Here is a 283,255-nt window from a genome sequence, read left to right on the forward strand (position 1 = left end):
GACCAGAGAAAAAAGTGGAGCACATATAAATAAAAATATCCTTGTAGCCATACAAGGATGATGATGAGGGTTATCAAAACTATATATGACCTTTATTCCCTCTGCTTCTGGCAGTTTCTGAAAACCAGAAGACTTTGCTGTGGTAACAGCTGAAACCCCAAAGGCATATATATGACTGTTATAGTGTTCCCATACTGAAATGTTCCAAAGCTAGAGGAGTTTTTATTGAGGTGAAATTTTAGAATTAAATCTAAGAAAAAATAAGCCCCACACACTGAAGACCTCAAAGAAACATAACAGGTATTGACAATTAGTACACTGTAATTTGGGCAGATGTCATCCTTATCTGCATACAGCGTGACATAATTAACCAATGATTATGATTGTGAGATGGCTCAAAATAAATAATGACTATGGTTTTACATGTGATTGGGTCAGAGTGCATGCAATGAACATTTCAAAAGCCTGTTGAGCCAGGAGAATATTTTCTGAGCTTTTTAGCCTTCTTAAATGTTTCACAATTCCTCCAGTAATTATCTCGAATTTTTTACTAATTTTACTTTCATTTTCAATTAGGCTATTCTAATCAAAATTTAAATTAAAACACTGAGTCTAAGCAGCTTCTAACATATTTGAAACATTTCTTTAGTGAAAAAATTAAAGCCAGAATACATGCAATGGTCTTCATTACACTTTGTTTTCCACATTACAAAACTGAATATGCTATCTTAGATGACTTGGAAATTATTTCTACCAAAACTTCTTATTTTAAAAGAAGTTACGTATTCCTTGTTATGATTTATTGATCTATTCATTGTAGATGTCGTTCTTTAATGTTGAACTGCAACTGTATTCTGAGGCATAATTTTATTAAATGTTCATTTTACTTGCTTTGCTGGGGTGCTCTCTGTTATTTTCTAAACAGTGATTTTATGTTTGAATTTTCTAGGCACAGCAGAAAAGCTCTGAGCAGATAAGGAAGTGCTCTGCTCCCTCTGCTGCTCTCCATTCCACAGGGATGCTATGACTAGCAAGGGAGAAGGAAAGAAAAAGCTACCATTTCAGCTGGAAGAGTCCCTTTCCTTCCTGCTCTCCCCTCTAAGAGTTAAAATTTAAGTACATCAACAAGGTTTTGTGCCATGCATTGTTTTGTTGTTCAGTAACTCTCTTCTGAGAGGAAAAAATGGAAAATTAGACAGAATTTATTTTGCTATGTTTAGATGGAATTACATGAGCTAGAAAGAAAGTATAAGCAATCTGTACTTTATCTGTGTAAGGACTGCTGGATCTATGATACTCCATTACTTTTTGGGTGATCTACATGTTGAATATAAAGTTTGTTGCCTAGTTTGCAGAAAACAGTAAGAAAGGGTTTGGAAGAAAATCAAAATCAAACACACTATGTTGCAAAATAGAAAGTAACACAGGAAGAAATTAAAGAAAACCAAGAACGAAGATAAACCTAAATTGTATGAGCTACAGCAGAAAAAGCATGGCAGGCATGAACTGCAGGAAGACACCTTTCTTAGTACATAAACAAAAGTCATCAGTCTCATAGACAAGTCAAAAAAGCAACACAAAGTTAATAACTCACCATTGAAGACCTAAATTGAGCAAAGTCCCAACAGGCCTATTCTGAATCCAAGTGATCACTGCCTTACAGAAAAAGTACAGAACTCTTGACCTTCCAGGAAATAGTTGCATACAAATGTATTATCCTTGCAACAAATGATAATTTCCACCATTGGTTTCCTGCATTTTCTCCCCATGTTGTTTGACCACTGCTAATTACAGATTTCTCCAATTGCACCGATCATTGTCCTGAACATATTCTCTCTTTGCATTTAGTAGGATTTTGTGAAAAAATGTGATTTATTCTTCTGCAAATGAAATAGATTTCATTTTCTTGGTAAATGTGGAATGAAAAATCAAACCTAAATCCTCTGTTATATTGTAAAAATTTAGCTAAATATCTACATCTAACTTAAAGGAAAATTAAAAGAGAGAGCTATAATGACATATTATCTTTTATCTGCAGGTATTAATGTGACACCATTTTCACAGCATCTGAGCTCCACCTGTTTTTCACATCAGTCATATATTGTTCTCTGCTCAAAAATGGTTCTCCCATTAAACTACAAAAGAGTGCAGAAAATTATAATTGAGAAAAAATTAAATATATTAAAAGTAGTTTCACTCTATAAAAAAAAAAGAGCATAACGTGCTGTCCACATCCTACCACATGGCTCTTTAAATTGTCCAAAATAACTTCTGAGCCTCTCTTACTGAGCTGGAGGGAATGTGGAAGCACAGGACACTTTATGCATATTTGTAAGCAACATCCTTTAGAAAAACCATGCTGGCAACAGACCAGGTAAATTGGCTGTAAGATGTGGGGGGAAAAGTAAATAAAAAGGGAGCCTTTTCCTTCAGAGAGTGTTCAGCTTTCACAGTCTGCAGCAATCTGTCTCTTTGTGCACACTGGAGATCTGATGAGTCATCCTACATCTCTGCTGGCAGTGAGAAACAATCTTGCTCTGCATTGAAGATCAAAACCACACACATGTCTGGGCCATACTGAAGACAAAAAACAACCAGCCTTGAAAGGAAACAGGAGTAATTATGCTATTGAAAATAATAATGCATATTAATTATACTGCTGTAAATGGCCTGTGTCTTTAAATTTTGGTGAATGCCTTTTGCAATCTCAGGGGAACCTATCTCCAATATCTCAGTGGAATTCTTTCCCCAATGTAAGTATAGCAGCATAGAGATTTGTGTTTGGCTTTGCACTACGTAGAACTCACCCTTTTTATTTGTCCAGTTTAAAGACAACAGATTTTTCTTTTCTTAGTTGGATAGAGAAGTATAATCAGTACTTCCCTGCACAGTTTCTAATTCAGTTGAATGAAAGGAAGGTTCATTGCCAATAGGGAAGAGTTAGAGAGTACACTCAAATTGTCACAGCCTTCACTACCTTTTTCTACAGTTTTTCCTACCAAAGACCCTTTCCTCAGGATGCTAAACCAGGCAGATATCTGATTGAAGAACCCAAATCCTTCTATCACACATATCATCAGTATCAGCTTACCCTGAACCCAGCACAGGGCTTTATGGTTACACAGCCAATGAAGAGGTTATTTGTTTTCTACTCCATGAGAGTCAATTTTATAAAGAACAAATATAGTATTTAAAAATCTTTTTATTCATTTACACATTACGGTAAAAAAACCCCAACAAATAAAACCCACCTCTGCAGCTACTTTAGGACAGGGCATTGAATCCCCCCTCCCCCGTTGATATTAGAACTGGTAAAGAAGCAAACTTGTTTCAAACAGAACAGAATATATAATAATTTTTACTTCTGTATTGAATAGGTCCTCATAGACGAGGTTATGAGTGTTCCAACACAAGCAGCTCCTTATTCTGCTTTTCACAGATATTTATAAACATGATAAAGAGGGAAGCATTCTAGATAAGAATCTACACTGATCCTTATTAGGGTCTTTGACACACAGTCAGAATCAAACACTAGAGAGGAAAACCCCACTTGTGAAAATACTCACTGAATTATCTTAGTCCAGTTCGGATTCCTCTTTTTCCAGGTTAATATTTGTTTGTGCCAACAGTTTCTCCCTTTCCTCTGCTCTGCAATTGCAGTTCTGCAGGCAGTTCTACAATATGACAGAAGTTCATCATGGGGCATGCATAATTGGGGATGTCACTGAAACTGGGATCTTCCTCTTGTCTGTGGATGGAGACAAGTCCACAAAGGCAGTTCAACTATGAAGAGGAGGAAGAGGATTCCTCAGGAGCCACTTCCTCCCCATTGACTAGAGAGAACACCCACGGTGACTACACACCTAAGTGTAGTACTTCAGCTGTGCAGGGCTGATGCAAAAAGTTTATTTACTTACTTAAAATTCCTCTGCATTGAACATATCTAGATATATACTTGGCTTAAAGTTTTTTAAGGTATGACTGTTTTTCAAGTTGGAATGATTGCTTGAGGTACATATTTTGGGGTGCTAAATTTGGGTAGGAAAATAAACAGGGCTATAGAAAATCAGGGTGCAAAGTAGAAAATGCCAGCAGAGGAGGTCTCATTAACTTTTGTTTTATCCAAATCTGCAGCGAAAAGTTTTGTTTTTGTACAAAATATCAATAGTCTTATCAACATCTCAACAGCTGAGCAACTAAGATTAAAATCAGCTAAGCTTCAGTTCTATTTGCCCTCATGGAACTGCTACTCTGCTCAATTTAATAAAAACAGAATTGACACTGCCTTTTTATGAGGGCACAATTGCGACTCTGTACCTTCAACTACCCCCTTACCTGTAACACAGATTCACAAAACATCAAAACTAAGCAAAATGCAATTTCCTCTGAACAGCAGCCTATGAAAGAAGAAGAGAATTTGATTACAAGAGACAAAGAGATGAGGTGTCAGTTCCCATTTTGAAATGAGCTATCAAGAGGCACCACTTAAGGAGAGAGATTGAATAAGCATATTTCAGCTCTAACAGCTTTACTCCCTGCCATGTCACTAAACAGTAATTATAATGCATTGTAAGTGACCCAGGGAGTGCCTGCATAAAGAGAAAAACCCACAGTTTAAAAGGGGCAGGAGCTAACGCCTCCTTCAGTTACTGTAATTTGGGTTAGTAGAGAGCTTCCTAACTTGTGTGTTACATAGCTCAGACACCTGGAAATTAAACACTGCAAAACCAGGATTAGATCATGCCATGTTTAATTTGCAAATGCCCTGTCTTTGCTTTGCATTATAGTTACCATTAAAAAAAAATCATATTATATGTTGGTTTTCTTTTGCTCCTTCACAGTACAGCGTTTATAGTGACAGATGTGCCATTCTGGCAATCTGCACATGTGGCTCAGCACTTTCATCACTAAGACCCATTCCAAGAGATTTATAACACAGCTTGGAAAGAAAAGATTTTCTCTATAAAGGACTCCATCTCAAACTGAAAGGAAAAAAACCCAAACACAAAAGAAGACTTTTTTTTTTCCCCTATCTTTCAGAACTACGTGAGATAGAACAGAGTGGATGGAGGCTTTCTCTGAAATATTTCAACACATGTCTTTGTTACCACTACTGTCGTGAAATAAAAGCCATCTGATCAGGAAAAAGCAACCCACCAGTGATTTTTTTTCTTGAGCTCATGCACTGGACTCCTGTTTTTCTTATAGGCTAAACATTCATTTGCATAAAAATGTGGCCCTTGTTAGTAGCAAGTAACTCAAGAACTGGGTTATAAGCTAGGTTTCTTCCTCCTTTCTCCTTCTTGCTGAGAACAGTATCTCTTTCATCCATAATTTATGTGGGATCACAATAACTAATTTAACTCATGGTTGGAATTATCTTTTATTAAACATGCACAACTTTTTTTAGTGAAAAACAGATGAGAATTTCTTAGGTGTAATACTATAAGACAGGATATTTTTTTGCCTATTCATGCATCTACTTTTGATTTATATGTTTCATTTTGTGCTTTTGAACAGTCACATGCACTTCAAATTGCAATCACTTTGCCATGATACCTTTCAGTTTTCCTGTTATGCACAGAAAAAACAATCCAAGTGATAGGATTACTCACACTTAGAAATACCTTACAATACCTAAGCAATAAGGGAACAGAGCAATGTAAGCTAACAGTCCATCAGAAAACAGTCTTCTAGCTAAAACTCTTTTGAACAATTGGAGTATTACAGGTAATGATACGGAATATTCAAATTTTAAAGCCAAAAATTAGATTAAGAGTGCCTGGAAAATAAATAAAATAAAATTACTGAAATCTATTGAAATAAATTTTTCAATAAGGGAAGAGAGAATAAGACCCTGAGCAATTTGATCTGATTTCACAACTGCCCCTGCTTTGAACAAGTCACATTACAATTTTTCTATAGTTCTGCAGAGAAAGGTGCCATCACATAAAATACTAACCAAAATTTCACTTAGATAATCCGCAAGGTATAGAATCAAAAATTAAAAACTGAGTATAAAAGAGAGAGAAGTTGATATTCCAGCAGACCCACATTTAATCTTCATAGAACTAAAAATCACACCATAAAAAAATCACAGGGTAAGTTGTAACTTGTTCCAGTTAAAATCACCAGGGCAGAAACCTCTGTGGCCGCACATTTGCTCTGTACGGAAATCTTGGCACAACTTATGTCAGAAAGAGTTGCAAGAACAATAATAGTGAAGCTGATGGACAAATTTAAGAAGACACAGTGCACTGGATAATTTCCAATGCAATATAGCCTTTAGCAAGAGGAAAGGAGATACCAGAGGAAGATAGATATATTTGAAAACTAATGTTCATTTTTGTAGAAATGGTTTTGGCAACTATGTTCATTTTCAGACAGTTCAGACAAGTTCTCATTTAAAAGCAAACACAAGACTTTCTTAGAGAAATGACAAGGTACTTTTTTGACATTTTAAAAATATTTTGTATTCTTTTACATAAACTGGCAACAATAATGGAACAATGTACGTTGTTAGAACAATCTTTTTTCACCCAACTGGAGAGATGTGTCCCTCCTCCCAAACATGCACTCAAGACAAATTTCTAAGGAGACAGCACTACTGTCCACTTTTCTGCACTGAGCTCCAGACAGTACTTTTCAGAGGACCACAAGTAAGCTGCTGTAAATTTAATCATTCACAGCTTGATCTCAGTTGATTTTTATTAAAATTTATTTCCATTTTCTTTTTTAAGTTCTGAGATGTTTGAAGTTTCTTATGCTGACCTGGTGGTTTGTTTTCAGTAGATTTTTATCACATTACCTCATAGTGAATTTTTCCACAAAAATATGGCATAAAAATATTGTTTCAGCATTACAAAAATAACAAGGATTTTATTTGAATACATTTGAATATTTGAAACATGACCATTGCTGTTTTCAAAGCATTTTCTAAAAATTACTTGTAACTGAACAATGATAAAAGATCGAAGAGCATCATAGCATCTGAGTCCTGATTTCTTTCTTTAGCCTGTAGTCTAGAAGAAAATCTCAGTAACATTACAGTCTTTTATATAACACTTACAAATGATGCTCAGCATGAATATTTCCACTTTTCCCTTATGCTTCTTTTTGCTTTGAGACTCTCATCAAATGCACTGATTGGCTTTATTTTGAGAACTAGAACAGAAGTGATATAACTATAAAAATTTCATGTGCATATTTCCACTTTATAGGATGGAACTTTCCATCTTAAGATATTTCAGCTTAGCATTAGTGAGATCATTTTTCACTCCCTTTTTTATTCAGTTGTTTGTTTGGAACCATTCCCCTTGATATGGAAAACAAACTGTTTAAATAGGGAGAACAGTGTCAGTCTGGTAATCAGACAGTGATTTTCTTGCTCTGTTTAAAACACAGGACAGTGGTGTCCTTAAGCATTGTCTTATTCCACTCTTTCATCAGTTACAGGAAAGTTATTGCCAAACCATCAGATGTGGAGTGATAACTGAGAACAGGGGCACAGGGATGCTTCTGAATAGGCACCTCCTTGCTCTTGAGGAGAGGAAAAAGTGGGGATCTGCTGCTGGTTGCTACCAGTGAATTTGAGGTCTTTGCTTTCTGTCCTTGTCTCTGTGATGATGCTCAAATACAGCCTGAGCTGTACAGCCAGATCTGCTGATGCTGCAGGACACTGCTGAACAACGATGCTGTATTTCTACCAGAAAAGCAGTATTAAATCCACACTTTTACTTGTGCTTAAACTTTTCTTTATGTGAACCAGTAGGCAAATAAAAGAAAAATCAGATGAATTTCCTGGCAATGATAAGAAATGTGCATGTTTTCTCACCTATAATTCTGGGGCAATTAACCAAAACCATAAGTATGTCATTATTTAATGGAATAAAAATTATCTATTTTGATACATCTGAAACAATTTTGAAGCAATTTGTGAGTATTTGGGGGAAAAAAAAGGAAGAAATGTGTTATAAGTATCACAGTAATAAAGAACTCATGTCAAGCCAAACTATTTGCTTCTTTGGCAGACAGTGGAGAAACCATAAATCTCACCTAAAGGTTTTGAAACTGCCTCACAAGGTGGCTTTCTGAAAAAAAAATAGTTTGGTTGATGAGATTTCTAGATTATGGAACTCAAACTTCCCAAAGCAGCTGAAGTGTAAGACAGGCCCGGCAAATGGGCTGAGGCAGAAGGACAGAGGGAGAGGCATGGAGGGAGCCTTCTGCTTCCTTCAGCATTGGAATGGCTTCAAGCATGGAGGCTTTGTTTCAGGCCAGACACAAAGCTTTATGCTTGCACAACCAAAACAGAACTGAAAAATAAATCAGAAGAAGGGAAAGTATTGCCACCAGTATTTTTGAAAGTCATTCCAGTCCTGAAGCATTCAAACTACAGGAAAAAAAAAGGGAGAAAACTAAAATTACCATACCTTTCACAAATATAATAATCCATCGTAAAGAAAATGCACAACACTTTTCCATAAAATCGTGCAGAAAAAGGGAAAATAAGATTAAACTAATAGGAGAAATTCAATATGAATAAAAATAAGTGCTTTATACAACAGGCAGTGACCTTCTGGAACTTTATGCCACAGGAGACTGAGGAGGCTCCTGTCAGCTGCACTTTGAAAGGAGGATGAGACAAATATGTGGATCCACAACCAGATAACAAAAGGTCCAAACTCTTTAAGGGTTTGGAGAATTAGGCATGTAAAATCTAAGAGGCCTTGGTGCTAGTGAAGTGCAAGGGCACAGAAAGCATTGATGCTGATGTGCTCTCCCTAAGCAGCATTTCTCTCACAAAGAAGTCATTTTTTCTCATGAAGTGAGGCATTTCTTACCTTTTCAGGGTATGTGGGACAAGAAAAACTTATTAAGCAGCCACTCCTTCCAATTACATGTTCTTAAAGTAAGATCTGTAAAACATTAGGACACACAATTTTGATAATTAGGTAAGAAAATTATATTAATGAAATAGAAGAGATACAGTTAACTCTGCTTCAAAACTATATGTGTTTCAAACCTTTGGTGCAGAACTAGAAATATCTTAGGTTGTATTTCACCAAACAGGTGCCCAGGGTGACAATTTATGCTGCTTACCAGTCAGTTTAGCAAATATTTTACCAGTTCAGGATCTGGCTGTACTTTATAAAGCTAGGATCCTTGGATCTCCCATTGTCTTGCTGTCCAGATTTCTGCTGCTGCAAAATTAGCATTGGCTTGAACCACAAGCTTGCAGGCCTTAGGAACAGAAGTATAGTTTTATTCTAAACTATATTTGACATTGAAGATAAAAGGAAATTCCAGAGAAATCCACAGATATATAGCCTGAATTTGAACACCATCTTCACTTCACTGTCAAAAGTTCAGTCAGTCAGGACAGTAGAAACATTTCTGCAGAGTATCTTGATATACTGAAGAGAACTGGGGCACCAGAGAAATACGATGCTAGTTTAGAGACTCTGGTGTGTTTCCAGCCAACCCCTAACAGTTCCCAGCAGCTATAACCCCTGTAAAGGCAGAATTTGTTAGCACTATTACCCCCTTTATATAGCAAAGTGAGGGAGGATACATTCAGGATACTTAGTTCTAAGAAAATGTGTAAAATATTTTTATACATTGCAAGAGTAGCATCTTTTTGATGTGAATATAAAATATTAATTAAAATCCAAAAGCTTAGTAAGGAGAATCTAAAGCAGTCTGATTCTTGAATGGCCTTGCAAGTAAAGGGAGGAAGCAGTTGATGAATTCATGCCATCCTTTTTCAGTGCAGAAATTCCAATAAGTTTAGAGAAATTGGCCTAATGACTCAATGAATAGCACATTTCCTACTTCATCTGGCAGTGAATATGTAACTCACTGATGTATCAGATTCCCTAAAGTATTTTATATATATTTTATTAAAAGCCCCTTAAGAAAAAGTAAAATGCCAAAATCAGTAGCTACTCTACTACCGATCATGAGTATCCACTAACTCTATGCTCCCTAGAAGATATTTTCACCATAGATTGAGTTAGGGTAGAGTACCACTTTTTTACATTCTGGATCCTGTATGTGCTTGGATGAGCTCTCAGTCCCTTTGAAGCTAAGATTAGCCAGAGATTTAATTTTGCAATTTTAGATACCTTAAGAGTAAAATAGGGAATTGATTACCAGCTTAGCATAGGCTATTTAAACAATTAACATGAGCCTGTATATTTATCAGTAACTAACCTCTCCTAAAAGTTATACTACTTACTGCAGTTAGAGTCATATATGCAGTTCCTAAGTACTCCACTTCCGTTTCACAGGAAGTTATGTATGGGGTAATTTAAAAGAATTAGCTTCTTTTAAACAGTAAAAAAAAAAGTTTTACTGCAAAAAAAATTTAAAACTTCAAAATTGTAATTACCACATCAACACTGCAAATCACTGTCTAAATAAAAACCAGAAGGACTATGTAATCTATATTAAGTATCTGGGCTACTGTATGGCAAATGCAATTTTACTGCAGGTAAATGTGTACATATTTCAGAATAGATTCAGTGTTGCAATAAATCTTCTGCAAAGGTTCACAAGAGAAAATATAAATTACAGTAAATGGAAGAATGATACAGCATAAAGATTTAAAAAAGGCCTCCAGCATCTCAATCAACTATGTAATCTGTTTCATTTCTCCTGCCTACAATTCCCCATGCAGTTTCAAATGTCTGATATTTATCTTCCCTTCTTCGCTTAAGCTCTTTCAACCAATATTTGGGAAACAGGTAATTCACACATTTCTAAGGACCGAACACCTCAGGAATAAACAGATTCCACCTGTAAATATTTAACTATTCATCAAGTACAGTTTTCTCCAGTTTAGGAATGCATTCAAAATGTTAACACAGATGAGGAAAATTACAAGCATAAGGGATACATTTCCCTTACTAATGCATTCTGAGCAAGACCTGAGAAATCAGTAGAATTTGGAGTCAGCAAAGCTTTGTAGGGCAGAGCACAGCAGAGACACAGATGCCTAGGAATTTCCCTCTATACATTGAAAGGCTATGCTGCTTATCATAGAGCAAAAATTCATCTCAGCCCAGTGCAATGTCAAGCAGATTTGTCAGAAAATTTCTTGAGCTAAAACGCTAAGTAGTGGCTTCTGACACTGCCCTTACCTTAAACCTCAGTGAAGGAATTATTGTTAGCCCACTTTACCTCATGAATGTGATGGTAACTCATAAAAATACAAGGCCTTCCTCCTGTTCAGTCCAAAGAGTAAAGAGGGCAGGGTAAAACCATCAGTTTATCATATTTTGACAGACATCGCATGTGGCAGTTGCACCTACACTCAAATCTCTCTGAGACTTTTTTCTTATTTAATGAGAGATGCAAAATACAAATACTTGCTGAATAGCATTCCCATAATTTATCATTGGTGCTTCCTTCAGCAATGTGATAGGACCTCCAATGCCCAGAGACAAGATGAAGAGTTGGGTTTTTTTGAGATAAAGGGTGTGCTGGAAAACAGAATTACAGTGAAATATAACTTTAATCAACATTTATTAGGCATTTGAGAATAGATGGCATTGCTAGAACGACAAAATGTTAAAGGTTTAATATCAAAAACATTGCAAACCAGTCATAACAGAGTGCTTTTTCTACCCATGCAGTCACAGAAATGCAGAAAAAACAAAAAAGAGGCTATTTTGCAGGTGTGCAAAATAGCATCCTGTATCTGGGTCTCTTGCCCATTGTCATTACTCACTGCTACAAGGGAAAAGACAAATGCTTTGAAGTAGGATTGTAAATCGATTGTTAGTCTGAGAGACATGATAACCATGGACACATAATAATTACAAGGGAAAATCTGGGGAGAGCAGACCTGTATCCTGTTTAGGAAGGCTGAAAATGTTTATGTCTTCAACTCATTTGCATTCCAAGTTATCATCAGTGGTAATAATGACAAAGACCTTAGTGACTGAAAGGAAGTAATAACATAAAATACAAGGCCCAGTCTAATTTTCTCTTTCCACATACATTCCCCCCCACCCCAGTTTTCTGCTAATAGGTTTGGTTATTGCTCCAAGAAATGGTTATGTATAAAACTAATCCAGCTTTGGCTTGCTTCTGCTATTTGTTCCTTAAAAAACATTGTATTACCAGGGAGGAGGACCCTCGGCTTGGCAGAACTAAAAAAGTAATTTTTCTTCTGTAAATTCTTGTTCAGTTACCTTAACATTTTGCTTTCTTTCCCAGTAGAATAGGCTTCTTTTACTTCCTCACCTTCATTTTTTACCAGACAAAAATGGAAGTTTCAACTGTGGCACTGGCAGCTCATTTTTAGAAACAATGATTTTGTGATTCAATATCATCTCCATTATACCTATTGTCAATACTTACTGCTCTTTTCTACAAACTTTTCTCTGTATATTTCAATAAACTCTTACCACATCTCTACTAAAAAAAACCACATCCATATCATATGATAGTGCCTTTCATATAAAGAACTATTGGCAATGCCAGTAGTTCAAAAATAGTATTGGCAAAGCCAATAGTTCAAAAATAGTTCAGTTCAAAAGTAGATTATCAGGTGAGGAAACAGGAGGTTCTCTCTGTCTCAAGACACGAGTCTGTGCCAGATTTCTCAAGTGACCATGGGGACATCACCAATGATGGATAGGGATCTTGTCTCTAGGGCCATTCCACAGCTCTGCCAGACCATATCAGCCTTCTGTGATTTTTGTGAAAAGGATTTTTTTATGCTGACTTCATTTTCTACTGTTAAACACAGGTATGGCTTACCTGACTTTGAAAACTACAGATGAGAAGTGCAGTGTAAATGCCCAAGCAAATTATTTAAATTCTCGATTTCTTGCAATATTTTCTTTGCTGGCATTTTGCTTTAACTACATGGTTGTCCATCATCCAGGGGTAGCTGACATGCATTTTTCTCAGCAATGAGCAAAAATCTTCTTAGATATCTGCTTCTTTCAGAGGTAAGATGTACATTTGGTAGAAATATAGCCCAGGGAAAATTCACTTGTACTGATAGAAAGACTGTTCTTTATGGGAGAAGTTGGTGTGAGTATTGTTTATGATATAGACTCAGTTGAAGCAGTATAAGGGAAGCATGCCTTTCTGAGAGGAGTGGCTATTTAAAACACATTTTAAGGTTTTTGAATTTTAGAACTGTTCTATAAAAACAGACAAACAGTGCAGCATCTGAGATGCATGTTTGTTCTGAGATTCTCATGAGGGGCTGTCCTTAAGTCACACTTGTGACCACTGTATGGCAGCAGGACACAGACATTAATTTTAGTCTGATCGATGCTACTGTAGCAGTCCATCTGTGACACAACACTTTAAACAGGTCTGTGATCTGGTAAATCCATTAACCTGTTAATTGTTTAAGCCAGTCTACATTAATGGGGTTTCCTGTTAATGGGACCTAAGCTGCCTTGCACTGTGTAGACTTCACAGGACTAGTGAGCAGTACCTTGAGCATTTCCAAGCCACAGAGGAAAGGTCTTTTAGCAGTTTTCTTTTGATGGAAATCTTTTTGCCAGGGGCAGCAACAAAGATCCTGTCTAATAGCTCTCTTAGTGAATTAAAAGTCTTGCGCATTTCAGTTTCTGATGTACATTTTTTTCTCTCCTGCCTTCCAGTCCCTTCAAATCTCTTCAGAAGAAGTCTGGTTCTTTCATCTGGAAAAGGAGAAACATCTGTGTTACATAAAGAAAAAGTCTCAAGCAGTTGTAAAGACAACAGGACCTTGATTATTGACTTTATTTCCAGAAATCAAATAATATGACACCTTGCTGTAAACTCACACATTGCTAACTCCCACTCAGAAAATACTCTACTTAGTGACCAATGGCTGAGTCTAACTCAAGAGATATGCTTTAAATTAGATGATTTGCCATGGAATGTGAATATTTTTATTAAAGCTTAGCTCCCATTTTCAAGTTCCTATGGTCAAAATTCAAGATTTGTTTCATCTAAAAATAGGTTTTCTCACCAAAACTGCAGAACGAGTAATAGCAACCTCATCTCTGTTGTTCTTTTAAAAATAGCAATCTTCTATGATTCTTATAATGTCATCATTTATGCAAACACTATCAGTATTTTAGATCTCATGGGCCTGAATCAACAAACACAATTATTTTATATACAGCTCATTAAGCAGAATACTTTAACAGGAAATATAGTTATTATTTTTATGATTTCAACAAGTAGTGGAATTCTGTTAAAGTGTTATCTACCTTTAATAACACCTTAATTTTCCTTGTACAGTTATATAAATTTTCAAATACTACAGCTGAGAAACAATGGCAAGTGGATTTGATAATAAAGATGGTATTTTAGCTGAGCTCTATGATCTTCTGTCATGTACTTACTGTATAGCAATGCCAAGAAGAAATCTGAAGGGAAATGAGTGAATAGTTTGGGGGCAGGGAAAAATGTGTCTCTTTCTAAGGACAGAGAGAAAAAATATTTCATCAAAGCTACAATGATTTTCAATTTTTATTCCAAAGAGCCATTGTAAAGAGTATTACAATTATGCTCTTATTATCTCTCATGTAAAAAGCAACATAGTATATACAAACTACACAGATTTTTGAGGATTCATTCTACCAGTTGTCTGACTCTATCACAAAATGGGAAATGAAGCTTGATTCAAGAAAACTTAATATCAAAGCATAATAAATTACAATCAGAAACAAAATATGTCACATTTTGCACTCAGACAAATTATCTACTATTTTGTAGTACTGAAGAGTAGGGCTGTGCTGCAGATTTTCCAAATGTCAGATTTCACAATTCTGAAAAAAAAAAAAAGATCAATTTCCTTGCAAGTCTTGTCAGTAGCAAATCCAAACTAGATAGAAATTATGTGCATTTCTAGTATATATCAGTTTAGATCCCACATTTTTTCAGAATTTGTGTTTAGTATATTGTACTTCACATTTGGAGTCACTTTTTTATAAGTTTCTCTAACAGTATCATCATGTGATGTAAAGAATGTTTAGATATGATGTTAATTTTCATTTATATGCTTACATGATTTTATATTATTTAAAAAAAAACAAAGAAAAGCAGAGAGCATATTGTTTACCTGGGAATAATCCTGTAGATTTTTCCTGAATAACCTCTAGAACATAATGAGGGAAAGATAAGAGAATATATTTCCTAGAGAAATTAGAATGCAGTAAGATAACAAGATATTAATAAATCTCATCTAATAGAAGTAAATATTATTTGTTTTAATTGTAATTCTAGAATAAAATTAAAGATTATCTATTTTAATTACAACTCTCCTTTGAAAATCAAAACTAAATCCTGTTTATTGGTTTCCTTCTTTACTACCTCCCACCAATTGATTTCCCTACTGAGAAATGCTCATTCTACATACAAAATCATATTTCCTAACTTCAAACACTCTTCATATCCAGTCATTTTTTTGGTCCAAGTATTGCTGTTATTAGTGCAGATACAGATCAAAGGGTGAACACTTGAGAAAATCTCATAAAGCTCATCAGAAAAAACTTCTGTGAATGTAGTGTTATTGGCTTTACACATCTTCCATCAACATTCATTTAATTTCATTCTGTACGCAAGAGCAGTAGCTTTGAGTGGGAAAATCGGACAATGTTCAATTCCTAATCTAAGTCATGAGTAGATTTTTTTTCTCTCTGTCAACTATAGCCTAAAAAAAAATCCTTGTACTAATTTGATTAGACAATGAAAATAATCTAATTAACAATACTGTTAAGGGAAAAGACATGTTGAAACCTGGTTCAGTTTCAACTTTGTTGGTTTTTGGGCTTTTTATTTGTCTTTTTTAAAGCAAAATACTAAACATTGATTTCTGAGAATACAGCTTTGCAAATCCATTAAACAAGGATAAAACTGTTGCTTTCAAATATATGAGCAAGACATTTGGTGGACACTTTCAGTAAACTCTAGCACATTGCCAAATTGGGTGACCTCTCATGAGCATTGATACAAAAGAAGGTTATTCAGTATATTTTTTAAAATTCTGTTTAAATATTGCCAGACTCAATACAATTAAAATACTTCTCCATATACTTAGAATCTACATTTCTTCAAAAGGCAGAACTTTAATATATTATTTAGATGACTAATGAGAACAACACTATTATATATAAATACAGTAGTGAATCTTTTAGAGCTTAATGTTCTTGACTGTTTTTTGAGATAATTGAGTTTGCAGTTAGCTTCAGTCTTGATCTCACTTGAAAAATTGCTGCAACTGTTTAGAATTAGTTAGATAAAGGTATGTTAATTTTCTCATTCAAATTTGCATTATTATCTAGACTATCTAAAAAATAGTAACAACATTTACAAAAGTAGTATCAAATTTCTTTTTTTCTGCTATATTTTAAAACCATTTTTCGTGCTTTTGGTTTAAACATATTAAGAGATTAATACTAGAGATTGATTCCCCACTTATGATTCAGAAGGAATGCTTCTGGAGTAAAAGAAGGCCAAAGAGGAAGGATGTATTAATTTGAACTTTAAGTAAACTGGACTGATGGCCTTTAAAGACAAAAATCTTGCAAGTGAACTTTTAAACTGAAGTCTGGGTAAAAGCTGAGGTGTATAAAAGAGCTTGTCTTTCAGACAGAACACCATACAAATTGTATGACTTGCAAAGGATAAGAAATATTAAGAAAGGACAGAATGCCATTTAAATGGGATGCTCAGGGGACCAACATATGATTTTACAGCATTGCTAAAAATCTAGGAAATGAGACAGCAGAAAAAGAAAGCTGAGAATGAATTAGTATGCTGGAAACTTGATGGAATAAAAACACTGTCACTCAGAAATAATCAAAGTACAAGAAAATTGAGAGAGTGTTCTGTGCTAGTGGTGGAACCCTGTATCTTTAAAAGCCTGTTCCTATTGTGGCATGAGGATGGAGTGCATCTTTGTGCTGCTTTATAAGCTCAGGCACTCATGTCTGAGGTTAAAATGAGAGAAGGGCTACAAGATACAGAGTGGCTGCTGGATGAGAGAGAAATAAATTGGGACTCTTTAAATTGGACAATTAACAAAAGAGTTTTGCACAATCAGAAGAGGTATGAAGCATGCTATAAGATGGGCCAACTATTTGTGCCCTCTTCAAGGACAAGAACTGAGAGCAAGCTAGCAGCCAGGTTCAAATCTAACAGAAAGATTAAATACTTCATGCAAAAAGATGTCAGAGAATATGTAGGCTCATGTTCATAGAAAGAAATTATTAATAGCTACTGCATAGATACAGGTTAAAACAAGGTAATCAATCCAGATGATTATTAAATGAAACATGCCTGCCTAACCCTACTTTTCCTCTCTGAGATGCTCATGACCTCAGAATACACTGTTAGAGTATTCTAACAGTGGCACAGAGGGACATGATCATTTGGGGCAGTCTAGTAGAGCTATTTTTCCAATTGTGATTTGAGGAATATTTTATTCACAATTAAGTACTTGCTATGTGTTCTTCATCATTCACCTCACAGAGGGTATTGCCACTGCTTAGCAGATATGGTTCAAACCTGAAGGGGTAAAAAGTTATATCCTATGAAGTCTGCTTTTAAGCTCCAATTCAAGTATGACTCCAAATATACATGCATACATTACTATTAGCAAAAAATTGGTCCCAGAGTGAACAGATGAGCCCACACTGAGAAAAGAAATAAGTCTGTGCGCCTCTGGCATGCGTAATTTTTTTTAAGAAAGTCTTTTTTCTGTTGACATTTTGATCTGTTTCTATTCCTCTGAAACCTACTCTATGATGGCAAAGAGGGTGAAAAATAAACCGGTCAGAAATAAATGTCACTTTTATTTGTACTAAAATTAATTTATTATCACTAGATACAAGAAAACTGCAATATAGAACCAAGTGACTGTAGTTGTCTTTACTCTTCCTGAGCCTATTTAACCTACACCTGATTTTGCAAAATCAGTGCTTATTACACTATTGAGCATTCCATACAATAGCTCAGATCTTTGAAGGATATAAAGGAAATTTGATCCTCTGAAGGCTGCATGAATCAGAAGAAAGTCGGCAAAATCCACGCTTTAAAAAAAAAAATTGTAATATATTAGGTTTGTGCAAAAATATCTGTCTCTTCTTTTAGGATTAAATACAGACAGCAATGATGCAACAATTTTCCTGTCAGAGATTGATTGTTTAATTTTACTGACTAAATAAGCAACTCCCGTTAAGGAGTCACTAAAAGAGACATCAAGCATGCTTTTTATAGTCTCTAGGTCCCATATATTTAGGTAAATAATATTATCTATAAGGGTTGCAGAAGCACTAAATGTTGACACCAAATATTATTATGGTCACAAGCTTATTATTATGGTCACAAATATTATTATGGTCACAACAACACTGTTGTTGTTTAACCCCAGCCAGCAACCAAAGCCCACTCAGCTGCTCACTCACTCCCCTACCAGTGGGACTGGGGAGAGAATCAGAACGGGAAAAGTTTGAGAAATTGTGGGTTGAGACAATGGCAGTGAACTGACAGATAAGAGCAGATAACTAACAGTTTAACAAGGAAAGCAAAATCCACACACAAGCAAAGCAAACCAAGAAATTCACTGCTACCCATGAGCAGGCACGTGTTGAGTCATGTCTAGGAGAACAGCACATGTGCTTACTTAGGAAGACAAGATCACTCCAAATATCCTCCTTTTTCCTCCTTCTTCCCCCCACTTTATATACTGAGCATGATGTCATGTGATCTGGAATATCCCTTTGGTCAGTTTGGGTCACCAGTCCTGGCTGTGTCACCTCCCAACCTCCCATGCATCCACATAGCCCCCTCAACAGTGCAGCAGTACAAAAAGCAGAAAAGGCTCTGTCTAAGCCTTGCTCAGCAACACAAAAACATCTCTGTATTATCAACCCTGTGTTCAGCAAAAATCCCAAACATAGCACCATCCCAACCAGCGCAAAGAGAATTACCGCTATGCCAGCCAAAACCAGCACAAACACAAGAATCTTAAGGACGAAAATGATCCAACTGGAAGACCAGCAGCTGAAGTTAGATAGATCCCATCTGTTTCATTTCCTTTATATTACAAAATAGTCTTTGATGTAAAAGGTGTGTAGTCACAAGCCACAAGGTGTCAGCTTCAATATGCACACCAAAATAAAAACATTGGGTGGTCAAAGGGTGAAAGAAAGTGATTTATCAACTTTTTGGTCCTGAGGCTTCACTTGGAAAGTCCATATCTGCCACAATGCTGAAAGGTGGAGGAAGACTATAGAGTTTTGAAAGGGTCATTTGGAAATACCAAGCAACATGAGCAATATCCTCACTGCATGTATATCTGATACTGTTCTGCTTCTTTGAGTTTGCAATACCAGCAAAGAATATTCATTAGTCTCCCTGAGACACCTAGAAGTGTACTAGTGTTTCCTGAATAACTGTCTTCAATATTCCAGTTACTGAAGCATTAAAAAAAAAAAAGAAAATAATTAAACAAAAATTTCTAAAACACAACCTCATACAGCCAGGCCACTGAGCTAGCAGATAATACATCCTTCCACACAATGACTGCAGATACTTTGTGTCAAGTGCCTCATTTACCTGAAACACCAAACTATAACCTCCATCTTCTTTTTAGTTTGACTCCCCCGATATTTCCTGACTTGCTCATTAGTTTTCCTAGATGAATTCAAACTACTACAATCATAGGGAAGAAGGGATGCAATTATCCCACTTATTATTTTCTAAGACTTTTCTTGAGTCCTTCCTTAAATTTTCCTTTCATCTGCCATTCATAGTTACTGAGACTTTGATACAATCATGATGCCCTTCTGAATTTCAAAGAACAAAAATAACTCTAGCACAGTAAGTGCCAAGCTTTCCCTCACAGGTCCAGTTACCCCTATACCCCTGGTATGTTTTGATCATCATAGATCATCATACACCACAGTTAGTGTTGGTTAACATCTATTCCCCTAGAAAACTATTTCTGAAGACACTCCTGAAAGCCAAGAGAAACTGGTAGAACACTCTGAATAGGAGGATTAAGAAGGTGCACTGAAATATAAACTGTACTAATAATGCTACAAATCAAAATAATGCAATGCTGGCTTTGACACTGAGGTATTAAAAGGAGTAAATTCCCTCTAAGTCGCCATAATGGGGTGAATGCATCAACATAATCTTGCTCCTACTGTACAATCACCCACAGAAATAACTGCAAACAATTTACTTCTCCAACTAACTCCTCAGTATAAATGCCCTGTGTTTTCACCCTTTTCAGACTCGGTTCTTGACTGCTGTTCTACAGATGACTTATTCTCTCTCTTTCTGTAACACAATCATTTATTTATATGCAAGAGACTCTATTACAACAACTTGGAACAAAGCCTGATTTTGTCAAGTAGTTGATTTAAAGGATTTGCATTTCTAAACATTCTGTATGCATTTTAATGCACTTAAATAAGAAAACCATCTGTGCATTTCTTCCTTTATTTGAAACTATGCTTGGCAAACAATCATTACAATTATAAGTAGCATACCATTAAGCATATGGTTAAATGACAATGTATTTGCTTATTTCAAGATCGACTCTCTTGAAAGCACTGCTTTGCTTAATATTGAAATTCATAAATCAGAGTTTTATAATAATAAAAGACATACACCTATAAAATAATGCTGCTTTGCCTCGGGAGTAAATACATGACCACAGTGACTAGAGGTTTAGAGCTGTACATAAAGTTAGGTTGTTGGCACAGTTCAACATCCCACTTGGCCTCCTGCTCAAGGAAACATTTGTTAAATTCTGACAATCTCAGACACAGGGCCTGGAAAATATTTACCACTTTTATATGAACTTAAGGAGACCTCATCTGAGCTGCAATATGCATTACTGCAGTTTTTTCCAGCCCATAATGAAATGTCACAGTCCCCAAAAGAATACTGTATGAATATTTGCAATATCCCACTGCCTCACAGTCATCTTGGACTCACCGGATACAAGACAAATAAAGAGCAGGAGATCAGGCCTTATTTAAAAAAAGGAACTCATATACAAAATTAAGCAATTTAGAGGCATAGAAACCCTTTAACATTTATTCCTTCTCACCTTTACTATGGAAGATGGTTAAGTCTGCCTGTGAATGCCCACATAAAAAACCATAATTGTGCATTATCTCTCAAGGCGTGAAAAAAACCTGCTTTAATTTGAATTAAAAATGTGATTCCATAAAGCTGTTTGACCTGCAAATTCAATCTGGGATGTGACATTTAAGCTACTTTTTTCTTGCTCCAGTATCATTCCCAGGCTAATATGTTAAAAAATTGAATGAAAACCGGAAAGTTTCCAATACTTGTCTCAACAATACATTTACTCAACTGAAGGAACATTGAAAAATATGGAAGCAAGACAGAAAAATGGATATCTGACTGTCTGGTCTCAATTACATGTATAGAATAGTGTTGTATTTTCTTAATTGCACTCTTTATATGTAAAAATTAAATTAACAAAATTATAAGCAGACATATTACCTTTGACAGTGCTGAAGAAATTCCGGTGTAAAACAGCTCCTTCTGTTTTACCAGTGAAGGTGAGTAGTCACAAACCACAAGGGGTCAGCTTCAACATGGCAAGAAAATATTTACCTGAAAATAAAAACATTAGGTGATCAAAGAGTAAGAGAAAGTGATATATCTGGGATTTTTAGTCCTTAAAAATTCCAGTCAGAACATGCATACCTGCCACAATTCTGAAAGGTGAAGGAAGAATATGGAGGGTCATCTGGAAACATCAAGTAACATGAGGAACATGAGTATTTGTTTATTAGTTACTAGAAATAAAAGAAGATTGGGTCCTGTTCTCCTTTTTTATAATTTGCCACAGGATAAGGAGCAGCTGATGTAAAGCAGAGGTAATGCTCTGAACATTTAAGATTGAAAATCTAGTGTGACGAAGGACAGTTGCAGTTTTCCATCAACTCAATGAACAGGAGCAACATAGGGCACAAAGAGATCTTCTCTCATGAGGTGTTTTGTACACAGAAAGCAAAGGAAAACATTTTTCAAGATCAATGCATGAGAGGTTAGGTGAGTCAGCTCTGCTCCCTCAAGTAAATCATGCAGCTTTTTTCCTTTTACTTTCTCTCTCTGTGCTTTTCATCAGAAGATCAGGTCTTTCGATCCTCTTCATTCCCGCTCTGACCAATCTTTTAAACTTACTCTATAAGGAAAACGGATTTTTTATTTGTCACAGGATGAAGCCAGGGTATTGACTAAATCTATTTCTCCTCCTTTCTTGTCCTCTGAAAATGCATTTATTTTTATCAGTGGAATACTCTCAGTAGGAGAGCTCAAAAAGCCACCCTCAAACTTTGCTATAACTGCCAGATTAAAGCCCAACTCTCACATGTAAACCACGGGTTCAGACTCCTTATCAAATCCACTAGACATCCTAACTGAAACAGAAGTCCAGGATGATGTTAGTTTAGAGCTCTATCTCATTAACACCTGCAAAAGGACAATAAATTAATTCTACAATATTTGGCCTGTTTTCCCTGTAATTTTTTTCTCTTAACCCACTGTAGCCTAACAATTGTTCTATGCTGCTTTTCACTGCCCTGTCTACTTTTTTAACATGGCCTCCTTTATAACACCTTAGAATAAATACTATCTTAGTTTTGGAGCCTTGATAGTTTTCATTTGTACTAAATTACTAAATGCTTCCGCCTCACTGGTCACAAAATCATTCACGGGACTGCAAACACAAGTAGGGTCACATGGCATATTTTTCCTGATCTCTCAAGTAAATACACTGGGAGAAGCATCCACGTAATGGTATGCTTTATCATTCCTTCCATCTTCTTTTCTAATTCATTCCTGTGATGTTTTAATTTCTTTCTTCAGTGAATTCTGAGGGCTTTTTCACCTAAAAAGTAGTCTTGTCTATGTTTTTATATGTCTAATTTTAGTTCTCTTCTAAAGCATTCTTCTTTTTATAGCATTCAGTGTTTTATTCTTTTCATGATTTATGTCTTCTTCTGTTGTTGCTTACACTTTTCACATAGCTGTTGACTTTTATTCTTGTCTAAATTGGTCTAGTGATTTTATACTATATTTACTCAGGATTTTTCTTATGCTGAATAGATATTTATATAAACTAGGATATTTATTACTGAGTCCTTCATACTTCACTCAAGTTCATTTCAGTCCAATAAGAACTTTCAGGTGCTTGTTATGTAAAGGAAGTAAAGGAAGAATACTAATGCCTTGAATCCAGCAAATTATCTAGAGGTCCCATCTCTCCCACCCCAATTCTGTTTTCTTAGTATTCATCATTTCACTTTCTACTGTAAACTAATTTAAAATTTATTCAACATTTATTGTTTCATCATCTCCAAGAGTGACAAATAGCAGTATTGTGCCCTTTGGATGAGCCAGGCAGGACAAGTAGCCTTCAGAACTGTCTCTGACACAAGCTCAACTCTCTAATGTAGGATGCAGGGAGCAGGAGATTTGTAACAATTCAAATGTTTGTTCTGCCTTCTGTGCCACGGGCATGATTATGGGGACCTTGGAGCCAACAAAGATGCTCCATGTCCAGAATTATTCTCTGCACAGTCAGAAAAAAGAGGTTTTTAAATGAACAATGGATCAGGCCATGAGGGAAGATTTTATGTAAACTGTAAATTATAACAGTTTAGACTCAGGCTAATCTTTGATGTTGACCATTAGTCCTTTTCTGCTGTCATGCGAGCCATAATAGTTTCATTCACTTTGCTTTTTTAATTATACACATCTAATGAATATTATGAGGCTTTGTTTCCCTGTTGTATTCTGTCTTTTTGAAATATCACTTGACCCAAACTTAGGACCTAAATTATGGAACTTTAATGATCTGCAGGTAATGACCCTCATAACTTCCTCTTGCCAAATAAGCTTTCATTTCAGGCAATTTTATGACTCCTTTGCAATATAAGCACAAGTGCACCTTTTTTGTTTATGTAAGCTTTCATCCTTGGTGTTTTATCCATCCCTTGTCCATTTAATTTCTACAGCCATCACAGATTTTACAGTTTAAATACCCAGGTAGGGCATCCTTTAGGATACCTAACAAAGAACAATTGAACTGGCCACTCACTGCTGTCTCATGCAGGGCATTAAGAAGCAAAGGGTATGTGGATGATGATTTAAAGTGCTTAAAATCATCTTGCATTGAAATGAACATGTCAGTATCTGGTCTTAGCCAGTTAAGGGTTTCTCTGCTCCGAAGAAGAGCAAGGAGGACCTTCATTTACCTCTGCACATTGTGCACTTCTAAAGGTCTTTCCTTTGCATGTCTCAGGCTGGAAAATGCTAGTACCCCACTAGGGTCTCCTTTTTGCAGTTAGTTTGTTCCCTTTCCCATCCAAAGCATACACTGGTAACACAGGCCTTGGGAAGCTGGCTTCACCCTATCACCGTCCATTAACTGGGAAAAATTTGTGATTAGAACAGGCAGAGTAAAAAAAACAAACAGAAGTCTCCTGCTGAGCCTAAGGCTGAGCCACACAGAGAGGAGGAAACATCAAGCATTGATTGACCATTTCAGTTAAGGCTGATAGGTGTGCTGAATATTCAGCGCTCCAGCCACACTGTGAGTCATAGGGATGGGTATCATTCTATATTTGCAACAGGACTCACTAAGGCTTTTAATGATGCCAGATATTGGATCCATGCATCAGAGTAGAACATGTGGGCTCCCAGAATCATGGAATATAATCATAGAATAGTCAAGGCTGGAAGAGACCTTTAAGATCATCAAGTCCAACCACTAACCCAGCACGAGCACCATAACCCCTAAATCACTAAACCACATCATCCAGCACCTCAGATGCCTCTTAAAACAGGAACAGCAACTCCACCACCCACCTGGTAAACCCATTCCAAGGCCTGACCACCCTAGCAGTGAATATTTTTTTGAGAGGATGATTTTCTGTGTCATTTCAGCATAAACTAATGACACATATGCAAGTTCTGGTCCAAGCTGCAATATTCCATCTCACCTGCTCCAGGATGTTAGCTTTTGTGGTTAACTTGTCCCATAGTCAGCTATACTACTGACAAAATGTAATATCCACACTAACAAAACTCAGTGTTTTTCTTTGCAGCTATTCTGTGCTATCATGCAAAAGAATTACAGGGTATACACATAGCTTCTTAAAAGGGCAGAGAAGGTAATAACCAGATACCTCTCTAAGTTCTATAAACAGATCTTTGAAAACAATAAAAGTCTCCCACAGCTCAATTACAGAAACAATCTTCACTGAATATATCTGTCCACAGAAACCTAAGAAAAGACTCAAGAATATTTGCAACAGCCCCTGCTCTCTTTTCAATGGAAGATTGCAGTACTGACTTTCCTGAGCATCAATATATGGATAATACAGGGAAAAAAAAAGGAGGAACAAATGTAGAAATACTGCTGACTTGCTATTGCCAGATGTCAGATTTGTTCTACTAGATAGGGAACAAAGAAAACAAGCAGAAAAATGTCTTTGATATATCTTGATTGCTTAACAGTTTGTTCCTGTCAGCAACCTCTTAGAAACTTCATTGCAGTGAAGAAGCTGTACCCCAGGGATAGATGGTAATATGTTTATTTGGTTGGGATTCACAAAGATTTTTGTGCTGTAGCTATGTGCTGTCATCCATTAGGGGAACTGCAGGACTGTCACAACCCACTGTTTGCTCTGATTACACCTGCAGCCCTGATTCCAAAATGCTCTGCAATGTCTCCAACACAGCCTTCTTTGATCTATGATGCTGTGGGAAGGTATAGAAGTATGGTAAAAATTTACAGCAAAAATGTACCAATACCCAGGGTATTGATACAATCTGATACCAATACACATGAATAGAACTGCTGCCTCCTTTTGGATGATGAATATCTGTTAGGTTAAAACTGTACCTGATTTTTACATGGTACATGAGAACTTTTTTACAAAAGAAAACACTGACTGAAAATTGTAACAAATCATAATAAAGTGAAATCAAAGTGAAGATAGGAAGACTATGCATGGCTTTGAGGCACAATTGTTGGTCTAGTAGCAAAATCAGCCATAAATTTTGATCATAAATAAAACTGGGGTTTTTCATACCATCATCATTGATGAATCCATCCAGTTTTTCATATTTATCAGATAGTATTAATCATGCATATGCATGCAAGGTCTTTTATTAAAGTATTCTTTTTATTATAAATAATAAGCTTGCACATTTAGATACAAATCTACAGCTGCATAGAGAAACACTAACTTTATCTGCGGAGGAAGAAGATCTACTTATTGTCTTTTTTCTTATTTTACAAAAAATGAAGAAATACAGAAATACAGAAATACTATTAGACCCACACAGCAAGATAGGAGGATGCATTGTTGCCTGTTACCTTCCTTTACAAGTTCACTAAAGCTTAAACTACTACCTTTCCTGAACACCCCTCTTTACTACCTACTGCTTAATAAATTTCAGTAAACAAGAAACTCATTCTTAGACATGAGTTAGGTGAACAAGTTCCTGGAGGTATCATCAATCCAGTCAGGCAACTACAGAACACTTTGTTGCATACTCTTAACTGATTGGATGAGAAAATGCTTTCCCTTATCTCAAGCATCAGCGTTATCACTCCATTCCACCTTACTTTAGGAACACATACTGGAGACTGAAGCCATAGATACATTTAATCATTTGAATTTAGAGTCACCTCTTCTAGCAGACTCCAGCAATTCATATGGGTAGGAATCAGACTCAGCCAGCTCAACCTCAACCCTCTCAAAAGCTTTGTAAATAAACCTGAGATATTTACTCTGGGACTGATCCTCTACGCAAGGCAAACATACAACTGAATATCACCATTGAAAACTGAATATCCTGAAAACACTACGGCTATAGATTTCACATGATTTTTTACATAGCATATCAATCCCTGGAAGTGCTCAAGGACAAATTGGATGGGGCTTTGAGCAGCCTGGCCTAGTGGAAGTTGTACCTGCCAAGAGCAGGGAAGGTGGAACTAGATGAGCTTCTAGGTCTCCCCCTTTCAGATATTTATAGGCAGATTTAAGAAAGAGTAGTCACCATCTCCATCATTCTGCATTTTGTACCTGATGTTAAATATGTAGGTGTCCAGACTTCTTTCATTCAGAACTCTCAAATCTGATTTCAAAGTATTTTATTTCTGAGCTGTGTGCCCTCTCCTACTACTTACAACAGGATTAGTTCAGAAATATATGTCATCTTTTACTATTCATCCCTCTGCAATCCCTTTTCTTTACTGAAAAGTATTACTGGCACTTTCTCATTCAAGGAGATTATTCTCAAACATCACTGTCAGAACTCAGTTAAACAAAATAACCTTTGCAATTTTTGCTACCACAAAAAAAAGTATATTCTGACATATTTTTAGTGAGATAAAAGTGCAATATCATTTCAATAGATGACACAAGAAAAAGAGCTTTCATTTAAAACTAAAAAAAAAAAAATCTGTAACACATAACCTGAAACACTGAACAGCAGTGTCTTCAAGAACATGAATCTGGAATTAACAATACTTTTATTTGATCTTTCCAGTTCACTTTTATGAAAAATTTTTGAACCTGCAACTAAGTGCAACAACTACTCTGATTACTTGCAGACATCATCTACTGGGAGATGTAGTGATTTTCATGAATGTTGTCTCAAGTGGAAAAGAGCATTCTTTTGACTGAACAGCCTCCTGTGAAAATCTTACTAATTTTTTTTTAAAGATAACCCACTAAAATGATTAATTATCTTGTATGGATAAAAAGCACTTATATTGAATGAAATGAAAAACATTTTTCAACTCTTAGCTGAATTGTTTCTTGCTCATGAAAATAAAGCTCTGGCCTGGATAACTTCACAGAATCAGAGAATGTTAATAGGTTGGAGGGGATCTTAAAGAGCATTTAGTCCCAAATTCCCTGCCATGGACAGGGACACTCTCACTACACCAGTTTGCCCAGGGCCTTATCCAATCTGGTTTTGAACTCTGCCAGGGCTGGGACATTCACAACCAGGGTAACTTGTTCCAGTGTCTCATCACCCTCACAGTAAAAAATTTCTTCCTTATCTAACTAAATTTCTCCTCTTTTAATTTGTACACTTTACTCCTTGTCCTATCACTTCTGTCCCTGATGAAGTCTCTCTCCAACTTCCCTGTAGGCTCTCTTTGAATAGTGAAAGATTGCTGTGAGGTCTCCACACAACCTTCTCTTCTCCAGGCTGATCAGACCCCTCTTTTTCAACCTGTTTTCATAGTGGAGGTGCTCCAGTGCCCTGGTCAACTTCGCAGCCCTTCTCTGAACTTCCTCCCACAGTTCCATGTCCTTCTTATGTTGGGAGCATTTTTTTCAACTTTTTTGACTTTACATAGAGAATTTTGCATTACCTTACATACCTTTTGAAGCACTATTTCCATAACCTCTGTTATACAAACCGCAAGGCACAAGTGATCAATTTAATATTTCTACTTTAATCACATATGGGAGAACCATTCACACATAACTGCTGTTAAAAATTCAGTGTGCAGTACGAGTTTCCAAACCACATTACACCTGCAATAAGGCACTTGAAGACAACCTGGACACTGAAGGGATTAGGAGCCAAGCAGGATATTAGCTTAAGAAGCATTTCTGCTGCTTTCAATTGCAGTAAGCATTGAAAATCCAGTACTTCCCCATAACTTTTATCTGTGCTGTATGACAGCCCTCAGAGGTTGTCTGCCTTAAATTAATCAGCAACTCATAAAGTTGCTGAAAAGAAACAGGCAGCCATTACAGCTCACTCCCTCCCATGAGAAAACAAAGATTCACAAAAGAAGCTTCTCAAATTATCTTTTCAAGCTGTAGACAGCTACAATCAGACCTGCGCTCGGAGGAGAAAGAATGCAACAAAACCCTGAACAAATTCCATGTAAATTCAGAAATCCTCAGATTCTATTCCACCAGAGGATACAAAAGAAAACCCTAGTGATATGAATCTGTTCGGTTCTGCATGGAGAGGCATTTTCTCACTGAAAATAAAACAATGGTGGGAAAAAATAATAGCTACTGAAAATATTCAAAGCACTGAAGTCAGATCTAGCTTCATGGAGATGTCAAACCATCCAATTGAAAGAGAAAGGGGCAAGCTGAAAACATGAGCCATATTTAGCTGTCAGTTTTTAAGCGATAAAAGTGGAATTTTCTTTATATGCCCTAGGGAAGCTGCTGATAGTTATTGAAACACATTTTCTTTCCTGTATAACTCACATATGCAGAACACAGTATGTGAAAATGCTCTGATAAAAGTCTACTGCTTCACCAACATTCTTTTAGATTTAAAAGTTTTGTTAATTCATCAAACTGAGGATGTCCAAAGCTCAAACTTCCCTTCAAAATTCTGAAAAACCAACAGTGACATTTGCTCCTGCTCAGAATAAGCTAGCTCTCTGGAGCAACAATTCATCTCACACCCCATAAAGTCTATGTTAATAATGATCATAATTGCCAACAAGAAAGCACAGGGGCTGTGCATTACTGACTTTCAGGCTTGCAACTCTTCTTTTATGAAAGACTAAAGTGCTGTTCAAACAGTTTCTTTGTGTATAAATTATTCCACCCTCCCTTTTGATGTAGAGGTTTGATTCTCCTTTGCTTTCACAATTTCAAAACTCAAAATTGAGTTTAGAGACACTCCAGAAAACAATGGTGTGAATATTCAAGGCCATGAGCTCCACAGGCGAAATAAACCAAGCAAAATAAAAACTAGAGAAACCTGCAGTGAGCTGATGCATGTATAATGGTTGCAGTTTGCTGATGCCCTTTAACTGCTTCATTGAAAGAAAGAAAAGTTCCTGTAAAAATGCAAATTGCATCTTTCTTTTTGCTTCTTAATGCACTGGAACATCTGTATCTAAGGTATCAGTCTACAAGCAAAGACTCAATTGAATAACAAAGTGTCAGATCAGGAACATAAACCTGAGATTATTTAGAAGGTTGTTTTGAACAGTCAGACCCGTTCTATGTCCGAGTTCAAAGCTGGTTTAGCTTCAGTGTTTATTACTGTGAAATTGAAGCAGGTGGTATCTTCAGACAGGGATAAAAAATATACAAAAATTGTTGATATCTACAAATTGGAAAAGATACTTGGCATATAACATCCCCTGTTACACGATCCCAAGAGACACGCAAGCCCAAAACTATTTCAGAGGTAGTAATGGCATAAAACATCATCCTGAGAGATGATTAATCAGAACACCTGATTCATGTTCTAGGTATCGCTCATTATTCCTGATTTCATCACCAATGGAGACATTCATGTTTCCTCTCTAACTGCATGGTCCTGGGATTTTCAATCTTTATTAACACAGTAGGTTTTCTCTGGGTTTGGGGTGGTTTTTTTTTTTAATAGCTGGTTTTCAAATTCCTGTATTCCTAATGTTTTTGTTTATTATGCTCTCCCTCCTTTTTAAGATGGACTGTTACAGAAGGCAGTAGCTGCAGGAGGGCAATCCTGCCTATGATTTGCATAATGGCAGCCTACCAGTCTGATTTGACTTGTGGTTTTATGTTATGTTTCGGCACCAAACTCATTCAGGTTGAGTCCAATCGCCCTGTCCACAAGAGTGCATCTGTCCTCTAGGCTGCCCAAGGTGGGACTGCAGCCTGGGTGTGTACAACACGTCTGAACCTGTAGGTATGCAGTTTTGGGTAAGGGAAGGACAGTGGTGCAGCAGCAGCTGTGAAGCCCTCCTGAGAAGCCATGCACCTGTATATTTAGGCAATCAGGCTGGGCCTCACTGCTTCTAAGTGCACTTTGCTGGCTCATGTCCATCCTCTCATCCACCGGCAGCCCCAAGTCCTTCTCAGCAGGGCTGCTGTTGTTCCCCTAGGCAACTTACTGATGCTTCAGATCCTACCCACCAGGCACATCAGGAGGATCCCGGACTGCCTACAGCTCACCATGACACTTTTCCAGTGGATATCAGGCTGGTTGGAGTCCCCCAGCAGGACAGGAGCCTGCGAGTGGGATGCCTCCTGTAGCTGGAGCAGGATGGCTTCGTCAATAGGTCCCCTCTATCAGGCAGCCTGCAGCAGACACCAGTCTCTTTGTCATATCAGCCCCTGATTCTTACCCACAAGTTTTCAACCCATTCACAGCTAGTCTTCAGACACAAGTAGACACACACACTAGTCTCCTCCCAACTGCCTGTCCCCAAAACTCAGAAGAAATTCATCAGTGTTTGTACTGGAATTTTGTTAGTTGTCCCCTTTGTGTTTCAAAAGATAACACTAACGACAAACTGATTGATACTGCACATTTTTGCTTGCTTTGAATTAAGCTGAGACGGATAGAAAATGTCTGATTTTGTTTTGGTTTTGTACCTTTTGTATTCAAAGAGTAAGAGCCATCATTTTCAAGAATAAGAAGCACAATTTCTATTTTTAAAATGACAAAAAAATTCCCTTCTTTTATATCAATGTTTTGAACTGCTAGTTTATGAAGTCGGCCTTGATGATGCAATAATAAACAAAGCCTTCAAGCTTAAAAGATGTCTTCATCTTGCATTGAACAAAGCACTAACTGAATTTTAAAACAAAAGAGATGGCGACATACAGTTGCATTGGCAACAAATCTAATTTCCAAACTGCCCTTTGGCACCAACACCAAAAGAATATTTGAAAGGACTGTGCAGGGGATTATTCTCTGATCCCTGTTTCAAGCTCAGAATTTTCACTGGGCTCCATTCTCTAATGATGAACATCTCAGCAAAGCCAGGCATTTTGCCTCATAACTCCAAATGCCTTCCTGGAGATTAGGTGAGCTTGCAGGGAGCAGGATGCAGCTCAGAGGATGCCAAGCCATGGAAGTGAAACAAAGAACACTTTTGTGCTATGTTTTTTTTGGTTTTTTGTTTTGGTTTTGTTCTGTTTCAGATTTTTTTTTTGTTTGTTTTTAACATTATTTCATCCAGAGGTGCCATGGGGTTAAATGTCAGTTTATCTAACTTTCCTGCATTTAAAAATAGGGCAAATTTAAATTCAGGGAAGGAGTGACTGAGATACAAGGTTTATACCTAGCTCCATGTCTTTGGGAGCTATTTGTTTTAGTAAATTTTCTACTATTCATAATATATCTCTATTGCTTCCATTATACCTTTCACCTCTCTTTTGTATTCACCAGGAAATGAAATATTTCCTCTTCAAAACTGGTGCAAAGGGAAGGGGAAGAAGTGGGGAGCTGGTCATCTTTGCAACATATAACACTGTTTGGTTTGGGTTTTTTTTGTAAAGGATTCCCTTAGTACTTCAATTTCAAATACTAGGGGAGAGAGTGAAAAACTTTACAATTTTCAGATCAATCCCATGACAATAATTTTCAGAGGAGCACCATCAGTTACAGAAAAAATAGAACACTAATGAGAAGCTAGGCCTGTATAATTTTCATACACTATACATAAGCAATTTTCCAGAAAACACACAAATTATTTTCCTTTTTCCTGCTTATTTTTAACAGTGGTTCATCATGTTTGGGGTTTTAGATATTTTAATTCGACACATAATTTTGCTTTACATGTGTTTGAGATCTAGATCAAAACAATGCTACTTTTTTGCCTTAGAAATCAATCTTAACGAGAGTAATCAATCAATTAATTACTTTTGGTTGATGATTAAAATTGTTTCTATAGTTTACTCCAGTACTTGCCTGTACTGCAATTTGAACTCAGACACCTATGGATATTAAATCTAGATTTCAGGACTTAACATTTAAGAATTATGAGAAAAAGAATCCAGCGAATAATTTTCACCTTTCATGATATGTTTAAAATGAAAGTACATGAATTGGCCAGAGATGACCAAAATTGTCCCTTGTTCAGAAAAATAAGTTTGATTATTTAGGTTATATTTCAGCACTGTGACATGCTGAGTCAAAAACCTAAAGGTTGTCTGTTCTCTCTAGCAGTATACAAACATTTTTGATTTATGCACACAAGCATGCACATACATGCATGCATCTATTGTGAGCCCTATTTCTAACTGGAAGATAGAAGGGGAAGTAAAGACTTTAAAGATTGTTTTCAACTTTCACTTTAAACAGAAAAATCCTCTCAGCAGCTGTTGCTACTCATTGAAAAACACTATTCACAGCAGTGAAAAGAAGTGCTGTTCTTTACTGGACCTTCAAGAGAAATTCTTTGTAGGAAACAGAATTGTCTTGGGACAAAAGGAGAAAGCTTACAGTGACCAGAAATGGTGAAGGCACAAGCAGGCTCTCCAGTAGCTTTCAGAGGCTCTAATGATTAAAATCATTTAAAATGAAGCATACTTTCTTCTCCCCAAGTGAGCTAGGTCCAATAATTCTATGCTTACTGAGAAGATGGGCTTCATATTTTGTCCAAGAACAAAATAGGATTCCTATAATAATCCAACTTCATGACATAGAGAGAAAAAAAAATAGTCTGGACAGAAAAAAATTCCTATATAAAAGGACTTTTAAAGCTAACATAAGCCTGTCTACAACAGATACAAACTTCACTGACAACTCGAGGTGACAGTCACTGTAATTGAAGAGGCACAGGTTAGAATCAATGATTGAACTTTAAAGTGCTAATCAGAGCTATATTGTTCATCGATTTTGAACAATTTTAACCCTACTTATCAAATTATCTGGGCTGACAATTAAGTAAAATGTTAAAATAATGAGTTCTGGAAGAAATACATGGTATCGATTGGAAACTGGAAGGGGAAACAGAGAAGAAAAGACAGAACACATGAATTTCAGAAATGTTTATTTCTTAGGTGATGGAAATACAAGCTCACTGCTGCCTAAATGTGGACAATAAAGAAAAGCTTAATTAGAAGAAAAGCTATATTAAGTTTAGATGAGCACTGTAACAGAAGAGTGGCAATGGGTATTATTCATCCTGAATAATGTATTCAGAATTAATAAATGTTTATGTCTGAACGTAAATTACCCAAGAAGAGTGCATAGATACAGACATTAGCTAGATATTTTTAGACTAAGAAGCCTTTAGAGCTCTGCAGTGATATTTTCATGAGTTTTTTGATATCTTTGACCACCTGTAGTTGACTGCTTCTATTGGGCAAACACCATGCTTCCAACATATTTTCCTGTGCAAAGGAAATTCTGGGGACCAAGATTTGTCCCAAAAAAATGTACTGCCATTTTGCATTATTGAAGCAGCTCTAAGCAGTGGCAACCATAAAGAGGAGGAATTGCCTTGACTTCCATACCCAAGGAAAAAGTGTAAGTATGTTAAGCAAACATCTATCAGAGACAATACAAACATGTAATGACATCTGAATGCACATGGAGAAAAGCTTAAACTAGAACCACTGAAACTGTTCAAGTGGTGAATGTGCAGATTAGGACACTTTCTGTCAATCTGATGTATGTCCACTTAACACAATGCCCTGACTGATGTTGTCCTTTCAAACAATAGGTTGTGAATACAAATAATCCCTAAATAGCAGCAGGTCTGGATTCTGGCATAGGTTCTAAGTGCTTGCAAACTGGAGAATGAGGTTTAAAAATATAGCCTTAAGCCCAAATTAACACCCATGAGTCATCCCTGTCTGTTCTAAAAACAGAAACCACCAGCAGCTTTGAGGAAAAGATTTTCAAAATCTGCAGCAGCACTACCACACCATATGATTTGCATCATCCTAATAAAATTCATTTTACAGATGACCAGACCAGCTACTTGTGGACAAACACCAACTGTGCTTTTTGTCATCATGTATATGGGAAACTGACTGACTGACAAGAGGTGAACAAATGGTCCAACAAGCTATACTCTGAATGTTTCCTCTTGTTGCAGGTTCAGACTCTTGACTGCAGCACAGATTGCCCTTGTTTATCCCTCTGAAATACAAGCACGCTCCGAACCACTCAATGCTTCTTCCACTTTCAGCTCTATTTTTTGCTGGCTTTGTAGGATAAAGCTCTTCATGGAAATGACAGAGCCTTTAGTACACGCATCAGTTATTCTCTGGCTGCATCAGTAGAATCATCCCTGACCTACTTTCCTTTACTTTTTTGCATCTGCACTTTTGATTATGTTCCTATTTACAGGACTGCCACTCGATGCCTTCCATTCCCTGTTTGAAAATGTCTCACATGTGGGAACAATTCTCCACTACTGACCTTTCCAGATTTGATTACTTTGAGACTTCCCTACCTGTTGTGACAAATAATCATGCTGCTTAGGCTCGTGATTAATAGCAAACCCAGAAGAGGACAGCCCTGTAACAGACTACCAAACAGAAAGAGAATATATACAGCTGACAGGTCTGGAGATTTAGATATCAAGGCACAACAGAAATCATTCCCTTTAATATCCTATGTGAAAGGAGGGGACAATAGCTTAATCAAATGGAATACCTTGGGCAAGTTGTTCAGTACACTTCTGATAGTGCAAAATGTTCTGAAGCACCTAAAAAGAGACATTAGCCTAAAGAACGGGAACTAGTGGTGAATGCTGAATGGTACTTTTCATAAACTGATGGTAAATATGCTTTCAGAATGAATGATTGTTTTTCTTTTTTCTTTCCCATATCCTTGAAATTTGGAACCACAGAGCTCCTTTTTCAGAGTTCAGAAATCTCACTATGTGCTCAAAAAACCCACCATTTTACAAAGTCAATAAAGGTAGGTAGTCACTACAGACAGAGTTTGGTTAAGTCAGTTTTCCCTTTCCAGTCTAATTAATCATTTAGGCTTCCTTTAGAGATGACAGAAACATTCTGCACCTTTCTAGAGGTTGATTAATCCTCCCTGCTTTATGATGGGAAGCGGGCATCTAGAGATACAATTTACTACAGAGAAAAATAGCGTGACTAAAAGAATTTGCATATTCAGAAAATAAGGCAAATAAAAGAGAGAAATCCATAGATTATACTGGCTGAAACAACAAACACACAAAAAAAGCCTCAATGCAACAACACCCATGGGAAAAATAAATAACTTTAAGAGTATTCTTGGAATATGGCATAGCCAATAACAACATCCCAATTTTTTTTACATATTCATTTAACACATTATGCAAAATCATCAGCTGTTATAAACTATCATTTTCCCATTAAAGTCAATAAGACTTCATTAATTTACACTAGTAGGATGTTTGCTTAATAAAATTTACAATCAAAGGAAAAATTAGAGCAGATGGGAGACAGAAACTAAGGGATTTTAACTAAACTAGAGAACGTCAAGATACAATTTATTTATTATTTGGAAAATAAACAAATGGACCACATTCAGAAAATGCTGAAGGAGCAGGGACAAATGTTTCAACATCATTAGAAAATTGTCCTGTGAAAGAACTCAGGGTATAGACTGAAACCTAAAGAAGGGTATAGACTGAAACTGAAAATCAGAAAAGCATACTTAACTTCAGGGAACCATGCAGAATACAAGTAAATACCTGAACAAATCCTTGCAGACTCTTCTTCAGCTGTTTCCCATAACCCATAACCTCCCTATCCTTTTTGAACCCTGACATGACTGTTACTGCACTTTCCTGGGACACTCTGGAATTTTATGTTGCTGTTTCAATACCAGGAATATTTACTGAAGAACAATTGTACACTTCAGTATGACACACCTTAAAACTGGAGTAAGCAAAGTGCCACACTGCCAAATAATCTTTACCAGCAAATTATTATGCAAACTTTTTGACTCTCGACCTGTGTTTATAAAAATTTGTACAGTAGGAACTATTTTACTTGAAGAACATGAGAAAGTATGAATCTGTGTATCAGGAAATATAAATAGTTCCAGGATCAGCTGTTGGCATTCTTGAAATACTTATAACTGCATTTACAAGAATAAAGCATCGTCACCTATATTTACAACTAGCTATGATTTTGTGTACACTAACAAAGCTCTGTGTGAAAATTTGCTTTGAAAGGCATATAAGAAAGTTAAAATATTAAGAGTGCTTTGCTCCCCTGGGGACATAGTCTGTTCTCTCCCATCTTAGCTGTAAATTATAGCAGTCAGCTTGTCAAATATTCTTCAGATATACCAGCAAAGTTTTTATACAGCTATGCATATCTGACAAACAAGAAGTGTCCTTGTCATCAGCCCATTATACCAGACTTTTCAAGGGATCACTGAAATACTAAGGAGTTTTAGTGGTATGTACTCATGCATGTCTGGGGCACAGATGTGGGCATAGTTACACAAGTACTTTTCTGGTCTAACTCTGAAAAACTCAATAGAGTTGATATTTGAAATTAATTTTAGGTTTGCTGTTTGCTATTACTCAGAAACATTGCTGAGGATGCTAAAATTAAATTGACTTAGGCTATGCTGTATTTCTCAACCTTTGAATTTAAGCCATTGTGGACCCTCTTATTAAATCCCACAATACAGAAGGTAAAGCTTTTTGCCTATCTCTATGCTTTTTAATATATTACAGAATCACAGAATAAACTGATTTGAAATCACAAGGATCATCATGTCCAACTCCAGGCCCTGCACCATCCTCAAAAATCACACCATGTACCCAAGAGCATTGTCCAAACGTTTCTTGAACTCTGTCAGGCTGGTGCTGTGACCGCTTCTCTGGAGAGCCTGGAGAGTCCAGTGCCCAACCACCCTCTGAGGGAAGAACCTTTTTCTAATATCCAATCTAAACTTCCCTTGACACGTTTTCAGGACCTATTATATCTTCCCTGTTTCTTGCACTCCTTACATATGTAATATGTAAATATGTATATATATATATATATATATATATATATATATGTATATGTATATGAAACTTATACAAGGCTTGGTACATACACTTCTCTCCTACAAAGAAAAGCCCACAACCTACACTACTGTTCATACTAAGCTCCCCATGCTGCATGGCAAGGCTTCCACCTAGAGAAACAGAGGAGTGGTGACCTCTGCAGATCATGAAATGCATCAGGAATGAGGAGCAAAAAGAAACAGCATTCTCAGACCCTTCCCTATTTTGGTTACTGAAAAGTCTTTGTATTCTGTCTTTAGTTTTCTTTAGACTTTCCCAAAGTAAAGATAGAAACACAGCAATAATCACTCAAAACTGGGTCCCAAACTGCTGTGCCTTCACAGGTTTTCTTTGGGTCTCGCCTCCTACTATCAGTTCACATCTTCACATCTTCTGTTTGTTCGGCAAACAAGACAAGACAATAGGATGTTTGTCCCTGTGTACTGGATCAAAGCTTTCTACTTCCCCTTCTGCCCAATGGTGATGTTCCTGCTCAAAACACACTTTCAAGATGAAAAACCCATAGAAAGCCAGCAGGCACTACAGAATTTCTGTTCTGTTGCTGACTACAAAATATGTCATAGCAAGCAGCGAGCTGCATGCAGAAACTCTGCAGTTACAGAGACAGTTTCCTTTGCCATATCATCTATCACAATAGCATTTTATGGATCTGATTAAATTCAGCCAATTACTGTGTACTCTGAATGTGCCAACAGCTCTGTAATGTATTCTTTAAATCTACAGAATTATTGCCACTGGTTTTGCATATGCAAATAATTAAACTTATAAAAACCTGTTATTAACTACCTTAAGTAGTATTCTACATTGACAAACAAAATCTGAAGTAGAAAATGTCCCTATGCCTAAGAACTACACATAGCTGATGCTGAAAAAATCCCCAATGCAGTAAAACCTGCCAGTTATAGGATAGGATTGTATGTCATATGACAAAGTATTGAAGAAATGGTTTAAAAGAAGAAAAAGGCTCTCATTATTTGTAGATGGACTTTTCACTGGACTGAAAGAAAGATGTATAAGAGAAAAAAAGAACGGTTCTTCTGTTACCTATAAGGTTTCTTGAGAACATATAAAAGCACCTAAACTGACAAGAAAGCTGGCTGAATGTTTATAAATTTATGCTTTTATCAGAACAGCTAGCAGGAGAAATAGGATATTCATCTATATTCTACCTTATAACTTTGTGGTCCAACTTGATGTGACATGGTTGCTTCCCTCTTTCATGATGAACTCTCAAGTGCCCTTTTCAGAACCAGATGCTTAGGCAAAAAGGAATCAGCAATTTCCATTCTAAGTGCATCCCTCCACTCAGAGGTAGCAAAGATGCAGAAATATTTCTGTTCACAGAAAAAGTGTGGAAGGCAAGCACAGAATGAATTTAAAGTCTTTGCAACATTGCTTTTCTTGTCTTAGCATTCTCATAGTTTCTTAATACACTATTGGCAATACTGGGACAAGGCATTAAAAGCATTATATTTAAAAATAATAACTTATTTAACATCAGACTATAGAAAAAAAAGTTTCTTTCTCACATTGAATCATGTCAAAGGGAAGAAATTATACCATTTAATAGAGCAACTGAGAACTGAGGAACACACAGGCAACCTTCAATGCCAGAGGCATAGTTGCTGCCAGCAGAGTTCTAATGAAAATATTTCCTGAGATTTTTCACTCCTTAACATTAGAGTTTCTTGAACTTCATTTAAAGGAATAAATGAGGAAAATACAACTATGTCTTAGTGTCTTCCTAAGTACAGCTGTAAAGAGAAAATGAAGCGCAATGTTCAAAAATTAGCCCAGAGGGAGGATGATTAGCTGAGTGAAAAAAATTACCACCACTAAAGCTAAACTGAACTCATTCAGTTTAAACCAAGAGACTTTCTTTGTCATCTTGTGGGTCTGTAACCGGGCACCGCCAGTGTACTTTATGAGAAATATTATGCTTTCAAGTAGTGCTATGGAATTTGTTAGAATTCAGATTTTTTTGGGCTTATTTTCGGGTTCAGGTATAAAAAACTAATAATGCCCAGTGGTAGCTACTTGTATGTTACCATCACAAATATTTTTGTGAAAAGCTATCCTATGTTCACAAGGGGACAGCTGTTTGCAGCATATCTTGTGTTCTTCCAGTATGGGATAACACAGAAATTCTGTTAAGAAGATAGGACCGCTGAAAGGACTACTAATCAAGTATACTTGCACTCTTGCAAACCCTGAAAATTGTTGGGGCTTATGCAAGGAGGATTAAGGGTTTCTGTAGGGACTTGATTTTTTTGGTCCAAGTAATTCAAAGATGTGCAGCAGCAAATAGAGAAACAGCATGTATATTAGATTCACTTGTGTTCTATGAAAGTATAGGGCAGTGTCAGGTCTTGTTCTGTAAGAACCATTATTTTGTCTTTACATGACTACAAAAGTTACTCTATACACAAACATCTCAACTTACATTATAGCTGAGACTTAACCTAGCAAGGAGAGAGAGAGGAGAAAGAGAACTATTTGCTGCATTTCATTTAATAGTCCCACAAAAGCATACTGTATATGACATTTAACATGCTCTTGTTTTCTTTTTGAATTCCTTTTGAATTCAGAAGTGCAGCTTATCACAGCATTAGGAGGGCTGGACAGGAAAAAGCAATGGAACCAAATTAAAGAAAAAACAGCTTGCATTACGTTGGGAAAAAATTCAATATTAGTAGTTGAGTAAAGAGATGCAGTATCTGAGAATGAAGGCACAGAGCTGACCTTATGAATTCTCTTCATGCTTTTCTGCAGATTCTGGGTGGCATTTATCATAAACAGCTTAATACTGCTAGACTTTAATAAATGTACCATCAATATCCTGAAAGTAGCAGCACTTCTCTACCTCACAAAGATATGAGAGCTGAATGCTGGGTGATAGTGTGCTGAATCCTGGATATTCTTTTACATCTCCCGTTTCCTTTATTCCTACGTTTGAACAGACCTGTTCTGTCTGTAATTACTTGTGAAACAAGTAACACCCAGAGACTGCAGTTTATATCAGCCTTGCCCTTCTATGATAGACCAAGCATGAAAAGATGAGCAAACATGCCGTAGATAACTGCCAGTTTAGGAGACGTTTGCCCTCCACCTGAAACTTTCTCAGGGAAAACTTTTCTGCATGCAAGTGCTGTCGTTTTCCCTTGCCTGGGGCAGGTTGTAAGACAACTTTCTTCTTGCGCAGGCCCCCTATTGAAGCATTTCCTTCCAGTTGTAAACAATAGTCTTTTGTAATAAATATCTTACCCATTCCTGGGTGTCATTGGTTCCTGCATTAACATGGCCATGGATATACCTGTAAAAAGGGCTTACGTCTGAATAAGTCTGGCTGTCTGCAGAACCAAACTCTACCTGAAGGTCCAGCTTCAGTTATCTTTGTTTCCACTCTGAAGACCAAAGCAAAGCAATGGGAAGCCAAGGAGATCTGCTGAATTTGGTGTGCTGCAGTGGTACCTTTGGGGCTCCTGATATCATCTTTTGGCCAATCATAGCTGTGCAATAGCTCTTGGTTTTGCACATTTTTGAAATTTTTGAGTGACTTCCATCCAGAAATTCATTAAAATAACAGAAAATTTAAAGTTGCTCAATGAACCTTTTGCCTATCAAACTATAACTCCCCCCATCACACTTCTTTCAAGAATGTACTAAAAGGAGTGGAAAAAAATCCTAAATCTTTCAAGGGTCTGCAAGTGGGTGAAATAATTTTCAACACTCTGTTTGCAACAATGTTTGCCAAAGACTGGATGAAAACACGGACAGACAGGTTTGCTTTAGTGAGACAGCAGTGTGGGAGCCTAACTGTCCCAAACTCTGTATATTAGCAACAGACAGACAAACAGAGATGGGCTGAATCACTCCTGGGATGTGCTTATCTCTTCATCCTAATTGCAAGGCACTCTGAGGTGACCACGCCTCTAATTCAAGCTTTGCAGTTGAGTGTGTCAAACTAGATTAGGGGAATCTGTGGCAGAGTAAGGAAAGATGTCAGGTTTTCTAATATCACCAGATTAGTACACAATCAAAAGGCAGGTAGGAATCCATATCAAATGTTTCTGATGCGTGCAGTCATGTGGAGCATAGGCTCTGCTCCTGGTAATGAGCATCCTTTTGGTCACGTGATTTAAAGCTGGACCAGTTGTGCAATACATAAGCATGTGTAGGGTGCATTTACCCTTTTCTTTGCACTAAAGATTATACAAAACTCTTTGGTTATGTAGTGAAGAGAGCATGTCTTTTTAGGAATGTGTTAGCACACAGTTTAAATCTAATTTGAAATAGCATATGAGAATCAAATTTAAACAACAGGGGGAAAAGAGAATACACAACAAAAAGGAAGGATTACTTTATCAGTCAACAAAACAAAGCATGTATTTACCTTGCTGATGTGTCACACTGCTTTTTGCCCTCGCATTAGGCTATGCAGTCTCAAATTCATTATTCAAGAACTGAAAATTTCAGTAAAACAAAAAAGAAAAGGTAAATGTATACAATTCTTTCAGGACTCCTGCTGAAGTCATCTTGAAGGTTAGGTCAGGTTTGACCCCCAAGCTGTCTCTTACCTACTGAGTTAAAATCCCCTAGTCTGAGTTTCAAGATACAGCTATTCTCCTTGCTATTATTCACTAAAGGCAGAGTTCTTTGTAGTTAGTTCATAATGCATTCCACATCATACAAACTTTAATTCAAGTGTGTCTGGGTGATAGGAGCTCCCAGGGAAAGACACCTTTCTTTATTATTGTTTGGCCTATGGGTTTTGTCTAAAAAAACAGTGAAACAAAAAACCCTGTCCTCAGTTCTTAAACCACGATTAACTCAGAGAGACCTTTCATTAACAAACAAGCCCATTTCTAGTCTATGGGTAGGAGCTGTTTCCACTGAAATAGCTGCTAAAACTCCCACTGACTTGAAAAATCCGGTATCTTGTCCTTCCCAGGAAGGAAAATGCCATCCAGTTTCACTGACTTGGTGGAAGGCCAACCCAAGGTTCAAAAGGACCAGGTTCACTTTCATCATTACAGGTATACATTCTCATGCCTGGGAATGAGAAGGTGACTCAAAACAAGCAGCATGGATTTACTAAGTGCAAATGGCACCTGACCAGCATGGTTGTCTTCTATGCTAGAGTCACTGCAGCCACCATTTAATCTGACTGCTACCAACACCCTGACACCAACAGGGTGTCATGTTGTATTCTGACTCTGTTAGTGTTTTTGTAATACTGCATTTTATTTTAATTTTCCTATTAAGTTATAGTTCTAACTTAATATCTCCCACTGGTTTACTTTCAAACCAGCTGAGTAAACTAGTGGATCAATAAAAAATGTCTAAGTGATCAGACTTTGACTAACACGGTTAATGGATTATATGGAGCCTGAAGGCCAGAAAAAAGTTGTCATGGTTTAGGAATGGTATTTCCCAACTTGGTACTGCCACTAGAACTGCTCCAGCAGTCACTCTTCATTTGCCCTGCAGTTGGAAGCAACAAAGTTAAACATCACAGGTGGACATACAAATTTATTGGGAATATCAATGAGATGAGAGAACAAACAGTAACAGCAACAATACTAATAGCTAAAGAGTACAAAGAGAGGGTGATTTACATGCAAAATGCTCACCAATCCCAGAACAATACAAAATAATGGTAGACAGACTCTCTGCCCTCCATGCTTTCTCTTGAATGGGAAAGGGTCACCCTTTCTTTCTGAAAAATAAAGACTCCTTTTCCCTGGCCCTGGCAATGATGTAAGATGGTACTGAATAACATCTGGGTATTGGTCACACTCACACAGCTCCAAGCTGTGGCTATGGGATGTGGTGCTGAAAGGAAAGCAGTGAAAATGTGAGTTGGCTGTAGTGCTGAACCAACAGCTCTTGTGCAGACACTGCCATGGGGAAAGGAACAGCTGGGGACGGCACCATCCTGGCCAGAATTGTGGATCCCAGTGGAAGGAAGCTCAGCTGAACCCAGCTGAACTGACCAAAAGGAGTGCAGCAGACTGGGAAGCAGCAACAGCAGGACTGACCTCCAGCACAGCAGAGTAATAGAAGCAATAGAAGCTGAGGATGCTGTGCAGACCGAATCCAAGGGGAGTGGTAATGGGATCCAATCGGATGAACAGCTTTTGCAGGGTTTGTTTGTCACTGGTTTTGCATTGTTTTTGGCAAGCAGAATGGGAAACACTATCCATGGAAGCCCCCTTGCCATCTTGCCCTTGTTCTCTACTGTCACATGGGTAGCACATGGGAACAGCCACCCTATTTTCTTTGGGGAAACCACTGGACATGACCTACAGGGACCATATGCCATCTCGTTTTCATTCCCAGTGGTGAATACTTTTCTGGGGATAAAACACCTCTCTTTGCAAACTTTTGGTATTATTTTTGTTGTTATTGTACCTTTCTTATTCCATTGGTTTTTGTTTTCAGTAAATTTTTACCTCAACTCATAGTCTCTGCTTTTGTCCCTCCCATATCAGAAGGAAGGAAATAAGAAGCAGCTTACTTGGAGTTTGATTTCCAGTTAGAGTTAAACCCCACCTGGCTTCAAGGAGGAGGATATCCCAGTATCTACAGGGAGGTCATCCAGGAAAGGAACCCAGGCTCTAGATGACACTGTGTACTGCAAGAAAAAGACACATCAGGTGCAAATTTAAATAAGAAAGGCTCAAACTGCCTATAAGGAAAAGCTTTTTCACAGAGAACACTCAGTTGTTAAAGCAAAGTGTACAGAGAGGCTTTTCAAACTTCATCCCTGGAGGTTTTCAAGTCCTGACCAAAACAGTCTTAAGTAACCTGGCCTGACCTACCTGGTTCTGTTTTGATCAGGAGATTGGGCTGGAGATGTCCTGAGGTCTTTTTCAACACAAATTAGGTCCTGAAATATGGATGCAGAAAAACAAGAATAGACAAAGCGAGATAGGAGGAATTGCATGTCAAAATAAAGTTAGAGCAGTGAAAATATAGCCAAGAAGGCATTTATTAGACATTCTTTAGAAGTCAGGCATACAAGTCTCATCTTCATAAGCCATGTTTCAAAATTTTCCCTCCTGCACACATGAAAGACTTCTCCCTCCCAAACCTTCATTCTTCCACTATAGGGATGCCCCCTTGACAATCAAAGGATTACAGAGAGCCTAACAGCTGTCATTCTTACTGACAAATTGAATCTTCCTACTGATATGCACAAATCAGTAATTTTATCAAAGGTTGCTCATTATAGTAGGAGTTGTCTTTCCAAATATTTAATGACACAATCCCTTGATAACTATTCTGCAAGATCCCTGCATAAGACAGGCAGCAAATCAATTACACATAAAGCTACTATAAGAAAAACAGCTTTAAGGCATTAGACCTGAACAGTGCTTCCAAGCCTTACTTTTTTGAGGTTTGATCTCTGTTAACTTGATTCACACATGCAAGTGTGAAATTGCTCTCACAAAGGAACTATTCTTTAATTCCTCAGTGCTTTGCTTTGCAATCGTAAAACTGTTTCAAATATGAAAGATACACAAAGTCACAGAATGAGTCAGGTTGGAAAGGACCACAGTGGTCTAACCTCCTTGCTCAGGCAGGATCATCCCAGCACACATGGCACAGAATTGCATCCAGAGAGGTTGTGGAATATCTCCAGTGAGGGAGACTCCACAACCTCTCTGGAGAGTCTGCTCCAGTGCCTGGTCATCTGCACAGTAAAAAACTTCTTCCTTATCTTCAGGTAAAACTTCTTGTGCAGAATTTTCTACCTGTTGCCTCCTGTCCTATTGCTTGGCACCACTAAGCAGAGCCTGGATCCACCCTCTTGACTTATCTACCCTTCAGATACTGACAGACACTGATGAGGTCCCTTCACAGTCATCTCTTCTTGACACTGAACAGCCCAAGCTCCCTCAGGCTCTCCTCAGAAAAGAGACGCTCCAATCCCCTATTCATCTTTGCAGTCCTCTGCTGGACAGATTCCACAAACTCCATGTCTCTCTTGTACTGAGGAGCCCAGAACTGGACACAGCACTCCAGATGTGTCCTCGAGGGGGCTGGGAAGAGGGGCAGGATCATCGCTCTTTAGCTGTGGGCAATGCTCTTCTTATTGCACCCCATTGCAGGCAGAGCTGGACTCCGCTGGAGCCAGTGAAGCTCCCAAGTGAAGGGATGGTCCTTGGGATCATCCCTGCTCAGGTCTGTCTCACACACTGGAGGACAGGAAGACAATGCTATCAGACTTAACCCTGCAAGGACTCATGCAGCATCAGTCAGGCTTCATAGAATTTTCGTGAGTGCCATCTCTCTTAAAATACTTTGCTTATAGAGAGCATCAATAACCCTCTTGCAATGGACACGAGAGAGTGCATCCACGTCTGTTAGAACTGCTACTTTTCAGAGAGGACAGAAAATTACTCTTCTCTTAGTCATCTTCTCCCATTATGAAGCCAAGATACTTGAAAAACACTTTGACAGGGAAAGCAATTTCATATCTTGCAACTATCTTCATGTTATTGGATCTTTTTTAGTATTATCCTGCATTTTCTCTTTCATATACCGGGATGGTTTAATTTCTAGTCTTTCAAAAGTTTATTTCTTTATTTATTTTCAAATCCCTTCTGCATACAAACTCCTATAAAAAACTTCACAATATTCTGTTTACTATAGAAACAGATAACTTTTTAAATTGAAATTGTAATGGTTTATCCCCAAAAAAGCTCTTTTAAGCTCCCACTCCACCTTTCTTCAAATAATCTTTGAGTTTTTTCAATTATTCTGTCTTGAAATTATGATCAATAAAATTTCTCTTATAAAGAGTTTGAACTGCACTTCTAAGGTTTCTTTTTTTTACAATAACAAGAAAAATACTCTTAAAAGTAGAATAGTTCATTTAATCATCTCCAGAGATCTGGGTGTTTTCTGTTTTGTGTTGCAATACAGTTCACTTAGTTGATTCTTCACTATGTCTGTATCATATCCTTGACAAAGATTTTAGACATGCAGCAAAAATATCTTCATCATCTACACCGCATAAGTGCTAAACAGATGGCAAAGTTTCACAAATTCCAGGTAGCTGCTGCAAAATAAAAAATCATGGGGGATTTCAACACCATACATTGTTGAGTAACTTTGGTCCGTTTCAGATTCTAAGATCTAAAATGTGAGATTTGAAGAGAAAAGGTAGGTGCTTGGATGGAGTATGTAGGTAGTCAGAATTCAGGTGTTTTAGTTGGAGGCAACTAACCCATCTGAATATTTCCACAATGTTGTAGAAGTTTTTCAAAACACTGCTAATCTCAGGAAGGCATTTTTGTTTCAAGACATATCGAGGTATGAGGATGACTATTCTCTGAAATAAAGGTAATAAAAGAGAAGAAACAGCTCAAGTCCTTTTTCCAACTAATTCAGATATGGAAACGCAAAAAAGAATCATGCCCATAACAATTGCAGATTATTTAACAGAGGGATCAATCTATCATCTTTTAAAGGTATGAAGTAATTTTTTTATCTCTAAAATTCTAAACACAGGCAAGCAAAAATAAGTAAGTGGTAGTCCATATTCCTCTCTCCTATGTAGACCTGAGTTCTTCATATCTCTTCATGTCTGTTGATGCCTAAATGCACCAAAACCCTTAATCCTATAAATCCCTAAAAAGTAAAGTAGTGAGCCAGCGAAAGCTTACTGGAGGAGAGCCAGGAATCTGGTCTTCTAATCTGGGCCCTCTGTGGCACTTTTTTAAGGTTGACTGAAATCCGTGGTTGTGTTTGATATCTTCAGAATGCGATCCTTGATGTCATCATCATTAGCGAGTGATTATCAAATTCATCACTCCAGCCCATCTGAAAAGCCTTTTCTGGGCACAGTCTGTAGGCAGCAAGTTGATACATGAACATGTACGTGATCATCAAAATTCAAGATGCACAGTTGAGCTTTAATTAAGTCCCACATTTCATTGTAGCAGATGCAGATGCATTGCTACTGGTCAGTGAGGGCCACCAAGAGTTTCAGATTTGCTCTGATATGCTGGGTGAAAAATCTGGAAGTATTTACTCTTCTAGTTACTCACATGCCTTCAGTGTAACTACTCCCATCTTTGCTAGAATAACTGGAAAGAGGAAAAAAGAGGCTGTTGGGAACTCTGATCTGATTTGCTACACCCCTGGAAAAAAAAAAAAGAAAATATAGTTTCACTTCCTGTTGGAGGGCTGGCCACTACAAATTATGGTAAAAATAAGCACAAAATCACATTCCAAGAACACTGATGTCACTTTAAGCTATCTACAAGCAGCAATACTATCAATTCTTTTCTGCAGATTTATAAAAGACATCCTTTTTCAATCACAGCTAGGCTGCTAATCAATTATATGCAAAGCAAACTTTTACCTTCAACTATAAACTTAAGATTCCAGGCACCTTCTCTTTTGAGAAGCCTGTTTTTTTTAAATCATGCATGAAAATATTTTTAAAAACCCTCACACTCTGGGTTCTCATTTTCATTGCAATCAATAAAATAAACTCAAATTTTGAAGTTTCTCACTGATGGTAAAATGCTGTGTTATGCTAACTTGATGAGGCTTTGGAACTTTGTGATGAACATTAACAGATCAAAGGTATTAGCAACTATCTTTAGCAAAAGTGGGGAAAAAAACCCACTAACGATCCTGGTAGAATTGAAACTTTTATTTTAGTAAAAACCCTTCAGACTGTGCCTTATTTGATGTCAAAATCAGAGTTCAGGAAAAAATTGCTAGTTGCCTTTTTTGTCAAGGTAATTGGTACATTTTGTTTACAAAATATTTATCAATGCTTCCATTGTTCAGTGTACCATCATGAGAGAGAGAAAATACAAAGTATAATATACATTACCAGCAATTTCGAGGAGTTGTGTTGGCACTAGATAAATAATAGGCTATTGCACAACAGCAAAATAAAGTATAATATATCAAAATCCCTGCCTACACCTACTAATCTTCATAGCTACTTGAAAAACACAGCACCCAGACCTGACTCCCTCAGAGGTCCAGCTGGGGAGGTAAAGCTGTTCTTTGTGCAGCTGAAACACTTCACTCCCACTTTGCAGAAGCTTTTCACCAGCGTATGTCCATTTGCACTTGGGCCTTGAACATCTCATTCCACTTGGGCATGCTGACAGAACTTAGAGGCTAAAAAAATATATAAAACACCTGAAGTGTGATCCAAATAACCCCAAAGCTCGTCTGTTTCCTATGATAAATAGCACAAATCTGCAGTAATGGCTGACACAGCGTCTGAAAGCCAAGGTAGTTCCATGCTTTATAACGTGGTATTGCACAGAAAAAATGTTCTTTTGACACTTTGTGAACAGCTTAAACAGTACAGCCCACATTATCCTGTGACTGGTTCAGATGAGCCATGTATTTAATTTCCATGAGCTCAGCTGACCAGAGAGGTCTCTCCATCACAAATGAGAAGCAAAGCTCTCTCTCCAGGGTGCTGTGTGCTGAACATCTCAGCCTCTCACTCACTTCCACTCACTCCCTTCATATATCAAAAAGAGGGACAGCAAGTAAAGTAAAATGTTTAAAAGACATGCTCAGCTATTGCCCCAGACAACAAGAGACAACCTAGAATACTTATCTTGAGGATCTTCTAAAGTAAAAAGGTATCCATTTTCCAGCCTGTCAAAAGCAACTGCCAGAAGAAGGCACTATTTCTGACAGCAAATATTCAAGCAGAACTAAGCTAATCCTATCTACAGCTACCTATATGCATACAAAAGAAATCAAGAGCTATTCCTTTCTCTTTCAATAAGTCAAAAGAAAGGGCACTGGGCTGGATCTTTGAAGTTTGTTGCAAAACTTTATTCAATATCACATAGTGGTAAAAAGGCTGAGCATGTATTTTTTTGACCACAGATGAATTGCCTGATTTTAATAAGTGCTAAACACCTGCAGCTTTTATACAAGTGGAGATTGTCTCTGACAATAGACGCATAATTATCAAAACAGCAGCATATCTGAAATACGAATTTGATGAGCTAAAATACTGCCCAATTTTATGAAGCCACATTCACTTAATCATTGCTCTATAAGTACATAAAAGGATTACAAAAATTGAGATGTTATTTACCCAGTGGATCCATTTCACTTTTTGCTTCTGTGGCTCCTTAGCCCAAGCAGGGTAGCAATAAATTGAAGGCACATGAGCAATTTCCATGGCTTTCAATAAAAAAATTATTCTTCTCATAACTTTTATTTTCAGACTTTTCCAGTCTTCAACTTTATATAAATGCAGAATTACTCCAGAGTTAGCAGCTATGAGTTCGTATCAGGATAACTGAAAACTTTTCTGTTTTTCTTTTATAATCAGAACATATGAAAGTAAATGTAGTTCTTTTTTTCCTATAGAAGAAATATATAATTTTAAAAGCCCTGCACTTATGAAAAAATATGCAATTAAAATTATAATGAAAACACATAAAGAAAATGTATTCTCTGGCTTTGAAAAAAGTATGAGAGTCTGTAAGCATATTCAAGTAGAGTGCCATTCATTATTACCCTGGATAATACACAAATATTGAGACCTATTTCAGCTAAGGCTTCTCATCCAATGATTTCAATCATTTCATTTGGAAAACTCCTGGGAAGCTAAGATATATCTTATAGCAAAAACATATGCATTATACAAGTATTTAAAGAGGCTGCCTCCTAGAATGGTTGGAATTCCAGAAACCTTCACAAACTGGAAAAGCAACCAAAAATATTGCAAATGAAAATTCTTACCATTTTAGCTGCATCAAGATTGCTGCCTTCTATTCCAGAAAGAATGGAAGGCAGCAAAAAAAAACCCCCAAAACCAACAGAAAAGTTAGATGCATTCAGAGTCTATGTTGAGTGGTCATTTGAACACAGAAGGTAATTCAAGATTGAGAGAGTTCAACAGCTTGGCTGATCCTTTACTCCTAATCACAGGACAGTCAGAACGCTTCTTTAGCCTGTGGCTTTCTCTGACTCAAAAAATTTCAATGGGCTTGGGGTGCAAGTTGAGCTCTGACCTAGAGAAGCGAGATGATATGATCAGAAGAGTCTAAAAACCAGCCCACAGCCTATGAACCTGGGACAGCTTTGGTCTCTTACTCTGAGGACAGTTTGTCTTTAGAAGGAGAAAAGGAAGGGAGTTAATCTCTCTAGAACCTTGCATCCAGCTAGATAACCATCCAAAGATGGATTAAAGCCTTTCTCATTCACTGAAACATTTTAAATACATGTTAAATTCCAGGCATGCATGAAATTCTCATTGATCTCAGTGAGATTTAAGAATATTATTGAATATTACTTTCAGTGATGTCTTCAGGAGGGACATCTTCCTAACCTGCTATATGAAGTGACCAAGTGTCCTGGTTCTGGCCAGGAGAGGATTCCTTTTTTGCAGTAACCAGGATGGGGGCATGGCAAGGACACAGGAGTTGTTCCATCCTCCCTCACTCATTTTCCAGGAAGGAGGGAAAGGTTCAGGACATCGTGGCAAAGTGAGTGATCAGGTACTGCCTGAGGTTTCTGCAGAGTGAGAAATAATATTTCTTTTCTTTTACACTCAGTCATGAGTTTTGTTGCTGTTGCTGTTCATTTTCTTATCTCATTGCTGTTTTCAGTAAATTGTTCTTACCTTTTTGTGCCCCCAGTTCTCCTCTCTAGCTTGCCACAAGGGAGTGGAGTGCAGGCATGAGGTGAGAGGGATGGGGCAGAGTGAGCGAACAGTGCATGGTTTAAAGCGGCTTCAGTGGGAGCACTAGATTGGAGAATACAGCTCCTAAACCACAACACTGAGTTAATCTTTAGGGGCAGTGTTGTATTGCTAGACACACTGAAGAGGAATATGCTTCTGTACAGAACTTTGGTTAAGTATTAACAGTAATGCACTTTGGATAAGCCGTTTCTCAGAAAAACAACCCCGATTCCAGAAGAGTTTAAGCCTCAAATTAAGCTTCAAAAGCCTTCTTGATAGCTAACCTGCCACAGATACCACAGATTTGATTTTGGAATAAAGTTTTGTTTTCATAAAGAAGGATAATAAGAAATAAATATTGAAGTGTTAGTAGAGGAAAGTTATTAAGGTTGTCCACCAAAAATCTGGGCATTGGAAAAAGTCCTGTAGACCAAATTTCCAGTTCAAGGGAAGAACTCTGTTTATGGGGATGATCCTGTCAGTATAGCAGCTCTCACTCTGCAGCAGGAGTCACTGAGCACATGTGTGCACCCTATTCAGTATACCACTGCTTCACCCAGTCATGGGGTGAGCTACAGTAAATACAGAGCACTGGTATAAATGGACCTGTTTTTGTTTGTTGTAACAACGACAGCAAAGAACACTGGGGTGTAACAAAGATATCAGCAAATATAATCCAGAAATAAACTGAATTTTTTCAAAGGGTTGGCACTTCTTTAATTGTCAAGGGAGAATATAATTGCATGGCAGAAGATATTATAACAAAACTACAAAAGGTGCACAAATATTGAAGTAAAATGTGCTATCTACATGCAAGAGGGAACTATTAAAGAAAGCTCCACATCCCACTGCACACTGGTTTTTCATGCCAACATTGTACCTGTGGTTGGGAGGGGCCACTGCTGCCTGACACCTTGTTGGTATATTTAGAAGAAATATTGCAAGTCAAAACAGTCAACATGGAAGTCTTGAAGTGGCCATGCCTGTGAACATAAACCAGGTGAAAGAAAGCAGGCACTGAGTTTCTTCCCACTTCACCTTCAGAAGAGGCAACTGCATATTGGAACTTTCCTGCCTCTTGCTGACGGTGTTACAAAGGGCAAACAAAGCATCTCTTGGCAAGCTGGGAGAGACAGAAGTCCAGCCCTCCGTACTGGGAACCTCCTGCTACACACACTCTGCCTCTAAGAGCATTCCTCTAGCCAGGGCTGTGGCTGCCTGCCTGTCCACAGCTCCCCCTGAGCCTTAGGGGCTGGTGTCACCTCCCACAGTCCTCAGACTGTGCATAAGTTGGCAGATGTCCTAGGCCAAGCATCTCCAAACTTAGTCTGCTCTTCATTTATCCAAAAGTTTCCAAGAAAGACAAAGGAGAGCAGGAAAGAGAGCATTTAAATTATTTACCACCATGATGCTTGTGGTGCCTCATGAAAAACAGTCTTTTTCAGCACTGTAGAATTGTATTTAAAATTCATTGTACTGGCGTTGTTGTTCACAAATCCCAGGAGGAGTCAGCCAGTAATATCCAACATGCTAAGATGAGAATATTCCCCCAAATGTCTTTGATTTTCCAAAGCTGCTGGCAGATTATAATTGAGACGAACATGCAAGTGGGCTAGTCCACTTGGGTAAAATATCTGTTTGTTGGCTCGGGGTCAGTTTTGTGAAAACCCAAAATGAAATGCTGTGCTCACCAGAATGTAATATTTTATTCTAGAGATACTTAATATGAGTGGGCAGGGGGGTCACTAGGGAAAATATTCTCTCATCTGCAATAGTATTTATTGCATATCATTTCTTTTTTCAGTTTTCTTTTTTGTTTTTCCTTAGGACAGAAAGATTTAGGTCAGGAAATATTTTTCGTGGAAAACAACTAGTTCATTTGCAAATCCTCCTTGGAATGCACATGCTCTTGGCAGGTTAACATTTGCCTAAAGGGGTCTCTGATGAGGAGAAACAAGGACTTCTGGTTCCATCAGAGCCAGCCCTTAGCAGTAGCCTAGATCAACACACACTCGGCATTCAGAGATATGAAAACAAAAGCATCCCGTCAAAACAACAAACAAAAAGGGAAGGGGGGTAGGGAGGAGAAGGAGAAGAATGATGTTAGCTTGTGTATGTGGGAGTAAAAAACAATAATAGGACAAAACACTACAAACAAACAAAACTCCTAAAACCTATGTAAGATATCACTTCAGTTTTGATTATGGTTTGTGTTTTGTTGGGGGATTTACCTGCATGGTAGGGTAGACTCCTACCCTAAGGATTCAACCTCCAAGCAAGCAGTTGCATTTTCAAGAACTTTTACCTTCTTGCTCCCTCTAGTGCTCCAAAAAACCCTGCATAATTTTACATAGTTCTAACAAGAATCTTTTCCTCATTATTTCCTTTCCCATTGCAAGCAACGAATAGGAAAGGACCAAGACTGAATTTATTTTGGCAATAATTTTAAATATAAGCCTTCACTTGGCATGCTGCTATGTAATCCAAATTGTTGTGAGGTCCTTTCCATTGCTCAAATAATTATGGTTTATCGTTTGCAGACAAACCAATATTCAGGTTTAAGGCAAGAAGTACAAATATGTACTTCCCTACAATTGCTTTTGAACACTTTTTGACATTCATGGCATAGACCCAAGTTGTGATCATCAATTAAACTTTCCTATTACCAAAGGGAAAAAATTGTCTGCATGTTGTACTTAGGAACTCATCTGCATCGTGGTGCAGAGCCATAAAGCTAGCCACTCTCCACTTCAACCAAACAAGTTAAATAAGTTTCTACACATAAAGGAAAAGCCAGCCTCTAGTAGCTGTCACCAGTTGCCACCCTACAGACTGCTCGGGCTGGCAACAAGCTTGAATTACTTGGTTATACAAGAGAAGCAGCACTGCTACATTTGCACAGGACAGCAGATAGCAAATTCAGCCTATTCCCCAAACACCACTGCTTCTACATTTTAAGAAGTTCACCTTTTTTTTTTTTTTTTTTTTTTAAGAGAAGTTATAAAGTTTGGGTCTGAAACATGGACACAGCACAACACACTTACTGCCCATAACTGCAATTGGCCGAAGACAATGCTGCTTCCAGGCACCTCAGTGGAGCAAGTTAAAGTCTGAAATGTCAAGTTAGCAAGACAAGACAGAGATAATTATCTTCCTAAGGAGTAGAAGTACTTACAGTATAGGCATCTACACAACCTGCTGTGGAAAACATTATTCTGTGATCTAGACATGGGCAGAGCCTAAAACTAGTTCTTCTAGTTTTTCCAGTCTGACTTCTGCCAGTGGCACACTAGAAATGTCCTCATGGCAATAAAACATAATGAGACCAAATTTTCTGCTGCACCAGCAAAATACTCCTGCCACTGTGTAAATTAGAGATGGGGAACAGCAAAGCCCCCGATTCTCTTAGGTTTCAAAGACATTTTTTAAAGCTATTTTTGCTACACACAGGAATATGATGGATCAGAACAACATTAAAATAAAACATTTTCTCCTTTTTTTTTTAATATCTACAGATTACTGTGCGAAGCTTGCCATAGACAACAGTGGTCTTAATATATAAATATTGTTTCAAGTTTCCATGACAAATAAACTGTCATATTCTTTAATGATTCATCAAGAGGCCAACATATTTTGCTTGCATGACTTCAATTGATGTTCTGTCTCCTTCACTATGCAAAATGTGACCAAGTCTTTGAAGGAAGACTTAAGCCAACTGCTATGTAGAAGGAAAAGCTATAACATAGCAATGAATACTGGAGGAAGTTTTATTACATGTCTAATGCTGATACAATGGCAGATGCTTTTGAGCATCTGCCACAAATGTACTTTTTGAGAAATCAACTCAAAACATTTTAAATGGTACATACAATTCAAAGTCATACTCCTTTCTTTACAAAATCAATTCAATGTGAACCAAGAAAATTAGTCATCCTTGTTTCCTTTAAGTCTTTAATGTTTCTGGCTGCTCAGAGTTTGGTTTCAGATCAAAGCAAGATAAAAGTGAATTAAAGATTATTCTAATCTGTTATTCATGTCTGATTAAAATATATTTCCTTTTACCTATTGCATAATATGTCATATATTTTGTTGTACTGTGTTTTGGCAAGAAAATGGAATACAATGTTTGAGGCAAATGAAGTTTTATTTAAATTTAGTAAGTCCTTTATCTGCACTTATATCAAAACATATAAAATCTCTACAGAGGTAAGTAAATAAGTTAGAACAATCATTAATATGTCTGCCACCAAAATAAATGTTTATACTAAGTTGATCAAGATTTGTATGGTAAAAAATAATAAAATATTCAGAAGAATCAAAGTGATTAAATGTTATATAGGAGTCTGAAAAATAAAAGTATACGCTTAAGATAATTTTAAAAGACCTGCTATTTAATTTGAACAATTTCAAAGCCATGAGTATTTTATTCTTCCGCTTCTGCTCCTGGCCATTAACTTTCCCACATAAAAAAAAGAAGATTAAAAAATTCTACACAAATTCCTACACAAAACATTTTTCCACCACCCAATTAAAAAAAAAACAAAACCAAACAAAACATAAAAACCCACAAATCAACACAAAACAAAATAAGCAAACAAGAAAATACTCAACCCCAAAAACAGGAAGGGGAATAATAATCAAAACCAAGAAGAATTGCTTGTATTTCCCTGGTCTCTCATCAAAGACTATTTGCTATTCTTAGTAAAAGTTAACTGTTGATGCTTTTGAGTAGAAAAAAATCCACAATTGCAGACAATATGTCCCTATAAAAAGAACTTACTTTAATAGATGGAAAGTCCACGTAAGGATTTTTTGTTTCCCCAAACCAACCAATAGGGAAAAAGCTCTCTTGTATCCTCAGTTACAGTACTATCTTTGCAATGCTGCCAGTTGACATAAATGCTTCTGCTGGAAGAAACTGGATGAAAGGACAGGTCCTTGGTTTCTCATGCTCTGGTACACTGCCATTGTTCTGGTCATTCCTCTGTCTATGCTACACCTACCAGAGTGGCTTTTCTGGGCAGGTATTGTCTTTGAGATGGCTCTTGCCATCGACTTTCCCTTCATAACATAATTGACTTGGACTGCTGCACCCATTCTGGGCTTCATTAATGCCAAAGGGCAACATGTAAACATACTATCTGCTTTTATGTCACTTTATATTATTGTGATCTAAATTAGTGTCATAACTGTTTTATATGCTTCTTGGCAACAGAGGCAGGAACTTGCAACTGGGGTCACCTTGCAGAATTTTGTACGTGCCTCCATGTCCCATTCAGTTCAGAAGGAAAGAGTGAACCTGAGGACACGAGTCAGAAGTCAGACTGGCAAATGCACCCTCACTATACTAGTATCAGAAGATTCAAATATTGAACAGAAAAAAATAGTTGTATAGATTTCCCAAGTCTGTTTGCACCCACTGAAAAAGCCCTAAAACCTGACCATTGCTTTTGAGACGCTTTTACTATTTGGACTCTTGATTGTGTCAACGAGAATGGCTCCGTGAGACATCTACATTTGTCACCACTTTCAAAAGCCTTCTTCAGTGGATGTGATAGTCAAGCTGATATTTTTCTCTAGGGCATGAAACAACTAAAATTCTCATTTGTAGAGTCATGAAAATCAGTTGCCAAAAAATCCTCCATAACTTCCTGCAATTATTGAAGAAGCATGTTCAAACCTCAGTACTGATTAGGCACATAGAGAAAATCTCACTCCTCCCCTTGGATATTGAATGTTGGCCCAAATAGAATCAAAAGTTGCTTTCTTGACTATTATCTAATGTTTTAAGTAGTTGTTCATGAGAACATGGCAGCTAGGAAACATTCTTTAATACATAGACCCCCCCACCCCATACATATTTTTGTGTTACAGAGTGTCTGTTTTTCTTAAGGTCTTCCTGAACCTGGTGTTTTTCACCTGACACCTACTGATGTACTCTCTGATGGAAGATATGGAACTGTTGGACCAAGTCCAGAGGAGATCCACAAAGTTGTTTAGGGAACTAGAGAATCTCCCCTACAAAGACAAGCTGTTCAGCCTGGAGGAGAGAAAGTTGTGTGGAGACCTCAGAGCACCCCTCCAGTATCTGAAGGGGCCAACAAGGAGCCCCTTCATCAGGAACTGTAATGATGGACCAAGAGGGAATTGTTTCAGCCTGAAAGAATAAGTTTAGTTTAGGTATTCAGAAGAAATTCTTTATGGTGAGGGTGGTGAGGCACTGGAATAGATTGCCCAAAGCCACAGATCCCTGCCGGTGTTCAAGGCCAGGATGGACAGGGCTCTGATCCATCTGGTCTAGTGAAAGGTGTCCCTGTCCATGGCAGGGGGCTGGAACTAGATGATATTTAAGGTCTCTTCCAAACCATTCTATGATTCTAAGATAAGTGTGAGTTCTGGTTCTGAGCAGAATAGAGGCAAGACACCATTCGTGTCTTTGATCTCTCTGAGAGTAATATATTTATTTAGAGAAACTGCTCTGATGATTTAGCAGAAATGAAACAGAAAGAGTCCCAGCTTTTCAGTACTCCCTAAAGTGACAATTTTGGGAAGCTTTTCACGTCCGAGATCTGGCAACCAATATAATGAGCAAAAGGCAAAACATCTACCAAGGGGAACATTTTCCTCAGGTGCTGAAACTTTTTCTGCTGGGGTCTATTTAAAGACCTGTTTAACACCTCAGTATCAAAAAACCCACAAAGTCACTTTGGGGTAAAAGCCAAAGCCTGAGAACACTGATTGATAACTAAAAACACTAAAATCTATTAAAAGAAGAAAAATCTTGAGCAAAGTCATAGCAAATGGAGCCTTGGTACAGACAAAAAACTCATCCTTCCTGAAAACTTGTGGCAGTTTCTCTGCTACATAAAGATGGGATGTATGAATGTGCAGTCACAGGTATTTATAAGGGAGCAAGGCTTGCAACAAGAAGTTTTTCAGTTCTTCCTGCAGTCAATACCTTCAAGGGGTTAAAAAGAGGGCTCTTCACTCTTTGTAGAAACATGCACCCTCCAGGTACAGAGTTACAGAGTCTGTTGTCAGTCTCCATCCCTGAGTTCAGACACATAGTAGATCTTCAGTGCTCCCGTTCTTCTCAGCTCAAGGTTGTGGGTTAAAGCTAAATCTATCCATTTCACAATTAAAAGCATATAATTATGGGCACCTTTATTTGCACATAGATTTAAAATAGAAATCTATATAGTATATGCAAAGAAAAACTCAACATTCTCAAACATTTCTGCAAAGACTCTTCTCAAAATTTACTTAACATTTTATATATAGAAATACTTAAATACTTCTATTTTACCCAGTTGCTGTACATCCAGAAAATCTATTTTTAATTGCTCAGCTTACAAAGACCTCAGAATATAATTTTATGCATTAAATTTAATTGCCAGTTTGTCTATAACATGCAGGTGGTTAAAAAAAAAAAGAGAGACTATTAATTGATCAGCATGTAAACAGCCTCAGCTCTGGGTCACAAATAAGCCTTTTTAGAGTGTAGCTGGCCACTGACAAGTGCCACTTCTAATCACTTAGCTAACTTTGAAAGGGAAAATAAACCCCAACAATACAACACTTCAACATGCTGTGTATGACCTTGATTCTTACTTTTCACATACTGAGAGTACTCTTTTAGCTAGATTCAATCTGTTTTGTATTCACACATTGCTAACAGAATTATTTATGATAGCAGACTTCTAAGAAGACAATTTCAGGTTCTTCTTATTAGACAATTATCATTAGCTACAAAGTATCAGGTGACTACAACTCCTCAGCAAGAGCATTACATGCATATTCCATTTGGTTCAGCATAAATGTCACGTGCTCCTTCACTCACACATAATTATAAAAGTCTTAAGGACTAGTTCTCAATAAAATCTAAGGTAAAACAAACTCCACAAGATTTCACATTTTGTGGAAGTTGAATCACATTTCAAAATATTTTAGTCTGAAGGAAGCACTGAAGTTTTTTGGGTGTCTGGTTATTGCATACAGTAACGTAAGTACAACAGGAAATAAGAATGATGTAAAAATGATACATGGAATAAAGTTTTCATTTTCATGTTTCAGCACACGCTAAGGACAAAAGTGTTTCTGATACTTTTTTCAAATTACATGCATTACACTTTACTATCAACCAGCATTTATTGCCTCAATAAAAGGGTTTCTTGTTTGAACTTACCTTATACCACTGTACTTTAGAGAATCCTACATTTTTCTGCTGGGCACCTCATTGCCCGTTAATCCCTAGGCACTTCTTTAAATTGCCCATGGCAGGCACAGGCAGCAAATTATGTATGTGGAATTATTGCTGGAATTAGTCAATTGCACATGGAAATCTCACCTATTGTCTTTTGCTTATATAGCTTATAGTTCCTCTTTCTCCACTTGTATATCATAGAAAGCAGATATGAACCATGGTGCTTTGATCAGCCTAAGCTAAAGATGTGCATACACCTCTGCAATGTCAACTCTGGTCATGGCTTTTACAGGGCCATTGTGAAAGGAGTCAGAATTTATCCCAGCACATAGCTCCATGTAGCAACAAGCATGAGAGCACTACTGGAACAATATTATTATGTGATAGAAAAATTGAATAAAGGACAAAGGTGCTTTGATTTGTTTCAGTGACCCATATCATTATTCAGCACGGAGAACTCATCTGCTAAAACATTGAGCAGTACCTGGCCCATTGATAGCAGCAGATTGCTGCTTTCTGTGCAAGAATGAGACATCTGTGATTTCTGCTCTGTACCTGCTGCCCACCCCCATTGCACCCGCAACAGCATCAGTTCTACTTGTAATGTAAGGATCTAATATACAACTCAGGAAACATTTTCTCTTTAGCTGTTGTAGGTCTGAGCTAGTCAGCTCTCAATCGCTTTAAGATCTTTTTGCTGCTAGCTTTGATCTCCCTATTCTTAAGAAAGACAAATTGAAAGTGCTGACATAAAAAGATTAGATCATATTAAACTGAATCAAAGAAAGTGTCAGCTTTACTACTTACTAGGAAAAGACCAGAAAAGCAATATCCTTACCTAAATTGGTTTTAGACAGATCTAGAATTTGACCAGTTCCAGTAAGAGGTCGATTCTGCTTCCAAATTTATGTGATTTCAGACCCCAGTGATTCAAATTTCACAAGGACAAGCAAGCTCAAAAGGTACCCAATTCCTTTCCTGAAAATCATGTTATACGTCCTTCACTACCCTGGGCAAAATTTATCTTCCGTGGTCATGACTGAGCCAAACCAGAGAAATAAGTTCTTTCTTTCCAGAAGAAAAAAAGTCTGTACAGAAATTTAATATGCAGCCATATTCAAAGAGGTAATTTGTGAGTTTTGACATCCTGTCCACTAATACTATCACCCTTCCACCCACACTGAATTTGTGATACTTTGAGTTAAAGTTCAGACCTACTGCTTGGTTTTGGTCACATTGTTTTATTACTGTATGAAAATAAAAAGAGAGCCTGAAACAATCTGCTCAAAGGTTGGCCAAAGCCCTTCTTTTGACTTGGGCTGTGGAATAGTCCCTTAAAAGTATGACTATCATCTTCCCAGTTTTAGTGTTGAGTGTTTCAGATATTCAGTTGATTTTATAACTTTGAGCTTAATTCTAGTTTATTGCTCACGGCGAAGGCCTTGCTTTAACAGTCAGAGAAATTTCCAGCTGGAATAAAATGAAACTTTTCTAACAAGAATCACACAATAGAAGTATTGTTAAAATCCTCAGCTGCGTTTGATTCCAAATTCAGAGGTGTTAAGAGATATTTCTTCATGAATTATGAATTCAAGGATTCTTTCATCATTAATATATAATTGACCTTTTCTGTCCAGACTCCTAGTTTAGTGATTTATTTTGATAAATAAATAAATGAATGAAACAAAAATCTTCAAAAGACTTTTGTTGAAACTTGCATACATTAGGAATGCCACAAGTTAAAGAAAAGGAAAATATCCTCTGAGACAGTACCTGGTACACTGGCACTCAATTAGATTTTAACCTTCTTTACCCATAAAGGATTGGTAGACAGACATTGTTTGCTACTTGCCTGAATTAAATTGGGTCTCCTGAGATGCATATGAAGTAATTTAGAAAAAGAAAACCACTGTTAACTGAATTTACCCAACCATCAGTCTGAAGCAAACCTTATTTACTGTATTCATCTATTAAACTAATATAATCTTTCATATTTTAATCAGAAAAAAGTGACATTTAATTAGTGTTACACAGCTAAGGCTTGAAGAAGCTCCCCTATCTGAGCATTCGGCTAGGCTATCATTTTTCAGTCTCACCACAGCGAGTCTTGTGCTTTTATGCTTCCCTTGGTCAAAGCAAACTGCAGGGCTGTTTTATTAATTCAACTGCCTGACACCCTTCCTCAGCAGGAATAAACGCTCTTTTCACAATTTCACACAAATCTCATATTTTGGCTCAACTGCCTTGTACTGCAAGGATTGGAACCATCTACTTCCCCAAATCCTTACATCTCCTTGAGTACACTTCATCACTTTTTTAAGGACTTGTGGTGGTTGAGAGAAAGATGTTAGTTTATAAAAACAACAATAACAACAAAATAAAATCAATCACTCATAATATCAGCGATCTACAGGTCTAGACACACCAACAAAAATAAAAGAAAAAAGCCAAAAGCCCTGCGCACATGACTGCCATGCTTTCCCTTCTACTTTTTTCAATTAAGAGGTACACAAATGTTCTGTTGAGTGATTTCAGACTATGACTCAGAGATCCTTGGCTGTTCCTTGAATGCTCAGTTTCTTCCATCCTGAGGTGCCAAAATTAAGCAGGCTACTTCAATGATGGTTTATTTCTACTTCTGCCCAAATTTCCTGCATCTGCCTTCCTTTTCCTTTCACGTCCACCACTTCTCTCACACTCTGCTTTGTAAGATCGACTGTTTTTGTTCTTACTGGGGACCTTAGACCTAACTTAGAAACCTTCCACTCCCAGCCTCATGAAGAAATCAAAGACAACTGTTTTCACATCAAGTATGGACATCCCATTGTGCTATGGCACTTCTCCCAGGGTGGTAGCTGTTGGGGTTCAATGGTTCCTAGGTGCTTTGGGTCCTGAGTAGCTTGGCAGAGTTCTGATATTATACCAATCCATTCTAATGATAAAGCACTTTCATAAGCTCACTCACTCTGACCCATATGCACATGCAGAAAACGCCTGTAAATCTTTAGGGTTTTATTTCTTTTTCAAGGACGTAATTTCATCTTTTTAAATAGACAACCTGAATTCCTGATTTTAAAAAAGCATAATGGGTCAAAGCAACATGAACAAATCAAGCTCAATAAAGAGTCTTCTGAGTCAGCTTGCAAAGCATAAAACACAGATATATATATTTTTTAAATATTTTATCATTGTATAGCAGCAGCTCTACAATATTGGCCATTTAAAATCAAATTCTCCCATCTCAAAGTAAACTTCCCTCACCCCTGCCCACCCAAAATCATATTGCAGCAAATAATTTCTAAGTCACTGCTTCTACAATTTCAGCTATTTGACAGTGTAGTCCAATAAAATGGCATGAGCTAATTTCATAGAAGCTTCAAAGACTTGTTTTGGATGAGGCAGCCAATTACTATAAAAAAAGTTCACACGTTTTTTCTCCAAGCACAATATACAAGGAGTTTCCATTAAATGGTCACTTATTTTCCACAAGTACAAGCTGAAGACTGCAGCCTTGTCTGAAGTATCTAGCATCATAATATATTTATTGAGAAGTTTATTGATCACGGTCTGAATTTTTATCTTCTTTTCCTTTAGCATTCCCATTAAACAGCATTTTGACATTCTTTTTGAGGAAAAAGGAAACAAAAAGATGAGAAAAACAAACTAGGTCATTAAAAAGGTACTTGAGAATACTTCCAGCAGCAACCTGCAGGCTTAGGCTCATTGTCAAGTATGATTTATGAAAACTTGTTAAATTTACTTAAGATAACTCGGAGGCAGACTAGGCTAGTACACTAATAACCTCTTTAACATAAAGCCTTATGGAATACAGTGCATCCATTATACATTAAAAAGGTTAATTTAGCTTGTCACAACACAGAACTGAATTAACAGGAAAATTGAAAGGTTCTCAATTTGTGTGATTAAATAAAAATACTGGGTGATAGCCAAGCTATTGCTACCATTCAATTGTTTTTTCTTGCCTTATCACGTAAAAATTAGATATTAAGTGTACATGCAAGAAAGTACTATAGTCAAATGAATGCAGAGCCACCACAAAAAAAAAAATCTACTACACACTGACACTTCAGATCAGCCTTTTTTTCTGCATTAATTAGTCCATTTGTATTTTAAAATTCCAGTTAAATTAAGAAAACCTTACTTTTTGGCAGATTTTTTGGTCCACATAATCAGTATCTTGCTTAACCAAGAACTGGTACCATTCCTTCTGGCCTACAGATGAAAGCTCACCTCTGCTTCTACTATCTGTTTCTCATACACAAATTGTTCACAGATGAAAAGTGATTGCATGTAGCTTGTGTGCACATGTATGCAAACACACAAATACACACATATGTTATGTTGAATCTGTATCCTGTTCTGAGCCTAGACTGGGAGATGATCATGATGAATAGCAGGAGATCCTTGTGAAGAATGTGGGACTCCTTGTTGCTGTGTCGCAAAATTAATGAACACCTGTAAGACATGATAAAAAGTAGGATTTTCAAAATAAAAGTACTTGAATTCAGACTTTGGGGATATAGGTGATGGCATTTCTTAGCTGCTCTCCTTAGTTTTTTGATAAACTAATCAATAACTCATGTTGAGGGAACACCTCTAAAAACATGTTTTATAAAGTCTAGAAATAATCCCTCTTCCCCTCTTCAGCTAAGACAGGGCTTGATAAATGATAAAAATTATGGTAAAATAAGTTATCAGAATACGAAAAATGCATTTTGCGCACATGTAAATATGAAACAATTGTTTTAATTATCTTTGAATGACATACCTAAAGAATCTGTTTCTGCCAATAAATATTACAGAGGAGGGTGCAAATATTTCAAGGTGAAATCACACTTTGATCCAAAAGCTAATGTGCCTCCTTGAATTGGTTTGGGTTTTTTCAACACAGATCTTACTACATAAAGGCTTGTTTCATTTTTAACCACACAACTATTTCACAGCAGGGCATGTAGAGGGGAAAATGGCTCTTCTTTATTCAAATGATCTTCTTCATATGCAAAAAACTTGGGGTGCATTTAAATTATGTTTGTTATTGTGAAGAACTATTTTCCTGTTTAAAACTGACGCTCAGTCGGGGAGAGGATGCAGTGGTAGGTGACTGAGGTGATACATCACCATGAAAAATGGAGGGGAAGTAAACCTGAGTGAACAATGCCTGAAGAAACAGGCTGAAATTACCTTATATGCAGTCACTCAGTGAATAGATCATTTACAAGTAGTTAGTAGACCAGCACAGAGGAGAATACTTCAATAATGATTTGCACATGGGAAAAGGAACAAATCCACACCATCAATCACAGAAAATTAATATTTTGACTAGATGTGCCTCTCAGTTTGCAGAATGAATAACAAGCAGTTGCAGATGAAGATGATGTGACACATCACAATCACCCAGAAATCCCATGCTTGCCATCAATGTGTTTTTTTTCTCAGAATAAGATTTCATGGTCTTTAGCAGCTGGGTCTCTTCTGTCTGTTTGTGCATTTAAAATTCTCATATGAAAATGTTCTGAAGGTCTAAGGTTTACATTTACAGAGACCGGTTCAGCCTTTTCAAAGATATTGGTAAGACCCCAACTTTTGGACTGTGGAGGCTGTAGTTCACAGTCCTACCTTGTTGTCCCACACAGCTCCAGATTCATCTAAGTACAGATTATGTTTGCACACACTACATGCTTATGGTTTGCTGTGATGCTTTTAGTATGCTCACCTCCAGCATAAAAGCAGTGTGGGACATGGAATCACTGTGACCTGAGGTGGCCTGAAGCTGCTGAAGTATTGCGTGCATTTTGGTAACCCAAAAAGTGATAGAATGTTCTACTACATCAATAACTACAATACACAGCACATTTAGGAAAAAAAAAAAAAAAAAAAAGGAAAGGAAAGAAAAAGCATGTGGGCAGGAAAAGAAAAGAAAGAAAAAATTATAAAATACCTGCTCCAATGTGGTTTGGCTAATGGAGTAGTGTTTGATTTGGAGAAATGCTTTGTGATTCTCTAGGACTCTGAAGAGCTCTGCTAAGCATCCTTGACTTCTTGGTACATGGTACTCAAGCAGGTTAAGATGTTGTCCCTGAAAACAAGCAAAAATTATAAAAAGAGATAAAAGTGAATGTTCTTTGTGATAAAGCTACTCTTGCTTACAATCAGTCTACCTTCAATAGGCTCTTATTGCAGATTAATCTGAAAAATATGAGCTTTTAAAAAATAACATATTTTGTCTACATTCATAGCGCAAGGAGCGGTTCATATCGAGAGTACAGATTTTGTGAGGTGATGGCTTGTTAATCTCATAAAAAATATAAAACTAGAGCAATTTGAATCTAACAGACTAGTGCTGTTACAATGCAGTCTGGGAAAAGGCTGAACATATACAGATGCAGAGCAGTCTGAGCTCAATACAGACTTATACCCACAAAGAGGTTCATATCTAAGATAGACATGGTTTCCCATGATTCTTTTCCTAAACACGGTTAAAGTAAAAGCCTTTGAGAGTGTTTATTGAAATGTAATTGCTATAAGTCTTTTATAAGGCTTATAAGGCTTTGTATTAAATCAAAGAATCGCAGTAAAGGCTGAGACTTATCAACTCTGGGCTTTGAAAGCAATCAAAGCAAATACTCTTAGTGACTACACTGTAGTCCTACTTTAGGTGAACACAGATTTGAGTTCAACTTTATTAATAAAAGCTAAAGGAAATTTTCAGTCAGAGAAAAGGCCTTTTTATTACATTGCCTAGATGCCTGTTTGGAATTGATTCAACCAACATCACAAGTCAAATTTTTATGAATTTCTTAATAGAAAAATAAATATGTACTTTTCCCAAGAACATGAATATATCCAAACATGCAAATATCCAAACATGTACATACTATTCTTACGATTAATCCTGCCATACACTACAACATGGAGTTTTATCTGTACCTTAAATTGTGTTCCAGGAAAATGCATTTGTAGACAGTCCAAAATCATTCTTCCATAACTTATTTCTTTGCTAAGCCAAACCTTAACAGAATAACCCTCTCCAAACCTGGGAATGAGACACAGAAACATAAATCCATTAGGACACCATGAAGACAAGGAGAACATCTGGTTCAATTGATTTTCCTACCATTATATCAAATATTATGCATGCATACAGCATTATCTCTTTGGTTTTACTATAATGCTATTGAACAACAGAACTTCAATGAAAAAGTTTTAAAATTAGTAATAACAGAGACAATAAACATGGTATGCCTAATTTTAGTTACTAGTGTGTTTCACTACTTAATATACCAGAACTTTCATTAAGTAAACTATGCTTTAATTGCTATATTGCTCTGAGTGGTCAGTATAAAACCATGAAGATTACCAATTACATATACAGAAAAAGAAAAAAAAAGATCCTTCAACTTTTCTAATGAGAAAACTGGGCATGTAGCACTTTTTTTTCAAATCTGTAAACAAAGCTGCACCTTCAAAAGAAGATTTCTGCAGGGTACAATGGTGTCTTAAAGATATGCAAAGGCAAGTGTAGGGATATTTAGGGAGATGGCAAAGTTAACAAATTTTCTTTGACTTCTATGACCATGCAATCTCTCTCAGAATAATTTAGGAAATGAACTTCTCTTTCTCAACACAAGTGTGATAAAATTTAAGTGTAGGCAATCTTACCAACACTATCTTTTTTATTAGCTTTACTCACTGTTGATGGTTATTTGGGAAAGTTGCAATAAACCAGTGAATATTGAAATGACAACTGTGTTCTGAAGCACATTTCTTAGGCAATGGAGGTTGTGTTGCACCAGTCCCCAGACTGGAGTGCACAGACAGAGCACAGCAAAAGACATAGGACAAAAAGGCACTGTGCTGCACCCTTTCCCTCCTTTGCAGCTACACATCCTCCTTCCTTTGGGTTCTCCTTCTTTGTTAATTCTGGGGAAAACACCAGCAGGAGCCACATCAGAAGAGTTTTCCACTGCCACTGCTCTTCCCTGTTGCCAATGAGCAAGGGAAAGGCAGACCTGAAATGGGGACAGGGAGCTTGGGCAGCACTGCCCTTGTCTCCCCAGAAATCTGTCACTTCCTCTATCTTTCCACTCACCACCAGTCCCACATCCTTCATTACAGCATAACTACCTTTTCTTCCTTCTCCAGTGCGGCAATTGCTCATTGCCAAATCCTTTATTCCAGTGGTTTGGCTCCCAGTGATTACCTCCATAACCTGCCCTTGTGCCAAAACTCTCCTCTCGCCTCTTTCCTGTGTGCAGCTCATGATTCAGGGCAGCAGCTGGCTTAATTGGGTCTGACTGGTGAGAGGCACATTTTCATGCCATCAAAGCAGAGGATATATCACAGCACACTCTACAATGCTGCCCTATTTCAATACGTTTAAAAATGTCTACAGATTATCAATCAAAAGGTAAAAAAAGATAGTAAGAACTATTTTGAGATATGTGTCCTGTTTAACCAGTGCATGAATGATTCCCAGCAAAATACTCCACATGAAACATCACATGTTCCTCACCTATAATAAATATTTAGCAATGTAAGGGCTTTAACTTTTATTTTGCATTGAGTCAGAAACTGTTGTTAAAAAGGAATGATCAGCACTGATTTAAGAGCAATGCAAGTTTCCATAACAAAAAAAAAAAAAAAAATAGACCGCAGATCCGATTCTATTAAGATTTTCACATTAATTCAAAATATAATTTCCGAGGATCTCAAACTAAAATCCTAACTTTTTATGTAGCACAAAACAGTGGCAGCTTCTGCATAAAAATGAAAAGCCCCATCAGAGATAAATGAGCGTAGGGTTTTTTAGCCTTTGGTTGTTTGTGGGGTTTTTTGTGGGTTGTTTTTTTTTTTTTTTGTTTTGTTGTTGGGTTTTTTCTTTGGTTGGGTTCATTTCTTTGGTTTGTTTATTTTTTATTGTAGTCAAATGCAACCACTGAACTACTTGAAATGGAGTAAGAAACATCCTGATGCAGTGTCCTGTCTGTTGGTTCCTGAAGGATGTTTCATGAACTAAATTGTATTGAGTCCAGACAGCAGGGTACAAAATATTTACTGGAGAGTGCAGCCTGACAGACAAACAGTGCTGATTCATCAGAGATCCAGAATTAGGTGGAGTCCAAAGCAGTGTCTGGCAGATTTGCTTTGCAATGATTTACTATGCTTTAAATAAATCTCTAATTAAATGTTTTAAATGCATAGCATCATCCCTGAAAAAAATACATGTAACAATAAAAAAAAGTTGTTACAAAGATGGATATCGTTAACAATGGTATTCAATTCAGTTGACAGCTAACCTGAGGCAACATTTTACAAGAGATCATTGATTCTGATCAGCTTTTTGGCATTTCTATACAACGACCATTGAATTACAGTTTGAAAAATGCTGGTTTATGGAGACATTCAACAGTCTCATAAAATGAAATTGCTATATGCAATGAAGTTTCCAAAGAAAATTAATCAAAATTCTGATTAGCAGAGACAGAGGAGTCTGTGCAACTTTTGTTTAGTTCTAAGTTGCGAATGGCATAAATGCCAGCATGGCACCAATAAAAAACTTTAAAAGATTTTCTTCTTTTGGCTAGTCAAGTTATGATGCTTCTATACCTTGATTTTATACTTCATTTTAGTACAAGAGCTCCCCATATAGAGTAAGCTGATCAGCAATAAACATTTCCCCCTGCTATAATTAGCAAGCTGCTTTTGGCAGTGCACTGAGGAAATGGAAACTGAGTTGACCATTTTATTCATTCTGTTTTCCTCTCTGATTCAGACAATTCAATTAATTCAGGAACACAAAGCGGAATTACAGAGAAAACGACAATCTGGTCTGATTAGCTCTGTTAGCATCAAACCTTTAGCACCTGAGAGCTCAAGACCTGAAAAGGAAGACATTATCATTAGAATGGCCAAAGTTGAGCCAGCAGACTCATTCAGCAACCATCTGCTGCAAAAGATTCTTCATTTCTTCAAAGCTATTGGACAGAGAACACATTGTGCACTGCCACGTTACTTCAACTTCATCTGCACTTCTTTTTTTTATAAACAAACACACAAAACCACATATTCTGAAAAAATGAAATATTTTTCTTCTCTCTATCCTTCCTCTTCTTCTTCAGTCAAACTCCTAGTTCAGGCTCAACTTTCACCTCATTAGTGGTTCTGGGAGTACAACTTACTGAGTATTTTTTCTGTTAAAATGCCAACATGAGACTGAAGCTAAAATATAAACTCTCAAATTGACTGTAAACTAACTTGGCTATTAAAGACAGCATCAGCTACAGAGGCAGGAGCTTAGCAAAAACTACAAGTCCACACTTCGAATTTACATGGTCCTCAAGGTATCTGAGCACTCAGATAACAAGGGAGCAAAAGGAACGTAAAAAGGTAGCAATAAATGGAAATATTTCCATGCCAGGAATTACTAAATAGGCTAAAACTTTTCATCATGAAAGAAAGATGATGAGGCAGTCAAAAGGTATTTTTAGGGAGACCAGAATCATGACTAAGCAATGAAAATAAGAAATAATTCTTCACTCTTTCTCATGCAAGTACAGGGGTCACAGAGTTAAATTATAAGAAAAGAAACATCAAGTCAGCAAGATGAAGTAATCTTCACTATGTAGAGAAACTGTACAACTCATTGACATAGGATGTGCTTGATGTCAGAACTTGACATGAGTTGAATTAGAGATCCGAAAAACTCGTGGGGATCCACTAAAATCACTTCTGACTTAAGAAGCCTCTAAAAAAGAAACTGCTGAAGGTAGTTGAGTAATGTGGTAAAGTAACTTCCTGAGCTAATCTTGTTCCTCTACTTTTCCCTTTTGATCACTTTCAGAGAGAGAATACTGTGCTAGCAGCTGTATAACCTGATCTCAGGCTTCTTTTGGTATAAATATCCCCAAGAGAAGGTCAGCCTGGGTAAATCACCCAAATGGTTCCTCAGTTCTTAGAAGTTTTGCAGCCCCATGGCCACACTACCAGCAGTACAAAAATAGTTTATGTAAATCGACTTCAGATATGTGTCTGTACAGGCTCCAGTCGCACAGTGAAATAAAGTGTAACCAAATCTATACTGAGAAAGCCCCCTGGATGCTTTCCTGATCCTCTTGGAAGTGGATTTAGGGGCCCAAAGGCTGAAAATTCTCATGAATATCAAGGAAAGGAGCGGCCACTTGGGGCAGGGTAGCTTCACTTGGGGCAGGGTAGCTTCCCTGCTGCCCATTCCTTGGAGGTCTTGGTTCAGAGGTTTGAATGGGGACAAGAGTCCCGGCTGAAACACAGCTGAGCCTTCATCTGGTCACAAGGAGTCCCTAGAGGAATTACCCAATGGTTAATTTTCTTAAACTTGACCCATGAAAACCTGTTTTATGTGAAGGGTGAAAAGGAAAGTACATTATCATCAAACTTCTATTTGCTTAAAAAATAAAAAAATCTGTATTTTCATTTAAAAGGCTTAAAAGTTTGCTCAAATTAAAAAAAAAAAAAAAATCCAGACTTTGAAACCACTGTTTTAAGTTACAGCAGGTCCAGCATAAACAGCTCATCAAATCACACTCTTCCCAAAGCCTATTTACCAACTCTTCTCTCCCCCAGTAAAATTTGCTGAATGTAAACTCAGGAAATGAAGAACATGGCCCCGTTTCCTAAACTTTGAGAAATAAGAAGAGCATCTAATCACCCATATGCTTTACTTCCCCCCTAATCAAAGAGTATATTTCCTGGACAATGTTGTGCTATATTTATACATATATTCACATCAAAAAATTGCAGCTCACAGAAAGTTGCTGATTGAAATATAATGTGCATACTTTGTGTATGTACTAGTTCAATCAAAGGACTGCCTCAAAATAACATTATTGGATAAAAAAGTAAAAATAGTAAATAGAACATTGGCACTTAACGTCTGCAAGGAACTGCATCTTTTAGAATATGTGCCATAAATCAAAGAGAGAGAATAATATTCTACTGTACTGTTTATCCCTCTGCTTTGGTTTACATTCATTTGCAGGCAGATATGGTTCTACTTTCCCTAAGTGAATAGAATCACGAAATCATTTAAGCTAAAATAGGCCTCATCTAGGCAAGATAACTTAGCTACACCAGTATAATTGCTGAAGCATGGGATACACATCCAGGTCATTCCTCTCACAGCTTTAGACACAAATACAATTTACAAACAGAACAAATCTTGAACAACATTGAAAATTAAACACTTTGAAAAACATTGGGAGAAAAAGAAAATAAAATTTAAATAAAATCATTAAAACAAATTAATCACACTTTAAGATAATTTTAAATCACACGATGTATTTAATTGTTTCATCTGTAAAAAACAAGCAAAGTCAATACCAAGAAAAAAGGTAATTAATTTTTAAATACATGCATTTTTAATGCCAAAAATTGTATTTACAATACAATGCTAATACTTGTATTTTTAAATGCTAAAATCAAATGCAAATGCCCTGTCACTTTTAAAATGGGATTTCCTTCTGCATTTATTAAAAACCTCAGCCTTGCTGAACAGATAAACTTGATTAGATGCAAACAAACAGACATAAATAAATTATAAAGTCTCTCTTCCACGTACTATTCATAGAGTTTGTTTCATCATTTTTAAGTAATCATGACTTTTCCAGGGTAACAATAGAAACACAAAACCAGTTATTAAAATGATGACTAACACTTGTTCAGGTGTATTGTACATGCACTGTTTGTTCACACAAATTCAGGCTTTCAAACCAAACCATCTAAAGTTAATTTCTGTATTCAATATTATAATTGTCATAACAGTGACAGTCCTAGATTATGAACAGTGCAGGGTACAACTTTGCCTTGCTCTCTGGGTGCTTGTAAATTCTTAGGTGTGATTTCTAAATATGGGGTGAAACCCTAAAAAAAATCTTGATAATTGTTTATATAGGTGCACGCACAAATGTCTCCATATTTGTGCTTGTTTATCTGCACATACTGCCAAGTATCAGGGATTTTTTTATTCTTGCATTATTTATCTATTTCACTCCCAGAGAAATAGGAGCAGCAGTGCTGTAATCCGGTGTAAAGCTGATGGTACAGCCTATAAAGAACCCAAACTCTCTCCTCAAGTCACCTTCTGGGGCTCAACAGTGAAAAAGTCAGGAGTAAGTAACATTATCATTGTGTTGCTCTGACTGGGTTTGCGTGTTCTGATTTTTAATAACATAATAATCATGATATTACACACTAAAATATCTACTAAAAGACCTTATCAACACTTCAAGGTCAAATCTCAAGCTAAAAAGTGTTTACTGGAGACAAGACGTAGAATTAAAATTTAAACCACTGTTATATTTGCTTTATGTAATGAACATCAATTACATCACCACACAGCACCTTGTAATGAAACCCCTATTGTGACTGCCTTACAAGATACACTGGATGTACCTACCCAGACAAGAGGCTTTGTTTACTGCAATGCCTAGAAAATGTTGCAAATGAGAGAGCAGACTGATGAGGGAAGGGATGAGAAAGGGAAGAGAGTGCTTCATGGTTCCAGAACACCCCAGGGAACCAAATCTTACCCTTCATCCTCATACACCTGTAGGGGCTGTGGTGACTCACTTAGACCACATCTTTCTTCAGTGCTTTCCTGTCTTCTTAAGGGCCTACCTGGAAATGAAGGGCTCCAGTTGGCAGGAGGAATCCACAGTGCCTTCTGGAACACCCACAGCTACAGCTGAAATTAACTGGAGTTTTGCTTTGAATGCAGTATTGAATAAATGTAAAATATTTAGTCATAAACTGCTCAGATTGACTACACAAACCCTTTTAACTTTAGCACTAATCTTTGGTTACTCCTCTATAAAATGGGAGCAACTATTTCAAATCAAGTTTCCCAGAAGTGCTGTGGAAAACAAAGATGCTGTGAAGTCCTGACCCAATAAATGCTGACAATACTGTATTTAAGAAGAGTTTTGAAAAACTCCTAGTAAAACACATACTAGGGAAAGAGAAGAATATGGTGCCCTAATTAGCTGCAGATGATTTAATGATTTATTTAGAGATACAATGCAGCATCCTGTGAAAAAGAGTATAAAATGACCAAAAAAAAAAGCATTCTGATGCACATGCATAGCAGGACGGAATAAATATTGTACAAAATTTTAGGAGAGTGAAAAGATATTGTTCATTCCTGAACTCTTAATCTGAGTGGTTTTTAAGTTTTAAGAACTCTTTTCTTCAAACTTTCCTCTTGAAAGACAAACTAATAGCTATGTTACATGATTACACATCCACTGCCTTAATACATTTTCCATGTACAACAGGAAGACTTTTTTTGATCAAGAAGAATGATATTTATATTAATTTTTATCTTTTATAGCATATAAGATGCTTATTGCTAGTATGTCAATTAATAACAGTGTCCACCAAAGGCTGAAAAATATTTTCATCTACTTTAAAAAAAAAAGTAAAATATGAATAGTCTGCCAACATATTTTCCATTCTAACTGTTTCAGTGCACAGATAAGACTCTCAGACCCCTTTAATCCTCCCTTGGGTGAGAGAAAGGACTGAGTGAGAGCACATAGAGGAACAACATGAAGACACCAAGGTCAGCGAAGAGAGTCAAGTCCCATGTAGGAAGGATGAGGAGGTGCCTTGATTTTGGGGCTGAAATCCTCATGTAAAGCTATGGAGAAGAATGTAACTGACACATTCGACTCTTTTCCCCTGTAACTCATTGAAAGTATGGGGAGATGAAGTGTTCAAATTCTAGATATGAGCAAAGGCCTCCATGCTAAAGTAAGCAGACGTTGAAGTAGCTGTGATCCCATGAGAAGTTTGAACAGAGAGATCAAGTAGAGTGATGAAGACCCTTTGCCCTCAGGGAGAGAAGATCTCTGTCATCAGAGATGAAGATGATCTCAGAAATAGCTAAAGAGAACCTTTGCTCTTGAACAGCTCAGCTTTAAAATAGAACCCCATAAGCTGACATGGCCCATAAATGCAGCTGTGGGAAAGCTGGGAGGAACTTCACAATTGCAGATTCCTGGGCGTCTGCTATTCATGGAAATTAAAAGCCATGAGAGCTGTTTTTTGTGGAGAAGTCTCCATAAATTGACACGAGGGACTCTTCTCCCTCTTCTCTTGTGATTCCCAAGTGAACTGAGGAAAAACTATTCTTGAGGTGATAAACTCACTGAATTGTTTCTGTATATCATTAGAGGGAAAGGAAGAAGTTGGGGGGTGGGGGGGGGAAAGAAAGTGTTTAAAATATTTTTTTCTACTTCTTATTATTCTTTTGGTTTCTGTTAATAAAGTTTTATTTGTATCCATTTAAAGTTTTGAGCCTGCTTTGCCTTCCTCCTAATCTTACCACACAGCAGGAAATGAGTAAGTGTATTCTAGTGAGTGCACTGTTGTTTGGCCAGCATTGAACCCACCACATTAATTGGTGCATTGGCCAGGAAACCTCAAATTGGCAACTCAAAACCACTACACAGCTATAGCAAATGAATTAATTGTTGGGTAATTTAATCAGATGGCTAGCTGATAAAATTTGAGAAAAGACTTGATGTCCAGCACCTGACAAATTGGTATGGGTTTTTCTGATATGAGAAGTCTGTCCAGATGGCCCTAGAATGAAGGATAATATTCAAAATGCTGTTCTCAGAGAACTGGCCAGCTGTATCTCACATGAAAATGCTTTTGTGAATTTTTAAAAAAAGCATTAAGTATAATGGAGAATACTGAAGAGAGCATTTAAATGTAATCCATTCACAATTTAGAGTAATTGACTCTGTTGGCAGGAGTTGTCTGAAATTAGGCTTTAATGGGCACAACTGTTAACACATCAATCTCAGACAAACTACATCTAGAACTAAAATGCTAACTTTTTGAAAATTGTCCTTCAGTTTGTTTTTCTACCTAATGCATTTCTTGATAGTGTTTATAAATTTGCCACCTACAATAAAAAAGCCTCTATATAGAAGTTTTACCCTTATTATTCTGCTGATAAATATCTGCAGATACTTTAAATCTGCTTAAACAAATATGAATATAGACAAGGTTCAGCAGCTGGGAGCAGAAACGCAAACACTGACATTTGTAGTGAGAAGACATTTTTGGAAGACCATTTTCTGACAGGCTTGCAGAAGGTCTGGAAAAATGGAACAAGTCTCGCACGTTAGAAGCAGCATCACTTTTTATAATCCTATGAAGCATTTATGTCTCACATTAGCATCTTTCTGGAGTTCACCCATACCCTTCATATTAGAATTTTCTCCTGCCATCTGACAAAGTTGTACTCAGTCCACAATTAATGATCTTTCACATCTGCCAAGGGCTGAAAGCGTAGCCAGAAAGAAAGAGCTGAATCCTTGAACTCCCCAGCACAGCAAAGAAGCAAATTTAACAGGGCCCCAAGGAAGACCCATTAAACCTTCATCACATACCCATCAACAAGGTGATCATAATCTGGACTCTATAGGCTGGAGTGGTGTTAAAGAATAAACAAATGAAACAATTTTGAGGACTTCCATCAAGAGAGAATTCAACAAGAAGGGAAGAAAGAACATCATTTTAGTGTATGTGTGTACATTTAGAAGAGGAAGAAAATTCTTGAGACATACTAATAGAATCAGGTGTAATATCAAAATATGCTTCTATTTCTTACAGTACAGGATTTAGTATTTTATAAATAAAAGCTATGAAACATTTTCTTTGGTTTAAGTATTCCTAGAGTAGTTAGATTTATCTCCTTCCAATCTTCAAAGCCAGATCAGGACACTTGTTGATTTCAAAATATTTCTTCAATTTGATTTGTAGAAACAAATTGAAAATAGACTTAAGGATGTCAAGAACTGCTTGTAAATAAGAACAATTTTAAAAAACAAGCCGTAAAATCTAACAAAGAAACCATGATAATCTACAACTATCACCCCATTAATTTATTTTAGTGCCATTCTTCCCTGTTAATATGAATGTGTATATTACTAGCCTGATTCTTTGACACACATAGCACAAAAAAACACCGTCCAAAATTAGAAACTTTTAGGGTACTGGTAATTAAATGAAATCAGATGCAACAAAATCAGTTTTGTTTATGCTTTCCTTATATTACTTCATGGAACATTTTTTTTAAACAAAATGTAAGAGGTGATGGGTTTTTTGCTGTGAGATGGTGCATGGGACAAAAATAATAGACAGTGCTAATTGCAGGGAAACACTGAAACACTAGGAAAAGATTGGTGATCATATCAGTAGAGGCGGCTGTTAAGTAAAACTTCCTTCCTTCCAGGTAGATATTTCCTAATAGCAGCTTAGATTTACTAATCCTTGTGATCTACCACTTTAGAAGAAACAGTATTTTGCTCTGTATGGCAATGAGAATGATAGGGCTATTAAATCATAGGAAAAGTGGAAGGAAGGAATCACTCAATTCTCTTCCAAGTCCTGGAATCTTTTCAGGATGCTCACAGGTGGAGCAGAAAATGAGAAAATTAAGATTTTAAAATTATTTAAAGCTTAATTGTTTCAATGGATTTCTTTGGAATTCTGCTTCTCTGCCCCCTCCCCACCTGGTGTAGATGCAGGAATCCTCCATATGGTACAAGGTAGCATACCAGGAAATTGTCTTCAAGTAAGTTTGGAACTTTAATTGCACAGAAGATACAATGTTTTTTAATCTCCTAACAACTACTTTAAGTGGTAAGTGCATGATAGCCAAGGTTTTATGATAAAAGATCATATTGGCATGTGTTGGAGGGATGTTTGGAAGCTAGACTAAGCAACAAAATAACGGAGTACAGGAACAGTCTTTGACATCTTCCTAGCACTTGTCAAAAGATTTCCAAAGAAAACATGGAAATTACTTTTCTGAAAGCTTTAGCAGCTGTGTGTGTGGTGTTTTAAGACTCTGCTCTCTACAGTAGTTTTGTTTTTCCAGCCAAGGAAATGTATCAGGCAGTCAGGGAAAATTCAGAAAATTTTATGATTTTAATTAAATACTTTGATAAAGCTCACAGATATTTTTTTCTTAGTAAATGGTTCTAAAGTTTTAAAAACATTCAATAGGTTCCTGAACAGTTAGCATGGAAAATTTGGAGACCAAGTCAATCAATAAGCTAGGAGTTAAAGGGATTTTAGTCCTGCCTTAAATGAAAAATCTTCGTGCAGCTTGAGCTACACAGTTTGTGTAGAAAGTCTCAGCAATATTGATCTCAAGTGCACATATTTTCCTATGTGAAGGTCACTAAGGACGTATATTAAAGAACTGCCATGGAACACAAATCTACTGACAGTATGAAATATTCTTAATATAGAGAAGGTGTGCTTTTGACAAAGTTACAATGATTTAAAAAAACAAAAATAATTGCTATGAACATGACTGCCAAATATTCTTATTATGACCTTGCTTTAGAGAATTTGAAAGAGGCACTCATAAAGCCTTGATTCCAGAATGGCTGATCTGTGACTATCTCTGTAGTAATAACAGTACTAGTATCATCTCAATAAGAAGTAATATGATGACACTTCCAGCAGGATACTTCTGCATTGATTTACTAACTGTGATCTGAAACAAGTTTATCTACAGAGGAGTGCAGCAAATTGAGAAATAGCTGCCTTATTTATATGAATACGGTGCATACTTATGAGTATGCTTTTGATGTCTTTTTTCCATAAGAGGTAACATAAAAAGATGCTGCTAAAGGAAACATCAGAAATGTCAAAAAAAATTACAAAGTCACTGATAAGATAAAGGGGAAGGTAGCCTTTGTGGACTGTCTGATTTTGCCCTCTCAAGGTCAGTCTGACAAGACAGGGACAAGTACTCAATCCAGAGGATCTGAAACAATAAAAAATGAAGACTCACATTTATCCCAGCTAACTTTATACACTCAACTGAAGTGCCTAAGTAATATTATTTTTCCTGAGTGGGGGGACACACGTCTTCAAAAAGCATTTTCACCTGTCTAAGGTCTGCACTGTCCTCTACATACTGAGGCACACTGTCCTCTATATGATCTGTTTCTCATGCAAAAGAAATAAAGGATACCTTCACACTCATTAATTTACTCCAGCCAGTGGGATAACAGGCCATTCTATGCTACAAAATTTGGGAAGAGACAAGATGGTAAAGGCGAAATAGATAGAAAGAGGAAGAAATAGATATGAAAGAGGAAGAAACTGCTGCCAATCAATCGACTTCTCTTGCCTCCAGAATTTGAAGCAAATAGGAACTGAGAGGTGTGCAAACATGTAAAGAAGGCTACAATCACATAGAACCATCAGAATTAGTGATGCAGACATCAATGTTTTTTCCAGTATCTGGTTTGTAATATCTCGAACTGAAAGTTTGTCTTCACGAAAGAAACTGGTAAGGAGGGAGCTAGTGTGAGTCAGGCCCATCTTGCTAATGCAGCTGTGAAGCAAGGATCTATGGTTCTACCCAAAGGGAAGGCCAGAAAGCAAAAAGGATTATCATGGCACACAAGTTGTCCAAAGCACATAACTTCTGCCATATAAGCATGGCAGACAGCAATTCCAAAGCATTTCTGTAGAGCTTGTTCCCAATATCAAGTGCATCTGCACTTAAGAGAACTAAGTGCTGAGCTAGTACAAAGCAGTGTAACTTCACTGCTTGTAAATGAGCTGTATCATCTTACACAGCTGACTGTGTGTCCTAACAATTACATTTACAACTGAACACAAATGTTCTAGCTATAAGTTGCAGCAACTTTCCCCTCAGCTTCCAATCCTGTTTCCTTTATGGTGGTTTGAGCACATCCTCTGAATTAAACATTCTCATTAATAGATATTAAATTAACTCATGAGCCGAGTTCAAACAGAGAAGAGGCTTATGCACACCAGGAAAAGGATGCAGAAAACAGCATAAATATCTGCAATTGTCAGTGAATTTGGTAGGGAGCAGAGAGAGTTCAAAGTAGATGTTTGTACTGGCTGCTGAGCTGTTAAAAAGGCTTCTTTCTGCTATGAAAAACCCTCAGAAGGAACCAAATGGTATTTCATTGCCATGTCAGATTCTCACAATGCATTCCTTAGGTTATCTGCAGAAGTGCTTCATTTTAGATGCAGATCTGTCTCTTTCAATTACCAATGCAGACTACAAAGCATTTTAGCAATGTCATATGTCAATTTAGCTTGCTAAGTTATCCTAATTGGCTCTTTTTTAAATTCAGTGGCAGCAGGAAAAAGAAGATGTTCTTAGCAGTCATAAGTGCTTATGCCTTAGCACTACTAAAGCATCTAGCCAGCTCTTAGATTGAATAAAGATGCAGAAGATTTGATGTTGATGCATAATACCTGTTTTTAATGTGCTGGGGAGAGCCAAGACACTTGAAAGCTCCATTGACCATAATAGCAAGCCTTGTGCAGAGAGCTTCACATTCTTCCATACTACAAAATAAATTGAGGGGAAAAAACCAAACAATTAGTAGTGAAAACAGAGAACATTTTTTATACCTAACTTTAGTTAAAGTGAAAGAATCTGGACAGATGCAAAAACAGGTACACAAAACCTTTGGCTTCAAAGGGAGATAGTCAAAGTTATACCCTAATCAGTATATACCAACAGCTGTTACCACATGACAGCTAAAAGAGAGCTATAACCATTATTTATATTTTTTTAATCCATAACTTATTGGACAATTCTGGTCAGAATATAAAGGTATCATTACCACAGGCAAATGCCTCATAAGCAATCTCAGGAATGGCCCTGAGGAAGTAATGAACTCTGTTATCCCCTTTAATACGTGTTTATGATTATTCTGAGCTAAAGGATAAAGGGAGAAGAATGAAAAGCTTTCTCATCCTCTCTTTTGCATAGCACATGGCCTTGAAAAAAAATTACCCTTAGCCTGATTGCAGGCTAGAAGCCAATCCAAAATGCTACAATCCAAACAGAATTTAGGAAATGAAAATGCATCTGAATAGAAAAGCAGGGTCCTCTGTGACTGCTTCAGATGATAAATAATAGCTTTGACTTGTAAAACTTATGGCAGGTGGACTGCTACCCTCGATATTATGCAGAATTGTGTGAGCAGCTCTTTCAGAGGAGCATTTTAGACATAAGGAACCAGTCAGGACACACCCACCACCTCAAAGAGGACTCAAAGATGTTTGGTGTTCCTACAATTCGCTGTGTGCCCTCCCCAGCCCTACTGAGACTGCTAAACAAGAGATGTCTTGTGTGCCTCAGCCATGGGCCAGTGCAAATTAAAGTGCTTTGACTGAACAAACATTGGCAATTAAGTACTGCCCTAGGAACAATTTCTCTATAATATGACAGGGCTGTGGTGAGAGCTGCCAAGCTGCTATGTCTGAGAGAGACAGGGAGACAGCTGACACATCTTCCCACAAATCAGGAAATTCACTGAATAACTCCTAATGCTCCCCAGCTGTGGCAAAATTACACAAATTTAGGGCTCTAGGCACCGTTGATAAAGCCTCACTCCTCCCCAGTTAAAACAGAAGTTTTGTCTCAGATTGTCTCAATTGTTAACAGCCCTCAAAACCTGATTTTTACACAGCAAACCCTCTCTATACCTTTCATCATGTCAACAAATGCATGTGTAACTTCACTTTATATGTAAAAGTCCTGTACTTATACAATTAAATAATCTCAAAACTCCAAGGCCATTGGAGCTTTGAGATTATTTAATTGTATAAGTACAGGACTTATATATAAAACAGTATAAATAGTATAAAATAATTTCTCCTTCCTTCACCCTGGCACAACAATGTGAGCAGTAACACTGCACTTATTGTCTGCTTCAAGCCATTAATTTGTAGAGCTAAATGTGTAGTTAGTACAATTTGATGGATTTTGTTTGTTTACATTATATAAGTAATGAGATCACAGGCCTCTTCTATTTAGCTGGTGTTTGACAACAAAAGGTTCTTATACTGGGCTGAAAAGTCAAAGCATATTTTTTCCTGAAAATCACTGAGCTGAATTCACAGTGCATAACCCACTTTCCCTAAATGAGTGTGCTTGGTAAGCACTTGGCCATCAAACACAGGTTCATGAATTTTAAAATTCAGCTCCTGTAAATAAAACAATTTTCTAAAAAAATTATCTAAAAAATTTTTGGATAATCTTTCCATCAATAATGGACTGGGACAACAAATACATCTTAAGAATATCTAAAAAAATCTGAAAATAGAGAACACTGGAAGAAGTTTGGCCACATTCCTTTGTTAATTCATCTGTACTTCAAATCTCATTTGGTCAAATGTTTCATTACTGTTCCAATTATTGAATTTTGTTTTCTCTGGACATGTTTTCATGATCTTTCCCTCATTTAAAGAAATTTTATATATAATTATACATACCATATATATATATATATATATATATATATATATATATATATATATATATAACCTAAGGGAACATTTAATTTATTTCATTTCACTATAGATGTTACAAAACAGCATTGATGTTTCCTCCATTAAACCAATGTACCAGTGACCATATCAGAGAACTGACAAGATATTTAATATAGATGGACTCTTCTAAGAGGATGGGTCTGTCCTACCATTTCCAGTAACGCATAAGAGAATAGCTGACACCATGGCTTACTCTTTTCATGCACTGATGCCAATCAGATAATTAATAAAATCAGAGGGTTTTTCACTCACATGTCCCTTTGTAAGGATTTTTAAGGTAGCCAAACACAAAAAAAGTAACCTGATGTTCCAAGCAAGCAGACACACTAAAACACTGAGTAAAAAGAGCATGGAAAAAGAATTACTTACATTATCTTTGCTGTCCCTGCAGCCCATTGAGCAACACTCTATTTTTAAAAAATTAAATATGAAAAATATTTGGGATTTAAATAGGTTCCTTTTTCATGAATAGGAAGGAGCTACCATAAAATTTCAAGACTTAATCTGTGTTTCACAATAGAGTGAGCATGTCTTCAGAATATACTCCTCTGCAGCACAGGAATATGCTGGCTGCTGGGATAAGTGCCTTACCTGTGGGATGTCAGCACAGCTGCACAGCCATCCTGAACTTCCTTCAGGATAGCTTTCCAAAGGTAGCGTTTAGAGCAGGGGTCCATTCCAGAGCTGGGCTCATCCTACAGGAAAAATGAAAATTACACAGCAGAATGGAAAAAGCATACCACAGGTTCTGCCCAGCATGAAGAATTAACACAATTCACAATAAAATCATATATTTTTCTCTTTAAATGTCACATTTTCAGAGGGCCACTTAAGTGACACCTTGATCAATGCTTTGCTTTAACACATACAGTTTAATGTGTAAATTTATGGAAGGCACATTTTAGTAAGGTATATATATAAGCATTATTTAACTATAATCTATGGGTATTTAAAAATGCTAATCATGTATATGAATTTTTATAGATCATATAGCTATAAGTATTTATTGTATCTGTTTAATTATATACATATACTCTTTTTGATAAGAGAGGCTTGCAAGTGTTTTTTCTCACTTTCTGGAAGGGTTTGATGACTGTTTCTGATCTGCATACACATCTGCCATGAGCACAAACAACTGGAGAAGTCCTATAACTCCCAGATGTCTACATTGCCCATCCCATGTCCAGGTGTTTGATGTTTGGATTCGACATCTCATACCAGTTACTCCCACAGCCCTTTTAAGAGGAATTTTCACCCACAGAGGAGAGAATTCACAGGATTAAATAACATTAACTCAGTGCAAAGCAACTGGAAAACCCATTTCCCACTTGGATAGCTTTCATGGAGAAAGACGTGCTGCTACAAAATCTACATTGCCCCTTCTTATCTAGTCCTTTCCTCCCTAAATCAAATTTTTAACATCATCCACTCATGGAAACAAAAGTAATTATATTTGATTGATAAATCCAGTCTCTACAAAACTAGGGAGAAGGAAACTCTTCCAGTTGCTTTTTATCCAGTGGAATTCCATGGGGAGTGTCAGCACCAGTTAGATGAGTATGGCTTTGGCCAGAGTATTTTCAGCAAGGAATCCCAGCTGAAACCTGGAAGCAAAGTTTTCAAGAAACAAAGCAAACAAAACATCCAGTTTGAAGTTAATTTTAGTGCTTCACTACCAATGTCAGAGGTTAAAAAATTCAGTTCAGTCTCCCATTAACTGTGGATTGCTAACAAAGAAAACACAAAAAGCAATAAACATAAACCAATCCACAATGTTGTTCAAATTAATAGCTATGATCCTGGATGCAATTTAAAAGCAGATTCAGTAGTTTATATTGCTTCCTTTGCTTTCAGAAAAAATAATAATACAAAAACCCTCCTTTTAAAATACTGAAAAATTCCTTTAGCTTTCTAAAGCCAGCAAATGTTTTAAGAAATTTGACATGTTTAGATATCTTTCTTTCCTCTTTTCATTCTATATGCAACAGTCTATGCCCTGCAGCAAGAAGTAGGCTGAAATGGATACTTGCAGTAGTACATTGTCTTAAAGACATTCAAAACCAGTTGGAACATTTCCTAAGATCAGGAAAAAAACACTGATTTAAGATAATTTCCTCCTTTTACTAGCTGAACCAGGGTCAGTTAAAGCATAAAATGCAAATAAAATATATTGTCTTAGAAGTGAGGCAACAGTAGGCAGTTAGAAGCAGCAAAATGTCTAATCTTTGAAACACAAACCCTAGAGAACATCTATTTTGTCTGGATCTGGTTTACCTGCGATGTTTTCCTGGAAGCCCAGGAATCCCCCTGAACTCTGAGGAGCAGCTTTCCTACCCCTGACTGTTTTGAAGGGTTTATTGCACTAGTTTAGCTCTTCCCAGCCAAGCTGTAAGAAAGTGAGGTTCAATATTCTCAAGTGAAACAATTGGCAATGGTACGAAAGAGGACGTAGTGTTGTAACGATGCAGTTCTCAAAGCTTTGTAGCTCCCTGATCTTCAACTCAGAAGTCATTGCTTACACTGGAGCGGCCAGTGCCAGGCCTAAATGGGCAGTAGCACGCAAGAACCAAAATGAGTAATTCAAATAATATAATTCAGAAGTGTTCCTTGATTGGGTGACTTGTGAATGCAACAAAATATAAGAACTAGCCAGATTTATGAAATAAATACTACCTAGTAAGAATTAGGAGCATACTGAAGGTACATGGGTCAATTAAACACTTATTTGGACCATAGAATACTACAGTTGCATTTGTGCTGAGGGTTTTTTTTTTCTGCTCACCCAATTGCTCCAAGGAAGAAAAAAAAACGAGGAAAAGAAAAACAGTTACACTTTCTATTTTTGTGAGCACTGGAGAATAAAATTAAAGCCATTAATACAGCAGAACAAAGAAGACAGTTGTACATCAATTACTCACCGACTGACAGGAAAATACCTGATTTTCTTTAGAGCAACACACATGACAACAAAATTCAATGTAGCCCATTTTTCATAAGCACAAAATTACTTTTACTCACCAGTAAAAGTATTTGGGGTTTACCAACTAAAGCCACAGCAGTAGAGAGCTTCCTCTTTGTGCCAGCACTGTATGTTCTCACCAGTTTGTCAGCATGGGCGTTGAGGTGTAACCTGTTAACAAGGTCCTCTGCAACCTGTGGTTTGCAAATTTGAGGGCCAACAAAGATGAGCCAGGTTAGATAGCATTTGTGCATAGATTGTAAGAACATTCTGGTCATGCATGTTGAGAAAATGTACATCCTATTTCCTTATTTACCCACACTTGCTGCACATTATTACTTTCAAATCCTAAACACAGGGGGCCCCTTCGTTCTTCAGAAATGATATAGATTTTCTCATATAGAAGTCTGGCTTTGTCACTGCTCAGCACAGTCACTCATATTTGGTTTGTGTCCATGGGTCAATGATCTAAAATGTCTCTCATTTAAACTTCTTCTCTAGTATTTATTTGATCAAATACCTGAGTTACTGAAAATTCAAGGAAAAAAGTTCTCCATCAGCTACAAAAAAAGATGAAACTGTCAGAAAACCAAGTCGCCGTTGTGGATTTAGAGCTTCTTTAAGACAAAATGTAACAGGATTAAATTAAAATAACTTTTTAATAACTGAGCGGGGTAAATTGATCCTGGCTGGATTGGTTGGAATTTCTTTAATAAGAATTTATGATCCAAGCAAGCTGGGAAGGCATGTGAGCACAGCTGGAGACAGCACTCCTATGGCCTTTTTCTTTACCCTGTCAGAGACAATCCTGACATACAAGGCTCCCTAAAATACTGGTGCTAGAGAATATTAAATGTAGCAATAATCTTAATCCATCTATATCAACTGCTACTGCTAGACCATCCTCAGGGATATAGCTCAAAACCATGAGGGACACAACAGAAACTTTTCTGCTTGCTGCTGCCAAATGCACCCTGCAAAGCAGCAGGTGTTTGGCATAGATTCCTGGGGGGCTGTGTCATCAAGGAGTGATCAACCTTGTAACAGGGCAAGTGCATCTTCTACCTATATTTAGGACAGCTGGAAGATTCTTGTAAAACAAGGAGTTGCATGGTGCTGTTTTTGCCCAACATTAATTGCCAGAGCAGACCCAGCAGTATGGTTCATTGTCTTTGCTTCCTCTACGTTACCTCCAGCAGAAGGCAAGGAGGGACTTGAAAGCTTAATTATGTCACATGGACAGTCTCCACTTAATTCAAAATTCCAATTGAAAAAAATTAAATAAACAATATTGTGAATTAATATTCAATATCCATCATAAACAAACTGCCACAAGCATAATAATGCTTTCTATAGAAGATTTTTGTGCAAGCACCTTTGTAAATGATCAAGATATTCATGGCCCTTTTAGCAAGAATTTTCATATAAATGTTATGTATAAAAGTAAGAGACATCTCTTAGAGCAAGTTGTCTGTAAGAAGGAACAATGCTGCAGTGGTGAGAACCTGCAATATTGTTGTGATGACCCTTGGACTGGTATCCATAGTCACTGTGTTTGGGGTACCTGACAGCAGTGTGTGTTCCATACAAAAGTCACATTTCAGAAATATTGCTCTGTCTACTTTAGATGCCGAGATGTTTAAAAAAAAAAATCACAACAACTGTTAAATTAGCCACAGCTAATATACTGAAAAGTTCAAGGCTTCTGCTGTATCAAAGTTTATTCACAGTAACTTACTTCCAATTAGAAGTTATAGCTGTGGTTTTAAAAATGGTTAATCATCTAAGTTATATTCTAAGATAAGATAGGTGAGCTTTGTTTTGTTATGTGGGGTTTTTTCACATTATACACCAAAGCAACACACAAAGAGAAGTCTTCTAAAGCATGTGGTAGAGACCTTATCCTGTCTACAAAACTGACCTGACTGCCACCATTGGGAATGCATGAATGTTAGTGACTAAAGGATTATCCTCCTACATAGTCACCAACAGTCACACAAATTACAGAGAAGATCTCATAAGAATTTAAGACCAGAAAGTTTAAGACCAGAAATTTAAGAAAAATATGCAACCCCATGTTGACACCAAATATACGTTTTAAACTGCAATAAGCTTCAAGAGTAATTAAAAAATAATCAAGAGAGGACCATGCATAACAGCTGAAACGTAGTCAAAACTATTCTTTAGCTATGACTAGAACCATTCTTTCTGACTGCTTTGAAGTGTCGTCTAAAGTCAGCAAAATGCCTTTTTTTTTTTTTAAGAGACAATGCATGCTGCATGAGGAAGAATTTAGAAGGGCAAGGAATAGTACCAGAGAAAGAAGAAACTGTTCAAGTTGGATGGGCCTTCTTGTAGTCTGTAGCCCCCAAGGAGACTCAATCATGTCAGGTATGAACATAAAGCTCTTTGTAGGGAGCAACACTAAAAAGAACTAACTTTGCAAAATTTGTAATTTCTCACATTGAATTCTCCTCTCTGTGTGCTCAATTCTCCATGCTGTGTGCTCAAGCATTCAGCATGACTCCACAATCTCCTGTTTCATACAAGGAGATAAAGCCTGGCAAGCAGCCTGCTATAGAAATTTTCAAGACAAGGTTTAAAAGCTAAATAGGTAAAAGCAGAGGGGTGGGAATCATTTCATAGTACCCACTTTGCTGCTGCTTTAAATGTGGAGAGCTTCCAAGATAAACCTTGAAGGTCATCACAGTGCACAACACAATCTGGCCTCATATCTAGATGCACTTCTTTGGTGCAAAACATCAAAGTAGAACTCTTTTGGAACTGAATCACATCAGCAACATAAAGGCAGAAGGAAGGGCCAACGTTCTTATTCCTAAGTATTTCCCAGTTTCACCTAAAAAGGTCTTCTATTCCTGCTACTGCCCTCAACTCTTATATTTCAGAAGAGCACTGCAGACTATGGTCCAGCAAATATGAGAATATAGAGCTCAATCTTCTTTCAAGAGATGAGCCCAAGACTTTTTTCTTTAATGCATGTTATAGGATTTCCAGTAATGTTTCAGCTTCATCAATAATACCTAAGCAACAGCAAAACAGTAATTTGAATGAAATTAGAAACATTATATATTAGCTATATTGTAGAGGAGCCTTAATATCTCCATTACGACTTAATTTGTCTGTATAGCCAGTGTTTTTCATCATAGTACACTGTAAAGTAAATACAAAAATCCCTCTTAAATGGCTTTAAATGAAAGTCAGAATTGAGCATGTGATCAATCTTCAGCTACAGATACACACATTTATGCAAGAGAATTACAGTTCTAATGATTTCCTTCCTGTAATGAATGTGAGATATATACACAAGCACCTTTTCTCCCTGCTTGTCATATTCACCATGATGCTCTATTTGAATAATATTTCATTGACCTTCAGCAGCAAAGAGTGAGGAAATACATCAATTTATTTAGCAAGTTGGTAAAATTGAAGCCAAAACAAAAGCTGCAGAGTTATATACAAATATATACATTGTAAGCACACTTGAACCGTGAAAATATTTAATATCTATTCATGGCTGTAATAATGTATTTAAATTTTTTCCTTCCTTCCTCCCCACACCAGCACTAAAAATTATAGCAGACTTCACATCTATCAGCTAGCTATTTCCCTATTTTCCAAAATCTCTTAAAACTATTTACTTTTTTTCTCATCAGTTCTAATATATTTAGCAAAAGATGTCCCCCACAATTAATTTGGGCTAGTCCACCTAGCTGTAGAACAAGCATTGGAATGAGCCCTCCAATCTGTAGCATCTAAACAAAAATCCCCCAATACTTTGTGGAGTTCCTAAAGACAACATTCATTCCAGAAGAGGCAATAAGATAACTTTTTTTCACACATGCCAATATCTGTGGGAGTAAAGGTCAAACCAGGCATGGCCTCCTCCATCCACCAGGGAACTAAGAGATCCATTCCACTGAAAAGCAGTAATTGTGTAACCACTAATGCCTACGGGTTTCCACTCCCTTTAAAAGTTACCTCCAATAGTCAAGTAAAAAATTAAGTGGTGCTAAGGACTTTCAGTCTGTGCATCTTCCAGAAAAACTTGGAGTTATCAATCTATTGAAAGGCTACAATCAATCTATTCAAAGACTAGAAATTTCATGGTGTGTCTATCTTTACTTGAAAGGCTGTATCCACCAGTGTATTAGTTTTCATCATTTTTGATACAACAAATAAAATGCACAACTTCTTGCTATTTATTTAAACAAATCCTCATAAAGCAAATCTGACCCAACACTGAAAATGTGTATCATACCCAGTAAAAATGATAATAAACATGGATTGAATTCTAGAGTCATCTGAAAAATAACTTTACATGTCCAAAGCAGTAATTCAAAGAGTCAGGTTCTGAGTAAGTGGTTACAGTGTAATTTGAACATCCTAAACAGCAATCACTCATCAATTCCACACAAAACAGTATTTATTTGGCTTCCAAATAAACTCAGAATTGTTAGATTTCTTACATTTGGAAAGTGTATATCCAAGGTCTAGTTTCTGGGGAAGAGTATTTTTTATCCCAAAATCTCATAAAACTTTACACACTAATTCTGCTTGGGGTCCAAAAATAAGTAAACATACAAAGAATATATGAATTTACAGATTCCCATTGCCAGCACCTACAGAATATAACATCTAAGGAAATCACTGAGATTCTAGAATCAGAGCAAAATCTTCCTGGAGAGTTAATGAAAAGAGAAAGCATACTGGCACTCCAAAAAAGCTACCTCAGAAGACCTGATAAAGCTTCTTTTGAGATTTGCAACAGAAGTTTTAATGCTAATAAGGGATGCCATTTGATGCTAATAATTTTAATTTTTTAACAAGCTGAGTGCTGTATTTTGGAACAAATTGAGATCTAGGAAGCTGATATATTAAAGAAATAAAAATTAAAAGTACTATATTTAATCAATATCCTCCTAAATAATCTAAAAGCTTTACTCTAATTTTTCCAATTTTGAACAAAAAGAAGCTTTCAGAGCAGATTTGTGAAGTATTAAAAAACTTCACATTACATGTGAAGCTTAACACTGATAGTAAATGACCCATTTTTCTCCTCCTTTCCCATTCATTTAATTACTGTTTTGGAACATTAAGTGCACTCAACTTTATGTCAGGCACTTAACTCCTGCTGCTGATAAATTTGTCTAGCAAAGGATTTGGTCCTTGACATTAGTGCCTCAAAAGACAACTTCAGCAGCAACACAAACTGTGATTCACCTGCCCGCTCACCAATTTCTTAAAAAACAAAGGGAATATATGTTCCTTTTGTTATCAAACCAATGTACTCTGTAGAATATATGTGTCTGTGCATATTAGTGTAATTAGTCACTGGTAAATATTCAGAGGCAGGCTTGGAGTGCTGTATCACAGGCAGGAGGGAATGATGAGAAAATAACAGCTTACGTTTCCATACAGCTGCTCCTCTAAAGCATTTCAAAGCCTTGTTTTCTTTATAGGCAGCTAAAATGCTCACTTTCTCCAGGCACCAGCCATCTCTGAGTTGAAGCACAGCAGCTGTTGAGCACTTGACAGCCATGCCACACAGTCAGGAGGGCCCGCTGACAAAAACATTCGTTTTCCTCTGAGATAGCTGCATTTCAGTTTTTGGTGGAGGAAAACCAGAGCAGCTAAATATTATTTGCAGGAGCGCTTTGATGCCTTGATCGCAAGCATATGGCAACAAAGTCTGCTCTGCAATCCATGCAGACAAAAAAATTAAGACAACTGAAAAGAAGGATGATCTTTCTTTCACAAATGTGATGCTAAGGCACAGAAGGCCTACTATAAAGAATAGTCTAAGCTTATACCTAAGTCATCTGAGGTCCAGGAAGGTTAATGTTTGTCTTCTCTCCATGCACACAGTAACATAACTCATATCTAAATTAATAATTTTCATCCATTTGAAGAGGGGCGTGTAAGTGATGTACCATACCACTTGAGGAACTCTTCCCTAACTGCTATGAGGAACTGACACTACATGGAGAAAACAGGTAATTAATTATAGTTGAGGGCTTTAGTGCAATAACAACCATCCCTTAATATATTTCTTTTAAATTGAAGGAAATATATGCAAGTTTTCAATAGTCGGCTAGCAGTCTGAAGTAAAAATTAACACCAATAAGTTATAAAGGGTAAACAATCAAACAAAAGACTGTATGATAATTTCTGAGCACTCTGCAAGTAACATGTTAAACATGCAAAAGTTCTGGGTTTGTCCTGGACAATGGATACTGCTGAGGACAAGGGGCAAAGACTTGCAAGAATCACTTATTTTCCCCAGAAATACCCAAATTATGAGCTTAAAACAGTAAAAATTCAAAATATTGCCTGTCCTGATGAATACTCAATGTCCCCTACAGGAATCATACCTTTTTCTGAAATAGCACCTTTCTGCTGAGGAAAAAGAAAACAGGCTACAGAGAACCAGAAAGCAGCCCTCTCACATACAGTCAAGGAACTGGTTGCAAACCACTTATTAAACCTAAGGCAACAGTCAGAAATGCTCTGGGTAGTGGGGGGGAAAAAAAAAGCTATTTCAGTTCATGCAGTTTTGCTTCTGGAAAAATGAAAGAAAAACAACAGGCACTATCTTGGAGGTTATGAGGGCAGTGCTACAGCAGTAACTACTACTTGGGACCAATCAATACAGCAGGAATTGAAAGATACTGATTTCATGTCACACTACAGTTTTCTCATGTTAATAGAGATGCAATTAAGCAGACAAGACTGAGCAGCTCAATTCAGGTCATATTGCAAACTTACTTCTGCTGATACAGGAAAAAAACCCCATATTTTACACTGTACCTGTTTCATACTTTATTTCTGGTATCAGCTGACCTGTTGCCTCATTACAGAAAAAAGTTCAATCTGCTAATCAGCACATCCACCCCTGTATCTGTAAATCCAAGAGCTCCCAGTGATATTCTCAAATATTGTCAACTTGTATGCTAGCAAGTTCTCAAAGGATTTTCTTTGTCCTGTTCTCCCTGGACAACCCAAGCTTTGTGTGGTAGCTGGAGCATTTAAGAGATTGCTCCCATCTTGTGAAGTTTAAGACAGCAGAATGCTGACAGCTCCTATCCCAGCACCCAGATGTTTCATTTATTTATACAGAATCATACAGCAATTTTTAGTTCCTTCAAAGCTAAATGCTATCTCTGAAGAAAAGATTTTTTCAGAGGTACAAGACTCAAAGTGTGGTGTTCTTTCACAGTTCTTCATGTGTGATAGTGAAGGCATCAAACCATTCATAAATTTAATTTCTTTTAGGGTTTTTTGCCTGAGATTTCATTTGCAATAATGTTATTTTACTAGCTGCAGTGATGTTATTGTATTTTGAACTGGCATAACAGAGAAAAAAAATCCACATTATTTAAATAAAATTATGGTAATGAAAAACCTTATTACTAAAGTTGTTAAGATGAAATATTAGATAGTTTCTCATGTTCAAAAGGTACAATGGTTCTACAAACCCCACAGTCTAGCCAGGCAATAGCTCCCCCTGGAAATCTGTTCTGGATAGTTACCTTATGGATATCCTGCTTTGGAATTCCACGCAGTGTGCAGTAATAATAAAGATGCTCCCAACCTGTCAAAAGCTCGTCCAGGGCATCTTGTTGTGGACAATATCCAGTAAGAATACCTTCAGAGCTAGCAGAGAGTATATCCATTTCAGATCTGTTTAAAGAAAAAGAAAAATATTTGAATGTAGTTTAACAAATCCCATGGCCCTGGCTTCCGCACTTGGGATACGAGACAAACACACATCACCTCAAGTCTGAAGGTAAAGGAGTTCGAGTCTCTTTGCCATGTTACTTAGTGAGTGCAGCACCACCCACACACAATACAGACTTCTTGTCCCTTTTGGGTTAGCACAGCCACCAGCACGTCACTGTTGTGGCAGTGTGTGTGTCAAGGTCAACAAACCAACACATGAAGAAGAGATGTCCATGGGAATTAATACTCACCACTTTTACTTCTCTTATCTTTTTGGTAGTACCTGCTCCAAAGAGACACATTTCAAATCATGCATTGCTCACACTGGGTATTATACTACCTACAATATTATACTTGTATCAGTCTCATTGAATATTGAAGAGGAAGGACTTGAGAGAGATGGAAACTTTGCTGGGTATTCTTTGTGTGTCTATGACCACACATACGCATGCGCTCATTCTCCAAACAACGAGACAAAACAAAATACAGGATATTAAAGCCTAGTAACTTAAAAGACAATACAGGAAAAAGTATAAAATTATCCTGATTTAAGAGACTTTGGCCTTCACTTTGTAGCTCTACAGCATTACTTGAAATTGCATTCATTGCTAAGAAGCAAGCTTGATTGCAAGGGTGTCTCATTACCCATAATGACACTAAATCTATCCTATTTATTCCAACATCTAATTCAACACTCAACTATGCTGATTTACATGTACAGAAAGACCTATCAAAATGAAGATACTTAATAATAAAAAAATCTGAGCTTTGAAAGAAAAAAGTTTTCAAAAGATTCTGAGTAACAGAATGTTTTTCCTCTAAGTGGTTTTCTACATTTCTGATTAAAAGAACTAAATATATGATTAATCATTTAGACACAAAGTAAATGTGTTAACTGCAGCATCTACAAATACTAGCACTAGTGCAAATATAAATATGTATCTCCTGTTAACAAGATTCAGGAGTCTGGGGAGGAAAAAAAAACCCTGCATTTTTCATAATGAACCACTGCATGAAAATATATTTTTATGCTATCAAAAGATAAATTAACATGATTATGACAAACCTTGCCATTGACTAATTAGAATGGTCCTTTGCTGTTAATGGCAAAGTTATAAAATCAGGGTATCTTGGCTGTTTTGGATGGTGCTATGCAAGTTATCTGCCTGTAGACACCTCTCTAAATAAAGAGTTAGCAAAAAATAGAAGGTGATAGGGGAAAGAGGACAAGAGGAGTGTTCCTCATTAATTTATATCCGCCTATAGGACATTTTCAATGAAGTATATCCAGAATTTTTACTGTCTCAATTTCCAACCATACATATGGCAAATTAAACCCTTTTGCTATAGTCATCTTTACCATAAGATATGGATTGCATAATGCTGATCTTTCTATATAACCAGTCAGAAGCAGTGGTTTCCTTATTTAATTAATTCTAAAATGGTGAAATACTATCCACAGTGAAATGTTAACCAGATGCTGTTGAACACAGAGAGATGTGTCTGAGGTTTGTTTTGCTAGGAAGATTCATGCACAGGGTGTTCTTTTGGTGCAGCTGTTGTCTTTCGAGAAAAAAGAGACTGGGATTTTGATAATGTGCCAAGTTCAGTCTGAAGAGAACAAATCCCACTCAGGGGTAATTTCAGGGACAATTACTCAGCATGAACCCTGTAGCTGGATAGAAACATCTTGTCTGCAATGGGCCCCTACCATGAAGAACAAAAAGTTAAATGTGGACAGCTGCAAAAAAAAAAAACAAAAAAACAGGCAACTAATGTTCTTTAGCTAGAACTATATTAGAGCATCCTTACCCAGTTTTCACCAGGAAATAAAAAGAGTCCTCAGTGCTAATTGTACACACGGGATTCTAGTGCTCTGCCTATGTAAAGCACCCAGTCTTAGGTGAACAGTATCCCAGCCGCTGACCTTTAGCTTTCACAAAGTGAGGGCAAAGAGAGAATGCATCATTTAATATTCTTACTCAGCTTGGTCCCTCATCTTGCAACTTTATCCATTAGTGCTGACCTTGAACACTTCAAGACTTCCCATTAATGCAGAGATTCTACTGCATTCACTAAAGAACTCATGGACCTTTCCACCTCACTCCTCCCCCTCATCTCTGTATCTGTCAAATCAAAAAAAATCCAACCAGAAGACCAAAAAAAAAAAAAAAAAAGAAAAATCCACATTAGGATACTTTTTTTTTTTTTTTAACGTGCAGTATAATAGCTCATCTTCCCTCATCAACATCACAGAATAGATTTCCAAAGCAAAATTCTGGACATTATCATTCAGTTTTGTTTAGCCAGGTTCTAAGTTTTTTCTGAAGATGTAAACAATATAAATAAAAAGTAGATGAAAGAAAAACACATTATCATTTTTAATTATAGTAGGTACTGTACAATAGAAAACAAGCTCCTGTCTTAACAAATTGATTTTCCTTGAAATTCAATTAATCTCTCAGATTTCATTTTTATGGGTCTCAATTAAATGAACATTTCAAGTAGTGATGGCTTCGTACCAGAAAATCTTCTCAGTAAATTATATACTGTAAACATTTTTGCTTTTTAAAAAAAAAAATCTGATTTGATTCATTAAACTAATTATAATCCTCTTCTTCCTTAACAAACATTATGATATAAGCTATTATCAGAATCAAATTCAAAATATATATTTCTAATATTTTCTAAAATATAGATTACCATGCAGCAAAATGCTGATTCTTTTTATTCTCAGGCTAGAGAAAAACAGCCATTTGTTTTCTGCAGTATTATTATCAAGATGCCATAATTTTTCATTAAACTAATCACATTAAAAACAAGACATTCAGGAGGGAAAAAATCAGCTCATTTTATAAATAGAGAGAAAGAACACGAAAGTATGGATTCTAACCCCTCTCAGGCTTTTGTCCATAGTACAGTAGACACAATGAAATCTAGTGTAATAGCTAAAAACTATGGGGAGAATAACACTTTTACCCTAAGCTTTTACACTATTACACAACTTTCTGTATCTTTATAATAACACAGCATACTTGTTATCTATAAATTCTGTTAGTAATTTTGCTTACATCATCTGATCAAATTAAGATATAGAGCATATTTTCTCCTTCATTTTTCCCCTTCATTTTTCGACTACATCCTTATGCTCAGTCAATACTTCCTCTCATTAGTTAAGCTTTCCTTTAGAGTGAACAGCTGCAACAAATGACATCACCAGAATATTTCCAGAAATCTTTATATGTTAAATATAGTTTTAAAGTTGCAGAATTGCATTTCTAGAACTCCTTTAGAAATGGTCAACAGAACATCTGGCATCGTCAAGAAAAATAGTGGAGTCTGGCACTTGAAACATGGATGACTTTCTATTCCATTCCTGTCTAAGTATTTTGGTGAGAATCGTGATATTTTGGTGCAAGACATCATGACAAAATATTCAGGATTGAGCAAGACTTTCCTCACTATGAAGTGTTTACCTTGTAGATTTGTATTATTGATGAAAGAAACTTGCCAGATTTTCAAGATACTGGGAATATCACAAACCAAAATCAGAGTATAGAAAATTTTTTGATTCAAAATTGTTCCTCCCCCTACCATTGCAAGGCTTTTTACATTGATCTATTTATTCTGAGTGCTTAAAGAAAGCTCAGCAGTCTGATTACAGGTTATATGGGGGTGGCATGGGACAGGCACTCCGCTCAGAAAGCCTTTTCTGACCCTGAAAAGAGACATAACCACTGGGATGAGTGAATATGATCTTGGACAAAACCTGTTTCCTTCTCCCTGCAGGACCTGCAGTTTCCAAAAGGCAAGAGTGGCTATTGCAGAACTAGATTTGCATCTTGTTTTCTACACTGGTTACTACCAACATTGCTTATAGGTGGTTGTGGGCTGTAATTCAAAGGTAAACCTCAGAGTTGGGTTTCCAGAGGCAACTCAGTATCCTGATATCAGTCTAATGGCTGGTTTTGGAAAAATTGTTTCACTTTTGGCTCTGCTGTGCACTTTGTTTCACTTTTATATGCCTTTTCTGCAGTTTTTCAATGCAATTAAAAGCAGTGATATATATGGTACTTACAATACCACATATATATATATATCTCCTCCTACAGAGAGATAAATTCCATTAATTAGTCAAAATGAAATATAAATTTACAAATTGCAAAAGTACTTAGACATTTCATTGTACTCATAACTGCACGTTCAATTCAGTGCATACTAATGCTCAATTAACATTACAAAAATCAAGGTTAAAATATAATTAATGTAACTATAGCTTCATTATAATTAGACTAATTATACTGATATACAGTGTAAAAACAGCCATTTCAGCCATTATATTTATGTAAATTTATTCTTCCTTTCAAGTTAAGCTATTTGAACTACATTTTAATTATTTATCAAGCTGAATATCATACCTATCAAAGAGTTGAAGTTCTAGCTATAAAGAAATATTTTACTTTTCCCTCTTTGTAGAACAGTTCTTTGGTCCTATGACTTTGTAATCCAACAGCTGAGATGACTGACACAATTCAGATAGGATGGGGAATTGCTGTCATGGAGGATCTCTGCACAGAAGGAAGATGGAAATTCATGGGAGATAAATTAATTACACAAGGAAGACTGCCAAATGCTTCAGTCCTTGACGGGGCAACTTATGAACAAGAGGTTACCTGGTTTATCTATTTTTTTGCACGTGCATCGCACTACACTCTAAGTATGAACTTAAAGTCATCTCTATTCAGCAAAGTATAACAGAAAAGACTGCAAAATAGAGGGCACTAAAAAGACAAGCAAACCACCAGTCACATTGTTCATTATTTTACATTGACCTTGCCATGACACCTAAAAGGATTTTGACACTTTCTCTTCAAAGCTGTGTTTAGCACTCTTCACTTTAGAGAGGTTTTATGACAGTCACTAAGGAGGGTTTAAACACAAGTACAGAAAGGGAAAGAAAACAAAGCTTGGCCAAAGAACACACAAAAAAGTGGAACAGATGTACAGTATTTGCTGTTACATTAGCCCAGCAGACATTCAAAGGCTATGAAGACTCACTTTGTTCTCCTTTGTTATACCACTTTGTTAAGTGTCAGCTTTTCTTTGTACATATTTAATGCAGACCTTCCTTCTTCAAGCTGTTTGACGGAAAAAGTAACTACACAAATGTTTACAGTTTCATTCACTACCTTTCATTTAGACAGCTCCCACACTGGTGGCAATCTACTTGTGGCAGTAGAGCCAAGCATGAGATAATTTTAGTCCATTTTTACTCTTGCAGAGCAACAGCTGTGCTACGGAGAACACAAAGAACTCTTTTAATTGTCAGGCAGATCACGCAGTTAATTATTAAACATATTTAAACTTTGCAACTCTTTAAAAGCCTGTCAGTCTCTTAAGGTCTCATAAAACCATACTTTCTAAGTACAAGTAAACAAACCTTATTCAAATATTGTTCTTTCTAGTAATTATTGGTTTTGCTTTTGATATTTCTGATCTTTATGAAAGGTACTCCTGGTATTTTGCTATCATTATTTTGTTTTCAAGCCTTCTGAAGTAACCATTTCAATGCTGCTTGTTTCTTTGTCACTCTTCAATAATGAGGTGCCAAATATCCCTAATATGGGGACACACTCTCTAGAAGCTAATTACTTCTTTGTTTCTTTTGCACAGATATGTCACTGATAGCAACAATATTAATGAGGTACACAAAACAATAAAAAAGTAAGATCGCCTGCAAAAGGCATGATATTCACACGATTGGCTGTGGTTGGTGATAAATTCCTATTTATAAGTTGCCTAAAACATTTTCTGCAGAGGGATTTGAAAATTTTTTTTAAAAACAGGTTTTTTGTAGACTACTCAGCTTGTAAACTATAAATGTGCCCTGGTCACAAAAATTGTAAGATGCATGGCTCAGCCACATAGCACATTTAAAATATCTACTTAATTTATAGTGCGTCAAAAAGAGAAAATCTCAGTTAAAACAGATCAGAAGCCTTCCCTCCCACAAAATCATTTCCCCACCAAAGAAGTCCTGTAAAACCCAATTTGCAGAAAATATGAAGTTGGCTTTAGTATTTCACAAATATTCCCACTTAATGTCACCCTGACTTATGATACTGAAAATTAACATACATAATACCTATCTTCTATGGATTTAATTAACTTTTGTTATGAAAACAGACATAGATCTCTCTCAGATTCTTAGGAATAAGCTTTTTTTTTTTGGTGGTGGTGGTGTTAAGCATTTAGCCAACAACCAACCTAGAGGACAAAAAATCTTTTAAAAGTACTTGAAGACATTGTGAATCTGCTCTTACACCCTGTTAAAAAGGAAGTTACTTCTCAGAAGCATATTTTCAAAATTTCTTTGAGACTACGGCAGAAGTTCCTTGAATACAAATTGATTATTTATGTCAGATGGTCTTTCTCTATAAGTCCCTGCATTTCCAAGATGTTTTAGGTCTACCTTCCAAAAATTCTACTTTGTGTTCAATTTACACCTTTGAAAAATCCCATCATCCATTTCTAGAATTCATGTTGTTCCAAGGTGCAACTCCTGTCTGATAAAATTCAAGGTCATTATCAGTGCACCTGCCTCAAAAAGACACTCCTGACTTCATTTCAAATTCAGTATCAAGCAGGAAAAGGTATGCATGGATTTGTTTGGTTTCTTTGTTTTTTGTTTTTAAACCAAAAACTTTGAAGCATAGTTATTCAAGGAAATGGAACCTGTTATGAATTAAGGATTTTCTGCAGGAATAAAATTAGTTAGGTTCTCCAACGTTCATAATAGCAATTTTACATACTCATTTAATTATTTGATCCTGAAGAATACATCATCAAGGTAGGATTAGATTAGATGTTAGGAAGAAATTCTTTACTATGAGGGTGGTGAGTCATGGGAATGGGTTGCCTTGAGAAGCTGTGGATGCTGCATCCCTGGAAGTGTTCCAGGTTAGATGTAGCTTGGATAAGCTGCTCTAGTGGAAAGTGTCCCTGCCCATGGAGGGGGGTTGAAACTACACGGCCTTAAAGGTCCCTTCCAACCCAAACCATTTTATAATTCTGTGAAGGATTCATCAGACTACAGGATCTTGCCCTTTCCCATTGACAGAGGACAAAAGATGTTTTTTCCAGTCAAACCCAAAAGAGTGGGATCTGCATCTAAGCTGCATTACTCATCAGGAATAGGTATCAGAGATAATGTTTTTATGGTATCTACTTCATGATGTAAATTTTAACCAAAAATCTAATTCTGCTGACCAAGAAATATTTTGCAGCTGTGATCAACAGCTGCTTTTTTCTGCTGACTCTGTGGCAGGAACACCAGGCTTCTGAGTACACTACCAGAATAAGAAAAGGAGCAGCCTTCTTACTCTACCTTCATTCATTTATCTGAGTCATAAATGAGAATAGTCCACCTAAAATTCTCTGCAATTAGGAATTTTGGTCATTCTTAGCTGCTGAGGAATGGCTCTCCAGACCTGTTGTGATTACCATCTCACCTCTGGAAGAGCCAGCAAACTTGCCTCTTAGTGACTTTCAGGAGTACAGCAATACAATGTACCATGATCTGCCCAACAGCAGTTTCCAAAATAATGAAGAAAGGAACAAAGTCAGGAGGGACATAAATTTCTTCTCACAGCCTCAAGTCATTTGTTTCTCTAAGTTTAGCTGCTGTGTAATAGAAGCTCTTACTTAAGGTTGCCTTCTTGAATTAGCATTAAGTTTTGAAATCTTGGGAATATGGGATTTACACTCACTTCAGCCCCTGCAAACACAAAAAATCCATAAACTCGATTGACACCACCATAGTACAAAGTGATAATTAATGTTGTCAAGGGTATTTTGTACACTGAAATTCAATTGTCTAAGGCTTTCTCTCAAGCCTCCTAAATGTGTCAAATTTCATTACCTATGTTTTAGTATATGGTAAATAACACTGCATCTTAATATATGCTTTCATGTTGGATTTTTAAAACACAGTATGGGAAATTAAAGTGACACACACAATGTCCAGGGACAGCATTTAGCCTATTGTCAAAAGCCAGTAGCTGGCTCGTTGACCTCAGAAGCATTTTTAGCCATTTAACCACAGCAACACAACTGATAAAAGGAATCCAGGCATTGATGAATTGTTTCGTAATTTTTTTAAATTATCTTAGGGTGTTCTAAAAAAACATGTAGTAGCCAGCAAACATACTGTAAGTGTCAATATATATAATAATGAATTGTATTCTTATAACTTTATATTTGCTTTCAAGAAGACGTTAAAATTTTGGAATTTTCACACCAGATGAAATGATTTGCCCAAATACAGACCAGTAATGACATCGCACAGGGGTAATCATATGTGATCCCCACATGCACAGGTGAGACCCAAGACAAGTTCCATTAAAATCTACAGCAAAACACTGCTCAGAATCAAAACAAAACATGGGTGCTTAAAAGTCCTGATGACCTGATGGCGATATCTTATTTTAAAAAATATATTACAGATAATTTTATTTCCAAATCTCAAATCCTCTTCAGACTCATGCTTTAAACTTCTGACTTCCATCATATTGTGTACCAAGAGGTACAATGCCATCCATCAGTTCCAAAGAACAACAAATGTTGATTTTTTTTCCCTAATTTTAAAGCACCTCTGTTATTTTTAATTTTGATCAATAGCTGAAAAAATTTGTCTTCTGTTTAAGACTGAAAATTATTTTTAAAAAATCTGAAAATTTATAAGTGAAAACAACCATCTAAAAGTCTCTCTAACCATTTTAAAGTCTCACTCACACCACTTCTTAAGAATAATTTTTTCAAAATCTGTTTTTTTTAAAAGTCTTTTTAGATAATTTCGGCTTTATGAGCAACATTTTTTATGATTTGCTATGAAAGATAATGATAAAACACCGAAGTAAAATTATGTTTTATATTAGTGGTATTCTCCATTTCTAAAGTGCAAATTTTCCAGAAAACTGAATTTTGCAATGACTGAAGTTAGAAATCTTTGAAGTTCAATCTGATGATCATTATCTTTGTAAAGAAGTAAGGAAACACTGATCTATGAAGCATTTGATTGATTTCTAAACCAAAGCAATGTAACTTGCCATTTTGAAAATTCAAAAATGCTTCCTTTAAAAATTTCTTAATGAAACTCTTCACCTGTTTTTATCTAAAAAAGATTTTGAAATGTACATCATTTAGGAAAAGAGCCAAAAAGCCATTTAAGTATGTTTATATGTATATTTACTACTACCTGAAAAAAATAACTTTATTTTTCCTCCAGTTTTGCTGGGAAAAATGAAAATTATTGGTTACATCTAACCCAAAGTCCATTATTCATTTACTAGTCCATCAGAATGATAAATCTCACCAACACTACCTCTTATCCTTACACATAGCATATTCATCAAGTCATTCATTAATGACTCTGAAGTACATTAGTGTAAGAAAATATTTTAAAATTACCCACTTGAAGCAATGCTCATCTACCTAAGCCTGGAAACTCTCAGTGCAAACTTGTAGGGGGATATATGTCCATGCATTTTTACATATGTTACGCTTTTTTTACAAGTTTTAAAAGAATGTATATTAAGTCTTCTTAGAGTTTCGCTTTTGCTAGCAGACAAGTTTATTCTCAATTAACAGAGCTGTCAAACAGAATTAAATAATGCTAAAAAGCTTTTCCACAGAGACTTAACAGCAACAAAGCAATATACATTTAAAAGGGAACAAAATAGGTCCCTGGAGTACAGTATAAAGGACTGAAGACGTGCTGAGTCTTTGATCATGTGCATTATCAATTAGCACTATTCTGATCAAACCCTGTGTTATTTACCCAGTAGGAGTCCTGATAACAGCACGTCCTGCAGATGGGATGATATCTCCAGTCAGCATCTTAAATGTTGTGCTTTTCCCAGCTCCATTTGTTCCCAGGAGTCCAAAACACTATCAGAGATATTGGGAAAAAAATCAATACGCTATACTGAAAAAATAAGAAATATTACCCCTTCAAATTTCTCCCCTTTCCACATTTTCTATTATATGTCTATAAGAAACTATATATAGATATAATTTGTGTGCAAATTCCCTTTTCCCACAGAAAATCAGTTTTAAAAAAGCCCATATATATAATATTTTGATTACCCCCTAATTACCAGAAGTAATTTACCAGGCTTATTTAGGATTCTAGCCCTCCTCTTAAAACCCTGCCCAACAATCAAGCCCCTTATTTATCCATATTATTAGTAAATGCTACATTTCAACAGGAGGATTTTAGGTCCTGCTTACAAACCTAGATATCAGTCCACAGAGTGAATATTTCCAAGCTTGCACAAGCTGCTTCACTCTGTACAAGTCAATAGCAAACATCCAAGAGACACACTCATTTTGACACTTATTTCAGGCCCCTGGCTGCAATAACTCAATGCTTAAACTAGGGTAGGATTCATATTAAGTCTACGCATAGCCCTTTATGACTTGTAAGTACTTTTTAGTATTGAACTTTCTTATTGATTTATAGGCTTTAATCAACAATACTATCCTCCTGGTTACCTCAGTTACCCAACAGCTGATCAGTAAATAGCAGGAACATCACTGCACCTGTGCTGCCATGCGCAAGCTTCTCAGATCTTCCAATTTTATATTAGCAACCAAGAAATGTACTTTCTTTCTCAGTAGTTTAGAAATTAATATCTGTAGTTCCCCAAACCATCCAATTAATGAAGAAAGCCCCCAAACGCAAACATGCTCAGCCCTAAATTTTGATTTATTGAAATAGTTTATTTGTAGATACTATATTCAAATGCACTGTGATAATTTCAGCATGGGAACCAAAAATGTGCTGTGGTAACAAATTCAGGATGCAGTCCATAGATTGCTATTGAGTTGGGTATTCTGTTTTCTCTTTGAACACTAAACTGCTATGCTGCCTTACTTGCTTTTTACGTTAGCCTAAAGTACAGTAATTTGGTAAAGATAAGCAAGAAGTAAAAAAATAAGACTGTGATGAAAGTTTAACCAAAAAAATAAATAGATAGATGCTTCTTCAGCACCACTAGAGTTTCTGCTTTTATCCAGTTATTGATTTTCAGAAATTGCTACAACTGAATTTTTTCTGCCGCTATCTACAGTAGACACACTGAGTATGTCTCAACAATATGTCTCTCAGAATAAAGTGTTACTTTATGAAAGGGGAAAGAGAAAGACTCCTTTACCTCTCCCCTTGGTATGCCCAAGCTTATGTTTTCCACAGCTGTGTTCTTCTTACTGAAACCTCCATAACACTTCCTGAGGTTGTACAGAAGTAGGACATCATTACCAGTTCTTCCACCAAAGAGTCTCTGTCGCTCCCTTTCTACATCGACATCTTCTGAAGGGCTGTCCATGCTGTTAACTGAGCAATGACCCCTACAACAGAGGATGATAATAAGTGATTCATGGAAAATTGGTCATCATTTGCTGCGCTCTGCACAACTCTTATTTTCCTGGTTGGAATCCCTTAGCACTTGGTGGTCAGTTCTCATCAGAACTCAAGGGAAAAACAACTACATGTATTTTTTTTGTAGTTTGCATCAATTCAGGTACACTATGTTATAGGAAGTATTTATCTTCAGTTGTTCAAAGGAACACACCATTTCCTTTCTCTGAAAATTAATTCAGTGCCCACTGTGGCATGATACAAATGATAACATACCTTGATTTCCAGAGGAGATCCCAATGAAGGAAAAGACGTAAAAGAAGTAGTAGTGTTCCCTGGAGGGACATTGCCACAAAAATCCAGCCCAGGAAATCCATCTCAAAGGGGCTCACGTAGGAATCTATTCCAAAGTTCCTGGTCAGGTCAAACCTGATCTGATTGTATGAAAGCTCTATTAAGCCCTGGCCTAGGCAGAATTGTGGGAATATGATGAATGCCCATTTGAGGATATTGTAGATGTTCTGAAAACTCTGTATTAAGACACAAGAAGGATAGAGGAGAATAAAGATAAAAGGGAAAAAAATTAGTTTCCTCCAACAACCTAATGAGCAGGCTAGCAAAACTGGATACTGCATTCAAATCTCACTCATGGTAAATTGAATTCTAAAGTGCATATTGTGAACTATTTTGGGGTTCAGGGTTATATAATATTGCATTTTAGACTTTCTACAGCCATGGCATTCTAATCTTAGTTGAAATTCATAAACAGTATCAATACACATGTAGTCATGATTCTTCTATTTCCTTAGCATTTCAGTATTTGAATAATATCAAATTTAAATCACAAACTTAAACCCAAGTGAATACTGTATTTGCTTACACACTTGCATAACAGATTATCCAGATTTGACTTTAAACATCAAGTTTTTGACCTGTACATGAATAGAGGCATACTCATTCTGGAAGTCCTTTCCATCAAGTTGTTTAAATACTGTTATGACTAATTAAAAACACATACATGGAGTGAGAATGCGCTGTATAAATTACTATTCATACAGTTCATTAGTGATCCTAGGAATATGCAGCTTATCTCTTATGTCAATATTATTCAAACACATTTTACAATGCATATAATCTATTTAATCGACCAGAACAGCTCCCATTTTGTGCCAATTACAACTTAATGGTCTAGAAAATGTCAAAGTTTCAATTAACACTGTTTTTTCATTATTATAGCATGCTTTTTTGGGTTATAGACAAGTTAAAATTCAAGGTGGTAACAGTCAACATAGAAAAATCATGAATATATAAAAAACACGTTTTTCTTCTGGAGAAATCTTATCTGTATAAATATATGAACACACATGAACATTCTCAAATATATATATGCATGTATGTGTGTGTATACATCTCAGTTATGCAAAAGGTAAACCAAAGATTTGATACTGACCTGCACTTTGGAAATTATAGCTAACAAGCGAGGTAAGAGAGTCACCAGCATGGTGCACAGGCCAAACACAAAATTTAAGGAAATGTAGGAAATGAAAGCTACATCTGAACTTGAGAAGAATCTGGATGCAAGATACATCCAAGGTAAAGTCGCATATCTGAAAGTTTAAAGAAACAAAACTGTCACAAATAAGTTATGCTTTTGACCCCCAAAAAGTCAGTTATCACACGAGAAAAAAAAACACAATTACTGTTCCTTATTTTTAAGACAGGCAAGCAACTCTTCAGAAAAGTGATTTTTAAAAAGGGACAAATTAGGGATACATATTCTTTAAAAAATTGGCTTATACTTCCATAGATGTGCACATATTTACTGCCATGTTATGTGCATCTATGATCCATTGTGCATATATCAGCTGCAGATATTTTCTTTGACTGTTCCAGACAGCTCGCAATCCTGATTTCTGGATGATTGCAAATCCATGCACCTTGTCAAGACTCTTACACAGATATAGAATTAAAACCAAATATTTAAAGCTTAAATCATGGATGCTGAGCAGTTATCTTTTCTGAGAGGCTTTCATAGAAAGAAAAAAAAAAACAAAAAGAAGGCAGTAAGCAAAGAAAGAGAAGAAAAATAAGCAAAACCCCAATAATTTTCCAACTGGAACTAGTATTTTTGCTGGTGATAGGTGAGAATTGAAAAATCCTACAGACCATGTTATTACCTTAACCAGGTTGTCAGTAGAGTAATAGCTGTCAAAAAAGAGTGCATAACACTATGAGGATAAGACAGCATGTCCATGGTTACATCATCTTCAATGATGTAAGGAAGGAGGAAGGCACCTCCATCGTGACAAATCAAACAACGCCTATCCAGAATGGAGCACACACATGTTTTTTCTTTATAAAGAGATGTTTGTAAAGATTAAAACAAGGCCCAGGCAATCAGTGCATGCATGCCATGTAAAGAAATTTATTTTCTATTCAACATAGTGAAGATATATCTGTCAAACAAGCAGTATATGGATTGCAGGAGCATATGTATCAGCATACACTATTGCACAACAATAAGTATATATGCAGTGTATACATAAACACGTCCTGTATAATATTAATATGCAAGAGGTTTAATTGTGAGCTCAATGCAGGAGCAACTAGGCAAAAGTCTGTGAATTCACTTCTTCACTGCCTTAAAGTGTAGTTGGGATTACTAAATTAAGTTATAAAAGTAATTTTACTAAATGGCTTTTGAAGACTAAACTAAGTCATTCCCTTTTGAATTCACTATTCTGTACTTTATATATGAATCTTTAGCATTGAAGAATGCCAAAATCCTTTCCCTTAAAAAACAAACTTACAAACTGCTGGGAAGTAATAATAATGTTATCTTCAGTTTACAGGAAGATAAAGGTTAAATGACTCAATGTATGCGTCTCAAATTAAATTGTAAGTATTCAAGATTCCACTATCTTTTCAGCATCATTTTGCCAGTCTTAATCACACAATCTTTCCTTCCCTTGATGCACATACCAAAATCACTGTTCTTAGAATAACAATATCATAAATACAAGTCCATCCTTGGAAACAGCTCAGGAAAGAGACATGATTTAAAGTGCTATTGCTCTGCTGTAAATGAAAGCAAAATTTGATTTTTTTGCTTATACCTGCTAAGAAATGAGTTAGACTTTCAGACTCCTAAAGTTATATGATGTTCAAATGCAGTCTTTAAAGTTGGGGCCAGTTACACCTACATTTCTATCCTCTTTCCCTTCATTCAGCTCCAGTTGCAATTTAGTACTTTCTAAGTAAAAAAGAACATTTTGGACTGCTTAAGCATTTGGACTAGAAAACACCCTCTGCAATCACCTAAAAGAGAAAAAGATGTAGTTCAGTTTTATTTTTAAAGGAAATCACTTTTAAAGTAGCACACTAAGAAACTTGATTATTCTTTCGAACACACCCTCTTGCTTTTAACTTTTTTGTATAACTGGGCTATTTTTCATCTTTGTTATAGATCAGAAAATCCTTACAAGTGTATCCTGAAGAGAAAAAGAAAATTTTAAAGGAAAAAAATGCAGATGATGATGGCATGCAGATGAATGAGGATTATATACACAGTACTGGGGAAGAATTAAATGGCCACAATAGGCTTAATCACATTTACTGTGCACTTAGGCTGAAAAAGGGTATATTAGAAGAGTGGAAACTGTGAAGTTTATCAATGTCCTTGAGACATGTTAAACTTACAGACAGCTATTGGATCTTTAATATATGTTAATACACATTGAATACACAGATTTTCTTGTTAAAAATCACTGCAACATCTGTTATGTCAGCCAAAGCTGAACAGTACAGGAGGGATTATATTGAGCTGATTAAGCTGCATCTGCAGCCAACAAAATTAGACCCATTTTCATTCAATGACTTTTTTTTCCGAAATATTCCAAGTTTAACTCAACTCTTTGGTTAAAACAATGCCAATATATCTGGCACTTGATAGTCCACTGTGGGCAGGGCCAAAGCCCATAGGCACACCAGAAAAAACCCTGTCATGACTTCAGTAGACATACAGGTCTGTACTGTGTGCTTCAATTACTGCTTGGCTGGGGTTTCTACAGAAGCCTATGCCTCGCTGGAGCAACTGGATCACAAGAGGGATTCAGTGGTTGTAAAGCTAATTAAAAAGGTGTGAGGTTTCATAGTGTGAAATCTTTGCAGTAAGACTGGTTAGAATTTGTGCCTTTAATTTGAAGGAATCACTTGATGGAAGTGCAGAAGAAAGTGAGGATGATACACAAGAAAGATACAGAGAGGAGGAAATTATGAACTTTGGATGTTTCATACAAGTTATTTACAAAATCCTAGCATCATGACCTCTAGAATATTTCATACTAGTTTGGCTAGTCACATCCAGGAAATAGGAGTTCAAACTGGAATTATAAGGAAAAATGATAAGTAGAATTATGCAAGGAATTTGGAAGGTTTTACAAGAGAGGACTTGGCTTGTTTTGGCTTGTAAAAGGTGTTTGATGAAGGACAATTATGAAGTATGGTTCTCAATAAACTTAGGCTAGAATTTCCAAGAAAAGATCCAGATTTGAAGATACCTAAACAGTTTCTAAAAAATGAGTTGCTGGAGGCACAAAACCTTGAAAACAGTTTTCAAGGAGCAATATAGTAAATTGTGAGGTTTTTTGAAGGGTTTAGCTGAGACTCTTCCTGGAATAGAGCATGTCCTGATCTTGTAGAAGGTCCTTTCTTCTTTCCTTGCCTACCATTCTCGTATCAATATTTCATTATCTAAACATCTGTCCTGTAAGATATGCACTCTCCTCTAAAAGGGTAGCAACAATTAGTTGCTAAATAAGTAATAAAATTCTCAGAAGCCTTTTCCGTTAACAATTAATCTTCAGCATTTCTAACATCACCTTAGTCAACACATGGTTGACTAAGTGTCAGGAGTCCCACAATGAATTGAGTCCCAGTATGTTTCAACAGACCTGGGGCTTCTGTCTTTATATAAATAAATAACTTCAAAATCAAACTCTGTCAGAAATCTTACCCTGAAATCAGGCTGTATTGCAGAAGCTGTACATGTACAGCAAAACAACTTTAATTCTGCCCCTCAAGTGACACAACAAAACACACTATTAATATAATTGATCCCAGGGCTGAACAGACTTCCTTTTATAGAGATATCAATTCTTTATTGAACCAGTTATTTTAACCTTCTATTACAGAATTGCTTTTGGTTGGGTTTTTTTGGTTGTTTTTTTTTTTTCCTTGTTTGTTGCTTCAGGGGTTTTGGGGGTTTTTTGGTGGGGTTTTTTTTTGATTGGTTTTTTTTTTTTTTTACCTGTTGTTTTTCATGTGAAACTAAGCAAGAAAGTAGCATGATAGAACTTTCCTCTCTCACAACACTATTGGGAGACAAATCTCCATGCACTTTAATACTTCATATTGGACAGACTTTTCATTAGAAATATCAACTCCTGGAGCTATGTTGAATTACAGAAAATGGTTAGAGCTGCAATAAAAGCTGTTTCTTCCCTTCTTGATGATATTCTGCACAGTTAAGCACAGAAATTCTGACCTATGTTAATATTCCCTCGTTTTCTAGAACAGTAAACTACTGTTCTACAGGCTTAGAGTATCTTCTGAGATGTTTGCACTCCTTTTTTTTTTTTTTTAAATGTGTGAGTAAATCTCCCTCCACACTTTGTGTTTAGTTTTCAAACTCACGTTTCAGCCTGTTTTCTCACTCTGCTTTGCTGAATCATAATCAGTTGCAAAGACAGAAAACCATGCATCCAGCAGCAGGTGCAAGCTACATCTAAAGGTTTATGTTTGTTTCTTGGAACCTGTAATTCCATAGTAGCATTTCCAATCACATACCCAAAGAGTATCAGCAGGAGAACAGTGGCTGCCAAGTTCTTTCGGAAAGTGAAGGCTGATAGCTGGAAGGCACTAATAACGCCAACACACAGGGTGACTGGAATCATGTAAAACAGCTAGAAACAGAAGGAAAAATAAAACTGAGCAGGTGAGCATCTCTTACTGGTCTTACCTAAATTGCACAGTAGGGTTTTACAAATTAACTTCTCCATGCTTTCAATGCAATTATACTATAAATTAAGAGGAAATGGGCAGAAGAGCTTGGAGACTTGATAGTCTACACTTGCTGTGAAACTGCCCCCTACACATGAAGCAACCTGACAAGATAAAATCTGACTACAGAATACCCCCCTTAATCCTATTTTTATTGACCTTTCCAATACATCCATTTAACAAGCTAACTCTTCCAGATAATGAGTCCGTGTGGAGCCATTGCTCCAAAACATCAAATTAAACTGTGAATACAGAGGCTTGGTTTCAGAAACAGCAGTTTCACTGATTGGTGCTGCTTTCATGTGGGAGAATAATAATGATGCAATTTTAAGAGATTTTAATGAAGGACCATGTGTGCTGATGAAGCAAACTGCATCTTTTATTGGGAATGTTAAAAATATGTAAAAGCATTACAGCCATTAGGCAACAGGGAAAGCAGTTTCTCTCTTTAGTCTCTTGACATAACGGCAACCAATACCTAAGGGTGGCAGGGAGGATTTGTACAGGAGATTCATATCCAAGTATTTAAGAGAGAGGGGTTCTGCTTGCAAATAGCAATGTCAGGATGTGAAGACCTGTGCTCAGCTCCATTGTCAGTGTCTGCCTGCTCTGTGCACTGGACCTGAGCTCACTGGGTGCTGACTGCCTCCATTTCTGCTTATGTAATATTTAGCTTTATAGCTTAAACCTAATAGAACTGGGATTCTGAGATATAACTGCAGAAGAGGCAACAAATTAAGGTCTAGCTAAATATTCAGTGTAGAAGAACAACATACATAAATTTAGACTTTCATACTGAAGTACAGGGGAAACCTGTTCCAAATTAAACCAGAGGCCATCGCATCTTTGCTACTGGGAAAACATACTTTTTTTTAAGAGAAGGGCAATGGAGTAAAATGTAGATGGATGCAATGTTCTCATTCACAGTGTACCTTTTCCATATACAAGTATCATAACATACCACCCATAGATATGTTTCAGTTATCCTGAAGCTGTTTAAAAATATTTTAGAGAAGTCACAATGCATTTGAGTCCCAGTATTTTTCAATAGACCTGGGGCTTCTGTTTAGAAATAAATCAATAACTTTAAAATCAAATTCTGTTGGAAATCTTACCCTGAAATCATGGTATATTACAAAAGTTGTGCATGTACAACAAAACAGCTTTAATTTTGCCCCTCTGGTGACACAAGCTTAATCTGAACAAAATGTCTTTATTTCTCTTTAAATTTTCCTAGCACTTACACTTTTTCCATTTGTTGAACATAGTAATGAATATCATTCATGCCTATAAATACAGTAAGAACAGCCTGATTCCCATGAGAGCAATTTCACAAATCAAATACTTCTGCAGGCCTAGTAAAGATTCTGCTACCAGCAATACAGGACACAGCCTGTAATATTTAAAATACAGAGAGGGATTTAAAATTTGACAGTTCATATATTCAAGTGTTCAGTGTCCCTAAATGATCTGTAGCACAATTAGCATTTAAAGCAGTGTCTATTCTTTCCCACATCATGATTGATCACGCCGTACTGTGTTGAAATTGTGAGACCATTTTGAGAGATTGGCAGAAAATAACGAGGAGTTGACTTTGCTCACAAGGAGAAACCGAATGATGAAGGACTGTTTTTAACCAAGCCTTCTTATCAGAAGCAGCAGCAAAAAGAAATACAAAGATTGACTGGCCAACTAAATAACATTTGGAAAAATGTGCTCTTACCTCAAGATTGCTCAAGTGTGAAAATTCTGATTTCAAGCATGGATGGGTGAAGATCTAATGTTTCAGAATTAGAACGGTTTAAATGAAAACAGAGTGTTCCAAAAATTTCTGTTCCTGACCAGGGTATCATAGAATCCAACCTAAATGTTGGAAAGGACCTTAAGAGCACCAGTTCCAACCATTAATCAGGCACTGCCAACTCCACCACTAAATCATGTCCCTCAGTGCCATATCTACATGGCTTTTAAATACCTCCAGGGACGGTGAGTCCACCACTTCCTTGATCTGCCTCTTCCAGTGTTTGACTCTAATAAAACGTACCAACCATAAGGATCTCTCATATTATCCACAACAACACATAACACAATTATGCCTTAAAGTAGCTGACTACTGTTTTCAGTTTTCTCCACTAATTTGTAAGGTTTTGCCAGTGCAAGGCAAAATTCAAAGCATAGAAACTCCTGCTATGAGCTGCTATGTGGAAGATTCTTTCTGTCTAGGCTGATTAGCCAATTTCCCTTTATTTGTAAAATAGTGCACATAGCTAAAGCTAGCAAATAATTTACAATTCAACTATGGGAAGCAAGGAACACAATCCCTGCCCCACATTAAAGTAGGAATGGTGACTTCATGTTTGTTAGCATGTCAGCCAAGAGCTGCCACTACACAATTCAAATCTTATTCATTATCTTGTGACCACAACTCCTTTTGCTGATTTATAAGAAACTAGCCTAACATTTACACCTGAGCACGTGCTGCCTCACATCATACATACCATATCACAGCAGAAGTTAGCAAGCCAGTAAGTTTTGTAACCCAGGCCTGTGATGTGTTGCAAGCGTTTTGTCCCAGATACTCTGTCCTTCACTATGGCAGTTCCAATGGATGCAGTAAGGATGGAGAAACCCAGCATGATACACAGTGCTACCCCACACTGACGAACATTCTCCATTCTAGGGTAAAAAGCAAAATAGTGCAATGAAAAAACAATGGGGAAAAACCCCTCAAATGCTAGCATTTTTCAGGCCAACCTCCCATCAAAACACTAGACATTAGGGCCTTAATCCTGATTGCAAACACCATAGAATCACAGAATGGTTTGGGTTGGAAGGGACCTTAAAGATCCAACACCCTGCAATGAGCAGGGACACAATGTCTCTTCACAGTCAGCATCTAACTAAAGAACAGGAATAAGATGTGTTAAGTTACAAAACTAGAGGTGAGTTACAAAGCACAGCGTGTGTCTGAGTAGTAAAGTAAAGCTTATGCAAATATTTTCCCTTTGCAGAAAACTAAAATGTAAATCCTCAAAATAATTTGAAACATTTACCCTGTTTAAAACTTATGACACCATCAGCATAAATTCAGTATTTTTCTTTACAAAATACTGCAATTATTTTCGGTATAAACAGTGGACTTTACAGACAGACCACACTAAAAAATGCTTCACTCAGTAGAACTGAATCGTGTCTTTCAATTCACAGCATCTATACCAGGAAACATATATTCTTATTTAATTGAGAGTTTCAATAGTCTGCTGATTGCTGCTGTGAAACATTTTAAGAATTTGCTCACATTTTGTCCTCGTCCAACAAGGCTCCTCCATATGGTTGGCTGTAGAGTGTTATCCCTGTGAAAAGAAAAATAAATCATGAAATATTAAATCTTATTAAGGACTTCAAGTTCTGGAGTACACTGTTAACACTTGTTACATGAATGAATAAAAAAGGTTAAATGCTTAGTAATTAACAGAGAGAGGACAAATACCAGTGTGCAAAACCAAACCCATTGAGTGATTTCCAGAGTCTGGAACCACTAAAAACTAATGAATAAACCTAAGTAGTAGTGCTTTTCTGTGTTCTGAAGTTCGGGAATTGGTTCAACAATGCTGTATATTGCTGTAGAATCTACATCACAGAAGAGACCAAACACAAAACCTAAAGTAGAATTTGGTCATATGCCTAATCTTCTGGGGTAAGGTAGATGGCTACTGCAATTTATACACTTGGTTTAGATTTTAGATTAGATCTTTCAGCAATTTTTAGATTACTGATGTTTTGCTGAGAAAAACTGTTTAGCTGAATTCACAAAAGAAAAAAAAAGTCACACCTTTGATTGAAACTGTAGAGCTCTACATTAAAAACATGCCTAGTTTGGGAGACCTAGAAAAGTCCTGAGCAGGCAATGAATTCTTAGGCTTATTTTGGTTCTTGGTGCAACCAACCTGTAGCAAGCTAGCAAAATCAACTTTGGAATTGGGAGGTAGTTTATGAACAAACTCTGTCTTTTTCCTTCTTTCCTTTTCAAGCAAAAGAAGAAAAATTGTGGGGGGTGAGGGTGCAAAACATAGTCACTGCAAAAGTCGCTGTTCCACTGGACTTGATGCTGTCTGTGACTTCTCTCTGCAGGTGTGCCTGACAGATGTGCCAGCTGTGCTGGTTTTCTGCTGGAGGGAATTAATTTTCTTCACAGTAGCTGGCATGGGGGTATATTTTAGATTTGTGCTGGAAAAATGTAGGTAGCACAGAGATGTTTGTGCTGCTATTGCTGAGCAGCACTTGGAGCCAAGATATATTCTGCTCCTCCCCCATTCCAGTGGAGAGAATGTGGGGTGGACAGGGAGTCGGGAGGGGTCACAGTGGGACAGCTGACCCTGACTGACCAAAGGGACATTCCATAATATATGGCATCATGCTCAGCCTGTAACACGGGGCAAGAATGAGGAATGGGAGGGATGTTTGGAGTGATGGCATTTGCCTTCCCAAATCAATGTCAGTCATGATGGGGCCCTGCTCTCCTGGGAATGGCTGAACACCTTCCTGCTCATGGGAATGAATTCCTTGCTTTGCTTTGCATGTGAGTGTGGCTTTTTTCTATGTACTAAACTGCCTTTATCTCAACCCATGAGTTTTATCACTTCTAATATTCTCTTTTACATGCCACTGGGGGGGACTGAAGAAGTGGCTGTGTGAGTGGGCCTTAAGTCAAACCATGACATCAGCATTATTTGATTAGTGTCTAAATAAATCTATGCTGTTACAAATTAAAACAAATAAACAAACTTAATCCTAACAGCAATTATAATTTATCCAGTATCTTTGGTAAGATATAAATTGTTGGTAGCCTTAGATTGACTCTGTGAGGCACCACTTAATTGAATTTGTTAAAGTCCAGCTGTATAATGACAAAAAAAGTCTTCATTCTAGTAACAGGTGCAATTTGACTAAGCACTCATTTATTTTGACTTTAATTTTTTTTTTCCTTTTAATTTTTCATTCCTCATCTTCAAGCCAAAGTAGTCTAAACATCACTAGGTCACTGCATGGTAAAAAGCTGAAAAACAGGATGATGATTAACTCACACACAAAACTTGTACAAGGTTAAGATTTTTGAAATAACAACTAAAAGCAGTACACTGAAGCCCAATCGTAGTTAGAAAAACAAAAGATTCAAGCCAATAATGTTTTGATGTATCACTAGGAGATACCTTGCTATTTGTAGAAGTCTTTCATGTCATGTACCTTCAGGGACTGTTTAAAATTTTCCTTTGTTTTTCTTTTAAGGCATTAATTTTTTAGACAATTGCTGCTATTTGTTCTGAAGCAAAACAGGCATATCAAAGAAAAACCTTTTTCCCCACTGGAACCATGGAATTTCCATTTATGTAAAGGAGAAGTAGCATGACAGAAAAAAAACTTTTGTTTAGTTCCCAGAAAGTTTTTCTAGGCTTTTCTAATGCTTGAATAAAAGTGGGCATATTAGAAGAAATAATCATAAAATATGCAGAATTGGACAGGATCCACCAGGATCATCAGATCCAACTCCTGACCCTAGACAGGACACCCCAAGAGTCACACCTGAGAGCGCTGTCCAAACACTTCCTGAACTCACTCAGGCTGTTGCTGTGACCACTTCCCTGGGGAGCCTGTTCAGTGCCTTCCCACCCTCTTTTCCTTTAGGATATCTAACCTAAACCTCTCCTGGGTCAACTTCAGGCAATTTCTCAAGTCCTGTCACTGCTCACAGGAGTGAAGGGATCAGTATCTGCCTCTCCACTTCCCCTTGTGAGCATGCTGAAGACTGAAATGAGGTCTCCCTTCAATTTCCTCTTCTCCAGGCTGAGCAAACCAAGTGGCCTCATCTGGTTCTCATAACGCTTCCCATCAAAGCCCTTCACTATCCTTGTGGCCCTCCTCTCGGTGCCCTCCAGTAGCTTCATGTCTTTTTTTTGTTGTGGCTCCCAAAACTGTGTACAGCATTTAAGGTGAGGCCGCCCCAGTGCAGAGCAGAGCAGGACAATTCCCTTCCTTTTCTGACACCAATATCTCAGGGGCGAGCTAACAAAACTTTCAAATTCCTGCACTGGTATTAAACAAAAGCCTACAGCAGTTGACTTGGGTTCCATACACCCAACTGCGCTGCTTTAACTTCCTTTTCTATTAACATACAGAATAAAGGGAAACTGTGAAAAAGAGGTAATTGCAGGGGAAAATAAAAAACCATGATATTAAACAGCATAATGCTCCTTGCAGTATTGTATCATATAATACCAATCAAAAGTCAGTTACACTGAATTAACTTCCTTCTATGGAATAGTCACAAAAACTAATCACACATCTTAAGAGTAGCAAACATTTTTGACAGTCAATTTCCATTCAAATCATGTAGATGAAACAAAGGATTACATTTTCTTTTAATTTACACTCACAAATTAAATTAAATTTCACAAGGTTGTGGATTGCAAGTAAGTATGACCGTGCTAAGCTAAGTTCAGTTGTGTTTAGAATTCAAAATTCTACCACTGCATTAAATGTAATACTTGCCTTTCATTCAGCATTTAAAGTTGCTTCAATTAGTCTGGGGCATGACAATCTCTGAATTTGCTACCTTTTTAATATAATGATATCTTCAACCCATTGTCAAAAAATAAACGATTTTTGGATAGAGCAAACCAACTGGCCTGTAATTCACAGAGGAAAAAAGTTCCCTCAAACTCAATAAATAAGTTATAATTTCTCTTCAAATACCAGAACAAACCAGCAGAATTAATATATGGCATTTGCTAGTATATATATTTTATTTTAAAAAACTCTTCCATGTACTTCTATAACCTATCCCTTCCTACATTTCTTCTAACCACCTAGACCATCTTTTTTTACACATATCTCTGTCCCAATACAGCTGTTAAAATGATGCAAAATGTACTTATTGATACTTTCTTGCCTTTATATGCCTTCTTACTATGCAAAGCTGCTATAATGAGGCTCATTAAGTTGAACACTCTCTTCCATGTTTGAGGACTTAAAAACTATAAATGACAGATAAACTAAGAAGTTTTAAATTATAAAGCTCCTATTAAACAGATGCTTCTGGTGTTTATGCAAGGATTTTTTTAAGGACTGTACTTACAAGCCTTGTGTGAACAGCCCTCAGGACAAATTTTACTATATCAGTATTCACAAGGGAAAAGCAAGCCAGGCAATAACACCAAATATGATATGATTCAGCACTAACTCTGTCTGCTCCTTTTCATAAATTTTCTCAGTATAAAACTTATTACTTCCACATCTGCAGATTGCAATTATATTCTCCTGACTTAATCACAACAAAAACTTTCTTTATCATCCTAAAATATCCTTCATCTATGTCCTCAGCATGCAGTTGGTCACATTGTGTTTACAGCGATGACTTAGGCTTTTTTATGGGCAGAGGTGAAAAATTGTAACAGACACACACATTCCAACCTTTCCAAAACCAAGCAAAAGCAATTCGGGAATGCTAATATAATTTCTTGGCTTTTTCAGCTATGAAGCTTCGTTTTCTTTCTTTTCTCTGTTGTTTTGCCTATAGTTGACTACATTTTTGGTGTGTCTTTTTTTTTCCCCTAATTTTTGTCATTCATTAATTTAAAAGGCCCAGTTGTCATCTCTTGTATTGCTCAATGAAAGACTTTGGTTTTTTTATACCACTGAGAACAAGGACATTTTTATCAGTCCTGCAAGTCACATTACTGTGGAAAAAAGAGATGGGAAGTAGTCAGAGTTTTATAGTTTAACTATAAATTTCAGGAGTAGCACAGCTGGGACCCAGGCAGGAGAGTGTATTTACTTTGAAAATGACACTAGGAGCCCCATGCTACATGCTTAATAGCAGAAGAAGCAGTAAACTATTCATTGCACCCTCTTCAGCTTCTCTATGATTTCCCTTTTGTATTCTCCCTTCCAGGTGGAACAATCCTACTCCTTTCCTTACATTGTTCTTGATTTTAGATTCTAATTTGTTAAAAAGACATTCCTAAAAGAGTGAAATAAATTCTTCATAAATATTATAAGGACTGTAATATTTTGTACAATAAAATACTATACTTCTTCATTCTGGACAGGAAAGCTCACAGGAAAAAGGAAAATGAATTCACATTAGACAAGCTTGCTGTGAACTCTCTGCATCCTGCCCTGTTGCCATTCAGGAGCTGCACAACTCAGGACACCTTCCCCTACACCAACATCTTACTAATAGTCTTCAATCTGTGCCTTCAAGAGAAAGTGCTCCAGATCTTTTACCTCACATCTACACCCGTTGACCCTCAGTCAGAAAACAAAGGCATGCATAATTTGTCATAACTTTAGAGCTGGATGCTTCCATCCTGTACATGATAAAGAACAGAAGACATTGGTAGTCCAGTCCATCCCCCTTGCGTGCAACTTTCCACATAAATACGCTTCAAAATCTGTGTTTTTTCAGTAAAAAAGAGGGAAGTGATATGAACCCAGAAACACTTTTTCAGTATCAGTTGAAGAAATCCAAATTAAAAAAACCTTAAAGGTCTTCAAGCTTGTATGCCATCACTGTAGGTTAGTCAGAGCTGTCCTTAGGTACACTTTCTGGATGTGTCTCTTGGCATTCCTTTGTAAACTGTCTGCTATGTCATGCTGAATGTTGCCTACATAGATCAGTTTACATCTGTGCCACTGATTCTAAATACCATTATTGTGGCAGACTTGAATAGAAGACCAAACTAACTTTCTTTATTCAAGACATTTTATTTCAGATTAAATAAAATATTATGTATTAGAAAAAATGAATAGTGTGTATATATATATATATATCTGAAAATTACAATTTATATGGAGAATTTCACAGGCAGCACCATCATTAATAGTTTCTATTTTAGTTTCCCCCACTAACTAGACATGGTTAAGAAGGTTCCATCCAAAGGCCATTTCACAGTTTCCTTTGTAATAAGGTTTAAAGTTATAATTTGCAAAGCATTCAGGAAACTATACAGCCACTTTCCACCAAAATTCAGCTGAAAATGACTCCCTTGATCCCTTCTTCCCTTTGAAGAATTGAATCTGAAATAAATGAGGATGCTACATGAAAGCTACAATGAATCCTAATATGAAAGCTTTTTTAAAAAATCAGTGACTTCAGTATGAATCCTAAGATGGGGCAGCTGCATTGCAAAAGGCCCTTCTATACTGAGACATTTTTGTTCTTTGAACAATGATGTAAGAACTTTTTTTGACCGTTCTACTTTACAGATAAAATTATAGACGACAACCATTCCTTTTTTCTTTATATAGCCTTACCCTAAGAGTGAGATTATAGTCCTTCTTCTATACTCCAGCATAATAACCACATTCTGACTCAATATTATACAATTAGGTGTGAAAAATATTATAACATTTTTACTTGATCAAAATTTCTATCTTAAGCTTAAGCAAAAATTTTTTGCTTTTTATTTTTTTTATTCTTCTTACTTCATTATTGCATTTTTATTTGCTCACAATTACATTACTTATTTGCAAGAATGCAGCATTTCAGAAAAAGATTAGAAAACAAGAGTTTGAACAAAAATCCAGCATATTTTACTTTCACTGTTGAAGTGTCTTACTAACTTTTTAAAGTTTAATTTATTAACATGTGCCCCTGAATTTATAACCCTCTAGAAAACAGAATGCATTTGATTTCTTCCAGAGTTGAGACAGATGACTTTTTCCCACACTGGGATCATAGACTTACATGATGATGAAGGTAGGGGTGAATATCCATATGATAGAGAAAGTGAAGTATTTTTATACAAGAAGTATTACTCAACTGCTGTTCCAAAAGAGACATCTGATCCATTTACTACACTAAACTGACATAAACTGATTGGACCAATTTCTGTTGCTCCATCTAGTTGCGTGCACCACCACTGGGCGCACATATTTTCTTTAACAGACATCTTTACATGAAAATGGGCAAAGCAGGGAGAACTCAGCATATGGTCTGTAATGGCTCTTCCCTCCTCCAAAGATCTTGGGAGAACTCCTACTGGGTTCATGTTCAAGAAATAGGCACGGGATATAACTGCAAAGTGAAAGGGTTTCTTAGCTTTTGTACAAGCACTTAAACAGGTGGTCGATCTTCTTGACCTCGCTCAAGGTTGTTTCAATATGACAGCTGCTGCTATTGTTTACATCCATGGCAGTGCTCTACTCTGTTGTAGTAAGCTTCTTCCTGTAAAGCTTTTCTTTTTTTGTGAAGGAAGAAGAGACTGTGTCCTTACAGTTCATTTTAAAGCACCGAATTATTTTTATATCACTTAAAAGTAATAGAGAAACGCTGGTTTTGTTGACAGGAAAAAAGTTGTTCTGTGAAATAGCGTGTCATTAATGCGAGGCAGAACTACAAAGCCATGGCTCTGCAACATCTTAACAAGCTTCCTCACAGCAATTTCCAACAATATTCTAGAACTGACCTTGCCAATAAACAGAGTTTGGAAGAAGAAAAAAAAATCAAAAAGAATAGATTTCAGTCTTAGAGCACAGTATGTGGTCTCCCAACTGCTGACTTACAGGACTGCATATAGCAATTTGAGTAACAAAAGCACATGAATAGTTCATCTCTGTTAGAACAATATCCTTTAAATAAGAGAAAGTTAAACATCAAAGTGAACTGAGTTCAGGCGGCCCATACAGCACTGGAAAACTGTTTTTTAGAAATAAAATATACATATATATTGGTCTCCACAAACAATACACACATATACATGTGTGTACACACACAAACACGAGTACACAAACAAATACATATATACAGACATCTAGGTAGGTAACTTGACCTATCTTCCCAAGATTTCTGTCACAGTTCCCTCTGCATTATGCCTCAAGAGCATAATCAGTCCATCTTCATTGCACTCCTCCAATAGATGTAGAAATAAATAAATTACTTTCTAGTTCTTAGGTAGAGCTTGAGTAAACTCTTTGCAGGCAGCTAACATATTCTGCCACAAGATTATACAATGAGCCCATACTCGTACGGATGTCAGTACCAGACTTGAAGTAATTCTTTAGCACTGCTGTGCAATAACAAAAAATAAATCATTCCCACAATCTTTGGGATAGCTATCATTTTCTCTGAGTGCAAGCAGGACAGCAAACCCTGATTCTCCATGATAGATATAAAAGTAAGGGTACACAAACATTTAAGGTCCAGAATGAGATATCTAATGATATAGAAAAAAAGCTAGCATCAGTAAGACTCATGAAGTGCAGGGAAAGTTGATTAAAAATTAATTTCTATTAAAAATTCTCATTAAAATATCTGATTTCATTCCATTCAAAGTTTCTGTGTAAACATACTACCTTTGATCCATGCTCATAATTAATTTAGAAAAATGAAACACCAGCCATCATAAAAGCAAGCCATAACTCTTTTTCTTGGACATGCCAGAAAGTTTTCTTAATGGATCTCTGGTTTTAGATTCTCATTATTCCTTCCCCATTTTCACGGATTTCGCCTTCTTTCTTCATGATAAAAACACTTAAAATCATTTTGCCGTTACAGAAAACCATCCTAATTTTACAAGAACTCTTAAAAATTGGTCAAAAGCACTTTTTAAATTTCCCTAAACCAAATTCCTATTTAACAGAATTTTTAAGAATGAAAGGAACTGGAATGAATAGAAGTTAACACGAATTTGTGAAGTTAATCAAGCCCAGATTTCAAACTAGATTTCCACACCCACATCATCTGTGTTAGCAGCTGAGTCTTTGGCAGCAGTCATTTTTTGAGATGTCAGTTCATAAAATTTTTACTTTAACAAATTTTTATAAAGTTCAGGATATCTGAATCAGAGATTTCATGTGCCAGATACATTAATTGCTCTTTTTTTTTTGTACAAGAATATTATACAGTAGTCTTTCCTGTTGCTTGAGTAACAGAATGATGTGAAACATCACATTGTTCTGTGAATTTGCAGGCTAATCTGGATTTACCCTGGATATTTATATAAGGAGATATAGCAAAGTGCCAAAGAAGTTATAATTCCATAGTCTGTTGTGCCTTAGTCATGCCATTTAAGTAAGCCCTAGCAGCAGTTTCAGAGGGACTAACATCCCAAACCAATTTACACTTACTTATTCCACGGGAATGTCTTTGTAAGGAACTCATATGACATGTTGAGCTTTAAATTCAAATTTTACCTTACTGTGCACTATATTCTCCACAAAAACTTTCTCTGTAATTTAAATTTTCACTTTACAGTCCTCCAAAGAAATTGAACTCTGAAATCCTACTGTAAACTGAAAAATTTTCATGCTTATAATTATTATAGTTTATTTAAAAACTACTTTCCAAAACATATGAATAAATACAAAGAAAGACCATTACCATACTGTCTCCAATCCACATTAGAAGGTAAATTCAGCCACAGAATGAGGTTATTGAGTTCATTTAAGTAGGATGGCAGTGAATGGAAACCTTTTTGGTTATACCACACCTGGAAGAAAGAATGGAAAATGTCAATCAAAAATTAGTTCAATCTGCATGCTGATCTGAAAGCTCACATACCTTTAAGAATTGCATGAAGGATATCTAATTCTTTTGTTATGACATTTATTTATAGAAGAAAGTCAACCAGGCAGAACAGAGTTGGTTGATTTGCATAAGTCTTTCAACAGCATGCAGCGGTTTTCTATTGTTGGAGCTGTACACCTATGTTTATTACTAAATTGAGATTCTCTGATTTAATAGAACACTATGTCTCCCTTCCTTTACACACATGTGGTTGAACAAATAGAGGGATAAAAATGTGAAAATAACACCTGCCAGTTTGATAAAAAATGCAAAAAGATGAGTAAAACTATTGTTTGAATTGGAAGAATTATTGAATTTCCAAAGAGACTTTTCCAAATAATCCCTACATATGACACACAGCATAAAGTATCTAGGAAGAGAGTATTCTAGAAAGAGGGGGAAAGAAAGAATCAAGGAGGCACTGTTTACAAGGTATGAAGCTGTTCCATAGACAAAGCTGTTCACTTTGCATTATGATTCAGCATCAGTGGCTTGTTAAACATGGAGGAAATTGATGCAGACAAACCATAAGGCAGACAAGACAAGCCAAGGTCTCTGAGGAATACAGGGAAACAATTCTGTTGTAACATATACTTTATCTTCAGATCATGCAGATTCACCCTGACTTGATAAAGTACTCTTAATCCTCACTTCTACTTGATAAAACCATTGCTGAGAGCTTGATTTGTCCCGAAACCAAATATACTGAGGTTTGAGTTTCCTCTGCAGTTAGAAATGGATTCTTATCACCCATTACTGTTAATCAGAGTGCCTTAGAATCTATATTATCCACCATGAAAACGAAGTCAAATTATTATGGATGTTTATTTTCAGTCTCAGTGACATTTAAAACCATCTGATTACTATCCATTTCTCACATCATAGCACCCTTTCTTCTCCCCTTTCTTTTTAAACAGTTGAAAAACTCCTAACTTTTCTGTCTTTGATATCAGCTGTTTGTACTCTGCATTTTGTACATCCTAGGTAGGGCTATTCTCATTGTCTCTCTGGACTCTGAATAATAATGCAAAGGGAACAGGATTTAATATACATCTTTTTTGCCTTAACGCTCCTCTTCCAAGACTTCAGGTTTCTTAATTTCATAGTTCCTAGAATTACCATCTCTACCGTTACATCTTAGAAACTTCCCTAAAGACTCTCCTATCATTCCTTGATGCTGTTCTCATTTACTTGCAGATGATTCTGACTTTTTTTTTCTTATACTATCAAACTACAATCCTTACTTGGACCCTAGTTCCAGACTATGGCTGTTTTTTCTGACACATTCTCCTCTATATTTCCCAGTGTAGGCTGCCTTATCTTCAGTTCTGTTTCCTTCTCTTAATAATTTTCTTCTGATTAATTCTCCTGACTACCTACTTGTTTGAATCTCCACATTTTTGTGAGGTGAGGTTTACAATACTCTGAGTCTGTTTTATTTCCTCCCATCTATCCTAGATCGTAATTCCAAGAACCACTCTGAGGTCCGCTGTCATTTCTTCTCTGCCTCTCACCCTTTAATCTTCTTTGCCACCAGCTCTGTTAGCCATTTTGTAAAAAATTAGCAGCTATGATCTGCCATTATGCTTGCCTGCACTATCTTTCACGTTTTCTACTCTTCTTTATGTGGTATTCACAACTGCTTGAAATCTCAACAGCATCATCAAATCATCAAGGTTGGAAGAGACCTTTAACATCACCAAGTCCAGCCGCTAGCCCAGCACTACCACTGTAACTCCTGGAACACTAAACAACATCACCCAACATCAGATCCAAAAACTTCCTTAACACCTCCAGAGATGACTCCATCAGCTCCCTGGGAAAACTGTTCCAATTCCTGACCCTCGTAACAGTGATTTTTTTCCCAATACCTAATCTAAATCTTGCCTGTTTCAGCTCAAGACAATTTTCTCTTGCTCTCTCTGCAGGTACAACAGAAGAGGCCAGCCATCATCTCACTACAGCCTTCTTTCAGGGAGTTGTAGAGAGGAATGAGGTGCCCCCTGAGCTTCTTGTTCTCAAGACTAAACAAACCCCTTCCCCTCAGCCATTTCTCATAAGACATATTCTATAGACCCTTCACGAGCCTCGCTGCCCTTCTTTGGATACGCTTCAGCACCTCAGTGTTATTTTCAAGTGAGGTGCCCAGAACTGAACACAGTACTTGAGGTACAGCCTCACCAATGCTGAATATAAGGTGAAAATCACTGCCCTGGTCCTGCTGGCTATACTATTCTTGATACAGGCCAAGATGTCACTACCTGGGCACACACTGGCTCATATTCAGCTGGTGGTCAAACAGAACCCTCAGGTCCCTTTTCTGCCAAAAAGCTCTCAAGCCTCTTCTCCACCAGCCTGTAGCGCTGCATGGGGCTGCTGGGACACAAGTGCTGGACACAGCATTTCACCTTATGGAACCTCGTGCAGCTGTCCTCCGCCCAATGACTGAGTCTGACAAGTCTCTGGAAAGCCTTCCTACCTTCAAGCAGATCAACACCCACCCCCATACAGCTTAGGGTCATCTTCATATTTACTGAGGGGGCTCTCACTCCCCACATCCAGATCATCAATAAGGATGTTAAGTAGGACCAGCCCCAAAACGGAGCCCTGGGGAGCACAGCTTGTGACCAGCTTTTCCAAGAGGATGTAGCACCACAGCTCTCTTGCCCAGCCAAACAGTCAGCTTTTTAGCCATCAAAAGAGTCAGCCATCCAGGCCACAGGAAGCCAGTTGTACAAGGAGCATGCTGTAGGAGACAGTGTCAATCAAATGCTTTACTGAAGTCTGGACAGACCACATCCACAGCCTTTCCCTCATCTGGTAAGCAGGTCACTTTGCCATAGGTCAGGTTGATCAACGCAGGACCTGCCTTTCATAAATCCACATTGGCTGTGCCTGATCCCCTGGATGTCTTCCATGCGCCATGTAATGTAATGGCACATGGTACTCAAATGTCTCAAATCCCTATGTCCCCACATTTAAAGAAAAGAAAAAAGAACAAACTCTAACGTCTTCTCCTCTTTGCAAAGTCATGAAATTCCTTTGTTCTTCTCCAGTTCATATAATAATTCCCACAAACTATTCCACAAACTAGATCTCCCATTCATTAATCAACAAGAGCAGTCTTTAACAAAAGGTAGTGAAAGAAAACCTAAGATTCACAAGAAAAACTGAAAATCTTTGCACTGCAGGACCTCCTGTGCGAGTAGCAATCAGAGCAAAAAGACAGAAACAAGTGATCGAGGGTAACCTGTCTTTTTCGCAGCCCCATACACCCATCTCCAATTCTATTGTTTTTTGAAAGGCTTTCACAGAATAGAAAGTTTTATATACATACATACTACATAATCAAACTCCATTGCAATTGTGTCCGTTGCATTGGAAAAAAAAAAAGGCAATTAAAAAAACAACAAAGCAAAATTCTGACAACACATCTGCATTTAATTTAGGTAGGGGAAAGGCCACAAATATTCAGAGAGTACCTTTGAAATAAATTAATGCAACCAGTATTGAAATGAATACCACAATAGAGCATTGTGTGTAACAATATATTTCAATATCCAACACGTTAATTGGAATTAGCCTCCAAGCTGCATTATGTAACTGAATCAAACCATGAGGAAATAACCAAATGAATATTTAATTTATTATAAACAGGAAAAAAGGACATTTAAGGTTGTTCATTTCACCAGAAGGCATATTTAAGTCTTTTTTCTAAAGACTTGTTTCTTATTCAAAATTATTAGCAAAGGTAAAATATAAAAAAAGGAAATGTACTAGCTCTAGCTGAAACATCTTTCATATTTATTTGTGCCACACAGGTAATTATTTACAGAGCGCAGAAAAGATCTGAGGAATAGAAAACTATATACATCAATATAATTAATTTTTACTTTATTCATAGTTAGGAAGATTCATTCCCAAGGAAAAACACAACCCCTCACCACATCAGATTGAAGTTCTATGAAGACATGTTTTACATTATTACATAATCTTTTACTTGCTATTAATATTCCAGAATAAAGCTAGACTTACATTTCAGCTAACATATGGCCTATCAAGAAAAAAGGATGAGAAGGAGCAGAAAAGTCCCTCAGCATTGCTGGACCAGATTAATGATTGATATTAAACTAGAAAGATGTAATTTTCTCCTCTGGACACTTATACAAGTACTGTACTGTAAAGCCTCAAGTCCCAGCCTTTGGGATTGGAAAAATATACTCTTCCAAATGACACGGGAATACAACAATTTGCCCTTTTGGCAATATTTAAAATTACCCCACATTCTTCCTACATTTCATTGTGTTATAAAAACCAGCAACTCTGAAGCTATTATGGAACAAATTTTTGGCCATATTACCAAAGGAAGCCAAAGAATATACAGTCAAGAAAATACAAAAAATTTGAGAAGTTGTGCTGTTGCTACATAGCACCAATCGTCAATGAATGCCAATAATCAATGTTTTTAATCAGCCCTATTTGTCATGCTGTGGATATATTCTCTCTCTTGTATGCATATATACACATTCTTCATGTGCACGCACATACCATGTATGTAGGATACAGAGCACAGTATGATTAGGTGCAGTAAAATACTTACTAAATAAATATTTTTAATTTGAACACAAAAAATTGTTGGCTTTTCAAGTACTGGAAAAGAATATAAAAAGATTCAAAAATTTTCTAAAATGAAGTGAATCATACAGTAATTCTCTTCAAATGCAAATTTCTCATTTTCCTTCATACCAGGCTATGTAAATGGTACATTCACTGTCTCATGAACAGACCTGAAAGGTCAAAGTAAAAATCTGGTCATTAGTTACTGAAAGGTTAATGCAATAACTTGACATTGCATCCCTTGAAAGACATTTCCAAGAGATGCTTTAGATAACACAGTGCCCTTTATAAATTTACTCCACTATTTGCTTTGGGTCTGAAATATGAAGCTTACTTACTAAGAGTATAACTATAATTTATCCCTGTCCTGATGGCAGGTGGTGCTCTATACCAAACACACTAAAAAAAAAAAGGACCACAGTGAAAGCATGTCAAAACAAAAATCTGAAATGATTAAAGATACACTGGAAAAATTGGAAGTCAGAAAAAAAATATTGCTGAAAACTTTCAGGTTTCTCATGAAGGAATGATGGAACTGGAGTTCAAACCTATAAAATACATGGGACTAGAAGAGAGATTACAAATTACCAAAATGAAAATCTGTATATGCTCAGATTTGTATATAAAAGACGGAGATTTCTAACAAATTGTATGGAAAAGGCATTAGAAACAGCAAGTTATTTTGCAAAACTAAGCATGAAATAATATTGGACTGAAGAAAATCTGGTTTTCCTAACACTTTGTCTCAAAATGGATTTTGGGATGGAGCTTATTTATGCTGTTCCTTGTTTTCTTTCTTTTATAAGAGCAAATAAAATCTATATTTACATTTTAAAAAATTAAAGGCAGAAGTATCTTTCTTTCATATCCTTATCTAGAATCTGGAAAATGCACAGCTTCCTCTTAACAAAATTTGTTTGCCTCAAATTCAAAAACAGAGACCCCTCACTGATATGCATCAATACTTCTCCAAGACTGCTGCTCTTCTACTTGTAAAGCATCTACATTTGAATGAATCCCCAAAATCAAAGAAGGATTATTCTAAGCACAACTGAAACAAAGGGCTTTTCCTTAAGGCCTTTTGGTATGCAGTGGCCATGAGAGCTTCAGTATCTCCATATTGTGAAAACTTGGGATGAGACCTGGAGGCTAACAAGCACTTACCAGTGGCAGGGGATTTTATTTCCCTTGGAACATTTTAGAAAGGTTTTTTGGAGAAAAGAATAGTATGCTCATTACGCAGAAGGAGCTGCTCCTGGAAGATGTCTTTACTCTTAGGGGGAGGGTGGTGAGAGAAATGAAGCAAAGTAAAGTATCCCTTGTAGGCATGAAAAAGCATCAACAGCAACCCATTACTGTGATGTTCAATGCATTTTAGCCAATTCTGACATTGGCTTTTTACAGATTACAAACAAAAAATATTATTTGGCTGACTATCTAAAAGTAAATTTTAAACATAAATTCTAAAATGAGTTTACTGGGGAAAAAAAAGGCATATAATTTGACTCATTTAAAACAATTTCTCAAACACAGGAGATGACTTTGAGAATTATGAACAGAGTTAGACAATAAGAGACAGGATTTTTTTCCCAATTATTCAAGTGCAAGGATTTCATGTAATGATTTTTTATTTCTAAGTGCTATGATGTCTGAAGCCTGAAAAGGTAATCAATACATACATACAGATGTGCACACATACATGCAACTCTTACCTTAGCCAGAGGCTGAGATTTGGTGTTATTCAATTTTTTATTTTGAAGTTCAATTGTTTTCGTCCCTCCAAAAGACCAACCACCATACCTGATAGTAGAAATTAAAGTAACAAAAAGTTATCTGCCTTAAGCTCTGCAGTTTTCTTGCAAGGGTAAAGTTGGGAAAGGTACAATAATGCTTTATTTTTCAACTGAAAGTAAAACTTCACCCCTCACAAACACTTCCTTGTTAAAAAGAAGTGAGACAATATAGTTTTTAATCAGGTGAATATTATTGGCTTTTTTCCAGTAAAAGTATTCCCTTAGATAAGAATTTTTTCTTTCTGAAAGCTGAAATCTTTGAACAGCAGGGAGGGTTGTGAGCAAGTGAGGTATTACTGACCTCAGAAGCATCTTGACCAGCTTTATTTCTTCCTATATCATTCATATATTAGCTCAGATCTTTCATCCAAAGATGCTTACCTCTATTGATATCAAATCAGATGCCCCTTCTTTTAATATACAAATGGCTAACACTTTCTTCTTCTCGATAAAACCACACATGGTCTAATATTTCCACTTACATTATCAGCAGTGGTTGAGTTGTAAAGGCACATAAATAAACTTCAAAATACAGCAGATAACCTCTGTTGCTGACATCACAGAATATGAAGTATTGCCAGGGGCACACCAGCCCTTTTAACTTCAAAGAAAATATCAATTGGAGCATATCCACTTCTGTTTGATTGAGTCTCCAAGGAATGGAAATTATTTTGTACACCTGGTGAACAACATAATTTAGATATGCATCTCTGAGATGCTGAAATAGCTCACTACCTGAAAGAAACTCCAGAGTATGCCTAGAGCTGATCATCATGCAGCTACTGGAGGAAGTTCTGAGATGTGACCATTGAGGGTCTTTCATGTTACCTTGAATTGCAGCCTAACTCTATACCTTGATAACAATCACCAGATAAAGACAATGACCCTTTATATTCTCAGTGACAGATGTCTATGCTTTGGATCAGGAAGGACTGTGGGGTTTATACACAGAGGATAAAGAAAGGCTAGACATTTTAAGGTTACCTTGTTTTGTTAGAAGACCTCACTAAATACTCTTCCACAGGGAACCCTGAAAGATTATATAAAATATGTCCTTTCTTGTTCTTCACATAGGGAGCAGAAGTATTGAAAGTTGGGCACATCTGAAAAAAGTAAACAAAAAGTAAGTAAAGCACTTTTTAAAAGCAGTGGCACTACGTTTGGCCTTGTTTTTGGATTTGATGTCGATTTTACAGCATTTCCTTTTTAACTCAATTTGCCTTTCCCAACTTTAACAGATTTTCAATAAATTATGAATATTTTTATGTTTATAAGGCAACTCAAATGATTGTGCCACCTACACATTAGAAATCCCTTTGATTTCTCTTGCAGCCTTGTCAGTCAGTTTGTTTTGAAAACATCAAAACTTGCATATAAGCTTAGGAATGTTTACAGCAATGAAAAAGGCAAGACTGCTTTTTATTTTTTTTTTCCTGAGAAGAAACACAAAATAGGCACCAGATAAATATGAGATGAAAGCAAAATTCTAATTAATGTTATAAGCTTCTAAAAATTTCATTGATGAGCTGAAGAGAAGAATAAAGGAAGATGTCTTCTAATGATTCAGTGGGACATTCTCACAACCAAAGAAAAGATGACAAATATTCGACTCAATTATCTCAGAAGCTTTACAAAGTACTTAATGTCAATCAACTGAAAAATTTTAATGATTATTTGTTGTCTCAAACCTACAAAAAATAAAAATTCACTTCCAAAGATTGCTTTTACATAGCTCACAGATAGAAGTTCTGCCTCCACTGTCAAGTGACTTCTTTCAGTTTTCATGGTTAATAGACCTCTCCCTGTGAAAGTTCCCATTTGTATTTTATTCAACCTTCTTGTATTTTAAGTCTCTTGAGTATTAGATGTTATGAGTAGGAAAGTTGCCCATTTTTTTAAAGGTGCAGAGTTCACAGGTTGGGCCAGTTGCTGCCAGGGGGGAGTTCTAACTGTTCGTTGCTGATAGTTTCATGTTGTCACCACCTGTTAATAGTTGTCCTTAACTCCCTATTGTTGAGAATTCCCCTTTTACCTTCCACCATAACCTAAAAAGACATTGGCCAGAAAGAGGACCCTGAATGTCAAACCAAAAAGGTGGGAATCTCCTGGTGCTCTAGTGAGGACGGAACCCCCAGCTCTGCCTGCAGACCAGCTGACAAAGCTGCATTTTTCCTCCTCCTCCTCCATGCCACTCCTGGAAGCAGCAGTGGCGTGAGCGCAACCCGTCACTTCTTCCCACCAGAGCTGATTTTTAATAAAGGCATTAAAAAGGAGAAAGATCTCCTGCCCTATTTATTTCATAAGAGGCAAACCTATTCCTTGTCCAGAAAAGTAAAAAATAAGTTTCTTCCTTCCATTTTTCCCAAAATCGTATTGCTATATTTCATATGCGACTCTTATTCTATATAATTATATCTTTATAAACAAAAGAAAATTTTTTTGTAGGATATTCCTTGTTGGGGAAATACATTTGTCACTTCAGACAGAGTTTCATATTTTTGTTTATTACTCAACTCAGAGCAAATCAGCAGGAAAAATAATTCATTAAGAAGGTCAGAAATTCATTAAGTTATTAAAAATCCTTCATTTTCTGAAGCCTGTTATCTTTTGAAATCCAAAATCCAAACCACAAGCAAACTCTAACAATTAAATGTCATTCATGTGTAAATTCCCTGGTGGGTTCTACCAGCTAGGTTCACCCACCCTTCCCTCTGAAAGTAGGTAGTCTTCCAGATGTTATAGCAGTGTTATGTTTTCCCCTCGTTTTATATGGAGGCTTTTCTTAATCAGAGTCCTATAATATATTTAAAGTAAGTCGCATCTGCTGAAAATAGTTCAGCTGTCTCTGGTCATGTAATTTCAGATCAATCTATAGCCATTTCTAGTGCATATATGTGTTCATATATATATATATATGTAAACAAGAAAACTGTGTACAATTTCATTAGGTGAACAGAAGTAAACCTCCAATCATAACAAAGTCAGACCTGTGAGGATTTATTTCTTCATCGTTTTCACCAGCCCTTCAAAAAAAGCAGCCAAGGAATTAGAAGTAATATACACACATACCTTTTTACTTACATATGTAAGTAAATAAAAAATTACATACCTCCTGTTCAGACACACATCTGCATGAATCCTGAGGTGACGTAGGTTCTGTCTGCCAGCATGAATTATTTTTTCTAATAGGAATAAATGTAATAAAAATTATAACTAGGAAATGAAAGGAATATGTCATTTAACAGAAGAAATCCAGAGAGCAATGAGCAGACCTGGCATATTAACACATTCTTGGTATTTGATCACAGCAGTAGCTGTGTCTAGAGTGATACAAATTTTACTCACTTTTATCAAAGTTGATTTATTAAAAATATTTATATAGGCATCAAATTAGATTCATGTCTCATATTTGCAGCAATTATTAAAGTTTTGTCACCACTTCATTCCTGAATTTGGAAATCTAGAATGCTCCCTAACAAATATTTTCTTTATTGACTATTCATCCTTCATATAGACGCAAGGCTTGATCCAAATCATCCTGAAATTTATTTGAAAACTGCCACTGACTTTTAAGGTGTATGGATCAGACCTTTAACAGTAAAGCCTACTTTGATCTTCACCTGGATGCCAGCTCCTTTATCAGAAGTGATTTGTCACTAACTCCATGTTGCCAAAAAAACTCTAAGATAATCCATGATACAGAAAAAAAAAATTTAAATGTTTGATATTTAAATTAAGGAGTTACATTAGTTACAATTACCCATGTTGTGAATGTGTGCATCTGTGGTCCCAATCAGAGAAATGTCCCAGTAGAACCTGAGAAAGTTTTCCTAGGTTATCATCTTCAGTGCTGTTCAAAGAGGATCAGAGGGGTATAAGGAGTGAAGGGGAAAGAAAAATAAAAAAAGAAAAGAAAGAAAGACATGTTAATATGTCTAGCTCTATTAACCTTCAGTTTCAAGGTCCTATGTATTTTCCAAGAAGTTAAAGGACTGTAAAATCCATGCATAGTAAACATACCACAATAATTTCAGCTCTAAATACTCTATGTGAACATGTAAAGAAAATTCATTACAATTATGGCTAAACAAATCTCAACATCTACCCATGGGCATCCTTCTCCTTATAGTCATGCCTTTCTAGCTATTGGCATAGCTAAAGTGTTTTAATGCTTATAAAATAAATTTGTATTATATCTATAAATTCAAACAGCATCTTGCTATGTTCATCTCTATATTCCCAACTATATGTGTGATTAGCACTCTATATTGATTAATTCTATAGATACTGCGCATTAAAAATAAATAAATAAACAAATAATCTAGTTGGTTTTGAAGCTGAACATTTAGAAATTAGGTTAAGTAAGAAAAGCAGCAGGCTTTGTAAATACTGTGGGGTATTTTCAAAACCATGAATTTTTTCGAGAAAATAACTTCAGGCCTAAGCAATTTTTTAAAATGAAGCATGCAAAGGCTTGTTCAAATATGCTTGTTCAAATACACTTGTTCATTTACATATAAATGGTCATGGCTGGTATTGATTTGAGTTCAATCTTCTCCAAAGTCTTTGCCCTTTCTTACAGAAAATCCTTCATACAAAGCTTTTCTAAATTTATCTTTCACTTATAATAATCTATGAAAGCATACTAAACATCTAAAAAAACCACCACATAACTATTGTAAAAAGTAACCTATCATTTTTTCTAGAATACAGGAAGGTCTTTGAAATAGGAGAACTCAAGGGTAAAGGTTCCAGAGCCCCGGATATTGATGATGACAGATGAGCCCTTCACCTAAAGAAGGATTCTGCATTGCCGTAAAGTCTTGGTGTCAGCTGGAGAGAAGGATAATCGATAGCCAGCGGCTTCACACTGAACAAGGCCATTGCCAGTGCGACAAAGAGGACGGGCAGCAGCACATTTGACAGGCTTCCTCTCCAGTCTCGTCTTGTGTGGTGAAACCTCTTCATCAGAAGGGCAACAATCTGTGTGAGAACAAGGCGGGCTCCATGCACTCTCGAGGCTCCCGCAAGTGAAATATCTAAGTGAGACAAAGAAAACAACCTCTTGACAAACAAGGAAAACCAAACTGAACTTTCACGTGTTACATTGTCAATATAGAACATGACAGTCTTTTAGCTGTAATAAAATCAAACTACAGAAGCCTAGCTTGCTCTCCTGAATGGAATAGTGTGGCCCCATACCACACCGCTTCCAAGCATAACCAATTAACTAATTAACTCTTCCTATGGGGGAAAACAGATACTCAGTTAACGCATCTCTGTAGGTTCCCATGCACAGGCAATGGCTTACTGAATACTATTTTCCCAAGGTACTCCCTGTGATCCTCAGCTGGTTCAACCATTCCTTGTGCATTGCCACCTTTGTTCCTGGACAAATTACTCTGACAAACATGGCCTATATTCACACCAATGTCTTCATCTACCCTGACTGGAATCAACGGCAACTTTTCCACAGAAATTTCAATGGATCCTCTTCAGAGCATCACAATTGCTAAGCACATGGATTCTCATAAAAGCATTCCCTTCACTTCCCTGCTCATATGGGACTGATAAAATATTTGTTAGCTAATTCAGCTTTCAGACCTCATGGGCTGTCCTTCAGATTCACATGGGAGTGTGTTCCACAGCTTATTCAATCAGTTTCCCGACAGACTCACCCTTAATTTTATTTGATCATTTTCTGTCAGACACTTGTAAATCACACCAATCACTCTGCCTCCATTTTAGCCCCTAATGCCTTCTAGGTATGTGCAGGTTCTCATCAAAGTCTCTTGCCTGTGGCCTTGCCCAACTGAATGTCCTTCAACCTCCTTCCTTCCTCACAGCATAACAGAGTGTCTGACAGATTTACTACCACAGGTATTTGTACCATAGCAAGACTGAATAGCCTGTTTATTACAGTGTTCAAACTCATGCTATATTTTATGAACACTTGTGATTTGCCTCTTATTACCTTCCCTTCTGTGTATTGAGTACACTCTAACCAGCATTTCCACATTCCATGTTTAAACAGTTACGTGTATGGAAGTTCTGATGTAACCTCAAATTAACTGTCCTTAGAACAGTTTTTTTCTGAGTTAACAGAACTTTAATCCCAGACCCTTTGCATTGTTCTAACAGAGTATTTTTAGCCAATTGAGGCAAAATGGGAGGAAAAAATTAATCAGATAACAAGCCAAATTTCTGACTGTGGTAATTGAACAAACAGCTCAAATTCTGCACTCATTACTCCAGGTAAATACAGGTTAATCACCCTCAGTCCCTGGGAAGGTCACATGTCAAATTCTCCAGAAAATAACACTCAGGATATGAAAACTAAGAAATGACCAGAAGTAAACATGATACATTTGCACTGTGTCACCCGGGAGCTCAGCATGAATGCAGGACTGGTTTGGTGAATGAAGGGTGAGCAGAGTGTGCTGTTTCTTTTGATTTATCAAAGCCTGTGATGTGGTCTCCCACAGCTGCATGGGCTGTGGAGGACAAGGCCCATTGGACAGACAGGCACCACCCTGCAGGCTGGGAACAGGGATACTGGATCCAACTGAGGAGCAGCTGGTTAGCCAAGGCGTCCCTGGGGGGCCAAAATGAGCAAAACACTGGCTAACAGTGCCTTTTAACACAGACCTGTGTGCATACCTGCACCTGGAGAGGATCCACCCTGTCTGGAATCATTTTTCTGTCAGGCACTGGGGACAAGGAGAACCTCCTGGCAGCAGAAGCAGCTCTCTGGCAGAGAGTGGCATCAGGGAGCAAAATCTCTGCTCAGGGTAAGGACAAGCTAGAACAGGCACCAGCTGGTACCTTGAAACTTCTGATATCATAAATGAGAAAAAGAAATTTCACTGTGAAGAAAACAATCAAAACTCAAGACTGGCCTGGACATAGCACTAAGTAACTTGCTCTTGACCTGCTTGACCTGCATTTTCAACATTAATATTCTCTGATTTTAACAGACTATAATTAATTAATTTGGGGTTTATTTTTGGGGGACAGCAAGAGGGGAAACTCCAGTATTTATTCCTTTAACTCTGCAACTGAATTTTATTTCTTTTTTCCCCAGAAAAACCCATTGAAAAGAAATTGTCTCTAAGACATTCTAATCACAGCCATAGCTTGCTAATTTGACAGTTAACACAAATGGGATTTAAGGCTTTGAATCTGTGGAGAAAAAAAGTAGCTTCTGAATTCAGATTCTGATTCAGCTTTCAAATGCTCTGATCAAGAAGGGTTACATTTTAGGCTTGGAATTTTTTGTTCCATAAATTGGAGTAGAAGGAGGAGACACTCTTGTTAAGAAATTTTTTTTGCAGAAAACTTCTTAGGAATGCATTAAGTTCTTCATATTACCGTGGTAAGACTCTCAATAGTTGTCACAATACAGAGATTGAGACACTCAGAGGCAAAAAAAATTCAAAGTAGTAGTTTTTAGACTAAAACACACCCAGTAAGTGCTTCCAGCTCAACATCCCTGAAATTGTATACTATCCCTCATTCATCTAAGTAGCAAAATGCCAGAAAAGAAGCACAGAATTTGATATTTTCTTTAGTCCCAGACCTCATTAACATGATATGTGAATGAAAGAGTCTTCAATACTTTTGACCCTTTGAATCTCTGAAAGGTAACTATGACATCTACTTTCTGGGAACAGAAAGGGAAATCAGAGCTGTCATCCTTTCTTTTTTTCTTGACAAACAGAGCAGAGATAAATTATAACAACTTAATTCAGATTGCCAAAGGAAGAGAAATTGTCACCATGAATATAAATAATTGTCCATCTTGTCCAATATCCTGACTCTTACTCAATATTCATAATGCCAATAAACCAAGACACACTCCAAGAAGATGCAATAAACCATTATAAGTAGAAGTATATGCTTGACTGTTTAACTCAGGCACTTTAAAGTGATTTATCTTTTCTAAAACCTCATATGTTTATTGTTTAAAATTCAAACTGAAAAGGGTGCAAAATATCTTTCTGAATTATCTTAAATTTCCATCTTTGCGACCTTGAATTCCGTCATTTCTTCGTGTCTCAGGTACAAAGCAAAATTTTTGTATACTTGTTTTGAATTTTTTCTATTTGATGATACTGGATGGGGTCTTAAATCTTGCTTTAGGAGACAGGTTATAGAAGTTATCAATCCATTTTCTGCGTAAATAATCTCAACCTTTCACTCTCCACTTATAAAAATCTTTATATTCCTAATCAACCTTGCTGCTTGTCTCAAATCCTCTTATATTGACACCGTATCAGTCTCAAGATATAATGTGCTCAATGCAGCTGTCTATCAGATGTGAGAACACTACTGCTTTATAGGCTACTCTTATAGATGCTTGTACTGATCAACTTGTTTTCTTTAGGCATCCTACCACTTCAACTGACTGCAGCCACACTGTGAATAGTAGCCTGCATTGGGCTTTCCACAATAGACTCAATATGGCTTTCAAGATTCCCAAGGTATTAAATCACTCTTTCAACTAGAACCTACTGAATTAATTTTTGCTTCATAAAACTTCTAAGTAATTCACCACCTACATCTGGTATGTATGTCAGAATGCATAAAAACAGCATGCATTTATGAGAAAACATCTTCTGATTATCACTGAGAATGATAAAGGCTAGGAGACAAGACCAGCTGACCTCTCTGTTATGAAGTCAATTTTTATGCAGAAAGCTTATGAAAATATCCTCATTAATAATTTAGATCACAGAATTAAAAACCTGACCCAAATGTTAGAAGCTGTCTTGCTTGACTTACAATTGCAATTATCGACCAGAAGTGCAATTATGTTCACAATTAACTTGTACTTCCCAATTCATCCAGACTCTCCTTTGTATTACAGACAAGACTTATGCTAATTTCCAATATATATAGGTTAATATGAGGTAAAGGGAAACAGAACAAGGCCTAAAATCCAGAAACAAAAATTATCAAAATCCTTGCCTATAGACTACTCTAGAATTAGGAGCAGAAACAATTATTTAAAATTCTTTAACTTGGTATTAGATGATCCTTTTCTCCTGTATTTTCCACTTCAAGAAAACAATGTAATTCTAATGTTTTTTCATAGTGCAGAAGGAAAAATGGGCTATGCAATAGGTAAACTAACAGCCAGGGCATACATTTTCAATTCTACTTCTGTCACTTTGGCATTTAGGCAAGTCATTTAGAGGAGGTCCAGATTTTGGGAAGGTAATACCTGGAGCTGCAATACCCTGGCAAAACAGGTGGGCTAGCTCACATGACATTGGTTGCATTCAGAGGCCGCACATATTTATTGGTTTATCAGAAGTTTTGGGCCAACAAGTAGTTCTAAGCTGAGTAAGTGAACTGACATCATTCTGCATTTCAGCACACACCATACTGACCCAGAGGCAGTGCTAGCCCACCAATCTGTGCACAACATTTCATTAGAAGATATAAAAATGTCCTTCCTCTTCTTGCACATTTTTCTACTCATTATAAAAAATTATTGTTGTATTGATTTTGTTTCCAGGAGTATTTTGAAGACAGATTTTCATGTGGGGAATGTGAACAAAAGGCACTTTGATGGTGTTAAGTATAAAGAGAATGCATCTGATCTGTGTTTCATACAGTGACTGATACTTGCTTATATCTAACGGAGTAATGAGTTGTCTCTATCCAAAGCTGATCAGAAAAATATTTATCTTGGGAGGAATTTCACAAGAGAAGTTTTCTTGGGGCATTTTTTTATATAAATCCTCCCATTACTCCCCTCAGGCTATTTTTCATTTTAGGTATTGTGAATATTTCTTCTAAAACATTGATTCAAATTGTTTCCATCTTAAGAATTTCCTGTCTAAGAGCTTCTCCCTGCTCCATACATATTGATTAACCCAATTAAGTAACATTTTTGAAGGCAAAGCATGTAGGGTTTTAATTAAAAATTTAGCTTTACATTCTGAGTGCCAGATCCCAAAATACTATTCTGCACAGGCCTGAAGAGTGTTGAGACAGAGTAATAGAGATCTAGGCAACTGTGGAGTTCATCAGTAGAATTTACATGTTTTGAAGCCAAGGAATCGGTGTCTGTCACTCCCCAACCTTGTAAAGAACTACCTTCACAACTCAGATCTCTCAAGCCCTTTTCCTCAAACCAGACAGTTGACTGATTAGACAATTTCCTTCCTTTATCTAAGACATTATTCTTGTTCAAGATCTGACATGCTTAATATTTTATCATACTGAAGACCAGTGAAAGGATAGTTTGAATAATACATCTGATTCCTATTGAAAAATCAAGAACCAACATAACCAGAAAAATGTGATTCACACTCTCACCAGCGTAACCAGAAAAATGTGCTGCATATTCTCACTGAAGAAACTCCAACACCCAAATCTCACAATCTAAAAACATGTCCCCAGAAAAACTACTAGCGAACTCACAAAGGAGCCTCTTTAAGCTCTTTATTATTTTTTATTTCCTAGTATAAGGGGTATGAACAAAAGTTAATTTTTACACAAAAAGCTTAGGAAAAGAATGGGGCAAACTCCTTTAAAACTTATCACTGTATTTAAAAGAAATACATCCTAAAATAAGGCCTAAACAGAGTAGGAATTATCTACTCCCAGCAATGTGTAAGGGGGTGAAGAACTGGTAGGATAATACTGCCCTTAAATCTCAGAGGGAGAAATTCTTTACAGTACCCTCACACCTGACACACTGGAGAGGAGATATATCTTTCACTAGTTAAGTGAAAGACAGAAGTGTAAAGTGGGTTTGTGCAAAAGAAAAGTTAAAATATCCAGGTGTTAGAGAGCAAAAAGCCTTCAGGCATAAAATAATTTTCTTTAGTCTGACTTGCTGCATTGTTGTTCAAGCAGTGACAGAGGTCTATCTAAGCAAGAGCATTTGGTCTTGGACATCACTCTGCAGCCAAGATTTTCATCCAGGTTTGTCACAGGGTGTAGACACATTGTACAAATAACATAAGGCACACAATTAAGTGGCAATGGAAAATACATGTCCAAAGAAGGACAACGAATCCGATGAAGGGCCTGGAGTACAAGTCCTATGCAAACTGGCTGAGGGATCTGGGGTTGCTTAGCCTGCAGAAAAGGACACTCAGGGGTCCTTATCATTCTCTACAACTCTGTCAAACCTGGCTGTAGCCAGGTTGGGGTCAGCCTCTTCTCCCCAGAAACCAGTGACAGGACAAGTGGAGTCTTAAGCTGCACTAAGGGAGGCTTAGGTTGGACATTAGGAAGAACTTCTTCACAAAAAATGTGATGCAACATTGGAATGGGCTGCTCAATAAGGTGGTGGAGTGACTGCCCTGGAGGTGTTTAAGAAAAGACTGGATGTGGCACTCAGAGCCATGGTCTAGTTGATATGGTGGTGTTAGGTCATAGGTTGGATTTCATGATCTCAGAGGTCTTTTCCTACCTAAGTGATTCTGTAAATTTGTTAACCAAAACTTGAGCTCCATTCTTTTTTTATTATTTTGTTATAGGAGAGGAGGAACTGTTAAAACAAGGGATTTTCAGCCTAAAGTTCCACATGAAATATGACCCATACAAACACTTCATGCACCAATCTAAAATACTCTACTCCTCTTGGACCTTAACCCTTCCATGGGATAGTTTTCAGACAGGCAACAATTCGGACTGGGAAATAATTAAAATTAAGACTAATTTTTGAGTACTGAATGACCCAATTGGGGAGAATACATTGGGATATACAAGATAGTTCTCAAAATAATCTGAATAGAGTACATCACTCAGATTCTCAAGAGCTCATTAAATGTCACAAATGACTATACCTGTCCCCCAAGCTCTCCAACTTTTGTAGAGTTTACTAGGTGAACTTGGTCAGAGTCCCTATCTGAATCTACTTTTTTGACATTCAACCACAATAACACTATGTTGCTGCAAAGATCTACAAAACAGAACAGATTTTAAGTGCTTTTTTTTAAAAAAAGAATGGAACTCAAGCTCTTTATTTTTTCTCCAGGCATAGCATAGCCTAATTCACATTATGAATATCATCCTTGAATTTCAAGAACTTGCATTTTCTCAAATTTAGAGCATACTAGAGGTATGAACAAGAGATAAAGAGATGAGCACCACCGAATGCAAGGAAAATATTTCTTCACAATTATACAAAGTTGATTAAAATTAAAAATTAGATACTTGTTTTCCCTTCCTTTATATGTTCACAATCACAACTACTTATAGCCAACATTATCATTCTATTATATGAAATATGAATTTAAATATCTGAAATGCCCATTCAAGACAGAAAGAAGGTAAGCCAGCCTCTTTAATTAACATATAACTAATACTCACATGCCTACAGAATTTCCTGACTGTTTTAACCCTCTGTTTAATGCAATACTCAATTTCATATTAATGCAAAAAATAAAACATTAAGCTTTGTCATCACTCATATTCAATAACAGAAAGTCTTCTAAAAGTAAAAGTGTCAGACCATGCACCACATGTCTGGTAGTAAATAAAAACTTTAAAACAGATGTGCATCACAACCACACTCTAAATGTAAATTTGAGGAAGAAAGAAAGTCCAAATGGCATTTAACAAATAAATAAAATATTCAGAAAGACGATGATCTGAGACCTCTGCTGTGGACCTGCTTTATGCTCTTGCCTTCCCAAACCTATTTTTTTGTTTTATCTACTCATTGCATTCAGTCTTAAAACTAGACTACAAGCTGTCAGAGGTGGTAAGGACCTGGGTTTTTTATTCTTACTATTAGTCTGTAGGGTGTCTGGAACAACAGGGCATGACTTTAGATTGGGTTTCCAAGGCACTGTGGCTCATACAGTAAACAATGCTACCGCTAGGAGAAAACTAGGAAAAAACAACACCCTTGTGTTATTGTTTTTTGTTGCTGCTCAAGTGTGAGCTGGTGTCAAAACACCCCTTGTTGTTTTTATTAGTGTGGAAATGGGCAGGAATGAAGCCATAGCAGAAACTTGACTGAGCGTGTATTTATTTGGGAATGTAACACTTCCAGGTTATAAAAGCACTGTCATTACTTTCAACGAAGGGAATTAATTTTTAGTGCAAAATACTCTGGTTTTTTGCCTTCTCCAACCATAAGAACAGAAACAGTACATGAGCATAAAGAAATGGGAAACAATGGGGTTGTCTTCCTATCCATCACCCTTCAGACGCCGTGGAGAGCCAAATACAGTTGGTACACTGACAGGCAAGCTAATCTGGTGAATGGCCACCCAAGCTAGTCTGGGCCTGGTGGAAGAGGAGGACACACAACTGAATGCACTGTTCCAATAATTCATAAATAGAGGATTTCAACTATTTCTACATTCGCGATGCCTAAAACAATCTCTTTTGATCCATTTCCATGTTTTTTTCCCTGCTTTGCCATAATTTATATCTCTTTATCCTAGCTGGGATTTTTGTCATCTTAAACCATGCTGAAAAAGAAGTTTGAATTAAACATCAAGTAATTTTATTAGACTTGTGTGGTGAACTCTACTGTGGTTAGTACAACTTCATCATTATGGGATGGGACTATTCTTTGGAAATAAAACCACAAAACCCAAACCAAACTAAACCAAAACAAAAATGAAAACACAAAACAAAAAACCCAAATATTCAGTGAGGTAGACAGGCTATCATGTCTTGGAAAAGAAAATTAGTACAGATTTGAAACGCCTAGGTCTCTGATTTTGAGTTTCTGCATGGTTAACTTGCAACATTAGCAACTATGCTAATTTCAATTTCCCGGATATAATTTTGCAAATAGATACCCTTTTATTGCAGCACTTTCTCCCCTGCAGTGATGCACCTGCAAAGAATTGCCACATGGAGGAGTAGACAAGTATAGGAAGAGCTGAAAAACAAGCACAGACTGTGGCTACAAAATGGAAGCCTAATTTCACCTTCTGTTTGTACTCTTTGAAGGTACAACAGTAGAAGAGAAGCACAGACTGTCAGAATTGCAAAAAATATCCCAATTCATTTAATATGCATCATAGCTATGTCAGACCTGGCCAAGAGAAAGAATACATTTATGCATGCACAGGCCAACAACCATCAGCCACATCTTGTGCACTAGAATATATCCTCTTATGACAATAAGCAGCACACTTATTGAGATTGGTTCCTCTTCTTTCTAGAGCTGTAAATCAATACTCAGAAAGTCATTGGAATTTAACCCACTGAATTCAACCTATAGACTCAAGTTACAAGATTTCAAGATTGAATCTGACACAGACAACAGGGCTACAACCCACAGTACTTTTGCAGTGTTTGGTGAAAAACTGGTGAAAGGGCAGGGCAGCAATAAAATCTGAACTTTGCTCTGCCACTTCTCATAACATTATGTGTGAGACTTAAAGCGAAGTATCTTAGCATTTCCAACTAGACAGATTAAATAGAGCAACAGAAGAAAAAACTATATATTCAAACCAGGTGTTCTCAAACATTTCCCACTGGTCACTCCCAGAAAGGGAACTTTTAAACAACAACTGTCCATTGGTGTACTGCAGATGGCTTCTGTCATGCAACTGCTCAGTTTGCCATGAGTGGCCTTTGAAAACACTGCATACAGCATTCTGGAAGAAGCCTCTTGGAACTGCTAAGAGAAAACTCAGACATTAAACAGAGGAAACAACTTTGGAAGGGCCCAGATTTCACCATGATGGACAAGGACATTCTGACTCACTTTAACTTTCAGAATTTTTGCAAGTATAATCTTAATACAAACAAAGTATTTGGTCTAAAATACTGCCGCTCCCATAATCAGGAATATTTTTAGACCATGTCTCTACTGGAGTTATTCTATTAATACAAAAATCATATCAAAGTTTGTGCAGGGAAACAATCCAAAACTGAAAGTTCTGCAGGAGGCATGTTTTAGTCAGACCTGAAGCTATGGCAAATAACTGAAAAATGTCTTTGATGAATAATCTCAGGCATTTAGGTATCTCATAAATAGTAGTATTACACAACTTCAAGGATCTGGATTAGCAGAAACAACAGCTTCATTTTTTCTAATGTCTCCAATGAATATGGTAATCTAAATAAACTATAAACTGTAAAATAGATTTAGAGACAGATAGAAAAAAAATACTAGGCTAAAAATTTCCACCTATACAGAAGTCCAACACCAGGTCTACTATAATGAAGACCCACTTATATTTCAAATGAGGAATTGGCTAGCAACAGTGTAAAAAACATCTTGTATCACCTTTTAACAAGTTTACCATATTAAAAAGTTGTCAAATAAAAGGGCAGTCCTAAGTGCTCCACATACTGCCCATCATACTGAAGCTACTTTACATGTTGTCCCTTTAACTCCTATGGGGTTTTTTTAGTTTTGAGGAAAACAAAAAAACAAACAAAAAACCCCAAACAAAAACCATGTAGTACTGCAGAATGCTGCTAGTATTGAGAAAGAAAATTTGTGAATACTGCTGAAGTCTTTATGGACTCTTGGTGCACAAAAGGAATGTTTTAGCAACAGAGCAGAGACCACAAGTTCACCAAAGGAGATACTTTTGAGAAGGAACTGGACGGCTGAAAATCTAGTTTCATGTAGAAGCATCAGCCTCAAAGAGAGTCTTACTAGCACAACTAAGATGCGAAGCACACCTTCTATATATCTAGGGTATTTACTCAATAAATGAGGCAAGATGTTAGGAAGATTTCATGAAGCCCCTTTCCTAAGCAATGTTCCATTTCAGAATGAAAAGTAAGCATCTTACTCCTGATAAGAGTTTCTTAAAATAATTGGTCATTTACATTGCTTGCATAATTGAAGTTAAAATTCCTGTGTTGCTAGTGCAACAGCATTAATAAAGCAAAACTGTTTTAAAGTACTTGTACATACACACACACTTTCTTCACCTGTAAAAATACAAATACAGAAACGCAAAAAGATCTATAAAATATACACTCCACTTGTAAGCTTAAGCACAGGAAGAAACCCTCAGAATTTACTTTCCATATAAAACCTAAAGACTACCTATTAGCAACAAATACTTTCTGACACCATGTGTATGACTTTGTGTTGATTATCTAAGTGAAAATTTTGTTGAACACATAGGCCCCACATTACGAGGGAGAGAAACAATAGTTTATGTAGAATGTGAGGTGTGAGGAAGGCAGGTAGGGTTAACTTCCTTCATGTCTCTGAAGTAGTTACTTCTAAACAGGGACACTGATACTTCATGCCTACGATATTTATTTCATAAATCAAGGTACATTTTGCAAGATGGAGCACTGAGGTAATTCCTAGGTTCTTTCATGCAAATTTTACAGGGAATTGAAAGAAATTAGCTCAACTTAAAAAAGGATGTTAAAATATAACTTCAAGGATATTGTAAAAATCACCATCAAGCCTTTTTTTTGCAATTGCAGTGAACTCAATTAGTCATAGTAGATTAACAGATACAGTTTAAGAATAGGAGAAGCCACTTGATCATCTACCAAAAGCCATCCAATTCCACTCTGCTGCTCATGCGCAGAAATCCATAACACGCTTTACTATAGCACGTTTTCTGCAAAGACCCAAGTCTTGTGCCAAATGCACCAGGAGAAGCAACACACTTCCCTGGGTAGAATAACTCCAACTGCTAATTAACTCTTGCCTGTCTTTAGATTACAGATATTTGCTTACTTTTTGCTTTCTTTATTTAATTTCTGTCTTCTGCCTAAATAAGAGGTTTAACAGACGTATTCTCCATGCACAAAAAACCCCAGGATCTTTAAGCAAACCACTTCTCTATCTTATTTTTGATAAACTACGTTAAAGGAGCCCTGGTGGTGCCTTTTTAAGGACTTCACTGCCAACCTCTAAATATTAATTCTTCTCTGCTCCTTTCTGAATTCTCAATTTCTCCCTAAAGTAATTCAAACTTAAAAATGTGGACAGATGGGTGGTACTAGTATTGGAGCATCAGTCTCATCAATTTTGAATGGATAGTGAAAATGACCTCTTCGCATAATTTTGTACATTCAGCTCAAATATAAATCACCTTAGCTGTCTTAAAATGCTTCTCAACCAGGATCAGCAGATAACTCAGAGTCAGTGCTTTCCAGGATATTACTCCCCATCATGCAGACATGCCTAGCATTTGGCTTAATTAAAATACCCTTTATTTAAAATGGATTCATTTTTTTAAGTGCACTAATTCAGTCCTTAGGACTGGTCTCACTTATCACCTTTTAGCAGTTGTCTTTCTTTTTCATCAGCAAGGTATGTTTACTTCAGTGTCAGTCATGAAGATAAATAAAAGGCAGAGTTAAAACCCAGCTGAAATTCACAAAAGCTCTTCATTTTGATATTTCACTATTAACAACTGCTTTTTGTCAGCTGCAATTTCTTGGTAAATTAGCTTTTAGCTGAGCTTTATGAGTCTGTATATTGTTGATTCCACCAATCCTATCAGGAGCAATGTCACATTTGGCCCAATATGGTTCAAAATGGCTAACACCAGCTGCTTCAGAGAAAGGGTTAAGCAATGTTAAAAAGTAGTAATGCATCAACTTGCTTCCACACCTATACTTTCAGAGGCTAACTTATCCAAGAAGTCCAGAGGCATATAAGCCTTAATAGCACTACTGTAACTATACTGTAACCGTAACTATAGCTGTTTATGTTATACATCCAATAATAACAACCATTCTTTGGCTTTTGAAAACATATTGCAATACTCTCAGTCTCTGTAACATTATATGGCAGGAAAATTCAAATGTTATCGATTACTGTGTGCAAAAATATTAATAATCAGTTTTGAATTTTCTACAGTTTAGTTTCATTTTAGTTCAAGGGTTCCAACTTTAGTTTACTGCCAGAAGGGACTAGATCCAAAGTTGGTATGTCCCAGGAATTTTTAAGACAATAAATGCTACAAAATTAAATAATTTGGCTCTTCAACAAAACATGTGAGTATCTTAATTCAAAAATATTGATCCCTGAATGAGCCAATAAGACCTCTCACTAGCCTATTACCTGTTTTTGCATATGTTCAGATTATCTTGTCATTTGTCCATGGTTAGCTACTCACCTTTTGGACTTGCTCTTAGCTCCCCTGATTATTTCTGTGTATATACTGCCTGTTGTGGATTATGACAATTTTATTGGCCTCCATAGAGTTGGTTTCTGCATTTTCTCTAGGCTATTTGGCTTCAATGGTCTTGTCAAACAGTCATTGCAAGCTCAGTCTAACCATTTTTCTGCATGCTCTGTATACATCTACAAAACAATAATTACTGTGTGTTCCAGCTGTGTATAAATTAATAATGCATGACTGTACTATAATATATCCATGTACTATGTCTGCACACGCAGTAATCCCTGACTGAAAGAAATTCTAGCTGTTTTCACAAAAAGGTGAGTTTTAGTCTAAGGTTTTTCCATTGGAATAAAACTAAAAATTTTGAGAAAACCATTCACAATGGAAACAAGCCACTATATATTACAGTGTGCTTTGCATCTTTAAAATTACCAATATTAAAACTGCCACAATTAATTTAATTAATGGACAGCTAATTAACTATAACATTTGTATTTAGAAATGCACAAATAATTGTGAGTTTATTTTGCATTATTTTCATTGCTGACCTTCAGCTGCAGCCAAGCACCGAGCAGCTGCTCGCCCATACTCCCCCTCCTCCAGCAGGATGGGGAAGAGAATAGGAAAAGAGAAAGTGAGAAAAATTGTTGGTCAGGACACAGGCAGTTTCAGCAGTAAAGGAAAGAAAATAAACTCAAAACAAACTAACTAACTAAAAACAAAAAAAAAAAAAAATCCAACCCAGATAATGCAAAGGCAACCACTCACTACCTCCCACAAGTAGACATGCTCAGCCACTGGTAGGAACAGCTACCTCCTCAAAAAAGCTTTTGTTGGCAAGAATAGCACTCTGTGACATTAAATAACTCTCTGTCAAATTTAGCTCATCTGCCCAGGTTGTGTCCCCTCACACCCTCTTTCCCATCCTCAGCTTACTCATAGCAGGGACATGGGAAAAGCAGGGACAAGAGAGAGCCTTGGCACCACTAATACTACTCAGTGATAGCCAAAACACTGGTGTGTTATCAGTACTGTTTCAGTCACAAATCCAAAACACAGCATTCATAGAGGCTGCTATGAAGAAATTTAACTCAATTCCAATCACAGTACACTAAGACACTGTAAAACATAACTAGAAATTATCTCACCTCTGGCCTCAGTGAGATACTGTCAAATTTTGCTGAAATAATGGCTCTTGCATGTTTTTGGCATTGGTGGTCAGTCTAAATTGAGTACTGATTTTCTGCAGTTTCATTTAAGACATACACACCTCTCTGCTAAGCCTCCTAGTCCAGGAGACATTAGACAGCATTTTGATTTCTGCACAATCCTGACACCTCAAGAGTTCAGCAACATTAAAGGATAGCCAACACCCCTGCTTGAGCTCAGATCTGTGCTTTGTGAAAGCATCTCTCTAGTCTAAATTCTTTTACAAATCAAATAGCAGCATCCTGTGATCTCCTCAATAATCCCAGCTGCTTGCTCTGAGGGGTTTTGAAAATTCATTTGACTACTTTGACAAAAGAAAGTTTGACTGCCTTTGAACCTGCTTTCAAAGACAAAGTTATACAAGTCAAGCTATTGCCCATGGAGTATTCTGGTTAACTTTGACAATGATGGATACCTTTCATGACCATTTCCCAGATCCCTTATGCCTACACTTCACAACTGTCCTTAATGATGAATGACAGTCATCTGCAATGAATGACAATTTTCCAGTACTTTCATCCCCAAAGAAATGGCATTATCATCACCTATTCTTGCTATAATTTATCAGGGTGAAAAAATACAGAGTCTCTGATTACTCAATTCTTCATTAATGTAATAACTTAAACAAATACTACGTTAGACATTTTGAGATGCAGATGGGAAAATATATCAAGTTCTTCAGTAGAATATACTGTCTTCATTACTCTAGGAACTGTAAATCTTACTCTTTAATGAAAATGCAATGTGGAGAAGACAGATTGTTATGATTTGAATCTAGTTCAGATGTCCTAGCTGAGTCTTGAATAAATAAATTGACTGTTATAAAATAAGGGATATTCAAAACTGTGTTTTGAATAGAAGCCTCATTCTCACCACTGACAAAAGTGGCAATTTTATTTTCTTAGTGAGGTAGTTTTAGTTTCATACGCTTACTTCTTTACTGATTCAAGACAGAATAGCCCAGCAACCACACCCTCTGGAAAAAGTCATCTATTCAAGCTTTACCTTTGTGAGAAAAGGTCTTACCTTAGACCACCATTATTGGCAATGATTACTTATTACTGGCAGATTCAATTGAATTTATCTCAACAAATAAAGAAAGCTTGGCTGAAAATTATTATTTCTGTTACAGTAACATTAAAGGTCCACAGATCAGGACTTCCCTGTGCCTGTACTTTATAAAAACAAAATGAAAAGTACTGCACATAGAACAAAGTGCTTGACATCTAACCAAAGAAAACTATAATCTAAATGTCAATCTTCAAATAGAAAGAAACATGGTAAGTAGAGAAGCATGAAAATCCCAGAACCAATGGGAAAACATTCATCAACTTGATGGGCATTGACATTAGAGAACTTGAGTCTTGGCTTTTGTAATGGCATCACCTTATGATCATTAGTGATGATTAGTGATTCTTCTTATGAAGAGAATTTTTAAAAGAGAAAAATCTTCCTACATTTTCAGAAGTGTTTGAAGGACCTCCTACCAGGCTTGCACGGCAGAAAAAGAGAAAGTATGGAAGGTTTTTCTTTAAAACAAGATGTAAAGGAACCTAAAATAACATGCCACTTAAGAAGACAAATGATATCCTACTACAAGGGGAACCAGCTTTTTTTTTCTTCCTTTGAATTTGTGTGTAGATGAACATGAGTGTACTTTTCTTAGTGTGTAGAGATTTTATATCTGTGGTATATGTCTGAATATTTATCCATTTTCAGTATGAGACCAAGAGGATAATTAGTTTCCAGGGACTGGTACAAAGCAGTAAGTCAATGCTGCTGCAGTGAGAGAACGCACACGTACACAGAAGGGGGGGAAGATGACTGTGAAGGGATAGAGGTAAATCATAGTGGGCATATAAAAACTACTTCCCAAGGCAGACACACAAAAAAAATTACCAGATGGTAGCAAGTATTCTCCATTTGCTTGTGCATTCTTCACCTTTGGGAACTTTGTGTATGCTTACATTTGTGTTTTTGAGCTTTATAAATCTAGTTGCTCCAGAAGGCACATCATATTTACTTACAGACTGATTTAGCACCATTTGTATGGTCCAGGTGTGCTGCCTGTGGAACACAGGGCATCTTCTCTGAGTCCTGCAGCAGCTTCAGAAAAACCTTTCATGAAAGTAAAAAAAAGTACTTTAGAATCAATTTTCTAAAACTATTTTATATATATCCTAAACCATCCAGACTGTCAGAAATTACTACTGACTGCTGTAAACACCTTGCTGGAATATGACTATAAAATTAGTTCAGCTCTCCTGTTAAAATCTTGGCGATAAGGGAAATGAAATAAATACCAATAGATGCAAAAGTACCCATGCAAAACATTGCTGACCATGAACACTGCCATCTGTGAAGGTTTTTCAATAGACTGCCCTTGATTGACTTTTTATGCTCCTAAGCCTTGGTATGTGCTGGAACTCAGTCACTGCAATTTCTACCAAGGAAGCAGCTTAACTCTCTTCTGATGCTCTAGAACCATTACCAAAGAGCTCTAGTTGTACTAGAAGATCTAAATCTAATGTACAAAATCCTACAGAGCTGAGAACCTGCAGATTCCAGGGAATTCACAGTGTCTAGGGACGCTCAGGAAACGTTCCTAGACATACGCAAGCACATGGACAATAACGTTACTGAAAGACATGTAAAGGACAAGGCAATCAGAGACAACCAAGGTGAACAAAGTCTTGTAAAACTAGTACTGCAGAGGGGACTGGGCAACAATGTGTGTTTCGTAGCAAAACATTAGTGTGCATACCCCAAACTGGGTAGAGATGATAGGATCCTGTTACCTAAAATCATGATGAGAAAAACTGACATTACTTTTTTATAAAAGCAACAATCTAAAAATATGCACTAAATTGAAATTGAAAGGATTGATTTTTCTAAAGTAGGGGAATGCATGTCAGAAGGGAGTTAAAATTATAAAAACCCCACAGAATTCACCAACTTCATAATCATGAAGTCTATTTGAATGGTATATATACTTTGCCAAACAGATATGTGTTCAACCTACTATTTTTTCCTTAAACCTGTTTCACAGTTCTGTCCACATAAAGCCCTTTGAATTTCATAGACATGAATTTCATTTATCTGTACTTCAGCCTTGCAGAAGCTTTCAAAGTGAGCCTTATTCAAACATTCCCCACTTCTTGTAAGCTCAAACTAAAAACACAGTTAACATTTTCTTATCTTAACCCAAACTGCAATTTAAAGAGTGATCTAAGAACCTCAAGTAAAAGAAAAAAAAGAAAAATTTACAGAAAATACAGGTACCATGAGCATCTCAAATTAAACAGGAAAAGAACAACCATATTTTTTTCTTTTTCTTGACGAAAGTTTTCTTTTGCTCTTTCCTCTCTGTTTGGGTTGAGCTGTAAGACAGATTATACCCACAGTGCAACTTTCAGAAATCATTAAGAAACCATTTATTTCTTCCCACAAAAGAATCTGATCTCAGCTATAACAAAAAATTCCTTGTTTCCAAGGAGCTCATACAATAGACAATAAAAACCAGTCAATGTGAAGTACTTTATAGCTCTTGAAAGATATTTCTTGACTTTCTAAGGTCTGACTCTTACAAAAACCATATTTTGCTTAGTCAATATAATTGCCATTTAACAGTGGTTATTGATTGCATTTGTTACCTGCCATCTTTCAGGGAACAACTTTAGCCATTAACAACTGCAAGGCCAGAAATTTCTGGCCTTATATTTCTGTATTAGACCCTGGAGGCAGATCCTGACAGTCTAAAGCCACATTCTAATTTGTTTTCTTGGACCTGCTTGCTGATGGCTGTGAAATCCAATTCTGTCAAGCAAACCAAACTAAACTCCAACCACAGAATCATAGAATCACTGAATGCCCTGTGTTTGAAAGGACCTTTAAGATTGTCTAGTTTCAACCCCTCTGCCATGGACAAGAACACCATCCACTGGACTGGATTCCTCAGAACTCCATGCAGCCTGGTCTTGAACACTTCCAAGGATGGGGCACCCACAGCTCCTCTGGACAATCTGATCCACTGCCTCACCACCCTCACAAAATAGAATTTCTTCCTAACATCTAATTTAAACCTACTCCCCCTCGTCCTGTCACTGCACGCTCTTGTGAAAAGTCCCTCTCTGTCTCATAGGCTCCCTTCAGGTACTGGAAGGCCACTAATAAGTCACCTCAAGGCCTTCTCCTCTTCTAGCTGAACAATCCTAACTCCCTCAGCCTTTCCTCATGAGAGAGGTTCTCCATCCATCTATTCACCTTGGTGGCCTCCTCTGGACTCACTCCAACAGGTCCCTGTCCCTTGTGTGCTGGGGTGCCCAGGGCTGGATGCAGCTCTGCAGGTGGGCTCTCACCAGAGCACAGCAGAGGGGCAGAATCCCCTCCCTGGCCCTGCTGCCCACGCTGCTTTGGATGCAGCCCAGAACATATTTGGTTTTCTGGGCTGTGAGTGCCCATGGCTGGGTCATGCCCAGTCTCTCATGCATCAGCACCCCAAAATCCTTCTGGGCAGGGCTGCTCTGATCTGTTCATCCCCAGCCTGTGTTAGTACTGGGAGTCGCCCCATCCCAGGGGCAGCACCTTGAACTTGGTCTTGTTAAACCTCATGGTTTAACAAGATTCCCATGGGCTCAATTCTTGATCCTGTCTAGCTCCCTCCAGATGACATCCTGTCCTTCAGGTGCATCAACCACTTGGTGAAACCACAAAGTAACTACACATCTGTGGCTAGGACAATGCCTACACTACAAAACATTGCCTGCATATGTTTACTTCAGGGCCAAAATAGCTGCAGACACATTTAATTATTTAATCTCATTAAGACCCTGTAGATAGGATGTAGTTATACCTTAAAAAAAATAAACAAACTCACCAAATGCTTTTCTAATACATCCTATGTCTGTTGCAGCTTCATTGACACATACTCTGATACAGCTATAAAGGCAGAAGGCCACCTGCATTGCCCAGTCCTCCCCATGGTATCCAGTTTTCAAACACCCTCTTAAGAATGGGAATAATTAGGGGCTACACTGTACAGAAGATATGATAATTTTCCTGATGCTGCACCAGATACTGTGAACAGAAATGGTATTAGCCTAACAATGTTATTAACAGAGTGAGTACCTTCTGAAACACACAGGTATGGAAAAGTCAGGATTAAGCACCATGACAAAGAGACAGTATGTTCTTGCTATGTCTAAAGGGAGGTGTATTCTAGACCTCAGCAGAACATCCTTTCCCCACGTGCCCTAGCAACTCCAGCTTGCTCAGTTAGTCAGAGCATGGTGTTAATGACAGCAAGGTTGTGGGGTCAATCCCCATGTGGGACATGCACTCAAGACCTGGATTTGATGACCCTTTTGGGTCCCTTCCAACTCAGATTGTTCTGAGAAATTCTGTAACTCTCTGAAATTCTCTCTAATTTCTGTTTTGACTAGCAAGTCTGTATCTGACTAAGGACTTGTTCTTGTCAAGGACAAAAAGTGCTTGAGGAAACAAGTCTGGCCAAATGACATTACAGTGAAATAGATTCATGTGATTGTGCCACCACCAGAATGTGTTGGAGCACCCTGCATCTCTCTAGAAGGTGCACATAATTTCAAGGAGGTATATGGCTTTCCCTGGAAAGTTTTGATGCAAACACTCAGGTCATTTCAAAGAAAATAATTTTAAAACAGTACTCAACAAATTTTGAACATCTTATTTTGAAAAGATGTTACAATAGTTTTGTTCTCCCCTCAAAGGAAAACAAGAAAGCAACAAGCTTTGGAATCTCCAGTTGCCAGAAAGTGAAATAGCATCTTCCAGAGAGCTCTTAGCATAGGCTTAATTTAATTAACTACCCTTCTACTCTCCTTTTGGTTCTATCAACACTTTGGATTACAAATATTATAAAATATACAAATACAAATGTTTGGAAAAGATATCTAAAGCCTAAATTTGAGCTAATATAATATTAGTGAGATTTAAAGGTGTCAGAAACTGATTTGTTAGCGCTTCAAGATTCCTTTGAAATATGAATGGAAGTCCATTTTCCCCCAGTGAATACGATTTTTAGAGAGTGTGAGTGTCCCTCCGAATTAAAACCAATAATGGTAAGTGTATAAGAGAACAAAAAAAAGGATAAAAAAAATTATAATACGTTTCTTCCTTTAAGGCCAAGGTTCTTTGTTTCCAGACTGAATTGCTTGAATAGATTAAACAGTGCTATTATGTGCTATCCTTTTAGTTCCCAATGCAAAGAGGCTTTTGGATAAGATAATAGAGAATTGAGGTTGTAACGACAACTAATGATGAGATGCAGAGATAACAGAAATCAACCCAAATTAATGCATTAAATCTTCAAGCTGAAGAATGATACCTTAATATCTAATACTACATTTAAAGATGTTTTAAACTTCCCCTTCATGAAACAGCCAAAAGCAAGCTTTTCACTGAGTCACAGATTCAGCTCACTGAGGAATCACTGAGACATTAGTCTCCTGTCATCACTTGCAGTGAAAAAAAGTTATTTCTGAAGGATCTAGAGCACAGTACTTGGATAGTGGTGGTTTAGGGAATCTTGTTATTTAGAAATTATAGATGGGATAAAAAGAGTCCAAGGGAAATAAATTCTTGCTGACATGGCTATTTACACAGAGCTAAATTCAGAATTATGAAGATGCATAACAGACTCTCTTCCTCTGAACCATTTAGTATATACATATACATACATGTACATTTATGTGGGTATATATGTTGATGTATACATATATCAAAGACTTTATCTCCTGGTATTCACAGAAAATATTCTTTAGGTATTTCATCACACAGTTTGGCTAAGTCCTAAGCTTCAGAACTAGTAAGTTGAAATGTATTCTTAGCATTTTTTTTTTCAGTCCAAAGAGTCACCTGAGCTGAATCACCAGACTTGAAAGCCCAAAGCTTGTTCCAATACTATGGGCTTAGGACAACACTGCTTCTCATAAAGTCAATGACACATTACATTTCCCTTAAATTAATGCAAAAAAAAAAAATTAAGGGTTACACAGTTCATCAGTATTCACATTGGATTCTTAAAAGAAAAAAATATGCCATAGTAGAGTAGGTGCTGAAATTAACAGCAAAGCAAAACCATATAGTATAGATTTTACCTGACTTGGGAGGTTTTGTTTGTTTCCTTGCTCTTTTTTGGTTTTTTGGTGGGTTTTTTTGTTTGTGTTTTTTTTGTTTTGGTTTGGTTTTTTTTCTTTTTTGAAAACATGCTTCTCACAAGAAATTGTGCAGTATAAAAGATACAATCAAGATTCTCTAACCAAGAAAATGTCATTACACAGAAAAACTACAAGTACCTCTTCCAAAGTTGTGTCAGAAATGCCATAGCCAGTCACATGTAGATGCTGAAGGCTTTGATCTAAAGCTTGGAAAAGACCTTTAAAAGAGGTCTTATCTGCCCTTTCTGGGATCACATAGGTCAGCTCAGTTCCACTGTTATCTTTCAAGAAGGCTTCTGGGATGTGGGTCTGTACCAGAGAAGTGACCTGAACAATGTGCTTAGGATCCTGGATTTCAAACACAGAGGGCTATGAAGAAAAAGATGATAATGCAAAAAAAAATGAAATATTTCCAGAAGTATTGGTCTTAATATTAGAATTCATGCACAAAAAATTCCACTAATGAAACTGCATCACAGCTGGGATACAGAGACTACCTCCCAGGAATAAAGGACAATGAGACAAGCCTATTTTCAGCTAAATACTGATACTCACCATTTTCAAAGATGCCATTGTGTTCATCTAAATAGCAATAATAATACCACCCACCCAAACAACCAAGGAAGCCAATAAAAACATGTTTTGCTCGTTCTCTAATAATCATATTACTAAACATATTACTTCCTGGCAGGGACATGCATCTCCCTTAAAATGTACTTGGCAGGCACCCTGCAGTTCAGTACAGTACATTTTTAACTTACCTTTTTTATGAGTGTTAGACTGTGTCCCTGGCCATATGTCTCCCTCAGGTAAGAGGGAGAACCACAGCACCTCAGCTGGCCACGCTGCAGGATGGCAATGCGGTCACTGAGCACCTCGGCCTCATCAAGGTGGTGAGTGGTGAAGATCAGAGTGCAACCTGCAGGACAAAGATTGGAACATGTCTACAAAACCTGATTTCTAGAGAAACCCCTCACAAGGGTTCTTTAGTCCTAGGGAAACATATTTTCAGGATGCTTCAAAATCTTAAATGCAGGACACAAACAAAATATGCTGTCAGAACTAGAAATTGAGTTAGATTCAGTTCTAAACTCACTTTGCCCTGTTTTATACATAGCAAACAATACTAAGGCTTTAGAACCTCCATCTCTTTTAAAGGCTAAAGAAATTCCTTAAAATGACATTACAGCAGTGTCTCTTTCAATGGATCACTCAATGTGAGTTATTACAGCTAATTGAGGGCTCACTAGCTGAAGAGTTTGCGTCCCACAATCAATTTTAGAATTAGTGTAGCAGACTGACGATGAATAAATTTTAATTAGAAGTACATAAGCATCTATATATAAATACATGCCAAATAGGAAAGGGAAACCAGAAAGTAATTTTATGAAGCTGAAGAAAGGGCAGAAACTTCAGGACAGGACTTAGGACTAAGCTCAGTCTTTTTTAAGATTGGGCATCTTTCTGTGCAATAGCAGATAATTGTTGTAATTCCATTTAACTTGCCTTAAAGTTACCAAGATTAACTTAATGTTTCCTCAGAAATTAATGTATTTAGCTTCTGATAATATTTTGACTACATTTTGACTATCTGGTTTAAATTTATTGAAAAGAAAATTCAGAAAAGAAAATAAGAAGCAAATGATGCACATAAACTTTGTACCAGCTTTGTACTTCAGAAGAACATCCCAGATGCTACGGCGAGAACATGGATCTACTCCACTGGTGGGCTCGTCCAGAACAACTGTCTTTGAGTTTCCAATAAAGGAGATGGCAATTGACAACCTCCTTTTCATTCCCCCAGAAAGGGCTCCAACAGGTTTGTACTGATGTTGGGATAAATCCACATCTTCCAGAGCTCTGAAATGGGAATACAGAAGCAGGATCAATTTTGAAAATGCTTTTCTAGTCACATTCCAGCCACTCAGAGAACAAGTACTGAAAATTCACTGTAAATGGAAAGCAATAAAATCACTGTATGATTATATACTTTGGCATCAAAAACAAATAGGAACAAAAAATCTCTACCTACAAAGCATAAACGCTTATCATCCTCAGATGCACAGATTTTAAATAATATTGTAAAGGCCAACTTTAAATGAAAGATAATAAAATTAACACTAGTTTGTCCAACAACTTCAGCAAGCTACAGATTATAGCCCCTTTAAATAGTGATAAAGGCTGCTAGTTTTGTGAAATAAACTGATTAGGGACCCCTGGGTAGAATAATACTATCTAATCAAATTTAATCTAATTCCTATGTTAAGGACTGGGAGATATCTTACAGCTGTTTCCAATTCAGCCCTCGCAAGATGCTGGTCTTGTATCTGAGCATGGTATGGAAACATGATTAATAAAGGCAACTCTATAAGTCCTTTGGCTTATTTTTCATTACACTGAGCATACAGTCACTGACCTAAGAGCTTTCAGCTGCTATCAGCTTGGCAAGCTGATAGAAGGCTCGACAGTCCTGAGCTAAACTCCTGAATCATTTCAGTGAATATGCAGTCTGTAAGCAATGCTGTCTACCCTGAGAGAATTTCTCATTTTTTAAGAAAACACATTTCAATAGCTGTTCTACAGATATATAGTGAGAAAAATTATTCTTAATCTCTTTAGAAGTCCACTTTTTTAGTTAAAAAGTTTTTGCTTCATTCTTTTGTTTTTCTAATTTCTCAGAAGTCTTTTAAAACATTTGTTGCCTTTAAAAATAGTTTTTCTTAGTAGCAAGGCCTGCAGAGTTCTGAGTGTTCTCATGTGCCATTAGTATGACAGACTGCTGCTGGAAATACAATTCAGCAGTCTAAGTACATTAAGATACAGAATATTATTTTGCATCCATTTTAAACCATTTACTAAGTCTGTTTTGTCTCTGTAGTTCTAGAGAACTCCTTCTGTTGTTTCTGCAGAGGACAGGGTGTCCACACCTGAGTTTGTTCAGATCCAAATTTAAAAGTCACAGGCTTTTATGATTGCTGCCAAAAAGTAAAGCCACTTTGCCAGAAGTGCCTCTGCATATGCCTGATTGTACACTTAAGGAAGAGTCCCATCAACCTGACATTTGTTTCCATTGAAGCATGGAAATGCCTAGCCCTTCACTGAGTCTGGCATGAATAAGAAGGTAAACACAAACTATTTATGCTGCCACGCTGTTTGAAAAACATATCTCTTATTTCTGAAGTAGAATAAATGCAGTTTGCTATTAATGAACCAGATCTCAGCTTGTACAGTTCACTTGTTAGTTTAATATACACTAGGAAAAATTAAGATCTAGTCCTATATTGGAGACGTATCAGCACAAAAATACTAGCAAATGTTTTTCACCTGACAAGTGGCAAATCCTCTGAGTTCATGTCAGAGCTCTGACTTACTTTTGCTATTGCATTTTTCTTTTTAAAACCTCGTCATTTATTAAAAACATTTCAAGGCTGGATTTGGCAAAGGGAAATGAGATGGCTTACTTAAAAATATAGTAGCAATCACTGCCTTTACCTGGATTTTCTGGTTTTCTAACCTTCCTTCTGCTGCATGTGAAGAAATACAGGATAATAAATTTATAAAGTCATTTTGTTGATTTATTTAAAAACTTGGGGCAAGCACAGCAGTTTTCTTTCTATCTGCTTCTCCATCAAGAATAGAGGTAAGGCAGACAGCATGAGATGGAACCCTTGCAACTTTTACAAGGCTAACCAACTCCATGCCAGTGAAAACATCATTATTTGATGGTTCTGCATACCAGGTTTTTAATTATTGACAGTTCCCTCTACAAATATATTCAAGTAATAGTTAGACACTAGGAAATTTATTTTCAAGTCATGATTTCAGAACATGAAATGTAACGAAAACTCACAAAACCCTGCATTTTCCACTGTTTTTCCCTCGCAAGTTTCGCATTTTCTCTTTTTTATTTGGGTGGCTTGCAACGGTCATTACCAATTTACTTGACAGATGTCCAGAAAAGGAAGGAAAACTCACCCACTGACTTGCTCATCCAACTGTTCTTTTGTCCACCCAGGGGCCTTCACTGACCCGTAAAGCAGGAGATGCTCTCGCACTGTCAGCGTGTTGAACAGGACGTCGTACTGGGGACAAACACCCAGCTCTGTCCTGATGGCAGCCAGCTCAGTCCGTATGTCCTTCCCATCAACAATAATGGTGCCAGAGCTTGGTGGGTACAGACCAGTCAACAGGGATCTGACATAAGAAAATAAAAATAAATCAGCAAGATAATGTGCAATTAGCAAATCCCTTAGATATCCTGAGGCATGTTTCAACATCCTTAGAGTAACACCAATTCAGTTGAGTATAGTTATAGAGACATCACGAATGTTTTGGGTTTGGGTTTAGCTACTTTTTGCTTTCGGTGGCTTTTTGGGTTTGGGGAGTTTTTTTAGTTGGTTGGTTTGTTGGTGAGTTTTTTGTTTTGTTTTTTGAATATGATCTCAAGAGTTCTTAATTTCCCTTCATCTAGAGAAAGATTTTTTTTCCCCAGCCAAATTTAACAGGTGGTTGTTTCCTTCTCCACGTGGGTATTTTGTGAGGAGCATTTCCCAGTTAGGTCCCATCCTGCGTCACTGTCTTGATGAAAGCTGATTATATCTAATAGAAAGGTAGAAACATACATTTCTTAGTTGAGACATTTTTTAAGGCCATTTTTCATTTTATTACTTTCATTTTTGGTCAACTGCCAAGAAAGAAGTCCCCTGCAATTTCTAGGGACAAAACCACCATAAAATTCCAAAAAAAGAACACTCCAAGATGTGTTCAATTCCCCAACCAGACATGCCCAAGTCCTACCTAAGCTGCTCCTGGGATATCACATCATGGTTCTAGTGACACAGAAGAATCAGTTCTCTACTCATTACATTCCTTTTGTCATAGATATGCAACCCTCACTTTCCATGTGCTTTGGGGAGTGTATCAAATATATATTTGGGGAGGGAAAAAGCATAGCAAACAGTTCACCAAATTTTAAACCAAAAAAGCACAGTGGAGATCAGAGGGGACAGTAGTGGCATTAAATTCAGGCTTACATAACTGTTGTCTTTCCAGCTCCATTAGGTCCCAGAAGCGCTGTTATCTGGCCCTTATGGAAAGTGAGGTTGAGATCTTTAACAGCAGCCTTCTGACCATCCACGTGCTCTTTGGTGAGGGACAGCAGCACCACACCAACGGTGGTGGCTCCTTCAGTGCAAGGGACTTTCCAGCCCTGAGGTGCTGGGTCTGTGTGGGGAAGAGTAGCAGAACGAGCAGGTTGCTGAATCTAAATGTGTGTTTGTGCATAAAAGGAATAACAAAATTACTTAACTTCTGCTACCGTTTACCAAGGCCTAGAACAGATGTTCAAATTGACTGAACCGACAAAAACTACACTGAAATGCAAGATACCATGCCAATTAATATTTGCTAAGAATTTGGCCCATTTGTTATGCTGAGTTATGTGCATGTCTACACATGTCCTGATAAAGTCATAAAATAGTTGCTATATTTTATTTCTAGTTAAAATACTTATAATATTACCTGAATAATTTTTTGTGCCCATAAGCGTTAGAATATTCTAACTGTGTATGCTACTTCATATGTCATCCAATTTCAGGCACACAATATTGATATAACATTCACAGGCACGGGCAGTTAATCATCTCAATTCCCCTCAGCCAACTAAGCCAAGCAGATCTCTGAAACGATTCAAAGCAGCAGCCTAGTCCAAGCATAATTCAAGGTGCTCAAGGCAAGCAGATATCCAACAGTCTTCTTGCTGTGAGTAACATCCTCAGGAAACTGAGATGCCATATGACACCAATGAAGTGGCCTTCCTTTCCATGTCAGGTTTGCACTACTCATGTTTAATATTTTATTGACTCATTACTACTTTGAAATCTGGAAGTGAGTTGATTTTTTTTTATTTTTAAGCAAAGGCAAACCAGATTGGAATGTTAGTCCAAAGAATAAACTTTTATGCCTGAAATTATGAGAAGAGAGAATTATTCTTATGCATATACATACACATAATATATTTATGGTTTATAGTTATATTCTTTGCAATAATTTTACATAAATAAAATGCAAATATTACAAGAACAGAGAACTATCCTCTACATAAAAATCTTGAATCATATAAATCAAATTATAAATAAAAAATACATAATTATTTCAATTATTGGTTTGTTTACACTGTGAATGAAGAAGCTGTTTTGCTGCTTTCACACTCAATTTTAAGCTTCTGGCAAAAATTCATTCCAAACTTGAGGTCACTTGCTAGCAAGCTACTACCAGCAGTTGTGGCACTACTGAGATCTCCCACCCATGCTCCTCTCTTCTACGAACCTTTCTGCTGTTTCCTAAATTTGCATTCTTTAAATTAACAAAAAAGCATTTAAGTGCAGAGGGGCCTCAGACAATGTAGCTCGAGAAAGACTCAAGAGGGAGAACTCCAAGTTACTCCCAAGCACTAAACTGCTTCCCCTGGGACTCCTCCCAAGGGGCGCTCCAAGTGGGCACGCAGCACCCTGGTCACTGCCAGCCCTGCTGCAGTTGTGGTTCCAGCTGGCAGGACCTGCACTCCCAGCTCCTCCCTCACACATCTCTGATTTCCTAAATGTTCTCCATGCCCCTGGGACCAGCCCTTGCCTGGCCTGTATAAAACAAGGGAAGAAATTGCCTGGAAGCAAGCCACTTTGCTCTTCCTGGAAAATGCTCCGTGGCTGCATTTATCCCATTGTCAGGGCAATGGCACACCATTCTTTTAAAGGACAGCAAGCTCCTTTGCTGCAGACAGTGTTACCATTCACACACAATTTGCTATCAACCGCATGACACGAGGAAATCGCTGAAATGATTTGAGCCAGAAACCACACTAAAACTGGTCAGGCAGAGAAGTTTAAGTCTTTGTTTTCTGCACATTACGTGGTGAATCCAGGAAACACTGGAAATCTTCATTTTATGTAAGGACCAAAACAATTTTCTTAACAAAATGGAGTTGTTCCAAATTGCAGAAATTCAGACAAAACTCATACAAATTGTTTTTCCACGAGTGTTTAAAATGAACCTCAAGACATTTTGAAGTCTGCTCCAATCTAGGAGACAGCTGTATGTAAAACTGCTGAGTTGTTCAGCTTCTTCACCTATGCTACAGACAACTGGATCATTTCTAAGATATTGTAACTCCCAAAAAAAGCACAACAACCCATCATGCTGTTCTAAGGCCCAAGATGGAATGCAGGTGAGAGTGACTTACTCCTTCATTTACAAAACCTAAACTAAATGTAGGAACATCCTTAAAGGGACTGGAGATGGGGAAAAAGGTAAAAAAATCTGAATTAATTGTAAGCAAACGAACATACATAGAAGAGCAGTGAAATTATTTGGAGGCTGATAAAAATTATTTACAATAACAGCTTTCTAGACAAATGGCTAAGAAGCAGAGACAGAAATAACAGTGATTTTAGAAGAGGGAAATTAGAAACAGAAGAGAAAAAAGAGAACAGAGTTAATTTTTTGACTGAAACAAGAAGCAAATTTTAAAAAAAAGTAAATAAAGCACAACACATTTGGGATTCATTAAGAGTAGGAAAGGGTTCAGTGGCTTCCAAAAGATCCAAACAGTGCAAAGTGGCAATACACTGGGACAGGATGAACCCAAGAGATACTTCTTTTACATCTTTCTAAGAGTTTTTTTAAGTATTTCTATACAATAGTTTTCACAGAATTAATCAATCATTACAGAGGGTAGCAAAATGAAAGAGTTACTATATAATATTCATAGTATATGCTACATAATGAATGAGAGAAATGGACAAGAACTAAACATATAATACAGGACCAAGCAATGATAAAAGCAGATTGACTATGACTAGTACGCCATCCAGAAAAAAAAGGCATTGATCAAATTCTATTACTACAAACCTTTTTCTTGGAAGTTTTCATTGAAGAAGAACATATTAGAATTCAGATAATGTCCCTTGCTTCTCTCTGTACCACACAGGTTCTTCCAGTAGGAAACAGTAAAGGGAAAGTACCACCGGTTCTTCAATCCAAATTTTCCTATGTTAGAATCATGATACAAAGTGTTGAAAATTTTATAGTCATTTTGCATCTGTTTGTAGACTAAAAATGTCCTATTGTTGCTTACAATGAGTGGGTTAGACCATTTAATTAGCCCAAATACTTTTCTTTACTTAAAAAATTTAATAAAATACCAAAAAAAAGTCATTTGGTCACAAAACTAGGTCCTTCCATAAAATAATCAAGCCTCAGTGATGCTTTACCCTGTCTCCAAATCAGCTTCAAAGTGTAATAGAATCATAGACCTAACATAATCTTGTAAACCCATAGGGAAGAAAATGCACCAAATAGCCTGCCAAGAGAAAGAGCCTATTTTATTTTATTATAAAAATAGTCCATTGCACCAGTTCTTCCATTAATATCTGCAAAATGCAAACAAATCAGCCATCAAAAGAAACACTTACTATGGCACAAACAAAAAGGGCAAAAACACAGTCCTGTATACAAACTAATCTTTGGCAGTGCCTGATCTTTTCAGGCATTACTTAGCCATCACACAATACACACTGTCTCTATTTGGAGTGTCCACATTTGGAGTGTGGAGTTGACACTGAAGGACAAGTGTCAATTGAAGATAAAGCTTTTTAAATTCAATTGCATATTCCATCCACTCCTATCCTTCAAGGCAAAATTAATTTTAATTTAATAAACAAAGACATACAAAGTAGCCAGAAGAAAAAGCTACATATGCAAATCAGAGAAAAGGTAAATCATCAGAGGAAAGGTAAAACATACAGTGAGGCATGAGGCCATGATTAAAGCACATCAACCAATTCAATAAGATTTATAAAACTTGGTTCATGAAAAAATTTAAATAAACACACCACTACTTTCTGAAAATACACTTGAAAATCAATTCATTTTCTCTACACACTGGACTGTGGACTGATTTGGAACGAGATACAGCTACTGTGCTGTCTGAAGTTTTTTTGATCTGAAAACATGCTGTTGTTCATGGGTTTCAGCCCAGGTACTGAGAGGAGATTCACCACTTTTCCAGGAAGTTTTGCTTCTAGACTAAGCCCTCTTACTCTGAAGATCCAATAAATTCCTAATTCTATCAAATATTTGGCATACCCATCAGCAAACAAAAGATATTTCATGCCTGGCTACAAATTCTAGTCCATTTGTTAGCACTAGTTAGTACTTATGCATTTAGGAAGATGTTGTTTCCCAGTCCCTAAAGAAAGTCAGACAGTTTTGCACAACAGAACCATATCTCAGAAAAATACATATTTTTGTTTTATTTGCATAAAACCAAGAAAGACAATGCCACAATAAGTGTTTCCTATGGTGACTGAATGTTTACATTGTGAAAATATTAATAGATGAATAATATTAAATAACTTCTTCAAAAACATGAAATAAAAACAAGCCCATGATCTTACCAGGAAAAATATTGCTGAAATACCAGCCACCTACAAAATATAAAATGGAGTCAAAGAACATCATCCAGCACATCCATCCAAAGGTCATGTATCCTCCTTGTGTTGTTGACTGGTGCACATTATCCCACTGAATACCTGGTAGTAATAATAATGATTTTTTTAAAGGTCAAAGCTAGATCAGCACAGAATTAAAGATCACAAAAACAACAACACCATGCACTTCTGGGCATTCAAGCACTGGCACAAGACAAACCATGGTTAATAACAGTAAACCTAATGAACAGAAAAAAATTTCTATGCCTCTACAAGCCTGTCTTTAGAACAGCAGGTGACACTGCTGCGGAGAAAATGTAGAGAAAATGTTGTAGAAAGGGTTGTTTATGAAGTTTTAGCTGGCCTTTAATTTGGCAAAAGAAAAAGAACTACAACACTGACAAAATTAATCAGGCTTTAAGTCACTCTGTTAATATAAAGAAAAGGATTATACAAAGTTTAATATCATTTCTATAATGCTAAATCTGAAGATTTAAGTCTGTGAATTCTAATTAAGAAGCATTGTGTACAATGACTGCATTTAGAGGTAAACATGGATGAACTCACTGAATAATTGCTTCATAAATTTATTACATTGCAGAAGACACAAAAGGAAAAAAGAAGGTGCAAACACTAGTGCTACAGAAAGCTACCATACTGCAAAATGGAAAACAAAACTAACAAAGTTGTAAATTTATTAAAATATTGCATTTTTAAAACTGAAAATGCCACTTTGTTTGCAGTAGAGTGGAGTGTGATATTGCTTCTGCAATTCTTTTTCCACAATTGTCAAGGAAAGTAGTTTCTCCCAAAACACATTTTGCCCTTCCTTCAGTAAAGAGAAGTCATTTTGATGAAGCGTCTGGTGGGAAATTTAAGTAATATATTCTTCAATTGTCTCTTCCACTCCTTCAAACTGTTGTACCATTATGACAATTTTTCAATAGTTTGAAACATACACTGTTATGAATATTGTTTTTGCCATAGTAGTGAAAAAAAAGATTACATTAATATACCTGACCTTGACCCAGCTAATTTATTTGAGATTTTTACAGAACAGATTGATAAACATTTGCCACAGTAGTTTTTGAAATAGTCATTACAAATCTTTTCTCCTACCCAAAGACCTTACCTATTTCTTGGCCCTCAAAATATGTAATGAAAAATATTCCTTGCCCAAAGGCGGTTGTGGAAAGGAGACACTGCAACATCAGAGGAGAAAGAGTATGTGAATATCAAATAAAAACATGCTGTTAACAAGTTCCATGAAATAAAATATATTGTGATATTAAAATCAAGCACAAACTAAATAGACCTTTTTTTTCCTCCACATAGGATAATGGATGCTATTTCATTTTATGTTTTAATATTATGGACTCCCCCACAAACCTTAGTAGTATTTGTTCCACCTAACAGAGCTCCACTGACCTAATTATTAATGCTGGAAATTGTTATTTTATCTGACCAACTGACACCGAAAAAATGAGCTGAAAAAGAAATTTTAATAGTGTATGAATTATTCCACCAGCCTAATTTAGTGAGTTGTTTTGAAATAGTAAAGCCATAATGTGTGAAATATGGTTTTCTTTATATGATGGTGATACTTGATGTCACATTCAGGGATATAGTATTTTAGGACAGTACAAAGACCTAAAACAGGCTATGGAATACATAGAACAGGAAAGTATCTGAAAGAACCTACACCAAAGAAACACATACCTCAGATTATATGGTTGGACAAATTTCTGATTTATTCTGCAATTATACTAACAGAAAATCAATCACTAGTTTTTTTTCCAGACAAATAATGACTTTGAGGAGTGGCATGTCATCAGCTAATCTTGAAAATACACTAATGTTACAAATATTTTGAGGTCAAGACATTAAGAGAACTCATGAGTATGAGGAATGCAACTTCCTCATATTTTCTGTAGATTTACAAAATTGCCCTAGCACATTATTTTTCATTCCCTTCTACCTTCTAAATATTTTCTCAGTTGGAGATTTATTAGTGTGATTTATTTCCAATAATCACAAAAGCAAACAGAAACATGGGAAAAAATAAATACATTATGGTCTGAAGTTTTGAAACTATAGAAATTCTCAGCATAATTGGAGGAGAAAAACTAGAAAAGAACACATATTTACCATTATAATCTGGTTGGCGAAACTCAGCTGGTTCTGCAAGACCAACAAAACTATGTAGGGTAAAAAGCTGATCATATAGACAAGGCTGGCACACAGAGCTGCTGTATCGGCACTGCTGAAAAACGCTCCCAAAAAATAGCTTAGCATGATGACTGTAACTCCAAATTCCAGGAGAAAAAGGAAGATAAGGAAGCCATTGCTATAAGCAAAGATACCACTTGCTTTTAAAATGATGGCCAGAGCACAGCTGCTTACTGTGAGCACAATGACGTTCTCCAAAAACCAAGCAAAGAAATGAATGGCTGGATACACACCCATTGTCTTCATATACTGCAAGGCAACAGAGCAGAGAGTTCAAGCCAGGAAACAAACTTTCTTTTCCTTTTTCTTTTTTAAACAAAACAGTTTGTCACTGAGACACTACCAGCTTCCCAAAGGATGTCATCTTCCCCTTAAATTTCTTGTTTCTTTGCCCTTGTGCTGTGCTCTCTCTTGGATCAGACATTTTATTGAGCAGGGCAGTCTCTGAGATCATCACACATGAGCACAAGGAATCACCATGCTCAGCAAAACTCTCTTTTGCATAGGGTTTCAAAAACAGATGTCAGATTAATGGGCCTTCCAGCTAGGATTTTGCCTTTTTACACTCTAAAAAGTACTGAGAATATCCACAGCAATATATCTACAAATATTTTTTTTCTCAGCCTGTTGCTTTTCTGAAAGAGGCATACAGTTTGTAACCTTTTTGTACTACCAGACAAATAATAATTTAGCCAAGTATGAAGTACATCCCTCTTTTTCTAAAAGTATGCTTTTGGATACAAGCTAATAAAATTTTTGAAGCAGTTCTCATAAAATCATCAAAATTAATATTAAGTTGATTTAATATTTTGGAGCATTAAAAACTTTTCCTTACAGAAAGATTAGAGAAATTAGATAGTTCCATAATAATTCCCCAAATTAAAAATTTTACTCAAACAGTAATTGTGCTGATACAATGAAATCAGTGTAATTCTTTAAAAAGTGTATTTATCTCTAAAGAAAATATATCACAAGCACCCTGTCCTTCTAAATGCTTAGCACCCATGAACACTAGCTGTTGATAGAAGCAAATAATTGTCTCCTCTTTTTTTTTTTTTAATTCAATTTCCCTTTTATTTCTGGTAATTACACTGTTCATAACAAATTCTTAACTTATTTTAGGTAGTTTTATCATTAGACTACACAGAGCAAAATATGAAAAAGAATCCAAAATAAAAATCATTCTAATCACAAGCCCTTCCCAAATAACACTTTCCAGCTTCAATTTTTGCTTCTTGCTTTTCATCTCATGGACAATATTTGCATACTGATGCTCAAATAATGTTTTGAAACTGAGTTGGCAGCTAGAATTAGAGCCTACTGCCCAGAGGAAACAAGGGAAAACAAAGCCATCTGGATTATGAGTACTTAAAAGTACCTCACAACTTTTGTATTTCAGTGCACCTAAATTAGTAAATTTTGTTTTCAGAGGTTAGTCTGCCTCTTACCTCTTCAAGATGAATTTCTCTTTCATAAACCAGCTTGCGAACCATACCAGCAACTGAAACCATCCATGTTAACATCATCATAAGTGGGAAAAAAAACCCTATGTTGTTCAAGAACCTATGAAAAAAACAAATATGAAGAGTTTTCAGCCCACAAAGGTAAACTATTTTCTAGTAGAATGTTAATAGGTTAATACTGGAACTGTTCTCAAAATAAGATCTGAGATGAACAACAAGATTTATTCCTGATCTGGTTAGAATTACTTATTTTTTGTGTAACAAGCTAAATGTATGTACTGGTACAATATTATTATACTAATTTTATATATTATAGTATTTTAAACCATATAGCTGATATAATTACTCTTTAGGGCTCCATTCAAAGTCAAACACAATTCAGATTTGTGTCGATGGCAAAATAATATATTTGGATAATGAGGAATAACATAACCCAGTCAATTTTCACTCCACTTTAACAAATTTGTTACCACTGACTAATTTTAAAATCTAATAGTTGGGGTGTTTTGATGGTTTTATAGAGAGCAACCCTACACTTTTGCTTCATCAACTTCACCCTTCAATTTACAGTTTGTGTACAGGACAGCTAAGGATTTTAAGGGATTTCTTACAATAATTCAGCTAATTGCACACTATGTTGACACAGCCACTGTCCAGCCCACTACTCCACACTATGGCTGCAAACTTTTTGTAAGGGGTCATTTGACAGACAAAGGTGGTACAACATGTTATGTTAACCACAGCTGTTGGGCAATATTTGCTATGGATGTGCTGGTATTGGATGTACTTGTTCAAGACTGTGCAGAGATATACATTCACCCACTGACAAGTGGGAACCTAGTAGGATCCCAAGTTCTCTAGAACTAATTTAACAAGGATAATACATCTAATTAAAAAGCTGAAATTTTACTTACAGATCACTGGTATGGCAAGGGTAAGGCATGGCTTGCACCTGAATTGCTGTCTCTGAGGTGTCTGTGCCAGTCTGTGCTGAAATAATTGCCCTTTCAATCATATCTTGAAGAGGAATAAAGACATGGTTGTATTTAAATCCATCAGCTGGCAACTTGTGGGGATGGGATTTCCATGTTGGATTTTTAATCAAATCTGTTCTCATGCTGTAGAGAACGCTGGTTCTAATTGTATATGACATGTGTCTTGGAAGGAGATTGCTAGAATCTTGTTGCTTGTCCTCTGGTGTACTGAAGATGATACCTGACACAAGAAGAAAGGAAGCTTCATAACTAAGCTTATATAATTTATGCTATTTCTACAGCTAACTCGTGGCTAATTACCATGTGATATAGGATGCATTAATCTGTCAGGGCAGGCCTCCAGAATTTCTTGATTCCAAGCCCAAAAATGGCAGGTTTCAGAGACACATTTTTCACGTTCATGAATATGAAATGTAAAAGATGATTCACATTATAAACGGGTTCATAAAAGTCATTTTTGTCTGAGGTGATTTGTCTTTTTTTGAGCTGCATCCTTTTCTTTTTGCATCCACATTTATCCCCTTTTGGGGTACTGATATAAGTTCGACAGTAAAAGCAGCAGCCATAAAATATGTGCATCAAAGCATCAACAGCTTTCATAAGTAGATGACAAAGTAAACAGCACCAACCCACTAAAATTTATTCAGATATTAATCTTCAAGTCAATTGAAGACGTTCTAGTTTAGCACAGTAGAATTTGCATGCTTGTTTTCTCTAGCTCTCTGCAAAGGAAATGAACCCCCAACCAAACTGATGAAAGCTTAATATGGAGCTGTAAAGATAAAGCCAAATACATGAAACTGCTTGTGTTCTCTTTTTGCGTGATCCAGACTTTTTAGGACTTCCAGATAAATGCTAAATGTTGCCCTTTTCTTCCTTGGGAAAAGGGAGAGATCTTACCTACCATCTGGTTGTCTGAAAGATAATAAAATACAGAATACTTTACTGCAAACCTGATTTCTTTCAACTGGCCAATCTCATTTTTCCATTTAAACAAACAGTTGATTTTCTAAGACATTCCATGAAGTTATGAAGGTTCTGAAGACCACAAAAAAAAAAAAAAGGAAAATTCTATTCCAGTTTAACATCTTTCTATGGAAAGGAATGTATGCCTACATCAGAGCACATGACATTGACATGTTGGACACATTGTGCTCCTTAGAACGCCATCCTCTTGATCTCTATTAATGTGAGGAGAAAATAAGGCCAGAGTACTGAAAAATACTTGCACAAAGTCTCTTGACTTATATAAGCATATGACCCCTCCCTAGGTAAGTGGAAGAAAAATGAAACTATAATTTGATCACTCAGTTTTCTGAGGGCCAAGACTTATCTGTCCTTTTCTTTCCTTAAAGAGACAAACAGTTTGCCTTCTCCAAAGTACTCCTGAGCAATTTTCCTTGTCTCAAGGTATAGTCTGTTTGTTTCATATTGATGGAGGGTGGCAATTTCCCGGGTACTGGGCAGATCACAAAACAAGCATGAGATTCCAGACTGAACAGTTTCCTTCTTTACAAGTGCTTTTTCATATCTTCTGTTATACACTTACAGGCATAAGGGGGACAAAAAAAAAAAACCCAAAAAGATGGAGGGAAAATGTTATGGAACAGTTTTTATAGACTTAGGGGACTTCTCTTTTGGAAACACTATATGCAATCTACTGCATTTTCTGCAAGACAAGTGCGTATGTTAAGGGAAAATATTCTTGCCTTTTAAAATCTTTTGTTAAATTAATTGATTCTCAGCAATAAGCATATAATGCAGGAAAAAGAGAAAAAAGTATAATCCCAAGGAAGAAAATAAATTCCTTAAGAACTTATTTACTCTGAATAAACAAGCTAATTTCTCTGAGGGGTTGGTTTAAGAGTAAATCTTTACAAATCCTCTTTCTTTCCTCCTTTTGGAAAAGTCAAGACTATAAAAAATAAATTTTGAAAGGATGTAAACTAGATGACCTTGTCATCTTATTAAGTTTCCTCAGTATTCCACATTTTTTTATCTTTTTCTTCTTCAAATATTTATGACCATTCTTTTAAACATTTTGATAGAAGTAAGAGACTCCAAGGATTCATTTGTTTGGCCATTCCACAGTTAAAACAATATATTTAGTCTTTCCAGCTTACATTACAGCATTCAAATGTGCTTTATGTTGACTGTATTATATGTGATTTAATACATGCTTTCAAACTGTGTAACCTTTACCTACCTTATCAATAAACACAGACAACAAATACAAAGTCTGAAATTTTCTGTAAAAACACATTTTACATAAGGTACTTACTAGCCAAAAGATTATTTTCCTGCATGAGTTCATGAGCCTTCTCCTCCAGTTTCTGTATAGAGTCAAAAGGTTGGAAACGGTCCAGTAACACACAGGAAGAGATATTTACAACAAGCTGTGTCAACAGGTCAATCTGCTTACTTGCTGAGCTGTTCAGCATCTTGTTCGTCATACTTTCTAAGATGAAGAAACAAATTGGACTCGCTTAGTTTTAATGATCACAACAGAAAGGTGTGTTGTCACTTGCACATCCTATAAGAGTAAATCCTCATTGTATTAAAAAAAAAAAAAAAAAAAAAGAAGTTTAAAAGACATAGAAATTTTAGTGTGAACTTGTGGAAGTGCAGTTCATGTTTCAGCGGCTTTTACAAGCCCTCAGCTACTCTTTCCTTCAATTTCAGAGGAATAAAAATGTAACAAATTCTAGCAAAGTTCTAGAAAGAGCCCACACCCTTGAACTTCTCTTTTGTTTCCATAACTACTCCCACAAATACAAGGGAATTAGTGTGTTTCAGATATCGTAATAGATATTAATCTCTCATTTAGCGACATATTATCCGGTCCTTTTCTCCTTGATTCTGTGACTATTTCAAGAACCATGTTAAACAGAGCACAAGCATTTTGGCAGAAGTCCTACATTTAAAAGAACCTGAAAAAAGCCTAATAATCCCTTCATTTTTACTTTATGTATGAATCCAGGAGGAATATATACCTCAGTCAAAACCTGGTTTCTAATAAAACTCAACCTTTGTAGGAATTCATATCTTCATCCATTGGTAGAGAATGTAGGGATAATGCTATATCCTTATGCTTGTGAGTATAATCAGAAGGATAGCATGAGCTAGAAACATGCTATCTAGATTTTCTAAAACATCTGAATTTCTCAGGTAATAAACAAGGCTATAAAACATTCAACACAATTTTCCATCTTAAATCTTTCAACACTCACTTGAAGATATAATCTTTAAAAAAGGATAGGTGATGACCTCCTATGATAAGAGTGGTGACAGACAAATCCTGGATCATAGACATTACTCAGCATGAGCACAGGAAATATTACAATAGGAAGGCAGATAAGTGGAAAATGTATGAAGCAGTCTGAAGAAGAAGCATGATTAACAGTGAGAAGGGTAAAGTGCACAAGGAGGAAAAGCAGAGGAACTGACAGTCTAGAATTCAAAAGATAGGCAAACAATGACAAGGTGAATTCATAGGTTGACAGAAACCATAACAGAATAGAGATAATAAATGTCTTATTTATGGCTATCCTTGAGGAGGACAATAAAGGAAACACACATGCTGCTCCTTTTTTTTTTTTTTTTTTACAGCATCAGAGAGAAGAGATTATTCCTAACACTAAGCTCGAATGTCAGGGCTTTCACGTACATTTTTATGCATGCGTATTTATGTGTAATTCTACATAACCCTATATGCATTATTTTGTATGAAGACAGGCTGAGAGGGTTGGGGTTGATCAACCTGGAGGAGAGAAAGCTCCAGGCAGACCTTATAGCACCTTCCAGATCTTATTGTGGCCTGAAGGGGGCCTACAAAAAAGCTGGGGACAGACTTTTTACTAGGGCATATACTAGTAGGACAAGAGAGAATGGCTTTGAACTGTAAGAGAGTAGATTTAGATTGGAACAGAGAAGCTGTAAATGCCCCAACCCTGTAAGTGTTCAAGGCAAGGCTGGATAGGGCTCTGGGCAACCTGGTATAGCAGAAGGTGGCCCCATGGCAGAGGGGTTGGAACTATGTCATCCTTAAGGTCCTCTCCTACAGAAAGCATTCCATCATTGAGTGGTATCTCCACAAACAAGACCTTAATTTTAATCAATAATTAGCTAAGAAAAGCTTCTCTCGTGACTTAAATTGTTGAATATTTTAGTACAACAAATAACATCTATATTGCTGTTGGCTTGGAGGGTGGTATACACAAATATATCAGGAAAAAAAATATTGTCTTAATGTGCTTAATTGTCTTAATGAACTTCTGCACTCCATCATAGAAATACCACATACATAAAAAATGCAATCTACATTAATATTTTAAAATCAAGATCTATAGAGCTGAAGACCTAGTTTTTTTCCATTAATAAATGTAGCAATTATGGATTAAAAATTTGGTAAATCTGTGGCCACTATTATCTTCATATTTTATTAAAAAAAAAAAAAATCAAGTCAGTCCTTATCTTCCACTCAGCTTGTTTAACCTCTCATTAAGTAACTGGAAGAAAATACAAATGGTTTCTGTAAAACCATTGGGCAGAAGTGCTGTTTAAGTAAAAATAAAACATTTCTGGAAGAATAAATAAGATTAAATCATAAATAAATAAATTTAGGTCAGAAATTAGAAGAAAGTTTCTAGGTATCAGAGGATTGGATGGGGGCACAATTTTCAGTGATGGCACTATAGCTATTTGTTCCTTGCCTTATAAATACACACAAAACTATATCATCACAATGAGGGCAGCAGAGGGGTAGTACAAAGGAAAGCTGCTTGATTTGGGCTTGTTTTTTATTGCCCTGGCTGTTATACACAGTGTCACATGTAGCCCTCTGTGAGGAGAGCCCTTGATAGTGAAAAAAAAAATCATATCTGGAAGAAATCACAGAAGAAGGACAAGAGAGAGACTCAGCAAGCAAGAATTTATAAGAGGAGCTGGCAGCACAAATGCCTCCCAGTGCCTCCTGAAGATTTGTAAGGACTGTGCCCAGCAAGAAGCTCAAAGTGCTAGTGGGACAGGGTTTATATAAGATCAGTAGAAAATTATTCCAAGTTTCTGGGCTGCAAAGCAAGCATAGAGGAAAACAATTGCTTTGCCCACACTCAGCTAGCTTAGAAAGTAAAGGGATTAAAAAGAAAACCACAAGGTTTTTAGCCCTCAGCCTAAATATTTACCTTGCTCCACCTGAGTAAATATGACACAGTACTCCTGCTAAACAGTTCCAGAAATTGATAACCTTGTGAGGTTGTGCAGCACAATGATTTTATAGAGACATTGGAAGAGGGCTACATCTATCCACTCTGTCCATGACACTTTACAGCAGGAGTACTACAGAAAAAGCCATCACTAAGTCTGTTAACATTTTTTATATCATTGTAGAGAAATAAAAAATGATACTAAGACAAGCACCTTGTATTTGAGGATAATTAAAGTCATCTGTATGAGAGTGTACATGTGATAAAAGAAGAGATTTGCTTTATTTAGAAGACATAATCACAGAGATCAGGAGATCAGGAGATTTTTAATTTTCATCCAAAGCTGGAGCTTTGGATGAAAATTAAAAAGATTGTGAGTGGTAAAACCATTAACATGGATATATTCAAGGCTTTAATTGGATGCAAGCAAGGTAATTACAGGACTGAAGAGCTGATGCAATATAAGATTAATGAAATTTTTAAAAAACAAACATAAGAACAGGTTTACAGTTAAGTTACACATGATTATGGTCCAATAAAATGAACAAAAAGTACACAAGCTAAGATAAAAACAAGAGTGCTTATCATTTTTCAAGAAGTAAAACAACCAAGTGAATCTACACAAAGAGGCATAATAAATGCAGAGGAGTGCTCTGGTGCTTTGGAGAGATCAGTTTCACAGAGGCATAAATGCTCTTGTGATCTACAGCCCCTATTGATTTTCAGTTTTTACATGATGCTAATTTTACCAACTGTATTCCCTTAAAATAAGGAAATCCTAGTTTCAGAAGCCACTCAAACCCTACTTTGTCCTGACCATCCAAACTATTAATTGTTTATTACATATTATTAAATGTCCTTAGTTCTGTTAAAAAGCTGTAGCTTGAGAAACACAGGTACAGATTTCTTTGATGTTGCCTGTGTCAGTGAAGATGGATCTGATAGCTCCAGAGATCATATCTATTTAATGGAATATTGGTCCATAACCTGTCATGTAGTTCTCATTGTTTGGTCTACACAAACAAAATCCAGCTATTACTCAACTAACAGACTGAGATAGCTATGTTTCCAGCACTCCTTGAAGTTTAAGAGATTTGCTCTTTCCTCCATCCTATCTTTCCAACATTGTGATTCTGTGGGCTTGGTTTTTAGCTGTATTATGATCCATCTTCACCTCGAGTGGTGAGCTGTGCCCAACCCAGACTAGCCAGCCGTTCACTGGTCAAGAAAATCATCTGAAGAGAAAGAAGATTTGAATTTGAGTCCCCTTCCTACAGAAGACACAGAGCCCAAATTCTTTCCAGTTTGAATTCCAGACGCCATTTGCCATTTTTCTTACTGAAAGAGTGCACAAGAAGTCCGAGTCTTCAAAGAAAGCCTTCAATCCAAGGCAAATTTCTACTAAATCTCACAACCTGTCTGCACCAGCTCAGGGCAGTAGTACAAGTTAGGACTGAAAGCACACTTCATTTACAAGCTCTCAGGAGCCTCCATGGATTTTGACCATCTCCTGCCTAGAGGCAGATTCTGAGAACCAATAAAAGTGTATTTCAGGTACACTTATTTATTTTAGCTGTGGTCTTAATTCTTTGACTGTTAAGCAGACTTAATGACTTACATTTCTATAAAATCACTTTTTTCAAAGCAATGAGGGTCACAAAGTTCCTCTGCGGGCGTACCTGAGAGGTCATCCCTGCCCTCCTCCAGAAGGCAACTGGAACAGATTTCTGTTTGGCTCATAATGATCCTATCAGGCACTGACCTGAAACCACAAAGATCTGTCCTTTCTACCACAATCCTCCTCTGGGAAGTACTCTGCTCCCTTTTTCCATGATGTCACACTGTCTGTTATTGCATTTTATCCCATTTTTGTCTCTTTCTGATTCTGAAAATCATGAACTTTTCTTAAATGACATTGGAATCTGCTTTGGTATAGAGTTTTCCTTGTGGAAAATGCTGGCGAGCATTTTAATGATCATTTTAATGATCGTGCACCTACCTTACTAAAAGCTGGACATACTGAATTTTTTTTTCAGTTATCAAATTCTTGTAAAATCATTAAGTAACATAAATTTACAGCAGAACCCTTTCTTTTCTCCTACTTAAATCCTTGAATATCCCCAAGTAGTCAAAATAATAATTCCCTTTTCTCCTCCATTAAGAACCGTTCCCCTTGGGCTATCTATCTAACTCTGGAGGCTCTCTGACTGCCAGGGGTCACTTCCAGTGCAGAAAGGGAGCAGCCCGGGATGGCTGTGCCCAGGGGGAGGCTGCCAGGCAGACCAATGAACCAGGGCCACTCCTTGCCCACCAGAGCTGCACAAAGCTGGGTCTGGCCCTGGTCCTGCTCCAGGCTGCAATTCCCACCATTTCACACCTGGCTGTGGATCTGGGCCCACACTGATTCCCACAGGGTGGTGTTCTGCCCTCAGCATCATCCCCATGGCCCCACTGGGCTATGCCAGGGTTGGGACTGACCCAGGTTGCTTCCTACCAACAGTGCAGCTCCCTGGTTATAACCTCTCTCAGGCTTTTCTGAGGCTCAAGGACACCCCACACAACTGGTTCTGAATGAATAGAAAACAAATACAGAGAGTTTTTTTATCAACACACTGTATGCAATCTCATTTTCTATTTACTTCCTTCAAAATTTACTACAAAAATATACTTCTACCTAATAGAACTGTGGCTACTGTAGCCTTTTAAGTATGGATGATATGTTTGAGACTCTCCCATGACACTTTTCCACTTCTGACTAGTTACCAATATTGCTTCAATATTTGAAATTCAAATTATCCAGTCACTCAAAAGAAAACAGACAATTACATTTGAGACTGACTCAAGAGGGTAAAGTGTCTTATTGCTTTACTCAAGTATCACTGATGTAAGTAAAATATTCAATTTCAACTATATGTAGTTCTAAGATGAAGTCTAACAAGGCTAACCATCACATGTACTTTCAGATACATACCATATGCTTGCATTTTTTTGAGGAGTTTTTCCATGTTGATATCCAAATTACTTTCTATGAAATGTTTTACAAAATTGTTTTGTAGTGCTTCCTGAAATGAAAAGCGATAGATGTTACCTCAGGCTTATTTTCTCTAAGAAAATACAAAATATACATATACACTAATGTTCAATTCCATTACCAAGAACTTCCTGCATGACACTGCAGAAGTCATTTGGCTTGTCTATGTCTTTCCCTCTTAACAGGTTAACATCACACATTTCAAATAAATGGCAGGGGGGCAGGAAAGAGATTTAGGAGGGGTGACAGAGGAAGGCGCAAATATGTACAATGGAAAAACCCCAGTAGGAAAAATGCTTTTCTTTTATAATCCCTATTTCCCTCACCAGTTTTTTTCATCAGTTTCACATCTTCCTGGCAAACATAAGCAATGAACAAACAAGTACCAACACCATTTTATTTCCCCTGTTGTCCAGTGCTACTGGAGCAATACGGGAGATAGCGAGGCAACACTGCTTTTAAGTATTCTCATGTCAGAAGTTTCTCAGCATCAGTCTCTATGTTCATAACCTTAAGCTAATTTGCCTCTTTTTCAGCTCTTTTTAAATCTGACAAATATATGGACAGTTTTGCACATACAGAAATACTGTCTAGATCAAACAGCAAAGAATTGGAAAACTGAAGGATCTCCCAGAGTTCACCAACCTGCAGTCGTGAGACTGTGAGGACGTTTCCACTGGTTTTGAAAACCTCAGACATCCTAAGCCATGTCTCAGAATAACTCTTCAAGTTTTCCACAAAACGAAAAGTGAAATTAGCCTGGGAAAAAAAATACACGGGAACAAATGAAGTGAAACGTGCACACAGCCAATTTTAAGAAACAGAAAAAACTGGCATGCTTTAGATCTTGTGCAACTCCATTCCATTCCATTTTGATAGTTGACAGCAAAAACATCCATGTTTTCTTTTTTTTTCTTGCTTAAGAAATTAAACATATTTTTTTCTTTACCAAGTATATCAAAGTTTTTCTGTGCTCTGTATGTTTCCCACCTGAAGCATCAACAAATACTTCTTTATTTTATAGTGTCTCTTTCATAGAGAGCATCATGGGGGGGCTTGAGAAAGACAGAAAAATGAATACAGCTGGGACATATTCAAAAGAAAGCCTCCCAGTTGTGGGTCTTTTATTCAAACTAGTTTGACTGAGTACATAATAAAACTGAAATTTGGAAGCACAGTTTGGACAATAAATATAACTGATCAATCTCTTTCAAAATATTCTCACACGGAAAGACTTGAGTAAAGCAAAATATTTTCTGTCCCAGTCAAACACAGGTTACAATTTCTCTCTTAGTAAACAACCAGCAATTTTTTTCCAGCCTGTTTTAAACAGATAAGTATACTCAAGACTAGAAAATATTGCAGTATCTTTTTCTTTAAATTGGTGTTATCAGTCACAGAAGTGCATTTAAGAACAATCCAGCATAGTTGTTATGATAAAAATTGTGACATTTTCCAGCAAAGAGTGTCTGCAGTGAGTTGTAAACTCCAATTTGGGACCACGCTCATTGCAATAATTCCTGTTGAAAGTATACATTTTTTACCATAGTACCTTAAGTGCCTTTTTCAAAATCTCACTCTTAGCACAACATGAGAAAGAGCCACCAGAAATTGTTTTCTTCCTCTTTGTAAGACAGAACACCCTAAAGAGACCTTGCACGTAATTTTGTTTGCTTGAAAACCATTATGCATTTCACTTCTATCAGAATCCCTACTCCACTTTAAAGAGTGATCATTCATAAGGATTCAAGAAAAAGTGATCCTAAACGTTAAACTAAATCCTGCTGTCAAGTAGACTAAACAAGTTCTTCTGATCAGAAGTAACACAGAAACCTCGTGGACTGAAAGCCCCAGACCAGGCATGATGGTGACAAGATCAAGGAGAGCAGGAAGGCTGTGAGAGTGGCAAACAGGCAGTCTGGGAGATTGCTTTCTTCCCAGGACAGAGCAACTACAGTTCTCACCAGAACACAAGGAGATGAAACTTTCAGGCACCACTAGAAATTATTATACCAAGGGGCTTGTAAGATCGGGGCTCAGTAGAGCTTAGTGCTTCTTAACTTGATTCTGAACAGCACAAAGGAATAATAATAGTAATAATAATAATAGTAATAATAATAATAGTAATAATAATAATAGTAATAATAATAATAAAGAGGAGGAAGAGGAGGAAGAACAAGAACGAGAGGAACAAGAACGAGAGGAACAAGAGGAACAAGAACAGTAGTAGTAACAGTAGTAGTAACAGTAGTAGTAACAGTAGTAGTAATATAGGAGTTTACTTAAAAGTAGCTGTGCTTTTTCATTCATTCATTGATGACCATAGGCATTTGGAATGTTTGGAAGTTCTTGTGCCAGAAGCCTTCCCCACACAGAACACTTTGGAGAATCTGTCTCTTATCGAAGCAGCAGTAAAAAATAAAGTCCTACAACTTAATGAAGTGAACGATAAGCAGTTTCCAGGAAAAGATAATGTCCAGCCAAGAATTTCAAAAGTACTCGAGGATTAAATAGCTGAACTACTCACTGTAGTGTAACCTCCTGATTAAAACTCCCTCTTTATGAGGGAAGTGGAAAATAACAAATGCAAAGTTAGTTATAAAGAGGCTACTAATGCAGACTACTAATTCTGAAATCTAAGTTTTAATTTTTTATACTAAAAATAAATTACAATAAAGAGTAGTAGTAAATAGAGAATAGATATAACCACAGCTGGGAGATAAAAACAGAGTATTAAAATAGAAGATGCCACAGTCTGAAGCAGAAGAGTAAGCAAGTTGGGAAGAAGTGGTTGATGTAGAACTCACCACAGGCACAATAAATACTAGAAACTCATATAATCCAAAAAAGCAAGTAGACAAGTTATAGAGCAAAGTCCTGGCAAGACTGACCCCAACATTTTTGGAAATAGCAGAAAATTATTCAAAAATGATTGTCGAATATAAGATCAACTCTGAAAACCTTATGAAATAGGAAATAGTTCCATAAGATCAAATCATCAGTGACAAAAAAAAACTTAGTTATGAAAGCAAAGATCAAAGACATCACATGAGGCCTTTGAACTCCTGGATGCCAGTTGGCACTGAACTGTTTTACCCTCAGTCATCACCACAGCCTGTTTCTGTGGCTATCACCACCATCACTCCACGCAGTAGAATTGCTGCCTTCTCTGAAACTCAAACTCAGCAGCCTCACAATTTATCAAGGGATGGTCAATTACATGCTCTCAAATTTAATACTCCATGTGGAAAACTTAGAGGAAATGTCAGAGTTTGCAAACATCAGTATTCTTTGAAGCTGTAATCTGATACTTTTTTCTTCTACATAGATGACATGTGGCCACACAGTCTAAAGGAAGCCAGAACTGTTCCAATTTCAGTAGGAGATCAGGCTTTTAAGGGCTACAGGTTTGGGGTTTAGGAACAACATTGGAGCATTTGAGACGCTGGGGACAGTATTGTGAATTTAAACTTTGTTCGTGTTCAAGCAGTAGCTGAGAGATTTCTGGAATAAAACCAAGAAAATTTCCTACTACTTTCATATTTACACATAAACACACACCCATTCATAACTGCTTGTTAGATTTACAGGACTGGGAAGGGGGACGAGAGTATTTACAGAGATTTCTGAATAAGTTGATGGAACTTTTGCAAGCCTAAGAATATATAAGTAAAATAAGAGTTTCTACCAGAATCTTGGTAAAGTTCCAGAGCACTAAATTCCACCCACAAAAAAGCAACCCATCAACCAACAAACCCTAAAAACTAACCCTCAAACCAGCTTCTTTCTGAACTGTATTACTCAGTCCAGATTTTACTAAAAGGTCTGTGGGGGAATATATTGTATGTGAAGATATTCCTTTTCCCTACAGATGTTTTTAAGAATGGAGGTTTAGAATATTCATTGGCAAAATAACATGGAAATATTTTAAGTTTTATCGTCTAAATGGCATTGTTACATAGAATATAAGTTAAAAATATATGTAATATTTATAATTTTTTACAACTCATTTTTTATAGAATTTCCAACTAGGAAAATCAAGAACAGCTTTATTTTTAACTGACTAGAAATTTTAAATTAATTATTCTGTACTCCAGAGTGATAACTGATGTTCCCCAAATTAAGTTATTTAACTGAAAAACATGAAATCACTCTATCCTTTTTTCCAATTCAGAACAGAAACTATAAAGTTACATAGTATCTGCTATCTACAGTGGGGGTTTGGACTTAGTTTTTTGCTATATTTTTAAAACACAATTCATAATACCACAAAGTTTTCAATTTACAGAGAATATAGTTACCATCACATTTAAAGTTAATATGGTCTTTTTGTGTACAACTTACAAGCAGCAATTTCTTTTTTCCAAATTTCCATTCTTACAATAACTAATATTGCAGGTTAAAAGTCGCATATTTAGAAGATAAATGCAAAAGTTGCAGAGAAATCTAAAACAACTCATAAAACCTTCTCTGACAGAAGTGCCTCTAAGCTAGGCATGAAGAAACATGTCATTGTCAATAGTCCCACTCAAGAAAGAGCACCAACCATAGCAGAACTGCAGAGATAGTACAACTCTTGAATACCATCATCAGCATCCACACATACAGCATCTCAGTTAGGACTGGTCACTCAACTACTGTGTTATAAACAATCAATGAGGATGAACTACTGACTACTTAAGTTTTGTTCTTTTTAATTCAGCTCAGTGACTCCCTAAGAACAGGCTTTTTTTTCCCTGGGGCCATCCCTTCCCACAGGTCTTTATGCAGCCCCATTACAGTTCCCATGATAAGAAAATGCTAAAGGCAAAAGCTTCCCTAGAATATGTGCACCCCCCACCTCAATTCAGCATAACTCACATCACACTTCTGCTAAGGTGTCCTTTTTAATCTTTCTATACATGCTTTAAAGGACTTTGAGCAAAAGTCTGCTTTTCACACTGAGTTTGAACCACTGTAACAAGTAGGATAAAAGTTAAGAGAAGCATTAAGTTTAAAGTGGGAAACAGGTGAGGGCTCAGGGGGCAGGTTGGATCTATTTTTCTGAAAGGCAATTATCCATTTGCTTCTGCCTACCCTGAAAGAAGTGGACCTTTAAAATGAATTGCAAAGACAAAATCAATACACAGAAATAGTAGCATTTTTTGATACTCACCTTCTCCATCACCAGGTCAATCATGCTGATGTTTGAATTGTACAGTATCTTCCCATGTAATAAAGGTTTCAGGAAAGTCCATAGCAAAGCCCCATTAGGAGCCTGCAAAATCTCTTGATAAAGCTTCAAGCAAAAAGGAGCTGCAAAAACAAAGCCAGATTCACATTTAAGATGGACAACACAGGTGAGACTGAAATTTTTTTATTCAAATAAAAGCTTGAGTCTTATTTTAGAATCTACCACAGCACCATGCCAAAAATTGTTACCAGTGTTTTGGTAACAACACCGTGCAACTGCTACTAAGCAATCATTAGAGGTTCCTATAGAAATTGTTTAAACACAGTCTATGATAATGGTGAGGATGCAGAACTCTAAACACTGAATGGGAAAAAAAATCAGAATCTAAAGAGTTCCTCACATTTCTGAAAAGCAGCCTGTGAATCCCATCTGTCCTAAGTGTTACATTAGTGTATTTTAGAGCAGAAGGACATATGCAAACCCTCTGCCCACTCAGGTGAATTCACAGGGAAAAGTCACCTAAAAAGAGAAAAAAATTCCTTCCACACTCTCCATGGTTCTGGAGCTTTGGATTCCTATATAAGAAAGAAGTAAGAATATGCAAAATCCTTCAGAAATACAGACTTTTCTTTTTGTATAATCTTAAAGGAACCTACCAAAAAACAGGCAAAAAATTGCCATGACACTTAACTTCTTGATTTGAAAAATCTAATCCATTGTCTTTTCCATTCCTTAATAAAAAAATATATTCCTACATCACATGTGGCTACTAATGCATTAGGGTGTATATCCTTCAACTAGGATCTAAGGAATAGTTTCCAAGATATCCCACTGCATTTGTACTCGCATAAAGGCAATGAGTTCCTGTAAGAAACATTTATGCCCAACTCATGTGTTTGGGGGTTTTATTATTTATTACAAGTGTTTTCAAAATATCCTGTTTCAAGTGCTCTGAAAAAATATTAAATAATATCAATAAACTCCTCAAGGAAGACAAATCTTTCTACATGATGGAAAACTACTCCAAAACCATTTAAACTCCTGAAAAAAGTTAAAGTGTCAGAAATGTTTCATCAAGGAAGTTTCTTTTCAAGGAAACAGTTCTTTGCCCAAATATTTACTTTCTTGAATGAAACAATCATTAGTAAACACAAACCTTGCTAAACAATAGCAGAGAACCAGGAGCCTAGAAGTTGGCCAGATATAAAAGCCAATAGACCAAGGACACAGAAGACTTGCTAATCTGGGTTTGCTGTGATCTTCAGAAAGTCATTAGGAAGTGTTTGGTATATGCAAAATGTATACAAGTTAATCACTGTGAAGCAGTTTGAAACAATTTTCTGTGTCTTCAATTTTTTTTTTTTAATTTTCATTTTCCATTGCCCCATTTACAAATTGGAAAACATGGGCAACAATATTAATTCACTTATGGAAGTGCTGGAACTAACTGATGCCTTAAATATTGCAGAGTCTCACGGTAAAAAGGTCTCACAGCACAGCTGAGTTGTGACAACTTGGAAAAAAAAAAAAAAGAAAAAAAAGGGTGCTCCTGGCCTAAACAGCTTTTAAAGAGACTAAGTTCCAACAATCTGTCTAATCAGCCATCCAGCTGACTTCATTCTTCCAACAGGAAAGAAAAGCAGAGCTGCCTGCTTACCACTACATCCCCCACATGTAAGGGAAAAGGCCAAAGCAGAGCTCTGGCTCCCTCCCAAGGGTCCAGCTGAGCCAGGAGCAATTTCTGTCTGTAGAAACCAACAGATGACAGAGGCTTCCCTAGTGACACTCTATCACTGTACTCTTCTCTTGCACAGGGCCACCTGAGGCACTAACAAGGTTATTAACAATATTAAAATTAATCAGGGTAAGTCAAATGTGTATTGAAGAAAGGGAGCAAAGGTGAAACTACATGAGAGCTAAGGGATTTTTCTGAGCACTTGACAAACAGAATAGGAATATCAACCACTAAAAAACTCATTCTATCCAGGTTTGTATATTTTACTGCTCAATAATACCACAGCAAGATAAGCAGCAATAAATTCTCAATCCTGTATCTCAAAGATTTTTTTAATACCAAGTGTTTTAAAAATGTTAATAAAAATGTTTCAAAGACAAGAACACTCTTATTTACTATTTGCAAAGATAGAAGAAAACAGAATCTCTTCTGTCTCACCCACAATTATCTCATAGGCACTTAACTTTTATTGATCAACACTTTGTTCTCAAGAGGACAGCGTCAACTGAGACGTCAGTGACTATATATACACTTCCATTTAAGTGGAAAAAACTACTCTTAACTCTCAATTCATACTGCAACTTATCAGATTTTTTTTTCTTACTTGAGTCTTCAGGAATGCCATATTTTGCCATATTTTCCTCCAAAAGTCCCATGGATCTGGGTATGTCTATGAACAGGTTTGCACTGCTGAAAAATGAAGATTCTCCTTTACATACTGCCTTGATTACAGAATCCAGGGATCCAACAGCTGAACTTCTGAACTGCCCACCTCGCAAAAACTAGAACAAATGAACAAAAAATACAGATGAATCAAAGTTGCTTAAAGTAGCTTCAAGGAGTAGCCTTGGTGTTCTGTCAATATTGACATCTAAGGAGATTGACAAAATTAGGCTGTTGAAACAGCCTATTAGGATGAGGGCCTGCTGTGTTCATTTCTATTCTTCTGATCACCATTATTATGGGGAAAGTTAATGTATTAATTGTCAGGATACTCAATGAAGGACAGCAGCATAACGTACCACATTGAAACTAGGAAAATACTGTGTAGCAGTTAGGCAGAAAAGGACTGAAAACATCAAGACAACTAGATGACAGATACCCTGATTCCAATGCCAGTTTTCATAAAATATGCTCCTCTGGTAGATTATTCCTGTGTCACAAAGGCAGCAGAAACAACCAAAGCCATTTTGCTATGAACATTTACAGTGAAGACACTTGCTAATAAGAAAAAAAAATATTCAGATGGCCTAAAAACCTATTTTTCAAGTACATCTTTAAACTTGTTAGATGTGCTTACAGTTTTTGCACATCTTGAGTCATACCAGCATTTATTATTGCCATTTGTTCATGACTAGCATACATCTAATGAGAGGAGAGAGCAATCTGACTGCTTTTATGGCTTAAGCACCATCATTCACCACATTCAAAAAGGAAGAAGAACAACAATAGTCTCATCCTCTGTGCAGCTCCACTTTTCAAATAATGGGCTTCGATTGTAAGTGATATCTCATGGAAGGCTGTACAGGTGCACAGCTCTAAGAGGACACAACTGCAAGGCATCTTGCTGCTGTGGTGCAAATGAAGAGTGCACTGGCTCGCCTGATACTCATTACTGTAGCAGATGCTTGTCAAGAAAGGCATAACTAGACTATCAGACATCATTTGAAGACTCCACAACTGGCAAGTAGAAAAAACACTGTGATATATCAGACACACACATTCCGCACAAGAAAAAATTAGCATTTTATTGCTGGAATTTTTTTTAAACAGAAGAGTCAATTTTCAAAGTAACACAGCACTTTACATAAAGACATAATCACAGACAGTTTGGAAATTGCGCTGTTAGAAACAGTTTATCCTGATCAATGCATTTATTGAAGTGCCAGGTGCTTCTTTAGTAATCCTGGAGGAATATTAGTAAGTGTCTTTTAAAACTCAGTGATAGCAGCTCCCAAAATCTTACTTTTAGCATACAGTTTCAGCACAGAAAAAAGCAAATAAGTAATAGTGGTATTTCATAATAAAATAATCCACAGCCTTTGAATGAATCTGCTGGTATGGACTTCACTGGAGAAATAAACTTTATTTATGCACAATGCTGTATAAAATTGGTTATGAATCTTTATTAGTGACTATTTGCACTAGAGGGATAAATGAGGCTTATTTCAGTCAAAGAGCAAAACCGTGCTAATTAATTCCAGTTCCAATCAAAATAATTTGTAATTGAAATAATGAATATTTATGCGGTAAGCTGCCACTAACAGGCTGAATCTACTTATTGTCTTTCAACTAAATATCCACTGACTCAGGAAGATATGTTTCTTAAAATTTGGCTTTGATAAAGTATGAGGAATATATAGTATGGCTCTCACAAAAAAGAATTTTAAAAGAGTTATCTTTGATCTAGATTAAACTGTATAAAGTAGGGCTGTAATCAAGACTGATGAATCCAAACAACACCAGCCTCCTACAAACTAATCAGTTAAGCAAGTCACTGTAGCAAAGTTGGGGAAGAGGAAAGCTGGTATGGAAGATTAGAAGGTTATCTGAAACTGGATTTTCAAATGGAGGCAAAAACCTCACAGCACAGGAGCTTCTGACCTAACAGAACAGCTGTATGCCAAAAAATGTTATGAATAAAAACAAATTCACATGGAATAGAAATGCCAGTTATTCATAAAAAGAGACTTCAAACTCATACTGGGATACAGCTTGCACATAAATCTAAAATACATTCTGAATCATTACAGTAGAGAGAAAGAAAAAGAGAAAAAATAATGCCATTTTCCTGGAAAACTACAAGAAGCTTAAAGATAATTCAAAATTTGCTGAAACCATAGGGCTAAAAGAAATAAATTCAGAGAACTAGATAATCCTTATTCTTGGAAAAAACATAAACAGAACAAGCCTTTCTCTTCCTGACATTGACAGAATCAAGGGAATAATAGCAAAATTGCCAATTTGATTAAGCAGTTTTCAGAAGCCTATCAAATTTAGATGGCACTATTTGAAAAGTAGAAAAATCATGTATACTCAGGAATGAGAAGTATAATGATCCAGGAAATAATGGCTATCTAGTTCTGATGTTTATTAGAGCAAGACATACAGTGAAATTTAAGGGGAGGACATTAAAGACAAAAAATACTTGAGAAGTAAAATTTAATGCATTCTCAAGTTATCATGCCTGACCAACACAACATATTTATGTGGGAGGGCAATTCCTTTCTCCACAAAATGTTACAAGCTGACTCAAGTTTAGGTCTACTCTAGCAACCAAAAATTGTTCATGCTCCAGAAAATACTAATCATCAATTAATGCAACTGCTGATTAATAGTGGTGAAAAAAATGGCATTAAGACACTATTGCATGGAGCCTGTTAACAGGAAGGAAGCACGGGATTACAAAGAAGTTGTTGGTGTTTTTCCCGTGAGCCCTGCAAGGAGCAAATTGCCTAAATTTGCCTATCATTTAATATTGGAAGGCATTGCAGGAGAAAAGAAGATGAGAACCCAATATGGCAAAAAAACAAATGCCTAATTGAAAGCAAGTTGAATAGAAAGATAACCAGTGCAAAATCTTATTTATCAACTGAAATCATGAGGTGTTGCTATAAAATGGAGGTCACCTCAGTATATCACTCATTCTTAATCATCTAGGATACAAAACTGTGTGCAGTTTATGAAAAAGTTGAATGCAAATTTAGGAAAGTCATTTTAGTAGGCATAAACAAGAAAAGAGTCATCAATTGTAATTCCCCTCAAACACTGCACACATTTCTTCTTCCAGACATTCAGCCTTAAACCAGCATGCAAAACCAATGCTAGGCTGTCTTAAGAAACTGAGAGCCTGATAGAAATAGCTAAAGCAAAAAACAAATGCTAAAATAGGTCACTTCAACCTATCAAAATAGAAAAGGACAGCAACTAGCCTTCCACACACATGTGGACAAGCCAGAGAAGTTAAAAATGCTACAGAACATTTTTGATACAAGAATAAACAAAATTAAGCCACAAATAAACTTAAGTCAGAATTTATTTAAAACGCCAACAGGTTGTTCTACAATGATAGGTTCAACAGAGAATTTGTTCAAGTTAGTGGAAGGATTACAGAGTGAGGCCACCTCACACAATTAACAACATTTAGCAACTCAGGAAGTCCCCTGCAGGTTGTCTATTGATGAGTGACAAGCATCCAAAAACTTAGGTATGAAAATATAAGTGAATAATTTCAAACAGCAAAACACAAGAAAAAATCATTACTGAAAGCAGCAGTGCTTTTCTTCAGGGAGTTATCCATTCACTCAGTGTTTTTAACAGTAGAATCTGGCACCATATTCTAGTTAATGCTGATAGGTTTTACATCATCCTTTTAAAAAAATACGTGCACCTTTCCAATTCAACTTCACGTTTTACAGATATATTAAAGTTATTTCTTCCTTTGCAGTTTTTCTTTCAGACAGAAATCCATGTTGATTAGTATGCATAGCTGACAATTACTTTATTAACTCTTTCATTATAGAAGTTTTTTTTTAAATAACTTCAATGTTTTTCTGACAAAAGTCAACATATTTTACCCTAAAAACATTTACATTCTTTATCTGATAATCCTTCAATGTCACTGAACTCCTTTGTTCTTGGTAATCATGTAAACAAAAATCATTAAGTAGGGGCTCTTTTGGGAATAGAAAAAAAAAATTAAGGAGGGGCTTGTATAAGCAATATATGCACTTCAGTGGAGCACTTATTCTATAGTACAAGTCTGGCAACCACAGAAAAGAAGAAAAAAAATATCAATAATTAAAAACTTATTGGTAAGTATAAAAAATCTAGTTAAACAAAAAAAAAAAAGAAAGGACGCTTACACTTTTACTAGTCTTCAAAATTTTAAAAAAAGTTACAGAGACAGAAGAGCCCTTGAAATCAGAAATATAACTTATTCATAAAATAAATAGGCACCGATTGTTTTAATCTTTCACAAATTATTAAGCGACCAATAAGCCCCAGCAATTTCACAAGAAAAAGGGATTTAGAAAAATACTATAAAATAAAGATTGTGGGGAAAAAAGTGATCAAAAAAGGTTAGAACTAAAAAGGAACAAAAGTTCCAAGGTTAAATCTATGGAATATTATGGGATAATAGGAGTGGCCATCAAGCAAAACTTAAAACTGTGAGCAGATGGCCCTCTGCTGTTCCATTTGTTCCTTTGCAAACTTTTTTTTAAACAGCACCTTTTGAGGTTCTTCTATCAAATAAGGAACTTTGGTATTTTAGTCCAAAAAGAATATTTCATTTGCTGGAAGGAAAGTCTGACACAAATGGAGCAAGTTTAAGGAAAGCAGAAAAAACGCAAGTGTCTGATGAAAGTCACCATTAATTGCAACAGTCAAAGAGCTACCCCAAAAAGAGAGGTTTAAAACTGATAGATGCACCAGAACAGCATCTTTCAACATGTACCTATCACACAGATTAGAAGATCTTGAAAGAGGTATCACTAAGGAAAACAGTGCTTAGGGCAGTGTTTACTCTGTACTCTAGCAATAAACCAGATTGCACCATCCATCACTGTGGGATCTTTCAGAGGTTTGCAATTTTAAACCAGACTCAATCCTCAGGTTTCCACAAAGGACAACAAACCCAAAGAGAAATGCCACGAGGGTCTTCCTATGGAATTGGAACCTGCTTAGAGACAGAAATCTTCCTGATGATTCATTTAACCCTGTATCCACCACTGTGCTAGCTGTGCAGATGTGCATGCAGCAGCTGCCCCTAAAGGCAGAGACAAAAGAAACACCCTCACTCACACCTCATGCCACTTTTTTGTAATGCCAAGCAGAACTATCACACAAACCCCTTAGGTGACACGGACAGAAACACAAGGCAGATGGAAGAACTGCAAAGGCTGTCGAACTCATATTCTTTAAAAAAGCAAAGCCATGTCTTGTAAAAATATAATGGTGCAGCTAAAAACAAAAAAAAAAAAGGCAGTTAAGCGCTGCTTTAAACAAACAAACAAAAAACCACTTTTAGCAGAAAGCACCTGGCTAGCTCTCTCCAAATCACAGATGATAGACAATGCTAGTCAGTTGACAAACACTGAGTTAACTTAGACTAGAATCTCATAAGTTAAAAAAAAGAGATGACAGAAACAAAACAACACTAGGTTCAGAATTACCAAACTACTGAAAAGAGACCAAATGAATCTTCCTAGGGTTTATGGACTCTTCTCAGCATTCTCTACTTTCTAGGAATTAATTTCTATTAGTGTGCCTCCTTACTAAGCACAAATCCTTACCTAATCACCTCACAAGGGGAATTAATTTTGCATATTGAAATCCTACACATACCTGCTGCAATGCAGAGATGTCAAGCACACCAATATTTTGAATTCCTTGGAGGAACACTGGAAGCTTTTCCATGACATGTTGGACTTTATTGAGAAGTGAACTGATACTAGAAACCACATCCAGCAGCATATTTAATACATTGCCTACCTCAGGTGGTATGTGGACCTTGGAAAAGAAGAAAAAAAACCACAACAGGAAATTCCAGTTAGAAACAAATGTTAATCTTCCAGTGAAGCACTCAAAATTATTCAGTCATCTTCTAAAACTGATTATACAACGTTCCTACAAACCATGTTTAATAAAACTCCGTTTGATATAACTCCCCAGTTACCCTCCAATTAAGCTGAAGAGAAGTTCTCCATAATTTAATGTTAGATCTGGCTTATGACAAAACAGAAATTAATATTCAGAGAACATGTTTACACCTGCCAAGTTGAAGAGAGCTTTCCAACTTAAGATGCTAATGGGATATGCAACATTCTATCCTTTTAGAATTCAGTGTAAATAGAAACTTTTCCCTCACCACTTTAAAAATGTTCAATGCAATAATTTCATATTTTAAAAATAATTTGTGTGTAAAATTAAATCTAGAAACCACTTTTATTGCTTAAAATGACCCCTAGAATAACTAACTTTCCTGCCACACTCTTCCTGTCTTTGAATATTTCATGCTGAAAATAATTGTGTGCATTTTATTACCTACTTGACCTAAGTTCAATTGGCTGTTTGCTATTTCCACCATGCAAATTTGTCATTATGGATTTTCTCTCTGTTTCCTTTGCTTTTGGAGATTAGTTAGATGACATGATAATACAAAGTGATTCATTGTTACCTGTCTATGCAAAATAATAAAACCACTATAATCTCATTATATAGTTTCAGGGCTTCCCCTGATTATCTATTTTATCCACCTTTGTCTTCCTACTATAATGTCTGTGCTTGATTTTCTTCTCAGCCTTACATAGTTTAAAAAAAAAATTGAAAGACACCCATTAAAATAAATCTTATTTTGCTAAAAAGGTAGTAAACTTCCATTATAATTTAGGATGAGCTGACAACATTTTTTACTCTTTGCTAGAGTTTATTAGGTTTCTGTAGAGTTCAGTAGAAACACCCATCAGAATAAGTTTTGGTTTATTTTATTCTATTTTTTTTTCCTAGGTTTGCAGATAATTCAGGAAGTAAAATCTTTTCATTCCCCTCTGGCATCTTTACCTACAGTGGGAAATTGTCTTGTTTTTAAAATTCTTTATCTAATCTGCTTAACTGAGCATGCAGCATCCAGAATAAAATGTGAAACATCCAGAATACAACCAGACTCCCATGGCTTTAGAACAAACAATTCTTCCTCACAATATTATAAGGATATTTCAGCTATTCATGCTCACATTTTATGTTCTGTCAATCAATTCCCCCCAAAAGAACTGAACTAAATGTCTCCTAACTATCCCATTCAATAATTCTGCTCTTAAAGATAAAACCATTACCTCACTGAACACTAGATTCCAGATTACCTACAGTTATACAGATAATACAGTTGTGCTGCAGACATTTGCATCCACAGTGCTAGGAATTCTTCCTAGAAAATTGTTTTGTCATTCTTGTGATGAGCTCATGTGCTGGTTTTAGTTCAAATATTGTCAGATCAGTCTTCCACTCTCACAAATAATGAAGTGACTAATTGCATGAACTGCAAACTCTGCTAAAGATTATTAAAAATATGTCTTTGACCTCCATGTTTTCTGCAAAGCTTTTGTAATTAACTCCTCAGTGATAATTTTCCTGAGGAAGCATCTATCACACCCATTTTTCAACTGTTCTATTTGGGGAGCCAAACAAAGACAAAAAATGCCCTGTGCCTTCTGTTTGTTTTCATGGAGAAAGAACATCTGAAGAAAAAAACTTAATTATTAATCTATCTACCTGTATGTTTCATATTGCCTTCCAAAAGAAATCTTACCTTGTAAATGATGTGACGGACATTCAAATTTTGTATAATCAATACAAACATGGTATACAAGTCCAGTGCTGGTAAAGAGCATAATTCTTCCACTACCAGGGAAGTTTTATTGTTTTCAGGGAGCTTTAGCAGCAGGCTAAGTAGTTCTTCATCACATCTTCCAGTTAAAGCTACCACAAAGGCACTGTAAAGAACCTATCACAATATTTGTGTATTAAAAATTTTTCTCCCTGAAATGCATCACCTTTTTTTATAGTCAATAAGGTGAAGATTTGTGTCACAGTAACAAAAAAATTTGCAGGCATCAACAGACCTGAAATAATAAACCATACAGCTTTATATCAGATTACAATGTTCTTACTTTATAGTCCTTGTACAAATAAAAAGATGAAGAATATTCCTTATAAGGACTTTCTTTCATTTTTCACAGATCAATCATTCATTCTTGAGCATTCATACCATGGGCAGGCATATTTACAATGCTGAGCATACTGCTTCTAGCAGATATACACCTCTGCTGCAGAAACACCTGAAGATCAAAATCTAGGTGTGTGAATCACTAACATCAAACAATATGGTCCTTCCTTCTTTCAAAGGAGACACAAATTTAACACTTGGGGATGCCTATATAGCATAATGTCTACTCTGAGCCAGCTCACATTTCTCAGTTAAACACTGCTTTAAGGTATTATTTATTAGCAGATAAAGGGACAAATGCCTTAACAGAGCCTGAGTGAAGCCATAATAAAGCCATCTTGGATAATGAAGTGCTTGAAGCTCAGATATCTCAGGAGCTCTTAGCTACCCATTCTCAACAAGTCCAGAAAAAAATACAAGTGTTTTAGGAACCTATAGGAGCCAAAGGGCTCCATTGTACTGCTTAGGACAAAATCTGCCTCTACCACCTCCACTGAATGCATCTCTTGCTGCTAACGGTACCCAGTCAGGGGGAGGATATGCAAGACAGTCAGGATATGCAATTTAACTCTAATTCCTACAAACATTCTACTTTTCAACTGAATAATTAGATTTTTTGATTTTTTTCTGGAACCGAATTTTTCCTTTGTGATTCTACAAGGTTTTCTATGTATTTAAAGATTCAATTTTTGGTGTGTGCATTCAAGGAACAGAGCATGAACATAATTCTGCGAGCAGTATAAGATGATACTGATTTGGACTTCCTGCTGGGGAGGAAATTTGACTGTGATGCAATTTGAAATTTATTTCAGTGCAGTTCTAACACATTCTATGTTTTATCCCCTAGGCTAAGTTCCTCTGAACTTTCCTTGCGGCTTTCTGAGTACCAGAACTAATCCAAACTCCTACACTCAGTAAATGAATGCTTACAGTCTTCAGGTTACAGGTTTTAAGTGATTTCAAATCATTTCATCATATGGCAATGAGCATGGCCAGCACAAAACTCCATAGCAGAAATTCGGGATAAATAAAATCAACACAAAAAATTCCCAGGGTTACTCTTACTGTTCCAGAGGAAAGCACAGTAGTAGTATATAATCACAGAAATATAGGGCTACAATGGGTCTATAGCTATCATTAGGTTATCAGCCAGTGGCTTTATAGACAACAAACATAATGGGCATGCCTAAAATATAGCTCTAGAAAGTACTTGTGCAGCTTTCATAATTAGTAAGAGACCGGGGCCTTTAATGCTCCAGCTGGACTGGGGGAGGATTTAAGCACTAAGCAAACAAAAATTCTGTATCATTATCCAAATGTAAGATGTGTGTATTATCTAAGCTCTACATAAGACTGGCAAAAAGTAACGATGGAAAGTAATTTGACAATTCAGCCAATTAGCATTATTATTCCAAAGGATCAAAGGTGCACTGAATCCCATTTAACTGAATTGCTTTCAGATGATTTCTCTCATTACCATTTAGTGGTATCACAATAACAAGCTAACAATAAAGGCAGTCACACTGCCACAGAAGCAGAAGAACAAATCATCTATAAGTAGTTATGATGGTCTGAACCGCCTTTTTAACTCCGCACTTTTCAGGAGCAGAGCTTGCGGCGGTTTCTGCAGGCAGAGCATCACTGACACCCAGTGGCTGCTTGACGGAGCTGATCACACCAAACGTGCCCCCAGCTCCTCAACAGAGAGAACCTGTTAGGCAGCTGGCATTTCTCATGATTTTGACTGATCACTGGGAAGACAGGAAAAAGCAATGGTAGCACACAGCCTTTTCCTCAGAAAACGTACTCAAAAGTCAACACCTCGAAGTGAAAGTAAAGCAAGACAGTGGTAAGAAAATTTAAGAACAGTGAGGAACAGACAAAGGAATTTAAAAAAATATATACATAAGACAACCCCATGCTACAAGGAGCAGAGGTGGTGAGATACAAAATGGTACCTCCAGAAACCCTCATCTTTTCTACAATACCAAGACAGCAAAGCTCTAGTTCTGCATCACACATTGCTGAAAGTGATGAAGCAGTGTCATTTAGACCAGAGGACTAGTGCTACTATAAATTGATCTCTTAATGCATCACATTATTACTTTAAAGTCCCAAAACTTCCAAAGTATTTCACATGGAAGTGATAAGTGAAAATATAAGATTCCACACAAACATTGCTTGTTTTCCTTCAGCTGGCACACCATGCTACAGATTAACCCACTAATTTGACACCTCTTTTTGATCTTTTACCTCTGAATGAGGGACGCTGGCTTCCAAAAGGGTATTGACAGTTTCTTCAGAAATATTGACAGAAGAACCAATATCCAGCCTCAACTGAGTGATATTCTGCACAAAATCTTTGACTTTCACATCTGGAAGAAAAAGAAAATAGCACCAACAGCACCAAATTTATTAATTAGATTTCCTACAGATTGTATCCTTTTCATTCAATTCACTGTGTGTGACAAAATTGCTTTATGGCAATAGTAGTAGTGTAGTAATAAATAGTGTCCCTTTGAAGTTGGAAGAACAAAGAAACAGTTATTGTCCTACAAAATTGCACTTATAGAAAAAGTGAAGAAAACTGGAACCCACCATTCACAAGATTAAAATTGTTGAGGAAAGCTGCCGCTGGGTTTCCCAACAGTTGTAGCCCCAAATTTTCAGCCACCCTGGAAAGATAGTCTCAGTTTCACCAGGTATCAGAACCAAGTCATTGGCATTTCAATGTGTAAAGACAAACATGAACAGTGGAACAGGACAAAAAGAGGCAATGGGGTGCCACTGTGCTCTGTGTGCACGCACAGTGTGCACGCAGTCAGCACCTCTACAGACCTGTTCATGCAGTATTTGTGTGGTGCAGTGGTCATCATATTTCATGCCTAAATGAGGCTGCATATCTAGAGATACACATGTGTAACACTACATATATACATATGTAGAGACAGATTCCCATGTCTAAGGGCCCCAGCAAACAGTAGCTTATAGAGAAGGACAGGTCTGGCAGCATGTCACTTCCATGTTTCTCACTGAACACACATTTTTAAAACCTAGAGATACAAATCACTGCAGTTCAGGATGAAAAGAACTCTATCTAAATATAATTTATGTAATAAAGAGTATGCACACATTAGGTATGGTTTTCTCTTCAAAACTGGACATGAGCACATGGTGTTTAGGAGCAGCATCTAGGCTCAAGTTCTTCTGTATTATTACTGTAATTCCCAGACACCATTCAAGCCTGTTATGAAAGCAATCCAACAGTCAAACCAGTATAGCAACAATTATAACAATGTCTACTTCTAGCTGATTGCAAATTTGAAACACTCTGTAGTAGCAGCTTTACTTAAAATCTAATGGCTTTCCCCATGCTAATAACTATCAAAAGCTGTTTGGACTTCAATCCCATCAGTTTACAATCACCATACTGTGCTTCTAACTCTTTGAACTGCTGAACGCTTAATATTTCACAAAAGGTATCAGTTTTTGAGAGGAAAAGCCATATCAAAAGAGCTATAAATAAAAAAATTTGGTATCAAAATTTTGACCTAACTTGAGTCACAGGAAATTGAAAACTTTCTTAGTTGTGATCCAAAGCTGCAAGGGCTTGGCAAAAAATGGGAGGGTTTTTAGGAATATTCCTGCATGCTATTCTATTCCTGCACATTATTCTAAATTACTTAAATATTGTTTTGTATTTTATCCACTCAGTTTGAAATTAAATGAACAAAGCTTAAAAAGACAGTATCTCTCCTGTAATCACTTTGTTTAGAGCACAGACACATGCACCAAATAACATCACTAATGATGTGGAACCATTTGGGGTACCAAAATGTGAAAGGCTTTACATTTGCAGTCGTCTCTGGATGTTCCCCAGCATTAGCTGGCATTCACAGCTGTCACTGCTAGTATTCAGCAAGGCTCCCACAAAGCTCTCCAAAGCATTGGAAAGTTTTTGGTTTATATATACCATACTCTCACAATCTCCCTTGTTGAAAACGGTCAAGTGTCTTCCAACATCCTGCAGAACAGAGTCATCACATGGTTAGTAAATTCATGAAATTGTCTTATAGCTAGAAGTAGTTGTATGATTAACTGAAACTGGAATAAATGTTTTCAAGAAGCAAGGAATTTTCAAGTATTCGGGTTTTGGAAACAATCAGACTGGCAATTTAAACTAGCCTGTCAAGGAGAGTCATCCACAAACAGAAATGCCAACCTTTAAAAATTTATTTCAAAATTAAATGAGCTGTTCTTATCCCTTTTTTTTATTTTAGCCTGACCATTTTTATCTTTTTCCCAGAAACTTGTTTTGAACACCAATTTTGATTCAACAAATCAAAATATCTGAATCCTCATATCCAAAGTTTTTCATGTATTATGCTCTGTATAGTGTGCACTTCTATGTTTTCTCCTGAACATTTACAATTTTGATTTTGCAAAGCTTTAAATATTTGCAGAAGTAGATCATAGAAGAGTGGTGACTACACAAACACATTTGGCCTGCAAAAGTCTGCTTTTTGATGCCACTTGTCATTTGTTTAACACATTGCTGTTTGTATCAGAAAAATGTCCAGGTAGTCAAAACAGCAAAGCTATTTAATAAAGGGGAAGACAGATTCTATACTAAAAACATGACTTTAGTATTTTTTCTGTGTACAGCACACTTGCCTGTGTATACACCCGTGTGCTATCCAAAGGCCTGCTTCCAGCTCTGGTTGGTCTCTATATACCAAATATTACTGTCACCTGCTGGCAATTTCATGTTAAAGAAAAACAGACTGAGCCCAACTGGTAATCATAACTGTTATTTTAGCCATAATTATTCTGGCTAAGAAGTTTATTTGTTTCTAGCTTAATTCCACAAATGTTTCTGTGAAGATTTGATGGTATAAATGTCCTATAACTCATTAAATTAGCAGAATGATAAAATTTAAAGAAATTTAAAATGGGCTGTTTTTTGACATTGATTGACAATCCAATTATCCTAGTTATAGGATTTCTAATAATTCAAAGTCATACTTGCAGCTTGTAAAGCTCACCAATGTTTATTTAAGGAATTTCTTCTGGGTATCTCTATCAAAATTATCAGAGCTATACTTATTTAAACTTCAGGTTTGTATAGCCACTGTGGGGACTTGTCATTCAGACAGTGGGGAAAAAAAAGAAAACTTCCTTTAGTTTCCAAAGTTTAATGCATGCTGTAAAGTGCACTCGTAGGTGAGGGAATCATTCAGACCTGATAATGATCTTGAACCACAGCAATCCCTTCAAAGACAGCGAAGAGTAAGTGACTCATTAATCCCTCTTTACACTTTGTAATGGCACAGAAAATGTTCCTAAAGACAATGGGTTCTTCTGTAAGAGAAAATGTCCAGATCAGTCAAGTAGGAAGAATAATAACCATTAAACACTGCTTCTAAAACAAGCAAACCTTGATCTTGCTCACAGAAGTAATACAATACTATTCCTCAAATCAAACCAAATCAAGCAGTTTTCATTTTTTCTCATTAGGATTCATAATATTTTCTGTAACAAATGAAATATTATGGATCATGCCCACAAACAGAGGATTGAAATGAGAATGACAGAAATTTAGTTCCCTAATCTCAGTTCTCTCAATAAACAGACTGTTCTTCAGAGGTCAAGGACAGAACACAGGTACCTGGCTACACAATTGCAGTTTCACTTATCCTAGCTCAACAGCACTACTGTTTTACTCTTTGGAACTACATCCATCACCAGAGAGTGGAGAAGACGGTCAAAACTGAGTTGCAATCACATCTTATACTCTTTTGGAAACTAATTTGGCATAAGACATTACAGATTTGATCCCTTGCCCTAGAAGGGAAAGTTAATGTCTCCTAATTGCTCTTTGCAAACAATTTTGGGCATAGTTGGCTAAAGTATGAGCTCTGAAAAGCACTGGCTTTTGTTTCCCAAAGAAGTAATAATATGAATTTGTACTCAGGTCAATATCTATATTGAAAGGTTTTAGCCTTTCTTCAAGTGCACAACTTGGGAGCATATACATAAGGAATAAAACAAGGTAACACATTAAAATTTTAACAATTTGTTGAAGGTGAAGTTTTTCAGCTATAGGTAGCCAATTCACTGGCATGACAAGGCCAGAAGGGAGAGATGCTACTTCCTTTAAATACTTGCCCCATTTTTCCTTACTGTCAAATCCACACTGCCCTGTGGCAAGTCTGGCTCATTAAAAAAAAACCTGTGACCTGACTCAGCTCACTAGCTGAGAAGGGGCAGCAAGATCTCCCGCTTTCCCAGGGATTTTAAGTCTACATGAACGCTCCAGAAATAAATAATTCCTTTGTCTGATCTATATCAGATTTCTTTGTGTGCCTCTGTTGGTTTAATTTCCAGGCATCAGTATGCTTGCTGTGCTTGGCATCACCCAAATTGCCTTATTTGTACAAAAGTTTGCTTAAAGCCTTAACAGCACTAAAATATGGGACCCAGAGTCACTACTGTGGTAACTAACCTGAAAAGATTTTGAGAATCCTCAAAGTGGTAAATTGCAATTTCTGCAGTAGTACAACACTATCAGGGTATAAATGTTCCTGAAGAATGTTGCAGATTTTAGATGCTCTGTAGAAATATCAATAAGAAAACATTATTTTCATTCCAAGGGTGCCCCAGAAAAATTTCAAGTGACAATGCACAAATGCAGTCTTCAATGAACCACACAAGGATTTCAGTATTAATAGTTATTACATTTGTTTGAACTATTTCAAAATCAGAATATAATACTTCCATGGTAAAAAAATATACCCTAGGAGTGCTATAGAATACTTTCAAAAAATAAGTAAAATCATAATAGCTTCAGAAATACTGGGAGGCTACAGAATATTCTGACTTGATAGTAAAGAGCAGATAATCAGCGTGTAGGGAAAATAAACCACTTTTCTAGTACTTGCTTTTGATATTTTTCAACAGATTAGGCTAATACTTGACCCTAATGGACAATGGTTTCGCGTATTTATATAAAATTAATCATAAAGGTCAAAATACCACATCACAGCATCGATTTTACAATGGCATTTCTCAGCTGGTTTAGTCAGTAGGACCAGTAGCTCCACCAGCAAGATACCCTAGAGCTGTTTGGAGCAACCAACTTGTGGTTCATTCAATTTTGTTTAAGTGCAGCAACTCCAGTCTAGCAGCCTTTCTATTAAGTAAACCACAGTAAATCTGAAGCAGTTCCCTCTGCTTCTGAATTACATCTGATCTGAGTAATCATGACTGTGGGCTCAAGATTCCTTCAGACACTGCATTTGTTAAACTGAACAACTTAACACAATAGCCATGAGACATCAACAAATTTAAGTTAAAGAAACTTTGTATAGCTGTATTTGGATATAGAAAAAAACCTCCACACACACCACAAAGAATTAGGCCCAAGCATTTCTTAACATTTAGCTCCAAAGGCAAAAATTACTGTTGCCTGCCAATTAGGGAAGGTTCAGTATTCAGACCTGCAAGGATTTTAAAACACAAGTATCTTCAAACAATTGTTTCTATAATAGTTCTGAAGAAACCAATTCAAGTATCAATACATATGACTAAACATATATCATAAACATAAACTAAACATAATAATCTGGTCTACACAATGTGTTCTGATACCAAATACAGCTGGGTCTGAACAACTTAAGTTGGAACAAATCTGAAATAAAACACTAATTAACTTAATAAAAGTCATGATTGACCTGTTCATAAACAGAGAGCCCTTCTCTCATTGTCAGCACACTTCCCAAAATGAGTACATGGAAAACACTTACCTTACTTCTGCCATTACATCCTTATGCAAATCCATAAGTAAGAGTTTTATTTTATTCCTGTCATGCTCTGCAGTGGACTGAAATATTATTTGTAAAATCTCTTGCATGATCTCCAGAGTTCTGCTTTGGGACTGAGTAGAAGTGTCTCTATATGGTACATTATAAAAAAATGAATCAATGAAGTCAACTGTATGAAGTTTGGTATTGTTTCTTTGCAAAGCTTCTTCTACAACATCAAGATCAGCAATTATATGAAGGAGGCTGTTTAGCAAAACTGAAAAAGCAGGGTGAGTATTATTCAATTTCTCTCTGCTAAAATGACTGTCACCAAGCAACATACCAGTATAGTCCTTCATAGACATATTTTGGAATAGCTCCAGAAAGGCAATAATATTTTTGATGGCCAGTAGTAGGTCATTTGATGAACTTTCATCAGTCATAAGGAGAATTAGAGCATGCATTATTTTAGAATAATTTTTATCGTTACACTCGCATAGAATGATATTCACAATGTCTTGTATTTCTTCAAAATTTCTTGATATGGCTTCTCCAGATGATGTCTTAAACTGCTCTAGTAAAACATCAGGAGGCGTTGAAGAGGACTGTCCAGTGGCCAACTTTAGTAATTGAAACTCTTGATCTATCACCACAAGTAAGTGTCTAACACTAAAATTTGCCAATAAATTTTCTATGCTTGTAACTACAGGAAACAAGAAGTTCTCGAAGTTGTCAGTTATATTGACGTTCCCACTTAAAGCTGATATTGTCATGAGCATTGTGTGTGTCTGGTTTCCAACAGATGACAGAGTCATTAAAGGCTGAATTACAGAAAGAAAAGAAAGGACAGCTTCAGTATTCAGGAGTCTGGAAACTTCACTGGTCGTATTCTTAATGTTAGTAAGAACACTCTTAAGTGATGTTCTTGACTCTCTGTTCCAACTTAGGCCACCATAAAGATTATCCAGCTGTTCAAGAAGTCTTTTGGCCATCTCCATTTCTGACACTGAAATGCTGCCCAGAGCTTCTACGATTTGTAAAGCCATTTCACTCTTTGGTGTGGAGGAACAATTGATTGCATGTGTACTATTCACCTGCAGTGGCACAGCATAAAGGGATAGTGCATTCCAAAAATCTAGCAGCTCTTTGAGAACTGAGCTATTTATATGATGGAGCTCAGAAAACTTCAAAATTATAGAGTTCCATTCTTTAATCTGATGAAAAAAGCAAGTCAGATTACGAGTGATATCCATCTGAATGTCCTCCATAAAACAAGCGAAACTGTCATCCAGAGTGATGAGTTTAAGCTCCTTAATGACTTCAATGACTGCATTGTAATGAAGAGTAGAATTGGTGTGCACCAAGTCACAAGGTTTAACAGTGGCATCATTCTGAGGTGTTGCTGTTGTGAGAGTCCAGCAGAATGCTGCAGAAACACAAACAAAGGCCTCTCCAGGTTCATCGGAGATGTCTGCCAACATCTCCAACAACATTACAAGATCTTCCACTTGGTTAGAGAACTCCTCATCAGTAAACATTGGCATTTTTTCTTCCTGAGTCAGTATGAAAGCATATATTTCAGCTAGTGCTTCCGTAACATTTCCATGAGCCAATCTTTCTGTAAGGCTGAGGACATCAAAGAGAAGGTTGAATGCATCTTCTGTTTTGTAGAGCTCATCATGTTCAAAAAGCTGTGTTATTTGGCGTACACCAGTCAGGTTCCAATAGCATGATATGTTCTCAAATGCATCCCACCAGTCTATTAAGGTACCTAACCCAGAGTTCTCAAGGTTAAAAGGTTTGATATTTTTAAAGAAATTTTCTAGGTTCTCCTGGACCTGTTTGAATCTACTTATCAAAAACTCAACGTCCGTGTTTCTCATGTTTTGCACCAAGGCAACCATATGCTTTAGAAGCTCCTTTTCATCCCTTAATGGAAATTCAACAAAAGTAGGAGACTTGAAAATTTCAAGTGCCTTCCTTACCAGTTCAATATTCAGACCTACTGTTTCTATCAGTTTCTGAGGAAATGTTTTGTGTTCATTTTGCAAGTTTGAGTCAAGTTTTCCAATCATATATTGAAAGAACTCCATCAGCAAACTGATATTTTTCCCATGCAAGAAAGGTTCAAACTCATTGTCCAAATGAGAGGAGCTGTTTTCTTGGAATTCAAAAGTTTTATTTTTCAGAAGACTTTGGATTTCTGTCAAGAGTTCCACTACTATAAGAGAAATGTGGTGAAAAGGATTAAGGAGCATTCTTGAAGTCCTGTTGAAACCATGGGTTGACTGACTAAAATGGGTCTTATTTGACATATACAATGAGCTCCCAACTAAATCACTGATAACAGTTTGCATTTGCTCTCCAGAATTATTTAAAAGTTTGAAAATAAATTCAAGCACATTAATGTCATGTTTTACATAAAGTTCAGGGAGAATAAATTTCAAAGTTTTTGCTATGATATTGAAATAAACTCTTGCACAAATCACATCAGAACCACCTAGGGAACATTCAGGGAGCATCAAATTAAAAACCAAATTAACAAAGTCCATCACATTCATTAGCTTAGCATCTGTCTCAGCATTTCCCAGAGATTGCAGAAGAAATAAAATATGTTTTGCACTTTCAAGGTGGGATGGTGACTTGTATTTTTCAGTGAAATTACTTAAACTATATATCCATGTGTTACAATCCTCAGCTTCACCTATTGTACTATGAAAGTTTAGAAAGGAGTTAAGATTAGATGAAAAATTTGTTTGAAAGTAGCTTGTGTCTTTCAGACCATTACCCAAAATTAATTTGGTAATATTCTGGAAAATGCTGATGCAAACCATATATTTGTCTCGAGGTACACTTTTTAAAAAAGCAGATGTGTCATTTATCTCAGTGAGAATAATTTCAAGTTCCTCTTGGGAGAGCTTAAGAATAGTAGAAAGGGAATTTTCAATGGAAAATACACCAGCAGCCTTATCTTCTCCCTCAGATCCTCCTGACATGAAAGCATCCAGCCAAGAATTCAAAAACTCTTCATTAACAGTCTTCAGTATAGATTTCTGTATTTTTGTTATCACAGCTCCTATTGTCTCTAAAACACTTTCTAAATTGCTATCTTTAAGCAAGTTTGTGACTTCAAATGCATTGTTAATTACCCTCTGAAGATTAACAAGGAAAGCCTCAAAATCTTTCAGGTCATTTAAATTGCCATGGTCCTGAAATACAGCTTTTAAAAGTTTCATTGCTGCTCCTGTAGCTTCAACAGTAGCCATAGCTGTATTATTGCACAGTTCATCTTGAGTTACATTTAAAAGGTTCTCAGAGAGATATGCCAAATCCTCTCTTAGGCAGACAAAAAAAGTTGAATTCAAATTTAAGATTTCCGATGCTTCTTCAAAAATCTCTGTCCATGCCTGAAGCCATGTAAAAGTGCAGTGCAAAGCACAAGGCACACTTACCTTATCTCCCCAGTTTGTTTCAGACAGGACACTGTCCAATGGAAGCAGAAGTAAGTCATAAACCTCTACTGAATCTTCTACTGAACTCATGTTTGCTAGATAAAAATCAGTGCATCCACTATTTACCAGGCATCCTGGAGAGAGATCAAGAAACTCTTCCAAATAACATAAGAGAGCTGTTTGGAGCTCTTCATCTATAAATAAATTTTTAAGGCTGCTCAGAATGTCATAAACAACTTGTATATCTTTTTTTCCATTCTGCGCAAGAAACTGTGCTTGAAACTCTGTATAGTTGTAAATTAATAGTAATTTTTCACAGATAGACTTACTGGTGAGGTTCCAGAGAAGATCAAAAGTTTCAAACAGAAAATCAAAAACTAATTCCTTATTTTGCAAATCATGCCAGACTTGAGAAGATGACATACTTTTTGAAACCTCATAAAGAAGTTTTAACAGGGTGTTATTGCTCTTAATATTTAAAACCAATTCATCATTCTGGTACAGAGAGAAAATTTTTGGAACAAGTGAGGCCACAATAGTACTGTTTAACTTTTGGATATTTTTGAGGAAATCATGCACAATTTCTCCTAATTCTTGTACCTTATACATAAAAGTTGCATTGGGGAGAAATAAAGAGGAGATATTACTCACTCCAGGAATTGTGCTAAATGAGACATTGACATGATCACCAGACAATGATTCAGCTTGATAGAGGTTTCTTTGTAAGTGTTCACTAAAATGTTTTAAATGGTCCAAAGCAGTAATGTTTAACTCTGGCCAATCAGTCAGGATCTTTCTAAGCAACAGCGTACTTCTGTTATAGATTTTGTTTTCTGTAATGGAAGATAAAATTCTAGATAAGGTCTCAATTACCTCTTCCTCTTCTACTTGACTCAAGAGAGATAGCCTGGAATCTAGTTCATGGAATACAATTTCCACAATATGCCAGAAAAGTCCTGCCTTCTTTTTTGTCCAAGAGCTCTGAAGAGGCTGGAAATTTTTTTGTAGGTCATTATGGAGTTCAGAAATTGCAAGTGAGAAATTGGTGGCAGATTTCTCCCCCTCAGCAAAATTTTTTATCCATATAATTGCATTATTCAAGGCATTTTCAATTAGAGACTTGTTTGAAGAAACTGAGAAATCAAACATTATAATTTTTTCTATGACTTCCACAAGGTGAAAAAGATGATCCATTTTGTTTTCACCAGAAATCTTCAAGTTTTCTTCTGTCTTCAAAAACTCTTTGAAAGATGTCAAAATCCTGAAAAATTAATTGTAAGTTTTTTCTTGTTAGTTACCAAGCACACAGCCAAGAATTTTTAACTGTGTATTATTTAAATTTTAGAATCTAAGTTTATTTACTTACTTCAAGGAAATTTCAAATATAATTTAAATAGCAGTCATAAATTAATCAACACAAAATCTGAATTAGCAATAAAAATCTGAATTTGACAATCGGTTTTAGTTTAAAAAAATGTGAATAAAAACAAACAAACTACTGGAAAGTCATTCAAATCAAAACCTGAATGCAGACAGCAGTTAAAGAATTGGCATTTATCAGTACTTATAATCAAGCTTGCAAACCACAAAGAGTCCAACACCTTTGAGTGCATCACATTTTCAGCTGCTGAAAAGAACAAAGATTTTATGTTCCACAGACTAACTATTTTAGAGAAAGGAATGTATCAATAAAATTGATCAAAACCTCTAATTTTCCAATTATTCTAAAGAATTTTTTGCTTTCTCATAATTATTGAAAGTTAAAATACTCCAATTGACTGCCTGGTAGCTGAATACTGCTATTTTAATATCTACAAAAACAAGAAATCATAGTAAAACTGGAATGCACCCACTGATGTTTCTATTGTGTCAGTATTATTTATCAAAAGAATAAACAACTACTAGCTCTGTAAGATTGGTCAAGAGGAAGTGCATGGAAAAAAAAGGGTCTTTGAACGTAGAGGCCTCAAGATGAAAATATCTTCTCCTTAAATATATTTTCATTCTCTCCAGACTCTGCAATCAACAGAGGTAGAGCACAAAAACATTGTGTGCTGCAAATTAAGGATAAAACTGCTAAAAAAATACTTTGTTTTTGCTTACAAATGCAGCAGCACAGCAGTTTCCTTTTATGAATTAGAACCATATTTCAAGACACCCTACTAAATTTTTAAACAATTTGACTGCAATCTCTCTTACTTGCTGATAATGGAATCTCTCTCTTACTAGTTGTCAAATAATTACAAGCAATGAGAAACTGAGGCCAATATTATAACTCCCAGAAGCGATGCAAGTCATCCAGTGTGCCAATAGAAAGAGGGAGGTATCAGCTCTGCCATAGACCTTTCTTGAGCCTCTGCCAACTTTGACAAACATTATTCCCTTTATGTACAGTTTAACTCCTCTGTAGAACCTTCCAGAGCAGGAATATTTGAACAGCTTGACAAAACATATCATTCTTAATAAGTCCAGGGCATACAGCCAAATCTTCACATAAATTGTTTACATTTGCATTAAATCATGAACCAAACAGAGAACTTGAAACTGTGAGGAAAGCTCAAAAATATCAAAAGAAATCACAGACTCGGAGTGCCCTAGATCAGATTGCAAATTACATATGTACAATTAATTCTATGTGTTTAAAAGTCAGTTTTCCATAGGCTGTAGCTGTTGATGAAGGCATCTGTTACAAGAGCTCCTGCACAACTGAGCTGACCTCTACAATAAAAATTCCAAATATTTCACATGCACTGGACTTGCTATACATGAGCAATATTACCGAGTCACACCAACTACTTGGGGGAATTCAACTTAGTTTGCAGAACAAGATAATGAATTCATGTCCAAGTTGAAAATGCCAATTATCCACAGCTGCTGATTCCTGTGAGTCCTGATCATGTAGTAGGCATGTCCTCTGCTGAACCTGTAGGAAACTATATTCTGAAGCATGAACTTAATTTCTTTTCCAGAATATGTAAGCATCAGCACAATTATTCGACTGTATACGAGGTTTTGAACCACAGAATAAAAAATGAAATCGCAAAACTGACAAAACCAGAAATCTATTAAATGCAAAGGAAAAAAAAATTCAGGTTGATCTAATTTTATAAGACAAGTTTCAGAAAGATAAGTATAACTTACCAATGAGATGAAACATATCCTTCTGAAAAATAGGCATCTGATTTCTCATTCCATTGCTGGATCAGGGTATTTATCTCTGAAAAAAATTTCCTGTCTTCCCTGTCATCTAGAAATTGAGACATTAAATCAGCCATAATTCTTCTAAGTTCCAAAAGGAAATTCTGAGAGACACTGTTGCTGTCAAGCCATTGCTCAAGTACCTAGTGGATTGAATGCAAAACAGAACATCTCATTAATCAAAGCTTCCTTGCTTAGGCAGTACACAGAATTTGCATGTCTTTAAAAAATTCACACAATCAACAACGAAACCAAAATTCCTCCCTTACAACCTGTCTAGACTCTGAAATGACTGACATGATAAAGGTTGATTTTCAATACAGTTTTGACTGACACGCAAGTTGGCAACGTAACAGGCTACAGCACACAGACAACTGACATCCTATGTGGTGCTGACCTTGCCTTAAGACCCAGGAATGGAAAAAAGATGGACTGAGGCTGAAATCAACCAAAAGCTGACCTCCACAGCCAATTACTCGGGCTTCTTTTACCAGACTTCTGCCTACACTGACAATTTGATGGAAGATAGAAGCCTTAACATTTTTGGAGTCCCATAACACAGTGACGATGAAGAAGCCTGCATGCTCCCAGTGTGTAGCCCAGAAATAAGCATAAAAAGGCCTGGCCAAAACTACTGACTGCTCTTCTTTGCTTCACCATTACCTTTCTTTTAAATGTCGATTGAATATAACTGATTTACTGTAAGAGATATTCTGTTCACCCAGATAATTCACAATGGCCAGCAACTTACAGTATTTCTGGTTCCCATAATAAGATCAACCCATGCTGAGAGTTTAAAATCATGACTGAAATTATTACTGAATTTTCCTACATAGAAATTAGTGCATTCGTTTTGGCAATCACATTGAATTATTACCTCCTACTTCATACTTCATCATACAGCAGGGAAACCTCAAAGATTACATTTTTGAGGAAATACACAGGAAGTTCTACATGTTTTCTTTACATAATATCGCAAACATCTCCAGAGCAGCTTGATACATGATTCTTCTTTTTTTAATGGAGAAATATATGATGCTTCAGTATAAAAACAAATACCATTGTTAAGGTAGTTAGGTGTTTTTCTCAGGAAACAGCTGAATATTTCATTCTTTTGTCCATGCAACTACACATATGTCATTACAGAGAATGCATGGCAAGATATTCTCCCAGATCAGAATTTTAAGATGCTCTACTGGAGATTTACTTTTATCTTGCTTCAGCCACTATTGCCAGAGACCGTGAGGGGGAAAAAATAAATTAATTATATATCAGTGGAGGTGTCTAGTCAATTTTCTGTTTTGTTCAACATTCAATCTCAGGAGGAACAGTAAACAATTTCTCCTGACAGGTCTCTGCATTTAGCATATTTCATGACATTCCTTATTACATTTCAAATCTGAATCTCCATTAATGAGAAAATCTGATTAAGTGGACACATGATGATAGATTATACTTCCACTGTAATGATTCTTCATGAGGATTATTTCTTTTTATTAGCAAGTACATTAAAACAATTTTATAGAAAACTTAGATCTTTTAACTGAGTTACTGCTGATAACCTACATGCAAAAATTAGGAATTCAAACTATTAACTTATTAAAGTTACCCGTGCATAGAGTTTGAACTTGCTGACAGCATGAACAAGATACAGTTTGGCCTCATGCTGTGCAGAATTACAGTCCTCTCCATTATTCTCCTTGTTTACTTCATCTTCTGGGACAACAGCCAGAGCAGAGCATACAAACTGCTCCAGTGTCTCTCCTGTGGGAATCTGGCAAGGACACAAGGAATTGATGAGTATTTCAAGAGTGTTGTTGAGGGTTAGCTCTCCTATCAACTTACTTTTCAAGTGAAAATAAGAATAACACATAACCTCTTCAGCAGGAACAAAGCCCATTTAACCCAGCCTCACATTCCCAGGCACATACTTCAAAGTACTCCACTTGCAGGCTGCTGTATAAAATCCTAGTGTCCCCATTAAGGAGCTCCTACAGCAGGCAGAATGATGAGACTTGCATATGCAAGGAATTTTCACCTCATAGCTACACTTGTGTTGTTAATTCTACAGTAATTTGCAGGCTGGCACTGAACTAACTTGACTATGCTACAGTACCCTTACAGTAGAATTACTATATTGAAACAACCTCAAAAGTATAAAAATTACTGATATAAAAAGCACTTAGTACAATAATGCATCTCAACCAGCCATCACACACAGCAGACTACTTTTAGATTGAGGTTAGTGGGTTTCAAGAGAGCGGCCAAGACAACAGAATTTTTTCCTCACAGACTAATTTTTAATTTCTGTGATCAATGATTTAATTCCCAAGCCAATAAATTGTGATGAATAATTAAATATTCCCAAGCCTGTAATTATTAAAGCTTACAAAAATAATGCCACACATTTTAATTCTGGTATTGCCTTTATATTTCTGCTCCTTTCAACTTTGACCAGAGAATTCATAAAAAGTTTTGCAGGTTTTTTGACACCAAACAAAATGGAGTGTTAGATATACAGAACTGAAGAGCTCCAAACAAACATTGTCCAGGTTTCCATCCAGGCTTCTTCTTTCATTGCTTTTGATGGTCTTTAATGTTCTAACACAAGCACAAAATATTGAGATACTTGTTTAAATAGTTACCAAGTGAGTAGCCTGGGATTTCACAGTCAACCACAGCTACCAAGCTGCAGTTGAATGCAGCTCATTTGATCAAAAAGGCTATCACTGATATTTCATTAAAAGGCCATTCAAAAGTCAAGGAGGTTTTCTTTTATAATTTATCCATTTGTTTAAATCTGCTATTTTTACCATGAGCTCTTTTGGAGTATAACTCAAAACTGTACTGCTCTACAAAGAACAAACAGATTTCACATAAATGCCAACATGTTCTATTAAAGAAAGGTGGATTTAAGCACAAATTCAAAAGTGGTTTCCAGTTTTCTGCAGTCAAACCAGACCACCACAACAGACAGCTTTGGTCTAGCAGATAGGTTAGAATGCCCCATCTGAAGAAAGAGATTTTCTTCTAGATGTGATGCATCACTAGGATATTTGATTAAGCACCCCTGAGACAACTCAGTCTAGTACGTTCATATCAAGATTGCACAACTGAGAAGAAAGGACTCTTGGTCTTCCTCAATTCACACAGAGAAGAGACAGGATTTCTTTCACCAGCAAATGAGATGAAAAATGCTACCAGACAAACTGATCCTGTCAGCCTCAAATCAAGGATTTGGTTTAAAAGCTTAGTGGAGCAATCTACAGAATTCTCTGCAGGATTAGATAACAAACACAGGACCCTGCCATACACAGCTGTGACTTCAGAAAGGCATAAATTCATTAGTGTATACAACTAGACCTATCAGTATCTTCACGTGCAGAGATTTCAGCTAAAGCTAAACATTTATTTGATGGGAATGAAGCCAGGATATGTAACAACCTTGTCGCCTCTTCACAAAGATAAGTTTCTGTAATGTAGGAAAATACATTCAGGGTACAAATAAAAAAATATTAAAGAGTTTGACACTGAAATTTTCAACTGATTTACCTCTGTTAATTGTGCTGTATAACTTAGCAGCTTCTGAACATGAGTGCCATCAAAACCAAACCTGGATTCAAGTTCTGCCTTCACGGCAAGCGGATTCCACAAAACATCCCCGAAAGAAAGATTGTATTGAAAACCTAAAAGAAAGGAAATATTTTGTTCTTGTAATTCATTCTTTTTATTCATGTTGTTTCTTGGTGGTTCTCACTTGTTGAGATCCAAGTACCATGTCTCCAGATTTTTTGGAGACAGCAGGATGTGTGCGCCTGAACATAAATTTACCTGGGATAAACCCCATGATTGCACTAGTGGTAAAATCAGCTAGTGAGCTGGTATTTCAGCAATTGATATGATGATGGTGGGATGCCCCTGCACAGCAATTGTCAGCAAACTCAGTAGAGTGCCATTCTGAATTGCACAGGGTGTGTGCAATTCTGAATTGTGTGTGCAATTGTGTGTGCAATTCTGAATTGCAAAGGTGTGTGTGTATGGGCTGGATATGAATCACTGCTGAGAGGAAGAGCAAGGAGAGAATACCAGAAATTCCAGAGAAATCAAGTTCATCCTCTGTACAAGGGCTCCAGCACATCACCTTTGTCCCACATCAGCCTTCACTTTTGCAGGTGAAGTGGGATTTACACTTGGTATGACTCTTAGCCTGACCTTCCACACCAAGCAGACAGCTGCACCTATACATTGCATGCTTCAGCTTGCCCATGAAACTTGCTCCTGACCTTTTCTTGTTTTCCTGGGACCAGCCTACCTTCTCCAATTAAACTCATCTTCCATGGTGAAGCAGCAGATGGAGAAACGTAGCCCTTCAGCTGACAGCAGAATTTATGAGAACAGAGGAATGAAGCTTAAAGTAAACCAGTCATAACGCTCGACATGCATGTCCAAAAAAAAATTGCTGTCCTTCTATCAAATGGAAGAAACTGTCCATTGCATTAGTTTAGCCTCTCTCCAAAATTCATTGCTAAACCATGGCCATTCTAAACACTATATATTAGACCAGTTTATCTGATACTTTGTTTATCTGATAGTTGCCAGAGTCTGATAAAATTTAGTGAGCAGTATCGGTATTTAAAAAGCAGATCAGTAAAGTAGGTTAGCAGTGCAGCAATATAGTTTAGTCTCTGCACATCAGGAACTTAGCAGAAGGTCCAGCAGTTACTATCATATATTTCCAGCATACTTATTACATAGTTCAAAGAAAATCTGAGGCAAATTCCTTACCTTCTAAGCTCCTATCCTGTACTGATGCAGCAGTCAAATTCAGTGCCATTTTCACCACTTCATAGAAACTTTTGCCCAGTGGCATCATAGCAAAATCCTTCAGTGATGCTAAGGTACTGAAAGTGGAAAATAAAACAAAAATCAAGCTCTCTATACACCCAAAACCCTGAAAGGACTTGCTGGAAAGAGACAACCTTCAAGCAACTGAATAATAAAATGTTTTTTTTACTGTTGAAAAACTGTTTTTTTATGAAATTAGAGTTTAATTGAACAATTCAACAATTGAGATTTAACAGTTAGAGTATTTCAAACACAAATTAAAATTTTACAGTTAGTGTATCAGTCAATTTATATTAAGGAAATATGTCCTTAGAAGACCAATGTCCTCTGAGGAAAAAAAAAAAAAAGAAGAAGAGAGGAAAAATAAGAGCAAAACTACCACAAACATTCTCTATTATCCTCACAAGAAGGCAGAATCAATACAGAATACTTACATTTTACTTATCATCAATTTCCAGGAAAAAAAAATTTTAAAGCAACATAATACTTTCTCTCACAAGAGATTAAGCACAATGTGCTCCAGAATGCATTGATAAAAATATATCTATTGAAATTCTTACAATTCTCTGTCACCTTAGCTGTGAAAAAATTCTCTGTTACTAAAACTGTAACTTACTACTTAAAATTTATGCCAAATTTACCAGTTATTTCCTACCAAGTAATCCTTTCATATGCAAATAAGAACCCAGTTTTCCAGAGTGGGCCATCAGTTTCCAACATTCATGAAAAGGAGGGAAAACAAACAAACAAACCCAAAAAAACCCACCCCTACCATAAAACCCCAAAGCCTGTCACATAGATGTGAAAAGTTTGGTTAAGTACCTCTGAGACACAGCAAAACCTGGTACAGACCTGAAAGTGGGAAATGTAAATTCAGAACCTTTCTACTGGCTTAATTCTGCCTTAGAAAGGATGACTAGAATGTAGTATAGCAATATGAAACTAGTCTAGAAACAAGCATTGGGTTTTGTGGTTTGCTTTCCAAATTGCATTAATGAGGGTAAATTTGGTCACTGAAGAGCACAGAAATCTTTAAAAACCCTAAGCAAATGAAACCACCAAAACCCATATGTAAACATCTGAATCTCCTATGTAGTTTTGCATGTTAATAGCTCAGAGAACAAGCTGAAATAAGGTTACAAATTACTCAGGCATAAGGGAAAAATAAGTAAAATTTTAAAATCAAGCACCAACATAGGTGCAATCCACTTATTGTAAGAGAAACTTGTTTCCCAGTTTGAAAAAAAGTTATGTCATCATGGGGAGCTCTTTTTGTTGCTTTTCTTTGGTATGGTTTTTTTTTAATTTAAAAAAGACACTGGGATGATAAAGAATGGCAGAACAGCACAGTAATTTCTCATGCATGATTTTTGGGGCCCTGCTTCCCCACAGCCTAAGGCTGGTGAGGTATATGGCCAGTCCAGCACAGGCACCCAGGTCCAGAGGGCTTCTCTTGCTTTATGACTATGTTCTTTGTCTACAATGATAACTGCCTATCAACCTGCTACAGCAAACTGCTTACCCTGGCAAACACATATCTGACTGTCCCCTAATAATTACCTTATTTCACTGAAAATTCCTGCAATTGTATGTCTTGGTCTATGCTTTAATTCTATGTCTTCTGAATCCATCTGTCCTTTACCTGATTCCAAACACAGTCTCTGGGGTGTTTTTCTTACTGCTTCATTTCTTGCAAAAGAACACCTAAAGCTATTTTGAAAGCAAGAGGCTTAAGAAACAAAATTGAGTAATTTTCCTGATACTGACCAAGTGCTACAAGCATTCAGATCTGTTTAGGATCAAAACTATTATTTTCTTATATTCATACATATATGTTCTGCCTTTCAAAGACCCCCAAAGTACATTACAAGGTTCAAAGCCAGATTGTGTGGCGGGCTGGCTAACTTCAGGCATTGCTAAGATGGAGCTGCTAATCAAAGACTCCCAGGGCACCTCTGCTGAATTTGGCAGAGATGCAAAACACAGTTACAAAGGAATCAATGTGGGTGAAAATTCCTAACACAGTTTTATAGAAGCAAAATCTGGTAAAGAGAATAAAATTTTAGCCTCTTTACACTGTAAAGGATGCCTATTTTATTAAGTAGACAGTGAGAAGAACAAGAATTGCAGATAAAAATTTAAAACAGAGCACTTTCAAGACTGTGAAAGTACTTACTTTTGAATAACTTTTAGAAACTCTGTCATGGAAGCTAACTCATCTTCTGTATAAAAGCTGTTCAGTTCAAGATGAGGGAGCGAATGCAGAAGGTTCCAGAAATATGGCTGCTTGTACAGATTTTCTGCTCTAGAAATAATTTTCTCTGCTTCATTCAAATCCATCTTTAGGTGGAAAAAAATAAAAATTACATGCAAAACTTCCAATAACAGAAGGAAAAATAAAAAAAAAAAAAGCAGGGGCCTGTTATTTCCCTGACCCTCTTGAATTTTAAAGCTTTTCTGAAGTAGAAAGATACCTCTAGATTTGGCAATATACCACATTATTTTGGTGGTATTTTGAACTCCCAGAAACCTAGTTTCTGATATGTTTCTCTGCTCCAATGGAAAAATGGAGCTGGAAGTAAAGCTAAGGCATCTCTTTCTGCTCAGAGGTGTAAGCAAGGGAAGGATGAATTTGAGCTCTCAAGCCCTGCAATGAATTTCTAAGTCTAAGGTATAAAGATCAGGGGACTGCCCAGGCCTTGCCATCCTTGCCTCACTGCTCTTGGCAAGGCTTGTGGGGGTCTCAAATAACTTATAGGAATGGCTCTCTAAAGGTGAACTGCCTGGGATAAAACAATTTCTTTCAGAGGACTACACATTATGATGCCAATGCAAAACTGACTTTTATAACATTTTTTTGTTATGTGGTCTTTGCTAATCTAAATTAATGTCTCACTAGGGCTTTTTGGCACAATGGTGATCTGAGCATGCCTCATACAAAAAGAATCTTGTGTATGTACAAGCTCTGTTTCTGACAATGATAATCTACGGTCAACTTAATATTTTTTTAATGTTGAGAAATACATTCTTTCTATTCTATATTGCATTCCAGAAATAAATTTTCATATTGGTATGGCTCTTTTCCATCAATGAGATCTTACGAGAAATTTAAAAAATGCCATCTCATTTCAAGTTAAAAACTGGAAATCTAATCTTCATGAAGTAGCAGTATCAATCAAATATGGAAAAAACCACATCTGATAGACACACTTTTAAATAACTCCTAATAAACAAAGACCCTTCAAATAGTTGTGAATTTTACTTATTTAAACCAGTGTAGGTTGTTAGTAGCTAATCTAGAAACTATTGAATATCTATCAAATGTACAAGACATCACTTTTTTCCTTCAAACATCTTTTTCTTTAAGTTAGTCTACTTAAACTTGACAGGATACAAATTTCTAACCATTATTATAAAGATCCTCAAATCCCAAATAATCTCAGAACAGACTGTAAAAAATACTTACGGTAAGAAAAGTGGTGATGTTATGGAGCCCTGTAAAATTAAACATTTTCCTTTAAAGAAAAGTATTATTAGCTTTAGAAGAATCTATGTTGTAAGCAAGAGCAAGCAGGCTACAATGAACATTTCTAGAAAAGTAAAGGCACATGAAGCAACTAATATCCCAAAGATAGTGGTCCATTTGATTTTCTGTGCTTCCCAATACTTTTACTGTAATCACAAAGCCAATTTAAAAGACATTGCTTACTGTTCAATTTTTTAGTGAGGCAAAATCATCATGCCCATACCACATGAATGTCCCAGCTACCAGATAGCCAGGCATGCAAACTGCCATTTCCCCTGAATCTTTCTTCTTGAAAACTCAGCCAGAGACACAGGGCAGTAGGAGGTCTTCAGTGCCCCTGGTACAGAAACAAGGCTGTGCAATGTGGGTGGAAATGGAACAGGAGACTCAGACACTGCTGTTTCCAGTTTAACTCTTTCTGTGCAAGACTGAAGGTCACCTGAGGTCACCAGGTGGTAATCATAAAAGTGGCTTTTTTTAGATCAGCTAAAATTTTAGTTGCCTAGTTTTATTTTTAAGATCAAACTATTCTTTTGTTTGTTGACTGTCACTAACCAATAGGCAAAGAAATTAATTTTTAGAAAAATCACAGCTTACCTGAGAGCCTTGAGTTTTCTTCCCATAGCTTTTCTAAGGCCATGGCTTTCTCTGTAGTATCAATAAATTCCTTTGCAAGTTCTTTTATGTCTTCCATGAAGTCTAGATCAGGTCCAGTGGCTCTCTCTGGACCACTTTGGGGGCTTGCACTACTTTTTGACAGAAAAAAAAAAGGGACAGGTGAGGTAACACACTGAAAGCAAGTACCTGAAAAATGTGTATATACTCACAGCAGTATTCTGATAATTTTTTTAACAATTATGTATTTATACAATTTCTATTTAGTTCAATTTATTAACATGCAAGTTGCAGCACTGGGTCTCAAAACCTCAGGAAAGTGAGCAGTGAAAATTGCTGAGGTCACCTACGCCAATTCTGGCAGCAGCCAACAACAGACACATCCAAAAAGTCTTTAATATTTCTGAACACACTCAATTTTCTCCCCTAGATTCTTATGTGTCCTGGTAGCAGTTCTTTGATGAGAAAGTTCAAGCCTTCCTATTGCATCTAGTAACAGTTTGTTTTTCCAAAAACATGTAGCAATGGATAAAAAGAGTATTTTATTCTTACTACTGGTTTTTCCCTATTTTAGCTTGCAGACATACCACTGGTAAATGTTATCTCTGTTATCTCTATCACATTGCTATCTGGTGACTACTCAACAGCACAATTTCCTAACAATACTTTTAAATGAAACCAGGAGTCAGTCATTTAAATGTCTCTTTACAGGACAAAATTACTTAGACCCCCCCTAAAACACCATAAACAAGGGAATAATTATATTTAGCATTTTACTAGGCAATTGCATTCAGTTTTATCTAATAGGAGATTCAAATTATTTCAAGAGCTACAAGTTCTTCCTCGTATTCCGGTGCAACTTCTTGTCTGTCGGTTCTGCCCATTGCCTCTTGTCCTGTCCCATTTACAAAAATATAGTAAAGAGTTACATTCCTTTCCCATTGAGTTTATATGCCAATACTTACTTTTAGCACAATTTTTACTTTTTGAAAGAAAAGCCAAATGAGATCAATTCGCAAACCGAAGAAAGCTACCAGTCACCACTTTCTCATTCTCTTATTTCTCTTTCCCTCCCTCCCTGATCCTCATTTGTTCAGACACTCACAGAGCTGTTTGCAACTTCAGATTAAGGGAAACAAAGAAAAATTTCATCTTAAAACAATCAAGTTCTTAATTGTTTCGGTACAGCTTATGTTGATCCCAACTTGGCCAAATGACAGCAGGAATTTGGAAAACTCTTGCACCATCCTCAAACTTCAGTAGGCTAAAGGCAGAACAATTCCTCAACATATACATTTCCCTTTTAAATGGAGTTTTAAAAAGCAGTTCTCTGTTGTTCAGAAGGTGGTTTTTTGCGTGACTAGAAGTTGCACTTTAGCTGTTGTCTTTGAAAACAACCTCATAAATTCCAATATTACTGAAACTCCCAGTGCCCAAAATTTCCGACAGCTGAGAATACTTGTGTTTGGCAAAAAACTGAAACACTACCTACATACTGAAATCTTCCTAACCCTCTACTTTTTGAGCATGAACAAGAAGCCAGCACTTGACCCGAATAACAGCAGCCACAGTCAGAACATTAAAAAAAAAAAACCCAAAATTCTAACTCAGTTTCCATGGGATTTTTCACAGGTTGTATTTGGTTTTTTTGTGGGGTTTGGAGGGAGTGGTGGTGTTGGGTTTTTTGGGGTTTTTTTCCCAATAATTGCTAAGTGTAAAGTTGAAAACTAAACTCTCCTAAGAATGTCACTTAAAATAAAAAGTGTTCAGAGGAGTACAGTATTTCAACACACACAGTTTGCCCTCCAAACTAGACCCAAGCCTTGCATCCCCATCTACAAACCTCCTGGTTTTAGAAATGTTGCAAGCAACAGTGCACTGGGAAAAGAGGCCTTAATCACATAGGAGCCCACAACAGGACTCAATGGTGTCTCCAGGGGCTGCCTGGCCTTCCTGCCAGATGCAGGGGGCACAGACAGCAGTGATGGAAGGAATCAGTAATTCTTTCCACTCTATCCCCATCACCAACTCTGCTGCACCTTGGATCTGCAAAGCTTGGGTTGATAAACAGCAGGGAAACAATATAAAAGCATCCTCTTGGCATCTAATTTTATGTGCTTTAGCCTCTTGTTTGATGCATAGCAGAAGCACATTAGATAGCACAGGCTGAAAGGACAGCATGCTCAGCTGGGCTGTCCTTTCACTGCTCCCAGGCTGGAGGACCAGGGATACAAGCTACTGCCCTGCGAGGTCCCACAGAGCACATGGGCCGGGGAAAGGAGACTGGGAAGATACAGACCAGAAATATTAAAGAAAACAGCAGACAGCCCTTGGAGCATGGTGGCTCTGAAGAGCTACAGGGCAAAGTGCAGGGAAATCATGTTGATGGTAAAAATGGAGAGGGAGCTGAGAAATTCTAGGGGATGTAGATATTCAGGGCATGGCAAAAGGAGCCAAATCCAATTCTTTTGTGGGGATTTCCAGGTCAGCTGCCATGTTAGCTAGCTGCCATTTGTGACTCTCTTTTGCCACAGACCTGCCTCTCGCTATTCTTGGATCTGAGTACAGCCTCTTTTTGAAGGGGAAACAGCAACAGGCATGACATTGGTTATCAGGCTCAGTGTTATGAAACAGATTAAATTATTGCAGAGGTCTTACTTGCTGAATATCTGTGCTAAGATTAAAGGATTTTATATAGCAGGGTAATAGAGTACTACATTTAGCTCCTAATAAGAGTGCCACAAGTTACTACTGATATCTTAATTCAGCACAGGTTACGCAAAATTGCAGGAAGATGTCAGCATCTTGCCAGAAAGATAAGAAACTACACTTTAAAACCAGCTACAGACACAGTCAAAGCAAACAATTTCCAGTGAGTGTGCCAATAAAAGTTCTTAATTGTTGTACTGCTACTCTCCCAAAGAGCCTTTAAAGAGTGCTTTCTAGAGCAGAAAGCGGCACTAACTCATTTGTGTGCGAATGTGTAAAGGAAGTCCAGCAGCCGTTCCAAGGAAATTCCTAGCACCAGTTGCTAGGAACAGAAAAGAGGGGAAGCAAGGGGTAATAAAAAGAACAAAAGGAGGAAGCAGCAATTTGTAGGAGAGAACATACTTCATTAGAACTGGGGTGTTAGAAGAAGGGGTTGGGGAATGTATCTATAAAATTTCATTATCGTCCATGGTAGCTCTTCCCTCAATTGTACGTTTCCACAAAGTTCATGAGGACAGAAATCAAACTAAAGACACACATTGGTACAAGCTTTGATTGTGACAAAATACTGCAAAAGAGCAAAAAGATTGCATCTCTTCAAGCATGAAAAAGCAATTGTCATTTTCTAAAGCCATGACTCAGAAACATTAATTCTGTCCAATTTACTCAGTTACTCAGGATAACAATAAGAACATTTCAGAGTTCATCTGAGAACTCAGCTATGATGTGAAATGCCTTTTAGACTCATGATTTTCATAAGCATCTCAGCAAACTCATTTCAACCTCACCCCTGTCACCACATTAATAATGTCTTTCTAAAATTGCAAAGCCCCAGCTAGCTTTCATTCTGCACTATATCAGGGTTACAAGCCTAGAGACAATAATACCAATACACACGCTGGACAACAACATACTGTGTGTCTCTCACAGGAAGATCTTTCTCTTCCATGTTGATACAGTTATAACCTTCCTAAAATGCAATGGACTAAAATATATAACAAACTAAAAAATATATTCTTCTTAATAAGCTTTAAAATTAAGAAAACCCATGTTTAAATTTCCTTTTCTCCCCAGCTCTGGCAATCTATAAGCAAGGTCACAAAAACTGCTTCTGTTTTTCAGCTACGCAGCCTGCAACTACAAAAGTTGGCCCAGACCACAGAGTTAATATTGCAGAGAGTTGCTGCAGCCATATGATATCTTGAAGAACTATTTCTCATTTGAAGATATATGTCACTAAAGAAAAATCTGACCCTTTAAGCAATTCTTACACAAGGACTTTTGCCGAAGCTTAGACCTTCTTTGATTTTATTCTTCCACACCTGCTGTGTACATGAGCTCTTCTGATGCTCCCCCACTGGAGGACCCAAGCCAGGTATGAATAAAGCAAAAGGTTTAGAACAGTATGAAGAAAGGGGCTGGCATGAGCAGGGCAGCTCCAGGAGGGGGCCAAGCTAGGAGCTGGGGCAACACTGGAACAGTCCCTGCCCTCACCAAGGAGACACTGTCCCCCAGGACACCCACCTGTGTTACAGGCTCCAGAGACAGCCCCAAGAAGGCAGGGTGAGCCCAGGAGCCCAGTCAGGTGCAAAAGGAGACAGAGCTACCATGTGGGTATGGGTGGCACATCCAGCAGAAGCACCAGGGACAGACCCGGGCTCCTACCACATCTACTGGGTGAGGCTGCTCAGGCTGCCACCACTCGTAGCTAAATTAACTAATGTGCTTAGAGAAATAAACTAATGTGCTTAGAAATTACATTTTAAACTCTTGCTTCAATGATACTTGTGGTTCTGAGTCTGAGAATGGCTTAATTTTCTTTTAGGTCTTTGCAAAGTGTAACATAGATCTAGGAGTCTAGACTGCAAGGGCAAATCCCACCATGTTCTGCAAGATTTGCCAGGGAATCCAGAGTACTGGGAAATCATGATGTTTCCATGCACATTCATGGAATGTGTGGGTGTAAGGCCACAGGACCCATGGGCTGTGTGGTTTTTATCTCATTTTCATGCTCTCAGTTTTATACTGTGCTCCACTAAGATGACGTGGGGAGTGGAACATTCTGGAAAGAGCAGGGGAAAACGTCCTTTGTCATGGGATCTCCTGAATACTTCCTGTTTCTCTGCTCTGAGAGGGGTGGGTGCATCAGGCTAGGAAATCATATCAGCTGCTGCCAGCCAGCAGCTTTGGCAGTGGCTGAAAAGAGGAGCGAGGAGCAAGTAGCAAAGCCACAGAGTTCTTGCAACTGGATGCTTCCCAAAGCATCAGAGGGTGTGGCAGATCTTGCTGCAAACCGAAGTTCATGTGGTTATAGGCTCATCTGCTCACCATATCACAGGCTGTCACCTGAAGGGACAGGGATGCACCTGCGAGGGCATGGCCTGCTCCAGAATAACTTCACCCTGGGCTCAGCCCCCCCATGGGGGGTGCTGCTCACTGACAAATAGCTTTTTGTGGTTTATGGATTCCATGGAGGTTCCAACAGTAGTCATGGAACTACTTCCTCCCAAAGACAACTACTACATTTCAAAGCAATAGCACCAAAGTGTTACATACTGTGAAAAAAAAAAATGGTCAAGTGTCCATGCAAACTGTGCAGTCTCTGACTCACTCTTAGTAAACACAATATTATTGACATAAAAAAATGTTCCTTTGTCATACCTATGGTTTGAAAAAAATCCTTGAATGGAAGATAATTGCTATTACTGTTCCTGTGGCACCCCATCTCTCCACTCAACAGGGACTGGATTCAGTTATGTTTGACTGATCAAACTGACAGTCTATATTCCTAAGGCTCTTGGCAGCCAGCATAAGTCAGAGCAGCCCTGAGGTTGATTTAATTTATACTGATGGACCTGGTGGAACAGGCTGACCTCAGAATGAACTTCATCCTACCTTTTCAGCCTTTTTCCTTACCTAGGGTATACACTACTCAGTGCAGCCTATTGAGTGCATAAATATGGATACATGCATGCATTTTATTTTTCAGTTGAATAATTGAAAGCCACTGAATAATTTCCCTGATTCTTAAGTAGGTCTAAGATTGCCTCCAGGAAATTCTTTCCTGATTTTCTATTGAGCTGGAACATAATTTGGGCAGTTCAGTCAAAACAGTGTAAATAATCATGCAGAACAGTCAATATAGTTCATAGTTTCTAGAGATTTAACACATTTAGATGGCATCAGAACTAGCGATGTAAATAAAAGCTATGCTTTTGGGGGATGATTTTTTAAAAGGCTAGAGTTAGGGTCACTCTTTAACCCAGTAATATAGAATTGCTACTGCAAGTGAGAGGCTACAGTCTTTGTACTGAGTTTGAAATACCACAGCACAGGGGCTTGCCACTTCTGGTTTGCCTGAACTTGTTTTCGTTTTGACTTGGGTTTGCTTTACCTTTTTTTAATTTTCCTGGCCAGACAGCTCTGGCAATTTGCTGTATTTTCACTTGTGATTGCATGACACCATCATAGTTTTATACAGATAGAAGTAGCAAGGGACAATTCAGGGCAAAATGAGATGTTTATGGCTAACAAGGCAGTGCAGAACAACACAAGCCCAGTATAATAGGTGAGGCCTTGAGAGGTGGGGATAATGATGAACTGCACTGGAATATAATACTGGAATGTCTGGGTTGATAAGAGGTGGGGCAGAGGCCAGCACTGAGGGCTAGAAACAAGTCACCAGTGTTTATTTAAAATTCAGAACTGTAGCTGGACAAAGCAATTTTCTAAGCATCAAGAAAAAATAGCAGGTAGCTAACATATGTAAAAAACACCACATATATTCAGGTGTACCACATAAATCTGAATGTATCCCAGAGCTGCAGACCAGTGGAAACAAGCAAAGTATAAAAGCACACTAGCAAACACAAGTGACCCCAAGTGCACCCTCAAGTGAAAAAAGAAGCCATCAACACCACATTCCTCCGGGTAAAGTAGTGTATATCATGACCTGCCCTAACAACCCCATCTTCCACCCATCTGCAGCTGTGCCCGTGGAAAGGTGAGCATAACCCCAGAGAAAGGACTGGAAACTCAGTGGTCATGTAACAATTTTAACTGTATCAGTGGGAGGACGAGGAGGCAGAGGAGAATTTGAAAAGGGGCATTTTTGTCTGTAAGTATCTTGTGCAATAATGCATCTTGACTAATACTGGCTTAAATTGTTAAGATTTCAATTCTAGATACAAATTCTACTTTATGTAGAACGTGTTTGCTCATAAACAAGGTTTATTTTGCATGGTCTTATGTTCAATCAACAGTTCTCTAATGTACAAATAACTGAAGCAGACCATTTATATCACTACATGAGTATTATGGCCTGTTACTGTGATACTGGAGCTTTCCAACTTGCTGTATGCTGAATTTATTGCTACCTATAAACCTCTACAATAATAAACCATAAATATTTAATGCTCTGACACACCTAGCTCAGCCTTCTAAGATCTTTTTGCAGATATTATCAATTTCCTAGGAATAAACATACAGATATAAATGTATATATTCTGATTAGCTGCCTGTAATTTGATTTTATTGCTATATATTTTGAAAGGTTGTTTATGACCATACCCTTCAGCCAGTTTGCATAAGTGTCTTTGCATCTCAACCATTTTTGGAGTAGATGAAATTACTTCATTTCTTAAAGAAAAATTCCAAATTGAAATTAATCTTTTTTCTTTCTGCATTCTAGGATCCCGTGACAAGGACTTCTAATGGGTAACTTCTTCCAAGATTTTTCTTATTACAGAACTTCTGCTATTTCTTATTGGCTCTTACATGAAAATTATTCTTGTTTCGCTTTTCTGGGTTCACTTCTCCCACCACACTTGCTCCCAAACTATTCAATGTTTAAATCCATATATAATTTTGGTGTTCTGCTTTGCTTACGTGTCATAAAAGACTCTCTGGTAAAGGATAAAAGCATGCTCTGATGTGGTAGAGCAAAAGGGAAAGAATATGACAAGGTACCTCCACAATTTCACCCCCATAGAGCATTCAGTATCCAAAACCACCATGAAACGCCCAAGAAATGTAAACAAATATTAGCAAGAGGTGCGACTAAGGCCTTACACCTTCTGCAGACTGAAGGAAGCTTTTAGCACAGAGTAACACTGCTTGTATTTCTCCTGTCTAGAAGGCAGCAAGAACCTTTTCCACAAAAGAAGATGCCCTGTGGTGGTGGCAGCTCTGTCAAGCTCACGTAACTCACCCGGAGCGGCCGTGTCTCCGCGCTGTGTAGCTGGCATTCCTGCACCTCGAGCCAACGTTGCAGAAAAGGCTCCGCAGGAAAGGATAAAGGCCCCCGCTCGGTAAATCACGAGCTTCTAGGTAACCTGAAACCAAGCAGCAGCAGGGACAAGACCAGTAATATTGCATTTGCAAACTGCACCATCACGCTGTGCTCCCTTCTCCTAAAAAGCCTCTTTGTCTCCTGCAAGCAATGAAGTTGTATCAATGTCAGGTGTCTCATTTAAGAAAAGCTCAGTCATCACAGAAAATGAGTAACCCCTGTGTCAGCTTGTGACAACGAGCTACATGTGACATGTGAGAGCAATCATTGAACAGCTGATTTTCCTGGCAGTAACATTATTGTAGTATCACAGTATCACGTGGTCGCTAGCCCCTCTGCCCAAAATCATGTGACCTGGATTGAAATATAAACTTTTGCACAATGTGATATTTCCTCTTTTCTCACAGGCTCTCAAAATATGAAGGAACTTGTGTTTGGTAATGTCTGAACAAGCATCAATCAAGACTGTCTAAACAGCCATTTTTCCATATCTCTGGAATTATCCACAGCTCTCCATAAAGTAAATATATATAATGCAGGCTACATTCTCTCCAGATAGTTCACTCTACAGATCAAGAACTGTTTTACTAAACTGATTTTAATGTAGCTAAAGCTGGCTTGTCCCCATTTTACTGGCATTGGTGAATAACAGAATAATAAACTTAATAGATTATAACATAATAAATAATTCTTTTCTAAATGAAGCTATATTTTGACAAGATAAAAGCAAAAATAGCTTTATAAGGTGGAGAGAGTCATAAGTTTTGAAGTGTTAAAGGAAATGGAAGAATTTAACAAAATATAAATTCTCAATCCCAGGAAGTGAGTAAGAGTAGGGTTCATCTTGTCCAATTGTAAATATCCACCTCTGAGGCAGCCATCTAAAGCCCATTACTCAATAGTAACTCTATTACTCAATAAAACCCAAATAATCTCCCTTACTCCAAAGCTGATATTTAAAAGTTGTCTTACCAAACTTAGCATCTCTTTCCCACATAAATGCAGCTTCCTCACATCTGTAGCTGGACAAGATTGAATCCCACAGTAGGACTCTTTCCATTGACTCCACTACATTTAAGTCCCCCTTCTAGGATGTGTTTAGTGTTTGCTAAATACTTCTACAAGTAGAGGCAACCAAACTAGGACAAAAGCAAAACAAAACATACAGTTTTCCTTGTATTTTGGGGGCTCCTGGAAGCGGATGGCAGCTAGAATCAAGAAAAGTACACATGGCCACAGTATTTCAGTGAGAGAGAGGACCTGAAAAAGGAAATCAGAACATCAGTCTATAGAACATAAGGTTTGGGAACAAATCATTAAAGTTCATATGTCTTTTACTTTAAAATAAAAACATTAAATATTCTCTCTACAACTATTTAAGGAAAAACAAGACCATTAAAGCAAGCTAACAACTGACACTTCTATTTTAAATCCTTATAACTTTGTGAAATGCACTTCTTTCAGAACAGAAAAGTAGTTTTCATTTCAGTTTATACTGTTTGTAGATACTTTCCTCATGTCAAGACAAAGACTGGCAAGGTGAGGATAGTGACATTCAACTTTCCCATACCTAAGCCTCCTAAGAAGCCAGCAGCACACTGCACCTTGGTGAAATTCTTCATGCTCCCCTGAGCCCTTCCTGCTGGCATACCTTCTTGTCCTTCCCTGACTCCCTGGCTGCTGCCATTGCACCCTTTCTGTCACCTGCACTCAAATGCTCTCCAAAAGCCACCCTGGCCATCTCCAGGAGGGAAGACCAAGTGAGACCAAGCTAACAGGCCTGGGGCTGCCCAAGCCCAGTGTTCCCATTTCCAGGGCCACAAGGACAAGGCACACAGCCAGCACACAGCGGGACTCAGATTTTGAGTGTGTCTTCTCCAAGCCCATTGCACGTTCACGCCTCTGCAGAGAGGGCACAAACTCCCAAATGGATTGGAAGGAAGAAAAAGAAACACCAAGAAAAGCAATTGCACCAATTTTCAGCAGCAGAAAGGAAGAAACAGCCATTCAGGCAAGCTTCAAAAGACTTCTAGACTCACTGATAACAGCATTAGGAAAGTGTGAATAGGGACAGAAACACAATAGAAATGATAGCCGTGCTGAAGGTCTCCCATTAGAGGCTGGCAACTTCTCCAGAGCATACAGGGGATTTTATTTCTAAACTGTCAGAGTTGAAGCAAATACCATCACAGAAGTAAACTTGGGCATGTCAGAAAAATGCCTTAGAACCATAACATAATGCTTAAGAGCAAACTTAGTGGCAGAGTTTTCCCTGTGGAGAAGGTCATCTGTGCTGGACATGAGACAAGAAACTAAAGGTTTCCTGAAATTTAGGGAAATCACCATTTATCTAAACTGATCACCTCAAAACAGTACAGAAGCCAATCTAATAAAAGGGGGGGGTGGTACTTTCAATCTTTTAGGGATCACCAAGGGCCAGCTGTTCCCCAGGGTGCAGAGATCTGTGTGTAAGTGTGCCACCCAGAAGAGCAGGGACCCATCCCAGGGAGCCCGGGAGAGGAGCAGGGCAAGGCCTGCTATCACAGCCAGTCTTACCCAGGAGTCCAGGTCCTCGGTCAGTGTTACAGCAGGTCAGCCCAAACAGCGGTCAAGCACAAGGGCTGAGCCAGAGAGCCGCATGACTCCGACTTCTCCCAGGCAGGAGGGCACTGGGAAACCAAATTTTGGCTTGGGCTGCTCAGTCATTAAACTTAGCAGAGGCCCAGAAGCCTGACAGCATCCTCCCCTCCTTGGCATATTCATCCATGTTATGAGTAAAAAAAAAGGGTTACCCATTTTTTTAAAGGTTGCGGAGTTACAAGTTGAGCCGGTTGCTGGCAGGGGAGAGTTCTTTGTTAGCTTCATGTTGTAATCACCTGTTGTTAACTCTCCGTTGTTGAGAATTCCCCTTTTTGTCAGTACCACCCTGTCTGCTGCCAGGTGGATGGCCAGGTGGATGGCCAGGTGGATGGCCCCCCTCGGACAGTGAAAGAAGTGGACATTGGAGTTGGCATGCAAATGACCTCGGAGCCAGCATGCCACGGGAAAGCCCCCCCACCAAACCTACCAAAAAGACCCCTAAAACAATGAGCCAACACAGAATTAAGAGATCAAAGTGATGTCTGGATGTGAGGAACAGAATCCAGAGCCTGCAGAGATGCTGAGACCCTTTTTGCCCCTTGCCCTAGCCTAAGAGGACCTCGGCTGGAGGCAGGACCCCGAATGTCAAGCCAAAAAAGCAAACAAGAGGTATTCCTGGTGCTCTCGTGAGCATGGAACCCCCAGCCCACAGAGTAGTGAACATAGCTGCACTTTTCCTTCTTCTCCTCTGTGCCACTCCTGGGAGCAGTGGCAGCGTGAACAACGAACCACCAGCATGCTGCAGGCATCAAGCATGCAAAACTGATCTTAATTAGTAAGTTATTTGTTGTAAACATGGGAAAGTAATGTTGCTGTACAAGACTTACTTGTGTTCAAATAGGAAAAGTACCCACAGAAGGTCCAAGGAAAGAGTATTTGTGACATTGCAGGGTTGCAGTCCTTGCACAGCTGCTTTCCCCAGGCACTGAGGAGAACTGGAGCCTGAGAGCTCATGACATTCTGGGGAGATGCACCTTGGAGGAATGGTGAGTTCTGGTAACAGAGGTTTAGGACCCAGGTGATTTTAATTCCAATTGTCCTCTAAATTAGGGCATCAAAATTGGGGAATTGCTTTTCATCCTTTACCTAGCTACAAATTTGGATGGTAATAAACATTATTTAAATAACAGTTAAGAAATGCAGTAATGGAAAACTGAAGTAGCCTGGTAGTGTGTATGTCCTGAGCATCTAGAATCTGTGGTCCTGAAGTAAAAGCTTCTGAAAATAGAAATGAGATTGTGTCTTTGGCACAAGTGCAATTTCAAACTCCAACAAGTGAAAACGTTCAAAAGAACCTGTCCTGCCTTTGAGTCATGTTGATAGAAGGTGCTGATGCCAACCTGAATTTCAGTCACAAGACCTGTTCCTTACAGAACTCTGACATCTGTCACAGCCCCTGCACCCTTCACTGTGTAATATTGACTAAAGTCACATGGCACTCAGGACACTTTGCTAGCTCAACAGCCCTCACTTCTCTTCCAGCCCTAACTGCTGAATAATAGCCATGAGGAGAAAATTGTCTTATACAGACAGATCTATGTGCTATGGAACAGAGCTGAAGCACATCAGATCTTTCAGGAGCTGCTTCTCCCTTCAGATTCACCAGGGTCTCACCACCTCTGCACAGGTGGACCATTCACCTGGATTTCTCCTCCCGTACTGCAGATGGAGCACCTTCACAGCTCAGTGCTTGCACAACAGCACACAAAGAGGTTTTGCAAGTCCCCCCGGGCAGCTTCTGCCTCTCAACAGACAGAACAAAATTTGCTTTGGATCACCCTCGTAATTCCTGGCTTGGAGAAGTCTGTTTCTCAGTGAGTTCGCTATTCAGGAAATCTACCAATTAGAGACACTTACAACTTACATGAATTAAGATTTTTTTTTTCCTTCAGAAATATATGAGGGAACAACACAAGGGAACAGAACAAGAGGAGAAATAGACCCACATGCAGGAAAACAGGAGATACAGAGAAGCCACTTGATGCACCCCGATTGAACATAAGAGCTGTTCAGGCATGGAGAAGAATATGACCAAAAGCATCCTTCCCTAGAAGTATATTTTCTATTAGAAAACATCACTTTCATTAATTTGGGGAAGAAATTCCTCTCTAAATCACTATTTTATTGAGGATAAATATTTCTGAAACTGAAAGCTTTGTGCTTATTTAATTGAAATAATCCTATCCAAAGCAGCCAACATGCTTCACTGCAAATCCCTAGATCATTATAGACAAGTGCGGAACTATTAATTGAAGTGACCTTTTTTCCCCACAAAAATGTTCTCTCACTTGAGGAAAATTCACTTCCTTCTATCCTGAAAAATTGTTTCCATCACAATAAAGGTAAGAGACATCTCATATCTAATTTTCAGCATTTTAATTTTGACTTCTGTTGAAGTAGCTGCCACATTATTTTGCATTTTGGAATTTGAAAGGTTAAACAAGATTTGGAGAGCATATAAGAAAGGAAATTAAGAAGTTTATACAATTTTTAATACACAATACATTCTCTCTATCTAAACTTTGGTCACAGTCATGCAAGCTTTCTTACATTACCTGTAAGCACCTGAAATGTGAAGAAAATTGATTTTCTCCCTTGCCACTGCTCACCAGCACTGCTAGTATGTAATGTTAATTGAAAGATAGGCAGTGGCTCTTCAAAACTTTTATGACATTTGTCTCATTTGCAAATTGGGGAGCATTGCTGTATTCAGCCATTTTAGAACTAAAACACATTCTCTACTTGTGTTTTCAACAATTAGGTTGCAAAAGGCAAAACAAGAACCCCTTGCAGCCAGTCTGCCCTTAACAATCTGCAGTGAAAAGGGAAAATCAACAGACACACTATTTCCAGTACTAAAAACTAATACTAATATTTCCAGGTACTAAAAAATTTTAAATATTCCTTTTTTAATTATTTCCAAACACTCACCGGTTGCCTCAGACGGCAGAGCCAATTTTTCCAGAACAGAGCCTTGAACTGGTGTAGAACATGCCCCATATCTTCTTTTCTTTCCTTCATCCACTTGCAGAGTGGACTTTCTAACTCAGAATCATCTCACCAAGCACTCCAAACGTATTATTCACAAGCTGATTAATGCCAACACTAGTGAATAGTGCAGGAGATTTGCCTGCTTCCTCAGAAAATATGAGATTATGTTTCTGCCTCTTGTTTTGCTTTCGTTGAGGAATCTCATCTTTCTGTTTTTCTTCTCAGTGCAATGAACAGTAAGGGGATGGGTTTATAGAAATGCCTTCAGGCTGCTTTACTCCACAGCATACATTCTGCACTTGTTTCTACTCTTCTGGAATAAAAATGGATGCAAAAAATGAAGGGGTGGGGAAAGAGTATGTAACAAGCATTTATCTTTTTGCAAAGTTTTGTGACTTTTTGTCACTTTAGTGTTTATGTCTGTTTGTTTGCAGATGCTCATATTTTTGAAAAAAAAAATAATAGGAGGAAAATAAATAGGTAAATAACTCTGTTTCACGACATAGCCCTAAAAATGTCACTGTGCTCCTAGAACATCCTTATAAGTACACATCTAGCACTGTAGTGGTCCCAATGCATCATCAGGTGACTGCCGAATTTTCTCTTGTGGAGGGTGTATGTCTGACATTTCATTCTCCTTTACCTACATAGAGGGGGAATATTCCAACCATAAAAAACTCTGTTAACTAATTGCCACATGCCACCTGGGATGAAAATTGGTCTTACAGCAGCAGTTCCTTCAGCAAAGAGGTGGGAGAGCAATTCCTTCTGCAGAAGGGGAGCATGTGCAGACCTGTGGTAACAGAGCCAGTGGGAGACCCAGCAGGAATCTGGTGGTGCAGAGGATGACCACCCTACCCACCAGGAATGACACTGTGAGCAGAGGAGTAAACTTTCGGGGTTTTTTTTGTTCTACACAAATGAATTGCCTAAGAATCTGATCCCCAAAAGCTGTCTCTTATGGTCAATAGAGACACATAATACAGCCATTATATAAGGTAATTCAAACCACCTAGAATTTCAGTCATGATTCACACACACACACACATATGATGACTGAACAAATATTCTTTATTTCCTATTATTACTGAGTAAATTGCATGATTGCACTTTCTACAAATGTATTTCTATTGAATGAAAGACACACCCTAGTATCCACAGCTATTTTTCCCCGTTGAGAGTAAAATCCCCCAAAATATAAAAACTTTTTGGATACAGAAGTCATCAAAGAGGAAACCAGCTTCCATTAGATTTAAGCCAAGGCAGCGATTTTAAAAGTTAATAAATCTGCTACTTCTGCAATGAACAACTGCACATGTGCAGGTCTAATTAGTTGTGCCAGTTTCTATGGGATGAGGATCAGCTAGTGTTGGGTGCCTTAGCTTCCCTTTCCCAGGCTTTGGATTTGGGTCACCCAGCAATAGTTTTGGCCCTTCAGAGCACATTCGAAACTTAGTTACGCCACTTCCTGGGAAACTGACCGATTAGTCTGTTAAAATGTCTCTATTTGAAATGGTACAAATTTCTGGTTTAATTTTTACCTTTTCCATGGTTCAAGGAATAGAGAAAAAAACAGACTAAGTAGGTGTCATGAATTCACCAATTTTACATACTGGTCAAAATCCCCTCCCAAAAAGCAGAAATTACAGATGAAGTCGTGGCAGAATACAACTAGCTGAACACCTTCATTTCTCAAATATGGTGGGATTTCCTTTTATATTCTCTGCTATGGGACTGAAAAATTACTGAAGTAATCATTTAGTTCAAATAGAAATGTGAAAGTCCTCAGGACATACTAAAAAACTAAATAGTTTAACGTTTACCTGAATGACATTTAGCACATATGTACCTTTGAGTCAGGATTAACTAATACCTTACCAAGGAGCTCCACTTCACACTTGGAGGGCACTTCTGCTTTCAGTCAAGCAGAGCTAAAATGCCTGCTATTTCAGAGCATGGACAGTCATTCTTCTGGCTAGGATCAAAGGTGACATTCTTTGATAGCAGTGATGCAGATTCTGTGCACAGCAGAAGCATGCATTTTTTAAAAAATATTTTTCAGAAACTAAAATTGAAATACTGTTAATTTACTGAAAATTGTTAATATGTGTAGGATTGGACAGCCATTCTGGAAAGCCAGGGAGCAGAATCTATAGAATGTGATTTGGAGGAAGTTATAAATTACTCAGCATAATGAATTACAAGCAGTTACTTATCAAAGCACCTGATTTAGAAGACAGTTCCTGTCTGTAAGTGTGTGAGCTAAAGCAGCTCGCATGAACCGTCTGCCAAATTATTTTGAACAAGCCTTTCTGCAAAATCTCTGCCCATCCAACTGTGATGTATTAATTTATTATGCTCTATATAATTACATTCTCATAAATGTGGCATACTATTTTCACAGAACCAACTATTTTGTAGGCAATTAGTGTCCAGTACTAATGAACTACCGACTCCCCATTCTGCTATATAAGAAACTCAACAGACAAACACCTTTCACCATCAAGTTACATTGACTTTATTTGTCCATTACTTCATTAGAGAAGTCTCTCACTTCTTACAGAAATTCAGTCTTGCCTCTTTTGGTGTCCTCCAGTGGCAGACCTGTTTTTTCTAGAATGAAATTTAGGAAAGTAAAAGATATCCATTCCACCAAGAACAATTGCTGCAGTGACATTCTGGGAAATTACTTCTAAAAGTAATTTTAGAAGACACAGATTCTATGAGCTTGATTGTATTATTTTGAATGTCATAGAAATATGAGAATTATTAAATCAAACCATTACCCCCCAACCCCAAACCAAACCCTTGGCACAAAAGATATAATATGAAAATGAAACACAGAGGCAGAAAAATCAAAGGAGTAATGAATATTTTTGGAAAGATGGATCAGCTATATTGCTGCCATCCCGGAAGCTCTTTTGAATCCCTAGTTTCATCAGGAGAGCATCAAGCAGTATGCTGTGCAAGTACCGGCTTTAAATATCTATATTAACCATATAATTATTTTGCTATAAACAAGACATATATTAACTGAATGTTTTCAGGGTTCCTTGACAAAGTGGCTATAGTCAACAGCAACATCTTGAGTATTGCAGGGCAAATTAAAAAGGCATAGATTTCATCATGTGCTCCACTCACTCCTTCTGGAATGGAAACAAAAACAGGCTCAGAATTGGATCTTTGAGCAAAGACAAGACAGGGTGACCTGCCCTTTTTTTGCTTCTGCTTAGTTTTAGGAGGCTTTGCCTCAGTTTTAACTCAAAACTTTACTTTTATACTACACAAACTGTCCGAAATCACTGGGGCTGAAAAGGCAGAAAACCTCCTGCCAGCACCCAGCTCTGGTTTCAAAACTTGACTGCTTTATGATATCATACCATCAACACGCCACGTCTAGCCTAGAGTTTTAATACAATGTAATTAGAGCAGGCTGGCAAGCACTTTCAAAGAAACATAATTTTATATGTTAAATAGGTTGAAGCCCGGGAGCCAACAATACTGTTTGGTATGGACAGGAATGCAGTCAAACAATGTGAGAATGATGGCTGGGAATCTGGCAAACGAACCTATTTTCCTATCACCACCCACCACTTCTTTCACAAGGTTTATTACGTGAACACAAGGCTTTCCTTTTACTACTTGTAAATATTTACTTGGGCCAGACCTGTGTTCAGACAAAGTGCCTGCAGGATGACATCAATTAGTAGCATCTTTCCTGGGAGACGCTTTGTGTGTGCAAAGTTAAGGCCTGATGAAAAATGTTAGTTGTGGGCCAGGTCAAATAATGGGGCTGATTAAAATGGAGCTATGTGTTAAACCCACAAAACAGACCCAATCTCCCAAGGAGGCTGGTAGTTTGTTTGAGCTTCTGGGGAGCTCTAGGAAGTTTACTCTCGTAAAATGACACACTGATAGGAAATTGAAAATTTTCTCACAGCTACAAGCTCAGCACCAAGAAGAAGCGTCTGGAATCAGGCTCATGTGTCATGTAAAACCAGCTCTTGTCTCTTTTGCTGCTGCTTCACTTTGTTTGTAGCCCAAGCAAAAGCACTGTACCTGTCAGCATTACTCTTTCTTCTATTATTGTACCACAGAGTTTCAGATTTTATATTGCTCTGTTCAGCAACCTCCTTTCTCTTCAGCAGAAGACTTTCTGGACTTGTAATTTAATCCCTACTCTGGAGTATAATATTAAATGGTAATTATTTTAGAAAGACAAAATATGACTTTTAGTCACTCATAGACTGAGAAACTTTCAGGAAAAGCAAACCTCAACATTTTGTAGCAAACCATAATAGTAACATCAAATCACACTACTGTGCCTTCTTGTATTCAGTTGTTGCAAGTAGATCCAATCCCCAAAGTCCAATTTGTTGCTTTGGTTTTCTTTCACCTGTCTTTTCAATGGAAATTAAGGCCACCCCTGATTCAACCATATAACATTTTATTTAGGAGTACATATTGAGATCCCGACTTGAAAAAAATCCAGTTCTGTTACACAATGCACTGAAAATCCTTTACAAAGAAGAATGCTATAAAAACACATCACTTATTACATGCATATATTTTCAAGAAATACTGAAATTGTCAAATTATTTCACTTGGTTTTTAAAGGACAGATAAAAAAACTTGTTGTCTAACCACTTCTGGACACAGGTCATTCCATAATGTTCCTTTTCAGGATTTCTCACACCTTCCTTTAAAGAAAATCCTTCTCTGAAATATATCAAGGTGCCAAAAATAAAAATCCACTCCTTCAAGTCACTGTCTGAGTTCCTGCTCTTTTTCAGTCTCTTGCAAATGTAAAACCATTGTGTTATAGCCTGTCTTCATAATGATCTCAACCATTTCTTTAACAAAATGGTAGGAATAGGCCAGAACACCATGAATCACAGAACAAACCATTGGTAGGAACCACTTTTTTCTCCCTCCCTGCTTCCACTCTGTTCATATCTTAATGCATTCCTTCTTTGCTTTTATCCCTTCTGACCCTTGGATTAAATGGATTGTATAGTATTTTGCAAGGTACAGGAAGGCACAGAGAGCCACATCAGGCCCTTGATTTGAAATGGGTTTCTGGAGTTTGCAGGATTTGTAAATCTACTAGGAGACTCTGCATTATGTAATATTGAACGTATATGTAATACCATATATGTTTTTTAAAATATCACCACTCCAAATCCTGATTAATGTTCTAGAGAAAGAATGATCATGGGTACATTGAACAATTGACTTGCATATAAAACCTGTAAATATTGTATAACTCTCTGTAAAACCTACAGGAAAGCAACTTCCCAGCCGGATGCACACAAGGGACTCACTTCTTTATCTCCCTGTCCAGTTGCAGTCATAAGGGAAAATACAATTGTTCTTATCATGGTAACATTCTGAAGTCAGGAAAGTTTCCTCTGAAGTCAGGAAAGGTATTTTATTGCATGTCAGATGTGTTTGTAGAGTGACCTCTTGCATCAGGAACACAGCATCAGAGGAGGGGGAGCAGCAGAAACAGGATAATACTTGGTATGCTTTGACTTCTAATTTTAAGTTTTCATATGCCCCTTTACTCCATCTGGTGGGAAGCACAGAAGTAAATCTTTTAGCAGAAAGAAATGTACAGTGTCCTAAGGAACAGTGGGAAGGAGGAAGGACATACAGGCAAAAGGTTAATGGCTCACCTTTCAGAGGCTTCTGCCAGGGTCTTGGCTATTGATTTAATACAATTCCATGAATGCATGACCCTTATCTCCAGCTTGGTCAGACCACAAGATCAATTATATTTTAGCAGCTAGCACATAAGGGTTTTCATATGAACTCTCAGAATAGAAGTGCCTACATTATTTGACTGTAAATACAAAAACTTTTTTGTTTCATTTGACAGCACACACTATTAAAATAATTATTTTTAACAAGTTTCCAGATTCATTCTGTCCTTCCTTTAAAAAGACAGATCACATCATTTTAGATTCATACCTCCAGGACAACTGTAGTAATATGCTTCCCCAGAGCTTCACAGAGTCACACTGTTTGTTTTCTAGGTAAAGCATTTTTTCATCTCTTTAGGTACTTCTTATGAAGTATTTCTTATACAACAGCAAACCATTTCCTCCAAACCTATACCAGTCAATTTGGTGTAAGACTTCCTTCATCATAAAGTGCAGCACTCACTGATGTGATCTTGTTTTTTTCTTCTTGTTGCTGTTTTGAGAACAGGACCTTGAAGAGAAAAGATGTGCTTTGTTGCATGTTTCCCAAAGGGCCTCACAGACTTCACACAATGACTAGGCAAGCACCAGGAATAGTTAAACACAGATTTTTTTTTTTATTTTTTTTTTTAAAACAAAGGAGAAACTGTTCAAACAAAATATGGAGCCGTTCCCACTTCTCTCCTTGCCTTAAGCTTAGGGAAAAAAAGATTTTCTCTGAAAAATTACCTTCACTATATATCCTGATCACAAATAAGGAAATGGGCTTTGAAATTAATGGAAGACTAGATTGTAACTTTGTAAAGTTACTAATATGTTTTCCAGCTTAAAGACTCATCAAATTTAGAGAGACTGATCCTCATTGGCAGTTTCCTGTTCATGAGTCACCCGTCTTTTTTAATGTTTTCATCACATTGTTTCCAGTCTCTGTCACTTGGAGACTGTGCCTGCTACTAACATCCCTATCTTACAGTTCAAACTCTTGTGCTTGTTAACAGCATTGCAGACTGCAATCCTCACCAAAAAATTCTCATTTTGCTAGATCAGCCATAGCTGTTCTGAGAGCTCATTCAGACTTTTTGACTGGCGACCCCTGCTAGGACTGGACCATTCCCCACTGCAGTAGAGAGAAGGAAAATAAAAAATAAAAGAAAAAAGAGATAGACACGTTTTCTTTAACTGACCACGTATTTACATTCAAACTACAGCAGCAAAGCAACAAGGAGTATGATTAAAAAAAAAAAAACCAAAAAAACGCTTAGGCCAATGTTAGTGGAAAAACCTGTAATTGCAGAAAGCAGAAAGGGTTTTGATGGCATGGACCACTAAGAGGTATACTCCAGTTCTTCAGAAGAACCATTGCAACAGTGAGTGTTACAACCTGTGAATGGAGACGAATACCAATTAAAAAAAAAAAAAAAGAAACAAAGTAAAAGCACGGGAAAAAAGGGCTGCCATAATACAGGCCTGTGAACGTGCTGTGCATCTCCCAAACACCTTCAGTTCCTCTTCATAAGCAGGGGTCTTGTTTCAGCAAAAGATTGCTAGTACTTCAATGTAAAATCACTTAATGCATAAATATTTCCTGGGTATTGATTCAACTCTTCAGTTAAAATGTTGCTGGATTAGTATCCAGGCAGTACAGCTATTCAATAGCTCAGTGTCAAGTCCTTAATGCTTAGAAACTTCAGCCCCACACTTTGCAATTTCATGAAATTTTAATATATGAAAATAGTATTGTTTATTTGTCAAAGTCTGCAGAAAAAAATAAACAGTGTTCACTTTAAGTTTTATTTACAAGTGAAGCAACAAAGACAATTATAACTTATATATTTTTTATAACAACAAGAACATCATTCAATTTTTAAGTTAATTTGCTGGTATGCATGTACTTGGCCATAAAGTTTGATTTTCTCCCTAGTTTTTCTTTTACAGTAGAGGTAAATAAAGCTTTTTCATGTATTATCACAGCCTTGTCCTTCACAACAGATCCACTTTCCAATTCACAGAAAAGTGAGTTTTCTATCCAGCAATGCATAACTAAGAAAAACTTAAGTGAAGTCCTTCAGCACATTCAGTTCCCAAAGAACAGTGACATAAATTATTAACTTCCACCGACACACGGAATGCTGTAAGTTGCTCTGAGGCAAAAGACCTGTAATGCACAGAAGTCAAAACCGTGACCAGATCTGTACAAGGGCCTTCTCCTTCTCTAAAACATGAGATGGATATCTCATACTTTCCCAAGACTTTTCTTAATGAAATATCCCACTAACTTCTGTGGCCTCTGCTGGTACTCCACAAGGACATCATGGGGGCTGCTGATTTGATCCCCTTCAAGTCGATTCAGAAGAGTGACACACACTACAGCAGCTAGAAATTAAAAGACAGCATTAGTTAAGAATGACACTCTTACATTTTACAGTCCAAAAGCATAAACATTTAAACAAATTACTAAAAGAACAGAAATACAAGAGAAAATAAACCCCCAAAAAAGAGTGTGCAGTACCATGAGATGCTAGGGGACTAGCATGCTGTGGATGATACAAGGCAGAAATAGTTTAAGGGAACTGCTTGCTACACTAATAAAGCCAGAGCTCTCAGGCAGCTGCAGACGCTTCTTGTTCTCTCACGATTCTTATGTTTTCCTTGATAGGAAGTACATTTCACAAGTACCTGGTAGGAAGTGCCTGACACAGGGCTCCAGCAGAGCCACAGTCCTGCACTGAGTGCCTGTGCTGCAGGTGCCATCCCTCAGGAAGCAGCAGACAAGCTGCCTCCACGTTCATGGACAGGGAACACTGCAAGCACACGAGGACCCCAAGGATCATCTCAGGCTCATATGCTGTCTTTCAGTCATCAGAGCCCCACAGGCAGAACCCCTCCTTTCACTCAGGCTCAGGTCTGTCACTCAACCCCATAACTCTGCTCTGTCTGGGCTTCCTGCCACAGGCAATTTGCAGAGCTCAAACAGTAAATACATATTAGAGACCTACAAAGCAGGGACAGCAAAAGGCCTCCTGAATTGCTCAGGGATAGTACTGGTTGGGTTTTTAATCCCTTTCAAGCCAGTAAGAACTCAATGTGTTTGATATAACCATTGGCCTTTTTGCTTATATTTCATCATTTGACTTCCTCGAGCTTAAAGGAGTTTGAGAAACATCAGTGTTTTAAATCAGCATATTCCTTGCTGAGGAAAGTGAGAGAAGACAGTTAATATGATAAGAAGAAAGACACGGTAATACATTATTTTTAATTTCCCTTTTTTTATTTAGCATGCATTAAAAAAATTAAAACACTTTATGATTTGGAACAGTTTATTCATGATGCTACTAAAAATCCTTAACTGTTTAAGAATCATAGTCTTAAGTCTACAGAAAATAATTTTATGTTCCATTTGATATGAAAGTATAGAAACTGAGTATAGTTACATATATATAGATCTGAGAATCACCCTATTTCTTGAAGTAAGCAGTTGCTTTCTGTAAACTTCATAAGCTAACTGGAAAAAACAAATTAATGCCATAGGGTAATTAGGTACTTTAATGATTTACATGGTTGCCATGGGCTGGAATAGCAAATGACAGAAGTAAACTGTGTAAAAGCTGCATGAGGAATTATGATAAGTTTTGACAAAACTGACACAAATCAAAAAATGATAGCAACCAAATTATAAGTAGAAATACCTTTTATATATATGTATATGTGCAGAAGGTATGTTAACATTCCTTTGCAGTTTTTAGCCACAAACCCCCTGTAATACAGAAAATTTCCTATAGCTAGGATAAAGTGACTAAGTTAGTTTACCTTTGACACTGGCAAGATTACACATTGCAGCAAATACAGAAGACTCCATCTCGATGTTTCTCACACCAGACTCATAAGCATTCTTCAAATATTGCAGCTTTTCTTCTTCATCATATAAGCAGATTGCACCATCCAACCTGCCCTGTCCTAGAAAGTAATTTCAGAGTGATGAAGTCACAGACCAAATTCAATTTTGAAAACACCCAGTTATTACAGTCTCCTCCACACAGTGCTCAGCTTTTACTACTACTCTTTATTTTTGTGCATAAGACAAATAGGACAAAGTCATTCTTAGCTATTGCTAGAGCATATACATATTATTTGTATTCTTTATAATCATGGTAACTTAATGGTAATTGGTGAATCATGTAACTTAATTAGTCTTCTTCAGCTTCAATTCTCAAATTTACAAACAGGAAAATGTATGTTGCACATTCCCACACGTACCACACGTACCAAAATTCCACTAGAAACTTTAAGTATTATGGAAGAGCTGCATTTTTAATATGTTTTATCACTGTCTAGAAAAAACACCAGGCTTAAAAATGCTTTCCCGTTTCTACCTTAAAAGGATGAACATTTTATTACTTACAGACTTTCTAAGACAAGAGATGTACAATCTCTAAAGCTAACTAGCTAATACTGCTGTAAATTTTGAGAAAAATTTTACTCAAATTATTAAAAAACATCACCTACAGACAAGACAGCAGCAGGCTAACTACAGTAGACTCAAAACACACTGTATTTTACTCAGTCTCTTCCTGGGTTTGGGAGATGTACTCCTCAATTAATGTCCTCAATCCTGTTCTCAGCTTTTGCTGCATGAGTTGAAAACATCCCTGACACTTTTTTTGGTGTTGATTGCACCTGTGGCTGGTGCCTGAGATACACAAACTGACACTGTGTGCCTCTGCCCAAGATGAAGATCACTTGTCACCTACTCAGCAACAGACAGAGAAAGTGGGATGAGATGCCACTTACATTCTGCTCTCACAAGGTTTGAAAGGTGTTTCTGAATGAACATCTAGATTTGGGAGATCAGAAAAGCACCTGAATGCCTGTATACTTATCCAGAATAGGCCTTGCCTGTTTATGTCTCCTACATAGCAGCATTGACACAACTCAGCAAAATATTATCTTTGGTTGTCTGATCACTGCTTTGCTCAAACTGAAACAAGTTCCAACCTTTTTTTCATAAAATATTTACTTTATGAAGTTTTAGGTACTTAACCAGTGCTAAGAAAACCAACCTTAAACAAGTCACAAGTAATTCCCACTCCTCTAATCCCCTAAGACGCTTCAATAAATCATAAAATTTTGTGACAAATATACCTGACAGGTACATGAGAAGTGTATAGTAGACTATATGTACTTCAGAGGATCTAATAAAGCTGGGGAGAAATCTCCACAAAATTAAAAGTTTGATGCAGCCAACTGCTAAGTACAATGCTTGATTTTACACAGATGAAAAATAGGCTAATTGAGATTTGTGAGACAAGCCAGAGTAGGGAACACATTCTGTTAGTGAACTGGAAGCTTAATGTTAATATATTATTCAATATTTATCTATTGCTGCTTACTAATATTCTTCTGTTAGTCTACCAGCAGCCTTACCTTCATAGAAATCCAGAGTGCACATGGTGTTTCCAATGACTGTATTGAACTGGCCGATTTCTTCACTGCACTGCATCAGCTCCTTAGCCAGCTGCTCATCCAGGTTGGTGCTGCGAATTACTGTCTTTCCCAGAACAACCTGCTCCAGCTGAGGCTTGAAGGTGGCATCTACAGACTGCCTCGTTATAACCACTGAGCCTGGCTCCAGACCTGCAGCAAAAGGAAATAGATATGTCTTCACAACGCAGTTAACTAGTGGTTTCCAGGCAAATAAAACATACATCTTGACCCAACCCCGCTTCTTTTAAAGGTGGGGATTTTGCCTCTGAATCCACCAAGAGAATTTTTTGTCCACGCCTAGCTGCTTCAGTTAATTATTACAAATAATTTCTGGAAGAATAAAATTTTTACTTTTTCACTTCTTTCTTATAGTTTCCATACAGGACAGGAACATCCTTCTTCTCACATTGTCAGATCTTTAAGTGCATTTTCCCTATGCAAAAGCAGATGTTGCCTTTACTTTCAAAATTACAGAAGAAAAATGATGGATCTCCTGTGGAAAACTGTCCTGACCATTAGTATCTTACATGCAGAGAGATGCTTTACTCTCCTGCAAAGATACTTTGGTTTGCAGAAAGGGAGAAAGAAATCAAGAGGGGAAATACCTATTCCACCAGAGGTGCCAATGCGAATGATGGTTATGTCGGAACACTTGGCATGGTACAACAGTTTGATCAGCTCGTGCAACATGATTGAAATAGAAGGAATGCCCATGCCGTGCTGAAAAGGAAACACAAATTAATATTCCACATTCACGCAGACAACACAAAATATATATGGAAGAAGCAGCTGGACATTATCTCCTGCCTGATACTGTTTTCCCAAATGCCACCTAACTCACTCACACAGAGCTCCCAGCTTCTGGGCCTACAGAAAGATACTGAAAGGGCCTGCAAATAGACTGCCACTAGCTTTGGCAGACTGTGGATGAAATACAGTATTTCTGAAAATCAGAGAACATGAATTAGAGAACATTTACATTCTCAAACGTATAGAGTGTCCTTTCCCAATAGCTGACTACTGCACTTCATCATGGAGCATTTCCCAAACACAAGAAAAACCCCACTCTGATTTTTCACCAGCCTGAAGCGCTAGGGAACAGTTAAGTTAATTTTTTTCAGAACACAGATGCCATGGTTTAGTCTTAATATTCAGCAAATATAAATCCACATTAGCTTGCACAATATTCTGATAATTACAGCTCACATGAAAGGGTTCAAAATAATACTACAGTTTTGCAGTTGCAATTGAAGCATGTAATTCTATCTACAAATTGAAGCTATGAATTTCTTTAAAATGCATACATGGCTTGGCAGCACTGGTCTCATGGAATGCTACTCTTAAGCACATTTGACAGTGCCATTGCAGATACATAGATCTGGGTGCGATATAGATATTTTTCCAATACCCCACATGCATCAAGTGACTTTTTTCCCCCATTTCAGGGTACAGAATGAGGATGAGGCAACAGTAACTGCTCAAAAAATCTATAAGGCCATTCCTGTAACACCTCAGTACTAGGTACTCAGTGCTAGTACTGAGGGAAGAGGCATGCCATAAGGAGCAAAGGTATTGGAGATTTTTCCCTCTTACAAAACAGAGCGAAAAAGGAATCCTTAATTAAATGACTGCAAAATACTTAAAAGAAACACGCATTCAAATTTTCTGTTTTGAACAGCATCCAAAGTGAGCCGTGCCCGTGTCAGGCAGGGGAGCACTTACACTGACGGACAGCACGGGCCCCACTTTGTACATGGCGTAGCGGTCGGTGCCCGCGCAGATGTTGGGGTAGTCACAGCCGGGGCTCCCGAGCCCCAGCTCCTCCGCTATGTAGGCGATAAAAGCTTTCATCCGCGAGGGACTTCCTCCAACACACACAAACTGGGGTGGACAGAGTTCAACAAGGCAAAATCAGTTGCGGGATTCCACTTGTCAAAGAATGTTCAAACATGAGCATGCAAACGCCCTCAGTTAGCAGATTTATCCCCAGATATGGTGCTTCTCTTAGTCATTCTGAAATGCCATGAAGAAGTACTATGGAACAAACTCAGCTGCCTACATTTGAGCATCTACAGATGTTCAAATGCCTTCACCCTGTTTAAACTAATGAAAGACAAATATTGATATGAAGACCCAACAAACAGAAGTGGTATCTGAATAAACTCTACAGCATTTGCCCTTTTACTGGATGAAAAGAGACAGTCAAAAACAATTACCCTTAGCTTTGTTATATAGCAAAAGTGACAAGAACCCTCAAAATTTTTCCCCTTTTTCATGTACTCCTCAATCACTGGTAGGGTGACACATTTAGTCTTATTCTGAAGACGGCTACACTTTCACCTTCTGCAGAAAAGCTCAGGCTTGCTGAACAAAGCAAAGCATCTTACCTTTACATCCCCAAACAATGCTGGAAAATCATGGGTACCGGTCCCAAGAGCAAAATGATACAGGATGTCCTCTTTCATTTTCTCCAGGTGAGGGTTGCAGAGATGAATAAAATTCTCTCTACCAAGAGAGCAGCATTGTGAAACATACAGAATATATACAAATATATATAGAATACACACAAACATTGAACAGATGACAATTCTTCAAAGTCAAGCAGTCAAAAATTGGGAAATGCCACATGTACAAATGCCTGCACTGCCTTGTTTTGTTTCCTTGTGCACTGTGTTAAAGAAACCCTAAATTCCATAACACAGGATGAAATTGCTGAAGAGAAGCCCAGATGTTCAGATGCATTTGCAACAGTGCAATCTTTATCTAATCTTTATCTTATTATCTTAACTAGCATTAAAGCTGGGTACCATAGTGGGTCTTTATGGTGAGCAGAGCAATGGGAGCAGGACCGGGGAACCGTCAATAAATAGCCCACCATTTTATACAGGCAATCTATAGCAAAGCTGAAAAGCAAAACTTGACCTCTGTTTTGACTGAAGGATGGGATGATTTTGGCTTTATGGACAAGCACAAACTAGATTTCTGGCAATTTGTCTTACTCTGTCAGGCAGACAGGAGAAAAAAAAAACTGTGGCATGAAACTGATAACAAGGGTACAGAGGATCTGAAAAACAAAAGAGAAAAGTAGAGATCTGAAGCAAGGAGAAAACCATAAAAGTGAAAAAAACAATTCAAGAAAAGGGAAAAGAGAGGAAGAGGTAAAAATAATTCACTTCTTCCTAAGTGCTTCTTGTAAAGAAATATCTTAAAAGAAAAATAAAAATTCATCTGTCTGAAGAGACGGCAAATGACAGGACAAGGAGGGAAACCTGAACTACTTGGCCTGTGGGATCACATTCATGGAAAATTCAATAGTGGACTAACTAAACAAGCTGAATGATTTATACAACGTCTGCTTTCTGTGCTTGATGTTTTAAGTTGAATTGAAACAGGTAGGAAAGACTAGTCAATAAGTACAAGCTTAAGCAGAACACTGGCCAGTACTTCAAAGTAATTTCTGAGGTGGAATCAAGCAGTAAATAGCTTCCAGACACAAGATGACTTAATAGCTTAATGAAGGCTCAGTGGAGGCACAGCATGGCTCAGCAAATTCAAAATACTTTGTCAGAGGAGACAAACAAAAGACTCCACCTGGACTTCATTCAAAAAATCTTTAGGACAACTCAAGAGCAGCTCTGAAGCCTAAACAGAGGCGTTTAGCATTATTTTAGATGACAATTCTAGGTCACAAGGTTATCTTATCCTATCTGCCTTCTAATACCTCTCCAGAAAGGAGATAAGGCAGAAAGAAACTATGCTTTCGATTACTTCCTGTGCCTTATCTGCCTGTGCAGGATGAGGGAAGTGTACAGTTGCCAAGATGCCCATGCTGAGGTCACTGCACTGTTCCTTGGAAAGCAAATAGTTACAACCCAGATACTCTGAGTATAGCAACTTCTGTTCCTGATGGTCTCTCTCCAGCATCATTAATTATCCAGTAACAGCTGCACAACCAAGGAGAGAGGGGTCACCCCAACTCACCTATCTGTCCCTGCCCACCGCAGACAATCACCTTCAGCAACTGGAAGAGCTGCCCACCCAGGCAGCCAGTCCATTCACCCCTTCAGCAGGAATTCCCTTCCAGCTCCCATGGTCTCCATTTGCCTCTCTTCATACAAATCCTGCCTGAGGTGGAACTAAAGGCTTTGGCTGCCTTTGTTCTCCCTTCCAAGAGACCAGCTTGATTCTGGGAGAACTAAAGAGCAGGTTTATGGCCTGTCATGAAGACACAGACAACTTAGGAATTCACCAGCTCATATTAGCAGAATTTCTAGGCTACCTCTCCTGAATTATTCCTGTTCAGTTTTGGAGGACTCTACGTTTATTTACTCAGTCACTCACTAATGCAGATCCAATACCTGGCTGTGCTGATGTCCATTAGAATGGTTGTCACATACAAATAGGATAGGCTATGATTTGAAATCATTTTACAGTCTATCCTCAGGCAACCAAAAAAATTTATTTCCTTCCTCATAAGAACACTGGCAATAAAAGCCTCTCTCCAGGAAATAAACAGGGAAAGGCGAGACCTCTATTAAAAGTTCAAGGAAATTCATGTGATATGTGCCAACACCACAGTCCTCATGCCTGGCCAAAGCACAGCCTCCTTCCTCATCAGTAGCTACATTCCAACCTTTTCATCTCACAGCCCACCAACAGCACTCTCTCACCCACAGCCTCAGCACAGTGAGGGGCTGTTATCAACTTGCTCAGCTTATCCACATATCCGATTGCAGACTTGGACCCTGGGGTAAAACGAGCAATAAAACTAGCATATTGTTATGTGTACAGAGGATCAATGCCGTGGATTTACAGGAGAGGCAAAGTTTGCTTGATAAAAATCCTTGGCATGCAAAGCTCAGGAGCAGAAAATTTATTTCCCTAAAGCTGTTGTAAAGCACCTACAACTGCTAAGGGTGTAAGTTAAATACAAATCCAAAGACAAAAGAAGCATGTAGCAGGTTTTAGTAAAATAAGCTTAAAGGAAGGATTAGAGAAAGACACTGAAATATTTGTTTGAACACTTGAAGCAACAGCCAAAATCAACATTTCAGCAGCTCGTTGGATTAAAATAAAAATAAATAAAACCATCACCCTGCTTTGAAGTATTCACTGCTGAGAGAAGTTCAAATGGCTAGCCAGCAAAGTCCTCTGTATAGGTGTGGTAAAGCAATAAAGCATCCAATTGTCAAAAGACCTGCTACCGGATACTTGGCATTATTATCATAAAATTTATCTTAAACTAAATGAGCGCGTAATGAGTTTGGGGAGGAAGTTGAAGTGTAAACTTGGACAAAATAACTCATTTGTCAATCTTACTTTGAAGCCTGTCCATCATCAGTTTTCTTCTCATTTGAAGAACCAGGAGCCATGTATGTCTTATACCTAGAATAAAATTTAAAAATTAAAATATATATATATATATATAAGTGCAACAGAATAGTCCCATTTGTAAAGCTGGAACCATGACCAGAGAGAGAAACCTTCTGTATTGATGATAACTACCATAAATATTAAATTCCCCAAATAATCCAGCCACACTACAGCTTTTATAACTGGAGCAAAAGAAGGAAAATGAGCATCTACAATTTTTACAGCTGAGCACCACCACTTTCAAACCTTCAAGCCTAAATTAATCCCTTGCTATTGCAACTCCCACCTCACCACTACCTCCGTTCTGTGGGCTGAACAGCTGCAGGTTCACCAGCCACACAGAGGCAAGTCTCATTGCTAACTAACTCACCCTCTTTCCTCCATACCTCCCAACAACAGTGACTGCTGAACCAGCTTCACTCCCCTTCCACCTTTGGCTCCAGGTCTCCAAAGCTCAGCTCTAGCTGGCAGACACCTGAAACCCAAGTCCAGGCAGCATCTTACTCATAATATCCTCCTCATTAAACTCCTCCTACTGACCTTAAGAGCACTTCTTTCTCCAGCATAAAGCAAGGAGCATGAAACTTAAACACGGCTTCAAAAAGCTACAGCTCTCCAGTTTATCATCTATCCTGAATACCTTTTTTTCTGATCCATTACCTTAACCTATATGCAAAACCTTCTCCCTGCTGCAATCTTCTTTACATTTAAATAGACAAATATATCACTGAGGCTTTCATGCTGGTCTGAGGACAGAGTTATAATTAAAGGATGATTAATTTGTTATTGTTTTCATAAGTGACTAAGGCTACGTGATGAAGTTGGTACTTTCTGGGAATGCCCTTATGGGAAGTATTGAATCATAACATTTTGCTCTACCCTCCATTAAAAAGAGCCTGACAGCACAGAGATTATAACAGAGACAGGACTCTAATCCTTAAAAACCCCAGGATTACACCACAAGGAAACAGGAAGAAATCGATCTTGCAATAACATTACATCATATGTGATTTTCCAATGAAGTGCACAACCTAACAAAATAAACAAGAGACCTGCCTGTTAACAGCCACTGAATAATGGAAATGTATTAAAATTTATAAGGACAACTAGTTTTCTTCATTGAAAATAGCAACTTTTATTAAGTAGACCCAAATTTGCAGGTACTAGGTATACTAAAAGTATGCAACCATCTATGATCAAGGAGGGGAAGTATAAAAGTTGCAGTTATAATCAACTACATTTCCTTATGGTGGTATGAAGCATAGTCAGCTACTACTGGGCAACACCACATACCCCAAACATTACAGGAAAAATATATCATTTCTTCCTACAATGCCACGAGTCCTGATAAAGAGGAGTTAGAAGCTAGGAAGAAGAAACAGAAAAGTGATTTTTATGTAGCAAGAAGAAAAATGGCTGAAAATAAACGAAGGATATTCATTCAGCTCTTGTTCACAATATTAAGCATCCACAAGATTTTGAAGTGTTCTGGTATACCTAAATACTCACAGGTACACAAGGGACACATGTAAACAAGCGAATGTACTTCAAAAAGCTGAGAACAAAGTTCTGACAGTCCAAAGGTCCACCTTACCCCCTCAAGAGCACCCAGCTGGAGGTGCCTTGGCAGGAACTGAAGGAAGGAGTGAGCATAAAGCAGCTTTCCCATGGCAGACACTGATAACAATCAGGCAGCAGCTGACAAGCTACCAGTTAACGTAAAACCACAAAACTCTCACGCTGTCTAACCAAACAGAAATTTTTACAGGCATGTCAGAAGTTACTGCAGTCTTCTTCAGCCAAAGCTTAAACTCACGTTCAACAATAGTGTGCTCCCAGCAGGACTCAGATAACGAAAGGGCACAGCTTGTTTTAAACTGTGTGCACATCCTAGAATGGTTTGTGTTGGAAGGAACACTAAAGATTCACCTGGTTCCAACCCTTCTGCCATCGGCAGGAGCGCCTTTCACTAGAGCAGATTGCTCACAGCTTCATCTAGCCTGTCCTTTAACACTGCCAGGGATGGGGCATCCACAGCTTCCCTGGGCAACCTGTTTCAGTGCCTCACCATCCTCGTGAAACAGTGAGTGAAGGATTTCTTCCTGATATCTCACCTAAGCATCTAAATCTGGTGCTTTAAACACATGGAGAATCCACTATAATTACCACCTCTCATTTCCCCCCGCCATCCGTCATTTTTGAAAGAAGCCCACAGTCGTTTCTGCAGGGAAAAGCTCTGGTTAGGTGTTCATTCATCATCAGAAAAAGCTGAAGTCGCTGCAAAATTGATTTAACCTTGCTGATCCCCTCGCTGCTGGCGGAGCGCTCCCCCGGCTCCGCAGACGGAGCAAGCGGCCCCATCCGCCGGATGCCGTGGCACCGCCGAAACGAGCGCTCGACCGGACCCACGCCTGCGCCCGCCGCCCCCGCTCCCCAACCCGCTCTCCGCCCCCGCGGTCCGGCCACCGGGGCTGAGAGACACGGCGGGCATCCCACCATCCCGCCATCCCCCCGGGAGCGCACCGCGGGCTGCCGGGGCGCACGGCGGGACGCGGATCTCACCGGGGCAGCGGGATCCGCCGCTGGGAAACGAGGAGGGCGGCTCGCTATTCCCGGGGCCCCCGGCCGAGCCACATCCCGCCAGCGGCACCACCGCCCCGCCCCGGTCCCGGTTAACTCCCTGCGCGCCGGGGAGGCTGCGGGAAGCGCCGCGTTCATGGGCGGGCACAGGGAGCGGCTGTGGCGATGATGCGAGACCGGTGGGGATGCAGCCGGCGTGCGGGGAGCGCGGGGCTCCGGGCATCGGCGGGAGAGCTGCTGCCGAGGGCACGGGAGCTCGGGAGGACCTTATCATGGATACAGATACAGATACAGATACAGATACAGATACAGATACAGATACAGATACAGATACAGATACAGATACAGATACAGATACAGACGCAGGTATCGGCCGAGGATGGCGGAGTCGGGTCGGTACCTGTGTCTGCCCTTGCGTGTGTCGGTGCGCACACACCGTGTTACCGCTCTCCTTGGCATGTGGGCACGGCAAACGCGGTGCAAGAAAAGAGCAGAGACGGTTTCGGCTGCTGGAAGGGTAAATTTAACATTGAGCGTGCAGTAACTGAAAACACCAAACCCACAATCCTGCAATGCAGGTTTAAAAGTAAGTTTTCCCACCAGAACCACACTGTAGTTTGCCATAGTAGGGAATACTTGGGAGACACTAAACAACTAAAATCTTCATGGTACAGAACTTTCTGTGCCTCAGGACAGTAAACACATTAGGCACAAGGCATTGCTGAGTTGTATTAATTACAATGTAATTAATATGCATTGGGCATTTACAGTAAAATTTATTCATATCCTGTCTCACACCAAAGGACTTTGTATGGGAATATAAGTGAGAGAGAGATCCCTTGCACAGATACATTTCTAGGCATAAACAACATTCAAGAGGAATTGTTTAACAAACTCAGATAAATGTCACCTGTTCTGCTTGTTTAGATTTCTAGTGGGTGAAACAGGACAGGTTCCTAATCCATCTTCCACTTTCCTGTTCTTTAAATATTTGTCAAGAGTTCCAAGCTATAGTAGTAGGCAAACACCTTAGAAGAGTGTTTAATTCTGTGGAAGAAAGTTTTCCTTTAAACAGGAATATTACCTACCCCTTCATCTCAGGATCCTGTGAAAAGTCTGCTTTAGCTTTCAGGTCGTTTTCCATTCAGCTATATATTAAGAGAATCAATGTCAATTGCTTTTTGTATATAAAAAGGTTACTATCGTTAACCTTGTCTAAAATGCTCAATAAATTATGCATTTCTATGAGTCTAATAATTGGTAGTAACCTTTGCTCTCAGCTATCACTAAAAAACTTTAAATCTCCTTTTAGCTTCCTGGTTTTGTAGTGTAGTGTTTGGGTTTTCATTCCATTTTGTATTTTAGTGGGAAGGATACTAATGTCGTTTAGAAGGATGAAAACTACACAGCTGCATACTGGGGTAATAACAACAATACGCAACCGGTGTCCGCTTTCAGGTTTTTATATTGCACAGATGAAAATCTGAGCTATGGAAAATAAGGGTGTCTGTCATAATCAAATGTATTCTCCCTTGTGCTCACCATAAACCATTTTCACAGTCAATTGATCAAATAATTCAGTGCAGCTGTTTTACCCACTTCATTTTGATTCTTCAGTTATTCTGGATGTTTTGTATCATGACAACTATTAATAGAACGACAAAATGTGCTAAGACTGAACTTCTTTATTTCTAGCTTTTTCTCCCACACTGTAGCATAATATATAACTCCATTCTGAAAAAAGTATCTGCAGAGAAGAGCAAGAATATGAAGCTATTTATTTACAGAAAGAAATTGGGCTTCATCTTACATCTTTTACAACTCAGCCTGCATATTCAGCACAGATAATAGTATTTAAGAAACAGATAAGCCTAAATCAAGGGAATTTTAGATGCTTCAAAAGCACATGGGGCAACTGAATTTTTGTTTGTATTGCTACATAAAGAAAGTTAATGAATATGTACCCTTGACCTTTGGAAGCATGTTTATATTTTAGTCTAGTCCAAAAAGACAGAGGTGGTTAGAATTATGTATTAGATAGATATTAGACTTCACTACAGTGAAATGGCTGCATATAAAAGGAAAATTACTCTCCAGTCACTAAACTGCCAAGTTATTGTTAAATCTTTATCTGTATTCTCTTTTAGAAATATTCACATACTCAGTATCTTGGATGCAATTCATAAAATGTAACTGCACTTTTGTTTTATCTTTGCGCTTGCAAAGCAATCAGTATTCAAAAAAAAGAAAAAAAATCTCACTACTTAAAGGCATTCAGGGCAGAAATAGAGCACAATTCAATGAAACAAATGTTTCAGCATTTAAAACAATAAGGCAAGATTTTGTAATAAGTACCCAGCTTTTGACTTTGGCATTTCTCTGAAAAACGGAAATGGAAAACCAGAAGCTTCCACCCCTTTTACATGTAACTGCCGATGGCTTTGAAAACTGCCCGTTGCATAACTGCCTTGACTCAGAAGCAAATAGAACAACATGATTACTGCGATAAGGTGACTTCAAGCAGCACACTTCTGTCCTCGGGTTCAGCTGGAGCTTTTGACTTCATGTGCCTTGGAGAAAAGGCAAGTTATGTGTCTGGAGCAGGTCTCTGTTATTCTGAATGCACAGATTCCAGGATCACCTTCTTGCTCTTGTGAAGAGAAATCTCAGGCTGTTAATATTCTAACTCACAGCATTCAAACTGTGATCCATTCAGATTCAGTTGACCAATAGTGCAAATCAAACCTCTCCTTGGCTTGACTAAGGAAAGCTGAATACACATTAATGACCATCATTTAAGTTGGAAAAGACCATCATGAGCATCGAGTCCAACCTTCAACTGAACACCACCTTGTCAACAAAGCCATAGCACTGCCACGTGCGGTTGCTTCTTGAACATTTCCAAGGATGGTGACTCCACCACTTCCCTGGACAGCCCATTCCAATGCTTATCCCTCCTTTCAGTGAAGACATCCTTCCTGATGTCCAATCTCAATCTCCCCTGGCTGTTTCATTTTGTCAGTGGTTGGCTGGGAGACACCTACATCCACCTGGCGACAAACTCCTTTCAGGCACTTGTAAAGAGTGGTCACATCACCCCTGAGCCTCCTTTTCTGCAGGTTAAACAACCCCAGCTCCCTCAGCTGATCCTCACAGGACTTACTTTCTCAAACCTTCACCAGCTCTGTTGCCCTTGACTGAAGTCACTCCTACGAGTCGGGTTCCACCTTATTTTCTCTTCCCTGTCCAGCTGGGAAGGGGAGTGATAGAGAGGCTTGGCAAGCAGCTGGTGTCCAGCCAAGGTCAACTCACCACAACTGGTCAAGTTTTAATGCTATGAGCTCCAACTCTGGCACCCCCTGATAAGGGTGGCCTAGAAAATGGGATTTCCCCAAAAGCTCTGTTTTCACAGCAAAATTAATGGTTTCAATGTATATGGACATAATTCACAACACATAATAAGTGAAAACAGATACAAGGTAAGTAATCTCACACACCACTAAAGTTACAGCTTGATGTAAGCTTTTTTTATATTTAGAAAAATTTGTTGAGCAGCCAATAACTGTATATTTAAGCGTTTGCATATGTCTTAGCCTTTTATTTTTTTAAATACAACTTAGTTGAATTGTTCAAAATAATGGATAGCAAAGATGGATTCAGGTGCTAGGCCTAACAACATCAACAGCAAAATTTCTACAGTTTGCTGAAAATTTTGAGAGTTCAAATTAGCAATGGTTTACCTACTTCCAATCAATTTTTACATCAAGGTTCTAAAAGAACAGTATTAAACCAAATACTCTAAACATTCTGTTCAAAGAAATCTATATTTATTAATAAATTTTAGAACCTTCAGGACTTGGATTCAAAGGTGAAATATGTACTGAATGTAATCTGAAGAGGAAATTCTAAAAATTAAGAGGTTACATTTCATGGTATTAGTAAAAAAACATGGTAATGAAATTGCACCCACTTTCTAGTGGACTTTATAATCAATATTTAATTATTAATAAGTTTTCAGGGATACATCCTAATCCGAGTAGATAAAATAGCAAGTGCTGAAATATCAGTGTATCTTAACTTTTTCAAAATATTAAAGTACAACATTTATACATTGCTATTTCAAAGTACAAAATTCTGCTGGTGTGAATAAACACGGTGATCTAGCATATAACATTTTTGCTGCAGTCAAGACTTCAGGATAGATAATTTTTTTATCTAACAGCTGAAAGTGCTGACCTCATAGATAGCTGAGTCCATAGAACTGCTAACCAATGATTCAGCTTCTATACAATGAGACTATACCAGGAAAGGCCACCAGGCCTTTAATTTTGTGGCTGAACACTATGACTGATCAACTAGTTCTTGTGCAGCAGGCACAGCAATAGGACTGTCCTAGAAAGCTGACTGACTGTTCAAAGTACATGAGCTTTTGGGTGAAAAAGCAGTCTTTTCAGTGAAGTTTTGACTTTTTTACTGCAAGTATCCCTACCAGTTCAATTCTTTCTATCCACATTTCATCCCATACCATAGAGTTTCCCTTCACCTTTCTTTGTGGCATAATTCATGAGTACAGCTGTACTTAACTGAAGAAACTTGTGGATTTGGACACATCAATAGCATGCCTGTGTCTAGTCAAGTCAGCAGCAGTATGGTAACCCAGTTTGAGAACAGCAAAGCAGCAGGAGTCTTGTGCAGGAGAAAACCTCAGCTTTGCTTTATTTTGTTTATTACATTAAGAAAATGTCTAGGACTAAGCACTGACAGCTGTTGTCTGTTCTTTAAAATTTGCTGCAATCAAGCCCAATGAAGTTCATCCATCTCGCAAACATCTCAGTCAGGGATGATTAAAGTTACAAAAATAATCTAGCCAACATGTAGATAGTGGGCTACATAAGCAATACAAGGCTTTAGTTTCCCCAAGAATCTTTCAAGTTACTTATTACATCCCTGAAACGGTGGATTTAACTCATTGGTTGCAGGTGGTGATTCAGATCGTTCTGAATCTGCAATAGGAAAAAAAAAGATTAAAGTTTACAGCATAACTTCAACCATAATATAAAAAGGTTAGCTAAAATTTTTGGTTTCTTTCTCATGTCAAAATACACATCAATTCCACTACTTTTTATTTTTAATTAACAAGATAAACAAGCTACCTAAGAAATTTGCAAATCTGTACCCCAAAACAAAGGGATTATAGATTTACATATGGAATGGGTTGTATCTCCTTCCTGATGTGTCTAGGGCTTATTTCGTGCACGTAAGAACACAGAAAGCTCCGTCTCAAAAGGGAGCTGCAAGGTGCTCATGCTGCCAATTGCTTTGAATGAACAGAAAAAAGTACACAAGTGGGAAAAAAGTAAAAGCACTGCTGTCAGCAATCACCTAGAAGAATGAAAAGGACACGGTCAAAACTGAAGGAAGATGAAACACACCTGGATGAAACCACATTGTTAAGAACATTGAAAGCAATCTCCTTTTACACTGTGATACAGAACCAATCTCAATTGGAATAGCTATGATTGTAAACAAAGGCAATAGAAGCAAAGCAGGTATTATGTTATCAAAAATATTGAAAAAGAAAAGCAACTCAAAAATTAGATGTATCTATATGTTAACCTATGCAGCACACTGACTTTTCAGAAGCCTTTACAGTGTACCCATATTTTTCTGCTCTTTTGCCTAAGTGGTATAACCAAACCAATTTCATACTTACTCTGAAAAATCTTCAAGATTTCTTTATATCTCCAATGTCTCATTAGAGGCACACATATTAAAGAAATCAACTATCACCAAATTAAGAAATTTGAGGTTTTGAAATCCCCTTTAATTTTACTCAGAGTAGTGGGAAAGAAAAACATCAGCACACAAGAAAGTTGAATAGAAGCTGAAAACAAAGAAGAATATTCAAGGTTTTCTTTCATGCTGAGGAAGAGCACTTTTAGACTTCATGGTTGAATTGTTGGGTCACTGAACCTCCCAAAGCAACATTCTCTGCATGATCAGAGTTTGGATACTTAAGTTAACCTTAGAAGCCACTTTTCTAGTTATGCTTTCTCCTTCAGATCCAGACCAAGATCTGACTTTATCCTTCAGTTTTATGACATTTTTTTCTTCTGAACAAAACCACGCAACTTCTAGTTCTCTGTTTTCTCCTGATACTCACCTGGAGGAAGAGGTTTTGCACATCAAAAAAAAAAAAAAAATTGTAGGTACATTAATGGAAGACACAAAAATTAATTCAGACAGAGCTGAAGTGTCAGAAAAATTAAAATACCTGGCCTCGAAGACTTTCATACATTAATATATCAAGGTCAAGGGAATAATGACAATGGCCAGTGTATCAAAAAGGATTCCCTGACAAATTAAAAAAAACCAAAACTTCTGGTGCATGGAATGGGAGGTCCAATAGCATTTCCAAACATTGCTATAGAAAACTGATAGAGCCAGCATGGTTACCAAAACAAAAGGTCTTTGACAGAAGTAAGAGAAATTTTCCCACCCTTTAACCTTTATATTTGTTTCCAAGTGAAGTCTTTCATAGCTATTACTATTGTGCATGATAAAGTAAGGTTTGAAAGCATGACATTGGATAACTTTTTTCTCTTAAAGTGCTGAAATTCCACTGCCTTCAACAATGTGCATATATTTATTTTGATAAATTTCTACCAGCAACGCTCTATTTCTTAAACTTGAATATCAATGACACTTCTGACAAAAGTTTTTGGAAAAATATTAGGATGAAAGGAATATTCATAACAACGAGGCAATAAATATTTTACAGTCTGCTTAAATTTAGGCAGGATGGCTGTCTCTCTGCAGCATTCTATGGAAACAAACCACAGAGAAGCCCCTGGATTGGAACAGAGCATACTGCAATTGTAGAGATGAAAAAAGTCGATGAAAGCACCTGCCTTCGCTTACTACAAAGAGGAGCACTCCTTTCTTTGGCTGGTCATAGGGTGTTGTAAACTCAGCACAATAATTCAATGTGTCTCACCATTTTCAGAGAGCCACACAAATACTGAGGCTGCCCTCTGCTGTTACCTTGAGAGTCCAGCTCATTTTAAAAGAAACAGCTTTCAGTAATGTTACCTTCAGAGTGCTCACTATTTTCTGATGTTTCTTCAATCTTTTTTTCCCATCCAGTACACTGCTGCAACCAGTCAGTCCCATAACCATTGCTTATTAATTTGCTAAAATTTACTGCTTCACTTCTTTGAGCAGGCCTGTAAATATAAATATATTAAAGGAAAACAAAAGCAAAAAGTAAACAAAATTGGGGGCTAGGTGGAAAAAATAATATTTTGCACAGAAAAGGGCTTACAATATTACTTATTTCTAATTATAACATTAATTTTAAAATATAACCATTTATAGCCCTATAATTTATTTATAAATAACAAAACATATATTCTACCTGTAATCATCTAAGAAGAAAAACCATAAATGACCAAACAAACAAAAGTACAGAACTGTGCCTGATTTGGTACTGTGCAAATTTACATGAGAAGAGACATCTGTTTCATTGGAATTTCACATGTATAATGCTTACACAGTTCTGGTCTTAAAGACAAAAAGTGCAGAAGAATGTGTAAATGGAAAAGGCTGACAGTACTCATTCAGTGGTGCAAAAAACAGAAATTATGTTACAAATTTTTTCTTAAATTCATTTGACAGTTTAATCACTTATTTGGCAGCATTAACATAGTTCTAAAACATACTAGGACTACTGATGACTGAGCAATAAATTTTTAGGACAAAGTATGCAGAAACAATTCAACTGCGCACACAGCTGATGATGTGATTACATCACATCACAAATGACATAAAAATTTGCTTAAAATTCCTCTTTCAGGTGTTCATCATTTTTGCTCTGTATGACCTTATAAAGGGTACAGTTTATGTCTTTCCTTAAAGCATCAGTCCTTTGTTTCTCTGTAACCTACAATGACAGAACTAACAATGTAAATTATCATTTTCACCTGTTCACTGGTATTAAGAAAAAAACCCAATTTATTATACCAAAAAAATCTGCTACATGAAGATATGCCACTCTATGCTCAGTTTTCCTAACACAAAGTTATGCTGAATAATTTTCTAATATGAGGTAAGTACTGTTATTTTAGTTGCTTTAGATGCTTTAAAAACTATTTTAGCATCACATACAATAGCAAATTTAACAGCAATAAAGATTCACAAAGACCATCCCCATATCTGCTAACTCCTGCATTTTCACAAGGAGCAATTTTACTTGTACACATGAATAGGCTTAGGTGTTCAATGATTTTCATAAATGTACTACTTACACGGGTGGGAAGGAAAGCTTATTTTCTCCACTAAATTCCTGGTTTGTAGAAACAGCTGGAATTCTGCTTGGATATTTAGGGTTTATAGGTGGAAGCTTTACCTGTGTTAGAGAAATCTTGGCTCAAAAAAAGGAGTCATGAAAAAAATAACCAAGAAGATAATATGATAGCATAGCCTTCAAAAGTGAGGGTGATATTAAAGGCCTAAATGTGTTCAAATTTCCATGTCTTATCTACATTATTTCCATAAGTACTAGTAATGGATTATTGAGGAATAACAAAGATAAAGCAGCCCCTTAGTTAGTTATTCTACGTGAGATTAGCTGTTTGCTCTCTTCACAATGTGCTTTACACAAGTCTTTCTCTCACAGTACACTTCAAATTAAGCTTCAAATTCAAACTTATCCATGGCAACCTCTCATCTTGGTCCACTTCTCTGTATGCAGAATATGAAAACAGACCAGTCTTAAAGTCAGAAATTAACTCATGGTTTAATTGCTACTTCTTTTTTAGTTTGTTTTGTTTTTAATAAAAAGCATAAAACATCCTATATATAATAAGGAAGCTGTTGTGGTATATTAATTAGAGGTTTGATATTCAAATACATATATATTGGGGGAAGCCTACAACAGAAAAATGTATTTTACTTTTATCATCTTTCCAATGACAGGTAAAGAAACTCAGTGTTGACTAAAAGACTGAAACATGACACCTAGAAAGCCAGGGAAAGACAACACACACTCCAGAACTGAAAGTTGGAAAACCAATAAGTAGTGGAGAAACCCGAGCAACACATACCAAAGCTCTTTATTTTAACTTTGATCAAAACCAACAGCTACTAAAGGGTCAACTTACCTCCCTCTCAAATAAAAGCACGAAATTAAATATCCTTAACAACTCCTAGATATTTTTCACGAATAGTTGCTAAGAAATTCTGAGTTAAAAAAAAAAAAATCTTTAAAAACTACTTACAGCTTCCATCACTGCACAAAGAAAAGTGGACAAGGGGGAAGTCCTGTAGGTAGCACAGAATTTTCAAAGCTTGTTAACAAAGTTTTGTGTTACACTAATATATCTTTTTAGCTAGAACCTACATATTATTTGACCATTTTCTTTTTTAAACATGCAACACAGGAGAGTGCCCCATGGAATAAGAGATATTATTTGCAGATTATTTAGAAAAAAATCAGGACAGGGTAACTAAAAGTGAAATGTATTGCTCTGTAAACTTGCAAGTACATTAAGGATAACAATACTTTCCACCTACGTGGACATAGCTACTGCAATACAGTTAACAGAGCAAAAAATTATGAAGTGCAAAAATTAGATGCATGAAAAGCAGTCACACTTGGATTGCAGACACTACAGAACACCCACGAAAACCTCTATTAGGAGAAGATTCCAAAATGTAAACACACCAAGGACTTCTCAAGGAACTTGTACACAGTGAGTATGGAAAGAGCAAACAAAAGTATAATGGCTTTGAATACATCTAATCAATGAACTAATTAGGAAGGCACAAAAGAAAAAGCAGATCTGAATGTTCAGAGAATGGAAGTTTTCTTACTATCTCAAAGAAAGGGAAGCCTGGGCAGACAGTTGTACTGATTCTGAGCCAGGATGTCAATGCAAACACGTGTAAAGTCAGTGCTGAAACCCCTTCAGAATTCAGTGGAGTCAGACTGGGACATTTGTCAAAGTAGAAGAGATGAGATCAGCAAGAGCATGCAGCGATATCAGCGGCAGCTATGTGAGAGGAAAAGGAGGGTCTCTGTCCAATCTGGAGGGTAAAAACTACCTTAGCTGCTTAGAACTGCTTTTCAAGTTTGTTCACACTTTTTGTTCAAGTTTGTTCAAGTTTGCTTGCTGAAGCAGCCTATTTGTGTTTTACATTTCAGAAATGCCATTCCATTGTGCAGAAATGCTAACACTGCCTTCCCTCTATCACTAGACTGGACCACTTCAGATTTGCCATGCAAGTTTCAGATCCAGGACACACTTACCTATAGTTTCAACTGACAAAAACAACCTCAGGTGACATTTGTCACATGCTGAAGGCAGAATTGGCATGCAGGGCAACTCAGAAACACAACTCAATTTGATAGGATAAACAAATAGCAGATGGAGAGAGATGAGAATTCCCTCTTGGCATCAAACAGAAGCACAAGGAAAGGAGGTCTAGTAATTAAAGAGTTAATTAAAGGACAAAGGGAGAGCAGAAGCTAGAGAGATTTTGACTAGAGACAGAAAAAGGTTCAAACTGTCCAAAATAAAGTCAAGAAAAAGAAAGTGGAGAGAAAAGGCAAAGAGAGAAGTCTTGAAGGCTGCAAGCAAGAGCTTTGTTTTAAATGTTGCCTTTCTTGGCATCAAATGAGAGGCTAGCTCATACTGCAGGGATCAAAACACTCCCTACTGTTCAAGTAAACTAATTAATGACAAAAGTAGCAATGGAACAGATCAGAATTTGGCTTTGGAGGGCACCTGCAATCCATTGAGGTGCTATTTGTTACTTTGCTGGGCAAATTCAGCATTAAAAGCAGAGTCTTGTGCCACTACGCTTGATTTAAAGTGTTTTCTCCCTCTGTAAAGAGATGGCAACAATATACTGTAAAAATTACTATGTTTATTATAAATACACATTTATTAATCTTGGATTCAAGAAACATGACATAGAACATGTACTGTGTCTGTTGTATATGAAGAACAATGGATATCTGCAGCTAGCAGTGTAAGATAAAAGCCTTTAGATGAAATCCTGGCTCCTGCATGATCAAGGACAAAATTTCAAATCTCTCTCTGAGGTAAAATCCTGGCCTCAGATGAGGAACCATTTTGCAACAGCACATACATACCTAAGTGCAAATGCATATATACACAGACATTTCAGACAAGTGCCTGAAAGAGAGGACTTTGGAGATGAAGGAATAATCTTACTAGTGCCACAGGGACACTGCCAAATGCTGATGCAAATTCTGATGACACCTCCAACTGACCTCTCACCCCTACAGGCCTCCCTCCTTCTTACAGTCACAGCTTTTTCAACCCAACCCAGCTGGGCCATAATGTGCACAGGCAAAAGGATCACTGAATCATAGAAATGGTTTGGCTTAAAGGGTCCTTAAAGACCATCTAGTTCTACCTCCCCTGCCACAGGGACACCTTTCACTATACCAGGTAGCTCAGAGCTCCATCCAGCTTGACTTTCAAGACTTCCAGGGATGAGCATCCGCAATTTCATTGGGCAACTTGTGCTAGTGCCTCGCCACTCTCACAGTAAAGAATTTTTTCCTAACATCTAGTCTAACCCTACTCTCTTTGAGTTTGAATCCATTCCCCTTTGACTTTTCACAAGGGCATGTCCCTACTACATGTCCTTGTGAAAAGTCCTTCTCTCTTTCTCACAGGGTCCCTTCAGGTAGTATAGAAGGTCATAACTAGTTCACCCCAAAGCCTTCTCTTCTCCTGCATGAACAATCCCAATTCTCTCAGCCTCTCTTCATAGGAGAGCTGCTCCCTTCCTCTGATCATCTTTGTGCCTTCCTCTGAATTCCTCCCACAGTTCCCTGTCCTCCCTATGCTGGGGTGCCCAGGGCTGGGTGCAGCACTGCAGGTGGGCTCTCACCAGAGCAGAGGGGCAGAATCCCCTCCCTGGCCCTGCTGCCCACGCTGCTTTGGCTGCAGCCCAGGACATGTTTGGCTCTCTGGGCTGGGAGTGACCATGGCTGGGTCATGTCCAGCCTCTCACCCACCAGCACCCCCAAGTCCTTCCGAGCAGGGCTGCTCTCCATCTGATCATCCCCAGCCTGTGCTGATAACAGAGGTTGTCTCAGCACAGGTGCAGGACCTTGTGGTCTTATTAAGCCTGGTGAGATTTCCATGGGCTGCTTCTCCCCAGGCCAGAGGTTCATTGCTTTGCCATGAGCACAAAGGTTAAATCCTTCATGCAGTAATACTCTTTGCTGATTTACAAATTTCCCATGTAATGGTCCCCAGGATCTCCAGTCCTCCTCTACACAGCAATAACCACAAGGACCAGCAGAGATTTTAATACTTCAGAACAAAGCAGCATAAAGGCTTAAACCTTCAGAGCAAAGGCCCACTTGGGAACAATGTTTTCCAACCCAGCAGAAGAGGTACCCTTAGGGGTTAAATGGTTTTGCACTTGTTCCTAAGTACGCCCTTTGGGATTTAACTCCACAATTGCATCATGCATGTCTCTTCTGAATAACTGCTTAGTCACACTGGACTGAAAAATATTTTCAATACATTCAGTCTCATACTACCAGAAATACTTGAGGTAGTTTGCTGCTGCAGCATCACCATGAAGTCAAATAAATAAATTGAATACTCCTTAGAAATTTGCCTGCGGTGTTTTGGAATACATTGCTCTTACCTTTCAACATACAAGATGCAGGGCGAAAAACTAAAACTGAGACTCTTTGGTAGGGTTAGTTCCACTGTCTCACTTGGAAGACTCTTTGGGAAGGTACTGTAAGAGCATGGGATAGAAACTTCCCAAAAGATGATATTCAAGAAGTAGCTGTGAAAGAAGCACTGTGTGACATTTCAAGATACATGATACACTTTTCAGTGTGCAACAAAGATACTGTGAAGCACAGCCAAATGAGAGTTGGTGCTGTTGGAGATAGAGGTAAACGTACCAACACAGAATCTGTCTTCCCAGGCACCTAATCTTACAGAAAAAGACTTGGTAGATTTAGAACCTTAGGCAAAACTTAACTTCAGCTTCCAGGAGAATAGTGCAAATTATATATGACGGCCTCAGCTTATTTGCAATCTGAGCTGGATTTATAACATATATTCACTTTGTATTTAGTCCTAAATAAAGCACAGGGCTGAACGAAACTGGTCTCAACCAAGCTCCACCAAAACTGAAATGAACCTCACTTTCACTTTACAAGTCAGCACATGGGCTTGAATTACTGTCATCAAAGTTAAGTTTAACTCTTAGAGCACTGAACATAATTGGTTCTTAAGTAAGGGAGTGAGGAAGAGCACTTCCTCTCTGTCCTAGTTCAATTCCTCTAAGAGGCACAGCAGCAAGTCAAGTTTTTATTTTCAGTGCCTTAAATCTAGGATAGAAAAAAAAAGAAGCTTCACCTACAAGCATCAGGCAAATTACAGTTTAAACATATGCTGCTTGTTTGCCTGTTGCCACAGTCTCAGTAAACATTCCCCAGCCTATTCTGTAATTAGGTGTTCCCATTTGCACAAGACATCATCCTGAATTTGTACTAGTTACTCATCTCAGCAAAGGCTGAGGACTTTTTTTCCTAAAACGTGCAACATCTGCCCTTCTGTTGAAGAAGGGAGGTACTAGTGTTCAAGTATTGTAGTAGTGTTCAAGTGTTTCCAGGTATACCACAAAGGCCTATGGCAGAGGCAACAACTGTGTTTCCAGAGGATATTTAAAAAAACATAAGGCTTCAGCATCTAAACTGGGGAGAGGCAGGGAGGATGAAAGAGGGAGGATGGGAGAGAGGTCTCCAAGACAAAACACCAGTGTCAATACAGAAAGGTTTGTTTGGGGCATAGCTTGTTCTATACTTTGTCTTGGATACACCTTTCATTCAAAGACAGCACAGTATTTTTGGGAACTCCCTTGCATTTCAAATTAAATTAAACTCCTTTTTCAGAATAGTCTTCTGTTCTCATCTTCTTTCTTCCTCACTAAAGATTACTAAACAAGATGTCTCTTCACCCAGAATGAATTGCAGGGGAAATAAAGCATAAGAAGATAGAAAATAACTACTGCTTTTTTATTTATACTGAAGATATATATACCATATAATGTGATGGTAAACTGCATTTCTGGTTCTCACACTACACCTGCAGCACTTAAGAAAACATGGCTTTCTTCTTGTTCTCCAACTGCAGTATAAAAATTGATTCTGCAATACAGAAACATGGATTGCAGCTTCCCTCCTGTAAGAAGCAACAAAGATGTGTTCACAAGCTCTACAAACAAAGCATCATCACAGTGTACCTCTCCATCCTACCTTGTTTTTCTCTGCATTTTCTTTGTCCTCAGCTTCCCGCTGCCAAACACTTTTTGTATCAAACTCAAAAGGCCCTCTTCTTCTCTCATAACCCTTACCGTGGTGGTCATCAGCCATAAACTCTCTGTGAACCATATAATCTGGTAGAGAGGAAACACAGCTCCTGCAGGCAAAGATTTAATGCTTCTTTGTACAAGGAATACAAATCCTGCACTTTAGTACAGAAGCATTCAGAAATGTTAATCGGTGAAGACAGAGGCCAAGATGTGTTGGGCCTCAGCAATCTTACCGTGGTTTCTCAATCACTGCAGGATTGGCACAGTGAGTGAACCAGTCAGGCGCAGCATATGCTGCTGGAGGGGGCTTCATTACCACAGGAGGGTAGTGCCTCAGCAGGTCTGGAGAGAAAAAGACAAAAGCCAGTACTTTTCTGACTTCTTATCTACTTGCAAAAGCACTGGGTTTGTTTTTTTTTTAGATTGCTATTTTGTCAGGAATAAACTAATTTCCTCATTTTTTCCACGAGTTTATTTCTAAAGTCCAGAGGATCTGGACTGTAGCATCTATGAGCACTTTACACTGAACTCAAGCAAAGCCAAAGAAAACAAAGGAAAACCAAAGAAGCAAGACAGATGCTCACCAGGTCGGCCTCCTTGCTTTGCCAGCCTCAGGTAGGCTGAATCAGTCTCTTTCATCCACTTCCTGTGGCACCCAGACAGTGGCACTTCATGGGGAGCTCTTGCAAGGTCACTGAGACCCAGAATCTGGGAGGGAAGTGGGCTCTTCTCTGGTTGTTTCAGTGGCATGGGTATTGCTGTCCTGCAATGATGGAAAAGAAAATATTTATGGTAAAAGTTAACTGATAGCATCCCTTTTTCATGCAATTTAACGAATTGATACCACCTGGAATATGAATGAGGTGCTACATTTCATCATGAAGACAAAAGCCCAGGCTTGCTCATTCTGGGTGATAAAGCACAAGCAATTTCTAAAGAATCAGATGCAAAACACTTTTGTTTCAGTTCTGAGACAACGATCAAGTTTTCCCATAAAGTGCTCTCATAGAGAGGACCGTGCCTCTCTGTTCAGAAAACTATTTCCAAGGACACGTCAAAAGCTGTGAGAGGCACACGAGACAGCAGAAAACACTTCAGCCTTTGGTTTCCTTTCCTTCACGTGTACTAACTAAAAGCAAAGACAGTAGCTAGCTGTCCATTGGCAGGTCTTTATTTGTAAAACCAAACCCGATCCCGGAATAAAAAAATAATAAAAACCAACACCAAACGCCCTACTTCTCCATACATTACTTTCTCAACTTCTAGTGAGAAAAACAAAATATAAGCAAATCCTTCAAAATTGGAAAATGAACGGCAGATAAATAAAAAAAAGCCAGTACGAGGTACTGTGCCGTAAAAGATGCACAGGCACTTACCGGCGCGATTCCAACTGCAGCTGATGCCGTCCGTGGCTGTAAGGACACCACTTCCAGGCGGCAGCTCGCTGAGGAGCCCCTGGCACACACATGGGCGCTGGCTGTATAAAACCCAACCCCACCCCCAAGAACAACGCAAAGCGCTGCCGCTCCCCGGGCTCCGGGACGCAGAGGCACCAGCCCGCTGCCGCTGCCGCCTCCCGGGCGGGTCGGTCCCCGCGCGCTCTCCGCTGACGGTGCTCGGGGTCCCCGCTGCCGCCGTGCCTGCAGCTCGGAGACCCAAGGGCGATTCCCCGAGGGGTGATCCGCAACCCCCCGGGAAAGGGGCGGGACGATGCCCGGAGGGGAGAGGCGGGCGCAGCCGGGCCCCGTCGGGGGCGAAGCGGGACAGCCCGGCCCGCGGTTCCTCCCTCCCTCTTCCCTTTCTTCCGCGGGGCTGAAGCCCGGCGCATTGCTCGCCGCCGCCGGCAGCAGCAGGGGCGCAGAGCGAAGTGGGGGGGCTCCCGGCTCGGGAAGCGGCGGGAGCTGTGCCGGGACGCCTTCCTCCCAAGGAGGGGAGGACGCCCTCGCACTGTGACCGCCCCCCAGACCTTGCTCCTACTGAGAAACTCCATCCCAGCTGAAACGAGGACAAAATCCATCCTTTATTCCGTAGCATTTACCATTCTGTACTATTTAATGTTTGCCTTCTGGCCGGTCCATATACTGAAAGCCTGCTGGTGCCCTTTTGGGTCCTTAAAATACCCTCTTCTGAGATTTTCTTTGTATTCGTGGAGTTTGCAAGCCACTTTATCCACCAATGCTGCTTCTTCATCTTTCCATGTCTGGGACCTGGAGAACATGGAAGGATGATGGGATATAGTGGGATGGGTGGATGATGGGATATAGTCAGAGAACGCAGAGGGATGGAGGAACATGAAGAAAATGGTGGGGTGATGGAACATGGAGAATATAGTGAGACGTAGAGGAGATGGAGGGCCAAAGGGGTGGTGGAATGGAGGCATGATGAGTCATAAAGGTGTTGGGATGTGGAGAGAATGGACAGATAGTGGGACAAAGAGATTGTGGGGTGTGTAGGGACACAGAGGAAATGGAGTGGTAGAGAACATATAGGGATGGTGAGATATGGTGGGACAATGGCCCATGGAGGAGATGGAGGGACGATGAGAAATGGAGGGTAACAAGTTGGAGGAGACGGGGCTGTTGGGCCAAGGGGTGGTGGAACAATTGATGGAGAGGCCAGATAGCTGAAAGCATTTGGGACAGTGGGACGTGTGGGGAAATGGAACATGGTGGGTAGTGGGAAAGAGCCGTTGGTGGCTAGGGGAACACAGAGGCCAGTAGCAGCACAAGCTGCAAGCTCAGGAACCAGGCGGTCCCTGAATGGCTCACCCAGGCTCTGTGCTACATGTGGAGGTACCAGGTGCTGCCCCCCACCTCCTGGGGCCCCTCCCTCCTCAGTTCTCTATGAGCCCCCAGGCACATCTCTTCCCCACCCAGATATGGATTGGAGTGAGGCAGTTTGAGGTCAAGGTGCCCCCCATGGGTGAAATCGTATTACACTGTGGGGCAGGCTGCAACATCCTGTGGGGTGCACCAGGTCCACACAGGTTAGCAATCCACAAAATTTTTAGAGTTGGAAGGAACCTCAGAAGATCATCCAGTCCAACCCCCCTGCCAAGGCAGGGTGACCTAGAGAATTTACTCAGGAATGTGTTCAGTTGGGTTTTGAATGTCTGCAGGCAGGGAGACTCCACAGTCCCCCTGGGCAGCCTGTTCCTGTGCGCTGCCACCCTCAATGTAAGGAAGTTCTTCTTCATGTTGAGGTGGAATTTCTTGTGTTTTAGTTTATGGCCATTGCTTCTTGTCCTGCCTCTGGCCACCACTGAAAAGTCTGTCCTCTGGACACCCATCTTTGAGATGCATTGATGAGATCCCCTCTGAGTTTTCTCTAGACTTAGGCTCAGCTCCCTCAGTCTCTTTTGCTGGAGAGATGCTCCAGATCCCAGATCATCTTCATGGCCTCCTAGACCCTCTCCAGTAACTCCTTGTCTTTCTTGTGCTGAGTAGCCCAGGAGTAGAACCACAGCAGATGTGGCCTCCCTATGACTGAATAGAGGGGCAGGATCATCTCCTTCGACCCGCTGGTCACACACTTCCCGATGCACTCGGGACACTATTGGCTCTCCTGGCCCCAAGGATACACTGCCAGCTCATAGTCAACTTGTTATCCACCAAGACTCCCAGGTCCTTCTCCACAGAGGTGCTCTCTCATCTGATTCAGCAGTGGCCTCATATTTTCCCTAATCTTCCTTTTGCTGCTGATATACCTGTAGAAGCCCTTCTTGTTGTCCTTGTTATCCCTTGCCAGATTCAATTCCAAGGTGACTTTGGCCTTCCTCGCTGCATCCCTGAATACTCTGACAATGCTCCTACAATACTTCCACATGGTCTGTCCCTTTTTCCACATCCCACAAATTTCTTCTTCATAAATTTCAGATTTACTAGGAACTTGTATGGAAACTCCTTCCATATTACAGGTGCCATACAAGGGGATAACCCCACCCTCCCCACACAAATCCAACCCCACACAAAAACTGATGCTGCTCAATGCTTTTTATTGGCTGACAAAGCTTGGGGGGCTAGGGGGAGCTGGGCACTTGGAAGTCTAAATGGGACAGCTGCAAGTTCAGGTAGGATACTTGGGGATCTGGATCCTCACTCTTCATTGAGTCCCTTCTGATGGAGAATGAGAAAAAGGGACTGTGAGCATGAGGAAGTTGTGGGGCAGCCGTTGGGCCGCTGTAGGGCAGGGGAAAGTCCCACCTTGGCTCCAATGTCGCGGCTCTTGGCCCTCAGCTTGTTGACCTGGGACTCAGCGATGTCGGCACGCTCCTCTGCCTCATCCAGCTCGTGCTGTGCCTTGCGGAACTTGGCCAGGTTGGTGTTGGCCTGTTCCTCCTGAGGGGGCAGGAACACCAGTGAGGCTCTCACACGGCTCTGTCTGGCCTCCTACCACCCCATCTGCTCTCCATACATCTCCATACATTTTTTTATTGCTCCATCTGGCCCGCCTGTTTCTTCAGACATCCCATTTTTGAACCACCCAACCATCTACCTAATGATCCATTCATCCATCCATTCATCCATCCATTCATCCAATCTTCCACCCACATAAACTTCCTTCCTTCCGCCACTTCCGCCACTTCCGCCACTTCCGCCACTTCCGCCACTTCCGCCACTTCCTTCTGCCACTTCCTTCCACCACTTCCTTCCTTCCACCACTTCCTTCCTTCCGCCACTTCCTTCCTTCCGCCACTTCCTTCCTCCATCATCTCTCAATCCCACCACAACCCACCCATCCAACCCCTTGACCACCTCATCTCAAGGCCTCCTGCTACTCCCCACATCCTAAACCCAAACTGTCCCCTCGTGGGGGGTGGTCCCACAGATGTCCCTCCAATGCTCACCGCCTCCTCTGCCTGTCGCTTGTAGGCCTTGACCTTCAGCTGGAGCTTGTCCACGAGGTCTTGGAGCCGGACCATATTTTTACGATCTTCCTCTGTCTATAGGGTGAGACACACATGGATCATGACCTGACCCTACCTGCACTTGGAATCACCACCCAAGCTACGAGGGTCAGGAGACAATTAATTATGTTCTGGGGGTGTGGAGCCTCTCTAGATCTGTGAGTGGCCTCAGCTACAGGAGCAGGAGGTGGATGTCTTCTTTCCCCTGATGAGGTCCCACCTGAAGTTATGGATCATGCAAAGACCCCATGGATGCTGGGACACTGAGAGATTACCTGGGTGGCTCATGACCCAGACAATTTCCTGGATCCTACTACAGTATCAGACATACATGCAGTGAGTGGTCTAGTATCAAATCTAGACAGCCCGTCTCTCTCTGGCCAGCAGGTTAGCCACATTCTAGGTCATGTACAGCATGAGATATGAGGCATGGCCCAGGTCAATTCCCGCCCCTTGGCCCCTGTGGCCAAGGGGTGGGAATTGACCTGGGCCATGCCAGGAGCCCCACCTGGTAGCTGAGTTCCTTGACGCGACGCTCGGACTTGCGGAGACCCTTAATGCTCTCAGCATTGCGCTTCTGCTCAGCCTCCAGCTCATTCTCCAGCTCCCGCACACGAGCCTCCAGCTTCTGCAGCTGCTTCTTGCCCCCTTTGAGGGCCAGCTGCTCAGCCTCATCCAGCCTCATCTGCAGGTCCTTGATGGTCTGCTCCATGTTCTTCTTCATCCGCTCCAGATGGGCGCTGGTGTCCTGCTCCTTCTTCAGCTCCTCTGCCATCATGGCCGCCTGCCCGAGGAGAGAAGCAAGCAGAGAAGGAGGACCAAAGCCTGCTCTCCATCATCCTCCAGTGGAGGGTGTCCTAGGATGTTGGTCCCACCATGGCACTCACATCAGTGATGGCCTTCTTGGCCTTCTCCTCAGCATTCCTGCACTCTTGGATGGCCTCTTCCACCTCTGTTTGCAGCTGGGAGATGTCGGCCTCCATCTTCTTCTTCTGGTTGATGAGGCTGGTGTTCTGGAGTTAGAGGAGAGGATCTCAGGAGGTGTCTCTTGAACTGCTGACCCATCCTTCTTCCACCCCCCAGTACTTAATGCCCTCCAACTCCCTGCCAACTCTGCAGACTTAAGGGATCTGGAGATCTTGATAACTCAACCCATTAGAAGGCCACATCCATTGGATGGAGATGACCTCTGTCCTTGCAGGTATGTGATGTCTCACCTGTGAGTGGAGAAGCTGGACCCTCTCACTGGCCTCAATCAGCTCCTGCTCAGCCAACTTGCGGGCCCTCTCAGTCTGTTCCACCACTGCCTGCATCTCCTCCAGCTCAGATTGGAGGAGGTTATTTCTCCTCTCCACAATGGCAATATTCTCCTTCAGGTCCTCATTGGCTCTTACCACATCATCCAGCTGCAGTTGGGTGTCCTGTTGGGATAAACAGAATGGACATCAGCCAGCAGTTCAGTGTGCTAGGAAGACCTCCTTATAAGTGGGTAATCCCACCTTGAGGTGAGCCTGGGCTCCTTTCAGGTGGGACTGAGCTTCAGCAGCCACGCGGTTGGCATGGCTGAGCTGAATCTCCATCTCATTGAGGTCACCCTCCATCTTCTTCTTCAGCCTCAGGGCCTCGTTGCGGCTCCGGGTCTCAGCATCCAGCGAGGTCTGCAGTGAGTCCACCACCCGCAGGTGGTTGCGCTTGGCCTGCTCCATCTCCTCATCCTTCTCGGCCAGCTTGCGCTCATAGTCTGCCTTGACCTGGTTGAACTCCAGTTGGGCCCTCAGGATCTTTCCCTCCTCATGCTCCAGAGACGCCTGGTGGAAACAGAGAGAAATTAGAGGGGTACAGAGAAGACTAGGACAATGTGGAACTCATGGGGATGTGATTTGGCTCACCTCAGCCTCTTCCAGGGCAGCTTGGAGCTCCAGTTTCTCAGCATCCAGCTGCTTCCGCACCTTCTCCAGTTCGTGGATGGTCTTGTGGCTGCCACCCAGCTGCTCCGTCAGGTCCGAGATCTCCTCTGTTCAGATAAGTTCTCATCAGACTTGGTGGAAAGTGGTGGAGAAGAAGGTGGGAAGGGCGGGGGGTACCATGGTCTCACCTTGGAGATTTTTGTTCTCCCTTTTGAAGGTCTCCAGGTGCTCAAGTGACTCCTCATAGGCATTCTTAAGTTTAAAGAGCTCAGTGCTGAGTGACCTGGCCTCCTTCTGTGATGCCTCCAGCTCCATCTGTGACTCTTCAAACTTCTGCTTCCACTCAGACAAGATCTGGAGCAAAGCACGGGGTTACCCTCTGTTCCTGTGTCTCTCATCTGCCCATGACTTACCACTGTGTCCTCCTACCTTGTCAAAGTTTCTCTGCTTCTTGTCCAACGCAGCAGCTGCTGCATTTGATCGCTCCACATCTGCCATCAGGTCCTCAATCTCATTTTGCAGACGGTGCTTGGTCTTCTCCAGGGAGGAACACTTGGCATTGACTGCCTCCACTGCCTCCTCAGCCTCCTGCAGCCGCTGGGCCAGCTTCTTCCTGCCGTGGGAGAAAATCTGGCTGTGGTGACCCATGGACCAAGTGGGCCAACTCAAACCTTACTCTACCTATTCATTGGCTGAGGCTGTGGATTTCTATCATTTCCAGATCCTTATATTCTCCAGATTCTTTTACAGTGGAAGGGTGTGCACTCTTCCCTGCCTCACAGAGGCTTCTTTTCATGGGGAGATGACTCACTTGGCTTCCTCCAGTTCCTCGGTGCGCTGGATGGCATCTGTCTCATACTTGGTCCTCCACTGTGCCACCTCAGAGTTGGCCTTGGAGAGTGAGCGCTGGAGCTCAGCCTTGGCCTCTGTCTCCTCCTCATACTGCTCCCTCAGAAGGTCGCAGTCATGCCGGGCTGACTGGAGGGCATGGGCCAGTGCATTCTTGGCCTGGGAGGGAGAGGCAAGAAGTAGGTGAACTTGACCTACGTCTAGGTCCTCAAACTCAGTAAGCACTGGTATTTGTCAGCCAAACCTTTTCTAGATCATTCCAACCAAATTCAGCACATCTAGACCCAGAGCGATCTAAAGATGGGTACCTATAGTCTGGCTCAGTTTGACTTCCCCTCATCCAGTGCCACCCAGCCACCCACAGACCAACCTAGCTGCTTCAGAACTGACTTGCTCAGCCCAACCTCTCAGCTGTTAGACCAATGCAACCCAACTCAACTACTCTTAAATGCAACCACCCCACTGAACTGGCCTGAACTTGAATTCCATGTGGTGCTACCACCATGATGGTGAAGGACACCTTGTCTTGTGGCCCTCCTGGAGACCCTATCAGCCATCCCACAAACCTCACCTTCATTTCCTCCTCCAGCTGCCTCTTCAAGTCCTCCATCTGCTGGGTGTATGACTGCTTGCCCCTAGTTAATTGAGAGACAAGGGCCTCCTTTTCCTCCAGCTGGCGGGACAGCTCTCCTGCAGAGGTAAGGCAGGTTTTGAAGGTATGGCAGGGATTGAATATGTGGGGCAGGGGCTGAGGATGTGGAGTGAGGGGTATGGTGGGTCAGGGTTCCCACCATTCTCAGTCTGGAGCTTGGCCCGTTGGGTGCTAGTGTCATTGAGGACTCGTTGTGTCTCCTCCAGCTTGGCCCGGTGTTCAGCTGCCTGGTCTTCCATGGTGCGAGAGATCTTCTCCATGCCCACCTTGGAGGGGGAAAGAATGGAGGGAAGGAATGAAGCAGGAGAATGATGCCCATGGTGGAGATAAGATGTCCACCTTGGCCTCCTTCTACCTTGGCTTTTATCAGTTGCTCCATGTTGGAGCTGAGGTCATCCAGCTCCAGCTTGAGGTCACTCTTCTCCTTCTCCAGCTTTTGCTTGACGCGCTGTAAGTTGTCAATCTGCTCGCTGAGCTCGGCCACGCTGTCGGCATGCTTCTTGCGCAGCGCAGCAGCCGTGGCCTCGTGCTGCAGCGTGGCCTCCTCCAGGTCCCGCCGCATCTTCTGGAACTCTGCCTCGCGCTTCTTGTTGAGCTCGATCTGCACTGAAGTGACACCGCCCGCCTCCTCCAGCCGCTCGCTGATCTCCTCCAGCTCCCGTGACAGGTCTGAGCGCAGCTTCTCCACCTTGGCTCTGCCTGTCCGCTCTGCTTCCAACTCCTCCTCCAGCTCCTCAATCCGTGCCTGTGCTCCAAGGATGGAGCTGCAGTCAGCAGACTTGGCTCCACCCAACTCCTCCGCTCAACTCAACCAATTAAGCTGGAGACTTTTCAACCCAACTCACCCCAATAAGCTGAAAACACTTCAGCTCATGCTAGACATCTGAACATTTGTAAATCAATTGGAAACTCATAAACTCAACCTAACCAGATAGAGACTCTTCACTTCAACCCAACCAGCTGGAGGCTCTCCAGTCCAGCCCAAATAAGCAGAGAATGGATAGATCCCTCACCTGCAGCTCTTTCAGCTTCTTCTGGAGCTGCAGAGCCAGAGCCTGCTCATCCTCAACCTTACTGTTCTGCTGGTTGATCTCAAACTCTTTCCTGCAAATGAAAGCAGTTAGTAGTGAGGTCTCTGCCCTTGCCCTCAGTTTAGACTGAGGAAAAAGGTCCTCTTTTACTTCTTGAGCTTCTCCTCCAGCTGCTGCTTGTCATTCTCCAGGTCCATGATGTTCTCCTGGGTCAGCTTCAAGTCACCTTCCAGCTTCCTTTTGGCCCGTTCCAGGTCCATTCGGACCTTCTTCTCCTGTTCCAGGGAGCCTTCAAGCTGTGTGGAAACATGGAAATGAGGGGAACCTCAGTTTTCCATTATATCTGCCCCAGAAAGCTCCTTACCACTACTCATGGTAGGACCAGACCACACTCACATCATCCACTTGCTGTTCCATCTTGAGTTTGGCCTTTGTCAGGGTGTTGACTTTGTCTTCCTCTGCCTGCAGGTCATCCAGTGTCTGCTGGTGAGATTCTTGCAGGGCCTTCTTTTCCTTTGTTAGCTTTGCAATGGTTTCATCCAGCCCAGCCATCTCCTCTGTGAGGTTTTTGACCTGAAGGAGGAGAAACACTAGGCCTCCAGCTTGGTACCAGAGGTAGGGCAAAGCTGGGTGACACTGCTCTTGTCCTTGGCCAATGAGGCAGCTGCAGTGGTAGGATGTTGAGTCTTCATGTAGCCTGGAGCAACTGCCCTTGGGTCTCCTCAACCCCACACAACCTGGTTGTGTTGACCCAAATCCCCACAACTTAAGGTCAAGGCCTCTCTCCACCCTCACCTTGTTCTCAGTGGCATGTTTCTCCTTCTCCACCTTGGCCAGAGTCAGCTCTAGATCATCAATATCTTTTTTCAGCTCCGAACACTCATCCTCCAGCTTCCTCTTCCTAGCTGTCAGTTCTGCGTTCATCTCTTCCTCATCTTCCAGTCGCTCTGTCAGCTCCTTCACCTTGGCCTCCAGCTGGATCTTGTTCTTGATCAGCTGGTCACAGCGCTCCTCAGCATCATTGAGGTTGTCCTGCTCCTGTATTGGAGTAGTAGAGGAAGTAGGGTGGCCCTGGAGGGCTGCTGGTCACCTCCCTGACATGTATTTTTGGGGCAGTCTCACTCACAGCCTGCACTTGGAGCTGAAGGTCATTCTTCTCCTGCAGCATGGAGACCATCTTTTCCTCCAGCTCCTTGCGCCGGGTCTCTGACTTCTCCAGGGCCTCCTTCAGTCGCCCAAACTCTTCCTTCATGTTCTAAAGTAAAGCCCAGGAGACCAGTAGCCACATCCAATCCTCTCCATCCATCAACCCCACCCAAACCATTTTGGATCCCAAGCTGCCCGCCTCATCACCTCCTCCCACCTGCATTTCCTTCTCTGTCTCAGCACTCTTCAACAAGGGCTTGATCTTGAAGTAGAGCTTCATCCAAGGCCAGTTCTTCACCCCCATGAAGGCTCTGATGTTCCACTGGATCACCAGCAGTGAGTCCCTAGAATGGTGACACAGATGCCACTACACCACCAATCTGGTCATCCACCAGATGTCCCTTCTCAAGGAGAAAGACCCTTCCCCTCTCACCGGCGCTCCAGGATCTTCTTGAACTCAATGCGCATGAGTTGCCCTCGGGCCTGGGCCTGGATGCGGGTGATGATGCGGGAGAGGCGCTCATCCCGCATCTCCTCCAGAAGTCCCAGCAGCCCAGCCTTGAAGAAGACCTGATGGAGGAAGGAGGCAAGTAAGAGGGTGAATTGGTTGGGAAGGGTTCATGGACAGATGGATGGGTTGTTGGGGGAATGAAGCGACGGATGGTGGGGTAGATAGGTGGACACATCGGTGTAAGGTGGTGCACATCGGTGGTAACACCTTGGGGTCTACATGACCCCATGGGTGGAAGGAGCATTGAGACACCAAGTGACCTCACCTTGGTGTGTCCAAATTTGTACTGGTTGTGGTCAATATCAATGGATCCCAGGAGCTTTTCAGCACCCTTGCGGCTGTCAATGAACTGCCCCTCAGGGATGGCAGCAGGGTTCAGGATGCGGTACCTGGTGACCAGAGAGGACATGAAAACCCTGAGGTCAGCCCCAGTCAGGTTGTCCACCCCATCCCCACGTTTTCTCCTCTGTGCCTACCGCTGTCGGAAGTCCCCATAGAGGATGCGATTGGGGAAGCCCTTGCGGCAGATGCGGATGCCCTCTAGCACCCCGTTGCAGCGCAGCTGATGCATTACCAGAGGATTGTCCATCACACCTGTCAGTGAGTCAGAGGGGTGGTGTCAGTCACAAGCCCCACCTACCACCCTTTTCCCTGCCCTCAGCCTTGCCCTTTGCTCACCCGGCTCCTTCCGCTCATTGGGGATGATGCAGCGGACAAAATGAGGGTGGGTGGTCTTGAGGTTGGCCATCAGCTTGTTGAGGTTCTCCTGTTGAGGGAGGGAGGAGAGAAGAAGGTGACTAATGAGAGAGCAAGAGAGGGTCTGTGGAACTGAAGGGGTCTTCCACCACTCAAGAGATTGTCCTCCCCCTGCCCCAAACTGGGTCCACTGTCTAGGTCCCTCACCCGATGCAGTGCAGAGACGGTCTGAAAGGAGGAACCTTTCTTCTTGGCTCCTTTCCCCTTCCCTCCATCACCACCTAGAGAGAAGAGGAGTAGGGTAACACAGGAAAGAGGGTGACTAGTGAACAGTAGTCTTCTCCATCAACTCATCCCTCCATCACCCCATCATCCATTCACCCACCAGCATCTGCCCCAGCATAGTTGGAGAAGAGGTTGGCCAAGAGCTTCAGGGCTGATTTCTGATAGAGCCCCACCACTGTCTCGTTGAGGGGGTCCTTGTTCTTCTCCAGCCACCCGATGATGTTGTAGTCCACTGTGCCAGCATAGTGGACAAGAGAGAAATGGGCCTCTGGCTTCCCCTTGACATTGCGTGGCTTCCCAAAGTTGGCCGACTTGCCCAAGTGATTATCAAAGAGCTTGGCCTTGAAGGTCATGTCTGAGGCTTTGGGAAACATGCACTCCTCCTCCAGGATGGACATAATCCCCATGGGCTAGGAAGAAAAGTGGTGGTGGAGGACACCAAGCACAACCCAGCTGACCAACTCTGGGGCCCCTGGCAGGCTCCAGCTGAAAGGGCCCTTCCCCCAAAGTCCCTTCAGCCCACATGAGACCCTGGGGGAGGTGGTACCTTCTCAATGAGGTCAATGCAGGCCTGGAGGTCCATGCCAAAGTCAATGAACTCCCACTCAATGCCCTCCTTCTTGTATTCCTCTTGCTCTAGCACAAACATGTGGTGGTTGAAAAACTGCTGCAACTTCTCATTGGTGAAGTTGATGCAGAGCTGCTCGAAGCTGTTGAACTGGGGAAGGAGAGAGGAGATGAGGTTAACTGGATCAACTCAACACCCAACAGGGTCAACAGAATGCCTGATGAGATCCATAGGTGAACCTGAGCCCCAGCGGGGTCAACAGAATGCTCAGTAGTATCAATGAAGTCAACTCAACACCCAACAGGATCAACATAACCCTGCCGCCCCCTCGGTCCTCACATCAAAGATCTCAAATCCAGCGATGTCCAGCACACCAATGAAGTACTGCCTTGGCTGCTTGGTGTCCAGGGAGTTGTTGATCCTCACCACCATCCAGTTGAACATCTTCTCATATACAGCCTTGGCCAAGGCCCCAATGGAGTAGTACACCTGCTGGACATTCTGCCCCTTGGTGACATACTCATTGCCCACCTTTACCCGGGGGTGACACAACCCCTTGAGAAGATCAGCTGAGTTCAGCCCCATCAAGTAGGCTGACTTGTCAGCATCTGCAGAGCATCAAGAAAAAAATGTGCTGTCAGATTCCACCTAACCTGGTGACCTCAAGACCTATGTCACCCCGTACCCACTCACCTTCAGTACCATCTGGTTCTGCCTGCTCTTCCCGTTGCTTCTGTTTGAACTTCATGTTGCCAAAATGCATGATGGCACCCGTCAGCTTGTAGACACCAGCCTTCTCCTCAGCCGTGAAGCCCAGGACATCAAAAGCGCTCTGGGTGATAGGGAGAGGGCCTTGCCACCAGCTGTGGTCATGGCTCTCTGCTGGCCACCATTTGTGTCTCTCTGCCCTTCCAGCTCATCAACTCTTCCATCCGTCTGCAGACTCATCCACCCATGGACTCACCCATTATGGATTCACCCATCCATTCATCCATCCATCCATCCATCCATCCATCCATCCATCCATCCATCTGAGGACTCATTTATCCATGGATCTATCTGTCCATCCATCCATGGATCCTCAATCCATCCATCTGAGGACTACATTCATCCATTTACCTATCCATGGACTCTTCATCTATCCATACATCTATAGACTCATCCATTTATGGACTCATCCATCCATGGACTCATCCATTCACGATTAACTCCATCCATACATCCATGGACTCATCTGTGTGAGGACTTGTTCACCCATGGACACATCTGTCCACCTAAGTATACTCCCCCACCTGTTTTTTTCTCTATCCATAACATCCTCCACTCCCTGCCTCCTGTCCTGCCTCCCGTCCCTCACCCCACATCATCCCACTCCACCAATCCACCATCTTCCACCCTTCCTATCCTCCACGTCTCATCCCTATGTTCCTCCTCTCCTCCACCCGTCCATCTTCTACAATCTCAACCATCCGCCTGGCACTTCACCTTCAATTCATCATGGGGATGTCCACCTGCCCATCCCACCACTTACGTCAGTTGCCAACAGCTCTTCAGAGTCATCGATGGAGGCGACAGTCACCTCTCCTTGGGAGACATAACTGTAGTCATAGGGGTTGTTTGTGATGAGAAGCATCTCTGTTCCGTGGGGCCAGGATAGAGAGAAAAAATGAGTATTTGCACTGGCTAAACAGCCCCAAATCATCCTCAATTGCCCCAGGAAGGAGCAGAGAATTGGAGAAGAGGAAGTAGAAGACTCAAGGTCAAGCACCCTACTCACCCAACAGCTCTGGCTTCTTGTTGGAAAGGATCTGGTAAAAGATGTGGTAGTTCCTCTCAGCCTTCAGCTGGAAAATGACACGGGACTTCTCCAGGAGGTCTGAGGTGGATATGGAGAGAAGGAGGATGGAGGTTGGGGTGAGGAGATGGATTGAGATATGGAGAGATCAATGATGGGATGAAGAGATGGAGGGAAGAAGAGAGAAAAATGGAAGGTCAGATGGACAGTGGGATTAGATGATGGATCTATCAACCGTGAAGACAAATGAAGGGATGGACATGGGTGAAGGGGAGGCAGGCAAGGAGGGAGGGAGGTAGACACAAGGAGATGAAAGGACAAAGAATTGGAGGTGGAGGTTCAGGTCAATGGTGGGATAAGATGGAGGTGAAGAGGCAACTGGATGGAGGGAAGAAGGGAGATATGTGTGGATGAATGGAGCTCCTGGGTGGATGAATGAAGTTCATGCGTGGATGGATGAAGTCCATACATGGATGAGTCCTAGGATGGATGAATAAATCCATGGATAGATAAGTCCATGGATGGATAATGGACTGCAAGACAGCTTCTCACTGAGCTCTTAACTCACTCACAGGTCTCAATGTCAGCTGATGCCAACTTCCCGGTGGCCCCAAAATGGATCCGGATGAACTTCCCCTGAGAAAGCAGTGGCAGGAGGTGGAGGTGGCTGCCTTCATGCAGCAGATCCCACACCATAGACCCTGTCCCACAAATTGCCCCACAGACCCTTCCTCTTACAACCCACCCCCATCACTCACAAATCGGGAGGAGTTGTCATTGCGGAGGGTCTTGGCATTGCCGAAAGCCTCCAAGGCAGGGTTGGCCTGGATGATCTGGTCCTCCAGGGTGCCCTGCATGGGGTGGGACGATGCTGGGTATAGATACCACTGGGGTACACTCTCTGCCAAGGGTACATGGACTGAGGAACTCACCTTGCTGCTATTGGTCACCTCCTTCTTGCGGTCGCCAATGGCAGCAATGCTGGCAAAGTATTGGATGACTCTCTTGGTGTTGACTGTCTTCCCCGCCCCGGATTCTCCGCTGGGGGAGCAACAGTGAGATATTGGGTAACATCCTGGTGGGTCCTTCATCCCACCCCACTGCTGTGGGGCAGAGCTGGACAAAGCAGGGCCTTACGTGATGAGGATGGACTGGTTCTCTCGGTCTGCCAAGAAAAAAGAGTCGTCAGGTGGGATGAAGTTGGGAAACATACTTGGGGTCTTGGGATTGAGGCTAAGGTTCTCCATCCTCCCAGGTGAGAACCAGTTCTAAGTCAGGAGCCATTTATTGGAGTGGGGTCTTCTAGTTTGAGGTCCTCACAGAACATCCCTACCTGTCAGCATGTTCTGGTAGGCATTGTCAGAGATGGAGAAGATGTGGGGGGGAGCTTCACTCCGCTTCTTTCCCCGGTAGGCAGCCACCACCTCGGCATTGTAGACAGGCAACCACTTATAGGGGTTGACAGTCACACAGAAGAGCCCTGAGTAGGTCTGGAGAAAAGGGCAGGCAGGTCAGAGCCAGGAGGTGCCACCCCACCAGATGAGGACATCCTAGGTCTAGGTGGCCCAAGGGATGTGGTGATGGGATGTCCTGATCTTGGTTGTCTGAAAAGGGTCTGGAGAAGGGACATCTTGGGTCTGGGTGGCCCACAACATGCAGAGGGCTGGGACAGAGATGGGACACCTGTTGTGTGAGGGGCCCAAGGGGTCTGGGGATGAAACAAATTCTGTCCTATCAAGGGAGCTGTTGAAGAGACTCTTGGATCTGGGTGGACAAAGGAGTCAGGGGATGCAACATCTCAGGTCTTGGTTGCTGAGGCAGTCTAGAAATGGGATATCTTGGGTCTGGGTGGCCCAAGGGGGGCTGGAGAAAGGGCCACCAGGTTCCAGGTGTCCCAAAGTCTGTGAAAAAGCCACACCAGGTTTTAGGTGGCTCTGAAAGCCCCATCTGGTACTAGGCATCCTAGGAGCTTTAGGGAAGGGTCACTAGTTTCCATCCACTCTATAGGCTGTGGGGAAGGCCTCGCCTACTTCCCAGGTGCTCCAGGGGCTTGTGGGAAGGCTCACATAGATCAACCAAGAGGCATAGCGCTCCTTGAGGTTGTAGAGGACAGCAGGCTCATGGAGGAAGGTCAGCATCGCCATGTCCTCAATCTTGTCAAATTTGGGGGGGTTCTGCTGGTGAATGTCAGCTTCCTTCACCGTCAGCGTCTGGGGGGAATGCAGAGACATGGGGGTGGAGGTTGGGAGATGTGCATGGCTGGGGGGGTAGGGGTTGCTCCATTGGTAGGATTTCTTCCATGGGTTGAGAGGAGTCTCCTATAGTTTCGGGGGTACCCCCCCATTGGTTGTGAGACTTCAATGGGTCAGGGCTCCCAAATCAGCCTGGTTTCCCCCTCCTCTGTTTGCTCTCCTCCAAACCTTCAACCCCCCTCCCTCCTTTAACCCCTCCCCCATTAATTTCATCCCATTGATCCCTCCCTCCTTAACTCTTCACCTCCCTATTTCCCACCAATCCCTCATCCCCCATCATGCCCAACCCCCTCTTTTTTCCCCCGCACCAGTCACCACCCCCTATGCCCCCACCTTCCATCAACCCTTGCCATCCTTAGCCCCTCCCTCTATTACCCCCTCCCCCCCATTAATCCTTTGCCCCACATGCCCCCCCCCCCCCTCCCCTCACCTCCCCCCCATCCCCCAGTTGCCCACCTCTCCCAGCTCAGTCTGGACGGTGGCCTCCCCTCCTTGCCGCCCCGTCACCCGTCCCCGAACGAACTCCTCCCGGGGGTGGGGGACGAAGCACTCGCTGCGGGGGTCGAAGGGTCTGGTCTGCGCTGCCAGCCGCTCCCGCTCCCCTGGCCGCAGGAACGGGGCTGCCGCCCCCAGTGCTGCCAGCACTGCGTCCGCCATCCTGCCCTGCGCAGACAGAGACCCTGCATCACCTGGGGGGCCAGGAGCCTGCGGCCACAGGGTCTCCCCCTTGTTCCGTGGCCCCGCACAACCCCACTGGCCAGAGCCCATTGCCATGCATGGGCCCCTTTAGCCATGCCCAGACCCCTATGGCTGTGGCAGACCGCAGAGCCAGACACAGAGCTTTTCAGCTGTGCACAGCCCCATGCACGGGTCCCCGTAGACGTGCAGGGAGCCCTAGAGCCCTCTGCACACCCACGTAGTCATGCACTGCCCCATGCACAGACTCCTGTAGTGATTCAAGGACTCCCTGCCCGGACCCCTACAATCATGAAAGGATCCCTAATGGTAATGTTCAGGACTTCCTAATTATGGATGGCCCCATGCACAGAATCCTATAGCCATTCATGACCCCATGTATTGAGCCCTATATAATGCACAGACCCCCTATAGCTGTAGGCAGACCCCTATGGTCATGCAGGGACCCCAGTCCCATGCACAGCCCCTTGTACAGACTCCTGTACTGATGCAGGCACCCCCACAACCAGGGACCACCAACCCCTGGAATGATGCATGGCCCCTGCAACACAAAGACCCCTACAGCCACGCACAGACCCCCATAATGATTCAGACATCCCTACAGTGATGCACAGAGACCCCTCTAACAATGCAGGCAACCTTAGAGTCCTCCACAGCCCCATATGCAGACTCCCACAGAAAAGGATGGATCCCCTCTAGGGATGTGCAGACCCTATAGCAACACACACACCCTATAGCAGCATAGCCCCACCACTCCCCCCACCCAAAGCACCCATCCCCATGCTGCCCCACAGCATCACCCTCACCTGCAGTCTGTGGATCTATCAGGTAAGATGAAGGGAGCTGGAAGAACATGTGGAGGGTGAGTAGGGTTACACCCCATGCCCCATATGGACCCTCTTTTCCCTATAGACCCTTTATGCCCCATAGATCACTTTGCCACATAGACCCCATGTGCCCCAGAGCCCCCTGGATGTCCCACAGACCATCAGTGTCCCCTGATTGCTGTGCCCCCATAGATCTCTTTCCCCCACAGTTCCCCTCAGTGTTTCTTAGGTCCTCTGTGCTTCATAACCCCATGTGTACCCCACAGGTTCCCACACCCTCTATGTGTCCCATAGGCCCCCTGTGCCCCATATCCCCCCACAGGTTGCTGTGCCCAGTAGATCCCCATATGCCCCATAACCCTCCCGTGCACCCCATAGCCCCCCATATCCTCCCTCAGCCCTTCATATCCCCATTCCCACTATGTCCCCCACCCTCTCCCTCTCTGCCCCACGCCGACACCTATGCCAGCCCTGCAGCCCCAAGGCCTTTATAGACCATCATGGGATGGGGAGGAGCATTCCTGGGGAGGGGGTGGCTGATAAAGGAGGAGGGGGGCACCTCCCCCCCGCTTCCCCAGCCACAAGGTGGCATCTCTCCAGTGACTCTGGCATCCAGGACCCACAGATTATCCCCACAGGATGACCTATGAGGCAGAGTTCCAGGGGTGAGCAAGGGCTGTCCAGACCCCTTGTAGGGGTGGGATGTGGGATGGGCTAGGGGGCTTGGATGCCTGGGTCCCTTCTGTAGGAGGTGTCTGTGGAGCCCAGACGTCTG

General features: G+C 38.3%; 5 protein-coding genes across 5 annotated transcripts; all 5 read right to left on the bottom strand.

Moving 5' to 3' along the window:
• Nucleotides 1-61,720: 61,720 nt before the first annotated feature.
• Nucleotides 61,721-203,455, bottom strand: ABCA13 (ATP binding cassette subfamily A member 13; the record flags this gene model as incomplete). The annotated part of the gene is made up of 45 exons (XM_084205829.1): nt 61,721-64,176; nt 65,660-65,797; nt 66,649-66,754; nt 80,029-80,121; nt 82,708-82,811; nt 85,135-85,269; nt 92,626-92,776; nt 102,654-102,763; nt 104,032-104,224; nt 104,511-104,764; nt 105,685-105,841; nt 110,082-110,197; nt 112,793-112,970; nt 113,593-113,647; nt 122,674-122,782; nt 129,189-129,276; nt 130,254-130,372; nt 132,379-132,451; nt 133,030-133,119; nt 134,062-134,308; nt 150,562-150,652; nt 155,869-156,099; nt 156,492-156,649; nt 157,394-157,590; nt 159,706-159,924; nt 160,764-160,953; nt 163,636-163,773; nt 165,183-165,317; nt 166,348-166,417; nt 167,364-167,693; nt 168,893-169,007; nt 169,822-170,122; nt 172,184-172,360; nt 178,078-178,168; nt 178,783-178,896; nt 183,293-183,432; nt 185,650-185,827; nt 191,394-191,558; nt 193,354-193,548; nt 196,024-196,145; nt 196,369-196,445; nt 197,622-197,794; nt 199,013-199,131; nt 200,276-200,382; nt 201,576-203,455. The coding sequence occupies 45 exons, from the start codon at nt 203,453-203,455 to the stop codon at nt 64,087-64,089; spliced, it is 8,319 nt and encodes a 2,772-aa protein (XP_084061955.1). The 3' UTR covers nt 61,721-64,086.
• Nucleotides 203,456-209,813: 6,358 nt separating this feature from the next.
• On the bottom strand, nt 209,814-226,894 carry LOC311153871 (ATP-binding cassette sub-family A member 13-like; the record flags this gene model as incomplete). The annotated part of the gene is made up of 9 exons (XM_084205949.1): nt 209,814-209,996; nt 211,775-211,908; nt 213,008-213,123; nt 215,244-215,407; nt 216,534-216,562; nt 217,191-217,339; nt 225,127-225,250; nt 226,374-226,467; nt 226,859-226,894. 9 exons carry the CDS (start codon nt 226,892-226,894, stop codon nt 209,814-209,816), a joined length of 1,029 nt encoding a protein of 342 aa, XP_084062075.1.
• An 11,513-nt stretch (nt 226,895-238,407) lies between these two features.
• Nucleotides 238,408-250,031, bottom strand: UPP1 (uridine phosphorylase 1). Its single transcript, XM_084208139.1, has 8 exons — nt 249,960-250,031; nt 247,344-247,409; nt 244,412-244,529; nt 243,747-243,905; nt 242,630-242,744; nt 241,965-242,174; nt 240,351-240,497; nt 238,408-238,916 (listed from the first exon to the last, which is right to left on the bottom strand). The coding sequence occupies exons 2-8, from the start codon at nt 247,394-247,396 to the stop codon at nt 238,777-238,779; spliced, it is 942 nt and encodes a 313-aa protein (XP_084064265.1). The 5' UTR covers nt 247,397-247,409; nt 249,960-250,031; the 3' UTR covers nt 238,408-238,776.
• Nucleotides 250,032-254,909: 4,878 nt separating this feature from the next.
• Nucleotides 254,910-265,109, bottom strand: LOC311154117 (uncharacterized protein C7orf57 homolog; the record flags this gene model as incomplete). The annotated part of the gene is given in 7 exon segments (XM_084206333.1): nt 254,910-254,980; nt 257,070-257,203; nt 258,284-258,399; nt 264,304-264,480; nt 264,484-264,511; nt 264,593-264,701; nt 264,944-265,109. Coding segments are annotated over 7 exon segments (801 nt in total).
• Nucleotides 265,110-268,453: 3,344 nt separating this feature from the next.
• Nucleotides 268,454-281,614, bottom strand: LOC311153946 (myosin-6; the record flags this gene model as incomplete). The annotated part of the gene is made up of 37 exons (XM_084206074.1): nt 268,454-268,696; nt 269,206-269,301; nt 269,774-270,049; nt 270,153-270,278; nt 270,483-270,686; nt 270,765-271,073; nt 271,155-271,279; nt 271,361-271,526; nt 271,602-271,785; nt 271,984-272,180; nt 272,593-272,711; nt 272,813-272,939; nt 273,029-273,418; nt 273,687-273,777; nt 273,855-274,000; nt 274,101-274,277; nt 274,500-274,742; nt 274,831-274,959; nt 275,068-275,194; nt 275,284-275,420; nt 275,627-275,750; nt 275,838-275,955; nt 276,040-276,127; nt 276,265-276,338; nt 276,443-276,752; nt 276,890-277,060; nt 277,250-277,518; nt 277,604-277,742; nt 278,442-278,545; nt 278,688-278,786; nt 279,278-279,341; nt 279,464-279,556; nt 279,638-279,746; nt 279,843-279,870; nt 280,039-280,195; nt 280,772-280,915; nt 281,414-281,614. 37 exons carry the CDS (start codon nt 281,612-281,614, stop codon nt 268,454-268,456), a joined length of 5,904 nt encoding a protein of 1,967 aa, XP_084062200.1.
• Nucleotides 281,615-283,255: the final 1,641 nt, after the last annotated feature.

Source organism: Fringilla coelebs (assembly GCF_963513975.1).
Source record: "Fringilla coelebs genome assembly, chromosome: 1".
In the NCBI taxonomy this organism is placed as follows: domain Eukaryota; kingdom Metazoa; phylum Chordata; class Aves; order Passeriformes; family Fringillidae; genus Fringilla; species Fringilla coelebs.

What these genes read in the sequence shown, in the direction of transcription:
- UPP1 (XM_084208139.1), bottom strand. Translation starts at nt 247,396, where the DNA reads ATGGCTCCTGGTTCTTCAAATGAGAAGAAAACTGATGATGGACAGGCT. An exon ending in GATGATGGACAGGCTTCAAA is followed by an intron (nt 244,530 to 247,343) that starts GTAAGATTGACA and finishes CTCTCTTGGTAG; the next exon opens with AGAGAATTTTATTCATCTCT. An exon ending in TGGCACCTCTGGTGGAATAG is followed by an intron (nt 242,175 to 242,629) that starts GTATTTCCCCTC and finishes CTTTTGCTGCAG; the next exon opens with GTCTGGAGCCAGGCTCAGTG.